Source organism: Syngnathus acus, chromosome 2 (genome assembly GCF_901709675.1).
Source record: "Syngnathus acus chromosome 2, fSynAcu1.2, whole genome shotgun sequence".
NCBI classification, from domain to species: Eukaryota; Metazoa; Chordata; class Actinopteri; order Syngnathiformes; family Syngnathidae; genus Syngnathus; species Syngnathus acus.
The window spans coordinates 871650-1158524 of NC_051088.1; the positions used below are offsets into that span (position 1 = coordinate 871650).

The 286875-nt window shown below is 45.1% G+C and overlaps 3 protein-coding genes and 5 long non-coding RNA genes across 8 annotated transcripts; 5 read left to right on the forward strand and 3 right to left on the reverse strand.

Annotated features, from left to right (window-relative positions):
• Window positions 1-2097: 2097 nt before the first annotated feature.
• On the forward strand, window positions 2098-182497 carry LOC119119480 (myosin-7B-like; the record flags this gene model as incomplete). Its single annotated transcript, XM_037245895.1, has 45 exons — window positions 2098-2197; window positions 13528-13631; window positions 22290-22433; window positions 23181-23337; window positions 40808-40835; window positions 49966-50059; window positions 50538-50630; window positions 52755-52818; window positions 53024-53122; window positions 58416-58519; window positions 72900-73038; window positions 73482-73600; window positions 73670-73819; window positions 74631-74801; window positions 80640-80819; window positions 80901-81033; window positions 86818-86894; window positions 107649-107736; window positions 114454-114571; window positions 114649-114772; window positions 114838-114974; window positions 116382-116552; window positions 116621-116705; window positions 145280-145522; window positions 150550-150726; window positions 150786-150931; window positions 151000-151090; window positions 151167-151324; window positions 151396-151627; window positions 152484-152610; window positions 153119-153237; window positions 153350-153546; window positions 167667-167850; window positions 167926-168091; window positions 168166-168290; window positions 168364-168479; window positions 170463-170649; window positions 170742-170951; window positions 174006-174131; window positions 174200-174290; window positions 174417-174496; window positions 181124-181228; window positions 181865-181960; window positions 182039-182164; window positions 182483-182497. Coding segments are annotated over exons 1-45 (5796 nt in total), but the record flags the coding sequence as incomplete, so codon positions are not given.
• On the reverse strand, window positions 24681-29406 carry LOC119119547. The gene is made up of 3 exons (XR_005097341.1): window positions 29396-29406; window positions 28335-28337; window positions 24681-24858 (listed from the first exon to the last, which is right to left on the reverse strand). It is a non-coding gene; the product is annotated as an uncharacterized LOC119119547 (long non-coding RNA).
• A 6680-nt stretch (window positions 182498-189177) lies between the features above and the next one.
• On the forward strand, window positions 189178-189586 carry LOC119119534. The gene is made up of 2 exons (XR_005097329.1): window positions 189178-189260; window positions 189303-189586. It is a non-coding gene; the product is annotated as an uncharacterized LOC119119534 (long non-coding RNA).
• A 4780-nt stretch (window positions 189587-194366) lies between these two features.
• On the forward strand, window positions 194367-195645 carry LOC119116685. Its single transcript, XM_037242303.1, has 2 exons — window positions 194367-195077; window positions 195123-195645. Exons 1-2 carry the CDS (start codon window positions 194575-194577, stop codon window positions 195643-195645), a joined length of 1026 nt encoding a protein of 341 aa, XP_037098198.1. The 5' UTR covers window positions 194367-194574.
• A 29310-nt stretch (window positions 195646-224955) lies between these two features.
• LOC119119543 lies at window positions 224956-238932 on the forward strand. Its single transcript, XR_005097337.1, has 3 exons — window positions 224956-225038; window positions 230879-230880; window positions 238922-238932. It is a non-coding gene; the product is annotated as an uncharacterized LOC119119543 (long non-coding RNA).
• A 2458-nt stretch (window positions 238933-241390) lies between these two features.
• LOC119119522 lies at window positions 241391-244261 on the reverse strand. Its single transcript, XR_005097315.1, has 2 exons — window positions 243325-244261; window positions 241391-242868 (listed from the first exon to the last, which is right to left on the reverse strand). It is a non-coding gene; the product is annotated as an uncharacterized LOC119119522 (long non-coding RNA).
• Window positions 244262-245987: 1726 nt separating this feature from the next.
• Window positions 245988-257617, reverse strand: LOC119119504 (MRG/MORF4L binding protein). Its single transcript, XM_037245945.1, has 5 exons — window positions 257126-257617; window positions 251948-252069; window positions 246701-246782; window positions 246535-246609; window positions 245988-246470 (listed from the first exon to the last, which is right to left on the reverse strand). The coding sequence occupies exons 1-5, from the start codon at window positions 257265-257267 to the stop codon at window positions 246271-246273; spliced, it is 621 nt and encodes a 206-aa protein (XP_037101840.1). The 5' UTR covers window positions 257268-257617; the 3' UTR covers window positions 245988-246270.
• Window positions 257618-277043: 19426 nt separating this feature from the next.
• On the forward strand, window positions 277044-277232 carry LOC119119527. Its single transcript, XR_005097322.1, has 2 exons — window positions 277044-277136; window positions 277181-277232. It is a non-coding gene; the product is annotated as an uncharacterized LOC119119527 (long non-coding RNA).
• Window positions 277233-286875: the final 9643 nt, after the last annotated feature.

Here is a 286875-nt window from a genome sequence, read left to right on the forward strand (position 1 = left end):
TATTAGCCTAAAATAAGTTTATGGCATTGTTTGGAATACACTCTGTGTGTGTGGGTGCGTACGATGTGTGCGTACTTGCATACATGCATGCGTGTGCATGAGCATGTTTACGTGTGTTTCTGTGCATGAGAGAGGTGTGTGACTTTGCAGTGTTTATGCAGCATCAGTGTCATCTGGCAGAGGTGTTGTGTGATCACAAAGTATGTGTTACTGAGAGCAAGATGAGGCCCACCAAGACAAAAGCTCTGCCCACCCACATAAAATAAGTGACACCCACATCTTATTCACTTCCTGCTAAATATCAAGCCTCCAAGGTGGAATACAGTCCCTTTTGGGATGCGGGTCTCAAGGAAATATGCTGCTCCAGTGTTAAACGGTGGCCATCGTAAAATCTTTAGTAAGTGTACAGTATGTAGACTTTGATAAGTACATTCATAACCTAAAAGGAGTATTGCTAATAAGATGCAGGAAAAGTGTCTTGACTTTTATTTTGAAAACTCCATGCCATTCGCGATAAATCATTTTATTTTGAACCAACAGTCCCTCTGCAATCCAAACTGACTGAACAAGATGACCTCATTTGAAGTTGTCCGAAGTTATGTCGGGGATGTGGTAAAGTGGGCATGGACAGCGAGTCCCGCAAATAGCAGTGACAAAGGGATTGAGGAAGCAGCAGATGTGGACTTCAGTGCACCCGCCTGCTTCATTCCTAACCGGTGCATGCCATTTATGACCGGCCATTGCCCGCCAATCAGCAGTGGCGGCAAATGAGACCATGTGCCAAGGTGACCTTCAGCACTGGGTTAAAAAGTCAGATGATTCTCTGTTGCCATCATCACACTGCCAACCAGCGCTCGCACAGAATACTCTGCCACAGCACCGTAAGTACGACACCAACGGCATCATCAACATCTTCTTCTGCTTCTTATAAAACCTTCTTACCTAACCATCAGCTTGAAGGCAAACATTTTATGGCCACTTTCCAAACCACAGTTAGGTGCCGTAACAAAGTGGCGTGCGGGTTGTGTAACAATTTGATACTAGTGTTGGTGTTTATTATATTTTTGCAATGACTTGTGTGGTGGACTGTGCGACAACAATAAAAGGTAGCAATGATTTATATTACAGTGGCTTTTAATAACAGTAAAAACTTGTTTAATATCTTGAGTGGCAAATAGCAACAACTAATGGTGTCAGTGCTGTTCTGTAATATTGTTGTCATGACTTGTATATGAAAGTGGGGGACTATTGTAGTTGTAATAACTTGTATATTAACAAAGGAATAACTTGTGTAACAAAGTAGTTGCAACTCATGTACTAACGGTACTGATGTCTACTTGTGTAATGTTGTAGCAACAACTTATGTAGCAAAGTGCGGTAATAAAGCCATAGTAATAACCGTGTACATTTTAACACCTCTCAAATTAGTCCGACTTGAGTGACTATAATGGCATTTCCTTTCATTGTTCTTCATCTCTGTTGTAATACAAATACGTATCAAAGAAACTGCATTGTTAAACAATATCATTCTTATTTTTTTCCTTTTTTAAGAATTTTGTGTTTTTTAATACTATACATGGCCATTCAGCAGCCATGTAAATGAATATTTACAAGTGAAGTGCTCTGTTTTTCCTGATTCTCCTACACAACTGAAAGGCCAGGGCCACTTTTAAACACCAACCAAGGGAATTTCTCACCTCATCCCGCTAGAATCCCAACTAGATCCGTCCTAAAATGCCTAATAAAAGAGAGTGGCTCTACATGTTGCTAGTTTGCATTCCCCGGGTGGTCTCATGGCCACTACACAATGCTTTAAACATGAAGGCAAGGTCAGCTGTCAGTGCTGGCACTAAACCCCAAAATTTTAATAATCCCAGTGTCAAAGCCTGACAAACGTCAGCATCCTAATTCTAGCCTCCTTTCACAATGAGTTCTTGCAACATTTTCCAATAAAAATAAAAAGCATTAACGGGTATGCCATTATTTATTGATTCCCTTCATCACAGATGAAAGGCAGATTTTTAAAAATGACAATGTAAATAATCTACTGTATTTAAGTAGTCTGGATTAAAAAGTATCACTTTGCATGTCCCTCAGATGTCTCGCTTCTTGGATCTGAAGGATTTTGGAGATGCTGCTCTCTATCTTCGTCTCACCAACCTTGAACAACTGGCGGCCATAGCCCAGGCTTTTGATGGTAATCCACAGCTTGCCAACACACTCACTAGCAGTGTTACAAAATTAATTGCTCAACAAACCAAAATTATGACAACCACTGCAATGACAGACTACGAAACCACTTCAACTACAACATCAATTTGCTAAAATGACAGACTGCACAGCTTGCCAACACACTCGCAGTATTACAAAAATAATACCTTAACAAACCACAATTATGACAACCACCACAATGACAGACTACGGTACCACTTCAACTACAACATCACAAATATTACAATTGCTAAAATGACAGACTAAAGTAATGACCACGGTGTTAAAAAAAAAGGGGGTGACTCAAAAGTTTATTTGCATAGTTCAACAAGGTTTGCTAATGTGAATAGTGGCTTTCACGCGTCTTCACAAAGAAATAAGAAATTACAGAATGGATTGTGCCCAATTTTAAGATATTGTGTAAGAAAAAATAACTCAGCAAATTGTTTAGGAGCAAAACACTTGCTTGCAACATCCGGGTAGGAGGTGGAGCAGAGGCAGAAACCAAGGAGCTCTCGTGCACTGGCTTGATTCGCGAGACGTGGAACTGTGAGAGATCGGACAGTACAGCCAAATGCAAGTGAAGCAGTCTTTATTGTGGAGGGAGAGGGGAACGCTAGGGAGCTGAAGCGGCGATCGGGCGAGGCTGCGCTCCGGATGGCAAGCCAGGTGAAGGAGCTGTCGGCTGGGCTTCGCACTGGCGAGGACTGGATGTGGCAGACGGGTGATCTCCAAGTAGAGCAGCTGTGGAAGGGACCGGTGTGCACGCAGACATCACGAGACAAGCTGACAAGAATTGTTGCGATGGCCGCGCTAATATAGCGCTCCCAATCAGCCCGCGACAGGTGACAGCGATCGCGGTGACAAGGGGGCGTGGCTGGACGACACCGGTGCGTGACAGGAACGTGGGATGGACCCGCGTGGGAGGCTGAGCCGGACCGCGGGCGGGTTGATTATCGATCCAACAAATCGGGGCGCCACCTTGCGGGACTCCACTCGGAGCGGTAGATAGTGGTACACAATAAGGGCTTTCCACACTGCAGGAACAAATTCAGGAACTTACCCATCTACTCTGGTAGTTTGTGGACCTCCCTTGTTGACACATGTCAAACGTTCCGGGTCATGAAGGTTTCACCAGGGTTTTCCTATGGAAACGACGGACACAGTAAAGCGGTAAGCTTGAGATGACACAAAAATAATAAGCAGTTTTTCACTTTCATATTATTGCGTATCTATGATGCACTCGTTTTCATAGCATTAACGAAGTCTTTCTGCTGATTTTAGAGCTGTGCGCTGTATTTTATTCACTTCTTGTGGGTGTATTTTGAATAGGTGTATCTGATTAATTGCATCGAAGGTGCTGTATTATTCTTGGGGAACAAAATAATGTGGTGAGTGCATTTGTTAGTCAAAGTCAAAGTCAAAGTCAGCTTTATTGTCAATCCCTTCATATGTCAAGACACACAAAGAAACCGAAATTCCGTTTCCTCCATCCCACGGTTACGAGACATACAAGTAGGCGACACAAAACAAAAACAAGAAGGCACAAACCATAAATAATAAATAATAAATAATAAATAAAATGAGCGATGAATAAATAATAAACCAATAACCCAATAAATAAGAGGAGCAAAACCGAGCCAGTGTGCATACAGCAGACAGCAAGAACAGGACGCTACGCTGAAAGGGGGAGCGAGTTCAGGATCCTAACAGCCTGGAGTACGAAGCTGTTGGAGAGTCTGGTGGTGCGGGAGCGCAGGCTCCTGTACCGCCTCCCAGAGGGCAGAAGATCAAACAAAGAGTGAGCGGGGTGACTCACATCACTCACAATCTTGGTCGCCTTGCGGGTGAGATGGGAGGTGTAAATGTCCTTCAAGGAGGGGAGAGAAGCACCAATAGTCTTACTAGCCGTTTTCACTATGCGCTGCAGGGCCTTCAAGTTGTAGTCAGTGCAGCTGCCACCCCAAACAGCAATACAGCTGGAGAGGACGCTCTCAATGGTGCCGCGGTAAAATGTAGTCATGACGGCCGGAGGAGCCCCCGCTCGCCTGAGTTTCCGAAGGAAGTACAGGCGGCGCTGGGCTTTCTTCGCCAGCGATGCGGTGTTGGTGGACCAGGAGAGATCCTCACTGATGTGCACCCCCAGGAACCTGGCGCTGCTCACTCTCTCCACCACAGCACCGTCGATGGTCAGCGGCAGGTGTTGGGCGTGACCCTTCCGGAAGTCAACAACAATCTCCTTGGTCTTGTCGACGTTCAGCAGGAGGTTGTTGTCCCTGCACCACGCGGTCAGAAGGTCAACCTCCAGCCTGTATTGAGTCTCGTCTCCCTTGGTGATGAGACCCACCAGAGTCGTGTCGTCAGCAAACTTCACTATGCGGTTGCCGCTGCAGGTGGCAGCGCAGTCATGCGTCAGGAGGGTGAAGAGCAGCGGACTGAGCACGCAGCCTTGGGGGGCCCCTGTGCTCAGCGTGATGCTGGCGGAGATTTTGTCGCCAACACGTACCACCTGTGGCCTCTGACAGAGGAAGTCCAGTAGCCAGTTGCAGAGGCAGGTGTGTGTGGTGAATGGTCTTTGTTGCTTCGCTGGTCTTCAAAAAAACACTTGGTGGACGATGGCTGGCCCAGAGAAGGAACACTCCAGTGACACACGGCTGATTGGGAAAAGATTTTATTCAACCGATGTCCAAACATTCGAGTGGCCCAACAGCAAAGATGTTAACAGCCCCTCCTTCTTCCTCCTCCTCTTTTTTTCTCCCCCTCTCTGCGAGGCCCCCCATCTTTTATACCTGGCAAGACAACAGCTGCGGTTCGAGTCTCAGTCTACTGGTTGCTTTCGATGTGCCTAAAAGGGCATGAACTAGGCTCTCCCTGGTCACGAACACATGGCCCTTCCATATTCCAAGTACCTATACATTACTGAAACTAAAGCCTCTCTGCCCAGCAAAAATAGCTTATGGTAGTCTCACTGCTGCTAGTTGACCACCTAAGGCAACATACAAAGACGCATAGAATCCAAATTTTACAACATTAGCTTATCCCTAACGCGAGCGCTAGCATTAGCTTACTTCGTAGCTTGACTGCAGTGCTTGATTACAAGACGTCCATAGCATTAGCGTAAGTCTTTCTGCTGATTTTTGGAGCTGTGCGCTTTGTTTTCACTTCTTGTGAGTGTATTTTGAGTAGTTGGTATCTGATGAATTGCATCGAAGGTTCTAGCCCAGGGGTGGGCAAACTTTTTGACTTGCGGGCCGAATCGGGTTCTAAATTTTGACCGGGGGGCCGAACCAGGAGCAGATGGATGTAGTGTTTGTGTGAAGTAATATAAATGACATGTAAAGGTCATTGCATAAAAGGTTTTTACTTTTAGTAGATACTAAAGCATGGATATTAAAAAAAGCTTTTGAAAACAAATGCATTTATTAACAGCATTAAAAAAACATTTCACCAAAAAACTACTATCAGTGATTCTTATTAAATACGACACTGTTATGATGAATAACATTTTCCATCACTTCAGCGCCTGCAGGTCAGATTTATGAAATATGTTTATCTAATGAGGCGAAATCACATCCAACGGCAAACATTCTGACCAAATACATCATCTTGAAGAATCAGTGAAAGAATACATCTAAATAAAGTAATAAAGAAATCAATAGTATTGTTGGTTTCCCTTTTTTGCTAGTGCATCATAGTCTGGAGTAAAATTTGTTGTGGTGATTCTTAGGATAGAGCCGAGGTGTCGGTCCGTTAACCTAGATCTGTGACGGGCTTTGTTGACGTTCATGTGGCTGAACGTCTTCTCACACACGTAGGTCGAGCCAAATTGTCCACTCTTTTTTAAAATTCGGCACTCAGTGTCCACCTTTCTTCGGGCCACTCATTTTAATGGAAGGATTCCAGGGGAAGGTTTGTGGGTGGCATTAGCGTAACACTGTATCTGAAAACTCAGCGCGCGAATTACGAGAATATTGACGTCACAGCCTACACTCGAAATTCGGCACTGATAGATGAAATTACTACATACTACTGAGTGCGCACACGCACTTGTGAGTGTGCACCGAGCTTTCTGAGACGGCTCCCGGGATTAATGCGCGGGCGGGCGCTTCCCCATCTATTGGGGAAACATAGTAATTGCAGGGAAAATGACCCAAAAAATAATAATAATACAATTTATTCAGGTTTGGCGGGCCAGATTAAACGGCCCCGTGGGCCGGATGTGGCCCGCGGGCCGTAGTTTGCCCATTTCTGTTCTAGCCAGTAGGACAGGTCACATCAACAGGAGCTCTAACAAGCTTCGCGTTTGAGTAACCTTAAAGCTCACTTAACTAAGTTTGAGCTATTGACTAATATTTATTGTATAGCACCGTCCTTACCTTAGTCATACTAGCAATTCTTAACCCCCTTATGCCAACTTAATGACTCCAAACATTCATATTAGGCTACTTACGAGTCAGTCCTCCCAGGCTGCTATTTGGTGTTCTTGCGTCAGAATTCTTGCAGCCGGATCCTAGCTCTTCCATTTTAGGTCGCTTCCATTGGTCTACTGAAGCGAGAATTCTCAACTTCCACCGGGGCATCTTCAATCTCATAGCTCCATTCGTCATTGTCCACTTCATTTCCCCAATGAATTTGCCTCTTGTGAAGTGGTGTTTGTAAGTAGATGTTCTCCTTCTTAAACGCTTGTTTATCTCCAAGTAAGCCTTACATTTTCATGGTGGTGTAGTCGTGGTCGAAATAAATTTTCTCTCTGCAGTTCATCACCATCTTTCTCCACTCTTTCATCTCCTTCAGAGCATATTGTTGAAAGTTGACAATAACTGACCGGGGTGGTGGATCTGCTTTCAGTTTAGCTGCCAGGAATCTATGTGCGCATTGAAAATGTAGGTCGTGTTCGTGTGGAACTCCTTTTGGAGCTACTCGCTAACAAACTCAATCATCTAACTGACTTGGGACTCAGCGCTGATAGTTTTTTTCTCACTCTACCTTTTACGCAATAACCACACAAGAGACCGTTTGCAGTGTGTCATCCTCCATCTGCCAGCAGGTATGTTGGGATCCGGGTCACGGCACCAAATTGATAGTTTTTCCTCACTCTACCTTCTACAGACAGTTTGCTCATTTTATGCTTGCAAGCAGGGAGAGCCAGCATCACCTTTGTGCAACACAAAAGTGCTCTAAAGCAAGTCCGAACTCTGCTCCCACAGCAATCATATTTATTCTCAACAATTCAAATCATGCAAAAACTGTCTATCACATCTTAATATCTGAACATTTAAATATGTAAACTAAAGTGCAATCACATTTGTAAATGAATGGCTTCTGGTTTTTGAAATGTAAATAAACCAATCTACTGTGATAAAACAACAAAATTGCAATAACTGAATTACCATCAAAGTGAAGTCTAACTGTAGTCTTGAAACAAATCTGAATAAGGAAAAACATTGCAATAAAATAATGCAAACTGCTACCGCTATTGTTGGGGAGCCTGAGGACTGTATAGGGGGTTGGCTCGGATGGTTATGCTATTTTCACCCCCGGGTGTCGGTCAGAACACAGGAGGGAAGACGTGGTTCAGTTTTGATTGCTTTACTGAATTATTGGCAATAATAATAATAATAAATAACCATAAATGAAATACTCTCGGCAACACACCAAACATAAGTCATCGATCGAGACAATGAAATACTCTCGGCAACACACCAAACATAAGTCATCGATCGAGACAACGAAATACATTTGCTGGCGACTAACGGTCGCCGTGCCGCTGCGTAACTGCTACTCGTATGAAGCAAGGCAAACTTAATGGAGCGCGCCGGAGCTGTCAATCAAACGGCGCGCACACGAAGGAAACCGCGATCGGACAAACGGCGCAACAGTGGGCAGTAGTAACAATGAAATGTTTACACTAACTTTGTGTCAAAGACGCACACGATCACAGCAACATACTCAGTCGATTATGAGCGCGCCGGAGCTGTCAATCAAACGGCGCGCACACGAAGCAAAACGCGATCGGACAAACGGCACAACAGTGGACAGTAGTAACAATGAAATGTATATACTCACTTTGTGTCACAGACGCACACGATCACACCAACATACTCAGTCGATACCAGCAACCTGGGTATAATGTCTAGACCAGGGGTGGGCAAACTTTTTGACTCGCGGGCCGAACTGGGTTCTAAATTTGGACCGGAGGGCCGAACCAGGAGCAGATGGACGTAGTGTTTGTGTGAAGTAATATAAGCGACCTGTAAAGGTCATTGCATAAAAGATTTTGGCCTTTAGTAGGTAGTAAAGCATGGATATTCCAAACAAGTTTTTTTGAAAACAAATGCATTTATTAACAGCATTAAAAAAAAAAAAAAAAATTCACTAAAAAACTGCTATCAGTGATTCTCATAAAATACGACACTGTTATTATGAATAACAGTCTCCATCACTTCAGTGCCTGCAGGTCAGATTAATGAAAGATGTTTATCTTATGAGATCACATCAAACGGCAAACATTCTGACCAAATATATCATCTTGAAGAATCGGTGAAAGCATACATCCAAATAAAGTAATCAAAACGGCAACACGGTGAGGGGTATCTGAAAATCAGATCAGAGTTTTAACTCACAAACACCTGGTAACAGAGGTGAGGAAACGGGAAACACTTCCTTAAAGTAAGCCTTAAGAACTTTACAGGTTAAGATTAGTCGCAAACAGGTGGTGCATCAATGTCCTTGAGCATCCTGCATTGTTTGAAAATGAGAATGGTCGCTAGTTTCAATCCCTGCTATGTGTACAAATCATATTCAAAATGCATTTTTTACAACAAACTTGAGAGCCTCCCCTTCATTTTCAGTGGGAACAGTGTTGTTGGTCTCCCTTTTTTGCTAGTGCGTCATAGTCTGGAGTAAAATTTGTTGTGGCAATTCTTAGGAGAGATCCGAGGTGTTGGTCCGTTTACCTCGATCTGTGACGGGTTGATGTTGACGTTCATGTGGCTGAACGTCACGTCGCGTACGTCGAGCCAAATTGGCCACTCTTTTTTTAAACACTCGGCACTGTGTCCACCTTGCTTTTCCTTGGGCGACTCATTTTAATAGAAGGATTCCAGGGGAAGTTTTGTGGGTGGCTTTAGCGTAAAACTGTATCTGAAAGCTCAGCGCGCGAATTACAAGAATGCTGTCGTCACAGCCCACGCTCTAAATTCGGCACTGCCACAAATAGAGCGCGAGTGCGCCATGTCCGTACTACTGAGTACGTACACGCACTTGTGAGTGTGCACCGAGCTTTCTGACACGGCTTCCGGTAGTAAATGCGCAGGCGAGCGGTTCCCCATCTACTGGGGAAACGCAGTCATTGCAGGCAAAATGACCAGAACAAAATGTTTAATAATACAATTTGTTCAGGGTTGGCGGGCCGGATTAAACGGTCCCGTGGGCCGGATGTGGCCCGCGGGCCGTAGTTTGCCCATCCCTGGTCTAGACCCTAAATATAAGACGACCAGAGGCGTAGCCAAGCCGGGGCGAGCCGGGGCGGCGCCCCGGTTAGGACTCCCTGCGCCCCGGTTGAAAAAAATCGAGCTTTTTCGATTCTTCATTTTCATGCCGTTTTTTTCTTTCGGTCTTGCGCGAATGTGCTTGCGCTATTCTATGTGCGCGATGTTATCCATTCACCGTTTGCCTCCCGGACCCGGATGTTGTTTTAGCGATCAGCGAACGGCGTGGGTGATGTTCGATTTTCTTTCCTGCGGGCGTGCGCCCCTACTGGAAAAATTCCTGGCTACGCCTCTGAAGACGACCCCCACTATTTCAGTCTTATTTCAATGCAAAAAACATCGTCTTATATTCGGGCCAAAACGGTATTTAATATGAGCTAGTTGGACCTTTTCGAGTTAAAGGTGGACTTAAAATTAACTCTAAAAATAAAACAAAAATTAGTGAAAGTCAACCAACTGCCAGTTTTTAGAGGACACTTTCTTTAAGCAGTGGTACAAGAAAAAGTTTGCATCTTTCAAGAAGACCATGATGTTTATGCAGGAAAATATTCCATCATATGCCTCAAAGTACTCCACTTGGTAGCTCGCAGGTAAAGACTTTAAAGATGATAGAATAATGACATGGCCCTATTCCTCTCCTAACCTAAATTCAATTGAGAACTTGTAGAACCTTCGTAAATGGGAGATTTATGCTGAAGGAAAACAGTACACCTCTGTGAACAATGTCTGGGAGGCTAATCAAGATCAAGAAGCTGACAGACTCCATAGATGGAAGTCGTATAACTTATCAAAAAGAAGGGGGGCTATATCGGTCATTGCTTTTCTTCCTAAAGTGTAAATTTGTAAGTTTTGAGTTGTTTATTATTCTCACTTTAAAAAATAAACAAGTGAGATGGGAACATTTCCATTTTTACTTTAGTTGCATAATAATTCTGCACACCAATAGTTGCCTAATAAAAGTGAGTTCTTCACCTGCCGCTGCTACTATCATACCAGCCTTGCTGTGCTGTGAAAACAAATGGGATCAGTCACATAACATTTGAAGCTCTATAGAATCTGTGAAGATTTGCCCACCAACATGCTACATTCTGCAAAGCTCAGTGGGAAAGTGCTTTAAAAGCAACACAAACTGGGCAAAGAGCCTCATGCGGCTTGGAAGCCTCCATTGGGCCAAGTCTGGACTACATGAACATCTGCCACTATGGTTAACACAACTCCATAACTATGACACTTTTTACAAGCATGCATTCTCACCCTAAATCACGATGACAACCTTGCCAACATAGATGACAATATTGGAGCTGGCATTTCATGGCTCAGTACATCTCGGCTTCTCCATTGTCAAACCATGCCACACCGTCGGACCCCTTAATATTTCAATGTGCTGCAGACAGTAGCCTCTGGCACATTCCCCAATTTCTGCCAACCAGCCACCAGGATGCTCATGAGGAAAGCAGCTGTCAAAACGAGACAGAACTTCTCTCTTCAGCTACACAAATTGGTCCATTTCAGACAGCCTATGAATGTCGAGGCAGCCGGGATTGTGGACGACCCTGCCTTTCCCTAAATTGTCTCCTCCTAGAAACAAAATGGCTTCACCTTTTCCCAATCAGAAGAGAAAGCAGCCTCGTCTACAACACATACCATTCAACTACCACTTGCGCTGACAGCTGTTACCTACTGATTGAGTTAACTGTAAGATTTCTTTTTTGTTTTCAAATCTTTAAATGGTCTCTCCCCATCATACATCTGAGACCCTCCACCCCAAAACACCTGTCTAATGCCTCAGGTCAGTGAACCAAATGCTACTGGAAGTAACGAAGACTAAGCCGAGGCTCAAAGGGGATCAAGCTTTTTGCATTGCTGTTGGCTGTCTTTGGAATAACCTCCCACCATTTGTAGCCATCAACGCTTCACACAATGACAACATTGACATCTAATTCTATGGCACTCAACTACAACAACTGAGTACATAAACTACTACTGTACTACAACACTATTGTGGCAGAAATGAGGAACATTTTTATTTCATGACTGTCTGCCAACAACTATGGCTAGACTAGTCTTCAAAGCAACAAATACTGCATGATGGAACAAAGGCCACAGATACAACTCCGGCCCTAACTCCAGGCATGCTGGGTGAGAGGCCTGGTCCTGAGGTCTATCTATGTATGACTGCGGTGTATGACTGTGGTCTAGGACTGCGAAATGACGAATTACATTAACAATTACAAGTAATGTCAAGCCTCGATTTTATGCGCTTTCTGTCGAACGCGGTTTGGTCATGGACTTTTCGGCGTAAATACATTTTCTTTTGAACTGTGAGCACTAACGTTAAAACATTTGGAAAACAACATGCAACCATTGTTGATGCCCAAAACATTAGGATGCAAATGACTAGCTCGTAAACCTTAGATTTAGCTGTTTTAATTTCTGTGACTAATTTAAAGGCGTTTGATAAGAAGTCGCAACAGCACTCCATTGTGCAACCACAGAGAAGCAGAGAAAATGTTTAAACAATACATAAATGATTCTCTGTCGTCAGAGGACTACGGAATTGGATTAGATGTAAGGAAGACTGCCCTACAGCTACGGAAATATATGCATGGCGAAGAAATACATTCCTCAGTGTCGGATAGTGTTTAATGACAGAGATAAAGGAGTACAAACGTACAAACATGTACAGGACTGTCTCAGAAAATTAGAATATTGTGATAAAGTTCTTTATTTTCTGTAATGCAATTAAAAAAACAAAAATGTCATACATTCTGGATTCATTATAAATCAACTGAAATATTGCAAGCCTTTTATTATTTTAATATTGCTGATTATGGCTTATAGCTTAAGAAAACTGAAATATCCTATCTCAAAATGTTAGAATATCATGAATAGGTATACTATTAGGGTATTCAACTAATCACTTGAATCGTCTAATTAACTCGAAACACCTGCAAAGGTTTCCTGAGCCTTGGTTCACTCAGCTTGGTTCAGTAAACTAAATCACAAGTATGGGGAAGACTGCTGATCTGACTGCTGTCCAGAGGACCATTATTGACACCCTCCATCAGGAGGGTAAGACACAAAAAGACATTTCTCAAAGAGCAAGCTGTTCACAGAGTGCAGTTTCAAAGCACATCCACAAAAAGTCTGTTGGAAAGGGGAAATGTGGCAGGAAACGCTGCACAACCAAGAGAGATGACCGCAGCCTTAACAGCATTGTGAAGAAGAGTCGCTTCCAGAATTTGGGGGAGCAGCGATTAACATCTTAATGTGGAGGGTAGCAGCAACCATAAAACGAATAATAAACAATATGGAACCACTCACAGGTATGAAGTTGGTGACCCAATGCAAAATGCACGTAAAGCTCTGGAGAAGACATAAATATATAAAATAATAAAGTAGGTGTCATAAATAAAAATAACTAGGAAACAAATGCTGCAAGGGTGACGCAACGAGAGGTCATTCACCATTAACTAATAGCTCGGTGCCCTCTCGTGGACAGAGGAAACATCTGAACATGCTTCTAATTTTATTACACTTTCAAGACTTTCTATACGTATAATGCGCTTCTAGGGTTAACGCGATTTCCAAATTCTGGACCCAAAGTCCACGTAAAATCAAGCTTCGACTGTATGTTAACTACTGCAATCACAATACATAGAAAAGGACACAATAAAATGACTACTATTAATGCAGATAGCAACTATAACTACCAGCACTATACCAACAACTTCTACAAGAACATACAGTAAATGAAAACCAAAACATTTTGAAATTTGCACCAAGTATTACAAACACCAACTACATAATTGTGGGTGTTGTGCAGGCACAAAGCGTGTTTGGATGCCGGATGAAGTAGAAGCGTACATTGAAGTGGAGGTCCGAGAACGGAATGGAGACAAAACTACAGTGGAGACAAAAGATGGACGGGTGAGTTACCTCAGATTTATGTACAGATTTTCGCTTCTACTTACAAACCTTTCCACCTATGAACACGACCACGGAACAAATTACGTTATTAAGTAGAGGTTTCACTGTATACCTTCCAGTTACGTCCGTGTTCGAGACCAGGTTATTTTAAAAGAGGAAAAGCAGACTGGATTTGAAGCTAAACTGTGAAAAATATAGGCGAGTGTCATCCCTCCTTCTTCGCGGGATATGCGTTTTAGAACCACCTGCAAAAAACCAAAAATCCGCAAAGTAGAAACTTTATATGCATTATTTAGAAATTTAAATACCAATGTATTGAAATTTCCAACACATTGTGTTTGTTATTGGCCGGTAGAGGGCATGGGTGTATTGCAAGTCAATTAGAAGTGTGGTTTAACTTTCCAAGCAATGCAAAGTATCCATCCTCAGAATTACCACACTACACTAACCCGAGGGAGATCATTTATAGAGTCACGGTTGTGCTGTTGCATTGTAGTCCAGCACACAATATTAAAGCTTTTTAAATCCTCCCCAATACTTTTACTCTACATATGTAAATCTCTTATTCCAACCATTCCCACACTGTTCTGTGCATGTATTGTATCTTTTACAGTAAATAAAAGAACAAACACATGATATTGTCACATGTCCCAACTCCTTCTGCTCTCAGTCACGTCCGCAGTGATGCACATTGTACGCCTCGCGCGATCAGGGTCATCTTTTTTTCTTTTCGCCATCTTCTTTGTTGAAGGGTTAGCTTTGAGCTAATGATCGAGCAGACTGATTAAAAAGGGGGCGTTTACCTGTCGGCTATTATCCAATTAAAACAATGGACAGTCGCTGCTCCTGAGCTAATGACCGAGCAAACTAATTCTAAAGCGGGTGTTTACTTTTTGGCTATTATCCAATTAAAACACTGGACAGTTGCTCCTGCAGCCAACTGCAGCCCTGAACAGGATTTAGCCGCGGAAAATCGATGGCTTGAATTTCAAGTGACGTCAGCAGCGCAGCGCAGCGCATGGCTTTTACCCCTCCGTGAGTCGTCACCTTATCGTGGTGGAGGGGTTTGCGTGCCCCTATGATCCTAGGAGCCATGTTGTCTGGGGCTTCATGCCCCTGGTAGGGTCACCCATGGCAAACGGGTCCTAGGTGAGGGGCCAGACAAAGCACGGCTCATCAGCCCCTTATGATGAAAAAAATTAATGGATCACGTTTTCCCTCGCCCGGACGCGGGTCACCGGGGCCCCCCTCTGGAGCCAGGCCTGGAGGCGGGGCTCGAAGGCGAGCGTCTGGTGGCCGGGCCTTCGCCCATGGGGCCCGGCCGGGCTCAGCCCGAAAAGGAAACGTGGGTCCCCCTTCCCATGGGCTCACCACCTGTGGGAGGGGCCAAATGGGTCGGGTGCATTGCAAGCTGGGCGGCGGCCAAAGGCAGGGACCTTGGCGGTCTGATCCCCGGCTGCAGAAGCTGGCTCTTGGGACATGGAATGTCACCTCTCTGGCTGGAAAGGAGCCCGAGCTGGTGTGCGAGGCAGAAAAGTTCCGACTAGATATAGTCGGACTTGCCTCCACGCACAGTTTGGGTTCCGGTACAAGCCCTCTCGAGAGGGGCTGGACTCTCTTCCACTCTGGAGTTGCCCACGGTGAGAGGCGTCGAGCAGGTGTGGGTATACTTATTGCCCCCCGGCTGGGCGCCTGCACATTGGGGTTCACCCCGGTGAACGAGAGGGTAGCCTCCCTCCGCCTTCGGGTGGGGGGACGGGTCCTGACTGTTGTTTGTGTCTATGCACCAAACGGCAGCTCAGAGTACCCACCCTTTTTGGAGTCCCTGGAGGAAGTGCTGGAGGGCGCTCCTTCTGGGGACTCCATCGTTCTACTGGGTGACTTCAATGCTCACGTGGGCAATGACAGTGAGACCTGGAAGGGCGTGATTGGGAGGAACGGCCCCCCCCGATCTGAACCCGAGCGGTGTTCTATTATTGGACTTCTGTGCTCGACACGGATTTTCTATAATGAACACCATGTTCAAACATAAGGGTGTCCATGTGTGCACTTGGCACCAGGACACCCTAGGCCGCAGTTCGATGATCGACTTTGTAGTCGTGTCATCGGATTTGCGGCCGCATGTTTTGGACACTCGGGCGAAGAGAGGGGCGGAGCTGTCAACTGATCACCACCTGGTGGTGGGTTGGCTCCGATGGTGGGGGAAGATGCCGGTCCAACCTGGCAGACCCAAACGTTCTGTGAGGGTCTGCTGGGAACGTCTGGCGGAATCCCCTGTCAGGAAGAGCTTCAACTCCCACCTCCGGCAGAGCTTTTCCCACGTCCCGGGGGAGGCGGGGGACATTGAGTCCGAGTGGACATTGAGTCCGAGTGGACCTTGTTCCGCGCCTCCATTGTTGAGGCGGCCGACCGGAGCTGTGGCCGTAAGGTCATTGGTGCCTGTCGTGGCGGCAATCCCCGAACCCGCTGGTGGACACCGGCGGTAAGGGATGCCGTCAAGCTGAAGAAGGAGTCCTATCAGGCCGTTTTGGCCTGCGGGACTCCGGAGGCAGCTGACAGGTACCGGATGGCCAAGCGGAACGCGGCTTCGGCGGTTGCTGAGGCAAAAACCCGGGTGTGGGAGGAGTTTGGCGAGGCCATGGACAATGACTTCCGGACGGCTTCGAGGAAATTCTGGTCCACCATCCGGCGTCTCAGGAGGGGAAAGCAGTGCAACGTCAACACTGTTTACAGTGGAGATGGCGTGCTGCTGACATCGACTCGGGACGTCGTGTGTCGGTGGGGAGAATACTTCGAAGACCTCCTCAATTCCACCGACACGCCTTCCATTGTGGAAGCAGGGCCTGGGGACTCTGAGGCGGACTCTCCAATCTCTGGGGTTGAAGTCACTGAGGTAGTTAAAAAACTCCTCGGTGGCAAGGCCCCGGGGATGGATGAGATCCGCACGGATTTCTTAAGGGCTCTGGATGTGGTGGGGCTGTCATGGCTGACACGTCTCTACAGCATCGCGTGGACATCGGGGACAGTGCCTCTGGATTGGCAGACTGGGGTGGTGGTTCCCCTCTTTAAGAAGGGGGACCGGAGGGTGTGTTCCAATTACAGGGGAATTACACTCCTCAGCCTCCCTGGTAAGGTCTATTCAGGGGTGCTGGAGAGGAAGGTCCGTCGGGAGGTCGAACCTCGGATTCAGGAGGAACAGTGTGGCTTTCGTCCTGGCCGTGGAACAGTGGACCAGCTCTTCACCCTCAACAGGATCCTCGAGGGTGCATGGGAGTTCGCCCAACCAGTCCACATGTGTTTTGTGGACTTGGAGAAGGCGTTCGACCGTGTCCCTCGGGAGGTTCTGTGGGGGGTGCTTCGGGAGTACGGGGTACCGAGCCAACTGATAAGGGCGGTTCGGTCCCTGTATCACCGATGCCAGAGTTTGGTCCGCATTTTCGGCAGTAAGTCGGATTCGTTCCCAGTGAGGGTTGGACTCCGCCAAGGCTGCCCTTTGTCACCGATTCTGTTCATAATTTTTATGGACAGAATTTCTAGGTGCAGCCGAGGCGTTGAGGGTGTCCGGTTTGGGGACCTCAGCATCGCGTCTCTGCTTTTTGCAGACGACGTTGTGCTGTTGGCTTCTTCAGGCCGTGATCTCCAGCTCTCACTGGAGCGGTTCGCAGCCGAGTGTGAAGCGGTCGGGATGAGGGTCAGCACCTCCAAATCCGAGTCCATGGTCCTCGATCGGAAAAGGGTGGAATGCCCTCTCCGGATCGGGGATGAGATCCTGCCCCAAGTGGAGGAGTTTAAGTATCTTGGGGTCTTGTTCACGAGTGAGGGGAGGATGGAGCGCGAGATCGACAGGCGGATCGGTGCAGCGTCGGTAGTAATGCGGACTCTGTACCGGTCCGTCGTGGTAAAGAGAGAGCTGAGCCAAAAGGCAAAGCTCTCAATTTACCGGTCGATTTACGCTCCTACCCTCACCTATGGTCACGAGCTATGGGTCGTGACCGAAAGAACGAGATCCCGGATACAAGCGGCCGAAATGAGTTTTCTCCGCAGGATGTCCGGGCTCTCCCTTAGAGATAGGGTGAGAAGTTCGGTCATCCGGGAGAGACTCGGAGTAGAGTCGCTACTCCTCCACGTTGAGAGGAGCCAGATGAGGTGGCTCGGGCATCTCATCAGGATGCCTCCTGGACGCCTCCCTGGGGAGGTGTTCCGGGCATGTCCCACCGGTAGGAGACCCCGGGGACGACCCAGGACGCGCTGGAGAGACAATGTCTCACGGCTGGCCTGGGAACGCCTTGGGATCCCCCGGGATGAGCTAGATGAAGTGGCTGGGGAGAGGGAAGTCTGGGAGTCCCTCCTGAAGCTGCTGCCCCCGCGACCCGACCCCGGATAAGCGGAAGAAGATGGATGGATGGATGGATGGATGGATTATGGCTTTTACGCACGCCCGGTCCTACTCTACGGAGCTCTCTTTCACCTCCGTGGATGGAAGTCGGGGGCCGGTGCTCGGCCGGGTGGCTATCCAGGGACGGTGGATGGGGCACGGACATGGCTTTTACGCACGCCCGGTCCTATTCTATGGAGCTCCCTTCCACCTCCGTGGCTGGAAGTGCCACCTCCGGGGATGGAAGTCCGCGCCGCCACACGCCTGGAAGTCGACGCCGGTGCTTGGGGCCGTGTGGCTGTTAACTATTTATGTTATAGTTATGTGATATATTTTATTTCGTGTAGCAACTTGTATATGTTTTTATCGTTACAGTTCAGTAGTTGTTGGCTCGTTGACATCTTGTTTTGAAATGAAGAGCCGTTTACCAAACCCACGTCTTTCCTTGTACTTTGTTAACGCTACAATATAGTTATGTACTAGATCTGTGGAATAACGACGAGGCTGACGTCAGGGCGCACGCGCGGCGTTGTTGACAAAGGATGAGGAATTTGATCGATGGATTTAATGATTTAGAGTGACACAGATGGTTTGATAATATTATTGCTTATATAATAGTTATCCATCCATCCATCCATTTTCTGAACCGCTTAGTCCCCACGGGGGTCGCGGGAGTGCTGGAGCCTATCCCAGCCGTCAACGGGCAGTAGGCGAGGGACACCCTGAACCGGTTGCCAGCCGATCGCAGGGCACACAGAGACAAACAACCATTTGCACTCGCACTCACACCTAGGGACAATTTGGAGTCTTCAATCGGCCTACCAAGCATGTTTTTGGGATGTGGGAGGAAACCGGAGTGCCCGGAGAAAACCCACGCGGGCCCGGGGAGAACATGCAAACTCCACACAGGGAGGGCCGGAGGTGGAATCGAACCCGCACCCTCCTAACTGTGAGGCGGACGTGCTACCCAGTGCGCCACCGTGCCGCCCTATAATAGTTATTTGATATATAATTTATATATCGTTATATGGGCCTGTGGAATATTTTGAAGTGCAAGCGCCATCAGCGGCGCGCACCCATTGTTGACAAAGGACGATCGATGGATTTAATGAATTGGACACAGATGGTTTTATAAACGTGTTATTTATGTAATAGTTTTTTGAATAACTCTGTTACGTCAGGCCCGTTCTCAGTTCTTTGTTTGTGTTTATGTCACGTTAGCATACCTATCGTTTAGCCTGTTGGTGCTCGTTCATGTCTGTTCTTGGTGTTGGATTTTGTCGAATAAATTTCCCCCAAAATGCGACTTATACTCCGGAGCGACTTATATATGTTTTTTTTCACGTTATTGTGCATTTTATGGCTAATGCGACCTATATTCCGGAGCGACTTTTAGTCCGAAAAATACGGTGTATATATACATATAGTATATATATATACTATATATATATCGAAACGGGACGTTCGAAAACCGAGGTTTGACTGTACAGTGGAGCCTCGGTTTTCAAATGTCCCAGTTCTCGAACAAATCGGTATTCGAACAAAAAATTTGAGATTTTTTTGCTTCGGATGTCGGACAAAATTTCGGTTGTCGAATCTCGCGAGATGAGCCGAGAGGGACCCGCATGCCAACTGACTCCGTTCGTTATTACATTCTCGTTACTCTGAGGATTGCATCAACTCTAATCATGCCTCAAACGGAAACAAGTGGGAGCAGTAAAGCTGATCATGGAGACGGCTGGCTGCCGTGCACTGCGCAAAACGGTTGAATTTAAAAAAGAATTAATCGCAAAATATGAGTCCCGTGTGCGTGTGTCAGAGTTGGCGCGGGAGTTTTGCATGACAAAATCGACAATTAGATTAGATTAGATTAGATAATCCTTTATTATTCCCTCAATGGGGAAACTCCTGTGTTAGCAGCAGTACACTTAACATATACACACACACACACACACACACACACACACACACACACACACACACACACACACACACACACACACACACACACACACACACACACACACACACACACGCATGCGGGGAAGGGGGTAAAAGATTTAAAAAAGTAAAAGATATATATAATTAAAGAATATGGACAGTATATACACAATACACAGTATACAGTGGAGATAAAAAAATATTAGATAAAAAAATAGTGCAAAGGAAGAAAAACAGTGCAAAAAAGCAGGTAAAAACAAGCTCGATCCTGAAAAACAAAGACGCTCTTAAAGGAAGTGATGTTGCGAGAGGGGCGACTGTGCTTACCAACAAACCTTTGCTCTTTGTTGTGCTTTTTTTCCCCTCACAATTTAAAGATATATTTTACTATTAGAATGAAATCCACAAGCGAGTTGCTACAGATACGGCAATACATTCCCCAGCCTAGCCTACTCTATTAATTCAGTTTATCATTTATATTATTTATTTATACATAACCTACTCATTTATGCAGTTTATGGTGTAAAATAATGAAAAAATGCTTTAAAAAAGCATTTGTTTGGCTTGGAACGGATTAATTTTATTTCCATTATTTGTAATGGGAAAACATGATTCGGATTCACTTCTCAAACAGCTTTCTGGAACGGATTGTGGTCGAAAACCGAGGCTCCACTGTACATATACCGTTTTTTTCCGTGTATAATACGCCCCCATGTATAATACGCACCCTAACAATGGCATGTTGATGCTGGAAAAAAGCCTGTACCCATGTATAATACGCACCCAATTTTTTTCTTTTTTTCTTTTTTTTCTTTTTTTTTTTTAAGTCCCAATGATCGTCACACACGCAGGGAGGCAATGGGTCCCATTTTTATAGTCTTTGGTATGGTCTTAACTAGGCTGGATGTATTTTTTTTGTTGGCGTTGATTTGTCCGACTGCCCCTAAAGGCACCACCGCGATCAGATGAAAAGAGAGGAAAGTGACGTGCGGACATGTGAAAAAGGCGGCTCTGTATGGGAGAGACGTTGAAGAGGAATAAAAACACCCTTGGAAACCAAAACTTGCCCCTCGTCGTGACTCGGAGCCGCAACAAATGTTTCGGATTTGTGTAGGGTACATTGTGACGGCAAACGAGCAGGTGATCGAGCAAGCGTCTGATACGAGAGCATTGCGTTCGTATGGAGCGTGTTTGAAGTGAACAGCAGAGACGAAAGGAACAAGGCAAAGTGTTGTGAAATTAAATATTACCTGTAATACGCATTTTGTTATTTGCTGATTGTATTAAACTATCACATTCATTGTCAGTCAAGAAGAGGAGAGGACTATTATCCCTTCTTTGACGAAATGACCAGAGCACAGTACAAACACACTATTGTTCTTTCGGTATTTATTCAACCCACATTCTTTCACAACATGACAAGAAGAGAACAATACATAAATCAATACTCGTACCAGTACCATGATTTTCTTAAAAAAAAAAAAAAAAAAAAAAAAGAAATTTAAAAAAAAAATTTAAAAAAAAATTGTACCCATGTATAATGCGCACCCCAGATTTTAGGACAATAAATTAGTTAAATTTTGCGTATTATACACGGAAAAAAACGGTATATATATTTGTATGTATATATATATATATATATGCTTGCTCGCGAGTCGCCGAGGCTAACGTTCCCCGGCCAGCTGGCCAGCCGCTCCCCCCCATATTTAAAAAAATATTTTTCTCAACGGATTTACACGTCTATACACTGTAGACGCCCTAAGGTGGTGGCGATCAGCGCCGATTAGCAGACGCAGTTTCGTATTGGCGACGCGCGCATGGAGGGTGCGTCAGCCGGACAGCAGAGCGAGAGCGGAGACGTGACGATGGAAAAATGCACCGCCATCTAGAAAGAGTCTGGACAGCGACTATGAGCGCTCATAGCGCGGGGCGTGCCTCTGAGCATTGTGCTTCATGAGGACAAGCACAGGGTGCACGGCTGGCTGCCGTGCACGTAGGAAAAAAGCACTGCCATCCAGGAGTCGGAACAGCGGCCATGGGTCATAATCTGGCATTTTTATAGCAGTTTCTGGAGATTGTGTCAGATAAACCAAGGAAGTCAATATGGAGTTATTCAGCAAATGTCCTATATTTGCTCTCATCTAGGAATCATGCTGCAAATGTTGATGACCACATATCAACACTAATTTTACTATGAGGGTTACTATTAGCTTGGCCTGTTTTAGTGTTTGAAAGTTTCTACACTGCTGTTGCTTGGTTTGCCTGATTAAATTGCAACTATTCAGCATTATTAAGAGGTTTTCATTACACTTATTCAATGTTTTCTTCTTTTCTATTCACAGTTTGTCATTGTCAAGGAGGATGACCTGCAACCCACCAACCCCTCCAAGTTTGACATGATGGAGGACATTGCCATGTTAACGCATCTCAATGAGGCGTCTGTACTCTTCAACCTCAGGCGCAGATACAGCATGTGGATGATCTATGTATGATTAGTACAATAACAACAGAAATAATTCATTCATTCAATTCATTCACCTTTCAAACAGCTTACTCTCACGAGGATCATGGGCATGGTGGAGCCTATCCCAGCAGTCTTCGGGCAGTGGGCGGGATACACCTTGAACTGAGGAAAAGGTAGTACCTGCAGAAACCCACGCAGGCATGGGGATAACATGTAAATTCCACACAGGAAGACCGAAGCCAGAATCGAACCCTTCATCCCTGCACTCTAAGGCCTTGGTACTAACCAGTTATCCACCGTGTTGCCAAAAGAATTTTTTTTTACAAGTTATAATAATAAAAGAAGGCACGGTGGACCACTGGTCAGAACACACGCCTCAAAGTTCTGAGAGTTTGATTCCAGCCCTGGCCTTCCTGTGAGGAGTTTGCATGTTTTCTCCACGCCTGCATAGCTTTCCCTCCAGGTACTATGGTTTCCTCCCCAAAACATACATGGTAGACCAATTGCCCACTCCAAATTGTCCGTTAGTGTGATTGAGTGTGTATGGTTGTTAGTCAATGTGTGTCCTACAATTGGCAGGCGACCAGTTCATGGTGTACCCTGACTACCATCCCAGGACAGCTGGGATAGTCTTCAGCCAACCAGCGACTATCGTGACCATAAGCGGAAAAATGAATGAATGAATAGTAAAAGTAAAAATTATTTTGCAATCATGCTCAGTAATGACTACAATAATCATAGTGTTGTTGTATCTGTGTGTCTGTGTCAGACCTACTCTGGCTTGTTCTGTGTGACAATTAATCCTTACAAATGGCTGCCAGTCTACTCAGACCAAGTGGTGGTGACTTACAAGGGAAGACGCCGTATCGAAGTGCCACCACACATCTACGCCATTGCTGACAATGCCTACAGTGACATGCTACAGAGTGAGTCGTCTTCATTTGTACAGCATCCATTTTGAAGCTTTTCATGAATCTTTGTGTCAACTACAGTGGACAGCTAGTCAAAAACCACTTGCCAGACACTATCGTCTCAATGTCTGTGCTCAAACATCAGATACACACTAACTTGTAGTCAACCAATTTTCTTGTGAAGTGTCGCAAAAATAAATAAACATACATGATGGCCGGCACACAGCTGACAAACACTTCCACACGCACTTTGACATATGACGGCAGACAAAACATCAGAAAATATACAACACAGGTACACTGCGATTTACGTTTTTCTTTACCTTGCAAGGCGAAAAAGATCAAGCATATCAGACAATCGCCTCAGTAGCTATGTTTACATGGGTCAGATTAAAATTATGATTGGATGCACTGTTTTCATGGAAATATTGATCCGATTAGGATACTTGTGTTCATGCATCACACTTTCGATTAAATTTTTTTTTTGACATACGCAAATTGACCAAATATACATGAAATAGGAGTAGAAGAAGAAGCCGTAGCAACTTCGGTGTCAACAAAATATTACTCCTTTCATGTGTGCTTTAAACATTAGCATTACTTCGTGTATTTTTCTTGTTTGCGCAGTTATTTTTGGTTAACACTTCCGAATGGAGCTGCAATGTTCTAGACTAGACCAGTTCAGTCTTGTGGACACTATTTTTTGCTCTATTTGCTACTACTGGCTTCTGGTAATAACAGAAACGCATACCGTATTTTCATGTTCAAAAGGCGCACTGTAATAAAAGGCGCAGTCTCAGTTGTGTGCCATGACTGTGTTTAACACACACATAGGGCGCAACAGCTCATAGGGCACGAGTTTTATATATACAATCCACGCCCACACTTAGCCCTTTAACGTCCTCATGGCGCTCTCAACTATGTCCGCCTTACAACAACACACACACACACACACACACACACACACACACACACACACACACACACACACACACACACACACACACGGTGCCAGCAGACATGTTAGCTTTATTTATTTTACCTGTTTACTTTGAACGGCCGGTTCACACTGATGTCCAGCGGTTGGAGTTCCTTTGTCGTGCCTCCCGGAATGACAGCAAGCTCGGCGTTCATTGCTTCAATTGTTTTTTCAGATCAGCTGTGATGACAGCACACACACACACACACACACACACGCACGCACACACACACACACGGGGCGGACTGCAAATCCACGCCCACACTTCGCCCAAACGTTCTCATGGCAACAACAACACACACACACGCACGCACACACACACACACACACACACACACAAGCAAGTGTGCGTATTTAAAATACAAGCGGGAGCAAAACAGAGTTTGGTATTCACATTTTTATGACCGGTAATGGTCATCAATTAAACCCATCGAAGTCCTCATCCTCTGTTTCCGAATTGAACAGCAGTGCTAAATCTCCAACAGACATGCCAGGTTCACTTTCTTCACTGTCAGAGTCACTTTCCGTGCCGTGTGGCTCCTCGGATATGATGCCGGCTTTTACGAAAGCTCGAACAACAGTGCCTGCAGACATGTTAGCAAGCTCGGCGTTCATTTGCTTCACTTGTTTTCTCACATCGGCTGTGAGATGGGCACGCATAGAGTCGCAGATCAACAGCGATGGTGATGCGTGGAAAAAAACACCTGGTCTCCTTACATATTCATATACATATATTCAAGATGGCGGCGCGTGCACGCGCAGCGACCTCTCTCTGTCCCAAACGAGCGGTGTTTTGTTCATTTAAGAAGTGTTTGTACGACAGTTTTACGTGTTCGTCTCGTCTTACTACGTCGTGCTACAAGTACAGCAGGCAGTTTCTACTAGACATCGGCAAAAGCGAGTTTTGCAGAGTTCTGAACTTTGAAACAGAGACATTAAAGGAACTCGGACTACTCCAGCCTGTAACAACACCGGACTCGCCTGCTACTCCTCCCCCGGATAGAAAGAGTCGTAAGCGGTGTGTGAGGAGGCAGAAGAGGGGCAAGCGCGGAGGCGTCCGGGCCAGGCTAGCGGCCAACCCAACTTCTGGCGAATGTTCGATCACTGGACAACAAAATGGATTGTATACGACTGCTGAGATCTACAAACCGGACAGTGAGTAACTGCTGTGTGCTCGTGTTCACTGAGACTTGGTTAAATGTTAACATTCCGGACTCTGCTGTACAACTGGGGCAGCTAGCATGCTATTGAGCAGACCGAGCCATTGTAAAGGGTGGAAAATCACAAGGACGAGGAATCTGTGTTTACATTGGTGACGAATGGTGCCGGGACACTGTAGTTGTATGCAAACACTGCTCGCCACTGGCGGAGTTTGTGATCATAAAGTGGCGTCCTTTTTACCTGTCAAGGGAAATTACTGCGATTCTGCTAGTCGCGGTATACATCCCGCCTTCCAACATTGAAAGCGACAGGATCACGGCTCTTAGTGAACTGTACCGGGCTGTCAGTGAACAACAGACGGCGCACCCTGACGGTTTCACCTAATCATGCAGACCTAAAGACTGTTTTTCCAAAGCTACACCAGCATGTTGATTTTCCAACACGAGGAGGCAGCATCCTGGACTTGGTCTACACTACACATAAAGGAGCTTTCAAAGCCACCCCCGTTCCCCACATTGGACTTTGTGACCATATCACTGTTATACTAATGCCCGCATACAGACAAAGAGTGAAAGCATCCAGGCCGGTTCGCAAGCAGGTAAAAGTGTGGCCTGAGGGAGCCACTGATGCTCTTCGAGACTGCTTTGACACAACAAACTAGGAAATGTTTAAGCAGGCACCCACTTACAACAATCAGACAGACATAGAGGAGTATACAGACTCTGTAACCTCTTACATCACAAAGTGCATTGATGATGTGACCCACACAAAATCCATCATCACTCGGGCTAACTGGAAGCCATGGCTGACAGGGGATGTCCTCAGGCTGCCGAGGGCCAGAGACAAAGCCTACAGAGCTGGGGATGAAGCTGGCATGAGAACAGCGAGGGCCAACCTGTCCCATAGCATCAAGGAAACGAAAAAGGCATTCACAAAGGCAAGATTACCGCCCACTTCAAAGACAGCAGGAACCCACGAAGCCTATGGCAGGGCATTCGGACCATCACAGACTACAGGCCCGCGCCGCAGAGCTGTGAGAGCAACATCCCTCTGCTCAACGATCTAAACCGCTTCTTTGCTCGCTTTGACGCTCAGAACAGCACTTGCCCGCTGAAGACCCCTCCCCCTCCACACGAGTAGCCCCTGTGCTTCTCTGCCGATAGCGTGAGGAGGACACTTGCTGCTATCAACACCCGTAAGGCAGCAGGCCCAGACAACATCCCAGGTCGAGCGCTGAAGGACTGCGCTGAGGAGCTTAAGGTTGTCTTCACAGACATCTTTAACACTTCCCTGAAGCAAGCCATCGTCCCATCATGTTTCAAGGCTGCCACAATCATACCTGTGCCGAAGAAAAATGCTCCATCCTGCTACAATCACTACCGCCCCGTGGCACTGACACCCATCATCATGAAGTGCTTTGAGCGGCTTGTCATGACACACATCAGATCCATTCTCCCCCCCACCCTTGACCCCTTCCAGTTTGCATACCGAGCCAAACGGTCCTCTTAGGATGCAATCTGCTCTGCCCTCCACTCAGCCCTCACCCACCTAGAAAAAAGAGACTTGTATGTGAGATTGCTGTTTGTAGACTTCAGTTCGGCATTCAACACCATTGTACCACAACGACTCATCTGCAAACTCGACAAACTGGGACTCGGTACATACCTCTGCAACTGGCTACTGGACTTCCACTGTCAGAGGCCTCAAGTACTACGTGTTGGCGACAATATCTCAAGCAGCATCACGCTGAGCACGGGGGCCCGCCAAGGCTGCGTGCTCAGTCCGCTGCTCTTCACCCTGCTGACGCATGACTGCACTGCAACCTACAGCAACAACCGTATAGTAAAATTTGCTGACGACACGACTCTGGTGGGTCTCATCACCAAGGGCGACGAGACTAAATACAGGTTGGAGATGGTGCAGGGACAACAACCTCCTGCTGAACGTCAACAAGACCAAGGAAATTGTTGTTGACTTCCGGAAGGGTCACACCCAACACCTGCCGCTAACCATCGACGGTGCTGTGGTGGAGAGAGTGAGCAGCACCAGATTGCTGAGGGTGCACATCAGTGAAGACCTCTCCTGGACCACCAACACTGCATCACTGGCGAAGAAAGCTCAGCGCCGCCTGTACTTCCTACGGAAACTCAGGCGAGCAAGTGCGCCACCAGCCATCATGACCACATTCTACCGAGGCACCATTGAGAGCGTCCTCTCCAGCTGTATCGCTGTGTGGGGTGGAAGCTGCACTGAATACAACAGGAAGGCCCTGCAGCGCATAGTGAACATAGCTGGAAGGATTATTGGCGCTTCACTCCCCTCCCTGAAGGACATTTACACCTCCCATCTCACCCGCAAGGCGACCACGATTGTGAGTGATGTGAGTCACCCCATTCACACTTTGTTTGATCTACTGCCCTCTGGGAAGAGATACAGAAGCCTGCACTCCCGCACCACCAGACTCACCAACAGCTTCATACTCCAGGCTGTTAGGATCCTGAACTCTCTCCCCCCTCTCCCCTCGACTGCATGACGTCCTGGCCTTTTGGGCCACGATGGCTGCCTTGCACTACTCCACTTGCACTACTCCACTTGTACTTTTGCGCTATTATACTGACTGTCTGCTGTATGCACAATTGCACCATTTCAACCAAGTTGCTCTTATTTATTCATTGTATGTGCCTTCTTATTTTTACATTTTGTATTGTTTACTTGAATGTTTTGTTTGTCTTTGGACCAATTGGGTGTAATATGTCTTGTCTCCACTGTGGGATAGTAGGAAACGCAATTTTGATCTCTATGTATGTCTTGACATGTGAAGAAATTGACAATAAAGCAGACTTTGACTTTGATATGTTTGTGTGTCCAGGACTGTCTCAGAAAATTTGAATATTGTGATAAAGTTCTTTATTTTCTGTAATGCAATTAAAAAACCAAAAATGCCATACATTCTAGATTCATTACAAATAAACTGAAATATTGCCTTTTATTATTTTAATATTGCAGATTATGGCATACAGCTTAAGAAAACTCAAATATCCTATCCCAAAATGTTAGAATATCATGAAAAAGTATAATAGTAGGAAATTCAACTAATCACTTGAATCGTCTAATTAACTCAAAACACCTGCAAAGGTTTCCTGAGCCTTGGTTCACTCAGCTTGGTTCAGTAAACTAAATCACAAGTATGGGGAAGACTGCTGATCTGACTGCTGTCCAGAGGACCATCATTGACACCCTCCATCAGGAGGGTAAGACACAAAAAGACATTTCTCAAAGAGCAAGCTGTTCACAGAGTGCAGTTTCAAAGCACATCCACAAAAGGTCTGTTGGAAAGGGGAAATGTGGCAGGAAACGCTGCACAACCAAGAGAGATGACCGCAGCCTTGTGAAGAAGAGTCGCTTCCAGAATTTGGGGGAGCTTCAAAGACAGTGGACTGAAGCTGGAGTCCAGGTATCAAAAGCCACTGTTCACAGACGTGTCCGGGAAATGGGCTACAATAGCCTTATTCCCATGGTCAAGCCACTTCTGAACTCAAGACAACGGAAGAAGCGTCTGACTTGGGCTATGGAAAATAAGCACTGGACAGTTGCAGAGTGGTCGAAAGTCCTCTTTTCAGATGTAAGCAAGTTTTGTATTTCATTTGGAAGTCACGGCGCCAGAGTCTGAAGAAAAGGCTGGAGAGGAGCAAAATCCAAGTTGCTTGAAATCCAGTGTGAAGTTCCCACAGTCAGAGATGGTTTGGGGAGCAATGTCAGCTGCTGATGTTGGTCCACTGTGTTTCATCAAGTCCAGAGTAAATGTAGATTTTAAAGCACTACATGCTTCCGTCTGCTGAAAAGCTCTATGGAGATGATGATTTCATTTTCCAGCATGATCTGGCACCTGCCCACAGTGCCAAAACCACCAGTAATTGGTGTACTGACCATTACTGTCCTCGATTGGCCTGACAATTCCCCTGACCTGAACCCCATAGAGAATTTGTGGGGTATTGTGAAGAAGAAGCTGAAAGACACCAGACCCAACAATGAAACTGAGCTAAAGGCCGCTATTGAAGCATCCTGGGCATCCATAACACCTCAGCAATGCCTCCATGCCATGCCGCATTGGCTGCAGTAATCCGTGCAAAAGGATTCCCAACCAAGTACTGAGTGTATTAATGGACATTTTCAAATGTTTGATTTTGTTTTGGTGTTATAAATCTTTTTTTTACTTGGTCTGCGGAAATATTCTAATATTTTGAGATAGGATATTTGAGTTTTCTTAAGCTGTAAGCCATAATCAGCAATATTAAAATAATAAAAGGCTTGCAATATTTCAGTTGATTTGTAATGAATCCAGAATGTATGACATTTTTGTTTTTTTAATTGCATTACAGAAAATAAAGAGCTTTATCACAATATTCTAATTTTCTGAGACAGTCCTGTATATGTATAGATAATAATGAGACAGAGGACGACAGCGAGTGCTCAAGTGTGTGACTGTATTGAACAGACGCCCGTGCGTCATGACGTAACACAACACAGCAGTGCCGCTGGGGTATACCATTGTATGTGGGGGCGGGGGGTTTTCCACTCCCTCTAACATCTCCCCTTTTATAGATGGTACCTTATACATTGCTTCAAGCTCCCGCAAAAAATATAAGAAACAAAACTGTGGTACAGATCAAATTTAAATTCATTCATACTGCAAATCCACGCCCACAATTCTCCCGCTAACGTTCTCATGGCGCTCTTTAATACGTCCGGCTCACAACAACAACACATAGGGAGCACTGCATGATAGGGCGCGCCGCACATTTTGAAGAAAATCTAAGACTTTTATCCGCGCCTAATTAAGGTAAAAATACGGTATACTGACATCACAGATATGCGCGAAAAGACAGTTTGTTCGGAATAAGTGTTTTCATGCCTGCCGATCAGACATGTCAGTCGACATGAATCACCCCTTTTGCTTGGAAGAAAACTTTGATCGGAATGGGCTGCATCGGATTAAAATATTCCAAATGGGTTGTGTGCATGAAGCATTTTTATTCAGGCTTTTACGTAAGTCCAATAAATGTGTCCATGTAAACATAGCTACTGACAGATTGACAGGCCTTCTGTCAAATCACAATTATATTGCAAATGCAATTAATCATTCAGCTCTACTCACTGCAGTGGATTACAATTCAAAAGTCACTGCCTTTTACAAACTCCAATTCAAATGAAGTTGTTACTTTGGGTTGCGTATATGGTAATGAAAACAGAATACAATGATCAAGGGGTTTTCTAGACCGGCTGGGAACCCGAGCAAACCAGTGGCACCTCCAGATATCTTTTCTAGGGTGTGTCCAGATGGGGACACTTAGGGTGGCACACAAACACTTAAAAACCATAATTTCAGGATTAGGGTGGCACACAAACACTTAAAAACCATAATTTCAGGATATCATTATTCTGGGGTGTTAAACTCATTTTGCCATGGGCCAAGATATGATTTCTTTCTGAGGGCTGTTATGATTGTGGACCCAAATAAACATGTAGGCTACACAACAAATTGATGAATAATTAGTTTTGAAATCAGAGGCTAGCAAAAACTGTTAAAATATTAATACGTTTATTTTAATAGGGTTACTGATACGGAAGTAAGATGGCGGCGCGTGCACACGCAGCGGCCTCTCTCTGTCCCGAACGGTGTTTTGTTTTGTCGTTTAATGTGGGTTTGTCCGACAGTTTTGTGTGTTCGTCTCGTCGTACCGGGTTGTGCTACAAGTGCGGCGGGCTGGTTCTGCTCGACATCGGCGAAAGCGAGTTTTGTGGCGATCTGGACTTTGAAGCGGGGACATTAAAGGCGCTCGGTCTGCTCCGTCCTGGAGCGTCGCCGGACTCGCCTGCTATTCCTCCCCCGGTTGGGCGTCCGGGCCAGGCTGGCGGCCAACCCAGCTCGCCCGGCCGTGCCTTCCATTCTTCTGGCGAACGTTCGATCGCTGGACATCAACATGCCTGCTGAGTTCTACGGACCGGACAGTGCGTGACTGCTGTGCATCTGGAGCGGATGGCGTGCTATCGGGCGGACCGGGCCATTGTACGAGGGGGAACATCGCGAGGAGGTGGACTGTGCGTCTACATCCGTGACGAATGGTGCCGGGACTCTGTTGTGGGATGCCAGCACTGCACCACTGGCGAAGTTTGTGATCTCCAGGCTGTTGGGGTCCTGAACTCTCTCCCCCGTTGTTTTACTTGTGTGTTGATCGTGTGCTGTGTCTCGTCACCGTGGGATAGGGGGAACGAAATTTCGGTTTCTTTGTGTGTCTTAGCATGAAGGAATTGACAATAAAGCTGACTCTGACTCTGATAACAAAAAATGCTTGCAATGTCTGTTTTTAAAAATGAAAGCAATTTGCAATGTGGAAAAAACAAACATGATCCGATGCACATCATTTGCTTTTGCCGGAAAATTTGACCTGGCCCCGGGGCCTTGAGTTTGACACATCGACGTTATACTGTTGTAGTAAACCGACCGGTAAAAAACTGTCAGAAAGACTTAAAGAAATCTACTGTATACTTTGTCATTCAATGATATTTATTTTTACGAATGATCTAATGTGCAGGTGGCACGGTTAGCACGTCCACCTCACAGTTCAGAGGGTGCGTGTGGAGTTTGCATGTTCTCCAGGTGCCTGCGTGGATTTTCTCCGGTTTCCTCCCACATGCGAAAAACATGCATGGTAGGATGAATGAGCACTCCAAATTGCCCGTAGGTGTAAGTGCGAATGGTTGTTCAAAGTCAAAGTCAAAAGTCAAAGTCTGCTTTATTGTCAATTTCTTCACATGCCAAGACACACAAAGAGATCGAAATAACGTTCCCACTATCCCGCGGTGACAAGACATAGTACACAATATACATACAAGTAAACAACACAAAAAAAATAAAAACAAGAAGGCACAAACAATGAATAAATAAGTGATGAATAAATAATAAATAAACAAATAACAATAAATAAGAGGAGCAAAAATGGAGCAAGTGTGCATACAACAGACAGTCAGAATATAGCGCAAAAGTACAGGACGCTGCGCAGAAGGGGGGAGAGAGTTCAGGATCCTAATAGCCCGGAGAATGAAGCTGTTGGTGAGTCTGGTGGTGCGGGTGCGCAGGCTCCTGTACCTCTTCCCAGAGGGCAGAAGATCAAACAAAGAGTGAGCGGGGTGACTCACATCACTCACAATCGTGGTCGCCTTGCGGGTGAGATGGGAGGTGTAAATGTCCTTCAGGGAGGGGAGTGAAGCACCAATAATCTTACCAGCCGTGTTCACTATGCGCTGCAGGGCCTTCATGTTGTATTCAGTGCAGCTACCACCCCAGACAGCGATACAACTGGAGAGGACGCTCTCAATGGTGCCACGGTAGAATGTAGTCATGACGGCCGGAGGAGCACTTGCTCGCCTGAGTTTCCGCAGGAAGTACAGGCGGCGCTGAGCTTTCTTTGCCAGTGATGCGGTGTTGGCGGACCAGGAGAGGTCCTCACTGATGTGCACCCCCAGGAATCTGGTGCTGCTCACTCTCTCCACCACAGCACCGTCGATGGTTAGCGGCAGGTGTTGGGTGTGACCCTTCCGGAAGTCAACAACAATTTCCTTGGTCTTGTTGACGTTCAGCAGGAGGTTGTTGTCCCTGCACCATGCGGTCAGAAGGTCAACCTCCAACCTGTACTGAGTCTCGTCGCCCTTGGTGATGAGACCCACCAGTCTTTGTGTGCCCTGTGATTGGCTGGCAACCAGTTCAGGGTGTACCCTGCCTACTGCCCAATGACTGCTGGGATGGGCTTCAGCACGCCCGTGACCCCCGTGGGGACAAGCGGAACAGAAAATGAATGGATGGATCTAATGTGCGCAGATTAAAAACAGTAATGTCAACATGTTTAGTCCCCAAACAATGTGTTGTTTATATGTTACGTACTTAATAGACTTCAGGTTAGGTGAAGAAGTGGGTAATGTAGTAATAGGCGGGGTAGGAACCGTTGTGAGGGTTATATGTTGCTGGGGGAGGGGAACACAATAAAGTATGTTCCGTCTTGACATGAACGAGCGTCTGTCCCGTCTCTGCCTTAAGGGTTTCTATGTACCTATTAAACCATAGAACATGGTGTCAGGAGTGGGATCCTAAAGTGTCGAAGCGAAGAGACTACTGGACTAGAGTAAGTCCCAAGCACGACAGGACGTTGAAAGTGATAAAAGTAACTTCAGTCCGCTAGCACGGCTAGGCAGGAGCTAACGCTAAGGGAGACGAGGAAGAAAACAACGAGGCTCGAGGAGATGGCGCAATATCGAGTAATGCCACCGGACAAATTCACGTTCAAGGCAGAAGACTGGCCCAAATGGATAAAACGCTTTGAGAGGTTTCGCATCGCATCAGGTTTGGATACTCAAGCGGAGGAGAACCAAGTGAATGCACTGATCTACAGTATGGGAGAAGAAGCGGAGGACATTTTGGTTTCCCTCCACCTCACCCCAGAACAAATGAGTGAGTACCACAGAGTCACGCAGAGACTGGATGCTCACTTTGTTGCTCGGAGAAATATAATTTTTGAGAGAGCTAAGTTTAATCAGCGGCAGCAGGAGATGGGCGAGTCGGCAGACAGCTTTATCACCGCGCTTCATTGTTTAGCTGAACACTGTGGATATGGACAACTACACGATGAGATGGTCAGAGATAGGCTTGTAGTTGGACTTCGAGACAAGCGTTTGTCAGAACTGTTGCAACTGGATCCAGAGCTTACATTAGAAAAAGCAGTTACAAAGGCCAGACAGAGTGAAATGGTCAAGAAACAACAAGAAATGCTGAATACAAACTTCAAGGGAGACGTCGTTAATACTCAACTTGATAGTGTACGCATCAAACCACAAGGGGGCGCCAGACCCAAACAACATAAAATGCAGCTGAAACCTGGATTTTCCATCAAAACCAGACCGTGCACAAGATGTGGAGACACAAAAGGTCACGCTTATCAGCAATGCCCGGCTAAAGATGCCTCATGCAATAATTGCAAAAAGAAGGGACATTTTGCTAGAATGTGCAGGTCCAAGAAAATGTATGAGGTCCATCTAGAAAGATTAGAGGATTTTTCTTCAGAGGATGTTTCATTTTTGGGTTCATTGGCTTGTGAATCTTCAGATCCGTGGATGACAGAAATAGAAATGGACAAGTCTAGCGCTGTGTTTAAAATTGACACAGGCGCGGATGTGACGGCAGTTCCAGCTGGCATGTATGTGAAAGGACAATTCAATGAACTAAAGCAAACCAGAAAAGTGCTGATGGGGCCAGGCAGGTCGCAGTTAAAGGTTAAAGGCAAGTTTTCGGCGACTCTGAAAAGAAGAGACAAAAGCATAATGGAGGTCATTTATGTGGTTGACGGACTAAGTACAGCTTTACTGAGCAGACAAGCAGCCACTGCATTACAGCTAGTGGCTAGGCTTGATACAGCTACTTTGGACAATACAGAGACAGTCAAGCAGGAATTTCCGGAGCTATTCACAGGGCTTGGAATCATGAAAGGTGAATACCATATTGTACTTAAGCCGGAAGCACAACCATTCTCCGTCTCAACTCCACGACGCATTTCTATCCCTTTACTGCCAATGGTTAAAGAGGAACTTTCTCGAGCGACAAGGAGTCATCTCCAAGGTGGAGCAGCCTACAGAATGGTGTGCACCTATGATGGTGGTTCCCAAGCCCGCACGTGACCGAGTGAGAATATGTTCAGACCTCACTCAACTGAATAAGTCGGTTTTGAGAGAAAGGCACCAGCTACCTTCTGTTGAAAACACGCTTGGACAGCTTTCAGGTGCCAAGGTATTTTCGAAACTGGATGCCAATGCAGGTTTCTGGCAGATTCCTCTTTCAGTAGACTCATCACTGCTCACAACCTTTATCACTCCTTTCGGTCGCTATTGCTACAATCGACTGTGCTTTGGACTATCTTCGGCACCAGAACACTTTCAGAAACGCATGCAGCAAATCCTAGAAGGCCTGGAGGGAGTAGTGTGTCAGATGGATGACGTCCTCATCTGGGGAGTGGATCAGGAAGAGCACGACAAAAGACTAAGGGAAGCTCTCACCTGTCTACGGGACGCGGGCGTGACACTTAATGATAAGTGTGAATTTTCAAAGACTAAAATCAAGTTCCTGGGTCAGATCATTCAGGCAACTGGAGTTAGCCCCGACCCAGAGAAAATAAATGCAGTGAAAGCCATGAAGGAACCAACCAACATTTCCGAGGTGAGAAGATTTCTCGGAATGGCAAATCACCTGGGCAAGTTTTTGCCACACTTAGCAGAAAAGACACGTCCACTCAGAGATCTGTTAAGAAAAACGAACATGTGGTCATGGGGACCTCAGCAGATACAGGCTTTTGAAAGCATAAAGATGGACTTGACAACACCTCCTGGGCTGGCATTGTATGATCCTTCAGCTGATACGCTAGTCTCAGCAGATTCATCTTCTTATGGACTGGGTGCTGTATTGTTGCAGAAAACAAGCAGTATGGACTGGAAACCAGTGGCATATGCATCACGCGCATTGAGCACCACGGAGCAGCGCTACGCGCAAATTGAGAAGGAAGCGCTAGCCACAACGTGGGCATGTGAGAGGTTTGCAGAGTTTTTGATTGGAAAGGACTTTCTCGTTCAAACTGACCACAAACCTCTAGTCCCTCTACTTGGCGCGAGAAATCTGGACGAACTACCTCCACGTATACAACGCCTGAAAATGCGTCTCATGAGATTTTCATTCACCATATCCCATGTGGCTGGCAAAGACATCGCAACAGCTGATGTTCTATCAAGAGCACCGGTGACGTCTTCGGGGGACAGTCTGCGGGAGGAAGAGATCAACCTCTACGCCGACACCGTAGTGGCCAGCCTCCCTGCAACTGAGAAGAGACTTAAAGAGATTCAGTCTCATCAGGACAAAGATGACATTTTGCGACAGCTTAAGCGGTTCTGTGTAAGTGGTTGGCCAGACAAGTTTTCGATTGAAAATACTTTTATGCCATATTTCCCTTTTGCAGGTGAACTGACTGTTCAGAATGGGTTGTTGTTATTGGGCTGTAGGCTGGTCATTCCAAAAACACTCAGAGATGAAATGCTAAACAAACTTCACGAAGGTCACTTAGGAATTACCAAGTGCAGAGAACGTGCGAAACAATCTGTGTGGTGGCCAGGTCTTAGCAAAGATTTAAAGCAACTCATTGAGACGTGTGACACATGTGCCCGTGAGCGAGTTCACAACAGAGAGTCAATGTTAGGAACTGAGTTTCCTTCAAGACCATGGTGTACGGTAGGGGTAGATTTGTTTCAGTTCGGTAAAAACCAGTATCTTGCGGTTGTGGATTACTTTTCAAGGTTTTGTGAGGTAGCCAAGCTTTCGTGTACAACTTCAGCCGCTGTAATAACCCACTGTAAATCTATTTTTGCTCGACATGGTATACCTGAGGTTGTACGCTCCGATAATGGTCCGCAATTTGCATCTGAAGAGTTCAATGGGTTTGCACGGATGTGGGGGTTTTCACATGTCACATCCAGTCCACATTTCCCGCAGAGTAATGGGGAGGTGGAGCGGGCAATAAGGACTGTCAAATGTCTACTGAAAAAGTCCAGTGATCCCTACTTAGCTTTGATGGCTTACCGTGCCGCACCTTTAGCAAATGGTTGTAGTCCAACTGAACTGCTAATGGGGCGTAGAATACGTACTACTGTTCCGGTCATTCCCTCTCAGCTCGTTCCAAAGGGAGCGGATTTGGAAAAGGTGAGGAGGAAGGAGCGGAGCTACAGACAAAAACAAAGACTGAATTTTGACAAACGACATAGAGCTCACACCTTGCCTGCCTTACAACCTGGAGACCATGTGTGGGTCCAGGACATGCAACAGAGAGGTACTGTAGTGTCCACAGCGAACACACCAAGGTCCTACATCGTAGAAGCGTCTGGGGGACATCTCCGGAGAAACAGGTATCATCTCTCACGCACACCTGTGGCTCCAGAACCTCCCATCACTGTCCCTGATGTGGGGGAAAGCAACCCTACAGAGTCTCTGAAAAGACCGGTCTCTCCTGTTGTACCCTCTGGTTCACCAGAACCTGAGAGACGCTATCCTTCTCGCGTCAGGAAGGCCCCAGAGTACTTTAAAGACTATGTTACTTGAGTTCACATGTTTCACTTCAGGGTCTGGGCTGTCAGATTTGGTAATACCAATTATTTCGTAGTTAGGGTGTTGCCACTGGGTTCGTATATTGGGATGGTATTGAGTTGTAAAACATTTCACCTTTTTCAGCAAGTTGTTGGGGAACTAATCTGTTGTACTAATTTTCTACGCAAAGATTATTTCCCATTGAGAAGGGGGGATGTAGTAATAGGCGGGGTAGGAACCGTTGTGAGGGTTATATGTTGCTGGGGGAGGGGAACACAATAAAGTATGTTCCTTCTTGACATGAACGAGCGTCTGTCCCGTCTCTGCCTTAAGGGTTTCTATGTACCTATTAAACCATAGAACAGGTAACAGCACTCTTTAAGGCCTTTACCAGCAAGCCACACAGTGGAGTACAATGGAATATTTTACTGCATAAAATTCATGGTCTTCTTGAAAGATGCCAACTTTTTTCTGTACCACTGCTTGAAGAAAGTTTCTTCTAAAAACTGGCAGTTGGTTAATTTGAATTTGAATTTTAGTGTTAATTTTAAGTCCACTTTGAAATCAAAAAGGTGCAACCAGCTCATCTTTAATCATACCAGCCCATACCAGTACTCAGCCTCCACCTTGCTGGCATTTAATTTGAAGTGGAGCTCTGTGGCCGCTACTGAACCAGCCATGGGTCCAGCTGGTCTGTCAAGAGTCACTCTCATCTCAGCTGTCCATAAGAGCTTTGAAAAATCTGTCTTATGATATTGGCCCAGTCTTGCCGCTTCAATGTGTATGTCTTATTCAGTGGTGATCAGGTGTCAGCCTTCAGTACCTTGGCTATGTCTCTGAGCACTAAACACCTGGTACTTCTGGGCACTCCAGGTAGATTTAAGTTGAAAAATATGGTAGCACTGAAGGATAATGGGTTCCTGGTAACTTTATGTCTTCTCAAATTGTTGGCAGTTAAGGTGCATCTTTTTTCCTTAACACATTTCTTGTTGACTATTTGCAACAGTGGTTAATTATATTTTGTCCATGAATACGTATTAATTTAATATGTATTCATGGACAAAATTTAATTAAAATGTATTTAATATGTATTAAATAATTCCAAATGGTCTGTCCGCTTCCTTTCATTGCGAGCCCCCTGGTTGCACTGCTTCCAGACGTGTATCTTCATATTTAAGAATTTAACCAATCACATTTCAGCCACTATTTGTTGCCAGCGTCAAAGAAATTTGCCTGGAGGCCCTCACAATCAGTTCTGCTGGCCCTGTAGCATAAAATAAATGTCGATCAGACTGTCGCGTCAACCAATCAGATTTTGAGTTGGCGACACCAAGGCCTTCTAGCACGCGTACGGAAACGTCAAGCGTATTCACACGCTTTGATTGGATAGTCAGAGAGTGTACGAGCCAGAGCGAGCAAACTGTATGTGTAGCGAGCTGCGTGTTGATTTAATCGCTGTTTTGTCAACCCACTATGGCTGAAGGAGGAAAAGAAAGGGATTTGGTTACAGATTTACTATCAAAGCCATTTCAAGACGGACTTTTCAAGAAAAGCAGGTCACCTTTAAGCAAGGTCGCAAGCCTGTCACAACTTGGAAAAGGATTTGTCCGCCACTTTCAGTCTCCTAATTACAAGCGGTACTACTGGCTCACAGCCTCCGAGGAACGCTTCAAAATTGTATTGCTGGGAGTGCTTGTTATTTGCCACTGATCAACATGGTGTTTGGAGCCACAATGGATTTGTAAATTTGACTTGCCTAATCAAAGCAGCAACGAGGCATCAAAGCACTGCTGGGACACTTTCCAAAACTTTTGGGGAAACCAGAATGGATCTACAGCTAAGCGAGCAAGTACGCAGGGAAACGGAGCTCCACAACGAAATGGTGAAGAAAAATAGGGAAATCTTTTAAGACTGATAGACTGTGTAATTGTTTTGTGTGTTTGGCGGTGACCATCCCCGTGTCCACTGTTTCTGTTGAACGGACATTCTCAGACCTAAAGCAAATTAAAACTTGTGCCAGAAATACGACAGGGCAAGCTCAACTTTCAGCATTAGCTTCGATGGCGATAGAAAAGGACTTCTTGATGGCACTGAAACGCACGGATAATCTGCACAACAGAGTTATTGAAATCTTCTTGAGTAAAGAAAGGAGGATGGATTTTGTGTACAAATCATCAGGATTTTTGGTGAGTAAAATGTTGCTATATTCCGAAATAATGTTGCAATTTTATCAGGTTATTTTTTATGTTCTTTTTTTATGTGTGTTGCAGCTGTACCTGCAATAGAAGTTTTATAGCCATAAAATAGTTATTGAGGGTTAGATTGATTCAGACGGAGCACTACTGAAGGCCTATGTGTGAAACGCACGGCCCGCCACTGATTTGCAACGAAACTTTGATGGTTCTGTGGTCACGACCCAATATCTTAGCAATTTCAAAAGTGCTGCATCCCTCTGACTTTTTAAATTTTTTGACTTTTCAGGTCACCTAAATCTCTTCCCCCCCCCCATTTGCCTGAGGAAAACAATCTGCCTAATAATTATGCACACTGTGATATAGGGTGTTGGTCTGCTGAGGCCCCACCATTCCTCATAACGCAAATACACATCACTTGATATGCTTGTATTGAGTAAGCATTCAAGTATATACAGCATGGAGTTGGACAACATGCTTAAAAATGACTACAGTATATAGTCAAAATATGCACTTGCCTTATAATTCTGCACAGAATGTACAGACTCAAGCATTTAAAATAAAATACATTTTGAATCACTGGACATTGGTGTGACTTAAGTGCAACTTTGACTCGAGCTCATCAAGCAACAAATCAACTTTTGGATAGTTTTCCACTGTAGTGACTGATGTGTAACACCAAAACTCATCTGTATTCTGCAGTATATAAGGACTTTTAAAAAGCTGCTCATTGTCTTGACTAATTGGTAACATTGAAATCAGGACTCATGCATATAGAAATGCTGAATTTTAAGAGAAGAAAATAGATTTTGAATAGCTGTTCACTGGAAAGAGTGATGTGAAACTTAGAATCAAGCATGCCTATATAGAAAATTACTTTAACTGTCAGTTGTAGTTACTGATAAGCACCTTCACAAAACCTTTTCACACGTTTTGAGAATCAGAAAAATGCAAATAACTTAAGTTCAAAATGTGCTTTTTCCACAGATCGTGAGAATCAATCGATGCTCATCACGTAAGTCCTCACTCATTACATGTTGAGAGAGAGAGAGAGAGAGAGAGAGAGAGAGAGAGAGAGAGAGAGAGAGAGAGAGAGAGACTACTATTGTGCGGTGCATCGCGGGTTTTTATGAAAACAAATATTGCGGAGATATTCGATGCATCGCCTCACTTGGATCGCTATGCCTCCCCTGCCATCATGAGAAGGGGAAAACCAAATTCAATATTTTTTATGAAAAGTCATTTTCCTTTTAATTTCAATAATCATTTTGAACCAAAATCGCAGAATTTTTATAGTTATTTTAAAACCGAAGACGATTCGCTCGGAGGAGCCAACGTCCTGTCTAGCCTCCTCTGAGGATTGCGTAATCACACGGCTGCCTATGTTGACAGGCTATGACTGAACTGCTCTCTGTTTTTATGTCGCTGTTTAAGTGTTCAAACACTGTGGCTATATTAATTAATCTCCGTAGTTAAGCTGGTGTATATAATATCTTGTGTTTTTTGTCATCTGTCTGTAACGTCGTGTTTCTTGAAATGAACAAAACGGCTTTGAAAAGATATCTTACGGAGGCTACAAAAAAAGGTTCTCCAGCCTTATGGCAGGGGGTGCTAGTGATCCCGGGATGCTTCATGCACCTACCTGTAGAATAAGAGATCTCCAGTTCAAATTTACAGTGAACAACTGAGGAGCAGTCGTCCATTTGTTTCGATTTACATTCGTTTTATTTTTTTCTTCCGTTTTTACATTTCGTTTTACAATGGAGGATTACATATCCAAACGTCAGTGCCTCCCCAGTCATGAACCTCACCGCACGTCACTGTTTACAGCACACTATTAGCCGGTATAGGAGACGAGACCAATGGGAACATGTTGATCTCTATCCTTGCCACTGATTGGCTTAGAACTGGAAGAGCAGTTCTACCCACACTTTAGCTCAGCCTCTCGCAGTCGCGCTACGTATACACTCTTCCACTTCGTTCGCATCAGCAGAATCGGCAGCATCTCTGATTTGCACTTCCTTTTGTCACGAACGAGGCAGGACAACCAAATGCAACACCGGCTCACATAAAGTTTAAAGGAGACAAGGAGGGCTAGAATGACTGCAGAGCAGGACGACGAGGCAAGCTGACGAGCTGGTCAGCGAGCGCGTCATCGAAGCGGAAGGGCATAGTAAGCTTTATTAAGCTATTTGAAAAGTATGTAAATACACAATTGTGTTTAAAAGTACAATAAAGTGTTGAAAAATAAAATTATAAAAGTCTTGTGCAGATGCCCTCACGCTGGGATGCGGGGGTGCGTCAGTTGGTCAGCACGGCAAGGGCAGAGCGGAGCCGTGACACGTTTACACTTTAAAATGTTTAAAAATACAATAAAGTGTTTGAGACTAAAATTATAAATGTTTTATGCGGATGCCCTCGCGCTTGGCTGCAGGGGTGCGTCAGCTGGTTTGCATGGCAAGAGCAGAGCGGAGCCGTGACACGTGTGGCTGCAGGGGCGCGTCAGCAGGTGTTGTGCCAAAGTAGGTTCCCCCGTGAAGATTTGTTTCCCCTGCCGCGCACACCTTGTTTGGAAAGCGGTGGAAAGCGAAAAACCGATGCCGTACAGCGACAGCACTACGTTGTTTTCAATAAAAACACGAAGAACACACGTTTGCGTCAGTCAATTTTCATTTTTAGAAAGGGTTTATTTCATTTTATTTCTTTAAGTTCATTCGCGTTCTGCCGTTGACACGAGGTGCGTTCCAATCGTACAGACGGAACATTCATTCACTTCACCAAAAAGCGACTGTGGTGAATTGTCTTCGTTGCTCGGCTGGTCTCCAAAAACACTTGGTGGAAGGTGGCTGGCTCAGAGAAGGAAAACTTCAGTGACCCACGGCTGATTGGGAAAAGATTTTATTCAACCGACGTCAGAATGAATGACTGCCCCCCCCCCCCCCCCCCCCGTCTTCCAGTCCCCATGCTTTATACCTGGCGAGACTCATGATCTCATCGCTCTGCCTAACAGCTGCGGTTTGAGTCTAAGTTCACTTGTTATTCCGCCGTCCTTACAAGGCCATCTCCGCGTTCTTTTCTGGTCACGAACAACTGGCCATTCTATATTCTAGGTCGTACCTATACATTACTGAAACTAAACCTCCCTATCCAGCACAAATAACCTATGCTCAACCCGCTGCATTGGCCCCGGCCTTGTAAGGGAAACATACAGAGACAGGGGCCCGGCAAAAATACACCTCACAACGATATAATTACGTGAGCTCTTTGCATAAAGCTCGATGCAAAGGAGGTCCACTTTTTGGGGAGCATTACATGCTACAAGGAGTATATATTACAAAGGAGACGTTATACTTAATTGTGATCGTCATTCATCCATTTTTATTATTCAGGTATTTTCAAAGCAACTTAATATTGTTGCATTTATTATTTTTGCATTAAAATGACAGTGCATTATAATGAAATGCTGACATTACAGCAATGTAAAAAGTGTTCATTTAAGAAAAAGCGTTTTGTGATGAAATCATTCATAACGAGAATGATTTGAGTGAATTGATTTGAATGAATGATTGAGACAGAATTTCAGTTCTGAAGGCTCCTTTTGTCCCAAGCAAAGTGACAGGTGGTGGGGAGGGGGGATAAAAATTGCAACAGGAAGTCTATATCAATGTCAACCCGTGAGAATTTGTGTCCCCTCCCATTTTGAGAACGGTGAGTCCTGGACATCGAGTGACTCTTTTCTGTCTTCCTGGGGGTCTGTTCAGGTAGTGTGGCAAATTTGAACAGGTTGCCTCCTTCCCAGCCCAAGTTACAGGGGGGAACAAATTCTCACAGCGGCCTTGTGAGAATTTGTGTCCCCCTCCCACTTTGAGAACGGTGAGTCCTGGACATCGACTGACTCTTTTCTGTCTTCCTGGGGGTCTTTTCAGGTAATGTGGCAAATTTGAACAGGTTGCTTCCTTCCCAGCCCAAGTTACAGGGGGGAACAAATCTTCACAGCGGCCCTGTGAGAATTTGTGACCCCCCTCCCATTTTGAGAACGGTGAGTCCTGGACATCGACTGGCTTCTTTTCTGTCTTCCTGGGGGTCTGTTCAGGTAGTGTGGCAAATTTGAACAAGTTAGTTGCCTCCTTCTCAGCCCAAGTTACAGGGGACTAAATCCGCAAAAATCACGTCTTGGGTCTGTTCAGGTAGTGTGGCAAATTTGAACAGGTTGCCTCCTTCTCAGCCCAAGTTACAGGGGGGAACAAATCCTCACAGTGGCCCTGTGAGAATTTGTGTCCCCCTCCCACTTTGAGAACGGTGAGTCCTGGACATTGACTGACTTCTTCTCTGTCTTCCTGGGGGTCTGTTCAGGTAGTGTGGCAAATTTGAACGGGTTGTCTTCTTCCTAGACCAAATTACAGGGGCCCTATGATCAGAATCAGAATCAATCTTTATTTGCTAAGTTTGAGCATGCCAAACAAGGAATTTGACTCCGGTGCGCCCTATGTGTGTGTTAAATACAGTAATGGCACACATAACCGAGAATGCGTGTTAGGGTAGTGCTCACTCTAACTTATTTTGCAAGAACCACACTGGAGACAAGTTAGTCGTTTCAAACACCTGCAGGCGGAGAGTTCACTCGTCGCTGTGCTTACAGCGATGGTCGAATGAAGTCTGAAGTCAGGCCTCATCAGGTGCATATTTATTGAGAAGAAACACAGTGGGGTTGAAAGTGGGCGTGCGGGAACACAGGATGGGGTGAAGCCGCTCCCCTGCTGATCAAAGCATAGCAGGGGGCCTTTTACGACTTTGTGGAAACAAAGCAACTTTGATTGCTCCCTCTGCAGCTAGTCAATCAGGTGAAAAGATCTTAGCACTTTGGTCTACTACTTTTGGTAAGACAGGACAAGCTAGGTAAATTATTACAGGTTACATTCCAACATAATCATACGATGAAGATATTCTGCAAACCCTAACAATGCGCCTTTCAGTATGGTGCGCCCTTTGGTTGTGAAATTACGGTAATTTTTATTCATGTTATTGTTTTTTTTTTGTTGGGCCGTTATCCTAGAGTTGATGCCAGCTAATTTTAAAATTTCAAGTAAGTAAGTTGTAGACCCGACATGAGGAAGATCTGCAGCAAATTTCAGACACAGTTGTCATATTAAATAGGCAAGAACATTAGCATTTAAAAAGCAATTATTATACATTTATTTCAGACTCTTATCAGACCGTTGATTGCAGGCTGAGCAAAAAATCCCAAAGAGGACCGGTAAAATAAATAAAAGATGAAAAAATTTACAAGCGCTGTTATTCTTTGCGGATTCGGATGATTTTTTGGGTAGAAGAGGGGGCAAAATGGCTCTTTTGATAATACAGGTTGCAGACCCCTGGTCTAACTGGATCTTTTTGGCCTCGTACACCAGCTTGGGCTCCTTTCCTGCCAGAGAGGTGACATTCCACGTCCCTAGAGCCAGCTTCTGTAGCCAAAGGTCTTTGCCCTTGGCCGCTGCCCAGCTCACTGCGCACCTGACACCTTTAGCCCTTCCCACAGGTGGTGAGCCCATGGAAAGTGTGACCCACATTTCTTTTTTGGGCTGTTTCCAGCCAGGCCCCATGGGTGCAGGTCCGGCCACCAAAAGCTCGCCTTCAAGCCACACCTCCAGGCCTTGCTCCAGAGAGGGGCCCCGGTGACCCGCATCCGGGCAAGGGAAAACTAGGTCCAGTATTCTCAATCCTTATAAGGAATCTGTGAGCTGTGCTTTGTCTGACCCCTCACTTATTACCCTTTTCCCATGGGTGACCCTGCCAGGGGCATGAAGCCCGAGACAACTTGTCTGCTAGTATCATTAGGACACACAAACCCCTCCACCGCGATAAGGAAGTACATGGAGAGGAAGTACAGAATCAATAGTTTTTAATAGTACACATGGGTTTGAAAGTTAGTCTGAGTTAGCTTTGTTTGTTTTGTTTGTTTTATTTAGGATCCCCATTAGCTCTGGCAATGCCAGCGCTACTCTTCCTGGGGTCCCTTAACCATTCTTCACATAGTCAAATACAACACAGTCACATTCATAACTTAACAAAACTAAAATAAAGATACATAGTTACACAACACACTAAGCCAGTGGTTCCCAAAGTGGGCGGTACCGCCCCCCTGGGGGCGGTGGAAAGATCTGGGGGGGCGGTGCGGAAGAAAGGGGCGGTAGGGGGGCGGTAGGGGGGCGGCAGTCGATTTGTACACAACACGCCGCTCTGGCCCAGTCAGATCCGACAGCATAGACTACAAAAGCAAAAGCTCAGGTTTGTAATTTCAAGCTTGTAATGTTCAGAATTTTATCTTATAATAAAAACCGCATTCTGGCGGTCAACATCATCTTGAGTTCAAGTCAACATGAAATTGGGGACTCGCCAGAACGCGCCGTGTTGTGTTGAGCTGGTTAGGGCAGTGGTCCCCAACCACCGGGCCGCGGACCGGTACCGGTCCATGGGTCACTTGGTACCGGGCCGCCAAGCCGCACAGAATTTTTTTTTTATCGACGATCAATTAATTCAGGTCAAGACACTCGTCCCGGTCACGTGACATGTTTCCCCAGTCGAGCCCGCAAAGCTAATATGTGGCGACAGGCTAACTAACCAGGCAGTGAAGCATTCAAAACTGCTTCAACACATGGAGACCAAGCATCCTGCAATAAAAGACAAACCTTAAATCACTTCGGGTGTCATTGTCTCCGATTACGTCTAGATGGGACCGGCTCGTTTCTGAGAAACAAACTCAGTGCTCCCACTAATTCAACGTAATGGTAATGATATTGGGCTTCAGTGCAGTCACCTTGCTTTTTTCCAAGCAAAGAAACCGACTGAAAATTACTGACCGCGGGGATCTACGACTTCTTCTTAGTGAGTTCCAGCCTGATGTTGAGAAGCTTATGTCCCTGCACCAAGCACATCCATCCCATTAATATTACGTGTGAGACAATGAAGGTTACTGGTGGAATTTACGATTCTATGTTGCTGAAACAGTTAAAACTGCTAAAAAATAAATTGGTTTACTAAATACTAAATTGGGTTTTATTTGTGAAATACACATTTGTGTTTAACCTTTCTCTTTTCAAATTGCAGCAAACCAAATATCAAGAAAGAGGTGTTTGTTTCCATGTGTGCCTTGGGGGGGGGGCGCTAGGAATTCACTGGGGAGCCAAAGGGGGCGCCAGCCTGCAAAAGTTTGGGAACCACTGCACTAAGCAGACAACACAGCTCCCTCAGGCAATTTACATAATACATTTGTTACTCATTCAATAGTTTTTTTTCCCCTTCACATACCTTACACCGCCTCAACAGCCCAATATTATATATACTTTACCATCATAATTTCCACGTCAATCTGGCCCAGAACAAATACAGACTTGACGGCAACATTATAACTTACAAAGAACTGTTTCTGTTCTAAGATGTTATACGCTTATACTTATCCTTCATTATATATCCATAGCTAACATATACTCTTTAATTAACTTTTTAAACATGATTTTACTATTTTCTTGTGTTATACTATGTGTTAATTTTTTCCATTGATTCATCGCTAGGTTACCATTTGTTTAATTGCATTTGTTTTCACTGTTGGTAGTGTAAACTTACCTCTAGTAGCATGTCTAGTTTCATGGCTATGTCTATCGGAACTATAATATAACTTATTATATATGATTGATCGCGTTTTTGTTTTTAGAATGTTTTTAAAGAAAAACCGTCAGTGAATAAAGTAATCTATTCTTAACCAATACCCAGCCCAAATGATCATGCATAACTATTATGTTTGTTCTATAATTGCAATGCAGGGCTGTTCTTGCTGCTCTGTTTTGCACAATTTGTAATTTTTTTAATGTTTTCTTGTGATGTGTTAGACCACCAGCTGCGTGAGTTCTATCAATAATCATCATTCTATACGGGACCAAAACACCCTTAACACCCTAGCATTCGGTACCCCATACTCCCAAAGCACCCCGCACAGAACTCCCAGAGGGACACAGTCGAATGCCTTCTCCAAGTCCACAATCACACTTTCACTCCAATTTGAAATTTACTGACAGTCTATTTCAAAGATATTTAAAACTTAGATTAAAACAGAAGCAGGCTAGTTTAAACTTGAACTACAAGCAGAACTATTGTACTATATATAATTGCATGCAGTGTAATCATGTAAGATCCAGCAGTTTTGAGCAACAGAGTGACACAGTGCGAACACAGTATCAATACAGTTTGCCCAATGTGTCGACACGCTTCATGACTCTAATGTTCTTGTTCATGTGTCGGTCGTGTCACATATTGCACAACAACTATTACGTAAGTGAATCATTTAAATGCTAACAGAAATATTTAATAAAATATTGTTAACCAATTGAGGTGTTTACACTTTATTACCTTTAATGCACGTGTATTATGTTTCACACAAGCTGCACAAGTAAAGTTGCACAAAGGCAGTTGAAGCCTTTTTGCATTTCATGCTTTGTTTTTGATAAGTGTTCATTACGCAAATACATGATTATTCTATAGAATATTCAGTAGGACGCTTGAATATTGAAATATTCTATGTATTGCTGCAACCCTACATTCAACCGCTGTGTTAGTATATTGTTGTATTTTTATTCTTTAATAAAACCCTTGTGTCCCTGGGGTAAATCAAATAAAAAAGGCTCCTGAAAACCATTGATTTGCTATTCAAATGAAGTGATTTCTTGATGAGCAAAATTTTCTTTTAATATGTATTGGTCTCTCTTGAATTGTGTCACACCCCACATTTTCAGCATTAATTCGTCAAATTCTACATGCAAAATGGTTGAACAAGTTGTCATCATATTGCAAGCATATTTCTATATATTTTCAATAGGCTTTTTTCATGTTACTCTTGACTTTTTCTAAGACAGGGAAATGTGAGAAGCATTAGCTTAACCAATGATCAATCAGTTTTCTGAACTAGCAAGTGAAAATAATTGTGAGAATTTGAGACCCAAGCAAAGTAAAAATTCTGACAATGTTGCATGGACACTTTTCCCAAGAGATTGCCGAATCTTCACATTTCTACTTTTTTTAATAAATTTTTTTCTTTGTGGTTCGCAGTGCTATATTTTCCTTTCTATATCACAATGATATGGTTTGTCAACAAATTACTGAGCAAAAGTAAAAGTGAAATTCTGTGGCCGAAGTCAGAAGCGCAGGTCTTTCATCATAGACTACCAACAAGTTTGTAAAGACACAAGTGAATAAGAAAATAAACAATATGTGCAAAATTATAAACACACCCCCAACTGCATGCCTGCTGGATGAAATGCATGGTTCTAAAGTCTGCCACAATGTCATCAAAAGTTAAGCGGTAGTTTACATTAGAACAGAATACAGTGGTTATTGTAACAACATGCTTAGCAATTTTCCTGTTTTGACACAATGAAACAGATTTGAAACACAAATTACAGGTTACCACTTACCACTATCCTCCGTGTTGTTTTTAAAATGTCCACGTTTGGAGGGCACAACACAGTGAGTTCTTTCCCTTATTGTATATGTATTGTGATAATTTACCCACCTGTTGCACTTCTAACACAATTGCTCCGCCCACTTGAAAACCACAGCGGTCTGGCCGGGTGGCCTCATTTAAACTATAAATGCACATTTAATGGAAAGGTATGTGTAACTTTCTAGACGTTTTCATCAGATTTAAAATCAACACATGTAGACAGTGGGGAGAACTGTAGGTAGTATTAGGGTTGACAATTTATTTTGATCATATGATTATGTTGAAATGTTGACTAGAATCATTAACTCTGTTAAAACTATCTATCTACAGTCGTATGCAAAGGTTTGGGCACCCCTGATCATTTTCAAGATTTTCCTTTATAAATCATTGGTTGTTCGGATCAGCAATTTACTGAAAAAAAAAATATATATATATATTTTTTTGGTAGTGGGTAGATCTTTGTGACTTGGTCATTTTAAAAGTAGCTCGCGAGCTGAAAAAGTGTGAGCATGCGTGCTCTATCAGGTAATGCACATGTTTTCCTCATGTTGCAATTGAGAAAAAGGAATGGTGCTATTGTCAAAAATACAATTGATTTTGCTTTTTGTTCATGTTGTTTTCTCTCTGTTTTTGTGTTTTTGTTTGTTGTTATTAGCGGCGAGTCAGGTGCTGGAAAAACGGTCAACACCAAGCGAGTGATCCAGTACTTCGCCATCACCGCCGCTCTTGGAGAAAAAGTGAAGAAAGGAGTATGATGTCTTACATTCATTCCAAAAAGTCTGACGAGCGTGTGATAGATGTTACAACTACGGTTGTCATACCAAAATTTCAAACTTGATATCAATACCATTTTTGATACCGTGGTGATGAATGAGGTACTTCAAAAAAGCATAAAAAATGTGTTTAACATGTAAAACAGAATAGCAGGTAAATGATCAATTGAATAGAATTATCAAATGATTAAAAAATGTAAAAGAATCACAGTTTCACTCCTTGCAAATATATGTAAACTAAACAACCCAAATGAAAGAATACGTCAAATGTCAAACTGTGCGACTCTGCAGGCATGCACACCATAGTATCGATACATGTCGAATTAGTATTGTACTCGGTTATGGCATGTAAAATACTTTGGAAGGTATTGGTATTTTTGACAACACTAGTTACAACATTGTGATGCTACATGCTAAGCCACTGTTCACATCCCATCTGTTTGTGTATTTTAAGGGATCGTTGGAGGATCAGATCATTCAAGCCAATCCTGCCATGGAGGCCTTTGGAAATGCCAAAACCATCCGTAATGATAACTCCTCACGTTTTGTGAGTACAACCACCGCTCTTGATGAGAAAGTTAATTTAATTATGACTATTGATGGACAGCTGAGACCTTTTGATACGACCTAGCACTATTATGCAGTGTTACTTTGAATGTTACAACCAACATATCAATGTCACACATGTAAAACTATTCAACATATTCGTCACACAGCAAAAGTATAAAATCGTTTAACACTGCATTTACAATTACAATGATTCAAACTAAAAATTCAATGCAAGGTCTCAGGTTGTTGTGACTGGCAGCTGTAATGTTATTCTCAGTCGACAGCAAGTGGCAGTCAGCCTCCCTTTGAGATGGATGAAAATTGCAGAATTTTGTTGCCTAACTCATATTCCACATACACAATATTCATGAGAATGCCATGTTTAGACAAGTGGGAGTTTATACAATAATCCCTTGCAACTTCGCGGTTCACCTATCGCGGCCTCGCTCTATCGCAGATTTTTTTAAAGCAAATATTGCGGATAGATTCGGTGCATAAAAGATTTTTTTTTTTAAGTCTGCCACACAAACACACATTCACAGTGTCATATGCAATGACGCACACAAGCCAGGCAACAAGACAGGCAAGTGCATCCCTACACCATCAGCGACTCCCCGGTGGTCGCCTTTTTTTGCGGCGTCACTTGGAGCGCAGGGCTTTGTCTGCCTATATGACACTAATGGCCAATGGGAACATTTTGATCTGTGTCCTTGCAGCTGATTGTCTTAGCAGTTCTAACTACACTTTATCTCAGCCTCCTGCACTTTATTCACTCCGTCTGCGTCAACATATCAGCAGCACCTCAGACTTGCACTTCAATTCACACTGTCTGCTTGTCACTTCCGATTGGATCGTCCTGTTTGCCTATCATAAAATTATAAAAGTCTGGTGCGGATGCCCTCGTGCTGGGCAGCGGGGCACGACAGCCGGTCAGCACGGCAAGAGCAGAGCGGAGCCGTTGCACGTTTACACTTTAGAATGACTAGCCGGTCAGCGAGCTTGCGTCGTGCAGGCATCTCGTAACACAGCGGGTCAGGCAAACGAGAATCAGGTGGCAGGCGTGCGTGTCAAAACAGACAAAACTGTGAGGACTGACAATTAGCACTTCCGTATTGGCGACGCGCGCCTCAGAGGTCTAGCGCGGAGAGCGCGTGATGCCATAGGCCAGCAGGGCGAGAGCGGAGACGTGACACAGTCGGGACAACGGTAGTGAGTGTAAACGCGCATGTAGGAAGAAAGCACCGCTGTCCAGGATTTGGGACAGCGGCCGGCAATGAGCACTAAGCGCAGGGCGTACCCCTGAGCAATGTGTGCCCTCCGTTGGGCTGCCGGGGTGCGTCAGTCGGCCAGTACGCAAGAGCAGACAGGAGCCGTGACACTTTAAAATGTTTTGAAAAGTGTTTAAAATTCAATAACTTATTTAAAAGTACAATAGAGTGTATAAAAATTAAATTATAAAAGTCTTGTGCGGATGCGCTCGCACTGGACCGCGGGGGCACCTCAGTCGACCAACACGCAAGAGCAGAGAGAAGCCAGACACGTTTACACTTCAAAAAAGGTTCATAAAAGTCTTGTGTGGATATTGTAACAATATATTTACTCATATTTATTTTCTTTTTCTTACACCAGTGTAAGGGATGCCAGTTTGAAATGCGCGGTTGCGTAATGCCTTACTTCCCAGACCTCCTATAAGGTGCTGACTGCTTCGTTAGCAGCTCTGGCTTTTAACTCAACGCCCTGCATTCTCAAATCGAAGACGTGGTGGCAGTGCGGGTTCGATCTCTGAGTGGAGTGGATGGGAACAGACACCAGTTACAACGGACTGTTGGATGAAGCAGTCGTAAATTATCTGGTGTCAGTAGAGCGTCTTTGTTATTTAAAGGTTTAAATTGTAATGTTTGCCAAGTAACTTAGCCCTACTAACCTAGAAAATTCAGTTTAATTTTAAAGTAGCTGGGCTGGTAATTGATTTTAAAGTAAGTTAAAACATAAGAATGGGGACAAATAATTTAAGATTCAGCCTAAACAATATAACCAAATAAACATTACAAAATGATGTCATTATTTTGAAGATCTTTTGGTTTGTGTATTGTGATGTGTCTACGTTGTCTGGTTTCTGCAGGGAAAATTCATCAGAATTCACTTTGGGCCAACGGGAAAACTAACCTCCGCTGATATAGACATTTGTAAGTTGGATTTTGTGACTCTTTGAATTATTCTCACATGACAAGGAAGTATTATATTTCATTTTTCTGATTAATCGAAATCATTGAAGGTATTATGTTTTAAAATGGGTAGGAATCTCAATTTTACACTTATTACACATACGTTTTACACATTCTACATACATATAAATGAGAAATGACTTCTGAATTATTGACTCCTCATCAGACCTTCTGGAAAAGTCCAGAGTGGTGTTTCAGCAGCCAGGAGAGAGAAGTTACCATATCTACTACCAGATCCTGTCCAGTCACAAACCAGAACTCCAAGGTAGCCCTGACCTACTGGCTGCATTCTACACACATGCACACAAACACACCCCTGCTACTCCTGGGATCATTAACCTGTCCTTCCACTTTTATGCCGACCTTCAGTTATACTTGCCGATGAAACCAAACAATGACACTTCATTCATCAAGCTTGTGGAGCATCTCTGATATAAAGCAGTGGCTTGCACAGAACTTTCTACACTTAAATGAGTGCATTTCGTTTGGTACTCCATCTACGCTGAATACTTTCGCCTTAAATTCTGGTACTCTGCCCCACATTTTAAGTCACGTAAAAAATCTTGGGTTGACATTTGGGCTGTAGTTTGACAGATAGATCAGCTCACTTGGCAGCGCAAGCTTCTTCCAGCTCCGTCTGTTGGCCAAAGTGAAGCCCTTTCTCAGTCGGCAGGACCTCGAGAAGGCAATCCACGCCTTCATCAGCTCCAGACTGGATTCCTGCAATGCTCTGTATGTTGGCCTCAGTCAAACCTCACATATGAATTTCCAACTTGTGCAGAACACTGCTGCCCGACAAACACGTCTAGGCGCAAACATATTACTCCTTTGCTGTTGTCCCTTCATTGGCTTACTGTCCGCTTCAGAATAGACTTTAAACTCCTGCTATTTGTGTTTAACGCCTTTAATGATGTGGCCGTTTTGTATTTGTTGGACAAGTTTTCGCAACTGCAGCAGAGTCCTATGTGCTCTTTGGGTCAATTTCTTTTAGAGGTCCCAAGGTCGAGATCCAAACAGTAAGGCAATCATTATTTTGCTATTGCTGCTCCTAAACTGTGGAATAAACTTCCCCCTAACATCCGCACCATCACTTTTGTATGCATTTTTAAATCGAAGCTCAAGACCCACCCTCTTAGACTGGCGTTCGAACTGTGAGTGGGGCCACTACGTAATCATTCTATCTGCTCCTTTTTTAATTATCTTCATTTTATACAATTCATTATATTGCACTTGTGGAAGGTTTTTAATGCCCTGCAGCAGTTTTAGTACTTCTAGCAGCAGACACAGAGACAGCTTCTTCCCCCAGGCTGTTGCTCTGATGAACTCACACCACTCTTAGAGTCTCAGAGTCATTACTGTGCAATAACATCCTGCTCTTCACACCTTTTTTGAATTTGTCTACACTGTTTTTGCCATTTTTCACTTGTCCCGAGTGTTGTTAGTCACCTAAATGTTGAACAGAGGATGTGTTTTACCGAAGTCAAATTCCTTGTTTGGCACGCTCAAACATGGCGAATAAAAAACTCTTGAATCTTGAATCTTCTAGCACTTTTGAATCATTTTCTATGTGTTGTTTTTATCCTGTGGTAAAGCACTTTGGGTACCAGTTGGCTATTGTAAAGGGCTATGTGAGATACAGGACAGAACAGCCAATCGTGGCAAGATGCAGACTTTATTGTACGTGGGGAAAGGGGAAGTGGAGTGCAGGAGGTCAGACTGGAGCGGTGCGACAGTGTTGTCGGGACACAGCTGGTGGGCGAGGACGGCGGCCGGTCGCTCTCCCCGGCAAGCCTGGTTGGCAGATGGCTGGGACCAATCTTTTGGAGAGAGCAGCAGAGCAAGCGTGCAGCAGATACTCGTGGTCGGTGGCATGCCGGTGGTCGGGACGAGCGGCGATTAGGACATGGTCATAAACGGGCAAATGGTGGGCAGCAGGCAGAGCAAGATCATAAACAGGCGATCGGTCAGGACGGCAATAAATGTCAGTAAATGGACAAAGTCGGCAACAGGAATCAGACGGGATACACACGGTGAGCGAACAGGTAGGATCAGGGACAGACTGACAAGGACTGGCTGGGATGACGGGGTTTAAATGGAGCTGAGGCGTGACGGGGCGTGGCTGTGAGTGACTGGATGACAGGTGGCGCAGGCATGTGACAGAACCCCCCCACAAGGGACATCTCCCGACGTCCCCAAGCAGGACCACGACACTGGGCGGGCTGGGCCCCATGGATTAAGGCCCGCCCAGGCACAGCCCGAAAAGGCAATGTGAGTCCCCCTTCCCATGGGCTTACCAGCTGATGAAAGGGGCAAAGTTGTTGGGTGCATAGAGAGCTGGGTGGTTCAGATCCCCGGCTACAGAAGGCGGCTCTAGGGACATGGAATGTCACCTCTCTGACAGAGAAGGAGCCCGAGCTGGTGTGGGAGGCAATAGTTTCCAACTAAACATAGTCCACTCACAGCTTAGGTTCTCGTAGGAGTCCTCTCGAGAGGGGTTGGAGACACTATCACTCTGGAGTTGCCCACGGCGAGAAGCGCAGAGCAGGAGTGAGCATTCTTATTGCTCCCTCGGCTTGGCCTGTACACTGGGGTTCACTCTGGTGAACAAGAGGGTAGCCTCTCTCCGCCTTCGGGTGGGGAGTCGGGTTCTGAGTGTTGTTTGTGTCTATGCACCAAACCACAGCTCAAAGTACCCAGCCTCTTTGGAGTGCTTGGAGGGTGTGCTGTAGAGTAGACGTCCTGGAGACCCCATCGTGCTGTGGGTGATTTCAATGCTCACGTGGACAATGACGGTGAGACCTGGAGGGTGTGATTGGGGGAAAGGGTCCCCCCGATCTGAACCAAAGTGGTGTTCTGTTACTGGACTCCTATGCTCGCCACGGACAGATCAAAACAGACACCATGTTCAAAATTAAGGGTGTCCATATGTGCTCGTGGCACTAGTACACCCTAGGCTGCAGTTCAATGATCTGTTTAATCCGGCCCGCTAAACCTGAATAAATTGTATTATTATACCTTGTTTTGGGTCATTTTCACTTCAATGACTGCATTTCTCCAGTCCAGAGAAACGCCCACCCGCGGATTTACTCCCAGAAGCCGCGTCAGAAATAGCGGTGCACACTCACAAGTGCGTGTACGTACTCAGTAGCACGGACCCGGCGCACTCCGCGCTCTATTTCTATCAGTGCTGAATTTCGAGTGTGGGCTGTGACGTCAGCATTCTCGTAATTTGCGCACTGAGCTTTCAGATACAGTTTTACGCCAAAGCCACCCACAAATCTTTCCCTGGAATCCCTCCATCATGAGTGGCCCAGGGAAAAGAAAGGTGGACACTGAGTGCCGAGTGTTTAAAAAAGTGTTGACAACAAAATATTTTTTTGCTGAATGCAAAAAAAATGCTGAATGGTCAATGCCGTTATGTCTGATATGCCAAGAAACGGTTGCGAGGAGTACAATATTAGCCGTCACTTTGCTACGAAGCATGCTAACTACGCTAGGAGTCAACACATGAACGAGCGGCTGCATTGGAGAGGTTGACAGCTAATTTGAAGACTCAGCAAAACCTTTTTCACCGATAAACTGCGGATCAAAAGTCAAGTACAGGGGCAAGTTTATGACGCACCATCTATTTTCGACTAATCTTAACTTTTAAAGTTTTTAAGGCCGACTTAAAGGAAGTGGTTCCCCTTTCCTCACCTCTGTCACCAGGTGTTTGTGTTTGTCTGCTCTGATTTTGAGTAAATATGTCACTGTGTTGCGTTTTTTATTTCTTTATTAGTAATTCCTATATTAGTACTTTATTTAGATGTATTCTTTCACAGATTCTTCAAGATTATGTATTTGGTCAGAATGTTTGCCGTTTTACGTGATTTCACCTCATTAGATAAACATCTTTCATACATAAGTCTGACCTGCAGGCGATGAAGTGATGGAAACTGTTATTCATAATAACAGTGTCTTATTTAATGAGAATCACTGACAGTTTTTTGGTGAAATATTTTCTTAATGCTGTTAATAAATGTATTTGTTTCCAAAAAGCGTTTTTTGAATATCCATGCTTTACTTCCCTACTAAAGGCCGAAACCATTTATGCAATGACCTTTACATGTCGTTTATATTACTATTGTTATTGTTATTGTTATATTAAAATTGTTATTTCATTTACTCTTTCAATTTCAATAGTCGACAATTTTCAATTGGGGTTTAGTTTGTTTGGTGGCAAAGATAAACTTCATTTTATGTAGATTCAAAGACACTTCATTTGTATCAAATCAGTTCTATTTTATTCATTTTCCACAGTCCTCAGAAGTTGTTCATTATTTTATCCAGAGCAGTTCAGCATTGTGTCATCAGCTAATATAACTGTTTTCAAAACTTTACACACAATGCGGATATCATTGATACATCGAGGTACGCCAGAACTCCTGGGAGACATCGGAATGAAGTCAGGCGGCGGCCACAGGTCTTGTGCTGCCGAAGTGAAGCCAGGTGACAGCTGCAGGGTCCGCGCCGCCGGCATGAGGTCAGGGGGCGACCACAGGTCCAGCGCCGCTGGAATGAGGTCAGATGGCGGCTGCAGGTCTTGAGCCGGCGAAGCGTAGTCAGGCGACATCTGCAGGATGACGTCAGATGGCGTTCGCAGGTCAAGTGCCGCAGATCCAACGCCACCAGATCGAAGTTGGGTGGCGGGCGCAGGTTCCGCGCCGCTGCAGCATGAGCAGGATTGGGTGGTGGATTTGCGGCAGTGGAGGAGTCGGAACTACAGGCCACGGCTGTCAGGGAGTCGGAACCACAGGCAGCAGTGTTCAAGGAGTCAGAACCGCTGGCAGCGGCGTTCGAGGAGTCAGAACTGCAGGCAGCGGCAGTCAAGGAGTCAGAACAGCAGGCAGCGGCCTTCAGGGAATCATAACCGCAGGTAGCAGTTGTCAGAGAGTCAGAACTGCAGGTAGCAGCAGTTGGAGAGCCCTTGTGTTGGTTGCATGTTGTGGCTGGTTTGTTTTGTCACGAATGAGGTAGGAGAATCAAATGCAACACTGGCCCTTTATTTGGGGAATTGTAAAAGGAGACAAGGAGGGCTGGAATGCCGGCAGAAAAGGACGACGATGCAAGCTGACAAGCCAATCAGCAAGCGCGCATCGTGCGTTATCGAAGCAGACAGGGGCATAGCCAAACAGAGTCCAGAGCAAATAATAAAAACAGGTTTTTGCTACACAGCGAATTAGGAAACAGGCATCACACTAGGCAGCGGATAAGGCAAACGGGAATCAGGTGGCAAAGTAGGTCGCAGGCATATGTGTTCCAAAGCAGACAAACCAGTCCATACTGACGGTACGCATTGATTGTTTATTGGTTTTGTGGTTCAAATAGACTTCGATTTAGACCAAACTTTATTCATTCCAGGGGGGAAATTGACAGTCCCATGGTACCCACACCCCAGAGAGGGTACATAAAAGAAACAGAAAAACCTATCCATCACTCAACTATTTAATCATTTGTGTTGGACATGTTGCTGTTTTGGTGAACCATGAGTTTATGATGTATGTGCTTTTTTGTTTCAGACATGCTGCTGGTGACCAAGAATCCATACGACTACCACTTCTGCTCGCAGGGCGTCACCACCGTGGCTGGCATCAAGGATGGCGAGGAACTGGAACTCACTGATGTAAGTTCACTGTGAAAACCTGTGATGATGATTATTGTAAATTCTAATATACAACGAAGTTTGTCATAGACACATTTATTAGGCCACGTTTTTCACTCAACTGAATTCACCGACACAACAGCAAAAACTAGCAACACTTCCCTGTCCCCCCCTTTACACACAATACATTGCATCGGAAGTTAACAATCTCCCTCTTTCTTAAAAGAAAAAAAAATACACAGAACATTTAAAGTGTGCTTGAATAAAGACCTTTTTGAACCACAAAACAAAAGGTTTATTTTTTTATAAACACAAAACAAAAATTACCGTAGCAATGAACCTCCATCTAAAGCAGGGGTGGCCAACCCGCGGTTCGCGAGCCGCATGCGGCTCCTTGCCTGGTTTCATGCGGCTCCTTTACGTTTATATCAACATTTGTGGGTTTTTTTGTATTTTTTTTTTTTTTGTGGGTGTTCGCTTCGCTTGAGTTCAATATGGTATTTTCGTCAAACGTTGCGTGTTCGCTTCGCTTGAGTTCAATATGGTATTTTCGTCAAACGTGCATGGGCATGAGATGAAATCCCGCAAAGGAGAAGGGGCAAACCCATTCGAGGAAACAATTTCGCTCTCAAAATGGTAAAAATGCACAGTTAAACGTGGCCCATTTAAAACCGAGCAGCCGGGAGGGGGGGGGGGGATAGTTTATGTGAGCTCATGTGTATGATGTGGCTCTTTGCGGTAACACAGTAAAAAATGTGGCTCTTAGTCTCTGATTAATTGGCGGGGAGGGGGGGGGGGTAGTTCATGTGTTCTCATGTGTATGATGTGGCTCCTTGTGGTAAAACGGTAAAAAATGTGGCCCTTAGTCTCTGACTGGTTCGCCACCCCTGATCTAAAGCTTTGAAGCATGAGTGAAGAAGCTCCCTTTTTTGTCAGGGAATCTGCAAGCTGAGACTTACTTAGCCTCTGACCAACAGATCTGTTTTATTTTCTTGGCCTGTAGCAGCTCTTTAACACTACTTATTTCTAGCCTGAGCCTCTTCTCTGTAACCTGCTTAGTTGACCAGTGCATGAAACAAAGAGTGATTGTCAGTTACAAAGATAAGAGGAAGAACATGAAGACTCGCATATCCAGTAGTGAGCTCAGAAAACAGCATGGACAGAAACATTGCATTGTCTATACCATCTGACATGGCAAGGGTAACAGACATGGGCAAACTACGGCCTGTGGGCCACATCCGGCCCACGGGGCCGTTTAATCCGGCCCGCCAAACCTGAATAAATTGTATTATTAAACTTTTTTGTCATTTTCCCTGCAATGCCCGCCCGCGCATTTATTCCCAGAAGCCGTGTCAGAAAGCTCGGTGCATACTCTCAGTAGTACGGACCCGGTGCACTCTGCGCTCTATTTCCATCAGTGCCGAGTGTGGGCTGTTGCGTCAGCATTCTCGTAATTCGTGCGCTGAGCTTTCAGATTCAGTTTTACGCTAAAGCCACTCACAAACCTTCCCCTGGAATTCTTCCGTTAAAATGAGTGGCCAGAGAAAAAGAAAGGCACTGAGTGCCGAGTGTTTAAAAAAGAGTGGACAATTTGGCTCGACCCTCCGTGAGTCATCACCCCCTCCGTGAGTCGTCACCTTACCGTGGTGGAGGGGTTTGCGTGTCCCAATGATCCTAGGAGCCATGTTGTCTGGGGCTTCATGCCCCTGGTAGGGTCACCGATGGCAAAAGGGTCCTAGGTGAGGGCCAGACAAAGCACGGCTCAAAAAGCCCCTTATGACGAAAAAGACATATGGACTCAGATTTCCCTCGCCCGGACGCGGGTCACCGGGGCCCCCCTCTGGAGCCAGGCCTGGAAGTGGGGCTTGAAGGCGAGCGTCTGGTGGCCGGGCCTTTGCCCATGGGGCCCGGCCGGGTACACCCCGAAAAAGAAACGTGGGTTCCCCATTCCATGGGCTCACCACCTGTGGGAGGGGCCAAAGGGGTCGGGTGCATTGTGAGCTGGGCGGCGGCCAAAGGCAGGGACCTTGGCAGTCCGATCCCCAGCTGCAAAAGCTGGCTCTTGGGACATGGAATGTCACCTCTCTGGCTGGAAAGGAGCCCGAGCTGGTGTGAGAGGCAGAAAAGTTCCGACTAGATATAGTCGGACTTGCCTCCACACACAGTTTGGGTTCCGGTACAAACCCTCTCGAGAGGGGCTGGACTCTCTTCCACTCTGGAATTGCCAACGGTGAGAGGCGTCGAGCAGGTGTGGGTATACTTATTGCCCCCCAGCTGGGCGCCTGCACATTGGGGTTCACCCCGGTGAACGAGAGGATAGCCTCCCTCCGCCTTCGGGTGGGGGGACGGGTCCTGACTGTTGTTTGTGTCTATGCTCCAAAAGGCAGCTCAGAGTACCCATCCTTCTTGGAGTCCCTGGCGGAAGTGCTGAAGAGCGCTCCTTCTGGGGACTCCATTGTTCTACTGGGTGACTTCAATGCTCACGTGGGCAATAACAGTGAGACCTGGAAGGGCGTGATTGGGAGGCACGGCACCCCCGATCTGAACCCGAGCGGTGTTCTATTATTGGAATTCTGTGCTCGACGGATTGTCAATAATGAACACAATGTTCAAGCATAAGGGTGTCCATGTGTGCACTTGGCACCAGGACACTCTAGGCCGCAGTTCGATGATCAACTTTGTAGTCGTGTCATCGGATCTGCGGCCGCATGTTCTGGACACTCGGGTGAAGAGAGGGGCGGAGCTGTCAACTGATCACCACCTGGTGGTGGGTTGGCTCCGATGGTGGGGGAGGATGCCGGTCCGACCTGGCAGACGCAAACGCTCTATGAGGGTCTGCTGGGAACGTCTGGCAGAATCCCCTGTCAGGAAGAGCTTCAACTCCCACCTCCGGACGAGCTTTTCCCACGTCCCGGAGGAGGCGGGGGACATTGAGTGGACCATGTTCCGCGCCTCCATTGTTGGGGCAGCCGACCAGAGCTATGGCCGTAAATTCGTTGGTGCCTGTCGTGGCGGTAATCCCCAATCCCGCTGGTGGACACCGGCAGTAAGGGATGCCGTCAAGCTGAAGAAGGAGTCCTATTGGGACGTTTTGGCCTGCGGGACTCCGGAGGCAGCCGACAGGTACCAAGATGGCCAAGCGGAATGCGGCTTCGGCGGTTGCTGAGGCAAAAACCCAGGCGTGGGAGGAGTTTAGTGAGGCCATGGAGAATGATTTCCGGACGGCTTCGAGGAAATTCTGGTCCAGCATGCGGCGTCTCAGGAGGGGGAAGCAGTGCACCGTCAACACTGTTTACAGTGGAGATGGCGTACTGCTGACCTCGACTCGGGACGTCGTGTCGGTGGGGAGAATACTTCGAAGACCTCCTCAATTCCACCGACACGCCTTCCATTGTGGAAGCAGGGCCTGGAGACTCTGAGGCGGACTCTCCAACCTCTGGGGTCGAAGTCACTGAGGTAGTTAAAAAACTCCTCGGTGGATGAGATCCGCCCGGAGTTCTTAAAGGCTCTGGATGTTGTGGGGCTGTCATGGCTGACACGCCGCTACAACATTGCGTGGACATCAGAGACGGTGCCTCTGGATTGGCAGACTGGGGTGGTGGTTCCCCTCTTTAATAAGGGGGACCGGAGGGTGTGTTCCAATTACAGGGGAATCGCACTCCTCTGCCTCCCTGGTAAGGTCTATTCAGGGGTGCTGGAGAGGAGGGTCCGTCGGGAGGTCGAACCTCGGATTCAGGAGGAGCAGTGTGACTTTCGTCCTGGCCGTGGAACAGTGGACCAGCTCTACACCCTCGGCAGGATCCTCAAGGGGGCATGGGAGTTCGCCCAACCAGTCCACATGTATTTTGTGGACTTGGAGAAGGCGTTCGACCGTGTCCCTCGGGAGGTTCTGTGGAGGGTGCTTAGGGAGTACGGGGTGCCGAGCCAACTGATAAGAGTTTGGTCCGCATTTCCGGCAGTAAGTCGGATTCGTTCCCAGTGAGGGTTGGACTCCGCCAAGGCTGCCCTTTGTCACCGTTTCTGTTCATAATTTTTATGGACAGAATTTCTAAGCGCTGTCAATCGTGCACTTATCTGATGTAAGCTCTCCGTTTAAACGGTAAAATTCTGTACTTTAGCCCCTCTGCAGTAACGCAGTCTGTAGGGGAGACGAGAATTGATTTAAGCCGGTACGGAAAGAAGATTCGTTCCGAGTCTAACCGCTGTTCAGGTAACTAATCTCTTGTTAGATTAATTCCGTCATTTCCGGACGCCAGTCCCGCTGAAATCAAAGAAACCCAAGGGTTGAGTAACTACTTTGTCGAGACCCAGGATCTCCTCGATCGCGGCCGTTTCTTTCCTATAATGATTGTTGCTTTTGTTAACCACTTGGAATAGATTTAGCTGTCTTTGTTAAGACCGCAGGAACACGTTTATTTACACTAGCGTGCACCCACACTAGCTGAGCTCAAGTTAATGGTTTCGAACCAGATTCTGACACTCCCTGATGTCAAGGATTAAAGCTGTCTTCATTTAAAAAAGAACTGAACGTTTTAAAGTATGACTATGATAGAGAAACAAAAGAGATTTAAAGCATAAAAAATCAAAATAATCATTAATCGAAATTAGATGATTATAAAGTAGAAATTTAATGAATAAGCAAGAAAGAGAATTACAAGTTTCGAATGTTCGAACAACTAACTATATTTTCCACTCACCATTCTCAATAGAGCAAAATTTATTCAGGCTCGAAGTTCTCTCGATTGAAAACTCAAAAATATAGTAAAAAAGGGTAAGAGGCTAGAGGTCTAAAATGCTGTTTGGTGGAAAAGTCGAGTGATCAGTTCTTGTTCCAAAATCCAAATTCTCTTTAAAAGAACAGGCTGGCCTAAAGAATTGAGATAACGACGCCCTAAAAATGGCTCCTCTCTCCTGCACCGAAGTCTGCATCTCCTAGCTTGTCTTTAAGCTTAAAATTTGACTAAGTCCAATTTGAAGATAGTATAAATTCATTTTAACGGACCTTGGGTTAATCTCAGAGAGAATGAAATCTATCTGTCTAATCGGCGTTCTCGATCCACGGCAGTGGCCGCAGGGGCATACCCCTGACGGGGAGAGCCCACCGGGCGAGAGCGAGCGCTGCGCTTTGTCCGAACGTACCTTTTATACCAGTCCAGTTTGTGGGTTCTATGCCTGCTTGGTCACGTACCAGTTTTTTTCCATGACGTCATACGTTGGCCTCAGATGACCCAAATACTTCCAGAATAGACTGCACCTGCATCTCGGCCGGTCTCAACCGGATTCAACCAGATGAGGTGACTATGTTCTCAGGGATGTAACAATTTTCTCAGGGATGCTTCATCCTGTTTCCCACTTCCAAATCTTGTCAACTGTCCGTCAACGTGACATTTGCAAATGTTTTTTCTCTGACTTGTGTTCCGTCAAACAGCATTTTGTTTAGGCTTCAACTGGATGAACGTGACCGAGGTCACGCTCGTGTGTGGGATCTCAATCTTCCACCACTTAGTATCACCATTAACCCTTTCCGCATCCTTGTCTTCGCTCACATTTATACATTCATGTGTAAATGGAAGATCAATATTACATACATGTTTGATACTGAATAAACATCGTGACAGTAATAACACATACTTTCACAATAGTCAATTTAACACATAATCATAACTATGATCTTGGATTCTCCTAGTTAGCAGATTAAAACACTCAAGCATCTTCAAAACGTATTTTGACAAGCTGGTGACCTCTAGGTCAAGCTCAAGCGTGGGATTGCAGTCTTCCACCTACGGTATCACTGTCAGCCCCTTGTCCTTACTCAACTCTGAATACATTCATGTGTAAATGAAACATCAGTGCTATGATGCTGCTCAAGCTGCTATTAACTATACAATATTGTCAAGCAGAATAAAATAAAGTATATTGCAGCTGACTCTAACTGTGATTAACATGTCTCATTCTCATTACCTAACGATGAGCATGGGCTTCCCTAGTTAGCAAATTAAAGTATTCAAGCAGTTTCAAAGTATAGGGTGTTTCATAAAGTACGCAGTTTTTTAATTGCGCGGGATTTTTTTGTTTGAAGATTGTCAGCACTTTTCCTATCATTTTCGTTATCTATTATCACTCCGATTAGACGACCATTTGTCGTTTTTCCATTTTGTAGCCATGGAGCGGTTCAGTATCGAGCAACGCATTCTTATTGTAAAAACTCATTACAAAAACGGGCAGTGCTACGCAGAGACTGTCTAAACTTCGCGCGATCTTTGGACGTGACAATGCCCCGACCGCAACAACAGTTTCAAGGTTGGTACAGAAATTCAAAGAATCTGGGTCAGTTGCAACCAGAAAATCGCCCGGTCGAAACCGTAATCTTCGAACGCAACAAAACATTGCGGTAGTGCAAGACAGTGTGAATGTGAGCCCTGTGAAGTCGCTTCGCCGTCGTTCGCAACAGTTGGGTATGTCAACATCTTCGGTGCATCGAATACTGAAAAAAGATCTTCATATGCACCCCTACAAGATTCAGTTGACACAAGAGCTGAAACCAGCAGATCATGCAAAAAGGCGAAGATTCGCCGATTGGATTTTGACTAGACAACAAGAGGACGACAATTTTTCAAAAAAAATAATCTTCAGTGACGAGGCACATTTCCATCTCTCGGGGTTTGTCAACAAACAAAACTGCCGCATTTGGGGTGACGAAAACCCTGGAGTGATCCAAGAGCACGAAATGCATCCCCTACGAGCCACGGTTTGGTGTGGTTTTTGGGCAGGAGGCGTGATTGGCCCCTTCTTTTTTGAAGATGATGATGGAAATTCAGTTACTGTAAATGGCAACCTTTATCGGGACATGATCACTAACTTTTTGTGGCCTGCTCTGGAAGAAATGGAGGATGACGGAATTGATGAAATGTGGTTTCAGCAGGACGGGGCTACCTGCCACACATCCCGGGAGACAATCACCTTGCTTCGTGAAAAATTCCCTGAGCGTCTGATCTCACTTCGCGGCGGCGACCAAGAATGGCCTCCGAGGTCATGTGACCTCACACCTTGTGACTTCTTTTTATGGGGATATGTGAAGTCACAAGTTTACGTGAACAAACCTCAAACGATTACCGAACTGAAGATGGAAATTCAACGGGTAATCGGCGAAATCGACAGGGACGTCTGCAAAAGAGTTATCGTTAATTTCAACGATCGGATGACTGCCTGCAGAGAAAGTGGAGGTGGACATATGCTCGATATCATTTTTCATTATTAAATTGAAGTATATGTTGAATGAAATTAAATAAAAATTTTGAATTTTGCATAGATTTTGGCTGATTTATTGCATTTTTAAAAACTGCGTACTTTATGAAACACCCTATATATTATAGCAAAACAAGTCTTCATCTAATCGATGACTTTTTAAACTATTAATTTACTATGTTAGGTCAATCTGACTTTGGCATTATCTTCTGGTGAAATTTGGAACAGGAATGGAGGTTTACTGGTTCAACCAACAAATTCCCCTTTACCAATTTAACAATAGTTAATTTTGAAGAACTAACTTTTAAGTAACCCCTACTGAGGCCCCCTTCTTCAGGTCTTCCATGTCAAGCTTTGAAATTTGGAATTTCATCGTAGGCAATTCGTCTGGGCAAAATCCAACACACACTCACGCACCATGTAACTCGACAGCGCAGCCGAGGCGTTGAGGGTGTCCGTTTTGGGGACCTCAGCATCGCGTCTCTGCTTTTTGCAGACGACGTGGTGCTGTTGGCTTCTTCAAGCCGTGATTTCCAGCTCTCACTGGAGCGGTTCACAGCCGAGTGTGAAGCGGTCGGGATGATGGTCAGCACCTCCAAATCTGAGTCAACGGTCCTCATTCGGAAAAGGGCGGAATGCCCTCTCCGGATCGGGAATGAGATCCTGCCCCAAGTGGAGGAGTTCAAGTATCTTGGGGTCTTGTTCACAAGTGAAGGAGGATGGAGCGCGAGATCGACAGGCGGATCAGTGCAGCATCGGCAGTAATGCGGACTCTGTACCGGTCCGTCGTGGTAAAGAGAGAGCTGAACCAAAACGCAAAGCTCTCAATTTACCGGTCGATTTACGCTCCTACCCTCACCTATGGTCACGAGCTATGGGTCGTGACCGAAAGAACGAGATCCCGGATACAAGCGGCTGAAATGAGTTTCCGCCGCAGGATGTCCGGGCTCTCCCTTAGCGATAGGGTGAGAAGCTCGGTCGTCCGGGAGAGACTCGGAGTAGAGTCGCTGCTCCTCCACGTTGAGAGGAGACAAATGAGGTGGCTCAGGCATCTCATCAGGATGTCTCCTGGACGCCTCCCTGGGGTGGTGTTTCGGGCATGTCCCACCGGTAGGAGACCCCGTGGACGATCCAGGATGCACTGGAGAGACTATGTCTCTCAGCTGGCCTGGGAACGTCTTGGGATCCCCCGGGATGAGCTGGATGAAGTGGCTGGGGAGAGGAAAGTCTGGGAGTCCCTCCTAAAGCTGCTGCCCCCGCGACCCGACCCCGGATAAGCAGAAGAAGATGGATGGATGGATGGATGGATGGATGGATGGATGGATGGATGGATGGATGGATGGATGGATGGATGGATGGATGGATGGACGTGTATGAACAGACGTTCAGCCACGTGAACATCAGCAAAGCCCCTTCACAGATCAAGGTTAGCGGACACTTTGGGTCTATCGTAAGAATTGCCACAACAAATTTTACTCCAGACTATGATGCACTAGCAAAAAAAGGGAGACCAACAACACTGTTCCCACTGAAAATGAAGGGGTTTCTCTAGTTTGTTGTAAAAAAAATGCATTTTTTAAAATAATTTGTACAAATAGCAGGGATTGAAACTAACGACTATTCTCATTTTCAAACAATGCAGGATGCTCAAGGACATTGATGCACCACCTGTTTGCGACTAATCTTAACTTTTAAAGGTTTTAAGGCCGACTTTAAGGAAGTGTTTCCCATTTCCTCATCTCCCGTCACCAGGTGTTTGTGAGTTAAAGCTCTGCTCTGATTTTCAGATATCCGTCCGTGTTGCCTTTATTTAGATGTTTTCTTTCACTGATTTTTCAAGATGATGTATTTGGTCAGAATGTTTGCCGTTTTATGTGATTTTGTCTCATAAGATAAACATCTTTCATAAATCTGACCTGCAGCCACTGAAGTGATAGAAACTGTTATTCATAATTACAGTGTCGTATTTAATGAGAATCACCGATAGTAATTTTTTGATGAAATATTTTTTTTAATGCTGTTAATAAATGCATTTGTTTTCAAAAAGCTTTTTTTCGAATATCCAATTTACCGGTCGATTTACGCTCCTCCCCTCACCTATGGTCACGAGCTATGGGTCGTGACCGAAAGAACAAGATCCCGGATACAAGCGGCTAAAGGCCAAAACCTATTATGCAAGTGTCATGTCATTTATATCAGTGGTCCCCAACCACCGGGCCGCGGACCGGTACCGGTCCGTGGGTCACTTGGTACCGGGCCGCGGAGGCGCACAGGAAAAAAAAATAAAAATTTTGGCGAATCTCTCCCAATTACATCTGTCGGTGCATCTGAAAAATAAGGACTCTTGACACAGGGCGCTCGTCTCGGTCACGTGACATGTCACCACAGTCAAGCCCGCGAGGCAAGCAAAAATGAGCAAGAAACAGAGAAGTTTGGAAAGCTTCTTCGGAAAGGGAAAAACGTCCAATGAGGACACTGAAGAAGAAGAGGCTACGACTTCTAAGAAAAGGAAAGCTGCATTTAAAAGAACATTTCTGGAGTCCTACTTAAAATATGGATTTATCGCCACAGGTGACTCTGACGCGCCAAGTGCACTCCGCATATGTGGCGAAAGGCTAGCTAACGAGGCAATGAAACCTTCAAACCTGCTTCGGCACATGGAGACCAAGCATCCTACATTTAAAGACAAACCTTAACCACTTCGGGTGTCATTGTCTCCGATTACGCCTAGATGGGAACGGCTCATTTCTGAGAAAAGAGCTCGGTGCTCCCACTAATTCAACGTTTTATTTTTATGTGGTTTAATTTGTTTTTATGCCAGTCGTATCATTTTATTTCATCCTATTTATATATATAAATATTTAAATAATAAATATATAAATATATTTATTTATATAAAGGCCGGTCCGCGAAAATATTTCTGACACGTAACCGGTCCGTGGTGCAAAAAAGGTTGGGGACCACTGATTTATATTACTTCACACAAACACTACATCCATCTGCTCCAGGTTCGGCCCCCCAGTCAAAATTTAGAACCCAATTTGGCCCGCAAGTCAAAACGTTTGCCCACCCCTGGGTTAGAACTTTCCTCTTTCACCTATTAGTGCAATTAAAGCTCCTCCCTGAGTTCCTTCATCCGGGAGATTGCCAAGGGAAGCATCACTAAAGACAGCTAAACTCAAAGCATCACTCCTCCCCAAGTATTGGAACTTAAGTGTGACCTTTTCTGACTTCAATTTGCGGATGTTGTTCACTTCATGAATCGACTGAATAGAAGCATTTTTAATGTTAGCCAGGCTGCATGCATCAAACATTACATCAGGGCTTGTTTGTTTGGCAACCCATAATAGTTGTCCTATTTTTGACCTAAGCTGCTCTGTCTCAGTTTTGTTCAAAAGAGCATCTCTTTGGACAGCTCGAGCTGCCTGCAAAAGAACTGGCTGCAGATTTTCAATGTAGCTGTGTTGATGTACAAGCACCTGATCACCTACAGTTGTAATGTCCATGCCCACGTAAGAAAAACTCTCATGTTCTTCACACCTAACATGAAAAGTAGCCTTGAGTTCAGAAATTACATTTTTTTCATAATGCTCTGACCCTGCCCAGAGAAAATCAACTACATGGCCTGCTTGTACACCCACAACTTGAGAATCTTCATTTTGCCAAAAGAAAATTGCTGGGTCAACTCTGGACATTCTACTACCAGTTTTTAACATTAGGTCCTTGACCTTGTTGTACCAGTTGAGGGAGGCATCTGCAAGGCCGTAGACACATTTCTTGAGTTTCCAGAGTACATTGTCCACACCTGCCTCATGCAGGGGACAGATGTAAATGTCCCTTGAACGTTCCATTCCTTATAAAAAAATAGATTTAATATCAATAGAATGAACCTTCCACTTGTTTTGACTGTCAATAGCTAGGAGCACTCTGAGTGACTCTGATGCACAAATAGGGGAGTCTTTTTGTAAGTCTTGAATCTTCATTTCCTCAAAACCACTTGCAACAAGCCGTGCCTTTGGTACAACACCATTTACTGTATCTTTCAACGTACAGACCCATCTTGTAGAAGCACATGTTTGACCTTTGTTTAGAACTTCCTCAAAAACATTATTATTTTTCCAATTCTCAATTTCTTGCTGTTTGGCATTTTCAAAAGATATGTCTTTAGCAATAAGAACATCTGCATCCATATTATCTGACTCCATGAGCAGATTGTCAACTTGTGAGATGTCTAATGCCTGACTCTGTCCCTCACTATCATTAGGTTCAAAATATTGTACATTGTACCAATTTTTGTACTGCCCTTTTGCTTTCCCTGCTCTGCTTAAAACTCTGGCACTGCATTGTACACCATCACTGTTTGTAAATGTGATTGTCTGTCCTGTTTTAAGCTTTAAATCACAAGTTACATTACTTTCTGTTTCAGCAGGTGGCACATCTGCTTGACTAGAATTGTCTGTCGCATCATTTTGAATATCAGATACTTCCTCATCTCCATGAGCACTTTCAATATCATAGATGTCAGATACATTTCCTGTCATTCTCAGCATCTGTTTTATTTTCAGGAGCATCTTGAATTTCTGTTATTTTTTCATCAACAACTTTATTCAACCGAGACTGGTGTGTACGTACCAGAAGACCTCCATGCCTGATAAACACCACAGACCCCAGGAAGAGTAGCGCTGGCATTGCCATAGCTAATGGGGATCCTAAATAAAACAAACAAACAAACAAACAAACAAACAAACAAACAAACCCATCCTGTCCAATAACTATGGCTGGGCCCTTCCACTCTGTCATGTCAGCTCGTTTGTAGAACACTTTGTCTCCTTTCTCATACTTTTCATCTGTGGGTATCTGTTAACGTAGTGCTCTTCTTATTCTTTCAGAACATTCTACCTCAGTGAAAGCTCTCCTGGCTGCATGTAATGCTGATAGTGCTGACCTCCTCTAGTGCTCAGTGTATTTCCCTCCAAAGCAGGTAGTTGATCAACTAAAACAGAAGGGAGATAGGGTTTTGACCAAGGACAAGCTGGTGTGGACTGTAACCGTGCACATTAATCAGACTGTTTTTAGCCATAAGAGCCCAGTCTAAAGCAGTTTGCCACCCACACCCATTTTCCTTTTTGACCTTTAAGATGATTTCTGTCAGTGTCATGGTGTGTCTCTCCAACAGTCCATTGCTTCACGGACTGTATGCTGCTGTGGTCTTTGTCTCGATGTTGAAGTTTTCTTCCATGTCTCTTATCTCTTCATTGTTGAACTCTCTTCAGTTGTTACTGTAGATCCGTTTTGGTGCTCTATGGACACTTATCCAAGAATGAATGAAAGAGTTTACTATCTCTGATGGCTTCTTGGTCCTGACAATGTTTCCTGCGCTGAACCGTGTGAAGTGGTCAATGATGTGCAGGTACCATACAACAGGCTCCAGCTCATGAAGATCCATTGCCACAGTCTCATTGTACTCCGAAGCCAGGGGCAAACCAACTTGGCTTGGGTTTGGTCCAACTGTATTTTTGGCATATTTCACAATTTTTGATAATCTCCTGTAGGATGACAGGACAGTCCTGATCATTATTTCCAGAGCTTTGGATGAGTTTCTGTAATCTGTCTGTAGAGGCATGCCCAAATTGTTTATGTAGTTTCAGCTTTACCCTTTTCCTTCTTGGACATGTCTGCAGTTACAACTAGGACATCATCTTGTTCACAGCTTTCTCCTAAATGTACTACATCTCTAATGTCCACACAATAGCGACCAGAACTGGTGAGCTCAAGAGGCACCTGTTGCTTGAACATTTCCACTTTGTCATTCTCCATGTCCAACACAGTTCCTGCTCTTTTAAGACACATTTTGCTCAAAAGAAGAGGAATATCAACTGGGACCACTTCAATTTCAATGTGACATTTAGTTTGTCCTATTTTTGCTGGAATTGTCACTTTTTTATTGGAATACACAACCTGACCGTCTCCAAATTTGAATGGCCGAAAGCTGGAAGATTCAGTCTGCATCATTTTTTCTATTTGTCTCTTACTTAGATCCTTCATATAGTTGTCCAGCCACTTTTGGCCACAGACCGTGCGTGTACATGCAGTGTCTATGATAGCAGATCCTAAAGATTCAGTTCTGAAGATCTCTGAGTCTGTTATTGTCGCTTTAGTGAACAGAGTTATGTTACACTCTTCCACATTCTCATCTTCAGTCAACTTCACTTCGTTTTGTTGGTGAGGACAGTCTTTAGCCCAGTGGTACGTGCTCTGACAGATGGCGCATCTGGTCCGCCTACCATACTTGTCGAGTGGGTTGGTTCCCTGCTGTGACTGCTGTCTGGGGATATCGCGCTGGGACGATAAGCCGCTCCTCCGCTTACAACGCCCTGTCGGTCTTTGCTCCGTGACGAACGCGGCATCTTGACTTTCACCCCCGTTGTATGTTTAACTTCCTGTCTTCCCTCCAAAAATCCGTTTTAACGTAGACTTCATGGACACAAAAGTGAGCTCCGTGCACGCGGTCAGAGCGAGCTGTCTGGCTTTCTCCTCCAGGCACGCTGTGTCCAAAAGCTTGAAAGCGAGCACCGCATCTGGTAGCGTCATCTTGTACCTCTTCATGCGATTATATCTTTGCTCAATAGTCCTCCATGGACACGGCATTGTCTTTAGCTACTGAGTCAAAATACGAGTAGGCTTCATAAGCACGGTCCTTTTCTTCTCTCAGAAACACTGCATCTAGTTTTGTCAGAAAAGTTTCCATGTGCAGGTCTTCTGCGGGTATTTCAAGCGCCGTATCTCTGGTTCTTCCCTCGAGCCCGAGTGCCACTGCAAGGGCTTGCTTTTTCTTGTCCAACTCCGTAACAAGTCTCCAAATACTAACTTCATTTTTCCAGCACTCCTATGGTCGTGCTTCATCAAACTTTGGTGGTACTCCATAATTGGAAACCATTCTCTGCTACCATGTAAATTCCAATACACGACGAAATTTGTCATAGACACATTTATTTGGCCACGTTTTTCACTCAACCGCACTCACCGACACAACAGCAAAAAGTAGCAACACTTCCCTGTCCGCCCCCTTACCCACAATGCATTGCATCGGAAGTTAACAATTATGATGATGATTGCTGACGATTTATGATGATTGATAATGATGAACTGTTTGCAGCACGCAATGGACACGCTGGGCTTCACGCCTGAGGAGAAGTATGGCTGTTACAAGCTTGTCGGTGCCATCATGCACTTTGGAAACATGAAGTTCAAGAAGAAGCAACGAGAGGAGCAGGCTGAAGCTGACGGCACTGAAAGTACTACATCTGTCTTTCATCTGAACACACAAACTACATTTTTTTCTTGTTCAGCGTGGGGCACATGCTGATCTCATTGATGAATATTCCCACATTGGATGAGAAATCTCATAAAACCTCCCAAGTATGACTTCAAAGTAAACAATCATGATGGACAAAGAAGCGACAGTTTTTGGGTTTTTTTAGCAGAAAGTGCCATAAAATGAAAAAAAAAAACATTGGTCAAAAGTGTGGAGACAGTAGGAGCATGGACTTTCTGTTGCGCCATGACTGTGATGTATGTATGTATGTATGTATGTATGTATGTATGTATGTATGTATGTATGAATGGACGGATTATGTAATTAATTAATAAATTAATAAATAAATAAATTAATCAATCAATCAATCAATCAATCATATGTTTGATCTAACGCTTGTTAGTATGTTGCTAACCTGTGCAGGTATGGACAAGGCAGCCTATTTGATGGGCATTAGTTCTGCTGACTTGCTGAAAGGCCTCCTGAATCCTCGAGTCAAAGTAGGCAATGAATCCATCGTGAAAGGTCAGACAGTGGAGCAGGTAAATTCCTTCAGTTCCTGAGTCAATACAGAAGCATCCTGTGTGCGTCATGTGAGTGGCTGTGTGCAGGTGTACTTTGCTGTGGCTGCTCTGGCCAAGGCCACGTACGACCGCATGTTCAAATGGCTGGTGACCCACATCAATGTGTCCTTGTACACATCACTGCCTCGACAGTACTTCATTGGTGTGCTGGACATTGCTGGCTTTGAGATCTTTGAGGTACATATGACGTACAGTGTTGCCACAGCTATCTTGAAAAAGTAACTTCTTTACTTTAGTGATTACTTCATTTCAATAGTAATTTAGTTACAAATTACTTTATTAGTTACTTACAGCAGATGCCGACAAGTCAGCTTAACATAAAAATGACAAGTGGTTTTGCCAATAATTTATTAGAAGTGCATTTTTTTAATAGTCATGTTTAAAAATAAGATTTTGATTAAAGAAAAGACAGTCTTTTTGACTTAACTGAATCATTCTGGGTTTTGTTTTATTCCTCAACATAAGTGGGCTACACTCTTATTTATATCTATATATATCTTTTATTTATTTATTTTATTATTTATTAATTAAGTGTTGCTAGTCTTTACTAACTCATAGATAATATAACAAAATTGAGACTCCACCTGCATTAGTCGCAGCTCTTTTTCACACAATGTACAAGACTTGGTAAGCTTTGTACTGTGCTGCAACTCCAAAGGTTTCCTTGAATTTGATGTAGTTTTTCTGTGCAATATCTATGCAATGTTTAACTAGACGCTGAAGGGAACATTTATTTGATTTTAGTTTAAATACAATAAAACCCCATGGTTTTCACTCCTGTGCACTGCCATTGACCTTGTTCTCATGGTTCCATTTTCTGTCTGCTCCCGTTAACTTTTGCTTCCATTTGTGCCGTATCATGTGTTTAGTCATGAAAATTATTTACCTCTGGCCAGAATCCAGTGAGCCCAATAAAACCTGTGGGTCTGCCAAAAAATGTTCACTTCGACTGGTCAACTCATTCAACACTCTTTTGCTTCTTATGTAGTTGAACAGTTTTGAGCAGCTCTGCATCAACTTCACCAATGAAAAACTGCAGCAGTACTTCAACCACCACATGTTCATCCTGGAGCAGGAGGAGTACAAAATAGAGGGCATTGAGTGGACATTCATTGACTTTGGTCTTGATCTGCAGGTCTGCATCGACCTCATCGAGAAGGTATTTTACCCTGATCGTGGCTGGTATCTGTCAGTCTGACTTCAGGAACAACCATCCATGCCTATAATGTCATGTTTTTTCCTCGTGTCTTAAATCACAATCCTAACATCATGCATAACATGTCTAATGTCTGGTCCCAAGGTTATCTCCTAACATCTTGTCTTAATATCGTGTCCTTACATCTTGTTCAAGTTGTCAGGACCAGGTGAAGGCAGGACTCAGGCGCAGAAATGGATTAGCCATCAAGGCAGAAAATCTCCTAACATCATGTGTTAATATTTTGTCCTAACATTGTGTCCTAACATCTTGTCCTAAAGTTGACAGGACCTAGTGAATTGAGGACTCAGGCGCAGAGATGGATTGGCCATCACTGCAGCGATTTATTTAAATCAAGGAAACAAAACATCTCAAACTGAGGAAAATCAGGGGCTGCAAAAGTTCAAACAAAAGGTGCTCTAAAAGGGAGAGTTCTTAGCAAAGTACAAAGTACATAGACAAACAACAAACTCCTCCTCGTCACAAAAGTTAGCTGTCTTTAATTTCTTCATACACTCAGTTCAGGTAGTCGGGCTAAGGAGTTATTCCATTTCATGAGGTCTTGTGTCATGTTAGTGTTGTGTAGATTTGTGTGTGTGTGTGTGTGTGTGTGCGTGCGTGCGTGCGTATGTATGTATGTATGTATGTATATGTTTTTGTGTACCCCTCGTCTTGTTGTGCCCAAACCACCGTTGGAGCACCAACTTTTTCCCATTCCCAACCTTCACACCCCCGCAGTTAGACCCACTAACCCACACACTCTGCGTAATCCCGGACGTGACGACCTAGTACCGTGGTGGTAAGAGGAGGGTCAAATAATACATGTAGAGGTGTGGAGCAAAACACACGCACACACACACGAAAGCACACGGACGCAGAGTTCTTTTTAAACTCCAGGTTAAATCAGTGCCGCTGGTGATCAAGCCACTCTTCCTTGCACTGTAGGTTAATTGAGTCACAGACTGGGGCAGGATCTCATTCCCGACCTTGAAATGGCATTCCACCCAGTGTTCCCTCTAAGCTGCGCAATTGCACACTGGTTGCGTAGTCTCTGCGCACAAGAAACTCCATGTTACGCTCAAAATAAAATTCGGCATAAACTGATTGATTAATATCTAATGTTAGACAATCTAATTAAGTGGACGAATGAGTTTCTTTCTGTGCCTTTTTGTCGTGTAAATCAGTAATTGACAGGTGTCCAGCCAATGATATGATACGGTTCACTTCCGCTACATAGCCAATCATAGGATTGACAGTGCCTGAACATGTGTCCTGCCCATTCGTGCCGCACAGGTTAGCTAGTTAACGACAGTGCGGCAGTCAAGCGATGCAAATGCAAAATTTGCTAATCATGGCGAAACGAATGAGCAGTGACACATCCACTCGCTAAGCCAAAATAAATAAGAGATGCGGCAGTTCTTTTAAGATTGAATGGCTGTTGGAGTGTGTGCAAGTACAAGAGGAAACGGTGAAACTGGGTGAGATTTTCTCTTTTTCGAATGAGAAAGGTCTCCTCTGCAAAACATGCGGTGAAGCCAAAGTGGCGGGCAAGTTTATGGAGGGAAAAATATGGACTGAATGGAAGTTTGGCTACCTCAAGCATCACATTCAGCAGAAATGTCATTTGAAAGCCGTTGCAATTGTACAAAGACTCATGATGGGACAGGGGATCGGTACATTATTGCGGGAAAGCGCAAAAGACTGAAGAAAAGGAATGAGCTGTCACACAAAACAAAATCCGACCCCGAGCAAGTTAAAGTTCTCATTGACATTATTTATTTATTTATTTATGTATTTATTTATTTATTTATTTATTTATTTATTCTGGTATTGCACACAGTGATCCACAGTGTGCACAGGGAGCTTGTGTGTTTGCACAGACACTTGAAAAATTAGAGGGAACTCTGATTCCACCTGTTTCTGAGTGACGAGTGAGATTCCATCCCAGCCGCTTCACACGCGGCTGTGAATTGCTCCAGTCAGAGTTAGAGATCAAGGCTTTAAGAAGCCAACAGCACCACATCATCTGCAAAAAACAGAGATGCACTACTGAGGTCGCCACACCGGAACTCTTCAACGCATTGGCTGTGTCTAGAAATTTGTGAAAAAGGGCAACCTTGGCGGAGTCCAACCCTCACCAGAAATGAATTCGACTTACTGCTGGAAATGAGGACAAAATTGTGACATCGGTTATATAGGGACCAAACCGCCCTTATCAAGGGGCTGGGTACCCCATACTCTCGTAGCAGCTCTCCAGAATTTCCCAATGGACACGGTCGAACGCCTTCTCCAAGTCCACAAAACACACGTAGACTGGTTTGGCCAACTCCCATGCAAACCTGGGAACCTGCTGAGGATGTATAGCTGGTCCATGCTTTTCCATGGCCAGGGCAAAAACCACATTGCTCATACTGAATGTGAGATTTCACCTCCCGACCGATGCTCCTCTCCAGCTCACCTGAATATGTAGACCTTGCCAGGGAGGCTGACAAGTGTGATTCTTCTGTAATTAGAACACACCCTCCAGTCCCCCTTCTTAAAAAGGGGGACCACCACAATCTGCAATCCAGAGGCACTGTCCTCGATGTCCACACAATTTTGAAGAGGTATGTCAGCCAGGACAGCCCCACAACATCCAGAGACTTCAGGAAATCCGGGCAGATCTCGTCTTCAGATCTTGCCACCAAGGAGCTTTTCAACCACCTCAGTAACTTCAACTCCAGAGATAGGAGAACCTACCAGAGTCCCCCAGCTCTGTTTTGGCGATAGAAGGCGTGTCGGTGGAATTGAGGTGGTATTAGCCCCACTGTCTCACAACGTCTCGAGTCGAGGTCAACAGCACCCCATCTCCACTATACTACACAATGTTGATGGTGAGACAACGTATGGAGGACTAGAATTTCCTCAAAGCCATCTGGAAATCGTTTTTCATAGCCTCACTGAACTCCCACCCACGCCCAAGTTTTTTCTTCAGCGACACTGCGTTCCTAGGCTCGGTGGCGCTCTGGGTAGCACGTCCGCCTCACAGTTAGGAGGGTATGGGTTCGATTCCACCTCCGGCCCTCCCTGTGTGGAGTTTGCATGTTCTCCCCGGGCCCGCGTGGGTTTTCTCCGGGCTCTCCGGTTTCCTCCCACATCCCAAAAACATGCTTGGTAGGCCGATTGAAGACTCCAAATTGTCCCTAGGTGTGAGTGCGAGTGCAAATGGTTGTTTGTCTCTGTGTGCCCTGCGATTGGCTGGCAACCGGTTCAGGGTGTCCCCCGCCCACTGCCCGTTGACGGCTGGGATAGGCTCCAGCACTCCCGCGACCCCCGTGGGGACTAAGCGGTTCAGAAAATGGATGGATGGACACTGCGTTCCGCTTGGCCATCCAGTAGCTGTCAGCTGCCTCCAGAGTCCCACAGGCCAAAAGTGCCCGATAGGACTCCTTCTTCAGCTTGACGACATCCCTTACCACCAGTGGCTACCAATGGGTTTGGAGATTGCCGCTATGACTACATCATGGCCATAGTTCCAGTCAGCTGCCTCAACAATGGAGGCATAGAACATGGTCACTCAGACTCTATGTCCCCCGCCTCCCCCGGGACGTCGGCAAAGCTCTGCTGAAGGTGGAAGTTGAAACTTTCTGACAGACGTTCTTACCAAACCCTCACAATACGTTTGGGTCTGCAGGGTCGGACCGGCATCTTTCCCCACCATCAGAGCCAACACACCACCATGTTGTGATCAGTTGACAGCTCCACCCCTCTCTCAAATGTCCAAAACATGCGGCCACAAATCCGATGACATGACGACAAAGTCCATCATCAAAATGCAGCCAAGAGTGTCCTGGTGCCAAGTGGACATCCTTATGGCTGAACATGGTGTTTGTTATAGACAATCCATGTTGAGCACAGAAGTCCAATAACGAACACAATTCAGGTTCAGATTGCGGGTATGTTCCTCCCAATCAAACCCCTTCAGGTCTCGTTGTCATTGGCCACGTAAGGATTGATGTCTTCCAGCAGACTGATGGAGTCCCCAGGGGAGCACTCTCCAGCACACCCTTCAAGGACTCCAAAAAGGGTGGGTACTCTGAACTATTGTTTGGTGCATACGCACAAAGAACAGTCAGGACCCGATACCCCACCCGAAAGCAGTGCGAGCCTACCCTCTCGTCCACCAGGGTGAACTCCAATGTATAGGCCCCAAGTAGGGGGGCAATTAGTATGCCCACACCTGTTCTGCACCTCTCACCGTGGGCAACTCCAGAGTGGAAGAGTTTCCAACTATTTTCAAGAGGAGGCTGTGTGTGGAAGCAAGCCTGACTATTTCTAGTCTGAACCGCTCTGCCTCTCACACCAGCTAAGGCTCCATCCCTGCCAGAGGTGAAATTCCATGCCCCTCGAGCTAATTTCTGCAGCCAGGGATCGGACCGCCAACTATGACCACAGTCCAACTCACAAAGCACGTTTGGCCCCTTCCACAGATGGTGAGCCCATGAAAAGGGAGACCCATATTGCCATTTTGGGCTGAGCCTGGCCAGGTCCCATGGGTACAGGCCCGGCCACCAGGTGCTCCCCATCGAGCCCATCCTCCAGGCTCCAGAGTGACCCGCCCCGTGACCCGCGTCCGGGAAAAGGAAAATGTCTATTTGTATTTTTCTTAACAAGGGATCTGTGAGCCGTGCTTTGTCTGGTCCCTCGCCTTGGACCTGTTTTCCATGGGTGACACTTCCAGGGGCACAAAGCCCCAGACAACTTAGCTCCTGGGATCATTGGAATGTCCAAACCCCACCACCACAGTAAGGTGACAGCTCCTGGAGGGGATAATGTAATTCGGCTTCTTTAATTCTTATTTTCATGCATTGGCTCATGCTTTGCATCTTTGTATCTCAACATTTTGTCCTTACATTGTGTCTTAAGGATTTGTTTCCTTATGTTGTGTCCCAACTGCGTGTTCTGAGGTTGAATGTGCTCAACCTTTTTCATTCATTCATTCATTCATTCATTCATTCATTCATTCATTCATTCATTCATTCAATTTCAACACCACGGGGGGTACTGGATCCTATCCCACATCGGGTAAAAGGCAGACTACACACTGAACTACTGTAATTTCCGGACTATAAGCCGCTACTTGTTGCTTAAGTTTTGAACCCTGCGGCTTCTCATCCAGTGCGGCGTATCTATGGATTTTTCATGATTTTTGTGATGACTCAATCACTTATACACTCGTAAAAAGGCTGCAGACCACTGTTGTGCGGCACCGCTTTGCTGGGCGGAGGGATATGTGACACGGTCACTGGGGAGAAGAGTGGTGTGTTGATTTTTTTTAACCAGCCCTGTTAGTGCTGTGCTACCGTGTTGCCGCGTCTCAGTGACTTTTACTGGTAGTTTACTGGTGGTTTTATCCAGCCCTATTAGTGCTGTGTTACTTCCATGTTGCTGCAGTATTACTGCCACGTCACAGGCAGTGTTTGGAAAGAAATGTTAAGGTATGTTATTAAAACTTTAAAAAGGCTGTCTGTGTACCGTCTTTCTTTGTAAATAACTCACGTGCACATGCGGCTTTTAGTACAGAGTGGCTTTTTTATGAAAATAACAAAAGTTTCCCCTAATTTTTGCTTGTGCGGCTTATAATCAGGTGCGGTTTATAGTCCAGAAATTACGGTAGTCGCCAGCCAGTTGCAGGATACAGCTTAACATTTTTCTTTTGAGAAAAGAGTGTTGTTAGAATCAGTGCCACTTTCTGAGAAAACCCGTTATTAGCCCATAAAAAGATTGAGTGATGACTATTATTTATATGCACTGTATGTACAGCCCATGGGAATTCTGTCTATCATGGAGGAGGAGTGTATGTTCCCCAAGGCCACAGACTTCAGTTTCAAAACCAAACTGTATGACAACCATTTGGGAAAGTCACCGAATTTCTTGCGGCCACGGCTAGACAAGAAACGCAAATACGAGGCGCACTTTGAAGTGGTCCACTACGCTGGAGTGGTATGTTTTCAGCTCTACAGCATCCAGCCCTGGTACGGGAAGTGTTTGGTGATGATGCTAATGCTGACTTCTTGCATGCAGGTTCCGTACAACATTATCGGGTGGTTGGACAAGAACAGAGACCCTCTCAATGAGACAGTGGTGCTTTTATTCCAGAAGTCCTCCAGCAAACTGATGGCTGGACTGTTTGAGAACTATATCACCTCTGAGACAGGTATCATGGGTCAGACCACAAACAATTGAGCACACAATATTTGCTATCAAGACACCACTTAGTCAATGACTCAATCATTCAATAAATCCAGTTTTTGCAATGCCTTCATTAATGAATTACTAGACCCCCAACCCCCTGCTGTGTAACCATTTCATGACAAACATGATAGTTCTTTAAGACCTAGTTAAACTTGTGTGGGCATAGGCCGCACAGACGTCACTGTGTCAATGCAGCGCACGGAACAACACAGGATTGAGTTTCCTCAGCATTTTTTGCCGATTATGGTTTCAGTTTTTTCTTTGCTTTTTGAACAAGTAACAAACCGACAATAAGAGAAACCGTGCCGGCTAGAACAAAGAGGATTCAGATGATGAATTTAATTTGATTGAATATTTGATATATCACGATATTGGGGTCGATCATTTCACTCTTCCATAAGTTAACAATTCTACTAGTAAGGTATTAACTGATTGATGGGGTGAAACACAAAAAGTAAAAGTCTGCTTTATTGTCAATTTCTTCACATGCCAAGACACAAAGAAATCGAAATTACGTTCCCATTATCCCACGGTGACAAGACATAGTACACAATATACATACAAGTAAACAACACAAAAAAATAAAAACAAGAAGGCACAAACAATGAATAAATAAGAGTGATGAATAAATAATAAATAAACAAATAACACAACAAATAAGAGGAGCAAAAATGGAGCAAGTGTGCATACAGCAGACAGTCAGAATATAGCGCAAAAGTACAGGACGCTACGCAGAAGGGGGGAGAGAGTTCAGGATCCTAACAGCCTGGAGAATGAAGCTGTTGGTGAGTCTGGTGGTGCGGGAGCGCAGGCTCCTGTACATTTTCCCAGAGGGCAGAAGATCGAACAAAGAGTGAGCGGGGTGACTCACATCACTCACAATCGTGGTCGCCTTGCGGGTGAGATGGGAGGTGTAAATGTCCTTCAAGGAGGGGAGCAAAGCACCAATAACCTTACCAGCCGTGTTCACTATGCGCTGCAGGGCCTTCACGTTGTATTCAGTGCAGCTACCACCCCAAACAGTGATACAACTGGAGAGGACGCTTTCAATGGTGCCACGGTAAAATGTAGTCATGATGGCCGGAGGAGCACTTGCTCGCCTGAGTTTCCGCAGGAAGTACAGGCGGCGCTGGGCCTTCTTCGCCAGTGATGCGGTGTTGGTGGACCAGGAGAGATCCTCACTGATGTGCACCCCCAGGAACCTGGTGCTGCTCACTCTCTCCACCACAGCACCATCGATGGTCAGCGGCAGGTGTTGGGTGTGACCCTTCCGGAAGTCAACAACAATCTCCTTGGTCTTGTTGACGTTCAGCAGGAGGTTGTTGTCCTTGCACCACGTGGTCAGAAGGTCAACCTCCAACCTGTATTGAGTCTCGTCGCCCTTGGTGATGAGACCCACCAGAGTCAAGTCGTCAGCAAATTTCACCATGCGGTTGGTGCTGTAGGTTGCAGCGCAGTCATGCGTCAGCAGGGTGAAGAGCAGCGGACTGAGCACGCAGCCTTGGGGGGCCCCCGTGCTCATCGTGATGCTGGCGGAGATTCTGTCGCCAACACGTACCACCTGAGGCCTCTGACAGAGGAAGTCTAGTAGCCAGTTGCAGAGGTAGGTACTGAGGCCCAGGTTGGCGAGTTTGCAGATGAGTCGTTGTGGCACAATGGTGTTGAAGGCAGAACTGAAGTCCACAAACAGCAATCTCACATACGAGTCCCTACTCACCAGGTGGGTGAGGGCCGAGTGGAGGGCAGAGCAGATGGCATCCTCAGAGGACCGTTTGGCTCGGTACGCAAACTGGAAGGGGTCTATGGTGGGGGTGAGAATGGATCTGATGTGCTCCATGACAAGCCGCTCAAAGCACTTCATGATGATGGGCGTCAGTGCCACGGGGCGGTAGTCATTGAAGCAGGACGGGGCAGGTTTCTTCGGCACAGGTACGATAGTGGCAGCCTTGAAACGCGAAGGGACGACGGCCTGCTGCAGGGAAATGTTAAAGATGTCCGTGAAGACACCCGTCAGCTCCCCAGCGCAGTCCTTCAGCGCTCGACCTGGGATGTTGTCAGGGCCCGCCGCCTTACGGGTGTTAATAGCGGCAAGCGCCCTCCTCACGCTATCAGCAGAGAGGCACAGGGGCTGCTCTTGTGGAGGGGGAGGGGCCTTCAGCGGGCAAGTGCTGTTCTGAGCGTCGAAGCGAGCAAAGAAGCGGTTGAGATCGTTGAGCAGACGGATATCGCCCTCACAGCTCTGCGGCGCGGGCTTGTAGTGGTCTGAATGCCCTGCCAAAGGCTCCGTGCGTCCTTGCTGTCCTTGAAGTGGGCGGTAATCTTGCAAGAGAACGCCTTTTTCGCCTCCTTGATGCCCCGGGACAGGTCGGCCCTCGCTGTCCTCAAGCCAGCCTCATCCCCCGCTCTGAAGGCTTTGTCCCTGGCCCTCAGCAGCCTGAGGACAGCCCCAGTCAGCCATGGCTTCCAGTTAGCCCGAGTGACGATGTATTTCGAGTGGGTCACATCATCAATGCACTTCGCGATGTAAGAGGAAACAGAGTCAGTATACTCCTCTATGTCCGTCCGATCATTGCAAGTGGCCGCCTGCTTAAACATTTCCCAGTCAGTAGAGCCAAAGCAGTCTCGAAGCACATCAGAGGCACCCTCAGGCCACACTCTAACCCGCTTGCGAACCGGCCTGGATGCTTTCACCATTTGTCTGTATGCGGGCAAAAGCATAACAGTGATATGGTCAGAAAGTCCAAGATGGGGGAGGGGGGCGGCTTTGAAAGCTCCTTTATGTGAAGAGTAGACCAGGTCCAGGAAGCTGTCGCCACGTGTTGGAAAATTAACATGCTGGTGAAGCCTCGGAAAAACAGACTTCAGGTTAGCGTGATTAAAATCCCCAGCGAAGATGGTGAAACCGTCAGGGTGCGCCGTCTGTTGTTCACTGACAGCCTGGTACAGTTCCCTAAGAGCCGCGATCCTGTCGCCTTCGATGTTGGAAGGCGGGATGTATACCGCGACTAGCAGAATCGCAGTAAATTCCCTCGGCAGGTAAAAAGGACGGCACTTAATGATCACAAACTCCGCCAGTGGCGAGCAGAGCTTGCATACCACTACAGAGTCCCGGCACCATTCGTCACGGATGTAGACGCATATTCCACCTCCTCGCGATTTTCCCCCTTTTACAATGGCCCGGTCCGCCCGATAGCACGCTAGCCGCTCCAGATGTACAGCAGAGTCCGGAATGTTGACAGTCAACCAAGTCTCAGTGAACACGAGCACACAGCAGTCACGCACTGTCCGGTTCGTAGATCTCAGCAGGCGAATGTAATCCATTTTGTTGTCCAGCGATCGAACATTCGCCAGAAGAATGGAAGGCACGGCCCGGCGAGCTGGGTTGGCCGCCAGCCTGGCCCGGACGCCTCCGCGCTTGCCCGTCTTCAGCCTCCTCGCTTCCTAACCGGGGGAGGAATAGCAGGCGAGTCCGGCGACGATTCAGGACGGAGCAGTCCGAGCTCCTTTAATGTCCCCGCTTCAAAGTCCAGAACGCCACAAAACTCGCATTCGCCGATGTCGAGCAGAACCTGCCTGCTGTACTTGTAGCACGACTCAGTACGACGAGACGAACACATAAAACTGTCGGACAAACACTCATTAAACGAACAAAACACCGTTCGGGCGGGACAGAGAGAGGTCGCTGCGTGTGCACGCGCCACCATCTTGTTCGTAGCACTGACAGGTGGAATGGGGAAAAGATGGCGAAGCCATTGGCAGGCAGTGGAAAGGGGAAAAGGGCGGCAAATTCAAACATTACTAGGGCTTCTCCTGTTTTGGTTCCAGAGCGTGAGTGTTCGATGACTGGGTCAGAGATAGGCAGTTGGGGGGACACTGAGTTGGATTTGGAGGATGATTCTGTGACAGTTAACACTTGGGCAAAGGCTAACCCGATGGAGCAAAAGAGTGAGAAATGACAGCAGTGGGAGTGAAATTGGTGTAAATTGTCTTACTGAGGAGACTAGGGCTAACAGTTTCCGTGTTATTTTGAGATTTAATGAAAAATCGCAAGTCAACGTTAAAAAAGCTAGCGAGTGAAAACTGATATTGAATCTATTTGCATTGAATATGAGGAGATAATGCGGTAGGAAGGAGAGAGAGAGAGCGAAAGAGAGAGCAATTATGAATAGCACCACGAAACAGCGTAGCGCTTTAAATTTCAAGCCATACTGCCTACCTGACAGTAACTGACAACAACACCACATAGGACAGCAAAGGGGGTTATCTTAAAGTTAGGACAATTTATTTAAGATTTTTCGATGTTAGGATGCTTCTGTAATACACTTTACTTATCTTGAGATAGGATGCGCAAACCAAGTTAGGAAATGCTGTTCTGTAAAATGCTTTTCCTAAATACGGTCTTGAAGTGCCGTTGCCACGGCAACTAGACAGATAAAATGAGATTCTCAAATTAGGACGTTTCTGTAATACGCCATATAACGCAGGGTTCAAAAAGTAGTGGCTTATTGTCCGGAAAATACGGTAGTTAAGGGAATATTCAGGTTTTGGCGCACATTTACGTGGACTTTAAAAGTCAAATACAGTCAAACCTCTACATACGATTGCTTTTGTTTAATTTCCCATTAGCTGAATGCAAGTCTTCAGTTATTTTGCTCCCTCCATTTTTGCCACTTTTGTTTGCGAATTTGCTGCTTTTTTAAAAAAAAAAAAAGAAAAAATGTTTACCATCATAACAGAAAACAGCGGTTCAACTGGTACAAATGCACAGATATTGATATCTTAGCAAAGAAATAAAATCTGGGGAGGCTTCAGCGTCAACATTTGATATGAATATCCTGCGCTAGAACAGGTAAAGAGTGCAGGATCAATACGACACATGTTGCGTGTTGTTTGAGATGTCCGTCGTTGAGCAAGGAAAACAAAGATGTGGAGTAACAGTTGGTTCTTTATTGGCAAGATCTTGGGTTGTTTAATGGCGGACAGTACACGAGGCACTGCAGCGGATGAAACAACAACCCCCATTCTCCAGGTCAGAAGGTTTTATACTGTCCAGAAAAGGCGGGAAAGCGTCACCTGACCACTTGGTATCTATGTGTATTGGAGAGTCACCGCCCTGTGTGTGTGTGCTGTGTCCACGGTCTGTGCCTATGGGTTAGGTTACAAAGCTCTAGGTGCTGTATCCGTGTTCTGATTGACCAGTCATGTTTATATGAAATAATAAGAGGATTTACACATATGAACATGATAAAGTATATATGAGTTTGTCTACCCTAATAAACTATGTACACATTGCTGTTTCTCCCCATTCATACACAATCATGTCACGCAAAACAATAATTTAACACATGATATAATAATGTAGCCCAGCAAACACTGTTTCTAAAACAGAAATGTTGTTTGCCCAAGCTGGGTCCTTTTGTTTGAGATCACGAGATAACATGTGCCAGCTTGTGTCAGGTACAGGTTGCTCTAAATCTGATGCCAGCAGTCTTGGGTCTGCTTCACCATGATTAAGCCATCAGCTGTTTGACTTTCACTGAACTTGTAAAAAGTCAGCTAATTAGTCAACAAACTGGTACTTATTCCAACATAGTTAATAATAGTTAACGATATTCAGGTACAGAAAAGTTGAAGTGTGGAAGTTACTTTTCTGTTCTGATCCTTTTCTCTCTCCCCTTAATTTTGTATACATATACTACTGTATACAGGAATATGAAGCAAGCATCTTGTTTGACTCTGGTTTCAGCCTCTGATCCTAAGCGCGAGACCAAGCACAGGAGGAGGAAAGCAGCTTCCTTCCAGACCGTCTCACAGCTTCACAAGGTGAATGAGTAACTGTAACATAAGCACATAATACCGTATTGGCCCGAATATAAGACGATGTTTTTTGCATTGAAATAAGACTGAAAAAGTGGGGGTCGTCTTACATTCAGGGTCTAGACATTATACCCATTCACTTGTGCGCAGCGGTAAATTAAATGTTGCTGGTATCGACTGAATATGTTGCTGTGATCGTGTGCGTCTTTGACACAAAGTGAGTACCGTTTTTTTCCATGTATAATGCGCAAAATGTAACTAATTTATTGTCCTAAAATCTGGGGTGCGCATTATACACGGGTAAATTTTTTTTTAATTAATTAATTAATTAATTAATTTATTTATTTTTTTGTGAAGAAAATCATGGTACAACAATTTTTGAAGAAAATCTTGTCACGGATGGTTCTTTACAACGTCACTTTCCTCTCTTTTCATTTTAACCTAACTGATCGCGGTGGTGCCTTTCTGGGCAGTCGGAGAAATCAACGCCAACAAAAAAAATACATCCAACCTAGTGAAGAAATCACCAGAAAGATCACATGACAATTGTGAATAATAAATAAATAATTATTATATATATTATATATATTATTATTATAATAATAAATAATTGTGATAAATAACTGGAACATCACTCAAATATTGGTGATCCCATTGAGAGTCTCACATATTTCTTCGCTATCGAGTTTGCTACTGCATGCGCAGTGATACTGACCGGCAGAATAACATCCAGTTGTTCCCAAAGACGATCTTTTTTCTGAAATAATTTTATGTTTACGGACTTAAGTAACCTGGCCGGGTCATACCAAAGACTATAAAAATGGGACCCATTGCCTCCCTGCTTGGCACTCAGCATTAAGGGTTGGAATTGGGGGGTTAGATCACCAAATGATTCCCGAGCGCGGCGCCGCTGCTGCTCACTGCTCCCCTCTCCCCCAGGGGATGGATCAAAATCACACGGGGATGGGTCAAATGCAGAGGACAAATTTCACCACACCCAGACGCGTGTGTGACGATCATTGGGACTAAAAAAAAATAAAAAAATAAATAGTCAAAATTTGGGTGCGTATTATACATGGGTACAGGCTTTTTTCCAGCATCGACATGCCATTTTTAGGGTGCGTATTATACATGGGGGCGCATTATACATGGAATAAAACGGTATATACATTTCATTGCTACTAATGTCCACTGTTGTGCCGTTTGTCCGATCGCGGTTTGCTTCGTGTGCGCGCCGTTTGATTGACAGCTCCGGCGCGCTCCTTTAAGTTTGCCTCGCATCGTACGAGCAGCGTACACGCATGACTACAGCCGTTACGCAGCGGCACGGTGACTAACGGTCGCCAGGAAATGTATTTTGTTGACTCGATGACCTATGTTTGGTGTGTTGCCGAGAGTATTTCATTTATGGTTATTTAGTATAGCGGAACCGTTAGTTATGTAATGTGTGCCATCTACTAGTGTTGTGTGACGTCAGAAGTTTTTATTTATTTTTATTTATTTAAACAGGACAGCACCAGTTTGATGAACACTCAAGATATAGGCATATATACAAACATCCCAATGTAAAACCAGTTGGAATTAGCCAGAGCTAAACATTTTGTTGAGCGTTGACTTACGTGCTGTATTTCTGTCTGTTGCAGAAGCACACACACGCACACACACACGCACACACACACACACCCTTCATACAATAATCACACACACAATAATCACATTCACACACCCAAAGACTCACCCATGTACACTACACACACCTGCTCTCACATCCTTACGACCAAACATGTGCCTATACCCTTTTGCCAGTTTGCCTGTATGCCCCTATGAGCCACAGTGCCTGTTACTTTTTTGCCAATAATTCAGTAAAGCAATCAAAACTGAACCACGTCTTCCCTCCTGTGTTCTGACCGACACCCGGGGGCAAAAACAGCATAACCATCCGAGCCAACCCCCTATACCAGAGGCCCCCAACCCCCGGTACCGGTCCGTGGGTCACTTGGTACCGGGCCGCCAAACCGCACAGAAAAAAAAAAACATTATTTTTTATCGACGATCAATTAATTCAGGTCAATACGCTCGTCCCGGTCACGTGAGATGTTTCCCCAGTCGAGCCCTCAAAGCTAGCAAAAATGAGTAAAGATATGTATTTTGAAAAATATTTTAAAAAATTGACGTTTCTCTCCCAATTACATCCGTCGATGCATCTGTGTTAATTCGAGTCAAGACGCTCGTCCCGGACACGTGACGTCACGCCAATCGAGCCCGTGAAGCAAGCAAAAATGAGCAAGAAACAGAAATGTTTGGAAAGCTTCTTCGGAAAGGGAAAAAAGCCCAATGAAGAGACGGACGAAGAAGAAGCTACGACTTCTAAGAAAAGGAAAGCTACATTTAAAAGAAAATTTGTAGAGTCCTACTTAAAATATGGATTTATCACCACAGGTGACTCTGACGAGCCAAGCCCACTCTGCATATGTGGCGGCGACAGGCTAGCTAACGAGGCAATGAAGCCTTTAAAACTGCTTCAGCACATGGAGACCAAGCATTAAAAGACAAATCTTAACCACTTCGGGTGTCATTGTCTCCGATTACGCCTCGATGGGACCGGCTTGTTTCAAGCTCAGTGCTCCCACTAATTCAACGTAATGGTAATGTCAGCCTTCTATCGTGGCCAGGACTGACGAGGGGAGCGCGGAGGGGGGTGGGGAGGCTGCACCGGGTGGAAAGTTGTCCCGATTAGGATGGCGTCTCGGTTAGCGATTTGGATGAGGGGTCCGGAACCGTGTAACGGGGGTCCGCTCCAGCGTGTGACTGGTTGCGCTGCCTCCGGGAGCGGGGATGGCTAGTCGGTGGTTGGTAACAGAGGGCCAGAACGGGGTCTCGTTATGATTATAACGCGGGAAATATGCTCACACATTTCGTCTTGTGCGAAGATGGCTGATCGTCCGCAATCATGCATACGCTCACGTTAGATGGCATTCTTGACGAGCAAGTATAAAACTCGAAAAGCAGAGCGGTGTGCCAGTGACTTACTTATTACTTTGATGTGGTTTATACTTGTTTTTATGCCAGTCGTATCATTTTATTTCATCGTATTTATTATAAATGTATTATTTATTTATATAATTGTATTATTTATTTATATAAAGGCGCCGCCAACTGACAACAAGGCTGAAGTCAGCGGCGCACGTAGGTCCGAAATCGGCAGCTGTTATTCTTTTTTTTTTTTGACACAGAGGATGAATATTCCGGTGGATTTAATTGATTGATTGAATATTTATTGATCCCCAGGGGTGGGGAAATTCAGGCCCCAGCAGTAGCCATACCACAGAGTGGGTATACAAAAGACACAGATGGCATGAGCGCAACTCAATGAGCTCTCATAAGGCTGCCACACAACGGCGCCACAACGAAAGTCAGAAAGTGCTCAAGATAAAAGCCATCAAAGCAAATCAAAGCTAAAAGACAAAGGAAAAAAAAAGTAACAGCGGCCAACCAGCACCCCTCAATACAAGAGAACACCCCAAAACACACAAAATAGCCTCCACGGGGTCCATAGACAGGTGTAAGGGCAGTCCAGGTCAACGGCGCCCAATGGACCGTGGTCGTGAATCGGTGAAAACATCACAAAGCAGGCAAATGTATGAGCAGCGTCCTGGGCACCCAGTCGGGGCACGTGCAGATGGTCACCACGGGGCTAGCATGGCGAAAGTCGTTGGTTCCGACGAGCACGAGGGAGCGGACTCCCCACAGGGGTTGCGGCTGCAAGGCCAAGGCGAGGGACCCGGTCATCACTGGCCGGATAAGCAGGAAGCCGTCGTAGAGTTACGCCGGTCTCGACCGATGATCCCGGTCCCAGGAAGAAAAAAAAAAAATATCCGATCCGAAAAGATACCGAGGTGCGGTAGAAGGCACCAGCATCGCCGAATGGACAAAAAGACAGAAAGAAAAAGGAGAAAAGAAGGAAATAAAGAGGAAAAGAGAGAACACTGCTGGGAGGCAGCCACTCACGGCGCCATACCGAAAAAAAAAAAAAAAAAGATTTTGAGTGACACGGATGGTTCGTTAAAATTGTTGTTTATATTACATTTATCTGATATATCTAGTCTGACGTCCGCGGCGCACGTAGTCTTTCCGGCGTCAACAGCTCTTTTTTTTTTCTTTTCAAGTGAGACGGAAGACGAAGATTCTGGTGGATTTATTGATTTGGAGTGACATCTAGTCTGACGTCCGCGGCGCATGTTGTCTTTCCGGCGTCAACAGCTGTGTTTTTTGTTTTTTTTCTTTTTTTCAAGTGACACGGAAGACGAAGATTCTGATGGATTTATTGATTTGGAGTGACAAGGATGGTTCGATAAAATTGTTGTTTATATTATTGTTATTTGACAGATAGTTTCTATATCGTTATATGGGCCTGTGGAAAAATTTGAACTTCAACGCGCCGCGGACGTCGGACTTGTTTACATAAAGGAGGACCAACTCGATCGATGGCGTTAATGATTTGGAGTGACACAGATGGTTTGATCAAGGAGTTATTTATGTTATAGTTATTCGAATAACTGTTATTGTTACATCAGGCCCGTTCTCAGCTTCTCGTTTGTGTTTATGCCACGTTAGCATACTGTATCGTTTAGCCTGTTGTTGCTCGTTCATGTCTGTTCTTGGTGTTGGATTTTGTTGAATAAATTTCCCCCAAAATGCGATTTATACTCCGGAGCGACTTATATATGGGGTTTTTTTCACTTTATTGTGCATTTTATGGCTGATGCGACGTATATTCCGGACCGACTTTTAGTCAGTAAAATACGGTACCAATTTTTCTAATTTTTACAGTATCTTTTTTTATGAAATGATTAATTAGATATTTAAAAAAACGATTATTAAAGTCTTATTCCTTTATTTTTCAAGCTCAGGACTGTTAAGTACGAGATAGGACGATCAGGTGCAGCACGAACTAAAGTTTATTAGAGAAGGGGTATCGGAAAAAGAGAAATGGAAGAATGAGGTTCCGGGCTGGGGAGCAGCAGCAGGGAATGAGGGCTGGGAAGGAAGGAGAGTCTGCCCGGGGCAGTGGCTGAATAGTCAGGGTCAAGTGGCGGCAGGTGGCGAGACACGGCTGGGCGTTCACAGGGCTGAGGGCAGGCAGCTACTGTAGGTAAGGTGACAGATAGACAGGCAGGGAATATCGAAGCGGGAGAACAAGTGTCGTCAGGTCAGGCCAGGCACAGCGAATTTGTATCCGGGTCAAGGCAATTGTGGTCGGGTCAGACGGGCTGCTAAGAGAGGCTAAACTATCCTTGGAGGAGGCAGAGAGAATGTGCTATGCAACTGAGTTAGCCCAGCAGCATGCAAAGACATTTGATGGGACAAACAGCACTGCGATAAATGATAATGCAAATGTGGCAGTGGTCAGAAACAAAATTAACTCACATGAAAGACAAGGACTGGTGATTTAAAGCCCAAATATCACAGTAATAAATTATACTGTTTTACGTTTTACTCATTTAGCTGTGGTCTATATAAAGTGGAACACGACTGGCATAAAAACAAATACAAAGCGCGTAAAAATAAATCACCATTAACTTACTTTAGTCTGAATTCCTTGTTTTGATACCATCACAGGTCCCTCTTTTCTACTTGTTCTGAGATGTGGCTCATAGCAAGCCGTTTTGGTGCGGTCTCTTTAAATGCAAATTCACACCCCTCAGGCTGCAAGATGTGCGCCTCCCTTTCCAGTCGATGTATTTGTAGTTTTTTTTAGCCGAGGTAGCGTTTACTTTTTTTTTTTTGCTTTATTTAAACGAGGTAGCGTTTACTTGTGCCGCAAACTTCTTGATTGATTAAAAGATGGCAACGGCAGAAGACGTGTCCATACATACATAACACGTAACCAAATAGATCCCCTCACAATATTTGTCTTGTAAACAAGTACTGCAGTCAAGTTAACCAGTAAGCTAATGCTAGCGTTAGCAAGAACCAAACGAATGCACTCAACACATTGTATTCCTCAAAAATAATACAGCACCCTCGATGCAATTCATCTGATACAACTACACAAAACATACCCACAAGAAGTGAAAACATAGAGCGCACAGCTCTAAAATCAGCAGAAATACTGACGCTAATGCTATGAAAACGAGTGCATCATAGACACGCAATAATGTGAAAGTGAAATACAGTTTATTATGTTTGTGTCATCTCAAGCTTACCGCTTTAAATTCAAGTCAAAGTCAAAGTCTGCTTTATTGTCAATTACTTCACATGCCAAGACACACAAAGAAATCGAAATTACGTTCCCACTATCCCACGGTGACAAGACATAGTACACAATATACATACAAGTAAACAACACAAAAAAATAAAAACAAGAAGGCACAAACAGTGAATGTCCTTCAGGGGAGTGAAGCACCAATAATCTTACCAGCCGTGTTCACTAATGCGCTGCAGGGTCTTCCTGTTGTACTCAATGCAGCTACCACCCCAAACAGCGATACAATTGGAGAGGACGCTCTCAATGGTGCCACGGTAGAATGTAGTCATGACGGCCGGAGGAGCACTAGCTCGCTTGAGCTTCCGCAGGAAGTACAAGCGGCGCTGAGCTTTCTTCGCCAGTGATACGGTGTTGGTGGACCAGGAGAGATCCTCACTGATGTGCACCCCCAGGAACCTGGTGCTGCTCACTCTCTCCACCACAGCACCGTCGATGGTCAGCGGCAGGTGTTGGGTGTGACCCTTCCGGAAGTCAACAACAATCTCCTTGGTCTTGTTGACGTTCAGCAGGAGGTTGTTGTCCCTGCACCACGCGGTCAGAAGGTCAACCTCCAACATGTACTGAGTCTCGTCGCCCTCGGTGATGAGACCCACCAGAGTCGTGTCGTCAGCAAACTTCACTATGCGGTTGTCGCTGGAGGTTGCAGTGCAGTCATGCGTCAGCAGGGTGAAGAGCAGCGGACTGAGCATGCAGCCTTGGGGGGCCCCCGTGCTCAGCGTGATGCTGGCGGAGATTTTGTCGCCAACACGTACCACCTGAGGCCTCTGACAGAGGAAGTCGAGTAGCCAGTTGCAGAGGTAGGTACTGAGGCTCAGCTTGTCGAGTTTGCAGATGAGTCGTTGCGGCACAATGGTGTTGAAGGCAGAACTGAAGTCCACAAACAGCAATCTCACGTACGAGTCCCTTCTCTCCAGGTGGGTGAGGGCCGAGTGGAGGGCAGAGCAGATGGCATCCTCAGAGGACCGTTTGGCTCGGTACGCAAACTGGAAGGGGTCTATGGTGGGGGGGAGAATGGATCTGATGTGCTCCATGACAAGCCGCTCAAAGCACTTCATGATGATGGGCGTCAGTGCCACGGGGCGGTAGTCATTGAAGCAGGACGGAGCAGGTTTCTTCGGCACAGGTACGATGGTGGCAGCCTTGAAACACGAAGGGACGATGGCCTGCTGCAGGGAAATGTTAAAGATGTCCGTGAAGACACCCGTCAGCTCCCCAGCGCAGTCTTTCAGCGCCCGACCTGGGATGTCGTCAGGGCCCGCCGCCTTACGGGCGTTGATAGCGGCGAGCGCCCTCCTCACGCTGTCGGCAGAGATGCACAGGGGCTGCTCGTGTGGAGGGGGAGCGGTCTTCAGCGGGCAAGTGCTGTTCTGAGCATCGAAGCGAGCAAAGAAGCGGTTGAGATCGTTGAGCAGATGGAGGTCGCCCTCACAGCTTCGCGGCGCGGGCTTGTAGTCCGTGATGGTCTGAATGCCCTGCCAAAGGCTCCGTGCGTCCTTGCTGTCCTTGAAGTGGGCGGTAATCTTGCAAGAGAACGCCTTTTTCGCCTCCTTGATGCCCCGAGACAGGTCGGCCCTCGCTGTCCTCAAGCCAGCCTCATCCCCCGCTCCGAAGGCTTTGTCCCTGGCCCTCAGCAACCTGAGGACAGCCCCTGTCAGCCATGGCTTCCAGTTAGCCCGAGTGACGATGGATTTCGAGTGGGTCACATCATCAACGCACTTCGCGATGTAAGAGGAAACAGAGTCAGTATACTCCTCTATGTCCGTCCGATCGTTGCAAGTGGCCGCCTGCTTAAACATTTCCCAGTCAGTAGAGCCAAAGCAGTCTCGAAGCGCATCAGAGGCACCCTCAGGCCACACTCTAACCCGCTTGCGAACCGGCCTGGATGCTTTCACCATTTGTCTGTATGCGGGCAAAAGCATAACAGTGACATGGTCAGAAAGTCCAAGGGGGGGAGGGGGGCGGCTTTGAAAGCTCCTTTATGCGAAGAGTAGACCAGGTCCAGGAAGATGTCGCCACGTGTTGGAAAATTAACATGCTGGTGAAGCCCCGGAAAAACAGACTTCAGGTTAGGTCAGGTTACCGTCGTTTCCATAGATTGAAGGGACTGAACCATCAACGAAACAAAGTCTTTCGGCGAATCCTTCGCTATACTGACAAAAGGTTTCTGAAACAGTCGTCCTTGAACAAGCAGGACATTGCCCACATATGTGGGAACACTGCTTGAAAATTTTAATTTGACCAGGCACTTGTTTGATGTTCTAACGCTGGGGGACGGTGCAATGAGTTGTGTGGATTGATGCATCCAACAATGCCACTTTGGCATCCTTGAGATGTTTGGACGTCAAAGGTGTCTCCGAGTAATAAAGATGGCGGATTTGCGAAACCGTTTGGCCACACCCATTACCTTGTTTGGTAGTCCCGTCCCATCGAATGTGATGTAATAGATAAAAATACATAATGGAAAACGGAGAAGTCTGAACGGAGTAAAAAATAGCCCCCAAACAGATCATAAAAGTATCTCTGCAGCACCTGGAGTGATAGATTACACTTTTCTACAATCTTGGAGACTCCAAGTACACAGTAAAATTAATATAAAAGCAAAAAAAGTGGATTTTCCATGATACGTCTCCAATCATCACCAAATGATGTGGTAACAAACATGAGCCCAGACAATGCCCTGTATATGGAAACATGCAAAATGCAATGGGAAAAATCACTTTGCAAAGCAGTGTCTCTTCAAAACAAAGTCTAAATCAGTAAGGCATGGTATGAAATAACAATGAACACAAAGGAAAATGACAAACACTCAGATGATGAAGACATTTGGACTGCAACACTTCCAATAAATAGAGAGCTAGTAACACTAAGGATCAACACAGGCGCACAAGCAAACCTAATAAGCATGACAGAGATTAAAGCCTAAAATAGTCAACAAAAGAGTGCCACTAATGGATTACAATGGACAGTACATTGAAAGCATAGGTCAGGGCAGACTCAAAGTCACAATTAAGAACAAAGACTTTTATGTCATGTTTTCTGTTGTACCTGAGAGTTGTGAGGCAGGACTTGGTGGTGCTGCCTCAAAGAAACTGAATCTAGTCAGGAGAATATACTGTCAGCCATCATGAAACAGTAAATGCACACTCAGTTGACTATTCTCCAGCAATACGATGACGTATTCAAAGGACTGGGATGTTTACCCTCTTCCATGTGCCAACTCAAGTGATCGTGATAGTGATCACAAAAGTGGAAGAACCAACAGAATGAGTAAATTCGATGGTGTGTGTGGACAAAAGGAACAAAAACAAAGAGCAGAAAATATACATGGACCCTGGTGACTTAAACAAGAACATAAAACACGAGCACTACCAGATAGCAAAGCGTGAGGAAATTGAAAGTGAAATGGCTGGAGCCAAACACTACTCAAACCTGGATGCAGTGCAGGGATTCTGGCAAATAAAGTTGGACAAAAATAGCTCACGTTGCTGAACTTTCAACATACCTTTGGCAGGTATAGATTTCTAAGAATGCAATTTGGAATAATATCAGCCTTTGAGATCTTTCATCGTGCAATGGGCGATGAAACAAGGGTTTCATTGTTGGAGGGTTTGGGAGGAGTCCGGTGTTAGACAGTCATTTGGGGAATTATCCCATAGGAACATACTGAAAAACTGCCAAAGTTCTGGAGAGGATACATAAAAATGGACTAAAACTGAATCATGCAAAATGCCAGTTTGGTGTGCAAGAGATCATATTTTTAGGGGACAAACTGTCTGCTCAAGGTATACAACCAGATGAGAAGAAGATAAGCGCTAGCTTGAACATGCCCCGCCCAGAAGACAAGAAAGGCGTGCCGAGAGTCATGGGAATGATCAACTTCATTGGAAAATTCATACCCAACTTATCAGTGAAAACGTCCGCTCTGAGAGAACTTCCGCATGACAATATAGAATTCATGTGGACACAAAGACATGAGCGTGAGTGGAACACGTTACAGAGCACACTGACAACTGCACAAGTACTTACCTATTATGATTCCAGCAAAAGACTGAAAATCTCAACAGATGCCTCAAAGGATAGATTGGTAGCTGTGTTGCAAGCAGAAGAAGAAGGCTGGAAGCCAGTTGCATATGCTTCTAGATTAGACATGGGCAAACCATGGCCCGCGGGCCGGATGCGGCCCGCAGGGCCGTTTAATCCGGCCCGTTAAACCTGGATAAATTGTATTATTATACATTGTTTTGGGTTATTTTCCCTGCAATTACTATGTTTCTCCAGTAGCGCCCGCCCGCGCATTTACTCCCGGAAGCCGTGTCAGAAAGCTCGGTGCACACTCACAAGTGCGTGTACGTACTAAGTAGTATGGACCCCGCGCACCCCGTGCTCTATTTCCATCAGTGCCGAATTTCGACTGTGGGCTGTGACGTCAGCATTCTCGTAATTCGCGCACTGAGCTTTCAGATACAGTTTTACGCCAAAGCCACCCACAAACCTTCCCCTGGAATCCCTCCATCAAAATGAGTAGCTCAGGGAAAAGAAAGGTGGACACTGAGTGCCGAGTGTTTAAAAAACAGTTGACAACAAAATATGTTTTCGCTGAAGTCCGATCAATGCCGTTATGTCTGATATGCCAAGAAACGGTTGCAAGGAGTACAATATTAGCCGTCACTTTGCTACGAAGCATGCTAACTGCGCTAGGAGTAAACACATGAACGAGCCGCTACAGTGGAGAGGTTGACAGCTAATTTGAAGACTCAGCAAAACGTTTTTCACAGACAAACTGCGGATCAAAAGTCAAGTACAGGGGCAAGTTTATGATGCACCATCTATTTTTGGCTAATCTTAACTTTTAAAGTTTTTAACCAGCTCAGTGGCCTAGTGGTAGAGTGTCCGCCCTGAGACTGGAAGGTTGTGGGTTCAAACCCCGGCCGGGTCATACCAAAGACTATAAAAATGGGACCCATTGCCTCCCTGCTTGGCACTCAGCATTAAGGGTTGGAATTGGGGGGTTAGATCACCAACTGATTCCCGAGCGCGGCACCGCTGCTGCTCACTGCTCCCCTCTCCCCCAGGGGATGGATTAAAATCACACGGGGATGGGTTAAATGCAGAGGACAAATTTCACCACACCCAGGTGTGTGTGTGACGATCATTGGGACTTTAATCTTTAATCTTAATCTTTAAGGCCGACTTTAAGGAAGTGTTTCCCGTTTCCCTCACCTCTGTCACCAGGCGTTTGTGAATTAAAGATCCGTGTTGCCTTTTTGATTTCTTTATTAGTCATTTCTATATTAGTACTTTATTTAGATGTATTCTTTCACTGATTCGTCAAGATGATGTATTTGGTCAGAATGTTTGCCGTTTTATGTGATTTCCCCTCATTAGATAAACATCTTTCATAAGTCTGACCTGCAGGCGCTGAAGTGATGGAAACTGTTATTCATAACAACAGTGTCTTATTTAATGAGAATCACTGATACTATTTAATTCTGTGAAATATTTTTTAATGCTGTTAATAAATGCATTTGTTTCCAAAAAGCGTTTTTTGAATATCCATGCTTTACTTCCCTACTAAAGGCCAAAACCATTTATGCAATGACCTTTACATGTCGTTTATATTACTTCCCACAAACACTACATCCATCTGCTCCTGGTTCGGCCCCCCAGTGTCAGGGATCGGATGGAGCAGGGCGACCAAATGCAGCTTGGACCAGGGTTTATTGGAGGAACTCAAAAGACAGACTCGGCAAACTGACATGACTAAACAAAACAATAAATAGACTGACTGACCGGAACGTGAGACAAGAAAACAACAGGACATGGAGACATAACGACAACAACAACACAATGATCCGACGGGGAGTGAGGGGCAGACAGGACTTAAATACAAAACACGAAATACGAGGCAGGTGACCGCGGTTACATTGATTGAGGTGACACAGGAGGGGAGGGGCGACGCAAACAGAAACCATGGCAACCTAGACACATAGCAAAACTGGGGACGAGACGTGACACCCGGTCAAAATTTAGAAGCCAATTCGGCCCGCAAGTCAAAAGGTTTGCCCACCCCTGTTCTCGATCCGTGATCCAGTGCAAATAAGATCTCAGAGTAGTAAATGGATTATTACTGAAAGATAACAGAATTGTAATTCCCCACAGCCTGAGAATGGCCTTACTGCAAAAGATACATGAAGGACATTTGGGAATTGAAAAATGCAAAAGGCGGGCCAGAGACACTGTATACTGGTCAGGTATACAAGAACATTTAAAACATGATTGGACAATGTGAGACATGTAACAAATACCAGAGCAAACAAGAAGGGAGCCCTTGTTGAATTCGGATCTTCCCGCTCCACTTTGGAAAAAAACAGACTACTACCGTATTTTTCGCACCAAAAGGCGCTCTGGATTATAAGGCACACCCTCAATGAATTTTTTATTTTAGAAGTTATTTCATATATAGGGCGCACCGGATTATAAGGCGCATAAAATAGAAGCTATACTGCAACAAACTGCGGTTGACTAGGGTTGCGGGATGCATCCACTAGCCAATAACCCCTCTGTAAACAATCGCGTTTCTCAAACTATCTCCGATAAAAAGATCGCAACTGACTAAAGTTCGATCTAACCCACTGGTACTGCTTTCCCGTGTTTCCCTTCCATATCGATCCGTAAATTTACTCGGAACATTAACGGAGCAGCCTATTTTGACATGAAATAGCCTCGTGCGTATAGCAGCTATCATTATAGCATTAGCCACCCCCAAACTCCCCTGAGCCTCAGCTCGCAGACTAGTGATGTGCACTCAAAAGATTCGAATCGTTCACTGAATCCCCCCCCTCCAACACACACACACACACACACTGATATGGCTTTTTTTTTTTTGCATCCAGTGGAAACAACCCATACACATCAAACAATACAACTACACAACCCCCCCAAATTATTATATATAATAATAATTGGCTCGGGTAATTAACACATTTATTTCTATAATATAACACTTACACACTGATCCGTTGGCAACAGTCTCTCACCCGGTCGTGAACGGGAAATTGCGTCACTGACTCGTTCATGAACGGGAAATTACGTCACTGACTCGTAAAGTCCCTCCTCCATCTATCGCTCACTGGCGCTGCTGATTGGTCGTTCGCGAAGATTCACGAGTGAGTGACAGACAGCATTGCCGCTATGCCATTGCCAGCCGACACACTTTCTGCCGACTTTGATGTTTTAATTTTGTATTTGTTGGCTTGTAGTTGATGGTGTTATTATATCGAATGTGTTTGTGTTTGAATAAAAGGTTGAAAAAAAACCCCGTTATGCCGACATTCAATGTTCCCTCTAAGCTGCGCGCGTGCGCAATCGCGCACTGCCCGCACATTCTCAGCGCACAAGAAAATCTATCCAGCGCATAAACAACATCCCACATCCCTCCCCCCCCACCCGGAGCGAAGCGAAGCGAACACGCAGCGTTTGACGTCCCATTACCAACCCCCCCCCCCCCCCCCCCCGGAAGCGAAGCGAACACGCAGCGTTTGACGTCCCACACATTGGTATTGCTTACCTGTGTTTCCCTTCCATATCGATCAATAAATGTCCTCGAAACATTAACGGAGCAGCCTATTTTGAAATGAAATAGCCTCGTGCGTATAGCAGCTATCATTATGGCATTAGCCACCCGCAAACTCCCATGAGCCTCAGCAAAGTGTCGTGGCAGCCTCTCCTGTAAACAATCGCGTTTCTCAAACTATCTTCTATAAAATGATCGGAACTGACTAAAGTTCGATCTAACACTTTGGTGGTGCTTACCTGTGTTTCCCTTCCGTATCGATCCGTAAATTTACTCGAAACATTAACGGAGCAGCCTATTTGAAATTGAAATAGCCTCGTGCGTATAGCAGCTATCATTATAGCATTAGCCACCCGCAAACTCCCATGAGCCTCAGCTTGCAGACTCCCATGAGCCTCAGCAAAGTGTCGTGGCAGCCCCCTGTAAACAATCACGTTTCTCAAACTTTCTCCCATAAAAGTGATCGGAACCGACTAAAGACTGATTGGTGCTGCATTAGTGGTGCTTATTTATGATTCCGTTGGATATTGATCCGTAAACGTACTCGAAAACATTAACGGAACAGCCTATTTTGAAATGAAATACAGCTATTACTAGTACAACAGCTATTCAGTGACGCCCCCTGACCACGGTTGCCGTAATGCTGGGAAGTGATGCGACCTTGTAATTTACTAGTCGTACTAAAACGCACTGAAACATTTTGGCAGAGCGCTGTGTACAACCAGTATTGATCAACAAATTCATCAATTGATCCATATATAAGGCGCTCTGCATTGTAAGGCGCACTGTTTTTTGAGTAAATTTAAAGTTTTTAAGTGCGCCTAATAGTGCGGAAAATACAGTACTCGAACTGTACAACTGCCAACAATGTCATTACTCATGTCAAATCTATCTTTGCCAGACATAGAATACCAGAAACTGTGGTGAGTCATAACGGTCCCTGCTACAACTGTAAAGAATGGCAGCAGTTTGCAAAAAAGTTTGGATTTCACCATGTCACATCCAGTCCTCATCATGCACAGGCATGGCAAATCGGCCCTCAGCATATGCGAACCAGGTTGTCGCCTGTGACGCCGATTGCAGCAAAAGTGCCAAATTGGGGTTTAAAAAAAAAAAAAATTACATTTGATATTAGGAGTGAGGACATTTTCTGTTGATTAGCTGCACCATGATTCAAACATGAACAAATATGAATCGATCCATAAATGTCATTTTTTAAATAGTTTAAATATGTGGAAGTAATAGGAGATTCTACATAATGTGGAACTCTGAAGCACGGTGCTGTGCGATCCTGAGGGCCCCGTGTGACCCCAGGGAACATGTTAATTACGCTATAATTTTATGTCGAGGTGTACCTATTACAATGTTTATACTATTCTAATCACTGAGGAGATTTATGAGTGAAATATTTTTTTCCAGAAAATACTGTATTGGCCCGAATATAAGACGACCCTGATTATGAGACGACCCCCTCTTTTTCAAGATTCAAGTTTGAAAAAAGACTTTTTGAACACCAAATGTAATTTTTATACAGAAAATAATTACAGTACATCTGAAACAAATGATTATCACAATATATTCGAGAGAAAAAGCATGTTATTTTGCCTCATTCAAATTGTGCAAAAACTGTCAATCACATCTTAATATATGAACATTTAAATATGTAAACTAAAGTGCAATCACATTTGTAAATGAATGGCTTCTGGTTTTTGAAATTTAAATAAACCAATCTACTGTGATAAAACAACAAAATTGCAATAACTGCATTAACCATCAAAGTAAAGTCTAACTGTAGTCTTGAAACAAATCTGAATAAGGAAAAACATTGCAATAAAATAATGCAAACTGCTGCCGCTATTTTTATTTTTCTTCTTCGTGACAGGGGTTCCCTTTGGCCTGGGGAGTTAAGTTCAGCATTCGCTTTGAAGATATCTGGCGCCATCTAGTGTTGTGAATGGGTATAATGTCTGGACCCCAAATTTAAGACGACCCCCACTTTTCCAGTCTTATTTCAATGCAAAAAACACCGTCTTATATTTGGGCCAATACGGTAAATGAGAAGCACTGTCTTAGAGTCAAAATCTAAGAAATAAACCTAAAAGTTTATTTGTATAGCCCTAAATCACAAGCAGTCTCAAAGGGCTTCACATAGACAAAAATTGACAATTATTCTCAAAGCATCCCCTGATCTTAAGCTCCCAAAAGGGCAAGGAAAAACTCAAAAACCCCTGCCAGGGGAAAATGAGAAACCTTGAGAAGGGACCACAGATGGAAGGATCCCCCTTTCAGGATCACCAGGTTGAAATGGATGCAGAGAGGGCACAAATAATACATAATATGAAAATCAATGAAAAAAAGTGAATGTCCAAGTCAGAGCGAAGGGCTACCGGAGGAAAAAGTAGAAACATAAAATGTGTTCAGATTTTGTAACTCATCCATGGGGCCATTGTACATTTTTACCTCGGGCATCCATCGATCACCGACTCGCAGACTCCCATGAGCCTCATTATGGACACTGGAATACATAGAGGACATATATTTTTGCATTACATGCTAATTCTGACCCTCGTGGTGCTGCACGTTTATCGAAAGCTGCAAAAAAAATGGTCTGGTTAAAAAAGGCAGAGTAAAAACTTTGCCTTCTGAGATCACATACCTCATGAAAGTGCGCTACATTTTACATGGGCAATCATCTGGGCACATTGGCAGAAAACAGCATCTGTGTTGGGGTCTGGTGGCCATTCCGTGTTGCACCTCCTGTGTTTTGTTTCTTTACTTTATTTGTGGGTTTTTTCAAACCCAAAAATGTGTCAGATCATTTTGCCGGACCCTGTAGTACAATTTGGAATGTCACTCTACTTTTTTGGTAACAAGAACAACAATCAAAGTGTATACAATGAGTTATGCAAACAAAATCCTTGGTTGATATCAATAAGTAGGTCTGCTTCATCCTGTACATGTGTTATTGTGTGAAGGCAATGGCCTTCCATACTATGTTATTGCTGTACTTTATTATTGTGTGAAGGCCATATGTTTTATGTGTTTTATTATTGTGTGAAGGCAATGGCCTTCACACATGTTATTGTGCTTTATTGTGTGAAGGCGATGGCCTTCACACAATTGTTATTGTTGTCCTATATTTTGTGACTTTTTTACGCTTAACTAGTTCTACATACTTCAACCGATTCACTCCGTTCTACTTTTAACTTATTCCAAATATTCATGAAACCATTGCTTACATTTTTCTCATTCCAAAAATGTTCTGTTTTCACAAAATTCACAAATTTCCGGCAAATTTTTCCCTATTCATTCTTAATGGCACATTCAAAATTTCACATTTACGTGGTTCAAGTTTGAAATTCACATCATTCAGCACATTCAACATTGGGGACATTCCCAAAATTGCCAAATTAAAAAATTTCATGTTTTCACGTTTAAAATTTGTGCAAAATTTCACAAAATTTCCTTTTTCACTTCTCATTTCTACATTTTTCAACCGATTCAACCTATTCCAACTCATTTACATCGTTCCAGTTTGAAATTCACATCAATCAGCACATTCAAATCACATTGGGGACACGTTTTCACGTTTAAAATTTCCGCAAAATTTCACAAAAGTTCGCAAAATTTCGTTTTTCACTTCAAATTTCTACATTTTTCAACCGATTCAACTTGTTCCAACTTTCAATTGTTCATCTTTTGCCTACCTATTCCACACCTTCCCACTTACCAAAAATTCAAAATTTTCAATTTTGAAATTCACACCAAATTTTCCAAAATGTAGCTTCTAATTCTAATTTCTGATTTCACTTCTAATTTCTACATTTTTCAACCGGTTCAACCCTTTCCAACTTCATTCACTTTGTTCACCTTATGCTTACCGTATTCACCCCCTTCAGCCCCAGTTCCATTATGCTTACACAATTCACCCCTTCACCCCCACTTCCACGGTGTGGCGGCCATCTTGGATTGACCCTGAAGTGCCCCCGAATGAACTCAGAATGAACCGGAAGTGCCCCAAATAAAACCGGAAGTGCCCCAAATAAACCGGAAGTGACTCCAAACAAACCGGAAGTGGCCCAAATAAACCGGAAGTGACTTTTTTAAACCAGAAGTGACCCGAAATAAACCGGAAGTGACCTCAGCCAATCCGGAAGTGCCCTAAATTAAACCGGAAGTGCCCTAAATGAAACCGGAACTGCCCCAGATCAAACCAGAAGTGACCCAAATAAACCGGAAGTGACCTATTTAAACCAGAAGTGACCTCAAATAAACCGGAATTGACCTCAGCTAAACAGGAAGTAGCCCCAAACAAACCGGAAGTGACCCAAATAAACCGGCAGTGACCTTATTTCAACCAGAAGTGCCCTAAATAAAACCATAAATGACCTAAATTAAATATTTGCTCTAACTTTTACAATCTTTGTCCGATTCAACCCGTTTCAACTTTTGAACGCCAAAGTGAACTTCTTAAACTCGTAGTTTTCATTTCGTTCCAAATTTAGAAAATTTTTGGCGCAACTTTTTTTAAAATTTACATTCATTCTCTGAGGATTCAACATTTGCTCTAACTTCTACATTTTTCAACCGATTCAACCCGTTCCAATTTTCAACTGTTCAACATCTTTTGCTTACCTATTCCATAACTTCCAACTTACCAGAAATTCCAAATTTTCAATTTTGAAATTCATGCCAAATTCTCCCAAATTTTGTTTTTCACTTATAATTTCTACATTTTTTAACCGATTCAACCTGTTCCAACTTTTAACTGTTCATTGTTTGCCTACCTATTCAACAACTTCACACTTACCAAAAATTCCACAGTTTCAATTTTGAAATTCACGCCAAATTTTACCAAAGTTCGTTTTTCCCTTCTAATTTCTACATTTCTCAACCAATTCAACCCTTTCGAACGTTAAACATCATTCTGCAGCATTCCCCAAGTAATTGTTTAATTACTACGCCTTCACACGCAATTTCTACAGGAATTGTATCTCTAGTTACCCTGTAATGTCCAATCCGGATTCGGTTGAAGTTGGGAAATTGTTTAAAATACAACGATTTGAAAATCTTTCTCAACCCATATTCAATTGAATACACTACCAAAACAACATATTTAATGTTCAAACTGATAAACTTAATTGTTTTTTGCCAAATAATAATTAACTTGGAATTTCATGGTTGCAACACGTCCAGTAGAAGTTGGGAAAGGTGGCAAAAAATACAGAGAAAGCTGAGAAAAGCTCATCAAACACCTATTTGGAACATCCCACATGTGATCAGGCTAACTTGGAACAGGTGGGTACCATGATTGGGTATAGAAGGAGCCTCCCCAAACATGCTCAGTCATTCACAAGCAAGGATAGGGCGAGGTTCACCACTTTGTCCACAACTGCATGAGAAAATAGTTGAACAGTTTAAGAACAACATTTCTCAAAGCGAAATTGCAAGGAATTTAGGGATTTCAACGTCTACGGTCCATAACATCATCAAAAGGTTCAGAGAATCTGGAGAAATCACTGCACGTAAGCGCCACGGCCGGAAACCAAGACTGAATGCCCTCGACCTTCGATCCCTTAGACGGCACTGCCTTAAAAACCAACATGAGTGTGTAAAGGATATCACCAAATGGGCTCAGGAAAACTTCAGAAAACCACTGTCAGTAAATACAGTTCGTCACTATATCAGTAAGTGCGGGTTAAAACTCTACCATGCAAAGCAAAAGCCGTTTATGAACAACATCCAGAAACGCCGCCGGGTTCTCTGGGCCTGAGCTCATATAAAATGGACTGATGCACAATGGAAAAGTGTTTTGTGGTCTGATGAGTCCACTTTTCAAATTGTTTTTGGAAACACTGGACGTCGTGTCCTCCAGACCAAAGAGGAAGCGGACCATCCGGACTGTTATCAACGCAAAGTTCAAAAGCCAGCATCTGTGATGGTATGGGGGTGCATTAGTTCCCATGGCATGTGTGACTTACATTTCTGTGAAGGCAACATAAATGCTGAAAAGTACATACCGATTTTGGAGCAACATATGCTGCCATCCAAGCGACATCTTTTTCATGGACGCTGCTGCTTATTTCAGCAAGATAATGCCAAGCCACATTCTGCACGTGTTACAACAGCGTGGCTTCGAAGTAAAAGAGTCCAGGTTCTCCCCTGGCCCGCTTGCAGTCCAGACCTGTCTCCCATTGAAAATGTGTGGTGCATCATGAAGCGTAAAATACGACAGGGAAGACCCCGGACTGTTGAACAACTGAAGCGGTTCATCAAGCAAAAATGGGAAACAATTCCACATGAGAATCCAAGAGAATTAGTCTCTTTAGTCTAATTAGTTCCTTTCCAAAACCTTTATTGAGTGTTATTAAAAGGAAAGGTGATGTAACGAAGTGGTAAACATGCCCTTTCCCAATTTCTACTGCACGTGTTTCAGCCATGAAATTCTAAGTTAATTATTATTTGAAAAATAAAATAAAGTTTATGAGTTTGAGCATTAAATATGTTGTCTTTGACGTGTATTCAATTGAATATAGGTTCAAAAGAATTTTCGAATCATTGTATTTTTTTTTTTACCCTGACCCCTAAGCACCCCCCCCCCCCCCCCGGTATCGCACTGCGCCCCCCTCCCGGGCGAACTATTTGAGAAGGACTGCCATAGCCAATACAGTGTAGCTCTCAAATGGTTTTCATGAGGATGGCTCTTTTGGTCAATGCCAAAATGTGTGCTATCAATACATTCTTTTTGTTTTGTTATGTGACACTGATGAACAGAACGGAAGCATCACTGCTTAACTGTGTCATATGCTGTAGATAATCAGTTCCCATAATGCACCGCGAGGCGCAACACATTTATTTTACGAAGTTATAAGCATGCTCTTGTCTTCTTGAATGTGCTTCAAGTGTAATTTCCCAACAGGAGAACCTCAACAAGCTGATGGCAAATCTCCGGAGCACTCGGCCGCACTTTGTCCGCTGCATCATCCCCAATGAGAGCAAAAGCCCTGGTGAGATGGAACCCTATTACCCTTATCACTACTTGAACAGCAGCCATTTCAGACTTTCAACTACATTTAATCAATTTATACCTCTTTTCTAACTGTGTGGATCAGTTTCATCAATCAACCAGACAAACCTTTCTTTATGTAATAACATTTATGCTTAAAAAGTGAGTCACAAAACAAAACAACACAATAAAACTTTATTTACTATATACCGCATTTCACAACAGCTGCAGCTGTAACAAAGCAATGGGACAACCAAAGACAGTGAAAACAGGATTTTAAAACACAAATTATATACAGTAACAATAACAAAAGAAGTCAGTTAAAAGCCAGAGAATAAAAATGGGTTTTAAAATGAGTTCTAAAAATGGGTTTTAAAATGAGTTCTAAAAATGGTCTGTGGACATAAGGCAGGTGTGTTAGGGTGGTGGAGCTCAGAGTGATAAGATGGGGCGAGGCCATTTAACGATTTGTAAACAAAGTAGTATCTTAAAATGAACTCTAAAATGAAGGGAGGCCAGAATTGGGGTTATGTGCTTCCTCAATTATAAGAAGAAAAACAATTATAAAAGACAAAGCATAGGGTTGTGCAGCTCAATCCAAGTATCAATAAAATGGACACTAACGTGAGTATTGATATTGCATCAATCATGAAAAACTAGTATTAATCCTTTATATTTATTTCTATGATTTCAGTTATTTTCAAAAGATCATTGTGTTCAATGACGGACATTTTACATTACGTATTATACATTGTTTGAGAGTTTCTGTCTACCAGTTAGTTATTTATTTTTGTGGCACAACATAAAATGTACAGTCTGAGTGAGAATAGTTTCAAGCTTTTAACTGCAAGTAAAACACGCTCTCCGGGTCGGGGATGAGATCCTGCCCCAAGTGGAGGATTTCTATTTCACGAACGGGGGCAGGAAGGTGCGTGAGAGCGACAGGCGGCTTGGTGCAGCGTGTGCTGTGATGCGGACTCTGTACCGGTCTGTTGTGGTGAAGAGGGCGCTGAGCCGAAAGGCGAAGCTCTCCATTTACCGGTAGATTTATGGTACTTCCCTCACCTATGGTCACGAGCTATGGGTCGTGACCAAAAGAATATGATCCCGGACACATGCAGCCGAAATGAGTTTCCTCCGCAGGGTGGCCGGGCTCTCCCTTAGAGATAGGGTGACAAGCTCAGTCATCCGTGAGGGACTTGGAGTCAAGTCGCTGCTCCTCTGCATTGAGAGGAGCCAGAGAGGTGGCTCGGGTATCTCATTAGGATGCCTCATGGACGCCTCACTGGGGAGGTGTTCTGGGCATGTCCCACCGGCAGGAGAGAGACCCCGTGAACGACCCAGGACGCGCTGGAGAGACTGTCTCTCGGCTGGCGTGGGAACGCCTTGGGATTACCCGGGATGAGCTAGATGAAGTGGCTGGGGAGAGGGAAGTCTGGGCATCTCTTCTAAAGCTGCTGCCCCCACGACCCGACCCCCAAATGAATTGAATGACTAACGCTAGGGTTTACGCGCTTGTCATTCAGCTTCATACGGTCTTTATATCGCCCATTTGAAATACTACGTGAATATGTATTTACAATGAAAGAAACGGGTCCATAAGATAGACCGAAAGTCGCGTAGAACAGAAGCGCATAAAATCGAGCTTTAGCTGTTTTATCAAGCCAAATCTTGGCTCTGTTCCCTCCACTGTGCAGGAAATAAGAATGTCCCTAAAATAAGAACCACTGTTGTGTTTGCTTGTTTCTTTTTTGCCTGATACTGTGTTCTATGAAACTCGCAATAGCTTCTTGGCATATCAGACATAGAGCTGTTGATCTCATTTTTGTGAAAAAAATATTTTGTTGTCCACTCTTTATTAAACACTCGGCACTCGCTGTCCACTTTCTTTTTCTTTGGTCCACTCGCTTTTGTAGTAGATCTCGAATGAATGAAATATAAGCTAGTTGCAATTTTTAGAAAATAGAACGCGGACTTGAATGATTAAAGGGTCCACGTAAGAATACGGAGTCACAGCCGGTAAATTATAAAAGATTAAGATTAAAGTCCCAATGATCGTCACACACACACCTGGGTGTGGTGAAATTTGTCCTCTGCATTTAACCCATCCCCGTGTGATTTTAATCCATCCCCTGGGGGAGAGGGGAGCAGTGAGCAGCAGCGGTGCCGCGCTCGGGAATCAGTTGGTGATCTAACCCCCCAATTCCAACCCTTACATTATAATGCAAGAGTATCTGCAAAAATAGATGATTAAATATATGATATAATGTTGGCAAATGCTTCCACTCATTGAGGTCTCCGTGAGCACCAAGGTACCATATTGGTTGAGGGCGGGTTGACAAGACCCAAAGCCCAGGACTGCCTTACATAAAGCAACAACTTAGGCTGATGCAGTCCTAATGAAGCCTCATTTCGGCCACTTGTACCCTCTCGTTCTTTCGGTCACGACCCATAGCTCGTGACCATAGGTAAGGGTAGGAGCATAGATCGACCGGTAAATTGAGAGCTTCGCCTTTTGGCTTAGCTCTCTTTTCACCACGACAGACCGGTCCGCATTACTGCCGACGCTGTACCGATCCGCCTGTCGATCTCACGCTCCATCCTGCCCTCACTCGTAAACAAGACCCCAAGATACTTGAACTCCTCCACTTGGGGCAGGATCTCATCCCCGATCCGGAGAGGGCATTCCACCCTTTTCCGACCGAGGACCATGGACTCGGATTTGGAGGTGATGACCCTCATCCTGACCGCTTCACACTCGGCTGCGAACCGCTCCAGTGAGAGCTGGAGATCACGGCTTGAAAAAGCCAACAGCACCACGTCGTCTGCAAAAAGCAGAGACGCAATGCTGAGGTCCCCAAACCGGACACCCTCAACGCCTCGGCTGCGCCTAGAAATTCTGTCCATAAAAGTTATGAACAGAATCGGTGACAAAGGGCTGCCTTGGCGGAGTCCAACCCTCACTGGGAACGAATTCGACTTACTGCCGGAAATGCGGACCAAACTCTGGCATCGGTGATACAGGGACCGAACCGCCCTTATCAGTTGGCTCGGCACCCCGTACTCCCGAAGCAACCTCCACAGAACTTCCCGAGGGACACGGTCGAACGCCTTCTCCAAGTCCACAAAACACATGTGGACTGGTTGAGCGAACTCCCATGCCCCCTCGAGGATCATGCCGAGGGTGTAGAGCTGGTCCACTGTTCCACGGCCAGGACTAAAGCCACACTGTTCCTCCTGAATCTGAGGTTCGACATCTCGATGGACCTTCCTCTCCAGCACCCCTGAATAGACCTTACCAGGGAGGCTGAGGAGTGTGATTCCCCTGTAATTGGAACACACCCTCCGGTCCCCCTTATTAAAGAGGGGAACCACCACCCCAGTCTGCCAATCCAGAGGCACCGTCCCCGATGTCCATGCAATGTTGTAGCGGCGTGTCAGCCATGACAGCCCCACAACATCCAGAGCCTTTAAAAACTCCGGGCAGATCTCATCCACCCCTGGGGCCTTGCCCCCGAGGAGTTTTTTATCTACCTCAGTGACTTTGACCCCAGAGATTTGAGAGTCCGCCTCAGAGTCTCCAGGCCCTGCTTCCACAATGGAAGGCGTGTCGGAGGAATTGAGGAGGTCTTCGAAGTATTCTCCCCACCGACTCACAACGTCCCGAGTCGAGGTCAGCACGCCATCTCCACTGTAACAGTGTTGACAGTACACTGCTTCCCCTTCCTGACACGCCGCATGGTGGACCAGAGTTTCCTCGAAACCATCGAGAAGTCGTTCTCCATGGCCTTGACAAACTCCACCCACGCCCGGGTGTTTGCCTCAGCAACCGCCGAAGCCGCATTCCGCTTGGCCATCTTGGTACCTGTCGGCTGCCTCCAGAGTCCCGCAGGCCAAAACGGCCCGATAGGACTCCTTCTTCAGCTTGACGGCATCCCTTACCGCCGGTGTCCACCAGCGGATTTGGGGATTGCCGCCACGACAGGCACCAACCACCTTACGGCCACAGCTCCGGTCAGCTGCCTCAACAATGGAGGCACGGAACATGGTCCACTCGGACTTAATGTCCCCCGCCTCCTCCGGGACGTGGGAAAACCTCTGCCGGAGGTGGGAGTTGAAGCTCTTCCTGACAGGGGATTCTGCCAGACGTTCCCAGCAGACCCTCACAGTACGTTTGGGCCTGCCAGGTCGGACCGGCATCTTCCCCCACCATCGGAGCCAACCCACCACCAGGTGGTGATCAGTTGACAGCTCCGCCCCTCTCTTCACACGAGTGTCCAAAACATGCGGCCGCAAATCCGATGACACGACTACAAAGTCATTCATCGAACTGTGGCCTAGGGTGTCCTGGTGTCAAGTGTACACATGGACACCCATATGTTTGAACATGGTGTTCATTATTGACAATCCGCGTCGAGCACAGAAGTCCAATAATAGAACACCGCTCGGGTTCAGATCGGGGGGCCGTTCCTCCCAATCACGCCCTTCCAGGTCTCACTGTCATTGCCCACGTTTGCATTGAAGTCACCCAGTAGAACGATGGAGTCCCCAGAAGGAGCGCTCTCCAGGACTTCTTCCAGGGACTCCAAAAAGGGTGGGTACTCTGAGCTGCTGTTTGGTACATAGACACAAACAACAGTCAGGACCCGTCCGGCTACCCTCTCATTCACCGGGGTGAACCCCAATGTGGAGGCGCCCAGCCGGGGGGCAATAAGTATACCCACACCTGCTAGACGCCTCTCTTCTACTTCACACTTCGTTTATCGCGACTTCACTGCATCGTGGATTTTTTCCAGACAAAAAAAGAAAAGTTTTTATAATATCCATTCATTCATCCATCTTCTTTCGCTTATCCGGGGTTGGGTCGCGGGGGCAGCAGCTTTAGGAAACTATTATTTAATGTTCTAATAATAACATATGCACTTGAATGATTCCATATACATTTGAAACACAAAAAATGTACAGATGAGAGGGTGACCCACTTCGCGAATTTCACTTATCGCGGGGTGGTTTTGGAACAAATTACCCGCGATAAACGAGGGGTTACTGTACCAGGCAAGTCGTGGGCTAGTAACCGGCTCTTTATTTCACAAAACATGAGTTCTACATACGACACAGTGTGTGTAGCCTCACTCTAACAACGCGCCCCGGCTCTCTCTTCCCATCTCGCCCCACCCTCTGCTGCCTTCATGGCCTCCCTAGGCAAATGGAAACTACAGAACTCTAACTACATACAAGTTGCTACACTATATAAACTATATATCAAATAACTATAACATAAATAACAAGTTTATCGAACCATCCGTGTCACTCCAAATCATTAAATCCATCGAAATATTTGTCCTCTGTGTCCTCTGTGTTATAAACAACTCCACTGACTCCGGATGACTAAAAGCAGAGTTCTGTCTAATATTTAACCCTAATTTATGATTGCACAGTGTACTTGCGTCGGGAGCAAGGTGGCAGTCTGGTCTACGAGATGGATGCAGGCCAAAGTCACACCCGAGGAAGAAAATTTGGAATGAAGAATAACAAAGTTTGTTGGATTTGGTCCACAATTTGGGAAGCGCGCTATCCGTGACTCACAGCAAAAGCCATAGCCAATCACTTGTTATCCAATTTACTCACTGCGTGCTCGTTTTATTTCTTCTGTTTTAGGAAAAGGCTAAGACACCGAAACAAAATTTAGACTTACACAGGTTGGTTGAGTTCAATCATAATTTTTGTTAAGAAAGCTCTGTTTTCAGGAAAAAAAACAATACAGCGCTGGGCCTTTTGTGCGACCATGCTCAAGAGCAGAACGTCTCCATTCAGAAAAGGCAACGTTCAAGGTTCTTTGGTCAGCTTATATTCAGTTGCACATGCCAGTGTGGGCCGAGTTTGATGGGTGATGAGTCAGGGGGTGTGGCAAGTTCGCAGGAGAGTTTGATTCCATGGGAGTGGGTGCTGGTTCAGTGAGAGCTCGCTCCGTGGGGGTGGGTGCTGATTATGGGCGATTCGGTCTGTGTGGGGGTTGTTGTTTTCCATCCCGTCTTTCGGCCTTGGTGATCACCTTTGGCCGGGTTCTTGGTTGTTTTCCTCCTGCTGCTCTCTCGCTGGCACCTCTACCGGTTTTATCTCCAAGTGTCCTTCCTGTAAACCATTCTTGCACATACATCCACTTCACCCACTGTCGCACACCGTCCATTCATCATCCTTTAAAAATGTTGTCATTTTGTACGGAATTATGTGAACTTTTGGGTGTGATATCATCAATTTGTTAATGTTCCCTGGCTATGCAAAGTTCTTACTCACCACTTACCATGCATTTGTTTGTTTGTTCTTTTGACACTCCATGTACTCGCTTACTTCATCACATTCTTAGTTTAATCATGTTTCCAACTAAATCTTTTCATTGTTAGGCAAAACATTTCCCTCGGTCCAGAACGTTCAGTAGTAATCCAAAGCTGGCGTCTAGCATTAGGCAACATATAACGTGACATCTAGCATTAATCAAAACATAAGATATAATCATATACTGAACATTTTTAGACGACTTTGGCAGTGTCCGTGATTTAGAAAAACATCAGGCATGCATTAAACAGTTCCTTAAGGGTCATTAAGCTATTCAAAAATTTTGGGGTAGAGATTCCTCCTTAATTAAAAGAATATTCTGGTCAACTGCACTCAAATCCATTGTTTGGATTCAGTGAAATATTGTTTGTTTGATGTTCATCAGGTGTCATGGATCCTTTCCTGGTCTTGCACCAGCTTAGGTGTAATGGGGTCCTGGAGGGTATCCGCATCTGCAGGAAGGGCTTCCCAAACCGAGTCTTGTATTCTGAGTTCAAACAGCGGTAAGCGTCACGAATGACCTCAATTGATTCGTTAGTCACATGTGAGATTGACGATATTACCACGCTGCCAATATCAGGTATCGTATCCTGAACCCCTCTGCCATTCCTGAGGACTCCTTTGTGGACAGTCACAAGGCAGTGGAGAAGCTTCTGGGCTCACTGGATATTGATCAGATTCAGTACAAATTTGGACAAACCAAAGTATGACAGCAGTTTTGTCAGATTCATCCATGCTGGAGGTGTCGTCATCTTCTTCCCACCTGCAGGTGTTCTTCAAGGCAGGTCTGCTGGGTCAATTGGAGGACATGAGGGACACCTGCTTGTCTCAAATTCTGACCACGGTCCAGGCCAAGAGCCGAGGGAAGCTGATGAGGATGGAGCTAGACAAGCTGATGCTACAAAGGTCTCAATGCTGACAAAAAAATCTTAATCCTTCCATTTCAGAATCAGTAGAATACATTTCAAAGTCAATTGTACAATTCAAATATCTTTATACAACACAGTGGATCCCAGCACAATTTACATCCAATTTTTAATTTTCTTCAGCAAATTATTGTAAATGTGCAAAACAAACATGCAACTTATGTACAGAACGGAGAAGGACGACCAAATGCAGCTTGGACAAAGGTTTATTGAAGGGAAAGTGTTAGTGGAGGAATAACAGAAAGCATCAAGGACAGACAACAGGGCAACCGACAAGTAGCATACACGATAGCAGCGTGGGGCAACAGACTGGTAGCATACCGGGTATCAAGCAGACTAGTAGATCAACTAGTAGGCTGACTAGTAGGGCAACAGATACAGAACAAACTGACCCAGAGGGCTGGGTGTAGGGGGGGTTACATAGGGCGGCTAATAAGCTGGGAGCAGGTATGGAAAAGGCCACAGGTGCGTGCAACCATTGTAAATGCTGCTGACGGGATGGGGGGGGGGCAGGAGAGGAGCTGCCCAGATTACTGGTCATATGGATGCATGACAACTTATCCCCGTTTCCATTTGTTATTATTTTGTGAAAAGAGCACAACCACAGAGGTATGTGTTGTTTTCCATCGAGAATGGCATTTATGTTCACTTTTCTTTTGCTATTCATTTATTCGTCTTCCATACCGCTTTATCCTTACAAGGGTCGTGGGTGTGCTGGAGCCTCTCCCAGCAGTTTTTGGGCAGCAGACGGGGTACACCCTTAACTTATTGCCAGACATTCGTAGGGCACATATAGAGAACACCCCCATTCACACTCACGATCACGCTTAGGGACAAATTGCCAATCTGGAGGGAACTGGAATACCCGGAGAAAACCCACACAGGCACGGTGAGAACATGCAAACGCCACATGGGAAGGCCAGAGTAGAAATTGAACCCTACACCTCCGACATGTGAGGTAGACGTGTTAACCAGTGCCGCCACTATTTATTCCTATTTATTAATTCCAGAAATATTCAAATTTGTTCGTCCCCTCAAACATACCTTGTACAATGTACAATGTAGTAAAATATGTTCCTTGGCTAAACCCAGGTGGAAAACACTGTCCATAATCCTAGATAATCACTCTTATTATTCATTGTTTGTGCCTTCTTGTTTTTATTTTGTGTTGTTTACTTGTATGTATATCGTGTACTATGTCTCGTCACCGTGGGATAGTGGAAACGTAATTTCGATTTCTTTGTGTGTCTTGGCATGTGAAGAGATTGACAATAAAGCAGACTTTGACTTTGACTTTAGATAACATTTTGATCCTCGATTACATTATGGTAAGACCTTTTTAAAAGAAACCCCTTTTAATTTGTTGATTGACATGGACTTGTTTCAGGGACGCGGTGATGGCAATCCAGTTCAACATGCGCTCATTCTTCTCTGTGCGCACATGGCCATGGATGATGCTGTTCTACAAGTTGATGCCCTTGCTCAGGAGTGCTCAAGTTGAAAAGGAATTGGCCTCCCTCAATGAAGACTTCAGCAAGCTAAAAGAGGCCTTTGACAGGTGACGACATCCTTCATGCACCTCATTCTACTCCATCAAACGTTACTGCTGTCCATCTATTTCTTCAGGTCCGAGTGTAAGCGAAGCGAGGCCGAGGAGCGTCAGGTGATGCTGGTCCTGGAGAAGAATGACTTGTTTTTGTTGCTCCAAGCTGTAAGTGATAATTGTGCAATACATCACAGGTTCATCACCTACTTTTGGCGAATAAAAATAGAATAAATTGGATACAATGCAATGCAATACAGTACAATATAATGGATTCTCAGATTACAAACTTAATTCATTCTCTGACCACAGTGGTAACTAATAACAATGAACTGAGGTAATTGTTAGAGTGGTGCTCACTCTTAACTTATTTGCAAGAACCACACGGGAGACAGTATGCCCTTTGAGCACTTGCAAGTGGAGACATTGTTCGTTACTGTACATACAGCGATGTTCGAACAAAGTCTGCCTTTGGTCTCTTGCAAGAGCATATTTATTGAGAACAAGCAGGGTGGGGGTGACATTGAACATGTTTGGTGGTCACCTCAGCAACTGGTTAATCAGTGCAGAGGGTCCCAGCTCATTGTTTTACAAGGTTGTGAAAAACAAACTAGTGGAGCATTTTAGATGACTAACTAAGCAAGAATGTTTCCACACCATTTGGAAAGTTTCAACAACTGAATGGTTAAACTTTTCAGAGTCAAGGAAAGGTAAAAGCTTTAAACAAAGTTAATAATTTTAGTCTACATTCCAACATAATCATACGATCAAGATCATTTGTCAACACTAACACATCCCTCCTGTTTATCATATGATTATCCCAATAATGTGGCACACGCCACCTTGTGCTGCAGTCATCAAGTCCAGAACCATCCTGTTTTGCAAGACCATTAGTCTAATAGCCTGAATCGCTCTGTTTTGTCCATCATTGACCTGCAGCGAGAGATTCACAAAAGATTGGAAACGATAGTTCAGTGTCTCGATGTAGAGTGATTGTTTTCCAACTCCGATCCAAGGAAAAAGCGCATGAACGACTTTGTCTCCGACGGACCATACTTTATGGTCGTCTAGAACATTCGTACCCCAGACAGGGTCATGAGGGTAAAAGGTCGCAATAGCCCTGCGTCGACGCTCAGGAGATTTGTGTGCTGCTGACAGCTGATGATGTTGTATCTTGTAGGTGTGGTCTGTTACCCACACAGGTGCGCACACACTCCTGTCCAGTTCGCGGGCAGCATCGGATAAACCTTGTGACCTTGAAAGCCACCAGCCATTCTGTATGAAGTAGGTCCTGTTTGATGGTGCAGCCATGTCGGTGGGAGAGCCCTCACCACTCGAAATGGCTCTCTTATCCTGACACTCAGCGGTGATGTCCAAAGCTCCCATCCAGTTTCCGCCTGGAGAGCAGTCGTCGTTAATGCATTTGTGGGTCTCGTTACCTTGAATGTAACACGTGTAGTTCACTCCAGCTGGCCTCTCTGTATAGGCCACTTGCGGCAATGTTCGTCCTTTAACAATCACATTGAGATTTGTCCAGAAAAGCTGATCACAGGTACCGTCTGCAAGTCCAGGGTGGAAAGGATCGGCATCACTGACTGTGACAGCACGGTGTTGATATCCAACTCCTCCCATGGATGCCAGACATTTTGCTTCAGTGACATTCATTGCTCTGGCCTCCAGGTGAACTTGTGTGGAGGAAGGGGGGGGGGGGGTTGGAACACACATAGCATCCCTCCTGTGTGTGGGATCTCACAGTGAACTTTACATACCGGTACCAAGCGTTGGTTTTGTATGGGTTTCTGGGGTCCCATGACCATTCCTCAAAGTTCTCATCATGTCTTATCTTCTTCCACGGTTGATATTGTCAATCGGTCCATTCAGATGAGCCCATAGACCAGGGGTGGCCAACCAGTCAGAGACTAAGAGCCACATTTTTTTACTGTGTACTGCAAAGAGCCACATCCCCCCCCCCCCGAAGCGAAGCGAACACGCAGCGTTTGACGTCCCATTACCACCCCCCCCGAAGCAAAGCGAACCCGCAGCGTTTGACGTCCCATTAACACCCCCCCCGAAGCGAAGCGAACGTAAAAGAGCCGCATGAAACCCGGCAAAGAGCCGCATGCGGCTCGCGAGCCGAACGTAAAAAGAGCCGCATGAAACCCGGCAAAGAGCCGCATGCGGCTCGCGAGCCGCGGGTTGGCCACCGCTGCCATAGACCATAGCACACTCCAACCACAACGCAGCAGAGGATCCACCTGGCATGTGGAGCCTCGTTGCTACTAGGATTGCAGAGATACCGAGACATACCCTCGCGTAACAGAGTGGGGATTGATGAATTCTTCACCAACATTGAGACAACCCACCCATGCCAAGCCATGTTGGTCGGAGAGCCCTCACCACCTGAAATGGCTCTCTTATCCTGACACTCAGCGGTGATGTCCAAAGCTCCCATCCAGTTTCCTCCTGGAGAGCAGTCGCTGTCAATGCATCTGTGGGTCTCATTTCCTTGGATGTAACACGTATAGTTCACTCCAGGTGGCCGCTCTGTGTAGGCCACCTGCGGCAATGTTCGTCCTTTAACAGTCACATTGAGATTTGTCCAGAAAAGCTGATCACAGGTACCTTCCGCAAGTCCAGGGCGGGAAGGGTCGGCATCACTGACTGTGACAGCACGGTGTTGATATCCAACTCCTCCCATGGATGCCATACATTTCGCTTCAGTGACATTCATTGCTCTGGCCTCCAAGTGAACTTGTGTAGAGGAAGGAGGAAGTTTGGAACACACATAGCAACCCTCCTGTGTGTGTGATCTCACAGTGAACTTGACGTACCGGTACCAAGTGTTGGTTTCGTATGGGTTTCTGGGGTCCCATGACCAGTCCTCAAAGTTCTCATCGTGTGACCATCGTTTTCCACGGTTAACATTGTCACTTGGTCTGTTCAGCTGAGTCCATAGACCATAGCACGCTCCAACCACAACGCAGCAGAGGATCCTGGCATGTGGAGCCCCGTTGCTACTTGGATGACAGGGACACCGAGACATACCCTCGCCTAGCGGAGTGGGGATTGTCGTCGCTTCACCAACATTGAGACGCCTAACCCTAAACGATGAGGCTAGTTTGGAGTCAGGCTTCCCCACCACGCAGAAATGAGGGGTCCAGCACTCCCTGTAGCTTGCAGTGGCTGAGGTGAATCCAGCTGGGCCGTTCAGCGATTTTCACTGCGGTGGGGGTAGTCAGCAAGAGTTGGAATGGTCCCTCCCACCGTGGGCTGGCCCAGTTCTTCCTTTTGATGACTTTGATGTAAACCCAGTCTCCTGGCTTGATGGGGTTGTCGACCTGTGAGGATGAAAGATCAGGCGGCAGGAAATTTGCATTTGACACATCTTTCAGTTTGAGTGCTCTGATCATGCCAAGGACTGTTCTTCGTCTGTTCTTTGCAACTCTTGTAGTCAATTTTATTGCCCTTTTGAACTGGGCAGATAGGAGTGTTTGCGAGAAGGGTTTGAGCACTTCCTAATGATTCCTCCTAACCAAAGACCATTTATGACAGGGGCTATCCCATTTATTGCCTCCTGTTTTAAAGGAGATTCTCTGGTCTTGGTCGTATCTGGGCTGGGGGAATGGATGTTAAGTCTTGTAGCAAATGGTTCCTTTGATCAGTCAAACAAATGTTGATTAGCCGGGGAAGCGCATAAGCGTGTGCCCTTCCAAACACATACACCACTTCCTCATAGCTTCTTTAGTCATTTTTTAATCATCTTCAATTGTTTACAGCAAAAGTTTGAAAAGCTTGAGAAAATTTTAACTTAATGGTATGACGCCAAATGTATTAGAGAATCCATATGTCGTAAAGTGTTGTCTTTTTACTATCTTTCACTATCTGTCCTACTCCCTCCCTCCTTCTGAGGCTTGGCAACGCCCATGCCTCACACCTTGACAAACTTTTTTGGAAGATGTGTTCTTTACTACATGTGATTCTATCATCATTTAATTTGACTTTCTTTCCAAAACGCTTCTCAATTTCCCAGTTCACACATCTTCTGCATGTGTTACTGGTTCTCCAGTTTTTTCCTCTAGTTAATTATCAATCCAAAAGCAACCTTTTTTTTTTTTTTTCCTTAGCATTTAACTTACTCAAAATCACTCTTTCTTCAAAGTCGCTCTACTAATTTTCCATAGTAGTCTCCAACAACTTCAACCATTCAACCTGTATTTTCCTTTCATTCAGGCAATCAGTCATCAATGCTCATTTGCATTTCACACACAGTCTCCAAAAAGGAGTCTTTCTATCACATTGGTCCCAATTCATCCAAGCCCCCCAGACAACATTCATATACCATTTTCAACTCAAGGTTCCTGATAGAACAATCCACCAATCCAAAAAAAACTCAACACAAAAAAAAACTGCTGGCAAATTAATCAGAATTTTTTCTTTGTTTTTAAATTTAAAGAACTCAATCTCTCAGATTCAGCTCGCATAATCTTGTATAATCTTATAACACAACCAATCAATTATTCCTATTAAATGTAGCATTGCAATGTCTTAAATTCAGAATTTTGCTTCTTCCAATTCCTGAAAGCATGTTCTGTCGTTTTTTTTTCTTCGAATTTCTCATGAGGGCTCGACACTAACATGCACTAGTGTGGATCAGTTTCTGCTCGCAAACAGATTTCTCTCTTTTCCTCTCATTTTTATCTTTCAAAATCGTTTCTGTTCTGCGGTGCAAATTGGATAGACCACAGTCTAGCAAATTTCTTTACACTAAAAGTTTAGCCAATTTCATCATTTTAACACATACGCACACACATGCACAGCTCTCGCGCGCGAAAGGTAGGTCCCAGCATCAATGATTCGTCACAGGCTGGCCATTTCCTGCAGTCGATCATGAGCTGGTCCCTCCCAAGCACACAAGGACAGCACATTCTAATTTTTTATTTATCTTTTAGAAGCAAGTTGTATTTCTTTACCACTTGATTTGCAAATTGTAACTTTAGTGTGCACACAATTTGATCTCAGGTCATTTGTCATTGGGCATACAAACAGCATTGTCATACTTCTTGTATGGACAGGAGCTCTAATAATCTAAAAAATGTTCTAATCTGACAATGACATGTTCTGCTGTCATATGGGCATCTGTTATTTCTTTCTCTGTATGAGCTTGAGCGGTCAAAGGGGAGGAAGCTTGTCATGCTGAAAATCTGACTTTTCCTCTGCCCCTTCCGCCGCCCTTTGATTGGTATTATTTTGCCTGACGACACTCTCTTGCAAACTGTACTCGTTTCCCACAGTTCCAACATGTCTCTGAATCTGATGGGGGTTTTGAATTGTATGGTGGCTTGCGACCTTGTTGGTCTCTAACTCTTCCTCTGCCCCTTTGGGAACTTTGGAAGAAGATCGTTGTATCTTCATTTAGATCATTATCATCATCTAGATGAAATACATCAGAACTTTTGCCTTTCTCAATCACTTTGTCAGCGTCTCTGGCCCACTGCATGGTTGTAACACAAGCAGTGTCCGCTTCCACCAAGTGTTTCCTCACCCAGTTGCCTAAGTCAGGGGGGAAACCAGTGAGGAGCGCATTTTTAAGATGTTGCTGATAAGCACTCTCAGCTGCATCATTGAATGGGATGCCACTGTGCACCCAGAATTCTTTTTCAAATCTTAATTGAATGGCGGCCTCATCACTTTTTATCTTTCTATTTTTTGTCTTTTGAATTTGTTTTCTTCTCTCTTGTGAAGCTTTCAACCACATTCTAGCACAACTCAATTCTCTCTCTTTTCTTTCCTTTCTCAGTCCCTTTGGCTTCCTAGCCACACTCTCCTCCGAAATATCTACCACAACGTTCCACATTTCAACTTTCAACTTTCCTTGTACTCCATACTTTTTCTTCCACTTCGGCATGTATTGCATACAATTAAGAAATCTACTCGCCATGAACTTCTCATCTCCTTCAAGAGCTAGAGATTTACCGTTTTTATTTCCCGTCTTAATTTGGTATTTTCGGTTTTTACAAAAAAAACATTTCCAATTTTTTTTTTTTTCTTTTGAGGATCCTCAATGCAGGTTTAAATTGACCTTTCAACAAATTTCTAACCTATGTTATTACCGTGGATTAATGCTACAACAGTTTTTTAGTCAATTTATCCTACCAGTCACACTGAACCACACAACTTTCAGGCAAACAGCTTGGAAAAACGGACAAAAAAGAATCTATGCCCTTCAATTAAGAAAAAGAAGCTCTGTTTTTTTCTAGCCCGTTCCTTCCACTGGGACTAGAACCCCAGCTGTTTCTTGGCTTGGAAAAACCAAAGCTGTATCTCATAGCCCGGACAAACCAAAGCCGTATCTCATAGCTCGGACAAACCAAAGCCGTATGTTGTGCACCAGGGCTGTGGACTCGGTTCGGACTCGGGGACTCGGACTCGGTCGGACTCGGTCATTTTTGCCGGACTCTGTGCTGATTTTGACTGAGTCCACCGAGTCCGACAATAAAAAAAAGAGGCAAGACACAGCCAGAGAGTGTCAGGTTACAGTCAGCGCGGTAGGAGTTGGAAGAAGCAGTAAAAACTCCACCAAACTCGTCGTAATGACCCGTGATATATGTTATATCCTTACTATTTTCCAGGTTCTTAGATAGCAAGAATAGGTCGGACAACGACGTGAATGATAACTGCTTTATTCCTTACTCACAGTGCGTTCACAGGGCGTACCAGAACAACACAGAATGCCCATCCCACTTCCGGGGTTTTTCTACTACGGAATTTGAGTTAGCCCAAAATACACAACATCTCTTCCCCTCTTACAATGAACGTGCTATATGCATGAACAACATAGTCTTATGCACCTATAACTTGACATTTTCAAGATCTATCAATAACTACCATTAAACAATTATCATATATGGTCCAGACAATTATGACAATAATATTCCCATGAAACCTTAGCTTTGGGTGAGGGTGGACTACCTCGAATTATACCGAATTATAGCGAAAAACCGATGTCGTACGGCGTCGTACGGCGTCAACACTATGTTGTTTTCAATAAAAACATGAAGAACTCACGTTTGCGTCAGTCAATTTTAATTTTTATAAAGGATTATTCTCATTTGATGTCTTTAAATTCATCCGCGTTCTGCCATTGAAGCGGGGTGCATTCAAAGACCAGTCGTACAGACGGAAACGTTTTGTGATCAAATCTTTCATAACGAGAAAGATTTGAGTGAATTGATTTGAATGAATAATTGAGAAGAAATTTCAGTTCTGAAGGCTCCTTTTGTCCCAAGCAAAGTGACAGATGGTGGGGAGGGGGGATAAAAATTGTAAAATCAATTCACTCAAATCATTCTCGTTATGAAAGATTTGATCACAGAACGTGTGTGGCTTTTTCTTAAATGAACACGTTTGACATTGCTATCGTGTCCGCTTTTAATTATATTGCGCTGTCATGTTAAAGCAAATTAATAAATGCAACAATATTAATTTGCTTTGAAAATACCTGAGTAATAAAATAAAATGGATGGATGGATGAATGATGATCACAATTAAGTATAAAGTCTCCTTTGTAATATATACTCCTTGTAGCCTGTACCCAAAAAGAGGAGTTTCTTTGCATCGAGGTTTATGCAAAGAGCTCACGTAATTATATTGTTGCGTTTTGGTGAAGTGAATGAGTGTTCCGTCTGTACGACTGGTCTTTGAATGCACCCCGCTTCAATGGCAGAACGCGGATGAATTTAAAGACATCAAATGAGAATAATCCTTTATAAAAATTAAAATTGACTGACGCAAACGTGAGTTCTTCATGTTTTTATTGAAAACAACATAGTGCTGACGCCGTACGACATGGGTTTTTCGCTTTCCAAATAAGGGGTCGTCACTAATTATTTGTGTTTAGATAAATGTCTGAGCTATAATGGTGTAATTAATGATTAAAACTTGAAAGTATCTGTTTATTGTATTCGTTTATATGTTTAATAAAGACAAAGCCATCACAAAACTGTTGTAATTATTTAGATTTTGATCTAAATTAGCCTTGAATAAAGACTAAGCAGTCACATGAATTAACAGAAAAATGGACAGCCGGACTCGGACTCGGACTCATGGTCAAGAGGCCGGACTCGGACTCGGTGCAAAAATCCGACCGAGTCCACAGCCCTATTGTGCACTTCTACTTTTTACGCGTTTCACAACAGCACAATCACACAACTTTAGGGCTTTAACTTACTTGTCCCCTGTTTCGTTGCACTGCCGGATCCCGTCAATCCGCCTCTGTCAGACGAAGGCAGACCTAAGATGCTGGCCCAGCGAAGAATTTGCTTCCCAGGTCTTTCTTTACCAGGTCCGGCTAATGGACGCTGGCCCATCGACGGAAAGCAGCACGTCGTCCTCTGTCGGTCAGCAACGGGTATATTTGGGATCCGGGTCACGGCACCAAAATGTTAGAGTGGTGCTCACTCTAACTTATTTGCAAGAACCACACGCGAGACAGTATGCCCTTTGAGCACTTGCAAATGGAGAAATTGTTCGTTACTGTACATACAGCGATGTTCGAACAAAGTCTGTCTTTGGTCTCTTGCAAGAGCATATTTATTGAGAACAATAGGGTGGGGGTGACATTAAACATATTTGGTGGTCACCTCAGCAACTGGTTAATCAGTGCAGAGGGTCCCAGCTCATTGTTTTATAAGGTTGTGAAAAAGAGAAACTAGTGGAGCATTTTAGATGACTAACTAAGCAAGAATGTTTCCACACCATTTGGAAAGTTTCAACAACTGAATGGTTAAACTTTTCAGAGTCAAGGAAAGGTAAAAGCTTTAAACAAAGTTAATAATTTTAGTCTACATTCCAACAATCATACAATCAAGATAATTTGTCAACCCTAACAGTAATGTTTTCCAGTTGACTGAAATGCAATTTTCCGTTCGAGTCATAATACTAACTTATGTTTATGTTTTTGTTTTATCAGTGAGTGGATAGAATTAAATATGTATACTACAATATAAAATGAAAGGGACACTTAAGCGATGATGGTCCATTTTTCACAGTTTATGTATTTTTGGATTAGGAAATGAGAAAAAACAGTGAGTCGTCACCTTATCGTGGTGGAGGGGTTTGCGTGCCCCTATGATCCTAGGAGCCATGTTGTCTGGGGCTTCATGCCCCTGGTAGGGTCACCCATGGCAAACGGGTCCTAGGTGAGGGGCCAGACAAAGCACGGCTCATCAGCCCCTTATGATGAAAAAAATTAATGGATCACGTTTTCCCTCGCCCGGACGCGGGTCACCGGGGCCCCCCTCTGGAGCCAGGCCTGGAGGCGGGGCTCGAAGGCGAGCGTCTGGTGGCCGGGCCTTCGCCCATGGGGCCCGGCCGGGCTCAGCCCGAAAAGGAAACGTGGGTCCCCCTTCCCATGGGCTCACCACCTGTGGGAGGGGCCAAAGGGGTCGGGTGCATTGCAAGCTGGGCGGCGGCCAAAGGCAGGGACCTTGGCGGTCTGATCCCCGGCTGCAGAAGCTGGCTCTTGGGACATGGAATGTCACCTCTCTGGCTGGAAAGGAGCCCGAGCTGGTGTGCGAGGCAGAAAAGTTCCGACTAGATATAGTCGGACTTGCCTCCACGCACAGTTTGGGTTCCGGTACAAGCCCTCTCGAGAGGGGCTGGACTCTCTTCCACTCTGGAGTTGCCCACGGTGAGAGGCGTCGAGCAGGTGTGGGTATACTTATTGCCCCCCGGCTGGGCGCCTGCACATTGGGGTTCACCCCGGTGAACGAGAGGGTAGCCTCCCTCCGCCTTCGGGTGGGGGGACGGGTCCTGACTGTTGTTTGTGTCTATGCACCAAACGGCAGCTCAGAGTACCCACCCTTCTTGGAGTCCCTGGAGGAAGTGCTGGAGAGCGCTCCTTCTGGGGACTCCGTCGTTCTACTGGGTGACTTCAATGCTCACGTGGGCAATGACAGTGAGACCTGGAAGGGCGTGATTGGGAGGAACGGCCCCCCCCGATCTGAACCCGAGCGGTGTTCTATTGTTGGACTTCTGTGCTCGACACGGATTTTCAATAATGAACACCATGTTCAAACATAAGGGTGTCCATGTGTGCACTTGGCACCAGGACACCCTAGGCCGCAGTTCGATGATCGACTTTGTAGTCGTGTCATCGGATTTGCGGCCGCATGTTTTGGACACTCGGGCGAAGAGAGGGGCGGAGCTGTCAACTGATCACCACCTGGTGGTGGGTTGGCTCCGATGGTGGGGGAAGATGCCGGTCCGACCTGGCAGACCCAAACGTTCTGTGAGGGTCTGCTGGGAACGTCTGGCGGAATCCCCTGTCAGGAAGAGCTTCAACTCCCACCTCCGGCAGAGCTTTTCCCACGTCCCGGGGGAGGCGGGGGACATTGAGTCCGAGTGGACCTTGTTCCGCGCCTCCATTGTTGAGGCGGCCGACCGGAGCTGTGGCCGTAAGGTCATTGGTGCCTGTCGTGGCGGCAATCCCCGAACCCGCTGGTGGACACCGGCGGTAAGGGATGCCGTCAAGCTGAAGAAGGAGTCCTATCGGGCCGTTTTGGCCTGCGGGACTCCGGAGGCAGCTGACAGGTACCGGGTGGCCAAGCGGAACGCGGCTTCGGCGGTTGCTGAGGCAAAAACCCGGGCGTGGGAGGAGTTCGGCGAGGCCATGGAGAATGACTTCCGGACGGCTTCGAGGAAATTCTGGTCCACCATCCGGCGTCTCAGGAGGGGGAAGCAGTGCAACGTCAACACTGTTTACAGTGGAGATGGCGTGCTGCTGACCTCGACTCGGGACGTCGTGTGTCGGTGGGGAGAATACTTCGAAGACCTCCTCAATTCCACCGACACGCCTTCCATTGTGGAAGCAGGGCCTGGGGACTCTGAGGCGGACTCTCCAATCTCTGGGGTTGAAGTCACTGAGGTAGTTAAAAAACTCCTCGGTGGCAAGGCCCCGGGGGTGGATGAGATCCGCCCGGATTTCTTAAGGGCTCTGGATGTTGTGGGGCTGTCATGGCTGACACGTCTCTACAGCATCGCGTGGACATCGGGGACAGTGCCTCTGGATTGGCAGACTGGGGTGGTGGTTCCCCTCTTTAAGAAGGGGGACCGGAGGGTGTGTTCCAATTACAGGGGAATTACACTCCTCAGCCTCCCTGGTAAGGTCTATTCAGGGGTGCTGGAGAGGAGGGTCCGTCGGGAGGTCGAACCTCGGATTCAGGAGGAACAGTGTGGCTTTCGTCCTGGCCGTGGAACAGTGGACCAGCTCTTCACCCTCAACAGGATCCTCGAGGGTGCATGGGAGTTCGCCCAACCAGTCCACATGTGTTTTGTGGACTTGGAGAAGGCGTTCGACCGTGTCCCTCGGGAGGTTCTGTGGGGGGTGCTTCGGGAGTACGGGGTACCGAGCCAACTGATAAGGGCGGTTCGGTCCCTGTATCACCGATGCCAGAGTGTGGTCCGCATTTCCGGCAGTAAGTCGGATTCGTTCCCAGTGAGGGTTGGACTCCGCCAAGGCTGCCCTTTGTCACCGATTCTGTTCATCATTTTTATGGACAGAATTTCTAGGTGCAGCCGAGGCGTTGAGGGTGTCCGGTTTGGGGACCTCAGCATCGCGTCTCTGCTTTTTGCAGACGACGTTGTGCTGTTGGCTTCTTCAGGCCGTGATCTCCAGCTCTCACTGGAGCGGTTCGCAGCCGAGTGTGAAGCGGTCGGGATGAGGGTCAGCACCTCCAAATCCGAGTCCATGGTCCTCGATCGGAAAAGGGTGGAATGCCCTCTCCGGATCGGGGATGAGATCCTGCCCCAAGTGGAGGAGTTTAAGTATCTTGGGGTCTTGTTCACGAGTGAGGGGAGGATGGAGCGTGAGATCGACAGGCGGATCGGTGCAGCGTCGGCAGTAATGCGGACTCTGTACCGGTCCGTCGTGGTAAAGAGAGAGCTGAGCCAAAAGGCAAAGCTCTCAATTTACCGGTCGATTTACGCTCCTACCCTCACCTATGGTCACGAGCTATGGGTCGTGACCGAAAGAACGAGATCCCGGATACAAGCGGCCGAAATGAGTTTTCTCCGCAGGATGTCCGGGCTCTCCCTTAGAGATAGGGTGAGAAGTTCGGTCATCCGGGAGAGACTCGGAGTAGAGTCGCTACTCCTCCACGTTGAGAGGAGCCAGATGAGGTGGCTCGGGCATCTCATCAGGATGCCTCCTGGACGCCTCCCTGGGGAGGTGTTCCGGGCATGTCCCACCGGTAGGAGACCCCGGGGACGACCCAGGACGCGCTGGAGAGACTATGTCTCTCGGCTGGCCTGGGAACGCCTTGGGATCCCCCGGGATGAGCTAGATGAAGTAGCTGGGGAGAGGGAAGTCTGGGAGTCCCTCCTGAAGCTGCTGCCCCCGCGACCCGACATAAGCCCGGATAAGCGGAAGAAGATGGATGGATGGATGGAGAAAAACAGCATTTTCTATTTCATCCATTCATTTTGGAGAAATAATGAAATAACTAAAACTTTCAGAAATGCCCACTTTTAACAAGGAATATGCCCACACACCCCTCCCCTCCCTTCATGTCTTGGTTGATGACGTCGCTCAAAGAAATTATCACAATTTCCCCATTGGAAATCAGTGTACTTATAATGTCAAAATAACAGGGATCAACCAGTCTCAAAATGTATGTGGAGATCTCTACTTGGACCCATTTTAACCTCTGAAAACCTATTAAAACGATTTGCCTTTCCATGGCTGCCTTAAGAGCAAGAAATGAGCAGCCTCTCTGCAGCTAAAGTACCGTTTCTATCACGTCTGTCTATTTCTTGTCATCAGTCACCAACATACACAAACATAATGCGTTCTGAGAGGCTTTATGTAAGCTGAATTTTTGATAGATCATTATATTTTGAAATGAATTCTTTAAGGGTTTATTGGCCTTGTGTGGGGTACATCTTCTGCCGCCTATCCGAAAAGTAGGTGCTTTAAAGAGCCACACTCTGCTGAAGGGTCAGCCTCCTCGCTGGAAGTCTGGTGCTCCCAATCTTTCCAAAAAGCCTGGCTGGCGGTGAGCAGAGCCTCCTCGCTGAGCGGCTATATATATATATGTGTTAATGTGATTTTTACTATGTTCACATCTTGCAGCTGTTGTGTGGCTTATGCCAACACTTTGTGCGCTTAGGCGATTCCATCAATTGTCTTGGCAAGGAAATGGGGAAGAGACGTATGTCGTAATGCACGTCAGCACATGTGTAGTTTTTCGTGTGGCAGTTTTTTTTTGTGCCAGTAAAACCGATACAGATGCCGTTAGGCCATCACAACGATACCATTCAACAGGTGTTAAGTAAGGGTTTCATCAGAAGGGTTGGTTATGAAAAATTTTATAACGGTCGAAATGTCATCTAGTGCTCCTTTAAGAAGAGTTTTAAAAATTGCCCCACCTTTAACGGAAGGTAATTCCAAATGAAGTCATCAAGGAACAAAGCTGAATTCCCTCTCAGATCGTTCTGGTCTTGCTACTTTCAGTAGTTTCTGGTCAGCTGACCTGAGGCGCTAGGCTGGTACATAAGATGTGGAAGAGCTCAGAGAGGTAAGCGGGAGCGAGGTCCTTTAAAGATGTAAAGACAAAAAAAATAATCTTAAAATAAACTCAAAAACATACAACAGCCAGTGAAGGGGGTCATATTAGGAGTTATGTGCTGCCTCCTACGAGCTCCAGTCAGGAGACGCAAAACTGCAATGCTTGAGGGAGGACTGGCCTAATCTAGATGAGATGTAATAAAGGCTTGTGCTTGATATCCAATTAGATTTTTTTAGGGATGTCCCGATCAGCATTCTGATCCCGATCCGATCTTTTAACCTCAAATCCGATCTGATTTCGAGTCCCGATCCAATGTTCTGCCTTTAATATTGAAATTTATAAAACTGAAATATATTTTGAGCAAGTAACTCAACTTTTTATAAGAGTAAATTTTCACCAATAGGCATCACTATTCCCGTATTGGCCCAAATATAAGACGATGTTTTTTGCATTGAAATAAGACTGAAAAAGTGGGGGTCGTCTTACATTTGGGGTCTAGACATTATAACCATTCACAACACCAGATGGCGCCAGATATCTTTAAAGCGAAGTTACATCACCGCGCCTTAAGTCTTGCGTGAGTTACCTCAGCTTATCGCGATTGTTGGAGCTTGTGCGCAGCGGTAATTTAAAGGTTGCAGGTATCGACTGAGTATGTTGCTGTGATCGTTTGCGTCCTTGACACAAAGTGAGTATATACATTTCATTGTCACTACTGTCCACTGTTGTGCCGTTTGTCCGATCGCGGTTTGGTTCGTGTGTGCGCCGTTTGATTGACGGCTCCGGCGCGCTCCTTTAAATTTGCCTCGCATCGTACAAGTAGCCGTTACTCAGTGGCACGGCGACTAACGGTCGCCAGCAAATGTATTTTGTTGTCTCGATGACTTATGTCTGGTGTGTTGCCGAGAGTATTTCATTTATGGTTATTTAGTATAGCGGAACCGTTACGCGCAGTAATGTGTGCCGTCTACGAGTGTTGTGTGACGTCAGAAGTTTAGCGTTGATTTATGTGCTGTAAATCTGTCTGTTGCAGAACCACACACACACCCCCCACAAACACACACACCCTTCACATGCTTCACACAATACCCTTTTGCCAGTTTGCTTGTATGAGCCACAGTGCCTGTTACTTTTTGGCCAATAATTCAGAAAAGCAATCAAAACTGAACCACATTTTCCCTCCTGTGTTCTGACTGACACCCGGGGGCGAAGAGAGCATAACCATCCGAGCCAACCCCCTATACAGTCCTCAGGCTTCCCAACAATAGCGGTAGCAGTTTGCATTATTTTATTGCAATGCTTTTCCTTATTCAGATTTGTTTCAAGACTACAGTTAGTTATTCACTTTGATGGTTAATGCAGTTATTGCAATTTTGTTGTTTTATCACAGTAGATTGGTTTATTTACATTTCAAAAACCAGAAGCCATTCATTTACAAATGTAATTGCACTTTAGTTTACATATTTAAATGTTCAGATATTAGGATGTGATAGACTGTTTTTGCATGATTTGAATGAGGCAAAATAACATGCTTTTTCTCTCGAATATATTGTTATAATCATTTGTATCAGAGGTTTTATTATGATTATGATTATTATTATTATTTTCTGTATAAAAATTAAATTTGGTGTTCAAAAAGTATTTTTTCAAACTTGAGTCAAAAAGTATTTTTTCAAATTTGAGTCTTGAAAAAGAGGGTGTCGTCTTATAATCAGGGTCGTCTTATATTTGGGCCAATACGGTATTATTATTGTAAATCCCATGAAATCAAAATCTTACGGAGGTCAGCTTCAATTTAATATTTTAGACAAAAGTAAAAAGAAAAACACTGACTTGGTACAGTATTATCAAAAAGAAAGTTCTATCCAAGTGCTACTGAGATGGGCTGGTTGTCAAGAGTAATACATTCGACCAACCTTTCTGTGATCTTCTTTGCCCTCTTGTTTTCGTTGGAGTATTTGTTTCTCCTCATAACGTCCAGCATTTGTTGCTTTGCTTTAGCAACCTTTCTATCTGCAGCTTCACAAAACGCTTCATACACATTATGTTTTGTTCTCAGATGACGAATCAAGTTTGTGGTGTTAAATGTAGCTCTGCTGCTACCTCCTCTTGAAATTGCCATGTTGCAGACAGTGCAAGTAGCTTTAGGACAGTCTTCACTCTCAACAGTAAAATATTTCCACATTTCTGACATGCTTGCTTTGCACCGCCACGGAGGTTTGTATTGCGCAGCTACCGTCAACCGTAACTAGCGAGTACTTTATGGCAGTTGCCGTAACGATTGGCACGACTCATCAGCTAATGTAGCCGAGCTCCGATCACCGGAAAATCGGAAAAGATCGGGCCGATCTGATCTTGAGATCGGGACGTCCGTAGTATTTTTGATTATCTTTTTATCATGCACCTATGTATGATATCTGCACGATATCTATTATTTTATATGACTTTAAGAACTGCAAGGAAAATAGTGAGATTCTCTTCCCACTTAAGGTTATTACAGGCAAATGTTGCGTTGTGTCTTCAATCACTATCTCTGTCTCTCAGAAGCTTGGGTAGCGTTGGTGTCAGGTCAAAATACCATCAGACATTAAACCACACGCTGGACGGAAGAGGAGAAGACAACCAGAACAGGTTTACTCGCGAGGAGAACGATAGAGAAAGGAACCTCAGTTACAATCTCCATCAATTCTGAGTCCTTACTCCACGTGCCCCTCTTTTTAATGTTTTGGTTGCCCTGGTTACAGAGACGTTGCTACACTAAAGGGAGGGGAGATTGTGGCTGTAGCAACGCTGATTAGCTAAGGAATGTAGTGTGGTGTGAATTAGCACTTCATTGTCGGCCCGTGACCCCCGCAGAATTTGTCCTCTTTCTTCAACCAGCTGTCTTCCCCCATGGTTGGCTGACTCGTCCTCGACTGTGATCAGATAACTTGAATTGCCGCTTTCCTGTGGAACAATGCAACTAAACCTTTGCTAACTTTATCTACTTGGTAAATTAACACACAATAATAATGAGTAACTTGTCCTAAACACTTCAACACACATTAAGTAAATGTGAGGTAACTGGTATGCAGTTCCTTAAACAAACATTGAGTAAATATGGGATAACTTGTATGCAACTACTTCAAACTGTATATAACACTTAACAAAGAAAAACAGTTCTGATCAACAACAATCTATGAACCAAACCTACAGTTAACTAAAAGGAATGAAGTTTCTTTGAACCAAACAAAGAACATTTCGCCTATGCAAATAAGGTCTGCTCATTGTTAGGGAAGGCCTCTTACAGGAACAAAAACACACAGAGAACATAAGGACAGGAAGGATACATATGACTGACAGGGATCAAAAGACATCCCTGTAACTAAAGAGGAAGAACCTAGATAAAAGGAAAGTCATAAACTCGTAAAGACAAGGCCTCCAGGTCTGGCAGGCCAAGGCTTCACTTAAATTATTCCAACATTTCCCTCCTGTTTATCACATATTTGCTCAATTTTTACATTACCAAAAACAACCACTTCTCTCGATTTTCAGTTGTCGGATCACAAGTATGAGCACAAATAAGTTTACACCAAAAAGGATAAATGTTGCGACATCATCATTCGGAAACACACAGATCTGGGAAAAAGTCTGTAAACTCAAGTGCAAGAATTGCATCATCATCATCGTTATCATCAACATGCTGGCGTTCAGACATTAGGCAGACCCGGGCCATCTTCCATGGGCAATATTGCTGTAGTGATGAGACTATTAAACAGAGCACGCAGACATGGAATACAACAACATCCACACAAGGTGAGTATAGCAGTAATTGAGGACACAAGGGCTTTATACTTCCCAAAAGCAGTCATCCACTTGTAGTGCTCTTTCATCCTCGTGTTGAGGGATTGCAGGCTTGCAATCGCCTTCGTCAGGCTCCCATCAGGGGCGGTGTCGTTCTGGATGAAGGTGCAGCATTGTTCTCTGAACATTGCGCAGACCCTTCCTTTCTCAGACAACAACATAAGAGCATTGCGGTTCTGGATTGACATTAGGGAAGGCGTGGCTAGCTGTTCGTGCACTGCCTCAAGTCCCGCTTGTGTCCGTTTGCCCAATTTCTGCATGTTGCAATGGATGTAATTTATCCTGTCAACGTTCTTGTTCATCGTACACCAGCAGCAAATGGAGGACTCCCATCCCGCTGCAATTTGGTCAATTAATTCTTATTAATCAGGAACTCCTCTGGGGACTCTAATTGCATCAATTTCAGTCAGATCAAATTTAAAGACATTTTGGTTTTTACCAGCTTTTCCCCAGATCTTGGCATGTCGATAGACATACAATTTCGCTTGACTACATTCTCTGAAAGTAATGGTTTCTTTTCTTTTTTTTTTTCTCTCAACAGATATTATATAGAACGCTCTGTCGCACATTTCACAATCAGTAGACGTGACAGATTTCACATACAGATGACATTCATTATTTTTTCTGTCTTTGCAGCTTGTTTTGCCATTAGCAATCAATTGTTTCTTTTACCAGTTACTCTTAGTCACCTGAAACAAATTATCCACATTCATTTTAGAGATATTAATTCCATTCTTTAACATCTACAGCTTTTGTTGCCAAAGTATTATTTCTTTACATAACGTTTTTGCATTCAGTGTTTATTTTGAAGCCAATTCAATCCATTTTGAGAATGCATCTATTAAGACCAGGCATTATAACCCTGTGGATTGTGTTTAGCACATGTTAAACAAGCTCTACAATTTTTTTTTTTATAAATATTTTGAATATGAATCAAATCCATATGTTGTATAAAGCTGACTGACCTGCCCCACTATCCCTCCTCTTGAGCCATGTGACACACACCATGGCTCAATATTGCTGCCCATTTGTATAGGTTTTTTTGTAGGATAGGTCAGTCTTTTGGTCATTTATAGATGCCATTCTCTACTCTTGCCCCTCTTTTCATCCATAATTGAATTTCAGTCTATGGACTTTGTCGCTGCACATCTTTAAAAACGTTTCAGTAATTTAATCTGCTTCTTGTGTGTATAGAATTTGAAGCGTCTTTTGCACTACAGCGATGCGGTTCCGTCTGCAAGCTTGTTACCTCTTGACACCTTATCAGTCTCGTGTGTGTGCCCTGCACACGTGCATATAGCTATTTTTCGTGGCAATTGGACTGCTTCCACAACTAGCTTAGTTGTAGTTTCTTGTAGTTTCTTTAGTTACTTTTCAATCATTTTCTCATCGTTTATCACAAGAATCTTAGAAATTTGAATAAAAATCAAAATGTATGTTTTATTTTACTCAATTGTATGGTTTAGAGCAGGGGTTCTTAACCGGGGGTATCCATACCCCTTGGGAGTATGGGACCCAAATGCTGGGGGTATGGGACTCGATCTCTCGTAATCAGGTATTTTTTTAGTATCTCTCGTTATTTTCTTCTATTTTGTACCTATTATTGTTCACAGGTTATTTTTTTTTAGTTATGCTTATGTTCTTGTTCACTGTCGTTATGCTTGTAAGTAGTTAAAATCTGACAATCTCAAATGAACGTAAAAATCTGCAGACCTAACGATTAATCTGTAGAGTTGGCAGCACTGACAGCACAGGCAGTGGGTGTTGTGGCCATCACCTGAGCTCTGGCGGGACCACAAGCAGCATAACTGACCACAACATCGCTGTAGCGTCAAAAAGCCGTCCGCCCCCTCACCCACAACATTCATATTCACGCCTCACTCCCACACCAAAGCAGTTATTTTGTCCTGCATCACACTCACTACACCACAACACACCCATCCTCCCCTAAGGAAAATATTAACACAGAAGGAATAATGAGGCAAGTAAATATGAGGTCAAAAGCTCCTCTTTCTTCTTTCTTGCTCTTCTTTTTAGGGTTAGGGTTAGGGTTAATAATTATTTCAACAGTCAAGTGAAGGGGGTATGGTACCATATTGGACAATCCATTGGGGGTCTGGAATCATTCGAAGGTTAAGAACCCCTGGTTTAGAGAATCCATATGTAGTAAAGTGTTGTATTACTACATATGATTTCATCATCAATTTGACACACCTTTCAAAATGCTTCTCATTGTCCCAGTGCACACATGTTTTGCGTGTGTAACTGGTTGTCTCAACCCGTGTTCCTCATCCTAATTTTTCCTTCCTCAAGGTGTCAAACCAATCCACTAATTGGAAAAGATAAAAACCAACAAAATAACCGCCAGTAAATTAATATAGTAGTTAATTGTTGTTGTTTCTTAACTTCAACTCAATCGCTCTCATTCTCAAATGTAAAAACTTGTATAGTCTTGACACAACCAATCGACTATTCCAGGGGTGGCCAACCAGTCAGAGACTAAGAGCCACATTTTTTACTGTGTCATCGCAAAGAGCCACATCGTCATCATCATCATCGGCGGTCACTCGGGACGAGTATGACTGTCTTCTTCTCAGGGTCGTCTACTTGTGGGTCCGCAGGTGGGCGTAGAGGCCGATCCGGGATCCACATATTTTTGTGCAGTGTGGGCAGGGGAAAGTGGTGGTGGGTTGTGGTCGTGCTGGAGCCTGTTTTTGTCTTTCCTTTCGGAGTTGTCGTTTGGTTTCTGCGACACGGCGGAATTCCTTTTCGTGATGTGCTGCACCTTCTTGCACCGCTGCCCTCCAGCAGTTCCTGTTCAAGGCGATGCGCTCCCAGTCCCGAGATGTTATTTGGAATTTCTTGAGATTGGTCTTGAGGTTGTCCTTAAAACGTTTCTTTTGCCCGCCCGGGGCTCGCGGACCTCTCTCCAGCTGGGAGTATAACATCTGTTTGGGGAGGCGGGTGTCAGCCATGCGGATGAGATGTCCTGTCCATCGGAGTTGGTGCTGCATTATTAAGGTGGTGATGCTCGGTATCCTGGCTTCCTCCAGAACGCTGATGTTTGTGCGTCTGTCCTCCCATTTGATCCTGAGTATTTTCCTCAAGGTTCTCTGGTGGTGTTGTTCAAGAGCTCTTAGGTGCCTGCTGTAGGTTGTCCATGATTCTGCCCCGTAAAGTAAGGTGGGGAGAACCACAGCTTTGTAAACCAGGAGCTTGGTGTCAACCCGGAGGTCTCTGTCTTCAAAGACTCTTTTCCGGAGTCTGGCATACGCTCCACTGGCACAGCTCAGGCGATGGTTGACCTCAGAGTCAATGTCCGCTTTGGAGGAGAGAAAGCAGCCGAGGTAGGGGAAATGGCGAACATATTCAAGTGCAGTGTTGTCCACATTTATGATGGGCGGAGTAGATGGCTGGTTGGGTGGGGGTTGATGTAGCACCTGGGTCTTCTTGATGTTCACGGTCAGACCCAGGGCTCTGTATGCCTTAGCGAAGGAGTTCAGGATGCCCTGGAGGTCTTCTGCAGAGTGTGCTGCAATGGCATTATCGTCTGCATACTGGAGCTCCACGACCGTGGTGGTTCTGATCTTGGTTTTGGCTTTGAACCTGTTAAGGTTGAAGAGCCTGCCATCAGTCCTGTACCATATTGGGATTCCGTGTGGTAGTTCTTTGTTGATGAGGTGGAGTATGGCGGCAATGAAGACAGAGAACAGGGTGGGTGCAATAATGCATCCCTGTTTGACCCCTGTCTCTACAGTGAAAGGCTCAGTCAAGGAGCTGTTGTTGAGCACTGTGGCTGTCATTCCGTCATGTAATAAACGCAGTATTCTGACGTATTTGTCCGGGCAACCGTACCTCAGAAGGATGCTCCATAGGGCCTGGCGATCCACCGTGTCAAAGGCTTTTGTAAGGTCTATGAAAGCCATGAACAAAGGCTGTTTATGCTCACGGCATTTCTCCTGGAGTTGGCGTGCTGTAAAAATCATGTCTGCAGTGCCTCTAGATGGGCGAAAACCGCACTGCGATTCTGGGAGAATTTCCTCAGACAGTGGCAGTAGGCGATTGGCAAGAACACGAGCAAGTACTTTGCCAACTGTTGAAAGGAGCGAGATGCCCCTATAGTTTCCGCAATCCGCTTTGTCCCCTTTCTTGAAAATGGTCACTATCAGAGCATCCCTGTGCTCCGAGGGGAGTACTTCTTTTTCCCAGACCTTCAGAAAGAGGGAATGGAGGTGGCGCTGGAGCTCTAGTCCACCTTCCTTTAGGACCTCAGCTGGGATCCCATCTGGCCCAGAGGCCTTGTTGTTCTTCAGGCTCCTGATGGCATCTTGGACCTCTACTAAAGTGGGAGGTTCACCCATGTCTTCCCTGATGGGACTCTGAGGGATGTGACTGAGGAAATCTGACTGAGTTGTGCTGTCACGGTTGAGGAGTTCCTGAAAGTGCTCTCTCCACCGGTTGTTTATGGACTCATTGTCCTTCAACAGCTCCTGCCCGTCTTTAGAGCGTAGGGTTTTTTGGCCGCGATGGCTTTGGCCGTAGACAGCCTTAGTAGCGCTGAAAAAGCCTCTGGTGTCACCAGAGTCTGCCAAACTCTGGATTTCCAGTGCCCTTTCTGTCCACCAGGAGTTTTTAATCTGTCTCACCCGGCTCTGGACGTCAGCCTTGGCTCTGGAGTGAGCCTGTCTCTTTGCTGTGCAGGTGATGTCATTTTGCCAGACACGAAAGGTTTCCCTTTTCTTGGAGATGAGCTGTTCTATCTCTGTGTCGTTCTCATCAAACCAGTCCTGATGCTTTCTGGCCTTGTACCCGAGAGTGGCACGGCAGGTGTCGAGGATGGAAGACTTGAGCAGGCTCCAGTGTTCTTCAATGTCCTCAGGGTATTCCTGATTGAGGCTTTCTCCAAGAGAGGCCTGAAACAGCTGCAGGGCGGCAGTGTTGTTCAGGGTCTCGAAGTTTAGTCTCTGTCGGCTCAGCTTCTTTTGCAGTCTCCTCTTCCTCTTGAGTCTGATGGACATCGTGGATCGTATCAGGCGGTGATCTGTCCAGCAGGCCTCTGAATCCATCATGGCTTTTGTGATGCTCACGTCGCGCTGATCCCTGGCTCTGACAATGACATAGTCAATAAGATGCCATTGTTTAGAGCGAGGGTGTCTCCATGAACCCTTGAGTTTGTTCTTCTGGCGAAAGATGGTATTGGTGATGGTAAGGTCGTATTGAGCACATTTGCTAAGAAGCAAAACCCCGTTGGAGTTGATGTTTCCAATGCCTTCCTTTCCAATGGTGCCCTTCCAGAGGTGGTGGTCCCGGCCCAATCTGGCATTGAAATCTCCCAATATAATAATCTTGTCCTCTTTGGGGATTTTTGACAATACCTCATCCAGACAGGCATAGAAGGCCTCTTTTTTGTCCTCATCGGAAACAAGGGTAGGTGCATAAGCACTAAGAACTGTTGCCGTCTGGTTGTTGGCCAGCACCAGACGGAGGGTCATCAGGCGCTCACTGATTCCCACAGGGAGTTCAGAGAGCTGACTGATCAGTTGGTTCTTGATGGCAAAACCAACCCCATGGATCCTAGGCTCATCTGTGGCCTTTCCTTTCCAAAAGAAAGTGTATCCACCCTTTTCCTCCTTCAGATGACCTTCCTCTGCCCGCCGGGTTTCTGAAAGAGCAGCTATGTCAATCCGGCATCTTCTCAGTTCCCTGGCAATGATGGCGGTTCTCCTCTCCGGCCTATCACTGGTTACACTGTCCATTAGTGTGCGCACATTCCATGCTCCAAAATTCATGTTTCTGTGTTTTCGACCGCATATTGGTGATCCCTCTGAACGCGGTAATCCAGTCGGGAGGTTTGAGGCAGGCTATGTTTAGGGCACCTTTTCTAGCCCCTTCCCCCTCAGGGGTGAGCAGAGTGGATCCTAAAAAGGGCTGCTCAGTCGTGGATGCAGCTACCAAAGAGCTCTATCTGCCTCGGTCCAAGAGCCCAACGATCATCTAACATCCACCGCCTGATGTGCCAGCTTGTGACTAGGGGCTTCCAGACTTCACAATCCTGCCCCCGTTGCCACTTACTGGTCGCCACAGGACTTTAATCCGGGATGTAAGGTGGATTCCCTGAAAAAGACGCCTGTGCGTGACTTTGTTTAAAGTGGGGAGACTGGTGCACAGACAGTCACCACACTGTCCTTGACAGATCGGGGTCAGAGTCCAGTGGCAAGGAGACCAAGACGACTGGTGACCCTTTTCTGCTGCAGCCTTCATCCGCCTTCCCAGCCGTTGTGACGCCACCCCTCAGGTCAGCCATCATCCTCCGCCTGGTCCACCGTTGAGGTCTTCACTATTTACCCATAGCTGGAGCTGTTTACCCACAGCCGGGACAGTGGTTGATGGGCAGTAGGGCGTGTCCACACACCGGTGGGCCTACATGCCACATCTCTGGGGCCCACTGCTGCTCCGAGATCCTGCACAACTTAGCCTGGGACCGCAAGGTGCCAGTTACCGTGTGTGGCCACGAGGAGGCGTGTGCAAGTCTTGGCAATGGAGAGGCTGTGTACCGGCTGAGGAGGCTTATACACTCGGCTCCTCTTTTCACCCCCGGAAACAGAGGGCTAGCCGGTGGCGGGAGCTGAAAGCAGAAAAGTGGCAAGCAGAGGCAGCATGCAGCATGCACAAACTACAGGCACTACTACTCCAACACTACTGCACTGACGCATCACACGCCCTGTGTGCTGATGGAACACACACACACGCCACATCATACACATGAGCACACATGAACCCCCCCACACACACGCACACACGCACACCCCTCTGCTCAGCCAAATTTATTGTGTGACATTATTATGTCACGCACCAACATGATAATGACAAATTGACTCCTACAGTACTAAAACCACAGACCAAAGACCACATTTTCAACAATGAACATTGTGTGCATTGTCTCACACAGACAAACTCTCAGTTCAGCAAATTCCACAAACAAAAACATAATAAGTTTTTTCACTTACTATGTGTGGCGGGACAGACCATTCGTTTTAGTTTGTCGTTTTCAGGAGACAAGATTTCAATAAGGCATATTTTAACGAACTCCACTTCATAGTATGGCTTTTTAGTCCGTGCAATGTTCCAAGCCAGTTGAAACAATGCAAGTGTGACAGTCTCTGAGTGCTTCGTAATTTTTTTGAAAAACTGTACCTATTTTTCTGCCTGACTTTTCAAAGTCTCCAAACTTGTGCTTGCGAAATTCAGTCCCTTTTGCAAAGTCCTTATCGATCTTGGCATGAAGTGAGCTGAAGTGGCGCTGACCATTTGAAGCTTTTAAATGCGCCAATGATGTCGGACATATCAGGCAGAATGGCTTGCCATAGCGTTCAACAAAAAACAACTTTAAGCTTTTCTGGACCTAATGGGCCCCCGTAGTCACAGTCGCCATTCATTAAAAAGCCAGCAAAACCAATCGCTCTGTTTGTCCCTCCTCCTTTGCGGGATTTCACCTCACGCGCATGCGCGTTTGACCAAAATACCATATTGAACTCAAGCGAAGCAAATACGCACGAAAAATAAACACAAATGTTGATATGAACGTAAAAGAGCCGCATGAAACCAGCCAAAGAGCCGCATGCGGCTCGCGAGCCGCGGGTTGGCCACCGCTGGACTATTCCCTTTAAATTTAGCTTCGAAATGTCGTTATTTCATAATTTTTCTTCATCCAATTCCAGAAAGCAAGTTCTTTCCATCTCTCAAATTTTGTTTCATCAAGGCTAGGCATTAATGCAGTGTGGACCAGTTTCTGCCCATAAACAAATTGCTTGCTTTTTTTTCACTTCCCATTTTTACAAAATCGTTTTTGTTTTGCGGTGCAAATCAGATAGACTACAGTCTAATAAATTCTTTAGTGCACCTATATTAGCCAATTTCATCCTTTTAACCCAATCAACATTGATGCCGCCCCCTCCTCGCACGGGGAGTGCTATGGCTGCGGGTGAGGCAGGGAAAGTGTGAGTTTCTCAGAGAATGTTTGAATATTTGAAGCAGGGTGATGTTTAAGGAAGATGTGACAATTTTTGCATGAAGGATAAAAAGCACTGATGAGAAAAAAAAAGTATAACCAAAACGTCAAAATAGAGGATGACGTTTGCGCAACGTTGTTCGTTGGTATTGTTTGTGAGCTGTGTCTCTGCTGTTTTTGTGTTGTCTGTGTGCTGTCAGTGTTATGGTCACAGGCTGGCCATTTCCTGCAACAATCATGATGCCGGCCCACCGCCCACACGAGCATAGCACAGGCCCACGCGTACAGCCTAGACCCGCGACTACGCGCGAGCGCAGGCACGCTTATCAGTCTTACCCTCTCAAAGGGCAGGCCAACTTTGCTGTTGCCCCCTTCATCATGTTCACATTCGTCATCTTTCACTGTCTTCTACACAACATTTGCTGTCTCTTATTCTCGTCCTATCAAGCCACCGTTCTCGTCACTTTCTGCCACACACGTCTTATTTTCTCTACTGCTACACACTGCTCATCTTAGTTTCTCCAACCAACTTAAACACACCATCATCCACTTCTCAATTTCCCTATTATTGCTCAACAGCCTCCTGAACATTCTCCATTACTGATTTCTTCCATAGGACACATATCTCACTCACACACACATATCTCTACGCGCTTCTCTACTTCCTCTAGACCTCCCCTTCTTCTCTAGCTCTCTGTCAATTTTGGTTTTCTCTTGCCTGCCTACTGTTAGGCCCAGTCTCATCATCTTCCTACCTGCAATACAGCCCTTTCTGAGCTTGCTCTTTCTCCCCTCTCTCTCTCTCACTCTCTCTCTCTCTCTCTGCCTCTCTCTCTCTTACCCAAAACACTACATCATCAGATGCCTTCTTTAATTTCTTTAAGATTTATTTTTGTTGTTTCGTTTATGCCACCTCTAAGTCCTAATAATTTGTTTGTTTCTAGTTGTCTCTCAAATTTGCAATTTTGATCTGTTTATCTCAATTTGTATTCGATCAAGATCTGGTCTTTTAATTATTTTCCAATCTTTACATTTTAGTGTATCTCAGATAATTTTTTTTCCTACCAGTTCCCCATTTTAATCAATTTGGTCCTAACTGTAAAACCATAGGGGTTTCTAAAGTCGGGTGTTTCCAGTGGGATAACGAAAAGATCCTGTGGTGATTCTCACTTCTACCAGCGTTCTGGTGGAGAATCCTTGCCTATTGCGTCCACAGAACCACGTTATGTGTTCCCCACTGCTTTAATATGGAATACTATATCTAGTGATACGTATTCCCATTCACACTCTCAATCACACAGTATTACGGAACTTTCGGTTTCCCGCGGACTCCGCTAACCCTCAGTGGCCTAGTGGTAGAGTGTCCGCCCTGAGACTGGAAGGTTGTGGGTTCAAACCCCGGCCGGGTCATACCAAAGACTATAAAAATGGGACCCGTTGCCTCCCTGCTTGGCACTCAGCATTAAGGGTTGGAATTGGGGCGTTAGATCACCAAATGATTCCCGAGCGCGACACCGCTGCTGCTCACTGCTCCCCTCTCCCCCAGGGGATGGATCAAAATCACACGGGGATGGGTTAAATGCAGAGGACAAATTTCCCCACACCCAGATGTGTGTGTGACGATCATTGGGACTTTAACTTTAACTTTAACTTAACTTTTAAACAGATTTCTCCGTCGGACACCTCTGTCCTTTTATTTAAACGGACTTTTCCGTTTTGTTACCTTTAGACGGACGTCTCCGTTCTGTAACTTTTCTTGGACACCTCTGTCCTTTTATTTCAACGGACCTCTCCGTTTTGTTACTTTAGACGGACTTTTATAGGGCACGACGAGCCCTCGGCCGCACCACTCTTTTTAAAAAAAAAAAAAAAAAAAAAAAACTCACCCTCTGGTTCTCTTCACCTCTGTACCTCGGACTGCCTTCAACCTTCAGATCCCAGCTCACGAGCAGACAGCCAGCCCTTGAAAATGATTCTAGGACCCCACCTTGGGAGGTCCTGCCGCGCGCGGTCTTTCTGGATCTCCGCTGCCGCCCACTGGAATCTTCAGGTGTATTGGCATCCGGCTCGAAGGACCAAATAAATGTCAGGTCTAAATACCATCAGACATTATTAAACCACACGCTGGAAGGAAGAGGAGAAGACAACCAGAACAGGTTTACTCGCGAGGAGAACGATAGAGAAAGGAACCTCAGTTACAATCTCCATCAATTCTGAGTCCTTACTCCACGTGCCCCTCTTTTTAATGTTTTGGTTGCCCTGGTTACAGAGGCGTTGCTACACTAAAGGGAGGGGAGATTGTGGCTGTAGCAACGCTGATTAGCTAAGGAATGTAGTGTGGTGTGAATTAGCACTTCATTGTCGGCTCGTGAACCCCGCAGAATTTGTCCTCTTTCCTCAACCAGCTGTCTTCCCCATGGTTGGCTGACTCGTCCTCGACTGTGATCAGATAACTTGAATTGCCGCTTTCCTGTGGAACAATGCAACTAAACCTTTGCTAACTTTATCTACTTGGTAAATTAACACACAATAATAATGAGTAACTTGTCCTAAACACTTCAACACACATTAAGTAAATGTGAGGTAACTGGTATGCAGTTCCTTAAACAAACATTGAGTAAATATGGGATAACTTGTATGCAACTACTTCAAACTGTATATAACACTTAACAAAGAAAAACAGTTCTGATCAACAACAATCTATGAACCAAACCTACAGTTAACTAAAAGGAATGAAGTTTCTTTGAACCAAACAAAGAACATTTCGCCTATGCAAATAAGGTCTGCTCATTGTTAGTGAAGGCCTCTTACAGGAACAAAAACACACAGACAACATAAGGACAGGAAGGATACATATGACTGACAGGGATCAAGAGACATCCCTGTCACTAAAGAGGAAGAACCTATATAAAAGGAAAGTCATAAACTTGTAAAGACAAGGCCTCCAGGTCTGGCAGGCCAAGGCTTCACTTAAATTATTCCAACAGTTGGCACTATCCTCATGCCCCACTTGTCGCAATTTTCCGAGGCGCTCATAAGCTTCATGAATAGACGCCTCTGTGCAGTCGGTGCTGAGGGGTCACTTTCCAATGGGGTGGAGCCTATAAATAACGTCAAATTGTGTTTATTTGCGATATCCCGCAGTGCCTGCCTGGGGTTTGCTGATCACGTGCAAAACATTTTAACAAAGGTGTGTATGGGGAGGGGGGAGCATTATTTGTGTGTGGAGATTTTGTACCTGACGATTGAGTTTAGCAAAACTTAGGATGAATGGCCCTAAGATTGCAGCCTGTGAATAAAATCAGTTATATGATTGGTCCACTTAGGAACAAGACAACCTTGCCGATGCAGAGGAGCGCTGCAACCAGCTGATCCAGTCCAAGATCTGCCTGGAGTCCAAGCTGAAGGAGATGCATGAGCGTCTGGAGGATGAGGAGGAGGTGAGCACCAAGCTGACCTCCAAGAAACGACTCCTGGAGGATGAGATGGTGTCTCTACGGAAGGACGTGGATGACCTAGAAGTTACCTTGGCAAAGGTGGAGAAGGACAAGCACAGCCTTGAGAATAAGGTGATCCACAGTAGAAACAATCGTTTTGTCCAAAAGTTCTTTGACCATTTTTGCTTATAATCTGGGATAGGGTTGAAAATCTTTGGGCCCCTTACGTTTCTATTTCTATTCAGGGCCTACGATTCAATTATTGATGCATCTTTAATTTATGTATAATGACAGTTTTCACAACAAACATTTCTATTGATCTCATTAAGTATTTATCAATTGCAATTTTTAAAAAGTGTATTCATAATAAGAAACGTGTTGAATTCATTTCAATTATGTTTTATTGAACTAATGGGAATGTGTGCAAAGAAAAATATGTGCAATACAGTAGGGGTGTAACAATACATCTATTTCATAGGTGTATCAATGTGTCTGCCCCGCGATTCAGCTACATTACAGGTGTCAAACTCAAGGCTCGGGGGCCAGATACGGTCCGCCACATCATTTTATGTGGCCCGCGAAGACAAATTGTGCATCAAATTCGTGTGTCATTACTAGAATTGCAAATTGTCTTCACTTTTAATATCTATTTTTGTTAAATATTTGACCAGTTTTTACTCGTCTGATTTGAAAATGAGTTATTTGTCAGTTTGTTTTGTAGCTTTTACTGTCTATAATATGAGGTGCTCATACATTTATTTGGGTTGACAGTCATATTGGCCCTCCAAAAGAAGCTATGACTACAATGCGGCCCGCGAAAAAAATGAGTTTGACACCCCTGAGCTACATCGACGAGAGCTGTTTACGTCAATGCTGGCCACACATTGACACATCATTTTTATGTTATTGAATGATTTAGATGATGTGATTAATAAGATCATTTTAGACCCAGACGTCCTAATAGCCTTTTATTTTTTAAGTCTGAATGTTATTTCTAATCAAGTTTAAGTTGTTAATGCTCAAACATGCGAGTTGAAAGTTGCATTGTGCAAATTCTATTCTCACTGGTACATTGGTGAAGTGGACCTGAGTGGACCTATTGGTGCAGGACATCAAAGTGGATATGACATCAAAGAGAAATGAAAGACATCAGAGAGTGTAGAGTAGGGGTGTCCAAACTACGGCCCGCGGGCCAACTGCGGCCCGCGGTCCAGTTTTTATTGGCCCGCAGCAAATTCTGAAAACATAATTGAATGTGGCCCGCACAAATGCTTGAGCACTTCTCAGTTTCCACACTAGATGGAGCCCGCCACACAAAGCGCTTGACGTCCGATTAGCCCCCCCCCGGAAGAGAAGCGAACGCGCAGCGTTTGATTTGACGTCACACTAGCCCCCCCCCCCCCCCCCGGGAGAGAAGCGAACGCGCTGCGCGTGACGTCCGATTAGCCCCCCCGGAAGAGAAGGGAACGCGCAGCGCTGGACGTCCCACTAGCACCCCGACCCCCCCCCCCCCCCCCCCCCCCGGGAGAGAAGGGCACGCGCAGCGTTGGACGTCCCACTAGCCCCCCCGGAAGAGAAGGGAACGCGCAGCGCTGGACGTCCCACTAGCACCACCCCCCCGGAAGAGAAGGGAACGCGCAGCGCTGGACGTCCCGAGAGGGGCTGGAATCTCTTCCACTCTGGAGTTGCCCACGGTGAGAGGCATCAAGCAGGTGTGGGTAGACTTATTGCCCCCCGGCTGGGCGCCTGCACATTGGGGTTCACCCCGGTGAACGGGAGGATAGCCTCCCTCCGCCTTCGGGTGGGGGGAAAGGTCCTGACTGCTGTTTGTGCCTATGCACCAAACAGCAGCTCAGAGTACCCACCCTTTTTGGGGTCCTTAGAAGAAATGCTGGAGAGCACTCCTTCTGGGGACTCCATTGTTCTACTGGGTGACTTCAATGCTCACATGGGCAATGACAGTGAGGCCAGGAAAGGCGTGATTGGGAGGAACGGCCCCCCCCAATCTGAACCCGAGCGGTGTTCTATTGTTGGACTTCTGTGCTCGACACGGATTGTCAATAATGAACACCATGTTCAAACACAAGGGTGTCCATGTGTGTACTTGGCACCAGGACACCCGAGGCCGCAGTTCGATGATCGACTTTGTAGTCGTGTCATCAGATTTGCGGCCGAATGTTTTGGACACTCGGGTGAAGAGAGGGGCGGAGCTGTCAACTGATCACCACCTGGTGGTGGGTTGGCTCCGATGGTGGGGGAAGACCTGGCAGACCCAAACGTACTGTGAGCGTCTGCTGGGAACGTCTGGTAAAATCCCGTCAGGAAGAGCTTCAACTCCCACCTGCGGCAGAGCTTTTCCCATGTCCCGGAGGAGGCGGGGGGCATTGAGTCCGAGTGGACCATCCATTGTTGAGGCAGCCGACCGAAGCTGTGGCAGTAAGGTGGTCGGTGCCTGTCGTGGCGGCAATCCCCGAACCTGCTAGTGGACACCGGCGGTAAGGGATGCCGTCAAGCTGAACAAACAGTCCTATCGGGCCGTTTTGGCCTGTGGGACTCCGGTGGCAGCCGACAGGTACCGGATGGCCAAGCGGAACGCGGCTTCAGCGGTTGCTAAGGCAAACCGTGGAAGGAGTTTGGCGAGGCCATGGAGAACGACTTCCGGACGGCTTCAAGGAAATTCTGGTCCACCATCCGGCATCTCAGGAGGGGGAAGCAGTGCACCGTCAACACTGTTTACAGTGGAGATGGCGTGCTACTGACCTCGACTCGGGACGTTGTGAGTCGGTGGGGAGAATACTTCGAAGACCTCCTCAATTCCACCGACACGCCTTCCATTGTGGAAGAAGGGCCTGGAAACTCTGAGGTGGATTCTCCAATCTCTGGGATCGAAGTCACTGAGGCAGTTAAAAAACTCCTCGGGGGCAATGCCCCAGGGGTGGATGAGATCCGCCCAGAGTTCTTAAAGGCTCTGGATGTTGTGGGGCTCTCCTGGCTGACACGCCTCTGCAACATTGCGTGGACATTGGGGACGGTGCCTCTGGATTGGCAGACTGGGGCGGTGGTTCCCCTCTTTAAGAAGGGGGACCGGAGAGTGTGTTCCAATTACAGGGGAATCACACTCCTCAGCCTCCCTGGTAAGGTCTATTCAGGGGTGCTGGAGGGGAGGGTCCGTCGGGAGGTCAAACCTCGGATCCAGGAGCAGCAGTGTGGCTTTCGTCCTGGCCGTGGAACAGTGGACCAGCTCTACACCCTCGGCAGAATCCTCGAGGGGGCATGTGTTTTGTGGACTTGGAGTCCCTCGGGAAGTTCTGTGGAGGGTGCTTCGGGAGTACAGGGTGCCGAGCCAACTGATAACGGTGGTTCGGTCCCTGTATTATCGATGCCAGAGTTCGGTCCACGTTTCCAGCAGTAAGTCGGATTTGTTCCCAGTGAGGGTTGGACTCCGTCAAGGCTGCCCTTTGTCACCGATTCTGTTCATAACTTTTATGGACAGAATTTCTCGGCGCAGCCGAGGCGTTGAGGGTGTCCGGTTTGGGGACCTCAGCATTGCGTCTCTGCTTTTTGCAGACAACATGGTGCTGTTGGTTTCTTCAAGCCGTGATCTCCAGCTCTCACTGGAGCGGTTCGCAGCCGAGTGTAAAGCGTTCGGGATCAGGGTCAGCACCTCCAAATCCGAGTCCATGGTCCTCGGTCGGAAAAGGGTAGAATGCCCTCTCTGGATCGGGGATGAGATCCTGCCCCAAGTGGCGGAGTTCAGGTATCTTGGGGTCTTGTTCACGAGCAAGGGTAGGATGGAGTGTGAGATCGACAGGCTGATCGGTGCAGCGTCGGCTGTAATGCGGGCTCTGTACCTGACCGTCGTGGTGAAGAGAGAGATGAGCCAAAATCTACGCTCCTACCCTCACCTATGGTCACGAGCTATGGGTCATGACCGAAAGAACCATATGCCGGATACAAGCGGCCGAAATGAGTTTTCTCCGGAGGGTGTCCGCGCTCTCCCTTAGAGATGAGGAGCTCGGTCGTCTGGGAGAGACTCGGAGTAGAGCCGCTGCTCCTCCACGTTGAGAGGAGCCCGATGAGGTGGCTCGGGCATCTCATCAGGATGCCTCCTCATCGCCTCCCTGGGAAGGTGTTCCGGCCATGTCCCACCGGTAGGAGACCCCGTGGACGACCCAGGACACGCTGGAGAGACTATGTCTCTCAGCTGGCCTGGGAACGTCTCTGGATCTCCCAGGATGAGCTGAACGAAGTGGCTGGGGAGAGGGAAGTCCCTCCTAAAGCTGCTGCCCCCGCGACCCGACCACGGATAAGCAGAAGAGGATGGATGGATGGATGGATGGATGGATGGATGGATGGATGGATGGATGGATGGATGGATGGATGGATGGATGGATGGACATATTTCACTGTTAGTAACGGTAACAGCGTTATAACAATTAACATAGTAATTGAGTAGATTATCTGTTACTGAAAATATATAACAGCGTTAGTAACGCTGTTAGTCCCAACACTGATCCCGCCTACAGCTCAAAGATTGCTTAAGCGAGCCTCCGACCCACGTGAGGATGGATGGATGGATGGATGGATGGATGGATGGATGGATGGATGGATGGATGGATGGATAGATGGGCTGGATGGATGGATGGATGGATGGATGGATGGATGGATGGATGGATGGATGGATGGATGGATGTTGTGCAGAAGTGTACTTACAATTTTATAGACAAATTGTGATATGTATAGTCACTGAGGAGAGTTGGAGGGGTGAAATATTTTCTTCTACCTGAGGGAGCATAACAGAAAATAAGTGAGAAGCACTGACTTCGCGCAACACATCTTACATACAACTTAGCTCATGTCCAGTTTACGTCCGCTGTCGACATTGTAGAAGCTGAAGTGTTTCCACACTACGGACACGGCTGCTATTTAAGATATCACAATGAGGTATGTGGCAGTTATCTGTGTTTGTTGACCTCTGTGCGTGTGTTTCGGGATGTGCGCTTCCCAGTGTCTCACGTTATTTAGTACATTATATCGGTTACTTTATTTAACACATTTTAATAATCAAAATTTTGACATTTGTGGATCAGATTCATTGATGCCTGAATTGCGATATATCTAATAATCGGAAATTTGCCCCACCCCTAATCTGCGAACAGGTGAAGAATCTTTCCCAGGAGATGTGTATCCTGGATGAGTCCATTGCAGCTCTGAACAGGGAAAAAGCTGCTTTGCAAGAAGCTCATCAACAAGCTCTCAACGACCGCCAGGGTCAGCAGGACAAAGTCAACATTTTGACCAAGGCCAAGAGCAGATTGGAGCAGCATGTGGATAATGTAAGATGAGCTCCATGCTGGGCTTTCTTCAGTTCCAACTCAATTTTCCTCTCCTGCAGGTGGAGAGCTCTTTGGAGCAGGAGAATCGTGTGCGGACTGAACTAGAAAAAAACAAGAGGAGGCTTGAGGCTGACCTGAAATTGTCCCATGACTCTGTGAAGGACCTGGAGGACCAGAAGAAGGGGCTGGAGGAGAGAATGAACAAGTAGGAAAACACCTGTAACCTTGTTTGAAGTTTTAGTGTGAGATAACATAAGTGTTGCTCATCAACAGGAAAGAATTTGAGTTGGGTCATCTTCAGTCCAAACTGGATGATGAACAGAACCTGGTGGCTCAGCTGCAGAACAGGATAAAAGAGCTTCAAGTCAGTTATACTTGAGTTAGGTTATGTGTTTGTCAACCAGACTGAGTGTTCTAAATTATGGTGATTTTTATCACAGACTCGCATCGAAGAGCTGGAGGAGGCACTCGAGGCAGAGCGTGTGTGGCGATCCAAGGCGGAGCGTCAGAGGAATGATGCTGCCCAGGAGCTGGAGGAGCTTAGAGAAAAGCTAGAGGAGGCAGGAGGAGCTTCTGCTGCCCAGATCGCGATCAACAGGTGAGTCTACACCCCCTTGAGCAGACCACTACTGCACCCCAACCCCCCTCACAGCTTCCATGCCACAACAGAAAGCGGGAAGCGGACTTCCTGAAACTGCGACGCGAGTTGGACGACGTTGGACTTCATCATGAAATGACGGGTGCCACGCTAAGGAAGAAGCATGCTGACACTGTAGGGGAGCTCACTGAGCAGATTGAGGCGCTTCAGAGAGCAAAGCAGAAGATGGAAAAGGAGAAAGCAGAGCTTCAGCTTGCGGCAGATGACCTGGCTGCCAACATTGAGCAACTCTCAAAGGCCAAGGTGACAACATGGCTGCTGCCCTGTTTCTAACCAGTCAGTGAAGACTGACAACTAGGGGTGTAAATCGTGGGTTTTGTCACGATACGATATCATATCGATACAAAGAACCACAATACGATATTTGCCGATATCTTAAAGCCTGCTGTGATTCATTCACGATACATCACGATATAGTGCCCCACGATCGATATTTTTTTTTTTTTTTTTTTTAAATAAAAAATATAGAACAATATCCTGATTTATAACAATTCATACGCAAAATCAACAAGGTACTGCAAACTCTTTATTTAGGAAATTACAAGAGTATTGTAGTATACAAAGTGCTTATTTTAACACTGAACTTTATCAAATTCCTATATTTTTTCTCATATAAGTAAAGAAAAATGAATATTCTTTCTTTTTTTGTAATACCATTAACTTTAAAGTGCATTACTGAACTATTTATTTGCAATAATTTTAATTGTCCGTTGAGCCATCTTTTCTTTGGAATCCAAAGTGCTTCCAAACGAATGACTTGAAGCCCAAAGGGGAGCGAATTTCCTCATCTTCATGGACACTAGCCATAGCACCAGCCCAGGAGCCGCGTAGTTGTCGGCTCCCCTTTCACGTGCCTGCTCCGCTCACAACACAACACGCCGCGTACTGCTCCCGGAAAGAGGAAGCAAGCAACAATGAACTGGATTTCAAAATAAAGTCGCGTCTAATGTCCGAGGTCAAACACGGCGATATAAATCGATGTTTACGTTTAGCATCGATGCCAATAAATCGTAGAGCATTATATCGATTAATCGATGTGTATCGATGAATCGTTACACCCCTACTGACAACCCGTTAAAAGGTTTGGCATTGTTTGCAGGGAGGTGCGGAGAAGATGTGCCGAGTCTATTCGGATCAGCTTGTTGAGAGTCAAGGCAGAACAGACGATTTACAGCGACAGCTTACCGAAATGTCAGCACAGAAGGCACACACTGTTGCTGAGGCGGGTAAGTGGAAGTATATTGGTTAGTCAGTCTGTTGATCAGTTTACTACCTGGATAGTTGGTTGGTTGGTCATTTACTTATTTATTTTTATTTGTTGGTAGATCATTTAATTTAGTCGAATTAATATGTTCTTAATCAGTTAGTTGTTTAGTTGGCTAATTATTTGGTCAGTCAGTTAGACACCAAGTTAGTTCATTTGTTTGTTAGCAGCTTTACATATAACGGGCAAAAATATTATGGCACCAGTGAGGAAGAATCTACAGTCCTTTAGTATCTGGGCCAAGTGGGTCAGTGAGACCCCATTTCTAGCATATGATACTCTGGTTAAAAAAATGCTTGATGTATGTAGCAGCTATACTGTGCATTACTCCCAACTGCAAGACTGAAGTGGAAAAAAATGTCATAATATTTGTCATGTTTTGGCCTGTGGGGCTTGTGATATAAGCTTTATTGTGTCTAGAACTTCCTTGGCATATCAAAGACATGTTGACAATTTCCTGTTGCTGGCAGCCGAGTACTGTCGTCGTCTGGAGGAGCGCGAAGTGCAGTGTGGTCAACTGCAGCGATCCAAAGCCGAACTGTGTCATAACCTGGAAGACCTGAAAAGACAGCTGGAGGAAGAGAGCAAAGTAACCTTTGTGATGTTTCTTCTTTGATGAACCGATGCATTGAAGACCAGCCAGAAAGCATTTAGAAAGGTCTTTGATGCGTCTAAGGTTGTCACTTCTGTCTCTTTTTCAGGCACGCGTGGCATTGGTGCAGACAGTGCAAGCATTACGCCATGACTGGAGTGAGCTGAAGGAGCAGCTAGAGGCAGAACTAGAGTCCAAGGCAGAGTTACAGAAGGCACTGTGCAATGCTAACAGCCAGGTGGCTCAGTGGAGGGCCAAGTACGAAACAGATGCTGTACTGAGGATTGAAGATCTGGAAGACGCAAAGTAAAACACCTTGGCGTCATTTTAACTTTGTTGTTCCCATTTTAGCCAACTCAGATTCAAAGACTGAGGATTTACTATCAGCTTAAATGCTTTACACGCTGTTGCATTCCCTTCAACGCATATGGGTACCCTTCTGAGTCAGTGACTGAATAAGTTAAAGTAGTTAATTCTTTACTTTAATGTCCCACATTAGACTGATGATCAAACTATATACCAGTGACGTGCGGTGAGGTTCATGACCATGACTGGGGAGGCACTGACTCCCCGGTAAAATGTGTCCGGCACCTAACCGTGTCACAAAAAAGGTTGGGGAACGCTGCTCTAGTGTGGCTTATTCATTATTTCATTTGAACTATTTTAATTAAAATCTCATACCAGCAGTCTTCACACCAGAAATGGGACTAAGTCACACATGTGCAAGTCTCAAGTGAGTCTCAAGTCTTAACCTTCAAGTCTCAAGTAAGTCTCAAGTCATTTTTTTCTTGGGCAAGTCAAGTCAAGTCCTTAAATAGGTCAAGTCAAGTCCAAGTCAAGTCACCTTATTATTGCAATTTTACCCGCAGAATCTAATAATAACAATAATAATTCATTAAATTTGTATCGCGCTTTTCAAAAACCCAAAGACGCTTACAGGGAACAAGGCAAAGACATACATGAGGGGAGGGGGACGGGGAAGAAACAATCGGATAAAATTAAGAAGAGGAAACCAGTTATGGGTAGGGGAGGTCATGAGCTTGAGAGAAGAGGTACGTTTTTAGACGGGACTTAAATATGGGGAGTGTGGGTGAGTCACAGACAGACTGAGGGAGAGAGTTCCAGAGTCGGGGTGATGTGCAGGAGAAGGCTCTGTCACCGAAGGATTTGAGTTTAGATTTTGGGACTGTCAGACGTGAAGTATTGGAGGATCGGAGGGGACGGTTGGGGCAATAGGGGACAAGGAGGTCGGATAGGTAAGCGGGAGCCAGGTGGTGAAGGGCTTTGAAGGTGAGGAGGAGTATCTTGAAGATGATACGCTCCTTAATGGGGAGCCAGTGAAGAGAGTGGAGAACAGGAGTGATGTGTTCACAGGACCGGGTGTGGGTAAGGAGGCGGGCAGCAGAGTTTTGGACTAGTTGAAGTCTATGGAGTGAGTGAGCAGTGATTCCAGTGAGAAGGGAGTTGCAGTAGTCAAGCCGGGATGAGATGAAGGCGTGGATGAGGGATTCAGCGGCAGGGAGAGAGAGGTAGTGCCGGATTTTGGCGATGCGTCGGAGGTGGAAGTAGGAGGTCTTAACAACTGAGCTAACATGAGGGTGGAAGGACAGTGTAGGGTCAAAAATAACGCCAGGGTTGCGTGCCAGAGGGGAGGGAGTGATGTTTGAGGAGTCAATGGTGAGTGTGATGGATCCAGTTTTATTAAGGGAGGATTTAGTGCCTGAGGAGGAGCTCTGTTTTGTCACTGTTGAGTTTGAGAAAGTTGTGAGTCAGCCATGTTTTTATTGTAGAGATGCAGGTTTCAAAGTGGGTGAGGGAAGGGTTACGGGTTGGTGTGGTACGTATATAGATCTGGGTGTCATCAGCGTAGCAGTGGAAGTCCAGATTGAGTTTGCGGATGACATTACCAAGGGGGAAGAGGTAACAGATGAATAGGAGGGGGCCAAGAACTGAGCCTTGGGGGACCCCTTGTGTAACTGGGGAGAGGATGGATGTGTGACCAGAGAGAGAGGTGAACTGGTTTCTGTTGGCGAGATAGGAGGTGAGCCAGTCGAGTGCAGTGCCCTCAACACCTAGTTGGCGCAGCCTTTGGAGGAGGATGGAATGGTTCACAGTGTCAAAAGCTGCGCGAAGGTCAAGTAGTAGTAGGATGTTGAGGGCACCAGAGTCTGCAGAAATGAGGAGATCGTTGGTGACTTTAACAAGAGCTGTTTCGGTGCTGTGAAGTGGGCGGAATCCGGACTGGAAGGGTTCATAGAGGTTGTTGGACTGGAGATGGGTGTGGAGTTGGGCGGAGACAATGCGTTCAAGTGTTTTGGAAAGAAATGAAAGGTTGGAGATGGGACGGTAGTTGGAGAGGTTGAGTGGGTCCAAGGTGGGCTTTTTGAGGATGGGGGTGATGGCTGCAAATTTATAGACAGTGGGAAAGTGGCCAAGGGATAGAGACTGATTAAAAAGGGTGGTGAGGTGAGGGAGGAGGACAGGGAGGCAGGCCTTAGTTAAGGTCGTTGGAAGAGGGTCGAGAGAGCAGGTGGTTGTCTTGGATGCGGTGATGATGTCTAGGATGGTGGAGGAGTTGACAAGGGAGAAGGCAGTGAGAGAGGGGAAGGGTGGGAGGTCAGGAAGGGGGGGCAGGAGAGCAGGGGAGGTGGGGGAGGAGGAGTTATTGATGGTGTCGGTCAGAGAACTGTTGATTTAGGCGATTTTGTTGTTAAAGTTGACAAGGAAGGAGTTACAGAGGGCGGGTGAGGAGGGTGGCTTGGTGGCCGGTGGCTGGAGCAATTTTTTGACGGTGGAGAACAGTATGCGGGGGTTCCGGTTGGTGTTATTAATGAGAGATGAGAAGTAAGCAGATTTGGCAGCAAGAAGAGCTTCACGATAGGAGGAGATGTGTTGTTTGAAGGTTTCGGCATGGACGGTGAGGCGGGTTCTTTTGTAGAGGCGTTCGAGTTGACAGCCAGTTTGTTTCATGGAGCGGAGTTCCGGGGTGTACCAAGGGGCAGAGTTAGTGAATGTAACAGAGGAAGTTTTCCAGGGGGCTAGGGAATCAAGGGAGTCAGAAAGGATGTTGTTGAGCATGGTGGCAAGGTCATCAGGGGAGGAAGAAGTGGGGTCGGAGGGAAGGGCAGAGGATAAGAGCTGGCAAAGCGTGATTGGGTTTACAGTCTTGATGTTGCGGTAGGAGATGGTGCGTTTTGTGGAATTATGAGGCGAGGGTAGAGGGGCGGAGAAGAGGATGCAGAGCTGATCTGACAGTGGAAAGGTGAGAAAGCAGTCCAGAAGGGAGATGAAGTCAGACGTCAGTGGAGCAGTTGGCTGGTCGATGTGGATGTTGAAGTCACCGATGAGTAAGAGGCGATAGGAGACTGAGGATACGATGGTGAGGAGTTCAGAGAGTTCAGAAAGAAAAGACGGATGTGACTTTGGGGGGCGGTAGATAAGAACAGCAGTAGTAGAGTTGGGGAGGGAAAAAGCGAGATATTCAAAGGATGAAATAGATGGGAGGTTGAGGTCCAATTCAGTGATGGGTAGGGACCGCTTATGGAGGACAGCAATACCACCTCCTCGCCCAGAGAGGCGGGGTTTGGCGATGTAGCTGTAGTTGGACGGAGTGGCTTGGTTGAGAGTAAAAAAGTCCAGGCGCTGTTGCCATGTTTCACGGAGAAGGAGCAGATCCAAGTTATTGTCCAATAGTAGTTCGAAAATAACTAGTGATTTGTTGGAAAGGGAGCGACAGTTCAGCAGCGCGAGGGAGATGGATGAAGAAGCGGGGGTGGGGGAGCGGAGATTGTTGAGGTTGACAGTACGGGAGGTGGGGGTGACGGGGGGGGCGAGAGGTAGTCCAGAAAGAGGGGATGGGTGAGCCATCAGGGAAATGTCGGTTAAAAGATAGTCCGGAGCTACGGTGGATGTAGCGGCGACGGCGGAGGATCCCAGCCTTGCTGACAGCTGAGGCAGCAGCAGCAGGGAGACGTTGATTATTGTTGAGATGATGAAGATCAGCAGCAGTGTAGACAAATGGACGAGAAGTTGGTGGAATGGAAGCCCGGAGTAGCAGAAGTGATAATTCATGGAGGAGATGAGACGTGACAGCAGCTGGGAATAATCCAGATAAAATGGTAGAAGTGGCTAGTAGCTGGTTAGCTAGAAGTTGGTAGGCAGTGAAATGCATGGAAGCAGCAGTGGACCGAGTCGTGATGTTGGTGGAGTGGGTGGTGGTGTTGGTCAATCCCGACTGTACCCGTGCAAACGGCACGCCCCTGATCTGAATCTGAAATCTGAAAATCTGATTTTAGTAACGTGAAAAGACAAGATATAAGTAACTTTAAGTAACCATCATTGTCCAATGTGTCTAACCTGTTTATAAAATATGACAATAATTTGGATTTGCACTGTAATTACTGATATTCAGTAAAATACACCATGGAATCAAACAATAAAGAAATTACCTCATACAATGATTGACAGCTCAATCTAAACAAATGAACGTCTGCCGACAGTGTCTGACACATTTGAGTTGCAAATATGAAAAAATAATCTGAAAAAAATCTGAAAGAAGAAACACATTAAAGAGCATTAGAAACATTTTATGTTTCATCTGTAACATCTGGAGACACCAGAGCTCTATAAACTTCCAACGGACAAAGTTTGAAGTTGTCGTCTGTCTGTCTGAAATGTTTCTGTTGCATATCTTGCACTGTGCTGTCCGTCTTTTGCCGTCATAAAGGTAATTACGATAGCCGAAGGTGATGACTCGCGGTACCGCTCCCGCTGACATGTTTGTGCATGTCTGATATAAAGGGGCGTGATTCTCCAATAAACACGTTCGTTCGGTAGGTAGAGAGGGCACGACTGATTGATTGACAGGGTAGCGATCCAATCATGACAACGCCATTCTCAGCCTGCGCTCCTACCGTGTTATCGATATTACTTTTTTAAATGTATTATTAATTTTATATTCAAACTGAAAACATAAACTAAATAACACTGAAGTCATTCAAGTCATCGTGTCCCAAGTCAAGTCAAGTCCCGAGTCTTTAACTTCCAAGTCCAAGTCGAGTCTCAAGTTTTTTTATTTTTGTCAAGTCAAGTCACAAGTCATCAAAACAGCGACTCGAGTCGACTCGAGTCCAAGTCACAGTGACTCGAGTCCCCATCTCTGCTTCACACATAGAAACACTCAATAAAGCACATGGAATCAAAAACTTGTTTTCGATTGTGCGTACCACTCCGTTTGAAAAGACATGCGCCGAAGTCCCGTTGTCCGAATCAAACCTTTTAACTCCGGAGTTGGTCTTCCTTTCCTGATGATATCCTGCTTCGACCGAAAGTCCATAGTTGAAAATCGTTTGGATATGTAATCCTCCATTGTAAAACGAAATGTAAAAACGGAGAAAAAACAAAACAAAACGAATGTAAAATGAAATAAATGGACGACTGCTCCTCAGTTGTTCACTGTAAATTAGAACTGGAGATCTTTTATTCTACAGGTAGCCTCCGTAAGGTCTCTTTTCAAAGCCATTTGTTCATCTGAAGAAACAGACAGATGACAAAAACCACTAGATATTACCGTAATTTTCGGACTATAAGTCGCGGTCTTTTTCATAGTTTGGGTGGGGGGGCGACTTATAATAAGGAGTGACCTATATGTGTTTTTTTTCAAAAATTTTCCAAAAAACAAAAAAGTGAAACCGCGATAAACGAACCGCGATGTAGCAAGGGATTACTGTAATTTGAATTTCAAGTGACGTCAGCAGCGCGACGCGGCGTGGCGTGGCGCGGCGGTTGTTTACATAAAGGACAAAGATTGATCACGGTATGACGAAGATGACGAAGGACCCCATGTACTACCGGCATCATTACTGACACGGCGGACGAAGAGTTTGAAGGATTTAAGGATTTGGAGTGAGACAGAAGGTTTGAAAAACTATTATGGCTTTTACGCACGCCCGGTCCTATTCTATGGAGCTCTCTTTCACCTCCGTGGATAGAAGTCTGGGGCCGGCACTCGGCCGGGTGGCTGTCCGGGGACGGTGGATAGAGCTCGGTTATGGCTTTTACGCACGCCCGGTCCTATTCTATGGAGCTGTCTTCCACTTCCGTGGCTGGAAGTCCACGCCGCCACACGCCTGGAAGTTTGTTTTGTTAAATAAAGAGCCGTTTACCAAACCCACGTCTTTCCTTGAACTTGTAACTTACGCTACAATATACTAGTTATACAGTAGATCTGTGGAATAACGACGAGGCTGACGTCAGGGCGCACGCGCGGCGTTGTTGACAAAGGACGAGGAATTTGATCGATGGATTTAATGATTTAGAGTGCACAGATGGTTTGATAATACTATTGCTTATATAATAGTTACCGTTTTTTTCCATGTATAATGCGCCCCCATGTATAATACGCACCCTAAAAATGGCATGTTGATGCTGGAAAAAAGCCTGTACCCATGTATAATACGCACCAAAATTTTGACTCCTACTTCAGTCCGTAAACGTAAAATTATTTCAGAAAAAAGATCATCTTTGGGAACAACCGGATGTTATTCTGCCGGTCAGTATCACTGCGCATGCGCTAGCAAACTCAATAGCAAAGAAATGTTTCGGATTTGTGTAGGGTACATTGTGACAGCAAACGAGCAGGTGATCGAGCAAGCGTCTGATACGAGAGCATTGTGTTCGTATGGAGCGTGTTTGAAGTGAACAGCAGAGAAGAAAGCGCATCTGTAATGGCGGCCTCCGTATGATATCCGGATTTAAAAAAATAAAAATAAAATAAAATTTAACCATGTATAATGCGCACCCCAGATTTTAGGACTTAGACTTAGACAGACTTTATTGTCATTTTGTCAACACTCCTCATCCTCCGCAGGAAGTACAAGCGCTTCTGTGCCCTCTTGACCAGTGTTGTGGTGTTCACAGTCCAGGTGAGGTCGTCTGTGATGTGGACTCCCAGGAATTTAGTGCTGCTGACCACCTCCACAGCTGAGCTGTTGATGATCAGTGGAGCGTGGTGAGGCTGGTTCTTCCTGAAGTCGACGATGATCTCCTTCGTCTTCTCCACATTCAGGATCAGGCTATTTTCTCTGCACCAGCCCACCAACTGCTCCACCTCCTCTCTGTAGTCCAGGTCGTTGTTGTCCCTGATGAGGCCCACCACCGTTGTGTCGTCTGCAAACTTCACGATGTGATTGGTGGTGAACCTGGGGGCGCAGTCGTGTGTCATCAGGGTGAACAGCAGGGGGCTCAGGACGCAGCCCTGAGGGGAGCCTGTGCTGAGGGTGATGACATCTGAGGTGTTCTGTCCGACCCGGACTGACTGAGGTCTGTTGGTGAGGAAGTCTAGCAGCCAGTTTCGAAGGGGGGTGCTGAAGCCCAGGTGTTCCAGTTTTTCCACCAGATGTTGTGGAATGATGGTGTTAAACGCTGAGCTGAAGTCCAGGAACAGCAACCGCACGTGGGTGTTCCTCTCCTCCAGGTGAGCCAGGCTCAGGTGAAGAACGGAGGAGATGGCATCCTCAGTAGAGCGGTTCTGCCGGTAGGCAAACTGGAACGGATCGAATGTTGGGGGGAGTCTGGAGACGATGTGTTCTTTGAGCAGCCTTTCGAAGCACTTCATCATGATGGGAGTCAGTGCCACAGGTCTGTAGTCATTCAATGAGGTGATTTGAGGTTTCTTCGGCACCGGAATGATGGAGGCAGCCTTGAAGCATACTGGCACTTTGGCTTGGTCCAGCGAGATGTTAAAAATGTCTGTGATGACACCAGCCAGCTGGCCTGCACATTCCTTGAACACCCGCCCAGGTATGTTGTCGGGGCCTGGGGCCTTACGTGGGTTGACTCTTCTCAGAGTCTTCCACACGTCGGCTGAGTCAAGGCAGAGGGCCTCCTCTTCCTGGTGGGGAACAGTTTTAACTGCAGGAGTGCTGTTTAGTGCCTCAAAACGCCCAAAGAAGTTATTTAGACCATTTAGGAAGTCAGCATCAACCTCACCCACCGGGGGTGAGGGTAAGTTGTAGTCCGTGATCGCCCGTGTGCCTTGCCACATACTCCTGGTGTTATTGGCGTCGTGGAAAAAATCCTGAATTTTTCGACTGTGGCTTCGCTTCGCTAGCCTGATGGCACGGTTCAAGTTGGCTCTCGCTGTCCTCAGTGCCTCCTTGTCGCCAGACTTGAAGGCTGAGTTCCGTGCTCGTAGCGTATGACGTACCTCCTCAGTCATCCAGGGTCGTTGGTTGGCTCGGGTGATGATGTTCTTAGTGGTGCTGACGTCCTCGGTGCATTTGTTGATGTAGGCTGACACAGTCATGGCGTACTCATCAATGTCGATCTGATTGTCATATGTTGCTGCTGATTTGAACATGTCCCAGTCAGAGCACTCAAAGCAGTCCTGGAGTGCCCCCTCAGACCACACCCTCACCTGCTTCACTGTGGGTTTTGCTCTGATCAGCAGGGGCCTGTATGCAGGGATTAGCATAACAGATAGGCGGTCTGAAGAGCCGAGGTGGGGGCGGGGGGCTGCTCTGAATGCATCCTTTATATTGGTGTAAACCAAGTCCAGAGTGTTCTCTCCCCGAGTTGGAAAATCCACGTGTTGGTAAAAATGAGGGAGGATAGTCTTCATGTTAGCCTGGTTGAAGTCCCCAGCAATGATGAAAACACCCTCTGTGTGCGTGGATTGCAGCTCACTGATTGTCCGATAGAGAACACTCATGGCCTCTTTAGTATTAGCGCTAGGAGGCACATACACAGCCGTGATGCTAACAACAGTAAACTCTCTGGGCAGGTAGAAGGGTCTGCAGTTAACAGTCAAAAGCTCGATGTCCGAAGAGCAGAAGCTGGCGACAGATCTAGCATTTTTGCACCAGTTGTTGTTGATGTAGACACACAGCCCACCTCCTCGGGATTTACCGCTTAGCTCGCTGTTTCTGTCGGCGCGGAATGTAGCGAGCCCCTCCAGGCTAACGGCGTTGTCCGGTATTGATGAGTTCAGCCATGTCTCCGTCAGGATGAGAGCGCAGCAGTTTCTAACCTCCCTCTTTGAAGAGAGTTCCAGTTGTAGATGGTACATTTTATTATCCAGTGAGCGGACGTTGGAGAGGAAGATGGATGGAAGCGGCGGTTTGTAGGGGTTAGCTTTAAGCTTAGCCGTTAGCCCACCTCGACAGCCGCGCTTTCGCCGCCGGTCACACCGGACTACGCTTACTCCTCCTCCGGCGTGTGCTGCCCGGCGAGCCCGCTGCATCGTGAGCTTCTGGGGCTAGCGCCCTAAGCACTCCGAGGCTACGTAAACAGACTAGGGTAGTTGTGGCTACGAGTCCAAAAACACTTGATGACCGTACCTCCAGCAGGCGCTGGCGATCATATACTAATCTACTGGATGGATAAACTAAACTTTGTGTTGTTTGTAGTGTCCTAGGCGACATATTTTGTGAAAACACTCGTCGGTTGTCGAGAGCCGACGCGGCCGTGGCCAACTGGGGCGCCGCCATCTAGGACAATAAATTAGTTAAATTTTGCGCATTATACATGGAAAAAAATGGTACTTGATATCTAATTTATATATCGTTATATGGGCCTGTGGAATATTTTGAAGTGCAAGCGGCGTCAGCTGCGCGCACCCATTGTTGACAAAGGACGATCGATGGATTTAATGATTTGGAGTGACACAGATGGTTTGATAACATTATTGCTTATATAATAGTTATTTGATATGTAATTTATATATCGTTATATGGGCCTGTGGAATATTTTGAAGTGCAAGCGGCGTCAGCGGCGCGCACGCATTGTTGACAAAGGACGATCGATGGATTTAATGAATTGGAGTAACACATGGTTTTATTAACGTGTTATTTATGTACAGGGCCGTTCTCAGCTCTTCGTTTGTGTTTATGTCACGTTAGCATACCTATCGTTTAGCCTGTTGTTGCTCGTTCATGACTGTTCTTGGTGTTGGATTTTGTCGAATAAATTGACCCCCAAAATGCGATTTATACTCCAGAGCGACTTATATGTTTTTTTTCACTTTTTTGGGCATTTTATGGCTGATGCGACTTGTACTCTGGAGCGACTTATAGTCCGAAAATTACGGTATATACATCAGCTTCCATCCATCCATCTTCTTCCGCTTATCCGGGGTCGGGTCGCGGGGGCAGCAGCTTTAGGAGGGACTCCCAGACTTCCCTCTCCCCAGCCACTTCATCCAGCTCATCCCAGGGGATCCCAAGGCGTTCCCAGGCCAGCTGAGAGACATAGTCTCTCCAGCGCATCCTGGGTCGTCCCCGGGGTCTCCTACCGGTAGGACATGCCCGGAACACCTCTCCAGGGTGGCGTCCAGGTGGCATCCTGATGAGATGCCCGAGCCACCTCATCTGGCTCCTCTCAACGTGGAGGAGCAGCGGCTCTACTCTGAGTCTCTCCCGGATGACCGAGCTGCTCACCTTATCTCTAAGGGAGAGCCCGGACACCCTGCGGAGGAAGCATTTCGGCCGCTTGTATCCTGGATCTCGTTCTTTCGGTCACGACCCATAGCTCGTGACCATAGGTGAGGGTAGGAGCATAGATTGACCGGTAAATCGAGAGCTTTGCCTTTTGGCTCAGCTCTCTCTTCACCACGACGGACCGGTACAGAGTCCGCATTACTGCCGACACTGCACCGATCCGCCTGTCGATCTCGCGCTCCATCCTGCCCTCACTCGTGAACAAGAGCCCAAGATACTTGAACTCCTCCACTTGGGGCAGGATCTCATCCCCGATCCGTAGAGGGCATTCCAACCTTTTCCGACCGAGGACCATGGACTCGGATTTGGAGGTGCTGACCCTCATCCCGACTGCTTCACACTCGACTGTGAACCGCTCCAGTGAGAGCTGGAGATCACGGCCTGAAGAAGCCAACAGCACCACGTCATCTGCAAAAAGCAGAGACGCGATGCTGAGGTCCCCAAACCGGACCCGCTCAACGCCTCAGCTGCGCCTAGAAATTCTGTCCATAAAAATTAGGAACAGAATCGGTGACAAAGGGCAGCCTTGGCGGAGTCCAACCCTCACTGGGAACAAATCCGATTTACTGCCGGAAATGCGGACCAAACTCTGGCATCAGTGATACAGGGACTGAACCGCCCTCATCAGTTGGCTCGGCACCCCATACTCCTCAACCACCCTCCACAGAACCTCCCGAGGGACACGGTCGAACGCCTTCTCCAAGTCCACAAAACACATGTGGACTGGTTGGGCGAACTCCCATGCACCCTCAAGGATCCTGCCGAGGGTGAAGAGCTAGTCCACTGTTCCACGGCCAGGACGAAAGCCACACTGCTCCTCCTGAATCCGAGGTTCGACATCCCGACGGGCCTTCCTCTCCAGCACCCCTGAATAGACCTTACCAGGGAGGCTGAGGAGTGTGATTCCCCTGTAATTGGAACACACCCTCCGGTCCCCCTTCTTAAAGAGGGGAACCACCACCCCAGTCTGCCAATCCAGAGGCACCGTCCCCGATGTCCACGCAATGCTGTAGAGGCGTGTCAGCCATGACAGCCCCACAACATCCAGAGCCTTTAAGAACTCCGGGTGGATCTCATCCACCCCCAGGGCCTTGCCACCGAAGAGTTTTTTAACTACCTCAGTGACTTCGACCCCAGAGATTGGAGAGTCCGCCTCAGAGTCTCCAGGCCCTGCTTCCACGATGGAAGGCGTCGGTGGAATTGAGGAGGTCTTCGAAGTATTCTCCCCACCGACTCACAACGTCCCGAGTCGAGGTCAGCAGCACGCCATCTCCACTGTAAACAGTGTTGACTGTGCACTGCTTCCCCCTCCTGAGACGCCGGATGGTGAACCAGAATTTCCTCAAAGCCGTCCGGAAGTCATTTTCCATGGCCTCGCCAAACTCCTCCCACGCCCGGGTTTTTGCCTCAGCAACCGCCGAAGCTGCGTTCCGCTTGGCCATCCGGTACCTGTCAGCTGCCTCCGGAGTCCCGCAGGCCAAAACGGCCCGATAGGACTCCTTCTTCAGCTTGACGGCACCCCTTACCGCCGGTGTCCACCAGCGGTTTCGGGGATTGCTGCCATGACAGGCACCAATGACCTTACGGCCACAGCTCCGGTCGGCTGCCTCAACAATGGAGGCGCGGAACATGGTCCACTCGGACTAAATGTCCCCCGCCTCCCCCGGGACGTGGGACAAGCTCTGCCGGAGGTGGGAGTTGAAGCTCTTCCTGACAGGGGATTCTGCCAGACGTTTCCAGCAGACCCTCACAGAGCGTTTGGGTCTGCCAGGTCGGACCGGCATCTTCCCCCACCATCGGAGCCAACCCACCACCAGGTTGGTGATCAGTTGACAGCTCCGCCCCTCTCTTCACCCGAGTGTCCAAAACATGCGCCCGCAAATCCGCAAAGTCGATCATCGAACTGCGGCCTCGGGTGTCCTGGTGCCAAGTGCACACATGGACACCCTTATGCTTGAACATGGTGTTCATTATAGAAAATCCGTGTCGAGCACAGAAGTCCAACAATAGAACACCGCTCGGGTTCAGATCGGGGGGGCCGTTCCTCCCAATCACGCCCTTCCAGGTCTCACTGTCATCGCCCACGTGAGCATTGAAGTCACCCAGTAGAACGATGGAGTCCCCAGAAGGAGCGCTCAGCAGCACTTCCTCCAGGGACTCCAAGAAGGGTGGGTACTCTGAGCTGCCGTTTGGTGCATAGACACAAACAACAGTCAGGACCCGTCCCCCCACCCGAAGGCGGAGGGAGGCTACCCTCTCGTTCACCGGGGTGAACCCCAATGTGCAGGCGCCCAGCCGGGGGGCAATAAGTATGCCCACACCTGCTCGACGCCTCTCACCGTGGGCAACTCCAGAGTGGAAGAGAGTCCAGCCCCTCTCGAGAGGGCTTGTACCAGAGCCCAAACTATGTGTGGAGGCAAGTCCGACTATGTCTAGTCGGAACTTTTCTGCCTCACACACCAGCTCGGGCTCCTTTCCAGCCAGAGAGGTGACATTCCATGTCCCTAGAGCCAGCCTCTGCAGCCGGGGATCGGACCGCCAAGGTCCCCGCCTTTGGCCGCCGCCCAGCTCACTTTGCACCCGACCACAGGTGGTGAGCCCATGGGAAAGGGGACCCACGTTTTTTTTTCGGGCTATGCCCTGCCGGGCCCCATGGGCGAAGGCCCGGCCACCAGGCGCTCGCCTTCGAGCCCCACCTCCAGGCCTGGCTCCAGAGGGGGGCCCCGGTGACCCGCGTCCGGGCGAGGGAAAACTAGATCCAATTTTCTTAATCGTCATAAGGTTTTTGTGAGCCGTGCTTTGTCTGGCCCCTCACCTAGGACCCTTTTGCCATGGGTGACCCTACCAGGGGCATGAAGCCCCAGACAACATGGCTCCTAGGATCATAGGGACACGCAAACCCCTCCACCACGGTAAGGTGACGACTCACGGAGGGGTATACATCAGCTTAACTACGGAAATTAGTTAATATAGCCACAGTGTTTGAACACTTAAACAGCGACATAAAGACAGAGAGCAGTTCAGTCTGACTGCATAGCCTGTCAACATAGGCAGCCGTGTGATTACGCAATCCTCAGAGGAGGCTAGGCAGGAAGTTGGCTCCTCCGAGCGAATCGTCTTCGGTTTTAAAATAACTATAAAAACTCTGCGATTTTGGTTCAAAATGATACAAAACTATTGAAATTAAAAGGAAAATGACTTTATAATAAAAACAATTGAATTTGTTTTTCCCCTTTTCATGATGGCAGGGGAGGCGTGGCCTCCCTTGCCTCCTCTGACCGCACGTCCCTGATACACACACTCACATACACGCACACGCACTCTCTCACACACGCACACACACACACACACACACACACACGCGCACACACAGTTTTTTTGCATCTACTTATGAACCAATTTTCGACTTCCGAACCGACACACTAGCCCTGGTCTCTTTTGCTCTGTCATTCCCTGTTCGTCTCGGTGTGTTAGCAGTGTAAAAATCAGTAGTGTAGTCGAGTATGTTTCCTGAGACTATCGATAGAAACCCGAAATCATAAAGGAGCACGGCGAATGCATGCATATCATCGAGAGAGAGAGAGAGAGAGAGAGAGAGAGAGAGAGAGAGAGAGAGAGAGAGAGAGAGAGAGAGAGAGAGAGAGAGAGAGAGAGAGAGAGAGAGAGAGAGAGAGAGAGAGCTGAGGGACAGACGGGTGGGCGGATGGATAGATAGATAATTTATTGATCCCTGGGGGAAATTCAGTACAGACTGTACTTTGGGTATAACGTCAGTGCAGATGTTCCGGCAGTTTGCCACCACAACACACACAACACACACAACACACACACACAAGCACACACAATCAAATCAAAGAACCTATTTGTGATAGAAAAGTCACAGCTGTTCCTGGTTGGCAGCGGTCCTGAAAATGGTACATTTATTTGCAGGAAGAAGTTGTTTGTCAAAGTTCAGGCAGCGCAAGAAGCTGCCGAAGCATCGCAGGCTAAAAACTCTTCCCTTGAGCAAACCAAACAACGTCTACAGATGGAGATTGAGGACTTGGTGGTGGCGCTGGAACGCTCCAATGCTTCTGTTATTAATCTTGACAAGAAGCAACGCCACCTGGATAAGGTCACAATAATGCACAGGAGTTTCAATGTCAAAGATTGTGGCGCTTGCTGAACCGTGTTGGGTGTCTTCTTGCAGATGCTGAGTGAGTGGAAGCAGAGGTTGGAGGACAGTCAGTCAGAACTGGAGGCCTCCCAGAGAGAGTCACGCAATCTCAGCATGGAGCTGTTAAAGCTGAAGAGCATTTATGAAGAAGCTCTGGATCATTTGGAGACAGTCAAATGTGAAAATAAGATCCTTCAAGGTATCATGCTGGTTGCCAACAGATGGGCTGTTTCTAGAGAAGTCTCGTCCAATGTTAGTTCCAATTGATTGCAGATGAGATTGTGGAACTGACTGAGCAGATCAGTAATGGTGGAAAGACTATTCACGAGCTTGAGAGGATGAAGAAGATTCTGGATGTGGAGAAGAGCAACATCAAAGCTGCCTTGGAGGAGGCAGAGGTGAGTGATCTCCTTCCAGCCAATTGTTTGACCCTTTGTCATGCAGTTTTTTTACACAATTTACCTCCCCAAGGGATCTCTCAAGAATGAGCAGAGCAAGACTCTTAGGGTCCAGATGGACCTTCAGCAGACCAGGACGGAGACTGAGCGCAAAATCGCTGAAAAAGACGAAGAGATTGACAGCCTCAGGTGAACTCAGCTATGAGACCTTTGTGTTTTGATAAAAATTTTTACTTCTTTGTTTGTTTTCATAAATGATTATGTAATTTATTATCACATCTTCGAATCTAATGTTAGTTATTATTGAATGTGGTAAGCCTCAGTATACATTTGTTGATTTAGCATGTTCACCAGTACAGCTAACTCACAATAATCATAATCATTAGATTCTTAACTAGTATGACAAATTCTATATTTTCACCATTGGTGTACAGCAGTCCGAATGTGTAAAGGCATATAGCACTTGCAAAATCCATTGCAGCTAGTAATCTGTCATCTGAATTACCACTAACCTTAGGAGCGTTCGGAAATTAAATTCACTCTTGACGCCCAAGTGTGTGTGTGTGCGTGCGTGTGTGTGTGTGTGTGTGTGTGTGTGTGTGTGTGTGTGTGTGTGTGTGTGTGTGTGTGTGCGTGCATGTGAATTGGGAGAGAGACAAAACCCCTCTTCCATTCATTTTTGAGCAGTCAGCACTGGCATACCTACTGCGTCCTCAGTCAGGGCATTTAATTTACGCACCGGCACACCGTTTTGGTCGCACTCTTAAGTAAGCAATAAGTTGCTCTACTGAAACAGGGAAAGAATATAAGAGGATCGAATGTCTTTTATATACCCATTCTGCGGTATGAATGCTGCTGGAAAGCTGAATTTCCCCCCGGGGATCAATAAAGTATCTGTGTCTGTCTGTCTGTCTGTCTGTCCGTCTGTCATGTTTCGGTTTTTAAGTGATGGTTCGGTTCAAACTTAAGTTCAGTTAAAACATTAAAAAATAAAAAACACTTATAATATTAGCTGTTGAAAACCTCCAGACAAAATGTCTTGATTTTATTGCAATAATAAGAACATGTACATGGTCAATTATATATGTTATATATGTTATATATGTTGGGGGTCACCAACACCCGGGTCACCAACACCAGGGTGCCCGTGAGGACCGCGTGAGTCGCCCGCAGGGCTGTTCTAAAATTAGCTCAAATAGTGGCATTTATCAGTGAGCTGCATCTATTTTTTTTGTTGCTATTCTTGTTTAAATCACACATGTGAACTGGAAATGACAATTAATAAAACACATAGTTAAAGCTAAATAGAGCAAATTGGCTATTTCAGAAGTGTGTGTCAAACTTCAGTACCCAGGAAGTCGCCCTCGGTTTAAGAAAGGTTGGTGACCCCTGCTTTAGACCAGTCCTCAATAATAGGGTTAGGGTTATAATACAAATTTGTTTTATGATTAGTCTACTTTGTCATAATGAAACAAGTGAAGATGTTCTTGAACCAGGTATAACAAAAATAAAAAAATAAAAACACTTGTCTTAAGAGCAGCCAACATTGATCATCCATCCATCCATCCATCCATCCATCCATCCATCCATCCATCCATCCATCCATCCATCCATCCATCCATCCATCCATCCATCCCTCCCTCCCTCCCGCAGTTCAGGATGACAGAACGAGTAGTTGAACCAAAGTACTTTGAACCTCGGTTTTCCAGTTTGGTTCAAAACCGTTACACCCCATTTAACTACGTTACTTTTTCAAGTTAACTGTGGCCACCACATGACATGTGCACTGCCTAGACCACAAAACTCAAGGCCAGGGGGCCAGATACAGCCCGAATTGAAGACAAATTGTGCATCAAATTCACGTGTCAATACAAAAATTGCAAATCGAGTTCACTTTTAAAAATCATCATTTTAAAATATTTGAACAGTTTTTACTAGTCTCTGATTTAAAAACTAGTTATTCAAAAGTTTGTTTTGAAGCTTATATTGAATATAATATGAGGCATTACATACATCTATTTGGGTTGACAGTCATTATGGCCCACCGAAGAAAACTATGACTTTCATTCGGCCCGTAACAAAAATGAGTTTGACACTTCTGGCCGAGACAGAATGGGCTTTCATGTTCACTGCTCAGTGTCTAATTGCCTGAATCGGTGTGTCATAAACTAGGCGGAGTCACCAACGCTCGCAGGAGGCTATGCAGGCTAGCCTGGAGGCAGAGATTCGTGCTCGCAGTGAAGCTGTACGTTTGCGCAAAAAGGTGGAGTTGGACATGAGTGAAATGGAAATTCAGCTTGGTCATGCAAATAAGCGGGTAGCTGAGGATCAGAAGACCATCACGCTGCTGCATGCTCAGGTATGTCGCAAACATGGCCACCTACATGTAAGCCATGTGTAAATTCGTTACAGTTAAATTGAAGAGAGACACCAATACTTGTTGCACTGCAGGTGAAAGGTCAGCAGGTGGAGCTGGACAACAAGACACTGTTGGCCGGTCAGCTACGAGAACAAGTAGTACTGCTGGAGCATCGCTGTGTGTTGATGGTGGCTGAAGGGGAGGAGCTACGGGGTGCCATGGAGCATGCCAACCACACCTGCAAGATGGCTGAACATGAGCTGATGGAGGTGGCAGAGAGAGCCAACCTGCTCACCATGCAGGTAAGTACAAGTCACCATTCAATGATTGAGATATTTGTTTGATTGATTTTTTTGCTTATTTAATTGAACATTTGGTTTCTTATTTGATTAACAATTTTCTAGATTAAAAGGGGACGTCAACCCAAAAATGTTCTATACAATATTGTAGTGTAAATGTGCCCCCACTAGTCTAAAAACGGCATTCTGATGAATATTGCGTTTGTGGAATATGGGTTAAGCAGCAAAATTCACCCGTTTAAATCCATCTGGCGCACTGGGTAGCACGTCCGCCTCACAGTTAGGAGGGTGCGGGTTCGATTCCACCTCCGGCCCTCCCTGTGTGGAGTTTGCATGTTCTCCCCGGGCCCGCGTGGGTTTTCTCCGGGCACTCCGGTTTCCTCCCACATCCCAAAAACATGCTTGGTAGGCCGATTGAGCACTCCAAATTGTCCCTAGGTGTGAGTGCGAGTGCGTATGGTTGTTTGTCTCTGTGTGCCCTGCGATTGGCTAGCAACCGGTTCAGGGTGTCCCCCGCCTACTGCCCGATGACGGCTGGGATAGGCTCCGGCACGCCCGCGACCCCCGTGGGGACTAAGCGGTACAGAAAATGGATGGATGGGTTACTAGATCAGCCACGAATTCTGAAAATTCATCCAGGAAGCCAGAGTAAGCCCCGGGTGGACGGTAAATAACAGCAAGATAAAATGACGGTAAAGCGGTGGATCGGACAGTGAGAACTTCAAATGTTTTAAATACGTTGATCGAACGAGGCCTAAATCTAAGCTCGGAATTTGAGATGAGGGCGACACCTCCACCCTTTTTTCGAGGACGCGCCACATGCGAGCTCACAAAATTTGGAGGCGAGGCCTCGTTAAGCGGCAGCAGTTCATTAGGTTTTAACCAGGTCTCGCAGAGACCAAAAACGTTTAGATTATGTTCCGTGATGAGGTCATTAACGAGAACTGCTTTCATATGAAGCGATCTAATATTCATAAAACCGAGTTTAAGTGTAATCGGTCGATCAGGGTGCGTATCTATCGAAGGATTTTTAAACGAGATGCGAGTAAGATTGTGTTCTCTAGGCCTGACATCACTTCTCAAATGTTTGTTAGCGCGGTGGGACGATACGACCGTGGGAATTTGATAGTAAATATTTGTTACACATGTAAAATTATTTTGAAATAGGCACCGTTTCATCAGCAAAACCGGTCGGGGTGGAGTGATTGGATTTGTCTACTACCCCAGTAGAAAGTGTGTTTATGTGTACTGTAGCACTATTCAAACTGTCACGCTCTAGTCTACACGAGGAGCTATGTGCATGCTGGAAGTCTAGCCTAGCGCTAGTTAACTTTAGCTTAACAGACTCCAAACCCATCCTGACAGGTGGTCTAATCACCTGTGCCCCGGCCTGCTCTAAAGTGACCTGTCATGAGTGGCTCAAACAGTAATGTATATTCCTAGAAAGAGTGAAGGCGCCTTCACGGTTAGGGTGAAGGCCGTCCTTCCTCAGCAGGTCGGGGCGGCCCCAGAAGGAGGGCCAGTTATCTATAAAATACAGTCCCTGCTTTTTACAGAACCCAGCCATCCATCGATTAAGGGAGACTAATCTACTAAACCTCTCATCAGTGCCTCTCCCAGGCAGGGGGCCAGAGACAAATACTCAATGCCGACTCATCTTTCTGATCACAAGTCCTCGCTATGTTTTTCTTTGTGATCTCTGATTGCCTCATCCTAACATCATTGGAGCCGACGTGTATCACTATGTCCGAGTAGCTAGTGTTGTTGGAACTACGCTGTTGACTAGACCTATTGCGAGTCAGCTCCCTAAGATTAGCTTCTATGTCGGGTGCTCTGCCCCCAGGAATACACATTACCGTGGCTGGATTTTTAAGCGTAATATTTCGGGTAATGGTGTCACTATGACCAAAGTGCGAGGGCCAGTAGACCGAGATGACTTTGGACGGCTATGCGTCTTACCTGGCTCATCGCGATTAGCAAGCCGCTTGGGGCTAACACTAACTGGGCTAGCGGGCTGACTACAGTCCGCATCTGTATCCGCCACATCTACTGTTATCGCGCAATTCTGCTCTAACTGGTGGACACGTCCCTCTAGCAGGGACAACCTCTCTAAGAGAAGGGTGCAGTTGGTGCACGAAGCCGTACAAACCTCTTGATCCGCAGCCATACTTTGTGTCCGATGATCGACGGTAGACAAACGGCCACGAAGCCTCCGCTCTGCATTACCTCATCTTGGCAGCGTGGAGGCATCATTCATTCAATCCATCCATTTTCCGAATCGCTTAGTCCCCACGGGGGTCGCAGGCGTGCTGGAGCCTATCCCAGCCATCATCGGGCAGTAGGCGGGGGACACCCTGAACCGGTTGCCAGCCAATCGCAGGGCACACAGAGACAAACAACCATTTGCACTCGCACTCACACCTAGGGACAATTTGGAGTCTTCAATCGGCCTACCAAGCATGTTTTTTGGGATGTGGGAGGAAACCGGAGAAAACCCACGTGGGCCCGGGGAGAACATGCAAACTCCGCACAGGGAGGGCCGGAGGTGGAATTGAACCCGCACCCTCCTAACTGTGAGGCGGACGTGCTACCCAGTGCGCCACCGAGCCGCCCACAGAACATTATTCCAAAGAAAATTCATCATTTGACTGATGAATTGTATGATTGATTGCTTGGATCATTTGATTTTTTTTGTTTGATTTGTTTGTCCTGACATGGTTGTTTGATTGAGGGCGTGGCGTGGCTCAGGGGTAGAGTGGTCATCTTCTAACCCAGAGGTTGGGGTTTCGAGCTCCAGCCATTGTAGCCATGTTGAAGTGTTGCTCCTGAGGGTATGTCATCAGTAGGTAAATGAGGAAGCAGTGTACTTTGTGTACCAAAGGTAGAAAAGCGCTATACAAGTACAGCCCATACTATTGATAGTCTGATCATTCAATAACCATTTGATGGAGTGATCATTTGACTGATGATTTAAATAGTTGATTGCATGATGGATATTTTTTATTTTTTTATTTATGGATTAATAATATAATCGTATTGATCAGTGGTGTTTGTTAGAACGCAGGTCTGGTGAGCCACAAAAAGAAGCTGGAGGCGGACATGTGTCATCTGGCGACCGAAGTGGATGAGGCGCTGGCAGAGAGTCACAATAAGGAGGAGAAAGCCAGAAAAGCCATTACTGACGTAAGTACCTGCCTCTACCCGTTCACCTGCAACCCTTGCGCTAAAAAATGACGCGGCAACACTCACAGGCCGCCATAATGGCGGAGGACCTGAAGAGGGAGCAGGATAGCAGCGGCATGCTTGAGAGGATGAAGAAAAACATGGAGATCACCATTAAAGGTTTGTGCTGCCCTCCCCTTTTAGCAGAAGGGGGTTAGGATTGCTAGGTAGTAGAATTTGTTTTACCAAGACAAACTGTGTGTTTGTTTGTGTCTATGCGTACGTGCCTGGTGCGTGGGTATGCAGAGCTGCAAGTGAAACTGGACGAGACAGAGCAGATGGCACTGAAGGGCAGCAAAAAGGAAATTTACAAGCTGGAGACACAAGTCAGTTCAATGGCATTGCACACTACACCGTACACCTGATGCAATACAACTTAGACCTACAAAGACACAATGTATTGTCATCATGCTCATCTGTGGCCTTAAAAATTCTTGAGCCAAAGATGCATTTAGTATGTGTCTTAAAAGCCAAGATGCCAAAACTTCCAGTTTAATCCAAAGATCACATACGTTACGCATGAACCAGAAAGAACGTGAAAGGCATCGTATTCTTCGATCGAGAACAGGATGGAAATGTCCAACATGGGGCTACCCAGTGGTCGATGAATTATGATCAACTCTTAGTTCCAGAAACGTAAATTTTTACTGTTGATTGTTTTTACTGTGTATTCTTAAAAGATAAATACAGTTAACTTCCACTATAAAACTAATAAACAGGCTCTTATATTTCCCTAACAAATTACATTACATTACAGTATGTAGACATTTTTCGAGACACCTGCAAAAACGTCATTGAAACACCAATTCAAGAGACTCTACAACAGTAGAGGTTCAAAATGCATAAAGAAGGAATGGGAACATGAGAGCAATAGTGAGCAGGCAATTTATTGAAAACAACAATTTAACTGGAGTAGGCTATGGATCACATGTTGTCTGGGGCTTCATGCCCCTGGTAGGGTCACCCATGGCAAAAGTGTCCTAGGTGAGGCGCCAGACAAAGCACGAATCACAAAAACCCCTTATGACGATTAAGAAAATTGGATTTCGTTTTCCCTTGCCCGGACGCGAGTCACCGGGGCCCCCCTCTGGAGCCAGGCCTGGAGGTGGGGCTCAAAGGCGTGTGTCTGCCCGAAAAGGAAACGTGGGTCCCCCTTCCCATGGGCTCACCACCTGTGGGAGGGGCCAAAGGTGTCGGGTGCAATGTAAGTTGGGCGCCGGCCAAAGGCAGGGACCTTGGCGGTCCGATCCCCGGCTGCAGAAGCTGGCTCTTGGGACATGGAATGTCACCTCTCTGGCTGGAAAGGAGCCCGAGCTGGTGTGCTAGGCAGAAAAGTTAAGACTAGACAAAATCGGACTTACCTCCACACACAGTTTGGGTTCCGGTACAAGCCCTCTCGAGAGGGGCTGGACCAGGGGTGGGCAAACTACGGCCCGCGGGCCACATCCGGCCCACGGGACCGTTTAATCCGGCCCGCCAACCCTGAATTAATTGTATTATTAAACTTTTTTTTTTGTCATTTTGCCTGCAATGACTGCGTTTCCCCAGTAGATGGGGAACCGCTCGCCTGCGCATTTACTACCGGAAGCCGTGTCAGAAAGCTCGGTGCACACTCACAAGTGCGTGTACGTACGTACTCAGTAGTACGGACATGGCGCACTCGCGCTCTATTTGTATCAGTCCCGAATTTAGAGCGTGGGCTGTGACGACAGCATTCTTGTAATTCGCTCGCTGAGCTTTCAGATACAGTTTTACGCTAAAGCCACCCACAAACCTTCCCCTGGAATCCTTCCATTAAAATGAGTGGCCCGAAGAAAATAAGTGAGTGCCGAATGTGAAAAGAGTGGCCAATTTGGCTCGACGTACGCGACGTGACGTTCAGCCACATCAACCCGTCACAGATCGAGGTAAACGGATCTCTCCTAAGAATTGCCACAACGAATTTTACTCCAGACTATGATGCACTATCAAAAAAGGGAGACCAACAACACTGTTCCCACTGAAAATGAAGGGGAGGCTCTCAAGTTTGTTGTAAAAAAATGCATTTTGAATATGATTTGTACACATAGCAGGGATTGAAACTAGCGACCATTCTCATTTTCAAACAATGCAGGATGCTCAAGGACATTGATGCACCACCTGTTTGCGACTAATCTTAACCTGTAAAGTTCTTAAGGCTTACTTTAAGGAAGTGTTTCCCGTTTCCTCACCTCTGTTACCAGGTGTTTGTGAGTTAAAACTCTGCTCTGATGTTCAGATACCCCTCACCGTGTTGCCGTTTTGATTACTTTATTTGGATGTATGCTTTCACCGATTCTTCAAGATGATATATTTGGTCAGAATGTTTGCTGTTTGATGTGATCTCATAAGATAAACATTTTTCATTAATCTGACCTACAGGCACTGAAGTGATGGAGACTGTTATTCATAATAATAGTGTCGTATTTTATGAGAATCACTGATAGCAGTTTTTTAGTGATTTTTTTTTTAATGCTGTTAATAAATGCATTTGTTTTCAAAAAACTTGTTTGGAATATCCATGCTTTACTACCTACTAAAGGCCAAAATCTTTTATGCAATGACCTTTACAGGTCGCTTATATTACTTCACACAAACACTACGTCCATCTGCTCCTGGTTCGGCCCTCCGGTCCAAATTTAGAACCCAGTTCGGCCCGCGAGTCAAAAGGTTTGCCCACCCCTGGGCTGGACTCTCTTGCACTCTGGAGTAGCCCACGGTGAGAGGCGTCTAGCAGGTGTGGGTATACTTATTGCCCCCCGGCTGGGCGCCTCCACATTGGGGTTCACCCCGGTGAATGAGAGGGTAGCCGGACGGGTCCTGATTGTTGTTTGTGTCTATGCACCAAACAGCAGCTCAGAGTACCCACCCTTTTTGGAGTCCTTGGAAGAAATGCTGGAGAGCGCTCCTTCTGGGGACTCCATCGTTCTACTGGGTGACTTCAATGCTCACATGGGCAATGACAGTGAGACCTGGAAGGGCGTGATTGGGAGGAACGCCCCCCACGATCTGAACCTGAGCGGTGTTCTATTATTGGACTTCTGTGCTCGACACGGATTGTCAATAATGAACACCATGTTCAAACATAAGGGTGTCCATGTGTGCACTTGGCACCAGGACACCCTAGGCCGCAGTTCGATGATTGACTTTGTAGTCGTGTCATCGGATTTGCAGCCGCATGTTTTGGACACAGGCGGCTCGGTGGGGCACTGGTTAGCACGTCCGCCTCACAGTTAGGAGGGTGCGGGTTCGAGTCCACCTCCGGCCCTCCCTGTGTGAAGTTTGCATGTTCTCCCCGTGTCCGCGTGGGTTTTCTCCGGGCACTCTGGTTTCCTCCCAAATCCCCAAAATATGCTTGGTAGGCCGATTGAGCACTCCAGAATCTCCCCGAGGTGTGAGTGTGAGTGCGGATGGTTGTTTGTCTCTGTGTGCTGGCAACCAGTTCAAGGTGTCCCCCGCCTACTGCTCGATGACAGCTGGGATAGGCTCCAGCATGACCGCAAACCCCATGGGGACAAAGCGGGACAGAAAATGGATGGATGGATGTTTTGGACACTCGGGTAAAGAGAGGGGCGGAGCTGTTAACTGATCACCACCTGGTAGTGGGTTGGCTCCGATGGTGGGGCAAGATGCCAGTCCGACCTGGCAGACCCAAACGTACTGTTAGGGTCTGCTGGGAACGTCTGGCAGAATCTCCTGTCACGAAGAGCTTCAACTCCCACCTCCAGCAGAGCTTTTCCCACGTCCCGGAGGAGGCAGGGAACAATGAGTCTGAGTGGACCATGTTCCGTGCCTCCATTGTTGAGGCCGGAGCTGTGGCCATAAGGTGGTCGGTGTTAGAGTGGTGCTCACTCTAATTTATTTGCAAGAACAATGGGGTATGCCCTTTAAGCACTTGCAAGTGGAGAAGTCATTGCAAGTCTTGCAAGAGCATATTTATTGAGAGAAACAGGGTGGGTGTGAACCCCTGGCCTCTGGTCAAATCATAGCAGGGGGTGTTTGATTGCTTCCTCTGCAGCTGGTCAGTTCAAGGGATTTTAGCACTTTGTTTTACTACTTTATTAAGACAGGACAAGTTTGGTTAATTATTACAGGTTACATTCCAACATAATCATAGGATCAAACTAATCTATTAACCCTAACAGTCGGTGCCTGTCATGGCAGCAATCCCCGCTGGTGGACACCGGCAGTAGGGGATGCCGTCAAGCTGAAGGAGGATACCTATTGGGCCGTTTTGGCCTGTGGGACTCCGGAAGCAGCCGACGACCGATGGCCAAGCGGAACGCGGCTTCGGCGATTGCTGAGGCAAAAAAACGGGCGTGGGAGGAGTTTGGCGAGGCCATGGAGAACGACTTCCGGACGGCTTCGAGGAAATTCTGGTCCACCATCCGGCGTCTCAGGAGGGGAAGCAGTGCACCGTCAACACTGTTTACAGAGGAGTTGGCGTGCTGCTGACCTCGACTCGGGACGTCGTGAGTCGGTGGGGAGAATACTTCAAAGACCTCCTCAATTCCACCGACACGCCTTCCATTGTGGAAGCAGGGCCTGGAGACTCTAAGTTGGACTCTCCAATCTCTGGGGTCGAACTCACTGAGGTAGTTAAAAAACTCCTCGGGGGCAACGCCTCAGGGCTGGATGAGATCCGCCCGGAGTTTTTATAGGCTCTGGATGTTGTGGGGCTGTCATGGCTGACACGCCTCTACAGCATTGCGTGGACATCGGGGACCGTGCCTCTGGATTGGCAGACTGGGGTGGTGGTTCCCCTCTTTTAGAAGGGGGACCAGAGGGTGTGTTCCAACTACAGAGGAATCACACTCCTCAGCCTCCCTGGTAAGGTCTATTCAGGGGTGCTGGAGAGGAGGGTCCGTCGGGAGGTCAAATCTCGGATTCAGGAGGAGCAGTGTGGTTTTCGTCCTGGCCGTGGAACCGTGGCCGAGCTCTATACCCTCGGCAGGATCCTCGAGGGTTCATGGGAGTTCGCTCAACCAGTCCACATGTGTTTTGTGGACTTGGAGAAGGAGTTCGTCCGTGTCCCTCGGGAAGTTCTGTGGAGGGTGCTTCGGGAGTACGGGGTGCCGAGCCAACTGATAAGGGCGGTTCGGTCCCTGTATCATCGATGCCAGAGTTTGGTCCGCATTTCCGGCAGTAAGTCGGATTCGTTCCCAGTGAGAGTTGGACTCCGCCAAGGCTGCCCTTTGTCACCGATTCTGTTCATAACTTTTATGGACAGAATTTCTAGGCGCAGCCGAGGTGTTGAGGGTGTCCGGTTTGGGGACCTCAGCATTGCATCTCTGTTTTTTGCAGACGACGTGGTCCTGTTGGCTTCTTCAAGCCGTGATCTCCAGCTCTCAATGGAGCGGTTCGCAGCCGAGTGTGAAGTGGTCGGGTTGAGGATCAGCACCTCCAAATCTGAGTCAACGGTCCTCATTCGGAAAAGGGTGGAATGCCCTCTCCGGATCGGGGATGAGATCCTTCCCCAAGTGGAGGAGTTCAAGTATCTTGGGGTCTTGTTCACGAGTGAGGGCAGGATGGAGCATGAGATCGACAGGCAGATCGGTGCAGCGTTGGCTGTGATGCGGACTCTTTACCGGTCCGTCATGGTGAAGAGAGAACTGAGCTAAAGCTCTTAATTTATTGGTTGATCTACGCTCCTGCCCTCACCTATGGTCACGAGCTATGGGTCGTAACAGAAAGAACAAGATCCCGGATACAAGCGGCCAAAATGAGTTTCCACCGCAGTGTGTCCGGGCTCTCCCTTAGAGATAGGGTGAGAAGCTCGGTCATCCGGGAGAGACTCGGAGTAGAGCCGCTGCTCCTCCACATTGAGAGGAGCCCGATGAGGTGGCTCGGGCATCTCGCCAGGATTCCTCCTGGACGCCTCCCTGGGGAGGTGTTCCGGGCATGTCCGTGGATGACCCAGAACGCGCTGGAGAGACTATGTCTCTCAGCTGGCCTGGGAATGCCTTGGGATCCCCCGGGATGAGCTGGACGAAGTGGCTGGGGAGAGGGAAGTATGGGAGTCCCTCCTAAAGCTGCTGCCCCCGCGACCCGACCCCGGATAAGCGGCGATTGGTTGGCAACCAGTTCAGGGTGTCCCTCGCCTACTGCCCGATGACCGCTGGGATAGGCTTCAGCACACCCGCGACCCCCGTGGGGACAAGTGGTATAGAAGATGGATGGATGGATGGATGGATGGATGGATGGATGGATGGATGGATGGATGGATGGATGGATGGGCTGTGGATCAGCTGATGAAAAGATTGGTTGCTCATCTCTATGTGCTATGCGACCAGTTCAGGTTGTAGTCTGCCTTTCACCCAGTGTCAGATGGGATAGTCCCCAGGACCCCCCCACCGCAACCCTGAACAGGATAAGCGGTGTTGAATCGATGGATATCTGTTGATGGTAGGCTATCAACATTTGTTTATAGAAACATTCATTCTACTCAAATGCATACCTATAAACAGTAAAATAATAAAAACATAATTTGGCAGTAGTCTCTTCTCCATGTCATGTACAATACGGTGGATATCCCTGCCCTACAGTATACCTTACATTCAATATGATTCAAATTACACAAATACCTTGCACCTTTATACCCTAATTGTCCTTCTGCCATCTTAAATGTTTCACTTTACACAGTAGTTTTTATGCCTTATGTTAAGAGTGTTGCTGACTCTAACTTCTTTGCAAGAAACCACACGTGAGACAGATTGGCCATGTTACGCCTGCAAGCGGAGAAAGCCATATGCACACACAGTGATGCTTGAAGGCAGTCTGACTAAGACCTCTTGCAAGGGCATATTTATTGAGAGAAAACAGGGTGGGGGTGAGAGTGGACAGGTTTGGTGAACCCCCGGCCTCTGTTCAAATCAGAGCAGGGGGTGTTTTACGACGTTGGGGGAAACACATTACAACTTATTTCTATTGTGCAGGTGCGTGATCTTCAGACGGTGCTGAGCATGGAGCAAAAGAAGTGTGAGGAGTACCTGAAAGGTGTGCAGCGCCATGAGAGGAAGCTGAAAGAGATCACTTGCCAGGTCACTTCCACACAAAAACACACTTATACACGCATTCACTAACAGTGCATCTGGAATGTATTCACCGCACTTTACTTTTTACATGTTTGGTTATGTAACAGCATTTTTCCCAAATCGAATTCTTGAATTATACACACAGCACCCCACAATGACAATTTGAAAAAATATTTGTGGGGAATTTTTTGCAATTTAATTAAAGAAATGATCAAATTAACAAATCACAGTCCAACTGTGCTATATCCACTTGATTGGACATGATTTGGAAGGGCGCACACATTTCTCAAGATAAGGTCCCGCAGGTGAAATTGCATGTTAGACGCAAATCTGCCATGAAATCAAATAAATTGTCTGTAGTGCTCTGTTAAGAAACAAATCAGTGAAAGGGTACAAAAAATGTGGCTGCTTTAAAGGTTTGAGCTGTGACCGCCTATAAATGGAAGTGGTCAATTCGTCTATCGTGCATATTTTTGGAATGTGAAAGGAAATGCAGGCATGAGTGGAAGGCCTGAGCTGGAAATAAACCTCTGAACTGTGAGGCGGACGTGCTAACCAGTGTTCCACCGTGTCACCATACATATCTCTCTCTCGCTCTCACAGACATACATGCATGTACTGATGTCTGTGTGTGTGTTCCAGTCAGAGGAGGACCGTGGGACGCTGTTGAGGATGCAGGAAGTCATTGAGACACTTCAAACCAAAGTCAAAAGTTACAAGCGACAAGCAGAGAGTGCTGTAAGTGTTTCCTCCACGCCACCACCATTTTTTCAAGAAAAATGTTTTGTTAGTTTTTTTAAGCAGTCTATCCACCAGGAGGAACAAGTGAACAGCGCCTCGATGCACTTTTGCAAGGTGCAACACAAGCTCGACGATGCCGAAGAAAGAGCCGACATCGCTGAATCTGCTGTCAACAAGCTTCGGATTCGAGCGCAACAGCATGTTGACGCCAGCAGCGTCGCCCTCGTAAGTCATGCACACTAAACCCAGTGTAGCACTACCTTAAGTAGCATTTAGCAAATTACTACCGTATTTTTCGGACTATAAGTCGCGTTTTTTTTCATAGTTTGGGTGGGGGGGGCGACTTATACTGAGGAGCGACTTATATGTGAATTCTTTCATAAATTTTCAAAATTAAAAAAAAAAAAAAAAAAGTGAAACCATGATAAACGAACCGTGATGTAGCAAGGGATTACTGTAATTTGAATTTCAAGTGACGTCAGCAGCGCGGCGCGGCGGTTGTTTACATAAAGGACAAAGATACGATCACGGGATGACGAAGATGACGAAGGGCCCCACATACTACCGGCATCATTAGCGGCTTTGTTTGTAAGTGACACGGAGGACGAAGAGTTTGAAGGATTTAATGATTTGGCGTGACACAGAAGGTTTGAAAAACTATTATGGCTTTTACGCACGCCCGGCCCTACTCTACGGAGCTCTCTTTCACCTCCGTGGATGGAAGTCGGGGGCCGGCGCTCGGCCGGGTGGCTGCCCGGAGACGGTGGATGGGGCTCGGACATGGCTTTTACGCATGCCCGGTCCTTTTCTATGGAGCTCCCTTCCACCTCCGTGGCTGGAAGTGCCACCTTCGGGGATGGAAGTCCACGCCGCCACACGCCTGGAAGTTGACGGCGGTGCTTGGGGCCATATGGCGGTGAACTATTTATGTTATAGTTATTTGATATATTTTATTTCGCGTAGCAACTTATATATGTTTTTATCGTTACAGTTCAGTAGTTGTTGGCTCGTTGAATTCTTGTTTTGTTCAATAAAGAGCTGTTTACCAAACCCACGTCTTTCCTTGTACTTTGTTAACGCTACAATATAGTTACATACTAGATCTGTGGAATAACGACGAGGCTGACGTCAGGGCGCACGCGCAGCGTTGTTGACAAAGGACGAGGAATTTGATCAATGGATTTAATGATTTGGAGTGACACAGGTGGTTTGATAATATTATCGCTTATATAATAGTTATCCATCCATCCATTTTCTGAACCGCTTAGTCCCCACGGGGGTCGCGGGTGTGCTGGAGCCTATCCCAGCCTTCATCGGGCAGTAGGCGGGGGACACCCTGAACCGGTTGCCAGCCAATCGCAGGGCACACAGAGACAAACAACCATTTGCACTCGCACTCACGCCTAGGGACAATTTGGAGTCTTCAATCGGCCTACGAAGCATGTTTTTGGGATGTGGGAGGAAACCGGAGTGCCCGGAGAAAACCCACGCGGGCCCGGGGAGAACATGCAAACTCCACACAGGGAGGGCCGGAGGTGGATATATAATAGTTATTTGATATATAATTTATATATCGTTATATGGGCCTGTGAAATATTTTGAAGTGCAAACGCCGTCAGCGGCGCGCACCCGGCCGGCATTGTTAACATAAAGGACGATCGATGGATTTAATGAATTGGAGTGACACAGATGGTTTTATAAACGTGTTATTCATGTAATAGTTATTTGAATAACTCTGAATGTTACGTCAGGCCCGTTCTCAGCTCTTCGTTTGTGTTTATGTCACGTTAGCTTACCTATCGTTTAGCCTGTTGTTGCTCGTTCATGTCTGTTCTTGGTGTTGGATTTTGTCGAATAAATTTCCCCCAAAATGCGATTTATACTCTGGAGCGACTTATATATGTTTTTTTTCACGTTATTGTGCATTTTATGGATAATGCGACCTATATTCCGGAGCGACTTTTAGTCCGAAAAATACGGTACATGGCCAGATTGCACCAACAAGGTTTAACTATGTTAACAAATTGTTTAAGTTTGGTTGCACCAAATTTTAAACCTGTTTTTCTCGCTTACTGGTTTTCTTGCTAACTGGTTTTCTCGCTTATTGGTTTTCTCGCTCACTGGTTTTCTCGCTCACTGGTTTTCTCGCTTACTGGGTTTCTCGATTACTGATTTTCTCGATTACTGATTTTCTCGATTACGGTATTACTCTTGTCCTCCGTCATCAGATCATTAAAGCCATTTCCATCCTTTTCCCATTCACTAAAGTCACAAAAGAGCCAACATTTTTACATGTATTTTCACCTACAGTTTCCACATTTTTTACAGATTTTTTACTGTACTAGGGGTGTAACGATTTTGAATCGAACTGGGAAACCCAAGTTCAAAGTACTTTGGTTCAACTACTCGTACTGTCATCCATGGTTTAGCCCCGCTTGTCATTCCTGCAGCCTCAAATTTCTTCTTAGATCGAGAAGCTCCTCTCTAACTCGAAAGTTCTCGTCCAGTCCTCGCAAAACAACTAGCAGCTGGGCGGTGTCTACGGCATCAGTGCTCTCATCGCATTCAATGGACTAAAAATCAAAAGCACAAGCTTTATCTGACAGATGCAGTTTAATGTTGGCTGCCAAGTCTTCATGCGTCACACAACTCTAGACATGCTTCCGTTTTTCAAGTTCTGCACCTTTTCCGGCACATTATTTCGGCGACTTTAATAAGGCAATCTTTGATGAGGTCTCCATATAAAAAAAGGCTTGCCATGTCTTGCGATGAGTTGGGCGACCTCATAGCTGGCTATTGTAGCTTTTTCCTCTACTTTTGAGCGCAACAAACAATATAGTTACTGACCCTAGAAAGTCTTTGTAAAGCTGTTTTTTTTTTTTATGTAAAAAGCTTCCCTTATTAAGGTGCCGTTCCTTGAGAAGCAGTCACATTATTCCATTTTTCATTCGTATTCCATTCCAGTTACCATTTTTTTACGCGCTCGTTCAGTACCGTTGTAGGATGTATAGGCCTGATATTTTGTTTCATAATGACGTCGTACATTATACTCTTATAATTCTTACATCATACTCTCTTAACTGCCGCAATTTCAGTGCAGATGAAACATACACACTTCCCCTTTAATTCTTAAAAGAAATATTCTCTCAACGTGTCTGAAATTTTCTGCATTCACTTTCTAACTTTTGCTTCTTTGGTTCTGCCATGTTCAGTATCTTGGGGTAAATTACTTACTTTTGTTCTTTTTGGTGGAGCAACTGCCCTGATCAACACTAGTCGAACAGTAGCGCACAGTGATGTTAAAATTTAGAAAGTGCAATACACTCCTGCAAAAGTTGAAATGCGGGCCATATTCTATTCTATTTATACAATTACTTGCGGGCCAATTAAAAATGGTCCGCGAGCCGCAATTTGCCCGTGGGCCGCAGTTTAGACACAAGTTTAATTGCAAACCTTGCATTTCTTTTAAAATGCGAGCATACGGTTTCAATTTAGTGTTAGGGTTTCAAAATAGTGCTTCAAATTAAAGTTGGGGTTTCAAACTAGGGTTTGGGTTAGGTTAAGCCTTTACCCAACCCAAACCCTAGATAAGTCTTTCAGTCTTAAAGTCATTGCACTCCAATCACGCTGATAAGATGGTTGAGGTTTTTCAGCGAAAACGGGCGGAATATTGCCAACAATCATCCCACTTTGTGAATGCTACTCCAGTCAATCAGCAAGCACTGTTAGCATCATATAAAGTCACGTACAAAATTGCTCAGGGCAAAAAAAAAACCACCATTGCAGAAGAGCTGATACTACCTGCAGCCGTGGATATGGTCTCCGTCATGCTGCCTCATTTTGATTAAAAAAGAAACAGCACAAATTGTTTTACTCATTTTTGTTTTGTAGGTTAAAATGTTTTATATATTGTGCTCCTGAGTTAATGTTGCTGATTACTTTGAATTGAATATTATTTATTGCTGTTATTTAATTTAATATTATGTACTGTATTTATTCTAATTATCGCCCATATTCTAATAATCGCCCAGTGTGTGTTAGCGATGACATAAATAAACATTGATACCTCTAATTATCGTCCATGCTGCTAAAATTGCTGCGATTGGCCATTGCGCGCCGCCGTTCCGATCGGCCATTGGAGTTTCATCCGAGAGGAAGTGTGCGGCTTTGGAGCGGCCGTTGCGCGCGGCCATTGCAATCGGCCATTGCGCGCGGCCGTGCCAATCGGCCATTGCGCGCGGTCGTTGCGCGCGGCAACTCCGATTGGCCATTGCAGTTTCAACAAAGAGGAAGTGTGCGGCTTTGGAGCGGCCGTTGCGATCGGACATTGCGAGTGGCCGTTCCGATCGGCCATTGCGCGCCGTCGTTGCGCGTTTGAAGTATGCTGCGTTCCTTAAGAACACCAGTGAGATGCAGGTATTGCATACTACATAAGGAAATATACATATTATCGCCCATTTCAGTGCCCCTTGGTGATCGGACAAAAAGTGTTCTCTATTAATCGCCCACCCACCTGTTGGACATAAACCTTCTCTAATTATCGCCCTGGGCATGACATTTTTGTAGTTAAAAAATGTCCGAAAAAACTATTGGCCCCCGGGCCCCTTCACTTTATCAAATCTGGCCCTCCTTGCAAAAAGTTTGGACACCCCTGGTTTAAAGTGTAGAAACCATTATGAATTAAATTAATCCTTTATTTAAAAAAAGCAATATTTCAATAAACATTTTTTTTTTGTACGTATAAAAAAAGTGTACCGAAACCCTACTAAAAAACGTAGCACAAAAACCGAGGTATGGACCGTACTGTGGGTCATCTCTTAAACTGGTGACAGTTTCGGCTGTCACTCCAGATTTCACCATAGCTGTGACCACTTCCTTTCCTGTGACCCTTGTGTGACGTGTGTAAAAACAACTGATTGGGTCGGAAAAAAATAAAGTTGGTTACGTTGCACTTGGATGGTGTACCAGGTGTATGGGAGCATGGAAGCATTTACGTACGTGTCAGAAAAATCGGATGTATTATTATTATCATTATTGTCATTATTATTATCGTAGATGGGTCAGCAACATCAACAAGGGCAAGGGTGCTTAAAATACACCCACACACCTGAGACACCAGACTTCAACGGCGGCAAAGGTTGGGAATTCAGACACGGTTGGGTTCGGGAACTTTATTTTGAAGGATTCCTGACCTGATCAGCTGTTTTTAGACACAAGGAAGCAGTTACAGCTCTGATGAAGGCTGGAGTGACAGCTGAAGAGTTTTCTCTTTGTGGAAAAAACAATTGTCTGAAGAAAAGACACTTCAAACATATTTTTGAATAAGCAAGACAAGATGAACACCATCGTGCTCTTATGTTCGTTAGCTGGTGTTCTTTAAAAGGATACTTTTTTGGCCATTTTCAGCAGTAGGTAGTCAATATTTTTCTATAATGAATTTAATAGCCATCATTAACACCTTTAGAAATGGATTTTGCCAATTGCTGTCTAAGCTCAGGAAACAACCTTCATGACCTGTTGTGTTGTTGACCTTTTATCCTCATTAACATGCTAGCTGTTCTTTATTTATTCTTTTTATCACACAGTATCTTCATTACGATGTTGTAGCATCGCTTGTATTTGTTTAAATTACGTCATATACATTTGTCACATAATGATTTGTATTTTTATCAGTGTTGCTTACCATAAGATTTGTTTACCTTTTATTTTCACTAGCATATTAGCGATGTTGCTTATGTACTTTTGTGTGTCCTTGCAGATTTCCGAATGAGCAGCTGCCATTTCATTTGTCGGTCAACGTTGACCTGCTCTGGATGCTCATGCACGTGTTTGTGCTTGTATTAGAATTAGATTAGCTCCTAAATGTTTGCTTGTGTTCCAATTTTTATAGTTCATTATCGTTTGTGGTCTTGTGTTACATCTATTACAATTTTATTGGCATGTTGTGTTCTTTTTGTTTTATATTTATTAGCATGTTGGCTTGTTTTGTTTACCCATTATTTTCATCAGCATGTTGGTTTGTGTTGTATGCTGGGTTTGCTGAACTCAAACATCCCCTGATCTTAAACTCCCAGGAGGGCAAGGAAAAACTCAAAAAAACGCGACTGGGCGAAAAATGAGAAACCTTGAGAATTGACCACAGATGGGAGGATCCCCCTTCCAGGATGACCAGGCTGCAATGGATGCAGAGAGGGCACATAGAATACATAATATAAAACAATCCAAAGAAAAAGTAGATATCCATATTCAAAGTGAAGAGCTGCAGGAAGGTGCCCTCAATTGTCCTGGCGGTATCTTCAAGGGTGATAATCCGCCTCAGATCCCTCATCCCAATTGATCGACAAGAAATCCAGACAGTGTGGGTGTCACCTAACCACCTCCCCAGCCGGGGAGGGGGGGCGGGGCAAAAACACAAACTCCAGCCGAATCGGCCACTACAGGTTAATTAAAGGCCATATCATAAAAATGTGTCTTTAAACGTGTCTTAAATGTTTCTAATGAGGTAGCAGTTCTAATACGTGCTAACCAATGCTCCACCATCTGTCCTGTTTTTTCCTCAACATGTAGTATGTTAGCACTTGTGAACAACTAAAGATTAACACTGTGGTGATAGCTGAGTCAATGTCAATCAAACGATGATGTCATTGATGTTTTTCAGGGCCTGTTCATATATGGACGCATGCCAAAATATTCTATCGGTAGTGCCTTTTGTTTAGACCAGCTACCGTTTTTTTCCATGTATAATGCGCAAAATTTAACTAATTTATTGTCCTAAAATCTGGGGTGCGCATTATACATGGGTAACATTTTTTTTTTTTTTAATCCGGATATCATACGGAGGCCGCCATTACAGATGTGCTTTCTTCTCTGCTGTTCACTTCAAACACGCTCCATACGAACACAATGCTCTCGTATCAGACGCTTGCGCGATCACCTGCTCGTTTGCTGTCACAATGTACCCTACACAAATCCAAAACATTTCTTCGCTATTGAGTTTGCTAGCGCATGCGCAGTGATACTGACCGGCAGAATAACATCCGGTTGTTCCCAAAGATGATCTTTTTTCTGAAATAATTTTACGTTTCCGGACTTAAGTAGGAGTCAAAATTTGGGTGCGTATTATACATGGGTACAGGCTTTTTTCCAGTATCAACATGCCATTTTTAGGGTGCGTATTATACATGGGGGCGCATTATACATGGAAAAAAACGGCATATCCAAAGTCCGGCCCACGGGCCAAATGCGGCCCGCGTCTAACTTTAGATTGGCCCGAAGCATTGTGTCACAAAATCAATAAGTGGCCCGCTGGCACTGCCGCGGGGACCTGCGCGCCCCAGAGTGAGCCACAGTAATGAAAGTCATCCTAACGGGAACGCGCACATGAGCCAGCGCTCATGATCGGTTGCGAGCGTGTCTCCTCCGTCCCTTCCCAGTTCACGCGCACACAGGTGTCCGTTTGCAAGATAATCCGTGACACAGACACTTCCTCATTCAAATGTCCACACACCAAGGACTAAATCGACGCCAAAATCAGAGACGCTGCAAGTGACGCTGCACAGGGCAAGGCAAAAAAAAAAAAAACCCGGACTACTGGTGAGAACTGTCTACTTCGTACTAACTCTCCACACTACTACGCGTACTCACTCACAGTGATCGCAAACAACAAAAAGACTGGATTATTATTTTGTGATTATGAAGTAATTTGTTGCATATGAAGTAGAAATATAGATAAAATGGAGAATTATTTAATTTGCATTAAAAATCTGACATGATGCAACCTGGCCTGTTTACTGCAGTCACAAAACCCAATATCACCCTTCTCGTTAATGTTTACGACACACGTCTCATACATTATTTTTTATATTATTTATGTATATTTTTTCATATTTCATCTGATATTTAAAGCCTTTTTTTGACCTAAACGGTTTTGCGTCGTGAGCGTCGTAAAGTCCATCCTTCCATCTTCTTCCGCTTATCCGGGGTCGGGTCGTGGGGGCTTTAGGAGGGACTCCCAGACTTCCCTCTCCTCAGCAACTTCGTCCAGCTCATCCCGGGGGATCCCAAAACGTTCCCAGGCCATCTGAGAGATATAGTCACTCCAGCGCGTCCTGGGTCATCCACAGGGCGTTCAACACCATCGCTCCTGACATCCTCCAACAGAAGCTCATCCAGCTTGCGGTGCCTGCCCCCACCTGTCAGTGGATCACCAGCTTCCTGACCAACAGGAGACAGCGTGTGAGGCTGGGGGGCATCACATCTGACACCCGGACCACCAATACTGGAGCCCCTCAGGGGTGCGTCCTCTCCCCACTGCTCTTCTCTCTCTACACCAATGATTTCTCCTCAGATGACTCTCCTGTGAAGCTCCTGAAGTATGCAGACGACACCACTCTCATCGGACTGATCCAGGACGGTGATGAGACTGCGTACAGACAGGAGGTGGAGCGGCTGGTCCACTGGTGCAACCAAAACCATCTGGAGCTGAACCCGCTCAAGACCGTGGAGATGACAGTGGATTTCAGGCGAGACCCTTCACCACTTTTACCCCTCACTATCCGCAGTAATACTATTCTCTCCACAGACACCTTCAAGTTCCTGGGAACCACAATCTCTCGGGACCTGAAATGGACCGGCCACATAGACTCTGTCCGGAAGAAGGCCCAGCAGAGGCTGTACTTCCTGAGACAGCTCAAGAAGTTCAACCTGCCGCGAGAGCTTCTGAAGACCTTCTACACTGCCATCATCCAGTCTGTCCTCTGCACCTCCATCACTGTCTGGTTTGGATCAGCCTCCAAACAAGACAAGCACAGACTGCAACGGACGATCAGGACTGCAGAAAAGATCATTGGAATCAACCTCCCTTCTATCCAAGACTTGTACCTGTCCAGGACCAGGAAACGTGCAAGGAACATCTCTACAGACCCTTCTCACCCAGGTTGCAGTCTGTTTGAACTACTCCCCTCCGGACGGCGTTATAGAGCTCGGTACGCCAAAACCAGCAGACACCGAGACAGCTTCTTCCCCCAGGCTGTTGCTCTGATGAACTCACACCACTCATAGAGTCTCAGAGGCATTACTGTGCAATAACATCCTGCTCTTCACACCTTTTGAATTTGTCTACACTGTTTTTGCCATTATTCACATGTCCTGAGTGTTGTTAGTCACCTATATGTTGAACAGAGGGTGTGTTTTACCGAAGTCAAATTCCTTGTTTGGCACGCTCAAACATGGCGAATAAAAACTCTTGAATCTTGAATCTTGAATCCTGCCGGTGGGACATGCCCAGAACACCTCCCCAGGGAGGCGTCCAGGAGGCATCCTGATGAGATGCCCGAGCCACCTCATCTGGCTCCTCTCAACGTGGAGGAGCAGCGGCTCTACTCCGAGTCCCTCCCGGATGACCGAGTTTCTCACCCTATCGCCAAGGGAGAGTCCGGACACCTACGGAGAAAACTCATTCGACCGCTTGTACCCGGGATCTCGTTCTTTCGGTCACAACCCATAGCTCGTGACGATAGGTGAGGGTAGGAGCGTAGATCGACCGGTAAATTGAGAGCTTTGCCTTTTGGCTAAGCTCTCGCTTCACCACGACGGACCGGTAAAGAGTCCACATTAAAGCCGACGCTGCTCCAATCCGCCTGTTGATCTCACACGCCATCCCGCCCTCGCTCGTGAACCCTAAGATACTTCAACTCCTCCAGTTGGGGCAGGATCTCATCCCTGATCCGGAGAGGGCATTACACCCTTTTCCAACCGAGGACCATGGACTCAGATTTGGAGGTGCTGACCCTCATCCCGACCGCTTCACGCTCGGCTGCGAACCGCTCCAGTGAGAGCTGGAGATCACGGCTTGAAGAAGCCAACAGCACCACGTCATCTACAAAAAGCAGAGATGCAATGCTGAGGTCCCCAACGCGGACACCCTCAACACCTCGGCTGCGCCTTGAAATTCTGTCCATAAAAGTAATGAACAGAATCGGTGACAAAGGGCAGCCTTGGCAGTCCAACTCTCACTGGGAACAAATCCGACTTACTGCCGGAAATGCGAACCAAACTCTGGCATCGATGATACAGGGACCGAACCGCCCTTATCAGTTGGCTTGGCACCCCGTACTCCCGAAGCACCCTCCACAGAACTTTCCGAGGGACGCGGTCGAACTCCTATGCCCCCTCGAGGATCCTGCCAAGGGTATAGAGCTGGTCCACTGTTCCACAGCCAGGACAAAAACCACCCAACGGACCCTCCTTTCCAGCACCCCTGAATAGACCTTACCAGGGAGGCTGAGGAGTGTGATTCCTCTGTAGTTGGAACACACCCTCCGGTCCCACTTCTTAAAGAGGGGAACCACCACCACAGTCTGCCAATCCAGAGGCACCGTCCCCAATGTCCATTCAATGTTGCAGAGGCGTGTTCAGCCAGGACAGCCCCAAAACATCCAGAGCCTTTAAGAACTCCGTGCGGATCTCATATGAACGGATTGACGTTGTAAACCGAGGACGGTTTAAGGTTTTTGCGTACAAGAGTTAGTGCTCACAGGGTTTCACCAGGTCTTATGGGGGCTATACGTACTCAGTGTTGGGAAAGTTCATTTTCTACACGAAGTAGTGTAGTAAATTTTGGATTCTATGCGTCTTTGTATGTTGCCTTTAGGTGATAAACTAGCAGCAGTGAGCCTACTATAAGCTATTTTTGCGGTACAGAGAAGCTCTAGTTTCAGTAATGTGTAGGTACTTAGAATATGGAAGGGCCATTCGTCCGTGACCAGGAAGACTTTTGTCCATGCCCTTTTAGGGGCATCGGAAGTAACCAATAGAGTGAGACTCAAACCGCAGCTGTTGTCTTACGAGGTACAAATGATGTGGCTTGATGTCATAATGCAAATGAGGTAGGCAATAAACCGGTAATAAAACTGTGTATCTAAATAAGGGGTAATAAACGGGCAATAAACCCTCGCCGGGGGGCGCTGTCGCCAAGATAACGCCAGGGGCGCTGTCGCCATTTTTGGATGGGGGTTATGTCAGGGCATGTTTGCGGGAGCTGGGGCATGTTTGGGGGGGGCCTGTATCAGCTCGCTGTAGAGTCAGATTTTCTAACAACCATTGATAAAATAGATTTGCATCCATTTTTTAGTGAAACTGAAGGAGATTTAACATACAAGTAGAGTCATTAAATCACAAATCATTAGCTTTATCAGAGTTTATCTGAAAGGCACAGATTAGATGGTGGGAGCATTGTTACACAGAGGTGTGGTTTTGGGGAGAGGCGAAGCCAAGGGAGGGGGTCTGGTTGGTGAAAACAAGACATCTAAGAATAGAATCAAGACATCTGAAGGAGTTGAAACAAGACATCTAAAGATTAGAATCATTAAATCACAAATCATTAGCTTTATCAGAGTGTTTTAGCAACGCATGGCCCTATAGGCGTGGTCTTCTTGGAGCAGAGTTTGAGGTTAGGTTGGGATCGGGTGACCATTGGTCATTTTTGAGAACACAAGCCAACGCATGAGCTCTGATCAGAGGAGTTGGAGTGCGTCAAAAGTTGTTTCGAGATGGTTAAAGGTAAGTCATGTTACTATTTTTACTGGTATAGTAATAATAATAATAATAATAATACACTGAGGTTATCATGTAAAACATGCTGTAATGTGTATGTAATGTCATGCAGATATAATCGTATATGCTGATGTACATGTACCTTTTGACGACGACTTTAGTGGAGTTTATCTAACACAATCAGACTACAGTGAGTCAGACGTTCATCTACGATAGTTAATATAAATGCTATTAGTTGGTGATTTATTTTTTTATGTATGTAACAGATCTCGTGGCCGCGGCCACTAGAGAAAAAGAGCCGCCGACACAAGATGGCTTTGAAACCCAGACTCTCATGGACATCTCTGGACGTCATTTTGAAGCATCGAAGACGACAGAGCCATCAGAGTCACGTGATACCAACCAACTCACGCCCCACGCCGACCGACAGGAAGTTGTCACGAGCATAGAGGCGGAACAGGAAGCATCCACAGACACAGAATTGGCGAACGCTTTACCTACATACGAAGGCGTGAACCTTCCTCAAGATTCGATAAACAAAGTTAGAGGTATTCCTTCTTTTTTTCTCTTTCTATGTTATCATTCGACTGGCTATTTTGCTGGTATTATAACGATTTAACTGCTTTTTATTATCTACCTCCAGTTAACCACCCTCAAGAATCGATAAACAAAGTTAGAGGTATTCCTTCTTTTTTCTCTTTCTATGTTATCATTCGACTGGTTATTTTGCTGGTATTATAACGATTTAACTGCTTTTTAATATCTACCTCCAGTTAAGCGTCGTGACACAGGGCGACGACTTCAAAGAGCGAGACGTACAGCCTTCTACAACACGCGGCATTCAACCACCAGGGGGCCTGAATCGACACGCGAGAGCCATCACCACAAGACTACAAGGCGTCCTGTAAAATGCAGTGGTAATTGTATCTACAAAAGTCGGTTACAAGAATGTTTTAAGGTAATACGTATTCTGGCAGATTTGGCCGAATCAAGATAGGTCAGATTTTTTTTTACTACACTATGTTGTTTCTATTGTGATTTTCATAAAAAGAAATATCATGGAGCATCATAACCTTACGTCAGCAGAGTCGGATTTCTTAGCAAACATTGACGAAATAGATTTGCAACCACCTTGTGAAACAGACCAAAGAAGTGATACACCTGAGCTAGATTTGTCAGGCATTAACAATGATTTGCCGTCAACCAATGCGTCTACAAGCCAAATATCAGATTTGCTCAACATTGTGAACAATGCCTTGTTGGAGGGGGAAAACACAGACAGTCCTGATACTCTTGCCCACTTGCAAGTTGTCGTAGATGAGCTAAACATTCAAAGTCAGAATGAAGGTAGACAAAGTCCTACACTGATCCCGTCACAATTGCTAAACATGATAGCAGAATTAAATAACCAAGCTAACGATAGCAGCGGGCGTAGCAGTCCTGATATTCCTGCTGAATTGCTGAACATGATCCAAAATCTAAATACGCAGCCTCTGATTGACCCATTGACCGTTAAGCCTGTCGATTCAGCGCCGGTTGTTATTGATGACAGCACACCCGTATTTCAACACCATCGTGACAATGTTTCTGTAATAACTGTTGACACTCCACCGCCATTTCAGCCTAACAACTGCTCTGTTATAATTGATCACGAGATAGATGTTATTGATGACAGCACACCAGCGTTTCAACACATACCCCACCAATCTAACAACAGTTCTGTAATAACTGATCAGCGCGGCGGTTCTGTTGTAGTCAATAGACCGCATTTCAATAATATTGAGGTAAGGCGGCATTTAAATATACCATCACAAACGAATATCAATGATTTTGCAACCTTTTACCTCCAGATTGAGGAAAAAATAGATGACGTCTTGCGAGAGGTTGATGCGCGAACACAGCCAGGTGACGTGATTCAAGCTGAGTTAGTGGCTGGAAATGATAGGGCTCACATTTACCAGCAAAAGAGTGACATAAACTCTATCAGAGATAATGTATCGGCTCTGCTTGAACGTCTAGCTCAATCAAATGTAGAGCTTTTGGCTGATGAGAGCTTAGAGCTTATTGTCCAAATCGTCACCCCATTGCGTGGTGGAATGCGTCGCCAATTGAACGGTGTTAAACGCTGAGCCTGAAGTCCAGGAACAGCAACCGCACGTGGGTGTTCCTCTCCTCCAGGTGAGCCAGGCTCAGGTGAAGAACGGAGGAGATGGCATCCTCAGTAGAGCGGTTCTGCCGGTAGGCAAACTGGAACGGATCGAATGTTGGGGGGAGTCTGGAGACGATGTGTTCTTTGAGCAGCCTTTCGAAGCACTTCATCATGATGGGAGTCAGTGCCACAGGTCTGTAGTCATTCAATGAGGTGATTTGAGGTTTCTTCGGCACCGGAATGATGGAGGCAGCCTTGAAGCATACTGGCACTTTGGCTTGGTCCAGCGAGATGTTAAAAATGTCTGTGATGACACCAGCCAGCTGGCCTGCACATTCCTTGAACACCCGCCCAGGTATGTTGTCGGGGCCTGGGGCCTTACGTGGGTTGACTCTTCTCAGAGTCTTCCACACGTCGGCTGAGTCAAGGCAGAGGGCCTCCTCTTCCTGGTGGGGAACAGTTTTAACTGCAGGAGTGCTGTTTAGTGCCTCAAAACGCCCAAAGAAGTTATTTAGACCATTTAGGAAGTCAGCATCAACCTCACCCACCGGGGGGGAGGGTAAGTTGTAGTCCGTGATCGCCCGTATGCCTTGCCACATACTCCTGGTGTTATTGGCGTCGTGGAAAAAATCCTGAATTTTTCGACTGTGGCTTCGCTTCGCTAGCCTGATGGCACGGTTCAAGTTGGCTCTCGCTGTCCTCAGTGCCTCCTTGTCGCCAGACTTGAAGGCTGAGTTCCGTGCTCGTAGCGTATGACGTACCTCCTCAGTCATCCAGGGTCGTTGGTTGGCTCGGGTGATGATGTTCTTAGTGGTGCTGACGTCCTCGGAGCATTTGTTGATGTAGGCTGACACAGTCATGGCGTACTCATCAATGTCGATCTGATTGTTATATGTTGCTGCTGATCTGAACATGTCCCAGTCAGAGCACTCAAAGCAGTCCTGGAGTGCCTCCATGGCCCCCTCAGACCACACCCTCACCTGCTTCACTGTGGGTTTTGCTCTGATCAGCAGGGGCCTGTATGCAGGGATTAGCATAACAGGTCTGAAGAGCCGAGGTGGGGGCGGGGGGCTGCTCTGAATGCATCCTTTATATTGGTGTAAACCAAGTCCAGAGTGTTCTCTCCCCGAGTTGGAAAATCCACGTGTTGGTAAAAATGAGGGAGAATAGTCTTCATGTTAGCCTGGTTGAAGTCCCCAGCAATGATGAAAACTCCCTCTGTGTGCGTGGATTGCAGCTCACTGATTGTCCGATAGAGAACACTCATGGCCTCTTTAGTATTAGCGCTAGGAGGCACATACACAGCCGTGATGCTAACAACAGTAAACTCTCTGGGCAGGTAGAAGGGTCTGCAGTTAACAGTCAAAAGCTCGATGTCCGAAGAGCAGAAGCTGGCGACAGATCTAGCATTTTTGCACCAGTTGTTGTTGATGTAGACACACAGCCCACCTCCTCGGGATTTACCGCTTAGCTCGCTGTTTCTGTCGGCGCGGAATGTAGCGAGCCCCTCCAGGCTAACGCCGTTGTTCGGTATTGATGAGTTCAGCCATGTCTCCGTCAGGATGAGAGCGCAGCAGTTTCTAACCTCCCTCTTTGAAGAGAGTTCCAGTTGTAGATGGTCCATTTTATTATCCAGTGAGCGGACGTTGGAGAGGAAGATGGATGGAAGCGGCGGTTTGTAGGGGTTAGCTTTAAGCTTAGCCGTTAGCCCACCTCGACAGCCGCGCTTTCGCCGCCGGTCACACCGCCTACGCTTACTCCTCCTCCGGCGTGTGCTGCCCGGCGAGCCCGCTGCATCGTGAGCTTCTGGGGCTAGCGCCCTAAGCACTCCGAGGCTACGTAAACAGACTAGGGTAGTTGTGGCTACGAGTCCGAAAACACTTGATGACCGTACCTCCAGCAGGCGCTGGCAATCATACACTAATCTACTGGATGGATAAACTAAACTTTGTGTTGTTTGTAGTGTCCTAGGCGACATATTTTGTGAAAATACTCGTCGGTTGTTGAGAGCTGTGGCGGCCGCGGCCAACTGGGGCGCCGCCATCTTGGAAGATGCAGATGGTTTACACAAACCCTTTCTTATCTGCTGTAAATCAAATAGACTGGCGAAACAGTGGTTTGGCACAGACTGTGTTGACAAATTTCTCACATTTTTTCGAAACCCCCGGTTTAAACAAACGACATTTGTTGCACATAATGCGAGAGGCTTTGATTCATACATCTTGATAAGGAGAATGCTTGAATTAGGTATCAAACTTGACATTCTGATGCAGGGGAGCAAAGTTCTATCATTTGTCGATTTAGACACAAAATCTCGTTATAAGACTCGCTGTCATTCTTAACGATGCCGTTAAGCGCGATGCCTAAGGCCCTGGGGTTTGAAGACAAATCAAAGGGTTGTTTTCCACATAAATTCAGCTCTTTAGAACATCTAAACTACGTAGGGTGTCACCCTGACCCTACGTACTACGATATCGAACGAATGTCACCCTCTCAATGAGCTAAGTTTGATGAATGGTATGTCAAAGAAGCTAGCGGTGTGTTCGATTTTGCTAAACAGGCGATAGCCTACTGCGAGAATGATGTTGACCTGCTAATGCAAGGGTGTGAGAAATTCAGGAGTGAGTTTTTTGAGGCCACCGGAACAGACCCCTTCAACGCCGTGACAATAGCCTCCGCGTGTATGAAAGTTTTTCGCACTAATTTCCTAACCCCTCAAACACTAGCCATTACGCCTTCAGACAACTACATGCGTCAGTACAAAGCTTTCTCGCATGATTCTATTCAATACCTGCAATGGGTCATGCATAGCCAAAATATCCACATTAGGCATGCATTGAACGGGGGAGAGGTTAAGATAGATAACTACACGGTAGACGGGTATTCTGAAATCGGGGGCGTGAAAATAGTTTTTGAGTATTTTGGTTGTTATCACCACGGCTGCGCAGAATGCTACGACCTCTCTAATATATGTCCGACAACAAAACGCCCCTTTCAGGAGAGGTTTGACAACACCCAAAGAAAATTCAGGAACTACAGCTTAAACAGGAAGTGCACCTTGTAATTATGTGGGAGCATGAATGGCTGCAAATGAAAAAATTGAACATAGAGGTGAAGGAATTCCTGAAAAAAGCCAAATTCCCTACACCGCTCAAGCCGAGGCAAGCCCTTTTTGGGGATCGAACAAACACATTTGTTTTAAGATACACGGCAGAAGCTGACGAGAGGGTGTTGTACGTTGATGTGACATCATTATATCCTTACATTAATAGTACAGGCATCTACCCTATTGGTCATCCAACGATTATCCACAGTGATTTTAAAGACCCAAGACTGTATTTCGGCTTCATAAGCGCCACAGTGAACCCGCCCCGTGGTTTGTATTTTCCTGTTTTACCCTTCAAAACAGCTAAAGGTAAACTCGTCTTCACACTGTGTCATACATGCGCCGAGCATAACAACCAGCAGACAGCTTGTACACATAATGATGAGCAAAGACCGTTAATAGGTGTTTGGACAACCCCTGAATTTGTTAAGGCACTTGATCTCGGGTACACAGTTGCAGATATTACAGAAGTATGGCATTACACAAGAGCGAGCGACACAATTTTCCGTGATTACATGCGAACATTTCTAAAAGGTAAACAGGAATCTTCAGGTTATCCAGCGCATGTGGTCAATCAGGCTGATAGAGAAAAATACATACAAGGTTACGCGATTCATCAGGGTATCCAACTAGACCAGGGGTCGGCAACCTTTTTTACTCAAAGAGACATTTGGGACCGCCCCCCAATGAAAAGAAAGCACCCGGAGCCACAACCCATTTTGACATCATTATATATATTATGCATGTATATATTATGCTATGTACAAAAAACTATTGCATTTATGAAAATGAAATCAACGAACTGCTGCAGAGAACACATAATTTTATTTCTGCATGTAACAAAAAGCATTTTACGTTGATGCTTAATTTCAAATAAAATACCCGGTGTCTATTTGAGTCCTCGTATTTAAGAAATAAAAATCCAAACTTACCCAACCCACTGAACAAAAAATGCAAACAGCCTGCAGTCACCTGTCCTCTTATTTATGAGATAAAAATCCAAACTTATCCAAATATTATCCACCAGCACTGAACGAACAATGCAAACCAAAAAAATGCGCAGTCTGCTTCTGTCCCATTGCGTGTACTGGAGTGTGCAGCCACTTTTAAAAAAAACGACTACTTCACTTAATATATAGTTATCACTCTGGTAGTGTGCTGGAAAAACGCCGGCTGCCAGACGTGAGGGACGCCAGGAATTCGAATGTCGCACATCGGCGGATGTGACGCATATTTTGGGCGGTAAAAATATTAAAAACGTTTAATTTTAATGTTACAAGTTTACCATAATCTTCAAATTCAGAATTATATTTTAAAATGAACAAACTAAAATAAAATTTTATTTTTATAAAATACTCCTTTTCCAAAGTCACAGGGAGCCACAACAGAAGGATGAAAGAGCCACATGTGGCTCCGGAGCCATGGGTTGCCGACCTATGAACTAGACCCTTGCAAAATTGCTGTAAACCCAGGAAAAAGACAAGTTTCAAAACTCTGTCTAAACAATCTATGGGGAAAACTAGCCCAGCGTGAGAACATGACAAACACAAAAATTGTGACAAAATCGGAGGAATTTTTTGAACTTCTGTTTTCAGGTCTGTACGATGTGAAATTCTTCCACTTTATCAGCGAAAAGCTTTCGATTGTACAGTATTGTTTCAACATAAACAATGAGATACCCGCGTCAAAAACATCAAACGTGGCGGCTGCATGTTTCACAACGGCATACGCACGTCTAAAAATGTACAGCTATTTAGAAATTTTACAGAGGCGAGTTCTTTACACCGATACAGACAGCCTCGTGTACACGGTGAAACCTGGCGAGAGTGTTCTCCCTCTAGGGCAGGGGTGGCCAACCAGTCAGAGACTAAGAGCCACATTTTTTACTGTGTCATCGCAAAGAGCCACATCATACACATGAGCACACATGAACACCCCCCCACACACACACACGCACACAAACGCGCACACGCACGCGCACGCACACACACACACACACACACACGCGCGCACACACACACACACACACACCCCCCTCTGCTCAGCCAAATTTATTGTGTGACATTATTATGTCACGCACCAACATGATAATGACAAATTGACTCCTACAGTACTAAAACCACAGACCAAACACCACATTTTCAACAATGAACATTGTGTGCATTGTCTCACACAGACAAACTCTCAGTTCAACAAATTCCACAAACAAAAACATAATACGTTTTTTCACTTACTATGTGTGGCGGGACAGACCATTCGTTTGAGTTCGTCGTTTTCAGGAGACAAGATTTCAATAACGTCACTGAGGCATATTTTAACGAACTCCACTTCATTGTATGGCTTTTTAGCCCGTGCAATGTTCCAAGCCAGTTGAAACAATGCAAGTGTGACAGTCTCTGAGTGCTTCGTAATTTTTTTGAAAAACTGTACCTATTTTTCTGCCTGACTTTTCAAAGTCTCCAAACTTGTGCTTGCGAAATTCAGTCCCTTTTGCAAAGTCCTTATCGATATTGGCATGAAGTGAGCTGAAGTGGCGCTGACCATTTGAAGCTTTTAAATGCGCCAATGACGTCCGACATATCAGGCAGAATGGCTTGCCATAGCGTTCAACAAAAAACAACTTTAACTCTGTTAAAAACGTCCTGTGTTCATCGTCATATATTCGTTTAGCTGTGCATTTTTTCCTTGCCATTTTGGCACGCGTCTTGTCAGCTTTTCTGGACCTAATGGGCCCCCGTAGTCACAGTCGCCATTCATTAAAAAGCCAGCAAAACCAATCGCTCTGTTTGTCCCTCCTCCTTTGCGGGATTTCACCTCACGCGCATGCGCGTTTGACCAAAATACCATATTGAACTCAAGCGAAGCAAATACGCACGAAAAATAAACACAAATGTTGATATGAACGTAAAAGAGCCGCATGAAACTAGCCAAAGAGCCGCATGCGGCTCGCGAGCCGCGGGTTGGCCACCGCTGCTCTAGGGGATTATCTGGGTGATTTGACAGATGAGCTTTCGAATGACAGCATTTCAGAATTTGTCTCAGCAGGGCCGAAAACATACGCTTACAGGACGAGAGCGACAGGTCACACAGTCATGAAGGTGAAGGGGATCACGCAGACTCACGAAAGCGGTCAGAGCATCAACCTCGATAGCATGCTCAATTTGGTTCAGGGTTACATCGACACAGCAGGTGCAATCTCAGATGTGCTTTACGCACCCCAACATGGCATTGTTCGCAATAAGAGAGGGTTTCATCTCAGAAACACATCATTTTCCAAGCGGCTTCGTGTGGTCTACGACAAAAGAAGATTGCTGCACCTAGGCACCACTGAGCCATTTGGTTATTGATATTTCTCTCTCTCTCTCTCTCTCTCTCTCTCTCTCTCTCTCTCTCTCTCTCTCTCTCTCTCTCTCCATACATACAGCTGTGTGTGGAAATGGCTTTTAACCAGATTGAATTTGACCCTAGATTAGAACTTCCTTTTTCATCTTTAGTAGCAGGGCCTTCAGGTTGTGGCAAGACTTTCTTTGTAAAAAATGTATTGGAAAATCCTGAATATGTTATGAGAAAAAAACCTGATAATATTGTCTGGGTTTATACTTCATATCAACCAATGTACGATGAGCTCAAAAACATGAATAAAGACATCGTTTTTATCAAGGGACTGCCTGAATCTTTTGATGACGAGAAGTTGTTCCCGCCGCAGCAGCGCCATCTACTGGTTCTGGACGACATCATCTTCCAAGCTTCGGATAATCCAGAAGTGGTCCGGATATTCACCCAATATAGACATCATAAAAATTTAAGCGTTATAATGCTAACACAGAATGTATTCCATCAGGGGAAATTCTGCCGTACTATTAGTTTAAACAGTAATTATTTGATTCTGTTCAAAAACCCCCGTGATAAATTGCAAGTGAATGTTTTGGCGAATCAAATTTCTACCAACAACCGGAAGTTTTTCCTGGAGTGTTTTGAGGATGCTACAAAAGAGCCGCATGGTTATTTAGTGATAGATCTGACACCTTCGTGCCCAGAACAATATTGACTACGTACAGGTGTACTACATAACCAGTGGCCTGTAGTTTATATCCCCAAACAATAAAACGATGACGAAGCTATTAAAAACAAATGCTCCGTTACTCAAGTCTTTGTTTACATCCAAACCGGCCAAACGTAAGCATTTACTCCTCAGAGGTCCTACTAGTTTAGTGAAAGCATTGTGTGAGATTGCTCTGAATCTTCTAAAAGGACATCTACCCTTAAAATCAAAACTCTATAAAAAACTAAAAAAGCAGAAGAAAAATATCCGCTTTTTGGCGGATAAGAAAAATACTCTGAAGAAGAAAAGAGCTGTGTTAATTCAGAAAGGTGGTTTCATATTGCCTTTACTAGCTGCATTCGCACCTGTTCTGGGAAGCGTTGTTAGTGGTTTTATGAACAAATAATAAAATGAGTTTGGAAACGGCGCAGAAAATGTACCTGGTCTCCCCCTACCAACTCGAGAGGCTACACAAGCCAGCCCCGACTATTCGCGATACAGCCGAGTATTCTTTGGCTGAAGAGAGGAAACAGGTTTTGGATAATAAAAATTTAAATCAATATGAAAAGATCAAAATTTATCAAGCCCTGATGCAGCGTTACATAGGGTTGGTCAAACAAAAAGACTCTGAGCAAATTCCTATTACGATTCGCAATGAATGAATGACGAGGAGGGGGAAAGGAAAACGGCACAAAAGGCGACAGATGAAGATTGGGGTGATATTTTGGACACGATTGGTCCACGTTATCGCCGCAACGCCACCTATGTGCTGAAAAAATTATCGGCGGAAGATGTAAGGTGGACGCCGCTAAGCGAATTTATTTTTAGAGGAAAAACTGTCAAGGGCTCACATATGAGCGATTTGTTAAAACATTTAATCGTAAGAAACTAACCGGTCAACCGATTGGCTGGACAGTTTCTGCATACATTAGCACAGCTAAATCTACCTGAATCAACCGTCTCCAACCCCTCAGCTCGTGCTGATTTCAAACGTTTGAAATACGCTAGGGATGAAGATGATGTTTCTCACGCAAAAGATGTAAGCGTGAAAGAAAGAAAAAGAAAGAAGACATCGCCGGTAGTAAAATGGATTAGTTATTAAAATGTTAGATACGCTAATGTTGTTACTGAAAAAAAACGAAGGACTCTGTAACTCTCTTTAACAATCTTTATTGAATAAAAGAGATTTTATAAAACATTAACACGGTTTCAGACAATGACATTCTTTAAATTTATGCAATGAACATGATGTTTGTCCACCGCACATTCGATCTGGTCTTCGACATTTTTTTACAAAATTGCTCACCATCGCGTCGTTATTCAGAGGATCAGGACTATAATGCGTCATCACTTCACTGTAGCTCAGGCCCCAACCTCGTTGTGATAGATAATACACACAATGTTGACCACAGGTGTCGGTCAATTCGTGTTGCAGTTGCCCGTTGTGGTATTCCAAACGATTAGAATGCTTCTTCAAAAATCTGTATATACTTGACGGGTAATAAGGACTGTCCGGTGGCAGACCAAAAGGATCAAAGAATGTGGCCGAACCATCAGATTCTAAAGTCAAAGCGAGCCAGTGCTCACCGGGGAGATGCCTCGGATGCGTGTTTACAATATAGTGTCTAGGGTGTGTGTCTATGACGTCAGCTAACTCGTCTGATGCGAAAACACCTCCAAACAACGCCCTTTGCATCCGGGTCATAATCAAATCCAATTCACGACCGTTCATAGCGTTAATAATAGTCCATCAATACTTCCCTCTTGGCATTAATCTCAATAAGGGAATCATAAACCGCGTATACAATAAGCGTGGCTGTATGTGGGAGGGGCGTATGAAATCGTAAATCTAATCTCAAAACGCCATTATTCACGGGTGACAAAGCTCCAGAATCGTCCGCTTGACTTAAATTGAAGACAAAAAGTGAATAGCCTTGACTAAAATCCTGTTTATCGATACAAAGAGGTAAATCTTTCAAAAAACGCCCTGTCGCTGTGTATAGATTATGAAATTCACGTGTATATAATCCAGCTTCGAAATTGGGTTGAAAAGCTTTTGCAGGTATTTGTCGACCTTTATGGCTAAGAGCCAAGTACTCTATGTTATGATGCAAAAAATTAAACGGGTTTAAATCTCCTCGCCCCATAAAACTATTATGATTCACCATAGCTAGTACAATTTGTTTAGGAATATGTCCGAGGAAGAGGTTGTCTTGGTGACAAATCCGCGAGTTTTGAGGGTTAGAGAATGTTTTCATATTGACTCTACTCAGCGGATACAAGGCGTTACCTTTATGTAAAGCGGCTTCGTGTCAGATGGAAACTGCTGGTGAGACCGTTACTTTTTTCACAAAAAGTGAGGCTCCTAATATCTTGAGACATGAATCGCTGTCTGGAGCGCTCATGAGGCAAAAATCATCAGGAGCTCTAGTTAACTTTAGGCGCAGATCCACATTATTCAATAGATGGCGTTCAGAAAAGAAAATATCTCCATGGAGCGGCCCTGTCACGTGAAACTCACGTCATCCTCCCATGAGCCGCGCACGGGGGCGTACGAAATCGTAAATCTAATCTCAAAACGCCATTATTCACGGGTGACAAAGCTCCAGAATCGTCCGCTTGACTTAAATTGAAGACAAAAAGTGAATAGCCTTGACTAAAATCCTGTTTATCGATACAAAGAGGTAAATCATCCGGCCTCGACTATCTTTTGCGAACATTCCAGCTGTGAATTGGGACTCCAAAGAATCGTTTGAAAAGTTTAACAATAACTCAATGATGGATCGATACGCGTGCGTGGCACTAGGTTGTGATATTAATCTTCCGCCCAGTGAGACATCTAATTGACTAAAAATTGTGTTTATCGGAAAATTCACAATGCCGACTTGTTCTTGCGGCGGTAGATTGGTTCCATCTCTACGTGTTACTTTTAAACGCAGGTGTAGTAGTGTGTCGGATAAATCTAAATATTTTGAGCCGTCCCCGGGTATAAAAAATTCGATTGGCCCCTGGTCCACAATGGCTGATAGAGGGAGAAATTCCACATAAGAACTGTCTTCGATGGGTAGTTGTGTCAAGGGGCATGAAAACAGATCAAGACTTGATAAAACGCACTCTTGCGATTTAAAATGTAGAAGGGCCATTTTAAGAGAAGATATCTGTCCTCCGTCTCCTCCGCCTTTTCTTGACTGATCTGAGATCGGCAATTCGTCTTTTTCTTTTAACGCCCTTTTTTCTCCGCCCACCAGGATGCAGCCCGCGGCGTGATAAAACTGCAAGTCCAGAACCTTCTTGAGTGGTTTCGGGTTTCCGGTGAATTCTTTCTATGACACGGCTACATCCGTTGCTATGTTTTTAGCAGCGGCTTGAAGGTGTGGCTTCGCCAAGTTAAAGCTGTTTTTGAACATCGGCACCACGAATCGGAAGAGTTTTGCAAAAATAGAGCCCAGACCGCGCCCATATTGAACGGGGCTTCCTTGGAATCCCGGAAATGACCCCCCCTACTTGTGTTTCGTAATAATCGACGATACAGATCGGGATGCGTGGCTGACGTCACCATTGTTTTTATTATTTCGATCTAAAATGCAAAATGAGAATAACTTTCCCGAATTCAAATTCCACAGGGGTGTTCTGGTCTGTTCGTAGACTAATTGTAATGGTCTCGATATGGCTTCTGCACACGTTTAAATAGTACACAGGATTAAAGGTCTTATTTATAACATCACTGTATTTTCCTTCAATAGGAACAGTTCGAAGCATCGGCGCGTAGGCGTCACCTATTGTCTGATGCTGAACAATATCAGCATACACGAAGGTGTAATATGATCCTCCTTTTTTATCGGCCGGATGTTGTCCATACACGCCTTCCGGTCTGAGCAAGAGCCAATGTTCAGGGTTCATTCCAACAATATACGCTAGAGGGCTCTTGAACATAATTCTCAAACCTTCTTCGCCCGTAAACAGATACCTGCGCTTATGTTGATCAAATTGGACGTCAATCTTTTTCTTACTGGCTTTAGTTAATAGAGTTCGAATTTCAGAGGCTAACGACTCATGATCGTTGTAAACGCCTCCTCGAATTTTCAGCATATGTCGAACTTCTGAATCATCTTGGGAAATGTCGTCTTTTGGGTCAGGAAGCTTCGGGTGTTTGAGATAGAAATTCCGTTTTTTCTCAGGAACGTCAGAAATTGAGTTGATGTATGAAATTTCACATAATCCGACCTCCCATGAGCCTTTTAAGTCGATATGTTGCGCTAATTCCACTTTAAATTCTGAAAGCGTGTTCTCAGGAAAGATGTGCATGCTGGCATTTGAGGCTAATGTTACGTAGAATTCTCTCTGGACTTCATCCATATTGAAATTTTCACAGAATGACTGTCCTATCGAGCTTTAGATGTCTTTAAGACTCTCCGCAGGAAACCAGCTGTCGAATTTGGCTGGCCAGCCAACCCAGTGGAGAAGTAACTCTCGTTTGCCTGACACGGTGCGTGATTTAAGAATTTTCTGTATACGGAAAATCTTTTTAATTTTTTATTTTTACCTTTTGTAATTCCGCTTCGTAAAAGCTGCCTTCTATAGAGGCTTTGCAGCTGACGTCATCAGCCGCGCACATTAGCTTGGCGGCCATCTTGCCGGTCAACATTTCAGTGCCGGTCAACGACTCACACACGCTTTCTTGTTACATCTGCTGCTATTTGAGCTTGAAAATGCCGGAAACCTGCTGTGCTGTTGGATGTAGCAATAGACGAGGCGATAAACCTTCTATAGATTTCCGGCAAACATCCAAAAACGCGATAAATGGATCGCGGCGATTCGTCGTGAACGATGGAAACCTACGATTTACACAAGGATATGCAATGAGCACGTCATATCAGGTATGTAAACTATTCACAAAATGTGAAATAATACAATATGGGATGATACAAATATGATTGTTGAAAATGCTGGGTGCATTTTTAGAAAGGCAGCAAGAGCAGCAAGGCAGGGAATGGGATGATTTCTTCAGTTCACCCCCCCTCCGTTTTTATTTTTTGTTTATTTTTTCATGATGCTTCATCTGATTGGCTTGAAAATCATATTGGAATTGAACAATTAATTCTCATGAGTGAATGCATTAGGAAATTTCAAAAGAAATTATTATGAACCTTGTGAAACAATTTTTTTTTAATGAAGCATTTTTGAACAAGAGGCTTTTTGTTACTTCATTTGGCACAAGGTAAAATCTACATTGATAAAGTTTTCAAGCCATTGGCACAAGGTTAAAATTTTTATTGGTTAAGTTTTCAAGCCAATCAGATGAGGCATCATGCAAAAATAAACAACAAATAAAAATGGTAGCAACTTGAACAGACAGGTACAGTTTACTGAATGATTTCACTCTATTGAGTTTTTTAATATGTCAAGTTATGAAATGCCATTACGAAACAAACTGAACTGGGTATATCCCCTTCAACAACGTGCTTGATTATTTATGGTAGTCATTATGAATAATGTGATTGTTTAATTGTTTCAGGTGCAAAAAGCGAAGATCCACTATCCCCAGACTATGTGCCAAGTATATTTGAGCATACCCAGTCACCTCACAAACGAAAACTCAAATGTTCATTGAAGATCTTTGAGAGAAGACAAAATCTCAAGCAGCGCAAGAGAGACCGCGAGAGGGCATTGGCAGCAGCAGCAGCACTTGTCAATATTTCCCAGTCTGTCCCTTGTGAAAATGATCAACTACCCGCTGGTGAAGATGTGATGTTGCTTGGCCCCTGGACTCTTCTTCAACCGCAGATATCTGAAAAACATTTTAATAAAATTTTTTTTCACTATGATTAGATTATTTGTAACAGGTTGGAGAACAATAAATTATTTATGATATATATATTAATTACTAAGTGCGAAAAAAATACAAACCTGCTCTCTGGTAATGGAATGTAACTTTTCCAGCTCTGACCGGCATTTTAGTGCAAGTTCATCTGGGCTGAGTTTCATATTGCCAGAATCGTACAGCTGTGAGAGAGGTACAGGAAGCTTTCGCTTCACTGCCCTTGGCACAAAGTTGTCAGCATAGTCAGGGACAATGCTCAAAATTGCTGGTCTTCCACCGCATTCAGACAAAGCCTTGTAAAAGGCAGCTTTCTGCTCTTCAGTTGGTGGAGGAACATTCAGCAGTTTTCTCGCAGCACTTTCCTCAGGAGTTGAAACTTCTGACTTTCGTTTCTGGGCTGGACGGGCAAAATCGATATTGCATCCTTCAGCATATTCTATGTGCGATGCTGATGGTTTCAGCCACTGACAAGGTAGTGATGTGCATGAAGTGGCCGTCTTCATACGTATTAATGTCTCCAGGGCGAACAGGGATGCTGCTGAATGTGAACATGTTTCACCCAATCCAGCCATGCAGGTACAGTGGCAGCACAGGATTTGACTATCTTTCGCTATTGCTACCCAAGGTCTGAGGGGAGGATCATTCATCCGTTGAGAGTTTTACCTGAAACAGATAATATGACATACCTTATATTATTATCAGTCCCTAATTTGGATATAATATACAAGGCTAGACCTCTTACTGTCCATTTATGCATATTTTACCTGGCATTTGGTAAATTTTCTCATGAATCATTCATTAAATTAGCTTGAAATTTTAAACCTGGTTCATTTTGAGCAAGAGACCAAAAGGAATTATCAAGCATGAATTCTAAAAAGTATTTTTGTAGAAATTGTTGCATAAGCTCTATATTGAATAGTTGGAAATTATGTAATGTTTTATTGTAGGAATTAATTTCTCAGATTTCAATATGATATTTTCCTTACCTTGGTCATGAGAAGAAATCGATTCTGTTTGGAATCTACCATATCAGCCCATCATGCACAAAACCTGCTGTAAAATACTTGTAGGCATCCAGACTCTTGTATGCCTTAAGGTCCTTTCCAGTGTACGGAGATGGTGAATCGACGAGGTAATTATAAATATCTGGATATGAGAGATCAGGCAGGTCGGCTGTTGCAAAATGCTCAGGTGATTTTAGCATGCTTCTCGGTAAAAGGTACGGATTCGTTGTGCCAACAAGGTTCAACTTCTCTCGGTAACGTTTCTTGGATTCTTCATCCAAATGCCCAACTTCATTGGATAGCAAATCAGCCATAATTCGGATGAAATCGGTGAAAATGTAGCGCAGAAATCAAACTGAATCTGTACGAACACGTAGGAACGAGCTGACCGGTTGACCGCCAAGATGGCGGCATAACACAAAATCACGTGACTGCAAAGCCTCTATAGGCACACCATCCAAGTCCGTTATTTTGTAGACGGGCGGAACGCGATGGAGACGTTGTGTTATCCTAAATACTTCGTCCGTGAAACTTTGTAAATAGCCCTTCTCAAAAACACCTCTTAATTTGGAAAGCCGCACAGTTTCACCTGGAGCAAAGCGGAACTTGATCCCCCGGCGGAAAGGATTGTTTGCATACAGTTTGGTGAAAACAATGTCTTTATTATCCTCGTTTACGGCATTTGGTGTCATTTTTATACTAGTATGAAAACTGTCATTATAGCTGACAATAAAATCCTGAATTAAATCGACGTATCGTTGTGTGTTCTTTGCTGTAAAATACCTCCACATGCGTGACTTTAATGTTTTGTTGAAGCGTTCAACAGTTTTCACAGCTTTTGTATCGGAAGACGTTGCAAAATGTATAATATTATGCTGTCTCATTAATTTCTGGAAATGTTTGTTAAAAAATTCTTTCCCCTTATCTGTCTGGAGTCGTAAGGGTGTCCCGCTAACTGCTAAGACATCTTCAAATGCCCGGGTCACATGTGTAGCTGATTTGGCTTTCAGAACTCGTACGTATGCGCGTTTCGAAAAGATATCAATCGTGGTCAGTAAATATTTATATCCATCATTGTAGCGTGCTAATGATTGCATATCACATAAATCTGCTTGAAATTGTCTCATAGGACCACGAACAAAAACTTTATTTCGAGGAAAAGTTATTCTGGCTGGTTTGTGTAAAGTATAAGCATCTTGAGCTGACAGAAACTCCTTCACTTTTTTAATATTAGTGTTTTTACAGCTAACAGTCGCTGCTTGGTGTAAGCGTGACTCCCCTCCAAAACTAGCTGGATTATTAGCGTTATAATAGAGCTTTTCAAGACATCTGTCACGAGCCATTGTTAGATGCGGATTGGCGCATATCAAAGTGTGGCACAGTTAATGAAGCATACAGGTATGAGATTTTTTTTTTTAATGGAATAAACAGAAAACAATCACTTTGTTGGTCACATTAGTTTATTGCAAAAAATTCAGCTAGTTCTTAAAAACATTTACTAATGAGTGGAAAAAAAGTATAAAAAAGTTTTTCTACAGCTCCTAAGATTTAACATAACGCATGAATGAAAATAACATAGGCGGTGGTATTTTGGACTCAATTAGGGTTTTAAGTCTCCTTAACCCCTCAGTTATATCATCCGGCAAATGGTATTTAATATAGTCTAAAATCAATGCTAGATCGGTCGCCAATTGGGGCCACGTTTTTCTCACAATATTTCCCATTGTGTCTTTCCAAAAGTTCTAAATAATACTTCGACTTCACTATTACTCAGCACCACAATGTCACTAAATTCTTGTTTTATATGGCGGAGCCGAGCAAAGATCTTGCATTCATGGGCGAGGTCGTGCAAAATGGCAGCAGCCGTGTTGCGGATGTTTTTAAGAGGAGCAGATGTCCTAAAATAAGAGAGCATGGTCGATAATGTGTGGAGGAAGTTAGCATTGCATAACTCAGCCATCACTGTTTCATAATTTGCATAAAAATAAAAGCAGCGATCCTCAATAAACAGGCATGTGTGATGCAGTTGACTAAGATCGTCAAGAGCACATCCGTCACACATCATTTTTGCATGTTCTATTAATGCATCGTACAAAAGATGAGCGACCATTAGTTTCACACGCATGTAATCTTCCACCACCAGCCATGAAAGGGGCTCTACATTCATCGTGTATACATCTTGGTGAACGTCGGGTTTTACATCTTGGTGAGCGCTGAGTTTCACAGGTGTTGATGTCAGCGTCGGTATTATTTCAAAGTTCTGCGCCGGAATGCTGCCCGCATCGGGGGGCGATGGGTAGTCTTCCACAATTGTATCGTCCATCAACGCAGGCAGATCCATGTACCCCGCAAGATCACCGGCCACCATGACCACTGGCTCCGGAATGAGCATGTGAGCAGTGTCAGCGCAGGATAAGCATGGCAAGTCCATAGCGTTTTCAGGGTAGCGCGCGCATGCGTCGTCAAACAGGTGGATGGCAGGAGACGAGGACCATTGATCACGCTGCTCCACCCCGTTTGCTAAGCGGGTTTCGCCCCTCTCAGGGCCCGCAGGTGGCGATTGCGGACTCTCTAGCAGCTCGAAGGTTGGCGATGGAGCTCCAAAGAGACGATCGAATCTTTGCCTGTTGTAGCACAGCGGCGAAGAGCGGCCACCTGCCGCGTCAGTTGCCTGTGGCACTGATCCAGGCGGCGGCAGGATCTCGAAACCCTCTGGTGCTGACCGCGGCCCCTCAGCCGACGCGTTTGGTCGTGGCGATGTGATGAAAGCCGTGTCGGCCTGGTTTGTCTCTGTTTGTCAGGGCTGGACCAGAGTGTGATCGTGCAGCTTGGTGCTGTTTGCACACCTCTTGAAAGCTTTTCTCCTGGTCCGTTCTCCACAGGTGCAAAACTTGGTAAAAGTCGTCTGGCGGGTCTTTTTTGAGCCATCTTCTTCTTGTTTCTCTGATGTGTAGAGTGATCTCTCTCTCTTGGTGCTATGTGTGAAGTCTGAGTCTGAAACACCCCCCTTATACAGTTTAGATAGGTATGCTAATGATTACACCCCCCCCACACCTTTCTGTGACAGTAGGTAAAAAAAGAGGGGGCAATGTGTGTCTATAGTGAAGAGGTGTAAGGGGTGGGGGGTTTAAAGTTATTTTTTAGTAAGGTTAATCTAAAGTCAATTTACGCTTCACTCCAATGATATTTGTCCAGACACGGCTAGCTACAAAAAGCCCCGTAATACTGTCACCAAATGCTTGCATCCGTTTATACCATTCTGCTAGTGGCACTATTGTTTGAAAAACCCCACATTCGCTATTAAACACTTCTAGCGTCAGATACAGTAGATCGATTAGCTCTCCATCTTCTGCCCCATCAGTAGTTTGAGGAGAAACTTTAAGCCGTAAAAAACATTTCCCGCTGGCTGTAATTCTTGAAACCCATGTTATGTTCAGCTCACCTTGTAATCCGTATTCGTCGAGATATTCGGTCAAAACCTTGGGTAGGAGTTGATTTAAAACACCCCAGTCATTTGAGTTCAACAAACCATACATGCTGGCTGGCTCAGAGTCATTGTTTGGTCCTGGCCCTCCTTGGCTTTTCATGAAAAAAGATAGTTCACCGACCTCATAAAAGAATTTAAATCCCCATAGAGTCTCCGTTGTCAGGTACCAGTTCTGCTCAAGTTTTTCTGTAGGAGGCTGTTGCATACGTTTTAGATACATTTGCCTCTTTCTAGGAGCGTCTAGCAATCCGTCAGGGGCTTTACGGCTAAAATGAATACTGACAGGTGTTTCCGCTATCATGATTTGAGCTTCAGGTTTGCATTTAACACCACAGCTTTAGCTTAGCTCTGTGAACTCACCGCTCAATACTCCCCCGTAATATAGCAGCAGCAGGTCCAGCCCCTCTCCCTAAAACCACACCTCTGTGTATCACGTGTTTTAAGTCAGGACATGTTAGGCTACTTTCCTAAAACTATCTAAACAGAAATGTAACATACGAAATATTTTGGAGGTACATCAAATATACTGAAATATAAGGCCTTCAGAGGCCTTCATTTGTCTCCCACCCCATCCCAAACTAACCTCAAACTCGGTTCCAAGAAGACTACGCCTAAAGGGCCATACGTTGCTAAAACACTATTTAAAACGCTAATGATTTGTGATTTAATGATTCTAATCTTTAGATGTCTTGTTTCAACTCCTTCAGATGTCTTGTTTCAACTCCTTCAGATGTCTTGATTCTATTCTTAGATGTCTTGTTTTCACCAACCAGACCCCTTCCCTTGGCTTCGCCTCTCCCCAAAACCACACCTCTGTGTAACAATGCTCCCACCATCTAATCTCTGCCTTTCAGATAAACTCTGATGAAGCTAATGATTTGTGATTTAATGACTCTACTTGTATGTTAAATCTCCTTCAGTTTCACTAACAAATGGATGCAAATCTATTTTATCAATGGTTGTTAGAAAATCTGACTCTACAGCCAGCTGATACAGCCCCCCAAACATGCCCCATTTAGGCTCCTTTCCTAAACAAAATGTAACATACGAAATATGGTGGAGGTACACTACCGTTCAAAAGTTTGGGGTCACAAAATTGTTTGGGTGACCCCAAACTTTTGAACGGTAGTGTATATATTTATTTAGATAATTATTTATAGATTATATATATAATCTTCTGTGTAAAAAATCTTATAATATATGTATACTTATATTCATAGATTATATATAATCTTATACAAATATAAGATATAATTTATAATATTTAATTCATAATATTTTATTATAATAATATTTACACTACCGTTCAAAGGTTTGGGGTCACCCAAACAATTTTGTGACCCCAAACTTTTGAACGGTAGTGTATATCAAATATACTGAAATATAAAGCCTTCAGAGGCCTTCATTTGTCTCCCTCCAAAAATTCGAATGACAGTATTTCAGATAAACTCTGATAAAAGCTAATGATTTGTGATTTAATGACTCTACTTGTATGTTAAATCTCCTTCAGTTTCACTAAAAAATGGATGCAAATCTATTTTATCAATGGTTGTTAGAAAATCTGACTCTACAGCCAGCTGATACAGCCCCCCCAAACATGCCCCAGCCCCCGCAAACATGCCCTGACATAACCCCCATCCAAAAATGGCGACAGCGCCCCTGGCGTTATCTTGGCGACAGCGCCCCCTGGCGAGGGTTTAGTGCCCGTTAATTACCCCTTTATTGCCTACCTCATTTGCATAACAATAGACATCAAGGCGACATACATACTAACATCTTTGCTTTTGGGGCCACTCGAATTTTTGGAGAGACATCACTCTGACATCGGTTGAATAAAATCTTTTCCCAATCAGCCGTGTGTCACTGGAGTGTTCCTTCTCTGGGCCAGCCATCGTCCACCGAGTGTTTTTTGGAGACCAGCGAAGCAACAAAGACCATTCACCACATTTTTGGCGTCACGAACAGGATTCGTGTTCTCCAGGGGAATTCCCGTCCGCTCTCTGCGCGAGCATCTAGCGGCCGGCCGACGAGCTGTAATTGAGGTGAGAGGCTGTGCCCACACTGGCAGCGATATGCTCGTTTGTAAAGGGGAGAGAGGGGGGGCTGAGGGGTTCCCCAAGGGGGGGACAGTTACCAACGAATTTGATGTGTTTATGGCCTGTTCCGGGAGGAAGTTGTCTCTTTGAGTCAAAAGTCGTCATAATTCGACTTTTGAAGGGGGAGTGGCCCCCAAATAGAAACAGCAAAAGAAAAGTAAAATAAAAACAGGAAAAAATAAATAAAAAACAACAAATAAAAAGGGAACAGTAACATAAAACTTAATGGGGAATGTGCACCGCTGAGTGAGTGACATGTCTGGTGAGAATGATGAATGAGAAATGCCCCAAGGAAGAGGCACTGACGGGACAAGATGTCTGGGACATCGCTGAATTGGCCGTCACAAGAGAAGAGCAGAAAGTCCCATAAAACGTGGACTTTAGTTTGGTGACAGATCCGATGGAGGATAGAAATTCTCGCTGTGTGATTGAGGCGAAAACACAGATACGATTGAACACTGTTGCGACAGGAGATGACCTGCCCACCTCGCCCCCAGATGGAGGATTTTAATCCCAAAATTCCTGGGACAAGCCGGGACACTGCAAGCGCCAAGTGCGATTGTCGAGATGTTCGGTGGCCGTGTTTGTCTCCGTCAAGGTCGAAAAAGGGAGGCTTGCGCTGACCGCGTTTGGCAAATAGGAAAAGTGCGCAGCCTTGGCATCTGTAACTGTGAGAATGAATGTGGAAAGATATCCGGCCAGACCTTCTAAAAGGTGCCGAAGAGAAGGAAGCGCGAGTGCCACGTCGTTTGGGCACTGATCGGATTAGAAGTGTTTGTGGGTTATAAGGCTCCTCGATTTAAACGCTGGTGCAAGAGCCCCTTAGGTAAACTCTTTGGGCTGACGGGCTCAAATGTCGAGGCAGCTGGTACGTTTTTGCGACACGGTTCGATCCCGATTTGTCGAGGCGCACTGTAATAGCATGCACGTCTGTCAAAGTTCGATAAATTTGAGCCTGCGGCAGACCGCTATTGGACGAAGGTGCTGCGCGGCTCTTGTGTGAAATGGAATACGTGGAAAAGAGGCCTCGGGGGGGTTTAATATTGGTATACCATGTGAGAAAAGTAATTTGTGTGCACACTTAAGTTAAATTCTGCAGAAGAAAAGGGAAAATATAAAGCGCTATTAGAAACGAAACGAAACAAAAGTTAAGTAAGACGTGCGTATTTGTCAGTGCATCTGTGCACCAATAAGAGCTAAAATGACCAAACTGCATAGCAGCAGTTGGCAAGAAGCAAAATGTGGAATGGATTCGAATCCCGTTGTCTGTCTTCTGTGTTCGTGTGTAATCTTTGTGAACTCTGTGTCAGTTTAATGCTGTTTGGTTGAGCTTGCGCGTGTAGAGACGTTTGGGATCCCATGTGTGTGTGTGTGCGTGAGCACGTGTGTGTGTGTACGTGCTCGTGAGTACGTGCGAGTGTGTGTGTGTGCTTGTAGAAGCAGCAAAAGGAACGGATAGGATGGTGTGCTCTCATTGCTTTGAGGCGCGTGCCCGCCTGCGCTGCACGCGCGGGGAGGGGGATCCAGCGCCCTGGGCAGCAGGGTGGCCAACCTGTACCTGCCCACTGTGTTTCAAGGCTGGACCCTCCCCGCTCGGGTGACGTCGGGGCCTACGCGGCCAGCAGCGAGTGGAACTATGACAAAATGATGGAAGACGGAATGCTGAAGGGCCAAAAGAATGCATGACCAACAGTGGGGGTCCACCGGTGTAACTGCAACCCAGGAGAATTACCGTGTTTTTCCATGCATAATGCGCAAAATTTAACAAATTTATTGTCCTAAAATCTGGGGTGCGCATTATGCATGGGTACAACAATTTTTGAAGAAAATCTCCCTCGAAATAAAACTTGAAATCACACCTTTCTTCTTGTTTGTTGTCAATCGCGCATCGCATTCAGCCATCCTGCCCAACACACTTAGTCAGTAAAATTCATAATTGACGACACATCGTTTGATGCGATGGTGCAATCCTTGATGGTGTGTTATTGTCAAATATTGTTTGTTTTTTAATCTCCATCGCAGACCGGATATCATACGGAGGCCGCCATGACAGTATGCGCAGAACGGATGCGCAAGACACGTCAGCTATATAAAGAGCGAGAGTTCAGTTCTCTACCTATTAGTTTCAATTCACAGTTTAATTAGCAGTTTCAATCAGCAAATAACAAAATGCGTATTACAGGGAATATTTTATTTCACAACACTTTGCCTTGTTCCTTTCTTCTCTGCTGTTCACTTCAAACACGCTCCATACGAACACAATGCTCTCGTATCAGACGCTTGCTCGATCACCTGCTCGTTTGCTGTCACAATGTACCCTACACAAATCCGAAACATTTCTTCGCTATCGAGTTTGCTAGTGCATGCGCAGTGATACTGACCGGCAGAATAACATCCGGTTGTTCCCAAAGATGATCTTTTTTCTGAAATAATTTTACGTTTACGGACTTAAGTAAGAGTCAAAATTTGGGTGCGTATTATACATGGGTACAGGCTTTTTTCCAGCATCGACATGCCATTTTTAGGGTGCGTATTATGCACGGGGACGCATTTTGCATGGAAAAACACGGTAATGTTCCACAGCTGTCTAACAGGAGAAATAGGAGCATGTGTGTGTTAACCAATACGACACCAATATAGATGTATCTAAAGAAAAATTGGCTGGGACAACAAGCGGTGGCAGAAGAGTGTGGCCCCCTCGTAAATAATGAGGGACCCTACTAGGGCCAGCTGGCGCTCCTTTTAGCATTCTGAGAGGAATGGGAAATTGGATCTGAAGAAAAGCCCAACTTGTTAATTTAAATTATACTGAAAGGATGACAAAATTGAAAACAAATTATTGATACTCCTCCGTTTCTTTGGAGCTCTTCTCAATACTTCTGATTTTCTGTTACATAAAAAAACCTGAGACGGCGGATACATCCGTTGTCTCCAGGAGGACAAAGAGACACAGAATGAACTTAGAATTAATGTTTAATAGCCGTCTAACAGGTGGAGTAGGAGCACGCGAGGGCTAACCATTACAACACAAATATAGGTGATTTGGGTGTCTAAAGAAATCTAGGCCGGTCAACACTAATTTATGAGCGTAAGAGAGGTATCGGAGAAGGGCCACAGGGGCAGCTGGAATTAAAGGAATTCTCTGGGTTTAAACATAGGACTGAATTGTATGCACGGAGAGCCTGCTCGTAAATTACGTTGGCCCGACAAGGGTGACCAGCGCCCCACTGTAACAAGACGCACAGGTCAAAAGCAGTAAGTCCAAAATAGAGGAGGAGATGCCAACGAGGAGATATTGGATTTGGGAGTAATCTGTTGATTCTTTTAATACCCTTGTAAAAGTATGCTCGGTACAAATAAATTAGCGATAGGAGCAATTTAGAGGTCCAAAAGTAAGAAATTCAAATGAAAATCACATCCTAGATTCGAATAATGGAGCCTAACAGGAGCATGGGAAGAGTGAACAGCTGAGAAATGGCCTTCGATGTAGTGGCAGAGAATTAAAAATTCAAGATAATCCAGTAATATCGGTAAGTAAGCATAACACCATTAATACTGCGGTCAAAACAGAGATGATGCTATGTTTGGAATATGAGTTGATTATGAATAATGTACATTCTGTACGCAAAATTTGGAAACTTTATCTGAAATTGAAGGCTCAAATCAGGAAAGGAGGAAAAGAGGATTGCATAAAATCAAAGGCAGGAAAACAAACGATAGAATGTAGCCTGAAAATAGGATGAGCTTCTGGAAATTACAGTATACGTGAGAGAAATCACAGTTAAGACTTGCAATTTTAAATTTGGGGTAATCTGCCACTTTAAAATGGTTCAAATGAGGTCCATCACAATACATCCGAGAGCTAATGAAGGAAAGGCGCCGTCTTTCTCAAGTATATTAAATTGTTGTTAATAGTAGAATTTGAAGTTTGATTAACAAAAGGTACTAGGAAATTAATGGCAAATTGGAAGACGATATTTTAAGTTTGGTGTCCCAGTCTGTCTTTTCCAGTATCCATCAGTGACCCTGAAACTCGATCCCGAGACTCCACCGACAGCTGAGAACAACAAGAAAACGGTGCATGACTCTGAGGCACCTTTGTCCTTTTGCAAGAGCAAAGAAGGATTATATTTGTGCTTGGGGGGAGCACAACGCTCCGGGGGAAAACGACATCCTCTGAGTCGAATACAAAGAGTGAAGGAACTTACAAGATGAGAATGGACTCAGTTGAAAATTGACTCATCCGAGAGTGAGGAATGAGTTGGCTCTGAGGCTACAACTAAAGACAACAACTTGACAATGAAATGTGCAACAAGCAAACCGGACTCCTTGCTGAGGCGTTATCAAACTTGATGGAGCTTGGGTCAAAGTGGATGGAAGCTTGCTTGGGCACTGAGCTTGACACAACTGAGGAGTCTTGATAAAAGATAAATAAATAAATAAGGAGCAAAATGTGTAGTGTTACAGAGAAAGGAAAAATCATCATAATCAGAGGATAAATTTGGATAAAACAGATAGGCTAAACTGTAGGAAATAAGAGTAGAATCACATTTAGCCCGTCCAGCTTAACAATTAGACATTTAGTCATTGACAATTTGGAGATGAAAATAGGACATTAGGACCCAATAGGATGCAGTCAAGAGGTGGCTAGATTGTTCAATGGACCTAATTAATAAATTAGAAGTTAATTACACCTCACTGGGAATTCTGGTGTCAGAAAGTCCGATAAGTTCAAGGAATAACAGCCATGGAAACTTTTGACAGTTAAGAATAATGCTGCATAAGAGTCACACAAAGTGACAGTTAACGAGATGACAAATGTGATAGGACTCGAATAACAAATGCATTGATTGACATGGCAAAGTGAAAACAACATAGTGGAGTAGACTGTCGGAGGGAGCCTTTTGAGTATCTTAACCCAGCTGTTCGATCAGAATGATTGATTAGGATAAAATTATTTAAGGATCATCTGAGGCTGCTTCTTTCCCCATGCTCACCCATGAACAGGCTCAGCAATAGAAATAACTGAATTTTTTAGGCATTTAATTGACAGTTTTACGGTAATAGTAAGGTACGATTGTATGAAATATTTAATTGAGAAGAACATCCAGAAATGAAGGGTTACCTTCAGTATTCACTGATTACCTACTCACTTACACATACTAAATTTGTTTGTTGTGGGATGAGAGCTGAGCGATGAAGGCGAATGAATTGGCACTTGGGTGGTTAGGAATGTGTATGTGTGTCGGGGGCAGTGTGAAAGGCCAAAGTATTTTGGAGTTGGTATGAAAGGGTCACAGTTGAGGGTAAGATTCCTCTCACATGAGACTGGAATACCCAAGATTGATGAGTGATGAGTTATAACCTTAACTAACAGCTGATGGTTAATCGAAGGCACCATGAACAACAAAATAGTTCATGGAGAAGGCCCATTTCAGTAACACGGATGGACAAGAAAGGACTAATATCAAACACTAGGACGATGGACGTATGACGTGACAAACCTGGACTCACCCGACAGGGTGACGGACTATGTGGATGACAACCAAACATTTGAAACTTAAGCTTGCTTGGGGCAAGAGCGAGCTTTGCTTTGTTTCTGTGCGTCACTTGACTTATTGCAGAATCAACTGCCAGCCAAGGAGCAGATTTCTGGTTGTTTTATAACTTGTATTAATTTTGCAGGTTGTCGATTGCAGTCTTGGAGAGTTTATGTTGAATTCACGTGAAAATGTTAACCCTAACCCTTTTGATTTTTAGGATGGTTGATGATTTTCAGGACAGAATCCCCGGGCGCCATGATTCATTGTGTGTCTATTTTTTTATTTTGATACTCGATGCCTATGTAGTTTTTGTGAGTACAAGTGTCCGCTGTCAGCAGGGCTGTATGCTCACTGGCAGGAGTGCGATGATTTTTGTTTGTGTTGCCGAGTGTGGGGTGGACAGTCAATTTTCAGGAACTTGGGGATGACGGTCCTGGATGAGTGAAAGGTTCGACAAACTGGCTGCAAGGCATATGATGATGTGGTAGGACATTTTGCCCGTTCCTTTTTGAATGCCTAATGACACATTGGGTGAATGTCAAAGGGGGGTGGGGTTACATTTTAATGAGTAAGTAGATATAAAATTTAATTGTGACATTCAATGTTTTTTTCGGATTCAATTATTTTTTAAGCTTTAACAGGACGTGCCAGAATTCAACAGGCAGTGATGGAAGGAGCAGAAGAAGCATCTCGAAAGGAAAGGAGTTAATGGGAGACAACAATCTGGAATGGATGCAAAGCGTGGTAACAATCTAGCGACAGTAACGGTTAAAGTGTTTCAACGGAAAAGCACGAATGATGACAAATCATACAGCTAATAGGGACTAGACTGCAGCACAATAGACAACAAATGAATGGAAGGTAATTAAATAAAATAGGAAACTGGACCAGAAACAAGGAATAGGGAAAATGTCTTAACATATGAATGCATTAAAGCTGCTATTAAAGGGAAAGTATTTAAGAACACATTTTAAGAGGGTTCATTTGCATAACAAATATTGAAAAGAGTTGAATAGTTAAATCATTTTGGGAAGATTACAGGTCCATTCAAAAGGGTGACTGATTTGAACAGTGAGGTGATTTGAAGGGGAGACAAAGATAATGTACATAAACAAATTGGGTGAACAAAACTGACGGGACTGATACCCATTTGAGAATACTGAGAAAATTTTGAATCAAAGAGGAACTTTGGAGTGGAAAATTAATATTTGGACTGGGAAAGAGCGATTGCCGAGACGTGATTGACAGGACTTCAGACAGTGAAAGCTGCAGCAGGAAAGGCTAACTTGAACAGGTAGAAGTTACTCTGCTACAAGAGGGATCTTGCGAGACTGACAGCACGACGAGAAATAAGGGGGATAATTCATAACTCCTGGGGGGAGTGTTTGTTTGTTTGTTTGTTTGTTTGTTTGTTTGTTTGTTTGTTTGTTTGTTTGTTTGTTTCAGGGATCACGTGGGCCTCTGGATCATAGGAGTAGATGCCGGGAACGCTCGGAGGTTCTACTGAGCACTTCGATGAGACGACGACCACCAATCGTCCCCGTGCCCCAATCAACCCCAAAAGAGAAGATTTTGTTTGCTGACGACTGGTTATGGAGATGTCGTTTACTAGGGGTGACGGAAGGGGGCCGGGAGGACTTCCGTCCTACGCTGGGCATTGCTGCTTTTTTCATTGCAACTCAAGGTTTTGTGCTGTTGTCATCGTTAAATACTGGCAGTGGGTCTCAATTATTGCAGAACCCGTGGACGCTGACCCGGGCCTGGAATGCGACTCTGAGGACGGTGCAGTGGACATAAAGATTTTGGAGGGACGGCAGGCCCTGGGCAGTGATCCCGGCGCAATTCACTACTGAGCATTCAGTGGACTGGACTTTGCATCGACAGGCACTTACATATGCAAGGGGGGCAACACTGAGGGCGCTTCAGTGTTGCAGTATGCTGTGATATTGCGTCAAAATTATATCCATCATTACTTTATCTGATGACTACATGCCGCATTACTTTATCTCATTCGTTTACCTTGTCACATATTAACATTATGACAATGCACTTTGACTGTTTAGCGGTCGGTGAACCTGTCATTTCTTTTCCTTACTGTTTTGTGAGCTCATACTGTTTTGTGGATTGTGATATGTGCCAGGACTCCTTGTACCTGGCTGACGCCAGGTGGAGGGAATCACTGAGGATGTTAGAAAGGGCCTCCCTCTTTTTCCATGTCATTAGACTGGCAGGGTTTTTTCTCGAGGAAGGGCCGGCAACTTTTTGAGGTTTCTAACGGGCCACGCCAAATTCATTACTTCACAAATTATCGACGGTGTTGAGGTATTACCTAAGTGGGGTGGTTATTGTCATTTGGATAATGTGGACTTCGATTTTCTTTACTTGTGGTTCCTGAGAGGCCTCAGATTGCTGTCAGGGAGCAATTGGATAGCAAAGTAGTTTGAGCTTTCCTAGTTAAAATAACCTTAAGTAGCATGCCTCGAGCGTGATTTAGGCTGTGCAGGTATAGAGGCTTTGCAGCTGACGTCATCAAGCTACCCACATTAGCTTGGCGGCCATCTTGGCGGTCAACTTTTCAGTGCCGGTCAACGACTCACACACGCTTTCTTGTTATATCTGCTGCTATTTGAGCTTAAAAATGCCGGATACCTGCTGTGCTGTTGGATGTAGCAATAGACGAGGCGATAAACCAAATCTTAGCTTCTATAGATTTCCGGCGAACATGAAAAAACGTGATAAATGGATCGCGGATATTCGTCGTGAACGATGGAAACCTACGATTTACACAAGGATATGCAATGAGGACTTCATATCAGGTATGTAAACAAACTATTCACCCCTGATTTGTTTCACAAAATGTGAAATAATACAATATGGGATGATACAAATATGATTGTTGAAAATGCTGGGTGCATTTTTAGAAAGGCAGCAAGAGCAGCAAGGCAGGGAATGGGATGATTTCTTCAGTTCACCCCCCCGTTTTTATTTTGTGTTTATTTTTTCATGATGCTTCATCTGATTGGCTTGAAAACGTTATCAATGTAAATATTGAACTTCATATTGGAATTGAACAATTAATTCTCGAGTGAATGCATTAGGAAATTTCCCCAAAAATTATTATGAACCTTGTGAAACAATTTTTTTTTAATGTAGCATTTTTTAACAAGAGGGTTTTTGTTACTTCATTTGGCACAAGGTAAAATCTACATTGGTAAAGTTTTCAAGCCATTGGCACAAGGTTAAAATTTTTATTGGTTAAGTTTTCAAGCCAATCAGATGTGGCATCATGCAAAAATAAACAAAAAATAAAAATGGTAGCAACTTGAACAGACAGGTACAGTATCTGAATGATTTCACTCTATTCAGTTTTTTAATATAACAAGTTATGAAATGCCATTACAAAACAAATCGACGAGGTAATTATAAATATCTGGATATGAGCGTTCAGGCAGGTCGGCTGTTGCAAAATGCTCGGGCGATTTTAGCATGCTTCTCGGTAAAAGGTACGGATCCGTTGTGCCAACAAGGTTCAACTTCTCTCTGTAACGTTTCTTGGAGTCTTCATCCAAATGCCTAACTTCGTTGGATAGCAAATCAGCCATAATTCGTAAGAAATCGGTGAAAACGTAGCGCAGAAATCAGACAACCAATACAAACACGTAGGAACGAGCTGACGAGTTGACCGCCAAGATGGCGGCATAACACAAAATCACGTGATAAAACCACGTGACTGCAAAGCCTCTATAGGCCAAATTGTAGACGTGACCAGAAAATTTGGTTGGGGGAAGATTTTTGGATGTTTACCGATGACATCTCTTGTTGGACCGTTTTCGGGACATTTATAAAGTCCCGGAGGGGGGAATGTAGTAAATTTTGGATTCTATGCGTCTTTGTATGTTGCCTTTAGGTGATAAACTAGCAGCAGTGAGACTACTATAAGCTATTTTTGCGGTACAGAGAAGCTCTAGTTTCAGTAATGTGTAGGTACTTAGAATATGGAAGGGCCATTCGTCCGTGACCAGGAAGACCCTTGTCCATGCCCTTTTAGGGGCATCGGAAGTAACCAATAGAGTGAGACTCGAACCGCAGCTGTTGTCTTACGAGGTACAAATGATGTGGGGACGAGAGAACAGGGAGGAAGAGAAAGAGAGGAGAAGGAAAAAGGAGCTGCTGCTAACATCTTTGCTTTCGGGGCCACTCGAATTTTTGGAGAGACATCACTCTGACATCGGTTGAAAAAAATCTTTTCCCAATCAGTCGTGTGTCACTGGAGTGTTCCTTCTCTGGGCCAGCCATCGTCCAACGAGTGTTTTTTGGAGACCAGCGAAGCAACAAAGACCATTCACCACAGTAGTTTAAAGTTCAGCTCACAAATTTTAAAATAAATTTGTTCAGTTCATAGTTCAGAAATGAATTTTTTTTAAACTAAGTTTTTCGTTCCAAAAATTAAAAGTTCATCGCCCCCCTCCCCATCCAAAAAATATGTTGCTGTAAGCCGTTACCCATATTGGCATTTCTTCATTGTTTTCACCCGTTCCATCCACACTAGTATTTAGGAGCTGGTATCACTCTACAATCTCATATACAAGAGAACGTTTATTTAATTTTGTTTTTCTTCTACGAATTGAAGGAAAAACATGACTGTGGTCCAAAATGTACAAACACAAACAATCTGCTGGAGGTGCCAGACTGAGGTAGGAAACTTAGGATGAACAAATGAAGTGTTTAATGTGAAAAACATTTACATTTAACACTATATTGGCTTTAACTAGGGTGACCAGATTTGGGCTTCTGAAAAAGAGGACACCTTTGGGGGGGGGGTCATTTGTGACATATGTTATGACACAAAAGACATGACAATTGCATTTATTGTCCTGAATAACACAAAACAACATATATACAATAACAAAATCATATTTACACTAACACAAACATATGTGTACACAGACATTTTTTAGTTTTATAGTGTTACACTAAGTAAAAAAAAGAAAAGAAATGAAAAAAAAAAAAGCTCCTCTTCAGTCCTCCTCTTGCGGAGTGTGTTGGCACCTTTATTTGCCACAGACACGTAAGTGCCTGCCTTGCATGCCAAGCAATTTTTTTATTCAACTCCTTCGTGAACGTGCATTTTCGTTTCGGCATTGCTCGTAAACACTCTGTATGGACAGGCCAGCCCACCCTACTTCGTAGCAAAGTGACTATATTTGAGGAGAAAGGTGTGACTTATTTGCGAACGATACAGGAAAAACCTGGAATTGATTGAAATGGAACGGAGTGGCAATTCTATTGACAATGTACTGTACATGTATTATGTTTGAGGCAGTCCAACAAAATCCCGGACGATTTTGAAATTCCCCCCAGACATTTTTTTAGGGCTCAAAAGTAGGACATGTCCGGGAAGAAGAGGACATCTGGTCACCCTACTTTAACTCACTTTTTATTTTTTGGGCTGAATGTATTATTTCTTGTTTGTCCGAAGAACCAGAAAACCTTTAGAACTTGGGAAATAACAGTACAAAGGTAAAGGTGCAAAATCCAAAGAACTAAAACAATAACAAAAACAATCTCATCAAGAGTAATTCAGAGTTCAACACCATTGAGGGCACAACTCATAAAATTCTTGATTGTTCTCTTAGGACGATACCTTATCGTTACAGTTTGACGAGAACGAGGGAGTGGGGCTACTGATCGCGCTGAGTTGTAGCGTCATCACGTTATTTCCCCTCCTTCAAGCAGACGTCGCATTTTGATGATGCACGCGTCGCGCGTTTGTGGCCAGGGTTGCCAGATATTTTTTCCACGCCTTATTTATAGTGCGTTTAGCAGGGTTTTCTTTTGTAGTCTAAAAAGAGAAAACCTGGCACTCTTGAATGAAAATGAACTGCCCCTCAAAACTCATTCATTGGCCACAGAATGAGCGTGTTTACAGAAACATCACAAAGCAAAAATGTGCTACGTTCAGTTCATGTTTGTCCAAACCTAAAAGCGTTAATGCACTTTCGTTCATTGAACCTTCGTTCATCTACAACACTGGATACTGGAATTTGGTTTTGAATCAGCATCTTCGTTTCTCAGTTAAACCTGATACATAATGAAGACAATATTCTTCTCTTCCTAAGTCACCTTCCTCTTGTTCCTTCTTGAGCTAGTTGCACATTTTATATAGTACAACCATCTGGTTTTGAGGGCCTCACTCAAGAAAAAAAAGCGTAGGCACCTGAGATTTCCACACCAACACTTGGGCTATGCCAGGGGTGTCCAACCTTTTTGCAAAGAGGGCCAGATTTGGTGAGGTGAAAATGTGTGCGGGCCGACCATTCAGCCTGACATTCCTCACATAGAACACAAATAAATCTAAACAAATTTACTAAGTCACTCATTTCATATTTGCCTTTTTTTATTTATATTTTAAGACGCTTAAACATGTCTTAGGTTCATTTGAAACATGACATATTTTTGGCAATTAAATGTTCACTGTAGACGTCATATTATTGGAACTTTTAAATTCAAAACAGAGAAATAGATAATCTTATTCAGATGTGCAAACATTGACCACAAGTCTCAGTGCATATATATTTATAACTGTGGTTTTGATAGTCACAAAACAAAATGTATTCACTGAGATTTTAGAATTTAGTCGTCTCAGATGACAGATGACTTGCCTGCACTAATGTGAAGGGCGATACTGAGATTTGGACTGCAGTACATAGGCCAGCTCTGGCTCAAAGGCAGTGGTTTTGATGTGCAAGATGTCACGCAGGTGAGAGTCAGTTAGTCGTGTCCTCACGCGGCTCTTGTTAAAGTTCATAACCGAAAAGGTCTTCTCACACAAATACGTTGAGCCAAACAAGCTCAGCATTTTCTTAGCAAATGTTCGAATCTCTTGGAACCTGCCTTCATCCAGCTGGCAGTAAAAGTCCGCAAGAGAAAGCTGTTGGTGTCGACTGCGGCACTCGTCGTCACACTGCAGCTCAATGAGCTCCAGCTGCAGGTGGTCCCGAGCATTATCAGGGTCCACGGAGAAAGGAGAGGAAAACATCGTGATCTCTTTCTCAATAGCTGCAAAATCCCGAAAGCGTTGTTGGAACTCCACAGCCAGAGATGAGATGTCTACTGCATACCTCCTTGTTTGCGTGTTGATATCGCTCTGTGGAAAGCTGGTCATGGTTCCCTGCAGCGCTGGGAAGTGTGTGGTATTGGGCTGCGTTTGTGACAGGTGCCTTTGGAAAAGTTGCAGCTTAGTTCCAAAGGCTTTGATGTGTGAATACAGTTGGCTAATCACTGCATTTGGCCCCTGAAGGCTTGTGTTCAGCACGTTCAGGTGCTTTGTTGTGTCAACTAAAAAACTCAAATCAGCCAGCCAAACTGGGTCAGATATTTCTGGGATTGATTGTCCCTTTTTTGCCATGAACTCTCCGATTTCCCGCCTAAGAGAGTAGAAGCGCTGCAGTGCAGACCCCCGACTGAGCCATCTCACGTCGTTGTGATAGACAACATCTCCGTATTCAGCCTGGATGTCGAATAGAAACTGTTGAAACTGACGGTGGCACAAGGCTTTGGAGCGAATATAATTAATAGCCTTTATTACCGGTTTCATAATATGATCATATTTGAGATGTTTGGCACATAGAACTTCCTGGTGAATAATGCAATGAAGTTTCACAGCTTTACCTCCTTGCTCGACGACTTTGTTACATATACGGGTTGATAATCCACTCCGTTCGCCAGCCATGGCAGGTGCGCCGTCCGTGATAATTCCAGAAACTTTATCCCACGGGAGTTTCATGTCATCTACGGCAGAGCAAACAGAAACGAATAAATCTGTTGCTCTTGTTTGGTCTTTAAGGCTCTGGAGGTCAAGTAGCTCTTCAGTCACGTTCATTTCACTGTCCATTCCTCTCAAAAAAATAAGTAACTGAGCGGTGTCAGATGCGTCCGTGCTTTCGTCGCAAGCTAAGGAAAAAAAGTCAAACTCCTTTCCTCTGGCCCCCAACTGTCTCTTAATATCCGATGAAACATCTTCAATTCTCCGTGCCACAGTGTTACGAGCCAGGCAAACATTGGCAAACTCTTGCTTCTTCTCAGGACAGATTTTCTCAACCATTGTCATCACGCAGTCTTTGATAAATTCACCCTCAGTAAAAGGTTTGCAGTGCTTAGCAATCAGCGCTGCCACCTCGTAGCCTTTGTGGCATTTTCATTTGACTCTCGGGCTCTTGTGAAAAATCGCTGCTGTGACGTTAAACCAGCTTCCAGTTGCTTCAATTTTCCGCTGCGTTTGTTCCCCGTTAGCTTGTCGTACATGTCGGCATGTTTCGACTGGTAGTGTCTCTTGACATTGTAGTCCTTAAAAACAGACACAGTCTCTTGGCAAATTAGGCAGACACAGTTGTTTCGTATTTCAGTGAAAAAATAGTCCAATTTCCACTTGTCCTGGAAGCGCCTGCTCTCACGGTCAACTTTCCTTTTTTTACTCGCGGTCGCCATTTCAGAACTTGGCAGGAAAGGGTCACACAGGGATCATGCAGCCAGAGTTCGACCGAGTGCTGCTGCCCTCTTCTGAGTAAATATAAAATAGCTTTTGTACGTGTGTATTTTATGCGCTGGTCAACAGTGGTGGCGGGCCACATATTATAGATTTTATGACAGAGGCTGCGGGCCTGATGAAATTTGACCACGGGCCGCAATTGGCCCGCGGGCCGGACTTTGGACACGTCTGGGCTATGCTAACTGACTGACGTGCGGCTAGCAACTAGCACCCCCTGCCATAAGGCTGGATAACCTTTTTTTCGTTGCCTCCGTTGGGTCTCTTTTCAAAGCTGTTTTGTTCATCTAAAGAAACACGACGTTACAGACAGATGACAAAAAACACTAGATATCACACTGCTCAAAAAAATTAAAGGAACACTTTGAAAACACATCAGATTTCAATGGTGAATTTTTGGGGGGAATATCTATACTGATATGGACAGTTTAATGTCTCAGGAACAAAAGGATGCCACATCTTTTGATGGAAATAAAAGTTTTCAGCCTACAGAGGGCTCAGTATACAGACACCCCAAAAATCAAAGTGAAAAAATTATATGGCAGGCTCATCCTTTTTGCCTAAATTCAATTTCTGCAACTCAAAATTCTTTTCAATATCTTGTGTGGCCCCCACGAGCTTGTATGCAGGCTTGACAACGTTGCGGCATGCTCCTAATGAGACGACGGATGGTGTCTTGTGAGATGTCCTCCCAGATCTGTCTAAGGGCATCAGTGAGCTCCTGTAAAGTCTGAAGAGCAACCTGGCAGCGTATGATGGACCCAAACATTATGTCCCAGAGGTGTTCTATCTAGTTTAGATCAGGTGATCGTGAGGGCCATTCAATTGTGTCAATTCCTTCATCCTCCAGATACTGTCTGCATACTCTTGCCACAATAGGCTGGGCATTGTTGTGGATCAGGAGGAACCCAGGACCTACTGCACCAGCGTAGGGTCTGACCATGGGTGCAAGATTTCGTCCCGATACCTAATGGCAGTCAGACTGCCGTTCTCTAGCCTGTAGAGGTCTGTTCGTCCCTCCATGGAAATGCCTCCCCAGACCATCACTGACCCACCACCGAACAGGTCATGCTGAATGATGTTGGAGGCAGCATAGCGCTCTCCTTGGCTTCTCCAGACCCTTTTACGTCTATCACAAGTGCTCAGGGTAAACCCACTCTCATCTGTGAAAAGCACAGGGCGCCAGTGGCGGACTTGCCAATTCTGGTGTTCTATGGCAAATGCCAATCGAGCTCCACGGTGCTGAGCAATGAGCACAGGAAACACTACAGGACGTCGTGCCCTGAGGCCACTCTCGTGAAGTCTGTTTCTGACTGTTTGGGCAGAGACATTCACACCAGTAGCCTGCTGGAGGTCATTCTGTAGGGCTCAGGCAGTGCTCAACTTGTTCCTCCTTGAACAAAGCAGCAGATATCGTTCCTGCTGATGGAATGAGGACCGTCTACGGCCCTGTCCAGCTCTCCTAGAGTAACTGCCTGTCTGCTGGAATCTCCTCCATGCTCTGGAGATTGTACTGGGAGACACATCAAATCTTCTTGCAACAGCATGCATGGATGTGCCATCCTGGAGGAGTTGGACAATCTGCGCAACTTCAGGAGGGTTAAGAAATCGCCTCATGCTCCCAGTCGTGATAATGACTCTAGCTAAAGCCAACACTTGTGGAAAAACTGTTAAAAAAGATCAAGAGGGAGGAACTTGAAATGGCCTCCACCTGTTTTGGGGACCATCTCGTTGTTGCCCCTTTAGTGCACCTGTTGTTAATTCCATCAACACCAATGCAGCTGAAACTGATTAACAACCCCCTCTGCCACGTACCTGACCAAAACCTTATCAGAAAAGTCTAATTGAATTATGCCATACCCTGATAAAAAAATGTTCCTTTAATTTGTTTGAGCAGTGTATATACATCAGCTTACCTATGGAAATCAGTTAATATAGCCACAGTGTTTGAACACTTAAACAGCGACAGAGACAGACAGCAGTTCAGTCTAACTGCATAGCCTGTCACCATAGGCAGCCCTGTGATTACGCAATCCTCAGAGGAGGCAAGGCAGGAAGTTGGCTCCTCCGAGCGAATCGTCTTCGGTTTTAAAATAACTATAAAAATTCAGCGATTTTGGTTCAAAATGATACAAAATTATTGAAATTAAAAGGAAAATGACTTTATAATAAAAACAATAGAATTTGTTTTTTCCCCTTTTCATGATGGCAGGGGAGGCACGGCCTCCTCTGACCGCACGTCCCTGCTAACTGATGAAGCCTGCACATACCTATGAGAGGCAAAACATCTTGACAGGACAACCACAACAGTCCAGGAGAGCAACAGTTCAGGAGCGACAGTCCTTGCTCTGAAAATGATCATAAAAATATTGGAATGGACTTTTACTGTTTGTTGTGTTTTATCCTCTGTCCATCCATCATCTACTACTCGCTGTCACGCCAGTGCCATAACACGCTCGGCCGGTAACTTCCCTCAGCCACACCCCTTTCATCACCGTAATGTCTGTCACCTGCTTCCTCTTGTTACCTTATGTATTTAAACCCTGCCCGTGTGCATCTCCCTGTCGGTGTCTACTGTTGTCTCCCGTCTGTGTCCGCGCCTAGTGTTCCTGTCCTGCTCATCTATATTACCCCGGTCTTGTCTGGAGGCTCACGGTCAGAATCTGTTCCGTGTCCGAGTGGACTTCTGTCTGTCTGTTTGCTGGCCGTGAGTCTCTATCCCGTCTGTGTCTTCGTTTCCCCACCTACCTCCCTCCCAACTCCCTTTCCCTTCAATAAACCCTGGTTCAAGCTGCATTTGGTCGCCCGGCTCCACTCTTTCCCGACACTCGCGGGTGTGTTGGAGACTATCCCAGCTGTCATCGGGCAGTAGGTGGGGGAAACCCTGAACCAGTTGCCAGCCAATCGCAGGGCACACAGGACCAAATAACCATCCGCACACACAGTCACACCTACCGGCAATTTGGAGTGCTCAATCGGCCTATCAAAAATGTTTTTGGGATGTGGGAGGAAACCGGAGGACCCGGAGGAAACCCACGCAGGCACAGGGAGAACATGCAGGGCCGCAGGTGAAATCGAGCCCGCACCCTCTGAACTGTGAGGTGGACGTTCTAACCCAGACATGGGCAAACTACGGCCCGCGGGCCACATCCACAATAAATTGTATTGTTAATTTTTTTTGGGGTCATTTTCCCTGCAATTACTATGTTTCCCCAGTAGATGGGGAAGCGCATTTACTCCCGGGAGCCGTGTCAGAAAGCTCGGTGCACACTCACAAGTGCGTGTGCGTACTCAGTAGTACGTAGTAATTTCATCTATCAGTGCCGAATTTCGAGTGTAGGCTGTGATGTCAGTATTCTCGTAATTCGCGCGCTGAGCTTTCAGATACAGTTTTATGCTAATGCCAGCCACAAACCTTCCCCTGGAATCCTTCCATTAAAATGAGGGGCCCGAAGAAAAGAAAGGTGGACACTGAGTGCCGAATGTTAAAAAAGAGTGGACAATTTGGCTCGACCTCCGTGTGTGAGAAGACGTTCAGCCACATGGACGTCAACAAAGCCCGTCACAGATCTAGGTTAACGGACCGACACCTCGGCTCTATCCTAAGAATTACCACAACATATTTTACTCCAGACTATGATGCACTAGCAAAAAAGGGAAACCAACAATACTATTGATTTCTTTATTACTTTATTTAGATGTATTCTTTCACTGATTCTTCAAGATGATGTATTTGGTCAGAATGTTTGCCGTTGGATGTGATTTCACCTCATTAGATAAACATATTTCATAAATCTGACCTGCAGGCGCTGAAGTGATGGAAAATGTTATTCATCATAACAGTGTCGTATTTAATAAGAATCACTGATAGTAGTTTTTTGGTGAAATATTTTTTTAATGCTGTTAATAAATGCATTTGTTTTCAAGAAGCTTTTTTTTAATATCCATGTTTTAGTATCCACTAAAAGTAAAAACCTTTTATGCAATGACCTTGAAGGAATGGGGTCAAAATACAAAAAGTCCTGCCTAGCTACAAAAACAGATATGCTCAAACCTCATTGAATAAAGTACATAAGCAGAAAAGTATATTCACATATTAAATCAATAAAAGAAACATTTTAAGCATATAATTATACCTACACACCAAATCAATAAAGAGGACATAACTAGACATTTTTGATAGGTGGTAATGACAAAGGTTTTTATAACTTTATGATCTGATATATATTTCTGAGGACTTTGAAATAACAAATGTTTTTTGATATATTGCCTGAATAGCTTAATGACCCTTAAGGAACTGTTTAATGCATGCCTGATGATTCTCTAAATCACGGACACTGCCAAAGCCGTCTAAAAAGGTTTGACACTCGTCAGGGAAGCACATAAGTGCATGCCCTTCCAACAGCTACTTCACACACTGTTTGCTTCCACATGTCACAACTGGTACTATAGCTCCACCCATCACCTTTGTCCTCATAATCAGTGACAGATCCGGCAAGTTTAATTCGGCAACCCACATCTGCCCATGTTATACTGTGAGGTTTAAACAATTAAATGTGGGGTACAGCCGACAACTTGTATTTGTCTTTCTGAGGAGCGGGCAGGAGCACAGCAGCTGCAAATGACCTGCGATCAGTGTACAGAGTAGTGATTGTCAAGGTTACTTCTGTGTCACTGAGAAAATTTTCAATATATTCATCTTGTGGATCAGTGATAATATTCATGGTGACATGTAATTGATTACAAGTCATTTCTGATTCAGGTCGTGACTATTGTTTTCGGGCTTCACTCAGTAAACTGCTTGGTAGCTTGGGATTCTGTTCAGCAGAGATGTCATAGGAACAGCAAACCTGTTCCCCTGCTTGTGCAGCATATGAGTCAACATCTCTTACTCTACATGCTCGCATAACTTCCTTTACTGGAATTATTGCAATTCCCAATCTGGTCATCAGACCTCGTCCCAGCAGGTTTATGGGGCATTTTGGGGATAGGACAATCGAGACTGAAGCTATGATTCCCGTTTCATCATCTCTTACTTCAACTGGATTGGAGATACTCTCCTTGTATACCTGCCCATCAGCAGATTTCACCCAAATCGTTTTTTGGGAGTTTTACAAGCCCGGGTATCACACAAAAACTCTACTTCACTTACTCCAATGTTTAAGGTAACATATGGTTTTTCTTTTAATGCACTCAGAATGTCCCATGCTGTATGGACATCTACTATTTCTTCTTCTGTAGGAGCACGAGAGGTCAAAGGGGAGGAATCTAGTCATGCTGAAAATTTGGCTTTTCCTCTGCCTCTTCCTCCACCCCTTGAGTGGTTTTGTTTTACATGACGACACTCTCTTGCAAAGTGTCCTTGTTTCCCACAGTTCCAACAGTCCAAATTGGATGGGGATTTTGAATTGAATGGTGGCCTGCGACCTTGTTGGCCTCTACCTCTTCCTCTGCCCCGTTGGGAACCTTGGAAGAAGACTGTTGTATCTTAATCTCGGTCATCATCATCATCTAGATGAAATACATCAGAACTTTTGCCTTTCTTAATCACTTTGTCAGCGTGTCTGGCCCACTGCATGGTTGTAACATGAGCAGAGTCCACTTCCACCAAGTGTTTCCTCACCCAGTTGCCTATCTCAGGGCGGTAACCAGTGAGGAGTGTATTTTTAAGCTGTTGCTGATAAGCACTCTCAACTGCATCATTGAATGGGATGCCACTATGCACCCTGAATTATTTTTCAAATCGTAAGCCCAAATCATCAGCATCTTCCCCAGGCTTCTGTTTTATTCCTGCTAAATGACCATAATTTGCTTGTCTTTGAAATCTCACTCTTTGCACAAGATCGTTTCATTGTGCTGCATACTCCCCTCTCAATTGATTTCCCTCAACGGGATAGGGGAAAGTTCCTTGGTTATTTCTACCTGTATAATTCCCTCTAACCTTTGCACAGTCTTTTCCCAAAGAAGACATTGCAGCTTCTCCTGCCTCACCCATTTAGTCTGTAGGAATGTATGATTCCAGTCATGTCTTCTGCCTATTTATCTGGTCTTCTGCAACAGGGGTAACCCCTTCAACTGCTTTTCTTGCCTCTTCCAAAGTCCATCGCCGAAAAACATATGTATGTGGAGGGTAGCCTTCCCCTGCAATAGGGTTTGGCACCTGTATCATTGGGCACACATCAACATTGTCTAAATTTTGGGAAAATCTAGCAGCATTGGTCATACTTCTTGTTTGTACAGGAGTTCTAATAATGTTACCCTGACCTTTTTTGCTCTTATATGGGGGAGGGTACAAGTCTGTTTGGATACAAGTTTTGCATAGGAGCGGAAGGCTCCTCTTGCTCCTCTGCCTGAGCTGCGCCTTGAACTGAGCCTTGAGCTGCGGCTTGAGCTACGACCGGGACAGCGCGCCTGTGCACTGTGGCCTCATTGTCTTCCGGCCTGACAAACATACTCGCGGCCTCATCACTTTTCACCTTTCTATTGTCTTTTTAATTTGTTCTCTTCTCTCTTGTGAAGCTTTCAACCACATTCTAGCACATTTCAATTCTCTCTCTTTTCTTTCCTTTTTCAGTCCCTTTATCTTCCTAGCCACACTCTCCTCCAAAACTTCAACCACTATCTTCCACATTTCAACTTTCAACTTTCCTTCTACTCCATACTTTTTCTTCCACTTCGGCATGTATCGCATATAATTAAGAAATCTAGTCGCCATGTACTTCTCATCTCCTTCAAGAGCCCCTTTATTCAGGCATTTTCCGCTTTCATTTCCCATCTTAATTTTAGTATTTTACGTTTGTAAAAAAATTGTTCTATATTTTTTCTTTGAGGATCTTTCTGTGTGTCTGACTTCATAAGAGTGTGTCTGACTTTATAAGACCAAGTCTGGTTGTTATGATGCGTCTCGTGTGTTGGTGGAGTGTTGGTGGAGTGCCCAGTGCATGTCACTTCTCACTGTCAACCCTCACCGCTGGCTAGCAGTATGCGAACGGGAGAGCCGAGTGCGTAAGTCTCTCCCTGCCAGTACATAGCCTCTCTAACAGCAAGCCCTATGTAGTGCCTCCACGCGGCGACACATGGTAACTGGGTACAACACGGACCCAGGCTAAACTACAAGGGACTTGGAGGAGGTTTGGCCCCTAGACGTGCGGCACGCAGGCCCACCGGTGTGTGGACACGCCCTGGTGCCCACGAACCAGCCCCCAACTATGGGTTAAATAGTACCACTACCCAGTGGGCTCCTCGGGAGAGGAATGGGCTAAGGGAGTCAACCCCTACAGAAAATCAATTTCCCCTTGGGTTGGTGTCAGGAAGGGCATCCGACTGTAAAATGTTTTGCTCCAAAAATTTTCTCAGTATAGGCACTCTCAACCACGAGATGGCCATGGACCGTCCCCGGTGGAAGAAAGCCATATCGAGAATCCAGTCCAACCCACCGGCGCCTGGAAAGCGGACTTTAAGTCTAAGTCTTAAACCGATGATGATGATGATCCTCAATGCAGGTTTAAATTGACCTCTCAACAAATTACTAGCCTGTGTTATTACCATGGATTAATGCTAGAACAGTTTTTTAGTCAATTTATCCTACCAGTCACACTACCACACAACTTTCAGGCAAACAGCTTAGAAAAACGGACAAAAAAAAGAATCTATGCCCTTCTTCAATTAAGAAAAAGAAGCTCTGTTTTTTCTAGCCCGTTCCTTCCACTGGGAGTCAAACCCAAGCTGTTCTTTGGCTCGGAAAAACGGACAAAGAAAAATCTACGCTCTTCTTTGATTAACAAAAAAGAAGCTCTGTGTTTCTTAGCACGTTCCTTCCACTGGGACTCTGACCCAAGCTAGATCCCATAGCTTGGAAAAACAGACAAAGAAGAATCTACGCACTTCTTCGATGAACGAAAAAGAAGCTCTGCTTTTCTTAGCCTGTTCCTTCCACTGGAACTTGAACCCAAGTTATATCTCATGCACTTTTCACTCTTACGCGTTTCACATCAGCACAATCACACAACTTTAGGGCTTTAACTTACTTGTCCCCTGGTTCGTTGCACTGCCGGATCCCGTCAATCCGCCGCTGTCAGACGAAGGCAGACCTAAGATGTTGGCCCAGCAAAGAATTTCCTTCCAAGGTCTTTCTTTACCAGGTCCGGCTAATGGACGCTGGCCCGTCGACGGTGTGCAACAGGTCATTCTCAGTCGGTCAGGAGTGGGTATGCTGGAATCCGGGTCACGGCACCAAAATGTTCGTGTGGTGCTCACTCTAACTTATTTGCAAGAACCACACGGGAGACAGTATGCCCTTTAAGCACTTGAAAGTGGAGAAGTCATTCGTCACTGTGCATACAGCGATGTTTGAACGAAGTCTGACTTAGGCCTCTTGGAAGAGCATATTTATTGAGAGAAGCAGGGTGGGGTTGAGAGTGGACAGGGTGGGGGTGAACCCCTGGCCTCTGGTCAAATCAGAGCAGGGGGTGTTTTACGATGTGTAAACAGAACAACTTTGATTGCTTCCTCTGCAGCTGGTCAATCAGTTCAAGGGATCTTAGAACTTTGTTATACTACGTTGTTAAGACAGGACACGTTTGGTTAATTATTACAGGTTACATTCCAACATAATCATAGGATCAAACTAATCTATCAACCCTAACAGATGTCAAATGTGTTTGGATGAATATCATCCATTAGAGTTGCACTATGTGCAGTGATTCTGCTTGGTCTAGTGATCAATGGGTGAAGCCCGAACATACAATGCATTTACAAATCCATCAGTTGTAATACAATGGAACATTCCAAAGCTCTGGAGCCCGAATAGAAAATGCTCTAGACCCTGCAGACATCTTTTTGGCTCTCTGGGTCACTAAAAGACTGGCGTTTTGCGAGCGGAGGTGACGGGACGGAACGTAAGGAACAACTAGGTCGACGAGATACGAAGACGCTAAGCCATGCAATGATTTATAGGTTAATAGAAGAACCTTGAAGTCCCATCGTAAATGGACCGGGAGCCAATGTAAGTTGGCTAATATTGGGGTAATGTGATCAAATTTTCTTGCCCGTGAGAGCAGCCTTGCAGTGGCATTTTGTACTATCTGTAGACTTTTTAAGATTAAAGATTAAAGATTAAAGTCCCAATGATCGTCACACACACACCTGGGTGTGGTGAAATTTGTCCTCTGCATTTAACCCATCCCCGTGTGATTTTAATCCATCCCCTGGGGGAGAGGGGAGCAGTGAGCAGCAGCGGTGCCGCGCTCGGGAATCAGTTGGTGATCTAACCCCCCAATTCCAACCCTTAATGCTGAGTGCCAAGCAGGGAGGCAATGGGTCCCATTTTTATAGTCTTTGGTATGACCCGGCCGGGGTTTGAACCCACAACCTTCCAGTCTCAGGGCGGACACTCTACCACTAGGCCACTGAGCTGGTTTTGATACTGGACTTAGGAAGACCAGAGAATAATGCGTTACAGTAGTCTAGGTGTGACGTAATAAACGCATTTATAATAGTTTCTGCATCACCGGTCGAAAAAAATTGGAAGAATCTTAGCAATATTGCGAAGGTGAAAAAACGCAATTCTAGTTATGCTCTTAAAGTGCTTTTGAAAGGAGAGCGTTTGGTCAGATCTTACCCCGAGATTAGTTACAGTATCGCTCTGAGTGATAGTACAGTCAAACCTCGGTTTTCAAACGTCCTGGTTCTCGAACAAATCGGAATTTGAACAAAAAATTCGAGATTTTTCTGTTTCGGTTGTAGAACAAAATTCGAAGGTCGAACCTCGTGAGATGAGCCAGGAGGACCCGAGAAAACCCGACCATGCGGCCCGGATGCTGACTGACTCCGTTGTTATTGTATTTTCGTTACTTTGAGGATTGTATTAACCCCTAATCATGCCTCCAAAGAAAGCAAGTGGGAGCAGTAAAGCCATCCTAAAACACAAAAATGCTCTTAAAGCAATGCGACAGTGAGCGCCCGGCGCGCTGCGGTTGCACAATCGGACCAAATTAAGCTCCCTGCGCACTGAGGTCCACTTAAATTTTGGAAAGTACATCAGGACTTTAAAAATATTTTCTAAACTTCAGCAACGGCTCTGTCACAATAATGCGACCAGCGCGGAGCAGTTGCGCGTTCGGCGACGTGCTACGTTTGCGCGTTCTGCGGTGCGCTGCAGTTGCGCGATCGGACAAAATTAAGCTCCCTCCGCACTTATGTAGGTCCACTTAAATTTTGGAAAGTACATCAGGACTTTAAAAATATTTTCTAAATTTCACCGACGGCTCTGTCACGATAATGCGACCAGCATGGTGCGGTTGCGCGTTCGGCGGTGCGCTGCAGTTGCGCGATCTAACAAAAATGCGCAACTGAAAAAATGCTTAAAAAAGCCGGGGGGGTTTTTGTCTTTTAACAGATTAAATTTTTTTCCAGTATTTGTAATGGGAAAATGAGATTCGGAATTGGACTGATTCGCTTCTCGAACCGCCTTCTGGAACGGATTGTGGTCGAAAACCAAGGTTTGACTGTACAGTTATACATAGTTATAGTGGTTTCCTTAAATAAGTGGTGATAACCAGCTGGACCAATTATCAACATCTCAGTTTTATCTGGGTTAAGATGAAGGAAATTGAGAGACATCCATTGTTTGATCTCCGCAAGGCACGCGTCAAGATTACAACAGTCCCACGGATTTGTCATCGATAACGGCATATATAATTGAGTGTCACCCGCGTAACATTGAAAACTAAGGTTATATTTATGTATTATGTCCCAAAGCGGAATCATTTAAATATTAAATAGAATTGGTCGGAGTACCGATCCCTGCGGGACACCACACGTAACATTATAGAGCTCAAGAGGTCACATTGCCATGGACCACTCGGTGAGTCCTGTCTGATATATAGGAATAGAACCAGCATAGTGCTGACCCTGAAATACCAACAGAGCTTATAAAGCGCTCTATTTAAATATCGAAGTCTACAGTGTCGAAGGCAGCACTAAGATCGAGTAATAATAAGGCCGATGAAGTGTTTGAATCCATAGCTATGAGGAGATCATTAGTCACTTTAGCAAGTGCTGTCTCGGTGGAATGATTAGCTCTAAAACCAGACTGAAAAGATTCAAATCGATCGACCATGTAATCAATAAGCTGCTGCGCAACTACTTTTTCAAGAAGTTTTGCTATGAATGGGAGATTTGAAACCGGCCTATAATTACAGAGACTGTCCGGGTCGAGATTTGGTCGTTTAAGTAGCGGTTTAATGATAGCGGTTTTAAAGGCTGTTGGCACTATACCAGAGGACACAGACAGATTAATTATATTTAAGACGGACGGTTCTAAAATTTGAAATAATCCTTTAAATAGTTTGGCTGGAAGCGGGTCGAGTAAACATGTTGTTTGTTTAGTCGCACTAACACGCTTTGACACGCTTTTAAAATTTGAGAGGGTTATTGCATGATCGTCAGCGCCCGTAATAGGCAGTCTCGACTGAGTGATTGGGATGGTCATCTTGATCTCATCCCTAATGGATTCAATCTTTCGAACGAAAAATTTCATGAACTCTTCGGCTGAGTGGAAGGAGCTATCAGAGGTCGGCTGGCGTAGTGTTAGCTTTGCCACTGTATCAAATAAGTATTTAGGATTGTTTTTATTGAGATTAATAATTTGGGAGAAATAATTAGTTTTTGCGAAAATAAGCGCATCTTTGTATTTCAGGAGGCTGTCACCCTGATGGAAAACCTCAAGTTTGGTTAAACGCCATTTGCACTCATGCTGTCTACATAATTGCTTAAGCGTACGTGTTTCATCTGTGAACCAATGGAGTAGGCTTTCTACGGCGAGTTTTCAGACGTAGTGGCGCTACAGAGTCGATGGCATTTAACAATGTCGCATTGAGTTCATTTGTAAGATTATCAATAGAGCCGATATATGCGGGAAATATGGCAGTTGCCGGCGGCAGTAACTCAGCGCAGTCACAGTTACGGAGTTAATATTACGGTTGCTGTAATTTTGATTGTGCTCTTGTCTTTGACAGAGAACTAAAATTTCAAATTTCATTAAGTAGTGATCAGACATTACAGTAGTGTATGGCAGTACTGTTATATTTGAGGTTGCCAGTCCTCGGGATAATACCAGATCTAAGGTATTTCCATTCTTATGCGTTGCTGCCTGTATGGCTTGCGTAAAACCAAACGTATCAATTAAGGTCTGAAACGCCAAAGTAAGTGGCTCTGACGGTAAGTTTATGTGGATATTGAAATCCTCCATAATTATTATATTATCCGCATTTGTCACTAGATCAGCCACGAATTCTGAAAATTCATCCAGGAAACCAAAGTAAGCCCCGGGTGGACGGGAAATAACAGCAAAATAAAACAACGGTAGCACTGTTGATTGGACAATGAGAACTTCAAATGTTTTAAATACGTTAATCGAACGAGGCCTAAATCTAAGATCAGAATTAGAGATAAGGGCGACACCCCCGCCCTTTTTACGAGGACGCGCCAGTTGCGAGCTCACAAAATTTGGAGACGAGGCCTCATTAAGCGGCAGCAGTTCATTAGTTTTTAAACAGGTCTCGCAAAGACCAAAAATGTTTAGATTATGTTCTGTGATGAGGTCATTAACGAGTACTGCTTTCGTGTGAAGTGATCTAATATTCATAAAACCGAGTTTGAGTCTAATCGGTAGATCGGGGTTCGTATCTATCGGAGGATTTTTAAACGAAACACGAGTAAGATCGTGTTGTCTAGCCCAACATTGCGTCTAAAATGTTTATTAGCGCGGCGGGAAGATACGACCATAGGAATTTGAAAGTTAATATTCGGCAGCCATGTAATATTATCCGGAACTATAAACTATCCGGAACTATCTATAAAATAGTCCCTGCTTCTTACAGAAACCAGCCATCCATTGATTAAAGGAGACTAATCTACTAAACCTCTCATCAGTGCCTCTCCCAGGTAGGGGGCCAGAGACAAATACTCGATGCCGATTCATCTTTCTGACGAGATCACAAGTCATCGCTATGTTATTCTTTGTGATCTCTGATTGCCTCATCCTAACATCATTGGAGCCAACGTGTATCACTATATCCAAGTAGCTAGTGTTGTTGGACCTACGCTACTGACCTATTGCGAGCCTATTGCGAGCCAGCTCCCTAAGATTAGCTTCGATGTGGGGTGCTCTGCCGCCAGGGATACACATTACCGTGGCTGGATTTTTAAGCGTGATGTTTCGGGTAATGGAGTCACCTATGACCAAAGTGGAGAGCCAGTAGACAGAGATGGCTTGGGACGGCTATGAGTCTTAGCTGGCTCATCGCAGTTAGCAAGCCGCTTGGGGCTAGTGCTAACTGGGCTAGCGGGCTGACTACAGCCCGCATCTGTGTCCGCCACATCTACGGTTATCGCGCTATTCTGCTCTAGCTGGCGGACACGTCCCTCTAGCAGGGACAACCTCTCTAAGAGAAGGGTGCAGTTGGTGCACGAAGCCGTACAAACCTCTTGATCCTCAGCCATACTTACGTGTCCAATGATTGATGGTAGACAGTAGACAAACAGCCACGAAGCCTCCGCTGAGAGCCGAACAGTGACGTGGTTGAAATAGCAGGGATTGATGGTCCGCGAGTTTCAACAATAGTAACTCCCAAAAGTGGAGTAAAAAACGTAAAAAGCGAGTGAGGCAAAACTAGAAAAGAATGTAAAAATGTAGAAATGTAGATCGTCTCTCTAGTGACGCTGCGGCGCTCTACGTGGCAAACCGGAAGTCCGCAGATGTATCCTTGAGAGCCGTTACTTCCTTGGCAGCCAGACCTTGACTAGCTTAGTAATGTGTTTACAATGATTTTGAATGGACAAATTGTGGTCACTTCCTTCCCTGAAAAAGACCTAGACGGAGGGGAGAGGGCGTGGCCACATTCCTTATTTTCAGAGGGTGTTTTTTTTTTTTTTTTAAATTAAAAAGCTTTTTACTGATTTCTCCATAACAAATAAATTGAAAATGCAGGCAAATCCTGATTTAAAAACAATACAAAACAAAAACATACATACATTGAAGTTGTAAGTGAAAAATTTACCTTCCTGGCCCTATGGTTGGTTGGATTTTTTTACACCGGCTGCCCTTCCTGACATAATCCTCCTCATTCATTCAGGCTTGGGACTGGCACAGAATGTGCAGGCAGCACACCCAATTTGGCCAAGAGTTATTATTTATCTTTTTATTTTTATGCACCACAATAGACCGAGAATGTATCCCGCTGCCAGCGCACAAGCCAGGCAGGTCGGCGATTTGATGAGTTAAAAGTAAACAAAAGTGTCAGCTCATGGCCCGACGAGGAGGCTCGACCCGCACAGCATGACAACGTCCTGAGGTCAGCTTACTGCAAAGACAAGCAGCGCTGGACTTCCTTCAGCTGAGTGTGGCCATTTAAAGCACCTCCTTTTTGGATAAGCAGCAGGTGATACCCCATACATGGACTCCAGTGGAAGTCTAAGTCAAATGAACCCTTACCAATTTCAATTGAATACTATATAATGACATATGAATAATTTGCTTAGATAAAGCCTCTCAGAATGCAATGTGTTTGCGTACGGTGGTGATTGGTGAAAGAAGATAGACGTAACAGTGCACTTCAGCTAGAGAGGCTGCTCATTTCTCTTAAATCAGCCACAGAGAGCCTACTCCGTGTGATATGTTAAGTAGTCATAAGTGGAGATGTCCATGTAAATTTTGGTGCCAATTGATAGCTGTTTTTGTACATTTTAATGATTTTCAATGGGGAAATTACGATCTCTTCCTTCTGAGACGTAGTCAGGCTGATGTGTCATATCAAGCAGACTCCGCCCAAAAAGTGGGCGTATGTAAGTGTACCGCCCTTCTGTTTCAAAATACAGTTAAATCTAAAGTGTGGTTTTTTCAAAGGGGAATTGTAACACTGACATCTTTTTTTAATACAGTTCTATCACATACAGTGCCTTGCGAAAGTATTCGGCCCCCTTGAACCTTTCAACATTTCGCGACATTTCAGGCTTCAAACATAAAGATATAAAAGTTTAATTTTTTGTCAAGAATCAACAAGTGGGACACAATCGTGAAGTGGAACAAAATTTATTGGATAATTTAAACTTTTTTAACAAATAAAAAACTGAAAAGTGGGGCGTGCAATATTATTCGGCCCCCTTGCGCTAATACTTTGTAGCGCCACCTTTTGCTGCAATTACAGCTGCAAGTCGCTTGGGGTATGTCTATCAGTTTTGCACATCGAGAGACTGGAATTCTTGCCCATTCTTCCTTGCAAAACAGCTCGAGCTCAGTGAGGTTGGATGGAGAGCGTTTGTGAACAGCAGTCTTCAGCTCTTTCCACAGATTCTCGATTGGATTCAGGTCTGGACTTTGACTTGGCCATTCTAACACCTGGATACGTCTATTTGTGAACCATTCCATTGTAGATTTGGCTTTATGTTTTGGATCATTGTCCTGTTGGAAGATAAATCTCCGTCCCAGTCTCAGGTCTTTTGCAGACTCCAACAGGTTTTCTTCCAGAATGGTCCTGTATTTGGCTCCATCCATCTTCCCATCAATTTTAGCCATCTTCCCTGTCCCTGCTGAAGAAAAGCAGGCCCAAACCATGATGCTGCCACCACCATGTTTGACAGTGTGGATGGTGTGTTCAGGGTAATGAGCTGTGTTGCTTTTACGCCAAACATATCGTTTTGCATTGTGGCCAAAAAGTTCGATTTTGGTTTCATCTGACCAGAGCACCTTCTTCCACATGTTTGGTGTCTCCCCCAGGTGGCTTGTGGCAAACTTTAAACGAGACTTTTTATGGATATCTTTGAGAAATGGCTTTCTTCTTGCCACTCTTCCATAAAGGCCAGATTTGTGCAGTGCACGACTGATTGTTGTCCTATGGACAGACTCTCCCACCTCAGCTGTAGTTATCTGCAGTTCATCCAGAGTGATCATGGGCCTCTTGGCTGCATCTCTGATCAGTCTTCTCCTTGTTTGAGATGAAAGTTTGGAGGGACGGCCGGGTCTTGGTAGATTTGCAGTGGTCTGATACTCCTTCCATTTCAATATAATTGCTTGCACAGTGCTCCTTAAGATGTTTAAAGCTTGGGAAATCTTTTTGTATCCAAATCCGGCTTTAAACTTCTCCACAACAGTATCTCGGACCTGCCTGGTATGTTCCTTTGTCTTCATGGTTCTCTCTGCGCTTTAAACAGAACCCTGAGACTATCAAAGAGCAGGTGCATTTATACGGAGACTTGATTACACACAGGTGCATTCTATTTATCATCATCAGTCATTTAGGACAACATTGGATCATTCAAAGATCCTCACTGAACTTCTGGAGTGAGTTTGCTGCACTGAAAGTAAAGGGGCCGAATAATATTGCACGCCCCACTTTTCAGTTTTTTATTTGTTAAAAAAGTTTAAATTATCCAATAAATTTCGTTCCACTTCACAATTGTGTCCCACTTGTTGATTCTTGACAAAAAATTAAAATTTTATATCTTTATGTTTGAAGCCTGAAATGTGGCGAAATGTTGAAAGGTTCAAGGGGGCCGAATACTTTCGCAAGGCACTGTAAGTGCCAATGTTGGCTCGCTTTACCCTCCCTTTCAGCAGACGTTTGGGGGAAATACTGGTAGCTATACAAGTGAATATACTAATTACTGAGAAGATTATGAATGTGTTTGACATCTATTTAATAACAAGCATCATCTGCTTGTTGACAAAAAACAGCAATGTAAATAGTGAATAGTCACTCCAATCCAGCGACAGAAAAGCAGGACGCCGTCAATTTAGAGACATAAATTATATACGACCGCCAAGTGTCCTTTTCCTGTGCACTCAGCGTTATGGTCTTCAACATTCTGTCAGCTAGTAAGAATTCAGAGGGCAACCGAGTTCTGACCTCCAGTCGCCAAAAGAAGGTCATGACGAGAAACACACCAGTTCTTCATGTGACCAGTCATGTGCGTCTCCTCTTGGCTCCTCCGGGGCTGGCAGGATTGGACGATGACAAGAGCTTCTCTGTGGCACGACTCCTCTTCCTCTTCTCTGCTTCCTTCCCACCTGATCCTCCTCCTGTAGCTGCAACATCAACGCTACCCTTCTCCTTGTCACGGCTGCTGCTTGTTCGCTCTGACATTTTGAGCGAGGAGTTACTTCCTGAAAGAAGGAATCAAAAGATTACCTGAATATCAATGTTTGTGTTGTTTCCGCCATCTTGTACCTTCTTCGTGCATTGTAGGCTGCTCTCGCTCCAGCTCTAGCTCCTCCTTAGGCTCCTCCTCCAAGCACAGCTTGCCTGAACAGAAGCAGGTATTTAGGTTGATAGTCATGTGAAATGTTGCAATAACACAATCAACAAATGACCAGTTAAGCCAATCAGCTCGCACCTTCCTTCACTTCCTGGATGATGTCATCAGGCAGAAAGAAACTTTTCTCAGAGTTTGGAAAGGGCAAGATCTCTGACTCATGCTGCACAAACAAACAATACAGAGTATCACACAAGTTCACATTTCACCGTCTAACACGTGTACATGCATGCAATGCTGTTCATGGTAACTGCCACTACAACAGAAAAAAACAGGATCACTAGAATTAATCCACAGAAAATGAACATCCTTCTGAAAAAGGCGTTCAGGTGGCATCAGAATACAAAGTGTCAAGATCGACCATACTTTCTTTTTTCAAGGAACAGAGAGGCGATAAAAACTGCCAGTGTTGCTAAGGGGGTTACCGGCCAGGTCCCAGTGGAAAAAACAAAGAAAGGAAAACACTGACAAAATGCAGTCACCACATTTTTCTCATGATAGGGGATTCCCCCCTGAAAAAACAGCGCCTCAATGTCAATGTCAAGGTATGTAGATCTTAAATTTACAAAATGAACTCAGCACATTTTCGCTCCGCAAATGTGGTATAAAAAAGGTAACGTTAGGGTAAAAGCATGCAGGCTGCATGCAGGCTGAGAACGGATTACAGTAATCCCTCGACTATCCCAGATAATTGGGTCCAAGACCACCTGCGATAGGTGAAAAGCCACGAAGTAGATCTACTATAGACGACAAAATTAAATCCATCAAATATGAAATATTAAACTCTAAACCAGCTGTATAAACAATGTAGAAATGTTGAATTGCTTCGTTTTAAATAGTAAATAAAACGCATGGACGGAGATCAATTTGAGAGTACAAACAACTCAGTAACTTCCCACTAGTAGGCAGCAACATGCATAAACCATAAAACAAAACAAGAAGCAGTGTGTGGAGCAAGTAAAAGTTTTCCTGCATGTTTGTTGGAGTTTAAGTCGATGCTTCTTATAGACAAAATCCCTCCTGAAAGACACTAAGGAAGGCTGCTTGGAGGTGAGTCCTTGAGGTTTTTCAGTAAGAGTTGTTTTGTCCTGCAAATTTTGTCCATTTCATTATCAATCGATTGGAAGCTTGGACTTAAGTTGTAGCTTGCCTGCTAGCTTGTACTTCGTTTTCCCATAATTCGCTACATGACTAGTTGTTTTAGTTATAATAATTTGGAAGAGAAGAGCTTCTGACACAAACATTAATGGTAGCTAAAGTGAATTTGCTTCAAATTCCAAAAGGTTTCTTTCATGTCGATGCCTAGTGTATGTAGTGGTTTTCTTAAGTAAATAAAATCTCAAGTGAATAAAATATGTTGGAAAGTTTATAACTGTATAACCCCTCCGTGAGTAGTCACCTTATCGTGGTGGAGGGGTTTGCGTGTCCCAATGGTCTTGGGAGCCATGTTGTCTGGGGCTTCATGCCCCTGGTAGGGTCACCCATGGCAAAAGGGTGCTAGGTGAGGGGCCAGACAAAGCACAGCTCACAAAAAAACCTTATGCCGAGAAACAAAATTGGATTCGGTTTTCCCTCGCCTGGACGCGGGTCACCGGGGCCCCCCTCTGGAACCAGGCCTGGAGTGGGGACTCAAAGGCGAGCATCCGGTGGCCGGGCCTTTACCCCTGGGGCCCGGCCGGGCACAGACCAAAAAGGGAAGGTGGGTCTTCCTTCCCATGGGCTCACCCCCTGTGGGAGGGGCCAAAGAGGTCGGGTACATAGTGAGCTGGGGGGGCGGCTAAGGGCGGAGACCTTGGCGGTCCAATCCCCGGCTGCAGAAGCTGGCTCTAGGGACTTTGAATGTCACCTCTCTGGCTGGAATGGAGGCTGGTGTGCGAGGCAGAAAAGTTCCGACTAGATATAGTCGGACTTGCCTCCACACACAGTTTGGGTTCTGGTACAAGCCCTCTCGAGAGCGGCTGGACTCTGGAGTTGCCCACGGTGAGAGGCGTCAAGCAAGTGTGGGTATACTTATTGCCCCCCGGCTGGGCGCCTGCACATTGGGGTTCACCCTGGTGTAAGAGACGGTAGCCTCCCTCCACCTTGGAGTGGGGTGACAGGTCCTGACTGTTGTTTGTGCCTATGTACCAAGTGGCAGCTCAGAGTACCCACCCTTTTTGGAGTCCCTGGAAGAAGTGCTGGAGAGCGCTCCTTCTGGGGACTCCATCGTTCTACTGGGTGACTTCAATGCTCACGTGGGCAATGACAGTGAGACCTGGAAGGCCGTGATTGGGAGGAATGCCCCCCCCATCTGAACCCGAGCGGTGTTGGACTTCTGTGCTCGACATGGATTGTCAATAATGAACACCGTGTTCAAACATAAGGGTGTCCATGTGTGTACTTGGCACCAGGACACCCTAGGCCGCAGTTCGATGATCGACTTTGTAGTCGTGTCATCGGATTTGCGGCCGCATGTTTTGGACACTCGGGTGAAGAGAGGGGCGGAGCTGTCAACTGACCACCACCTGGTGGTGGGTTGGCTCCGATGGTGGGGGAAGATGCCGATCCGACCTGACAGACCCAAACGTACTGTGAGGGTCTGCTGGGAACAACTGGCAGAATCTCCTGTCAGGAAGAGTTTCAACTCCCACCTCCGGCAGAGCTTTTCCCACGTCCCAGAGGAGGCAGGGGAAATTGAGTCCGAGTGGACCATGTTCCGTTCCTCCATTGTTGAGGCAGCCGACCGGAGCTGTGGCCGTAAGGTGGTCGGTGCCTGTCGTGGCGGCAACCCCCAAACCCGCTGGTGGACACCGGCGGTAAGGGATGCCGTCAAGCTGAAGAAGGAGTCCTATCGGGCGGTTTTGGCCTGTAGAACTCCAGAAGCAGCCGACAGGTACCGGATGGCCAAGCGGAACGCGGCTTCGGGCGGTTGCTGAAGCAAATACCCGGGTGTGGGAGGAGTTTGGCGAGGCCATGGAGAATGACTTCCAGACGGCTTCGAGGAAATTCTGGTCCACCCTCGGACATCTTAGGAGGGGCAAGCGGTGCACCGTCAACACTTTTACAGTGGAGATGGCATGCTGCTGACCTCGACTCGAGATCGTGAGTCGGTGGGCAGAATACTTTGAAGACCTCCTCAATTCCACCGACATTCCTTCCATTGTGGAAGCAGGGCCTGGAGACTCTGAGGTGGACTCTCCAACCTCTGGGGTCGAAGTCACTGAGGTAGTTAAAAAAAACCTCGGGGGCAAGGCCCCAGGAGTGGATGAGATCCGCCCGGAGTTTTTAAAGGCTCTGGATGTTGTGGGGCTGTCATGGCTGACAGGCCTACAGTATTGCGTGGACATCGGGTACAGTGCCTCTGGATTGGCAGACTGGGGTGGTGGTTGCCCTCTTTAAGAAGGGGGACCGGAGGGTGTGTTCCAACTACAGATGAATCACACTCCTCAGCCTCCCTGGTAAGGTCTATTCAGGGGTGCTGGAGAGGAGGGTCCGTCGGGAGGTTGAATCTCGGATTCAGGAGGAGCAGTGTAGTTTTCATCCTGGCTGTGGAACAGTGGACCAGCTCTATACACTCGGCAGGATCTTTGAGGGGGCATGGGAGTTCGCTCAACCAGTCCACATGTGCTTTGTGGACTTGGAGAAGGCATTCGACCGTGTCCCTCTTCTGTCGAGGGTGCTTCGGGAGTACAGGGTGCCGAACCAACTGATAAGAGCGGTTCGGTTCCTGTATCATCGATGCCAGAGCTTGGTCCGCATTTCCGGCAGTAAGTCTGATTCGTTCCCAGTGAGGGTTGGACTCCGCCAAGGCTGCCCTCTGTCACCGATTTTGTTCATAATTTTTATGGACAGAATTTCTAGGTGCGGTTTGGGGACCTCAGCATTGCATCTCTGCTTTTTGCAGACGACGTGGTGCTGTTGGCTTCTTCAAGCCGTGATCTCCAGCTCTCACTGGACCGGTTCGAAGCAGAGTGTGAAGCGGTCGGGATGAGGATCAGCACCTCCAAATCTGAGTCCATGGTCCTCAGTCGGAAAAGGGTGGAATGTCCTCTCCAGATCGGGGATGAGTGGAGGACTTCAAGTATCTTGGGGTCTTGTTCACGAGCGAGGGCAGGATGGAGCGTGAGATCAACAGGCGGATCGGTGCAGCTATAATGCGGACTCTGCACCGGTCTGTCGTGGTGAAGAGAGAGCTGAGCCAAAAGGCAACGCTCTCAATTTACCGGTCGATCTACGCTTCTACCCTCACCTATGGTCACGAGCTATAGAGATAGAGATCCCGGATACAAGCGGCCGAAATGAGTTTCCTCCACAGGGTGTCCGGGCTCTCCCGTTGAGATAGGGTGAGAAGCTCGGTCATCCGGGAAAGACTCGGAGTAGAGCCGCTGCTCCTCCACATTGAGAGGAGCCAGATGAGGTGACTCGGGCATCTTACCTGGATGCTTCCTGGACACCTCCCTGGGGAGGTGTTCTGGGCATGTCCCACCGGCAGGAGACCCCGTAGACGACCCAGGACGCGCTGAAGAGACTATGTCTCTCAGCTGGCCTGGGAACGCCTTGGGATTCCCCGGAATGAGCTGGACGAAGTGGCTGGGGAGAGGGAAGTCGGGGAGTCCCTACTAAAGCTGCTGCCCCCGTGACCCGACCCCGGATAAGCCGAGGATGGATGGATATGGATGGATGGATGGATGGATGGATGGATGGATGGATGGATGGATGGATAAAAGAAAGAAAGAAAACATGATCTGTTTTTGGGCACTTTGAAATAAATGTTTTGTGATATATTGCATGAATAGCTTAATGACATTATAAACTGTTCAATGCATGCCTGATGTTTTTACTAAACTATTGACACTGCCAAGGGCGTCTAAAATTGCTTAATGCTTGAGAACATATCCTATGTTAACCAAAAGTCACGTTTTCATTGCTGCTACAACTTTACGGAGTGGGGACAAGGTTTTCCTTCAATCTTATGGCTGAAGTAATTATTTGTTTGCATTTGTTTGAGTGGGAATTTACGTTTGTAATTGTTTGTTTGTGCCGTAGCTCTTACGGTGTTTCCATGACAATAAACAAGGCATCTAAGAAATAAAATCTGCGTGGAACATCAGTACGCTTCACAATGGTTTGGCTGGATAAGTTGCTGAGAGCTCCTCAGGGGAGGCAATAAATCTTTTTAATGAGTTATTAATAAAGTAAACACATCTGGTAAAAGATGTAATGGACAGCATTCTTAGTGTAATTTGTAATTGGTTCTGTACTGTAGTCCCGAACATGTAACGCGTAACCAGACTCAGTAACTATATTAATACGGTATAACAGAAATATATTACCCCCAACACTTCTCACCAGTGCTTGCATGTCATACATGCTTCCAAGATGATCCCAGATGACAGAAGAGGATATCTGGCGGCCAATGTTCTGACTAAACTTGTCTCGGATGCAGATCATGTGGAAGTGACGGTTTACTCCTGCGCATGCACACAAACGCATACAAAGGCAATCAACTGAATGGAGCAACAGCAAAACAAGAAGCTTATGTTTACTGTCTTGAAGATCCAAAGTCAACAATGATGGAGACAAAAAGATTAAATTAATACCATTGTATGAATTTCAGGCTATCGCTAAGCCCTCACTCTCCGTTAGAAGTAATTGAGTCTTGTCATAAATTTTAATGTTTCGAATTGTATGATGTCATAGCCATTGTATACCTTTGTTCAGACAAATTGAGCAGGTCTTTCTTACCTTAACAAACTTCTGACAGTTTCGGCAGCAACATCCGCCTTCTTCAGAGAGTGTCACACGATGATGTCATGTTTCTGATCATTGTTACTGCACATTGTGAATAGTGCACTAAAATTTTCTTTAAAGAAAAACAATGTGGTGCAAAATAGTCAAAACTTAAGCAAATAATTTTGCTGATATTAATATTTTTAACGTCTATCTGTCATGGCTGACGTCAGCCATGACAGATAGACGTTAAAAATATTAATATCGGCAATATTCAGCGCATTTCATTGTTTGCTAATGTAGCAGTCGTCTTAATTTACGTCTCAAATATGTATTTATTGTACTGGAAACTTTCTGTTCAAAACTCCTGACTCTCCGCCCTAACACGGTTTTAACCAGACTTCTGTGAAGTCTACTGTATAACAAAGCCCTTGTGTATTTTGGGTCTTTTCAGACGCTGAATTTCACGTTAGCAATTAACATGCTTAGCGACTCCTCGTTCGCCTACTGGGTGAGAGCATCACATCATGATCTTTGCACAGTCTTACATATATCAATAAAGTCGGTGTTGCTGCTTTGCAAGCTAGCGTAGCGCCTAGAGGTTGCCTTAGCAAGCGGACACGAAGGAAAACACTTCCAGGATTATGGGCGACAGTGGGACGTAGATGTAACGCTATTCCTTTCAAGCAGTGTGGAGCTGTTTAGTGTGATCTGTCCAAAGTATCATGCCATTGATACTTTGCCAGTGAGCATGGGGGTTAAGCGCCCTTCAAAAAATGCAGCTTTGACAATCTCGAGATCGCATTGTCTGAAATCCTGGTTTCAGTCCAAAAACAAGTAATCGTTCAGCTCTAATGTGCTGTATTACAAAATCTGAACAAATGGCATCTTAGCTCTCATTTGTTGAAAGCTGATTCAATACAATAAATAAACAATATTCCTAAAACACTACAATCCTTAGTACCCTGTTCATTTGAGGAAGTTAGTGACCTTGCTAAACAGCCAAACAAGTAGCAGGAACATTATTACGGCTCTAGCAGTGACCGTTGCGGAGACTCTATTGTTTTTGTAGAAATCTTTACTATTACTATCGTTAGTCACATTGTTTAGGAACTAACTGTGCACTAAAACTCACCAAATCTTGCAAAAACATCGGGCCTGGAGAAAAAAAATTATATTTCAATTAGCCATACTCGAGTCCGCTGCATTTCACTTACAAGCAACATGGCAGTTACAGGCGCACTTGTGTACCTGTGTGTTTCTGTCTTTGTGTAAGTCACGGGCCCATTCTGTCTGTCTGTCTGGTTTGTGTCCGCGTGTGTTTGTCTGTGTCCGTCTGTCTGTCTGTCTCTCTGGCTCTGTGTGTGTGTGGTGGGGCGAGGGGGGGTACTGTCTTCCTAGTCATTCAGCTATACCTACTCACTGAAATCTCAAATATTCTTAATCTTTTCACAGTATCAGCCAGTGACGTGCGGTGAGATTCATGACTGGGGAGTCACTGACGTCACCCCCCCCGGTAAAATTTGTCCGGCACCTAACCGTGTCACAAAAAAGGTTGGGGAAGGCTGCTCTAGTGTGGCTTATTCATTATTTAATTGGAACTATTTTAATTAAAATCTCATATCAGCAGTCTTCACACATAAAAACACTCAATAAAGCACATTGAATCAAAAACCTGTTTTTGATTGTGCGTACCACTCCGTTCCGAAGTCCCGTTGTCCGAATCAAACCTTTTAACTCCAGAGTTGCTCTCCCTTTACTGATGACCTTCTGCTTCGACCGAAAATCCATCCATCCATCCATTTTCTGAACCGCTTAGTCCCCACGGGGGTCGCGGGAGTGCTGGAGCCTATCCCAGCCGTCATCGGGCAGTAGGCGGGGGACACCCAGAACCGGTTGCCAGCCAATCGCAGGGCACACAGAGACTAACAACCATTCGCACTCGCACTCACACCTAGGAACAATTTGGAGTCTCCAATCGGCCTACCAAGCATGTTTTTGGGATGTGGGAGGAAACCGGAGTGCCCGGAGAAAACCCACGCGGGCCCGGGGAGAACATGCAAACTCCACACAGGGAGGGCCGGAGGTGGAATCGAACCCGCACCCTCCTAACTGTGAGGCGGACGTGCTACCCAGTGCGCCACCGAGCCGCCTCGACCGAAAATCCATCGTTGAAAATCATTTGGATATGTAATCCTCCATTGTAAAATGAAATGTAAAATAAAATAAAAAAAAAAACGAATGTAAAACGAAATAAATGGACGACTGCTCTCAGTTGTTCGCTGTAAATTTGAACTGGAGATCACTTATTCTACGGGTGGGCGCATGAAGCATCCCGGGATCACTAGCACCCCCTGCCATAAGGCTGGAGATCCTTTTTTCGTAGCCTCCGTAAGATCTCTTTTCAAAGCCGTTTTGTTCATCTAAAGAAACTCGACGTTACAGACAGATGACAAAAAACACAAGATATTATATACACCAGCTTAACTACGGAAATTAGTTAATATAGCCACAGTGTTTGAACACTTAAACAGCGACATAAAGAGAGAGGGCAGTTCAGTCTAACTGCATAGCCTGTCAACATAGGCAGCCGTGTGATTACGCAATCCTCAGAGGAGGCTAGACAGGACGTTGGCTCCTCCGAGCGAATCGTCTTCCGTTTTAAAATAACTATAAAAATTCTGTGATTTTGGTTCAAAATGATACAAAATTATTGAAATTAAAAGGAAAATGACTTTATAATAAAAACAATTGAATTTGTTTTTCCCTTTTCATGATGGCAGGGGAGGCGTGCCTCTTCTGACCGCACGTCCCTGGTATCAGTCAGAGGAGGACTTTGACAGGGAAGACAGGCCTGTTCAAAGCCAGCATCATACACAGCCAACAAGAACAGATGCTTTTCAGAAGTGCACAAAATACAACCCTGACTAACATGAACCGAGCAAATTAGATAGGGCATTTACTGAATCCACATGCATGGGTTTGTTTGCATGGTATTGTTTAATACTCGAAGAAAGCTACATGCTTCAACTGGTTGGTGAATAAGCACAGTATTACTTTGTTATACAGTGGAGCCTCGGTTTTCAAACGTCCCGGTTCTCGAACAAATCGGTATTTGAACAAAAAATTCGAGATTTTTTTGCTTTGGATGTCGGATGAAATTTGGTTGTCGAACCTCGCGAGATGAGCCGAGAGGACCCGCATGCCAACTGACTCCGTTCGTTAATACATTCTCGTTACTCTGAGGATTGCATCAACTCTAATCATGCCTCCAAAGAAAGCAAGTGGGAGCAGTAAAGCCATCCTAAAACACAAAGACGCTCCTAAAGCAATGCGACAGTGAGTGCCCGGCGCGCTGCAGGTGCGCGATCGGACAAAATTAAGCTCCCTGCGCACTGAGGTCCACTTAAATTTTGGAAAGTACATCAGGACTTTAAAAATATTTTCTAAATTTCAGCAAGGGCTCTGTCACAATAATGCGACCAGCACGGTGCAGTTGCGAGGTCGGCAACGCGCTACGGTTGCGCGTTCGGCGGTGCGCTGCAGTTGCGCGATCGGACAAAAAGGCGCAACTGAAAAAATGCTTTAAAAAGGCGTTTTTTGCTTGGAACGGATTATTTTTTTTCCCATTATTTGTAATGGGAAAACACGATTCACTTCTCGAACAGCCTTCTGGAACGGATTGTGGTAGAAAACCGAGGCTCCACTGTACTTGAATGCTACATTTTACGAAGCATTCCCAGTTCTACTTTTACATAAATAAGATCTGTGAAAATTGGGACAGATATGAAACAGCCCGCGGCTCGGTGGAGCACTGGGTAGCACATCCGCCTCACAGTTAGGAGGGTGCGGGTTCGATTCCACCTCCGGCCCTCCCTGTGTGGAGTTTGCATGTTCTCCCCGGGCCCGCGTGGGTTTTCTCCAGGCACTCCGGTTTCCTCCCACATCCCAAAAACATGCTTGGTAGGCCGATTGTAGACTCCAAATTGTCCCTAGGTGTGAGTGCGAGTGCAAATGGTTGTTTGTCTCTGTGTGCCCTGCGATTGGCTGGCAACCGGTTCAGGGTGTCCCCCGCCTACTGCCCGATGACGGCTGGGATAGGCTCCAGCACTCCCGCGACCCCCGTGGGGACAGAAAATGGATGGATGGATGAAACAGCCCAAGACCTTCAAAAAAGTAATCAGTAGACATGTGCTAAACCTAACAGTCTGCCATCTTGACTTTAATCCAAATTAAAGTCAAAATGGCAGCATTTTTTGGCCTTTTATAGAAGTCATATAGAAACTGCTCCTAGAGATTCTATCCGATTGTTTTCGAACTTTGGGTGTTTCTTCTAAAGATGATTAGAATGGAAAGGTATCGAAAGCTTTAAATTTTGTCGCATGCAGTTGCCAAGGCTGTTTACAAAGAAAACTGCTATTTTAGAGGGTGTGAACCTGGGCGAAATTTACGACAAGTATTGGTCTAGTTAGTACAAGTACCTTAAACATGCAAGTACCCCAACGTGCAAGTACCCAAACATGGCAAAGGCTGCTAGGGCCCTTTTATGGCAGCTGAAACAAAGTTACAAAGTGAGGAGAACATAACAAATTAGACCCAATTAAACACGTTTTGGCAAATTACAAGGCGTGATACAATATAAAATATACAAAAGTAAACAACAAATGGAAAGAAAATAGAGAAGCGCTTTGGCTATTTGATCTTTTAACTTGCTAAACAGTTCTATTTGATAAAAGGAAAGCGAATAGATACGGGAGCGACCGTAATAACCCTATGCTTACTCGCATTTTCCCTCACCGACAGGCTTGTGTCCGATCATGGCGTGGAAGAGGCAGACCTCCACTTCATGACTCCACACCACCGACTCCTCGCCGGGTACAGAAGACGCGTCCGAGGGCTTCTCGTCGGCTTGGTTCTGTATCACTTCGGCCTCCCCCATCGTCAAGACAACGAAGATAAGACCGGCGAGTACGGTCGTATATTTGGTTTGAGCCCGGTCGGAAGTACAAGCTTCTTCTTGTGCTGCTGTATTCAAGTAAAGTGGCAAGTCACAATTTTCCGACCATAGATATATACATAGTTTACGAGCGCTGTGAGCCAATATGGAGCGTCATCACACGGCGGCCATCTTGGGACAGAGCTGGTTGTTCACTCGTAACAATACAGTCTTCTTCTTCGTCTTCTTCTTCTTTTGCTGCTTCTTCTTTCTTGTTTTTTGGCAGTTTACCGCCTGACAAACGGGGCATTACCGCCATCCACTCTCTACCTTCAGAATAGTTTCCATTCCAAATGCCACCTGTGCTTGTTCCACTCCCGCCTTCAAAACTTTCCTCTCCTCCCCATATTTAACTCACTCCATCATTACATGCTGGACCGTCTAACAATTCTGTCAGTGAAGAACTGACTAAAAAATAACTGTAGATTGCTCAACACAACCAATTTTCAAACCCCTTGTTCTGTCAGGAAAAGTCAGAGATGTCCTTATTTTACTGATTACTGAGGAATAATTAAAACAATTACCAGTGGCGCACTGGTTACCACGTCCGCCTCACAGTTAAGAGGGTGCAGGTTTGTCAGGTCTAAGTACCATAAGACATTATTTTACACACTGAAAGAAGAGGAGAAGACAACCAGAATTTCTTTTGCTCACGAAGTACGTAGAAGGCCCAGTTACAGTCCTCCGCCAATTCTGAGCTCCTCCTCTTGCGCTATCTCCTCTTTTTATTTTGGGTTGCCCTGGTTACTAAAGGGAAATGTACTTTCGGCAGTTTGCAAACATATTTGATTAAGGCTGCATTAGACATATATAATCATATCAATATAATTTCTAGTGTGCTCGTGTGGTGATTAATAAGTGGAAAGGAATGTGCAGGCTACAATGAATTTGTTCTCTACAAAGTATTGTGGAACAGGATGTCCAGACAGGGAGGATATCTCAAGGCCGGTGAGGAACAACTCGTCTTTGTGGTCCAGACACCTGTGCTGAGCAGGGGAAAAACCCAAACGAGGAGGAGACGACCATCGACCATCGACCATCGACCAATCACCACACAATATTTTGCATGCTTGAATATTCATATTGTGTTTCTTTAAAACTGGGCAACCCGGAAGAATGTGTTGTCTCTTGATGGTCACAAGAACACACGAATTTTAGTGTGAGGGACCCGGGGGACCCAGGCGCCTGTATTAGCTTGCTTTGTCAGGATTAAACAATTGGTAAATTCGGCCTAATTGATCTACTGGTCTTCTCTTTGACAGAACGAACTCGCAAAATTGTTAGGTGTACCAGTGTGTGGATTAGGACATAACAACTTTTGTGTGAAGTGTTGATCGTAATTTGGAGTCAGATCAATAACTAAAATCCGTAGCCTAACATTACAAAAGGCGTTGCTACACTAAAGGGAGGGGAGATTGTGGCTGTAGCAACGCTGATTAGCTAAGGAATGTTATGTGGTGCGAGGGCTTGGCCGGTTCGTGACTCCAGCAGTTAGGTTGCAGTCTATCCTGCTCCTCCTCAGCCGGTTGGCTGCTGGTTGGCTGACTTGTCCTTGATGAGATATCTCGAAGCATGTTGAGTGTCGTTTTCCTGTGGAACAATGCAACGTTCTTGCTCATTTTCACACAATACTAATGTTCTGCCCTTTTGTAACAAGTTTAAGTAGAAACGCATGTTTACATGTAGTTCTTTACCTCCCTCTACTGGTTGCAGTGGGAAGTTGTTTTTGAGAGCAAACACAGGACGGCAGCAAGCAATGTCGACTCGTGTGCAGGTGTTAAGAACGGATGTTTAAACCTTTTATGTTGTGCCTTGGACAAGATTTGTCCGTGAGTATTATTCGAATTTTGAAAGACTATTTTATTTTGGTTATATGTGATGTTTAATGCAAACCTATTCACTGTAAACGTGATGTAGCTTGTATGTGTTTAGCTAACGCACAATTTTACTGTATTTTCTTCTAGTTTTACGACGGTCTTAAGAGGGCAATGGTTTGAGGCCGTTCTACAAATAAATCAGCTAAAAGAAACCAAGTCTGATTATTTGGAGCGTCGTTAACTCGCTGTCTAGCTGGTGAAAAACTAGATGCTTCAGAGTGAGGACAGCACAGTAAAAGGACAATAGCGCAGCGGGCACAACCACGAGGAGCTACATCCAGCAAGATAACCATGAGCCTACGGTCAGGAAAGCTGTATCACCCAGGTCTACCAGAAGAAGATCTAATGCCAGACCCTACAGAACCGGGACCAGTGCACAACACAGACGATGTGGACAGCACGGAGAACAAGGGTAACGCAAGCTACACAGACACAAAGAGCAAGTCTTCACGCTCGCATACATCCAAACGTTCATCCGTAAGTTCTGCAGCGCTAAAAGCACGTGCACAAGCAGTTGCTGCACGAGCACAGCTGGAGTATTCGTTAAAAGAAGCAGCCATAATGAAACAGAAAACTGAACTTGAGGCTAGTTTACATGTTTTGAGTAGTCAAAAAGCTGTTGCAGTTGCAGAAGCAGAGGCCGCTGTTTATGAAGAAGAGGAGGGTCTCTCAAAGACTGAACTGAGTCATGTGTTTGTAGAACCACCTACTAATCCAATGCAACGCACAGCAGAGTATATTCAGCAACACACAGACATTTGCCATGAAGGATTCACATTACGAGTTGATCCTCTCGCTTGCCACAATGCTGCACGTGAACAATGTGAAATGGCTATGAATACAAAGAAAGACAATAAAGGCATGCACAGCGTGGAAAAAACAGATATTAAAGTAGAGCACGAAACACAGCAAGAACAGACGAATACCCCCAAACCGTATCCGTACGACACTCCTCCGACATCAGTAGAAATACGGGGCGTACAGGACATCACAAAGTATCTAACAAGGAGAGAACTGTTAAGTACAGGACTTTTGCAGTTTGATGATCACCCAGAGAACTACTGGGCGTGGAAGGCTTCGTTTCAAAACACCATAAAAGACTTGCATGCTACAGCGCAGGAAGAACTAGATTTAATGACAAAATGGCTTGGAGTTGAGTCTGGTCAGCAAGCTAAAAGAATTCGCTCAGTCTATGTTTTCAATCCAATCGCTGCTCTCAGCCTTGTGTGGCAAAGACTCGAGGAATGTTACGGGTCTCCTGAAGTAGTGGAAAATGCACTGTTGGAAAAGATTGAGCAGTTCCCCAAACTCAGCAACAGAGACAGCACAAAGTTAAGAGAGCTAGGTGACATTCTACAAGAAATCGAATGTGCAAAGGATGGAGGATACTTACCAGGCCTCTCATATTTGGACACAGCACGCGGAGTGAACCCCATTGTGGACAAACTACCCTACGCGTTACAAGAAAAATGGATTGCAACAGGAGCAAAGTATAAGGAGCAATACAAAGTCTGCTTTCCCCCTTTCAGCGTCTTTTCAAGATTTGTGAGACAACAAGCCAAAATAAGAAAAGACCCAAGCTTTGTCATCACACCTCCAGCTAGCACAAGCTTCAAGAAAGACAAAGGTTTTAAAGGTAATTCCAGGCAAGTGTTAACTGTGAACAAAACAGACATTCCCACAGACAGTAGTTTTGCTCAGAACAGATACAGTCAGTTGCCAGAAAGCCCTGACAAGCTATGCCCAATACATAAGAAGCCTCATCCACTAAAAAAGTGCAAAAGCTTTAGAGCAAAACCCATATATGAGCGCAAGTCCTTTCTTAAAGAGAATAGAATCTGTTTTAAGTGTTGTGGCTCTACTCAGCATTTAGCAAAAGACTGCAAGGTACAAATAAAGTGCACAGACTGTGGCAGTGACAGACATTTATCAGTGCTACATCCAGGTCCACCTCCTGTTCCAGCTGATAGCCCTGAAGCTGACAAAGAGGATGGCGGGGAGACAGAGGACAGTGCAAACATTTCAGTGGTCTCTAAATGCACAGAAATCTGCGGTAATGCAGACAGTCCACATTCATGCTCAAAGATAAGTCCGGTGTTAGTCTATCCAGATGGCAAAAGACAACAAGCACAAAAGATGTACGCAGTGCTTGACGAACAAAGTAACAAGTCTCTTGCTAAGTCACAGTTTTTTGAGCTCTTTAATATTAAGACACGCTCAGACGCTTACAAGCTCAGAACATGCTCCGGACTGTCAGATAATGTTGGCAGAACAGCAGCAAACTTTGTGATTGAGTCAAGGGACGGTAGAGTAAAACTCCCACTCCCAAATCTGATTGAATGTGACATGATTCCAGACGATAGGAGAGAGATACCGTCTCCACAAGTTGCTATGCAGTTCCCACACTTACAGAAGATAGCTGACAAAATACCTCTTGTCGAAATACAAGTACCTGTCCTTCTACTCTTGGGAAGAGATATTATACAGGTACACAAAGTCAGAGAGAGAATCAACGGGCCGCACAATACACCCTATGCGCAGCGCCTAGACTTAGGGTGGGTAATTGTTGGTGAAGCCTGCCTAGGAAAGACACACAAGCCCTCGAATGTGAATGTCCTAAAAACACATGTTCTTCAGAATGGCCGTGCTTCCTACCTCAGCCCATGTCCCAACATCTTTCAAGTAAAGGAGTCGAGTGGTTGGAGCTTCCAACTAAACACCACACCCGCTCTTCAAAGGGGCAGTGAAAACAAAAACACTGATTTGCTGGGACAAAATGTTTTTGAGAAAACAAAAGATGACGACAAACCAGCGCTGTCGGTAGAAGATAAAGACTTTATTGACATTATGGAAAAAGAAGTGTTCCAAAACAAAGCCAACAGCTGGGTGGCACCGTTGCCATTTCGCTCACCCAGACCGAAACTTCCAAGTAACAGGGAGCAAGCATTCAAACGTCTTCAGTCACTCAGGAAAACACTGGACCGCAACCCTGAAATGAAAAGACAATACACTGAGTTCATACAAAACCTGCTGAACAATGACCATGCGGAGCTCGCTCCACCTCTGGACTCGGACAAAGAACACTGGTACTTACCATCCTTCGGTGTGTACCATCCTCAAAAACCCGACCAGCTGAGAGTAGTTTTTGACTCAAGTGCAGAGTTTGAAGGACAGTCCCTTAACAAAGTCTTGTTAAGCGGACCTGACCTCAACAACACACTACTAGGTGTTCTTATGCGTTTTAGGAAAGAACCAGTAGCGTTTTCGACTGATGTGCAGCAAATGTTTTATTGTTTTGAAGTGAGAGAGGATCACAGGGATTATCTGAGATTCCTTTGGTATGAAAATAATGATCCGGATAAAGACATTTGTGAGTATAGAATGAAAGTCCACGTTTTTGGAAATAGTCCCTCCCCGGCCGTGGCTATTTACTGTATGAGGCGTGCTGCAGTCGAAGGAGAGGAAGAGCATGGACAAGACGCAAAGCAGTTCATTATGAGGCATTTTTATGTGGATGACGGCCTTGTATCCACAACAACCTCAGAAGAAGCTGTTGAGATACTCACAAACGCACAGAACATGTTGGCACAATCCAACTTAAAGCTACACAAAATAGCCTCTAACAACCACAAGGTAGTGAAAGCATTTCCTGCTGCTGAAAGAGCAAAAGATCTGAAAGACTTGGATTTAGAGCTGGACGACATACCTCTGCAGAGGAGCCTAGGGGTGCTCTGGAATCTTGAAACTGACAGTTTTACCTTTCATGTCACCACCGAACTAAAGCCATACACCAGGAGAGGTGTGTTGGCCACAGTTAACAGTTTGTACGATCCACTAGGTTTCGTATCACCCATCACAATGCAAGGAAAAGCACTTCTACGTGAACTGTCCACAGAGCAAAAGGATTGGGATGAACCACTTCCTGTGGAAAGAGAAGAGGAATGGAACAAATGGAGATACTCATTAAAAGATCTTGAGCAGCTACAGATACCAAGATGCTACCTCCCATTTTCCCAGTCTACAGCTGTGAGGAAAGAACTGTGCATATTCTCAGATGCCTCCACCATAGCCATAGGAGCAGTAGCGTATCTGAGAGCACTTGACAGTGAAGGTCAGTGGCACACGGGTTTTATCATGGGGAAGTCAAAAGTAGCCCCCCGTCCTGCTCACACGGTCCCTAGACTAGAGTTATGTGCAGCAGTTTTAGCTGTTGAAATGTACGAACTCATTAGGGATGAGACGGACATTGAAGTAGACACTGTCAGATTTTTTACAGATAGTAAAATCGTTCTTGGCTACATACATAACAACACAAAGAGATTTTACACTTATGTAGCTAATCGAGTGACCAGGATCAGGAAGTCCACACATCCTGCAAGTGGTGTTACATAGCTACTTGTGACAATCCAGCAGACAATGCAACCAGACCCATAGCAGCTTCTACACTAGCTCACACAAACTGGTTTAGTGGTCCTTCCTTTTTGACACAGCCCAATATAGAGTCGACGCATTCAGATGATTTCAATCTGATTGACCCTGATACAGATACTGAGATCAAGCCTGAGGTGAAAAGTTTTGTCACTAAAACCTCAACTACGCAGTTAGAGTCAAGTCGCTTTGAAAGATTCTCTCAGTGGACGAGTTTATGTCAAACTATTGCATCACTAAAACGTGTAGCAGCTTCATTCAAGAAAACAAACTTGGGAAACAAAGGCTGGAAGTGTTTTAATAACACAAACACTACCGATGAACTGTATAAAGCAGCGAAATTTATCATTCAAACTGTGCAACATGAAACATTCAAAGAAGAGTTCCGGTGCATAAAAGCTAACCAGCCACTACCAAAACAGAGCTGTCTTAAAAAGCTAAACCCTGTTATTGATGAAGATGGTCTTCTGAGAATAGGAGGACGCTTGGCACCTGCTAATCTCACTAAGGAAGAGAAACATCCACTCATTATCCCACACGCTCATCACGTAGCAGTCCTACTTATCAGGTACTATCACGAGAAGGTAGCGCATCAAGGGCGCCACATAACAGAAGGAGCGCTCAGAGCAGCCGGATTTTGGATTATTGGCAGTAAACGGCTTGTCTCTTCTGTCATTCACAAATGTGTTCTCTGTCGTAAGCTCAGAGGGCGATTTCAAACTCAAAAGATGGCAGATTTACCTGTTGATAGACTGTTGCCTATGCCACCATTCACCAGTGTTGGAATGGACATCTTTGGCCCCTGGACGGTTACCACACGTCGCACCAGAGGAGGAAGTGCAGACAGTAAACGCTGGGCTGTACTTTTCACCTGTATGTCCATGAGAGCTGTGCACATTGAGCTCATCGAATCAATGTCGACATCCAGCTTTATCAATGCGCTGAGAAGGTTTTTCAGCATTCGTGGACCCGCACAGATACTCCGCTCGGATAGAGGTACCAATTTTATCGGAGCATGCAACAAACTGAAAATTGATCACAAGGACACAGAATTGAACTCTTACCTGCAGGAAAAAGGATGTACGTGGCTGTTCAACTCCCCACACTCCTCACACATGGGTGGGTCGTGGGAGAGACTCATTGGAGTTGCAAGACGCATTTTGGATGGTATTCTTTTGAAAGTCATCCATATCCAACTCACACATGAGATGTTAAGTACTTTCATGGCGGAAGTGATGGCAATAATGAATGCAAGACCACTCGTAGCGGTGTCAACGGATCCCGACAAACCAAATCTTCTCACCCCAGCAATGCTTCTTACCCAAAAGACCAATGCCTTATCTGCACCAACAGGAACCTTTGCACCTTCAGACCTCTATTCAAAGCAATGGAAGCAAGTACAGAGTCTGGCGGACACCTTTTGGAAACAGTGGAGGAGTGAATATCTTTCAACTCTACAGCAAAGGAGAAAATGGACTGATGAAAAAGTGAATGTAAAAGTCGGTGACATTGTATTACTGAAAGACGTGCTTGCACACAGAAATGACTGGTCCATGGGAAGAGTTGTAAAAACATTTGAGAGTAAGGACAAAAAGGTTCGAAAAGCAGAAGTAAAGACTGTAAAAGATGGAAATGTGAAAGTGTTTTTGAGACCTGTTACAGACATGGTTTTACTGTTATCAGAAAAGTAAATGTTGCATTTTTTTGTTATTTACAGGTTGTTCTAAAGTTTGATTTGTAGTGGCACAATTGTATTGTACCAGGCGGGGGAGTGTTCTGCCCTTTTGTAACAAGTTTAAGTAGAAACACATGTTTACATGTAGTTCTTTACCTCCCTCTACTGGTTGCAGTGGGAAGTTGTTTTTGAGAGCAAACACAGGACGGCAGCAAGCAATGTCGACTCGTGTGCAGGTGTTAAGAACGGATGTTTAAACCTTTTATGTTGTGCCTTGGACAAGATTTGTCCGTGAGTATTATTCGAATTTTGAAAGACTATTTTATTTTGGTTATATGTGATGTTTAATGCAAACCTATTCACTGTAAACGTGATGTAGCTTGTATGTGTTTAGCTAACGCACAATTTTACTGTATTTTCTTCTAGTTTTACGACGGTCTTAAGAGGGCAATGGTTTGAGGCCATTCTACAAATAAATCAGCTAAAAGAAACCAAGTCTGATTATTTGGAGCGTCGTTAACTCGCTGTCTAGCTGGTGAAAAACTAGATGCTTCAGAGTGAGGACAGCACAACTAATATTGAGTAAATATGGGATAATTTATATGCAACTACTTCAACAGATATGTCTTTACAGTAACACTTAAAGACAAACAGTCTCAACAACAATCCATAGATAAAAGCTACAGAATTGATTAAAAGAGAAAGAAGTTCCTTTGAACTAAACAGAGTACTTTTTCAGGTGCGAGGGAGCTCTGCTCATAGCTGGTGAGATAAGAAAGGAAGGGAGTTAAAGGAACTCTCTGGAGCTAGACAGAGAGCTTTGTTGAAGCAAGGGACTCCCAACTCTTAAATTATGAGGCCCTTGGTCAGGCCGACCATCTAATTATTCCAACATTTCCCTCATGTTTATCACATATTTGCTCAAATTCACACATCACCGTAAACAACCCCTTTTCTCGACTTTCAGTCGTCGGATCACATTCATGAGGACAAATATGTTTACACCAAAGGATAAACGCAATGCTTTTACGCACGCCCGGTCCTACTCTACCGAGCTGTCTTTCACCTCCGTGGATGGAAGTCGAGGGCCGGCGCTCGGCCGGGTGGCTGTCCGGGGACGGTGGATGGGGCTCGGTCATGGCTTTTACGCACGCCCGGTCCTATTCTATGGAGCTCTCTTCCACTTCCGTGGCTGGAAGTCCACGCCGCCACACGCCTGGAAGTTTGTTTTGTTAAATAAAGAGCCGTTTACCAAACCCACGTTTTTCCTTGAACTTTGTTAACACTACAATATAGTTATATAGTAGATCTGTGGAATAACGACGAGGCTGACGTCAGGGCGCACGCGCGGCGTTGTTGATGAAGGACGAGGAATTTGATCGATGGATTTAATGATTTAGAGTGCACAGATGGTTTGATAATACTATTGCTTATATATATAATAGTTATTTGATATCTAATTTATATATCGTTATATGGGCCTGTGGAATATTTTGAAGTGCAAGAGCCGTCAACTGCGCGCACCCATTGTTGACAAAGGACGATCGATTGATTTAATGATTTGGAGTGACACAGATGGTTTGATAACATTATTGCTTATATAATAGTTATTTGATATATAATTTACATATCGTTATATGGGCCTGTGGAATATTTTGAAGTGCAAGCGCCGTCAGCGGCGCGCACGCATTGTTGACAAAGGACGATCGATGGATTTAATGAATTGGAGTGACACAGATGGTTTTATTAACGTGTTATTTATGTAATAGTTTTTTGAATAACTCTGAATTTTACGTCAGGGCCGTTCTCAGCTCTTCGTTTGTATTTATGTCACGTTAGCATACCTATCGTTTAGCCCAGGGGTGTCAAACTCAATTGCACAGGGGGCCAAAATTCAAAACACACTTCAGGTCGTGGGCCGAACAGAACAAACATTTATTGAACACACTAAAACTAACTTTTAACATAAATATAAATACAAACGGACAGGAATGTTATTCTGGAATAAATAAACTTAAACTTTAAATAACTTAAAATATCTTGATCTCCATAAAAATATATCCAGTTAAAATTATACAAGTTAGAAATTGGAACATGCTGCAAAAAAAAACGCCTGAAAAAATAAATTAAAATGGTGACAGTGCTTGTACTTCAAGTAAACATTAAAATAATAAATCAAAATGTTTGATTTTCTTTGCTTTTATGTCATTTTAAATAAAAAACCTACATTTTAAATATCCCAAATGATTTTACTCTCCATAAAAATATCTCCTGTCAAAATTATACAAGATAGAAATATGAACATGCTGCAAAACAAAACAAAACCTGGAAATATAAAAACAATTTGTGCTTTTCAGCAATAACAAATAATGAATCAAATCAGATTTCGTTGCTGAACTCAAAAACTCTGTTGAGAACTTTCCCCCGACTTAGCCAACGCACCTCTGTATGATAAGGAATGTCGGCAAACTCTGAATCTATACTCCGCATAAAGGACTGAAATTGCCGGTGATTTAAACCTCTACTTTGGATAAAGTTTACGGTTTGCGTTACAGTGCTCATTACATGGTCCATCTTCAGGACTTTGCCACACAGTGCTTCCTGGTGTATGATGCAGTGGTATGTTGTTAACTCACCAGTACAGTTCTCCTCCTGCATCTTTTCTCGCATCCTTCCAACTAGTCCACTTTTCTCACCGCACATAGTTGTAAGACCAATAAGTTTGTCCCAGGGCAGTTTCATGTCGGTTACACTTTGACATACGTTTTCAAAAATGTCCTTTCCGGTCGTTGTCCCGTGCATCGGTTTAATGTCCAATATTTCCTCAGTAACACGCAAATCGGAGTCCACCCCACGGATGAAGATGGCTAGCTCTGCAGTGTCAGTCATGTCAGTACTTTAATCCACAGCCACATTAGCGCCACAAATGAGACAAACGGGCTTACCGGCAATGTCAGTAAACATATACTCAACCTCCCATCGGTTTTTAAAGGCTCTGTTTTCAGAATCAACTTTTCTCTTCGGCATCATGAGGGGCTAGCTTCACAATAACTTGCAGCAACAAGCACTTGACCTGATTGCCGCGGAAAAACGCTCGGCAAGGCAGCGAAAGCACTGCATTATGGGATCTGTAGTTTATTGTGTTATCATCGCTTCATATCGTCGGGCCATTAGTAACAATAATATAAAATGATCTCGCGAGCCGGATATAATTGCATGCCGGGCCGGATGTGGCCCGCGGGCCTTGAGTTTGACACATATGGTTTAGCCTGTTGTTGCTCGTTCATGACTGTTCTTGGTGTTGGATTTTGTCGAATAAATTGCCCCCAAAATGCGACTTATACTCCGGAGCGACTTATATATGTTTTTTTTCACATTTTTGGGCATTTTATGGCTGATGCGACTTGTACTCCGGAGCGACTTATAGTCCGAAAATTACGGTAATTATTCCAACATTTCCCTCCTGTTTATCACATATTTGCTCAAATTCACACATCACCGTAAACAACCCCTTTTCTCGACTTTCAGTCGTCGGATCACATTCATGAGGACAAATATGTTTACACCAAAGGATAAACGTTGCGACATCATCATTCAGATTCCCACCCTAACCCTAACCCCACCCCCTCCGGACGGCGTTATAGAGCTCGGTACGCCAAAACCAGCAGACACAGAGACAGCTTCTTCCCCCAGGCTGTTGCTCTGATGAACTCACACCACTCTTAGAGTCTCAGAGTCATTACTGTGCAAAAACATCCTGCTCTCCACACCTTTTTTGAATTTGTTTACACTGTTTGTACTATGTGTCCTCTCTGCATCCATTGCAGCCTGGTCATCCTGGAAGAGGGACCTTCCCATCTGTGGTCTCTTCTCAAGGTTTCTCATTTCCCCTAGCTGGAGTTTTGAGTTTTTCCTTGCCCTTTTGGGAGTTTAAGATCAGGGGATGTTTGAGAATATTTGCCATTTTTCACATGTCCTGAGTGTTGTTAGTCACCTAAATGTTGAACAGAGGGTGTGATTTACCGAAGTCAAATTCCTTGTTTGGCACGCTCAAACATGGCGAATAAAAACTCTTGAATCTTGAATCTAGGAAAAGTCTGGTAACACAGATGCAGGAATTTTGCCATCAACATCATCATGTTGCCGCTCAGACATTAGGTACATCTGAGCAATCTCGTCCTCCATGGGCGATATTACTGTAGTGATGAGACGATTAAACAGAGCACGAAGACATGGTATACAACAACATCCATACAAGGTGAGCATTGTCATGCCGTCATGTTTTGTGGGTTATTGTTGTCTTGTCCTGTTTGTCGTATTGTCGCATCCTGTTTTATTTTGATAACTCTCCTCTCGTTTCAGTTCGTGGGTCCTTCCTCTGTGCGTCAGTCTACTTGTATTCCCTGATCCCAATTGTGTGCACCTGTGTCCTTGATCCTAATTGTCTGCACCTGTGCCCTTACCCTTCTGTGTGTATTTAGTCAGAGTCTTCCCCTTGTCTTGTTGCAGTGCGTCTTGTCCCGTCCAGAGCACCAGCGATCGCGTGAGTTAAAGAGACCCTTTAGAGCAGTGGTCCCCAACCACCGGGCCGCGGACCGGTACCGGTCCGTGGGTCACTTGGTACCAGGCCGCCAAGCCACACAGAAAAAAAAACAAAAATGTTTTAATCGACGATCAATTAATTCAGGTCAAGACGCTCGTCCCGGTCACGTGACATGTTTCCCCAGTCGAGCCCGCAAAGCTAGCAAAAATGAGTATTTATTTATTTTGAAAAATATAAAAAAATTCTCTCCCAATTACCCAATTACATCCGTCGGTTCAGGTCAAGACGCTCGTCTCGGTCACGTGACATGTCACCTCAGTTGAGCCCGCGAAGCAAGCAAAAATGAGCAAGAAACAGAGATGTTTGGAAAGCTTCTTCGGAAAGGGAAAAAAGCCCAATGAGGAGACGGAAGAAGAAGAGGCTACGACTTCTAAGAAAAGGAAAGCTGCATTTAAAAGACTATGACGCGCCAAGCCCACTCTGCATAATATGTGGCGACAGGCTAGCTAACGAGGCAATGAAGCCCTCAAAACTGCTTCGGCACATGGAGACCAAGCATCCTGCATTAAAAGACAAACCTTAACCACTTCGGGTGTCATTGTCTCCGATTACGCCTAGATGGGACCGGCTCGTTTCTGAGAAACAAGCTCAGTGCTCCCACTAATTCAATGTAATGGTGAGTTTTATTTTAATGTCGTTTATACTTGTTTTTATGCCAGTCGTATCATTTTGTTTCATCGTATTCATATATTTATTATAAATGTATTATTTATTTATATAAATGTATTATTTAGTTATATAAATGTATTATTTATTTATATAAAGGCCGGTCCGCGAAAATATTTCTGACACGTAACCGGTCCGTGGCGCAAAAAAGGTTGGGGATCACTGCTTTAGAGAACCTAGTTTGTGAAGAGACCTTTGTTGTCAAGCCTAAGCTCTGTGTTTTTCAGTTTTTGTTTTTTGCCACCGTGTTTTCCCTCTTTTGAGGCGCTTTTGGTTTTTTGCTGACTCCAACCTGTCAGAATAAATTCCTTTTTTGTTGGCACTCTGCATCCGAGTCCTCTCCTTGATCCAAGTCTGATAGAGCATAGCAGCAAACACTGCAACTGATGGTAAAATTGAGGACACAAGGGCTTTATACTTCCCAAAAGCAGTGTTGGATTTGGTCCACAATTTAGGGAGCGCTATCTGCGCCTCACGGCAAAAGCCATTGCCAATCACCTGTTATCCAATTTACTCACTGCGTGCTCGTTTAATTTCTTCAGATTTAGGAAAATGCAAAGACACTGAAGCAGAAATTAGACTTACACAGGTTTGTTGAGTTCAATCACAATTCTTGTTAAGAAAGCTCTGTTTTCAGGAAAGTACAATACAGCGCTGGGCCCTTCAAGAGCAGAAAGTCTCCATTCAGAAAAGGCAACGTTCAAGGTTCTTTGGTCAGCTTATATTCAGTTGCACAGGCCGGTGTGGGGCGAGTTTGATGGGTGATGAGTCGTTGGGGTGGGGCGAGTTCGCAGTAGAGTTTGATTCCATGGGAGTGGGTGCTGGTTATGGACGATTCGGTGTGTGTGTGGGGGCTGTTGTCTTCCATCCCGTCTTTCGGCCTTGGTGATCATCTTTGGCCGAGTCCTTGGCTGTCTCCTTCTGGCACCAGCTGGTTTTATCTCCAAGTTACCTTCCTGTAAACATTCTGCTCCATTCTTACACTGTCGCACCTCATCCATTCGTCATTCTTTCAATTTTGTCATTTTGTACGGAATTATGTGAGCTTTTGGCTGTGACATCAATTTATTAATGTTCCCTGACGATGCAAAGTTTGTTCTTTTGATACTCCATGTCTTTGCTTACATCAATAGATTCTTAGTTTAATCATGCTTCCAACCGTATCGCTTCTTTGTTAAGCAAAACATTTCCCTCTGTGCAGAGCGTTCAGTAGTAATCGAAAAGCTGGGGTCTCACATTTAGGCGACATATGACGTTTAGTCAAAACACAAGATATAATCAAGTACTGAACGGTCAAGACGACTCTGGCCGTGTCCATGATTTATAGAGAAAACATCAGGCATGCATTACACAGTTCCTTAAGGGTCATTAAGCTATTTAGGCAATATATCAAAAAACATTTGTTATTTCACAGTGCTCAGAAATATATATCAGATCATAAAGTTATAAAAACCTTTGTCATTACCACCTATTAAAAATGTCTAGTTATGTCTTCTTTATTGAGTTGGTGTGTAGGTATAATTATATGCTTAAAATATTTCTTTTATTGATTTAATATGTGAATATACTTTTCTGCTTATGTACTTTATTTAATGAAGTTCGAGCATATCTGTTTTTGTAGCTAGGCAGGACTTTTTGTATTTCGACCCCATTCCTTCAGCAGTCATCCACTTGTAGTGCTCTTTCATCCTCGTGTTGAGGGATTGCAGGCTTGCAATCGCCGTCAGGCTCCCATCAGGGGCAGTGTCGTTCTGGATGAAGGTGCAGCATTGTTCTCTGAACATTGCGCAGACCCTTCCTTTCTCAGACAACAACATAACAAGAGCATTGCGGTTCTGGATTGACATTAGGGAAGGCGTGGCTAGCTGTTCGTGCACTGCCTCAAGTCCCGCTTGTGTCCATTTGCCCAATTTCTGCATGTTGCAATGGATGTAATTTATCCTGTCAACGTTCCTGTTCATCGTACACCAGCAGCAAATGGAGGACTCTCATCCTGCTGCAATTTGGTCAATTAATTCTTATTAATCAGGGACTCTAATTGCATCAATTTCAATCAGATCATCGTCGCCTCTCAAATTTAAAGACATCTTGGTTTTTACCAGCTTTTCCCCAGATCTTGGCATGTCGATAGATATACAATTTCGCTTGACTACATTCTCTGAAAGCAATGGTTTCTTTTCTTTTTTTTTTCTCAACGGATATTATATAGAACACTCTGTCGCATATTTCACACAATCTTTGGTCAATGGCAACGGTACAACATAAAGAATCGGTCGCAAACCCATACATATGACATTCATTATTTTTTTCTGTCTTTGCAGCTTGTTTTGCCATTAGCAATCAATTGTTTCTTTTACCAGTTACTCTTATAGTCACCTGAAACAAATTATCCACATTCATTTTAGAGATATTAATTCCATTCTTTAACATCTACAGCGGTTGTTGACAAAGTACACCAATAAACATCATACTTTCTCCATGGCCGTCCAGATCCGACACAGCGGATCACACTGCAAAGGTCAAATTGATCTTTTAAATCGATACGTGTAATGTTTATGTACAGTTTGACCAAGTCTAAACATCTTGTCCATGATCGTCCAGTTTCTTCCATGCACTTTTACACACTTTCCAGGGCTGTGGACTCGGGGACTCGGACTCGGTCGGACTCGGTCATTTTTGCCGGACTCGGTGCTGATTTTGACCGAGTCCACCGAGTCCGACAATAAAAAAAATACGTTCAATTTTATTTTCATCATGCTGCTGAGAATGCGCGTAGGAATACTGTCCACAGCCCTGCTACGGTTATTTAATGTTTTGGTTGCCCTGGTTACAGAGGCGTTGCTACACTAAAGGGAGGGGAGATTGTGTCTGTAGCAACGCTGATTAGCTAAAGAATGTAGTGTGGTGTAAATTAGCACTCAACCAGCTGTTCGTCTCCTATTGTTGGCTGACTCGTCCGCGAGTGAGATCAGATAACTTGAATTGCCGCTTTCCTGTGGAACAATGCAACTAAACCTTTGCTAGACTTTATCTACTTAGTAAATTAACACACAATAACAATAAGTAACTTGTCCTAAACACTTAAACAAACATTGAGTAAATATGGGATAACTTGTACGCAACTACTTCAAACTGTATATAACGCTTGACAAAGAAAAACAGTTCTGACCAACAACAATCTATGAACCAAATCAGAACACTTCGCCTATGCAAATATGCTCTGCTCATTGTTGGTGAAGGCCTCTTACAGGAACAAAAACACACACACATAACAAAAGGACAGTAAGGACTCGGAGACAGATGGCTGACAGGGAACAAAAGACATCTCTGTCACTAAAGAGGAAGAATTTAAATAACAACCCGCGACGGGGAGATTAAAATCAAGACTCTTGCCATCAAGGACACCGACGGGGGGCATGACAGTGAGGCGGTCAAGAATGTCATCAACGCCGTCATCAAGGATTTTGACCTGCATGTCCTCTCCATCGTCGTCGATAACGCAGCGACCATGAGCAAAGCCGTGCGGCTCATCAATGAGGACGACGAAGATGCAGATGATACTAAAAACGAAATGGATGAGGACGAGGGGGGCGTCAATCTGGACGACGAGGTCCAGCTTGAGAAGTTCGCTGGGATTCAGGATGCCGATTTTCGAATGATTCATCACATGCGCTGTGCTATTCACACGCTGCAACTGGCAATTCGTGACGGATTGAAGGCGGAGCATGTCATGAAACTACTGGATAAAGTCCGACGGGTGGTGAAGAGACTGCGGACCCCCAATCTGCTTGCTGTCCTCCGTCGTCGAGGAGGTCTTCTCCCTGTCGTCGATGTGCCCACCCGTTGGGGAAGCACCTACCTCATGACAAAACGGCTCCTTCATCTACGAGAGCATGTCCAGGACTTGGCGGCTGCTTCTCCGGAACTTCTCCTTAACGAGTCAGAATGGAAGAAGCTTGAGACCTTGGCCACAATCCTCAAGATGCCATACGATGTCACGGTCAAGCTCCAGTCGGCCTCAATCACCCCCGGCAGCTTTCTCAAGGAGTGGTCGGCCTTGAAGGCAGCGTTGCGCAAGCAGCCCCCTCTGGCTTCACCAATCGCCAATTCAATGGAGCAACGAGAGGACAAGCTCTTCGACAATGATTTTTTTCTGGCAGCCATCTTCGTCGATGCGCGTTACCGCATTCTCCTCAGCGAAGAGCAGATGGAGCGCGCCAAGAATGGCCTCCGTGCCGTTGTGAGGCGAATCCGGTCTCGTACCCACCAGCACCTGGAGGGGCCGTCGATGAAGGCCGAGGTTGATGGCTCCACATCGACGGAGGAGGATGAGTTTGAAAAAGAACTTGACAGCATTGAGCGCCGCCAGCGTTTGTCAGCCGCCACCTCGCCAACCGACATAGATGAAGAAATTGGGGCAATGTTGGCACTTGGTCGAATGAAAGAGAGCCCATTTGTTACAGCTGATCGTTATCCGTCCGGCCTCAAGGCAGCGACTCGGACACTAACAGCAATGCCAATCAGCCAAGTCAGCGTAGAGCGCCTGTTTTCCGGGCTCAAGTTTATCATGTCTGATCAGCGCGGCGCGATGAAGGCTGACTTGGTTGAGGCGATTTTGTTCCTAAGAACAAACTCAAGTCGTTGAATTGAAACTTGAAAGTATCTGTTTATTGTATTTCGTTTATATGTTTAATAAAGACAAAGCCATCACAAAACTGTTGTAATTATTTAGATTTTGATCTAAATTTGCCTTGAATAAAGACTAAGCAGTCACATGAATTAACAGAAAAATGGACAGCCGGACTCGGACTCGTGGTCAAGAGGCCGGACTCGGTGCAAAAGTCCGACCGAGTCCACAGCCCTGCTTTATACTAGTCCTGCACTTCGACGATGATGAGCACAGTGATTTTTAAGTCATTATGGAACATTGTACTTATTCTCCCTATTACTTGATTTACAAAGTTTCCCCCATTACCATGAGAATTTATCTCTGAAATCCCATATCTCGGTATTATTTCTTGACATAACGTTTTTGCCACTGTTAAGGCATTCAGTGTTTATTTTGAAGCCAATTCAATCCATTTTGAGAATGCATCTATTATGGCCAGACATTATAACCCTGTGGATTGTGTTTAGCACATGTTAAACAAGCTCTACAATTTTTTTTTTTATAAATGTTTTGAATATGAATCAAATAGATATGTTGTATAAAGCCTGTTGGTGCATCATACCACCTCAGCACCAGGGAAGCAAGGAGAGAACTGGCAGTGAGCATTGAGGGCAAACGCCTGGAGGTTCAACAAGCCCCGAGGTACCTCGGCGTGCGTCTGGATCGGACCCTATCCTTCAAACAACACCTCGAAGATCTGAAGGCAAAGGTGACATCCAGGGTTGCACTGATCCGCCGCCTTGCTGGAACAACGTGGGGAGCCTCTGCTAAGATCTTGCGGATATCAACCCAAGCGCTGGTCTTCTCTGCAGCAGAGTACTGTGCTCCAGTTTGGAACAGAAGCCCCCATGCCAAAAAGGTGGATGTGGCAATTAACAACGCCTTCCAAACCATAACAGGATGCCTGAAACCCACCCCTGTGTCCCTCCTGCCTGTCCTTGCGGGAATAGCGCCGGCCAACCTTCGGCGGAAGGCTGCCACCCTCGTTCTCGCCAGGAAGGCAAAAAATAACAACTGGCACATCCTGCACAACACTACAACAACTCCAGCTCCACCAAGCAGACTCAAGGCACGCCACCCCTACAACATGGCAGCACAAGAGATGCTCAATTCCATCCCTGAAGACATCTCCAGAGATCCCTGGCTGGCAGCAGCTTGGAAGCAGGAGTGGGAGGCAGCTGGCCCCTCCCTCATGCACCGTTATGTCTGGGAACCAGGAGACGGCGCCATAGGAGGAGACGAACTACCTCGCCAGCAGTGGACCACACTGAACCGCTTAAGAACTGGTGTTGGGCGCTTCAACACGTCTATGCGGCAGTGGGGACTGGCGGACAGTGCGGCATGCGAGTGTGGAGCCCCCGAGCAGACAGCCGACCACATCATCAACACCTGCCCCCTATATAGACCACCCTCAGAGGCCGGCCTCTTCGACCTGGGACCAGAGATGCTGGCGTGGCTCCACGACACCAAGTTGGAGCTCTGACGTTACAGAGAGAGAGAGAGAGAGAGAGAGAGAGAGAGAGAGAGAGAGAGAGAGAGAGAGAGAGAGAGAGAGAGAGAGAGAGAGAGAGAGAGAGAGAGAGAGAGAGAGAGAGAGAGAGAGAGAGAGAGAGAGAGAGAGAGAGAGAGAGAGAGAGAGAGAGAGAGAGAGAGAGAGAGAGAGAGAGAGAGAGAGAGAGAGAGAGAGAGAGAGAGAGAGAGAGAGAGAGAGAGAGAGAGAGAGAGAGAGAGAGAGAGAGAGAGAGAGAGAGAGAGAGAGAGAGAGAGAGAGAGAGAGAGAGAGAGAGAGAGAGAGTATAAAGCCGACTGAACTGCCCTTTCATCCCTCATGTTGAGCCATGTGTCAACACCATGTGACAACACCATGGCTCAATATTGCTGCCCATTTGTATTGGTTCATTTGTATGGGCAGATAATATTGCTGCCCATTTGTATCAGAATTTTTCCTTTCTCAAGGTGACAAACCAATCCACTAATCGAAAAAAAAAAATCAACAAAATAACTGCCAGTAAATTAATGTACCGTAATTTTCGGACTATAAGTCGCACCGGAGTATAAGTCGCACCAGCCATTAAATGCCCAAAAAAGTGAAAAAAACCCATATATATGTATATAAATCGCTCCTGAGTATAAGTCGCCCCCCCACCCAAACTATGAAAAAAAACCGCGACTTATAGTTCGAAAATTACGGTAATAGTTAATTGTTGTTGTTTCTTAACTTTAACTAACTCAATCGCTCTCTTATTCTCAAATTTTAAATTTAGCTTTGAAATGTCGTTATTTCATAATTGTACTTCATCTAATTCCAGAAAGCAAGTTCTTTCCATCTCTCAAATTTTGTTTCATCAGGGCTAGGCATTAATGCAGTGTGGACCAGTTTCTGCCCATAAACAAATTGCTTGCTTTTTTTCACTTCCTATTTTTCACTTCCTGTTTTTGTTTTGCGGTGCAAATCAGATAGACTACAGTCTAATAAATTCTTTTGTGCACCTATATTAGCCAATTTCATCCTTTTATCACATAATACTGACAGCACACAGACAACACAAAAACAGCAGAGACACAGCTCACAAACAATACCAACAAACAACGCTGCGCAAACGTCATCCTCTATTTTGACGTTTTGGTTATACTTTTTTTCCTCATCAGTGCCTTTTATCCTTCATGCAAATGTTGTCACATCTTTTGTTAAGCATCACTCTGCTTCAAACAGTCTCTGAGAAACTCACACTGTCCCTGCCCCGCCCGCAGCCATAGCACCCCCTGTGCGAGGGGGGGCGTGGCATCAATGTTGACTGGTCACAGGCCGGCCATTTCCTGCAACAATCATGATGCCGGTCCACCGCCTGCACGAGCATAGCACAGGCGCACAGCCCAGACCGGCGACTAGGCGCGAGCGCAGGCATGCTCATCAGTCTCACCCTCTCAAAGGGCAGGCCAATGAGGTAAATTTTGGATTCTATGCGTCTCTGTATGTCACCTTAAATGGTGACCTAGCTGTAGTGAGGAGACCATAAGCTATTTTTGCGGTACAGAGAAGCTCTAGTTTCAGTAATGTGTAGGTACTTAGAATATGGAAGGGCCATTCGTCCGTGACCAGGAAGACCTTTGTCCATGCCCTTTTAAGGGCATCGGAAGTAACCAGTAGAGTGAGACTCGGACCGCAGCTGTTGTCTTACGAGGTACAAATGATGGGGGAGAACAGATAGAGGGAGGGGAAGAGCAAGAGGCGCGAGGGCTTTTTGGGGCGAACATCTGTGCCGTTGAGAGCTGAAACATCTTTGCTTTTGGGGCCACTCAAACTTTTGGAGAGACATCACTCTGGCATCGGTTGAATAAAATCTTTTCCCAATCAGCCGTGTGTCACCAAAGTGCTTCCTTACCCGGGCCAGCCATCGTCCACCGAGTGTTTTTTTGGAGACCAGCGAAACAACAAAGACCATTCACCACACCAACTTTGCTGTTGCACCCTTCATCATGTTCACATTCGACATCTTTCACTGTCTTCTACAGAACATTTGTTGTCTCTTATTCTCGTCCTATCAAGCCACCGTTCTAGCCACTTCCTGCCACACACGCCTTATTTTCTTTACTGCCACACACCTTGCTCATCTTAGTTTCTCTAACCAACTTAAACACACCGTCTACTTCTCAATTTCCCTATTATCGCTCAACAGCCTCCTGAACATTCTCCATGACTGATTTCTTCCATAGGACACACGTCTCACTCACACACACATATACACACCCACTCATGAGGATCCTCGGCGCGCACACACACACCAGCACAAAAGGATGACGCACAACATATAAGACCACATAGAGCGCACTAAGAACACACCTTTTTGCTCATCTCACTTGTCTGATTTATTCTCTATTTTACTTTTAGAAGCTATTTGTAATTCTTTTCCATTTATTTTGCAAATTTTAACTTCAGTGTGCACACATAATTTCATCTCTGGCTCTTTTTTGTCTCATGCAAATATCTCCTTTATATTTAAGCTAATTTCTGTTTCATTTTGGCAGCCAGGTTCCCACTTTGTTACATGGGAATCTCATTTAATTTGATCTTGGCCTAGTCATAACTGTCTTTGTTCAGTTGTGCAGTCACGTGCCATGTGACCTTTTCCTCCGCAACTCCAGCATTCTATTTGACTAGGTTGCACAACTCCTCTTCCTCGGCCTCTAAAGCCTTCTCCGTTAGACATTGCTCGCCCTCTCTGGCCTTTCTGTCCTCTGCCCGCATTTTGGTAAAAAGTGTCGCTATCCTGGTCAACCAGAAAAGTGTCTTTTGATGCTTTCATTTGTTTTTGTTTATCCTTTACTACTTTTTCTGCATGGAGGGCGTGATTTATGTATTCCTCCAAAGTTCCTGTGTTCATTCCTATATAATTTTTGATCACCCTAATTTGTATTGCTGGCTTGGACCCAACATGGATGGCATTTTTTAATTGTTGCTGATAACCACCTTGGGGTGCATTATCTTCTACCAGTCCACTGTGTATTTTAAACACTTCTGTCATGCGCACTCGATATTCATCAAAAGTTTCATTATCATTTTGCTTTGTTCTCCCTATCTCTGTATAGTTTGCTCTCATTCTATATCTGTTGCGTACCTGGTTAATCAGCCCTTCCACTTGCCTTATCTCCTCCAATGTCCATGTTTTGTAGACCATTATCACCCTGGGGTGAATTTGCTCATTACCTAGATTATAATTTGGGTTAGCCACTTGTATCATTGAATATAGTGGCACGTTTGGAATTAATTCTGAATCTTCAATATTCGTGTCTTCAGCTAATGGGGCTGAAAGCAAAATTTAGTTTTTAGGTGACAATGGCTCGTCTGCTCCCATTTTCTTTGACCAATTTATTTCTAGCGGGCTTTTCTGTCTGGTGGCTCTGATTGTTGACCCATAAGGAGGAGGTGATTCCTCATTTTTGTGTGTGTCATGTATTTGCGGATACAACTTCTCTATGATCTTTTGTTTTGAATTTGTAGCCTGTGTTTTCTCCTCCCGCTCTTGTATTTCTTCTAGTTCTCCCTCAAATTTGTATTTTTTGATCCGTTTATCTAGATTTTTTATTCGATCAGGATCCTGTCTTTCAATTATTTTCCAATCTTTACATTTTAGTGTATCCCGGATATTATTTTTGCTCTGCCAGTTCCCCATTTTAATCAATTTGGTCCCAACTGTAAAACCATAGGGGTTTCTAAAGTCAGGTGTTTCCAGTGGGATAACGAAAAGATCCTGTGGTGAGTCTCACTTCTACCAGCGTTCTGGTGGAGAATTCTTGCCTATTGCGTCCACAGAACCACGTTATGTGTTCCCCACTGCTTTAATATGGAATACTATATCTCGTGATATGTATTCCCATTCACACTCTCATTCACACAGTTTTACGGAATTTTCGGCTTCACGCGGACTCCGCTGACCTTTTTAGACGGACCTCTCCGTCGGACACTTCTGTCCTTTTATTTAAACGGACCTCTCCGTTTTGTTACTTTTAGACGGACGTCTCCGTTCTGTAACTTTTCTTGGACACTTCTGTCCTTTTACTTAAACGGACCTCTCCGTTTTGTTACTTTTAGACGGACCTCTCCGTTCTGTAACTTTTATCTAGGATTTTTATAGGGCACCGAGCCCTCGGCCGCATCACTCTTTTAAACAAAAACAAACTCACCCTCTGGTTCTCTTCACCTCTGTAGCTCGGACTGCCTTCAACCTTCAGATCCCAGCTGACGAGCAGACAGCCAGCCCTTGAAAAGGATTTTAGGACCCCTCCTAGGGAGGCCCTGCCGCGCGCGGTCTTTCTGGATCTCCGCTGCCGCCCGCTGGAATCCTCAGGTGTATTGGCATCCGGATCGAAGGACCAAATAAAATGTCAGGTCTAAGTGCCATATGACATTATTTTACACACTGAAAGAAGAGGAGAAGACAACCAGAATTTCTTTTGCTCGCGAAGTACGTAGAAGGCCCAGTTACAGTCCTCCACCAATTCTGAGCTCCTCTTCCGCTATCTCCTCTTTTTATTTTGGGTTGCCCTGGTTACAAAAGGCGTTGCTACACTAAAGGGAGGGGAGATTGTGGCTGTAGCAATGCTGATTAGCTAAGGAATGTTATGTGGTGCGAGGGCTTGGCCGGTTCGTGACTCCAGCAGTTAGGTTGCAGTCTATCCTGCTCCTCCTCAGCCGGTTGGCTGCTGGTTGGCTGACTCGTCCTTGATGAGATATCTCGAAGCGTGTTGAGTGTCGTTTTCCTGTGGAACAATGCAACTTTCTTGCTAGTTTTCACACAATACTAATATTGAGTAAATATGGGATAATTTATATGCAACTACTTCAACAGATATGTCTTTTCTGTAACACTTAAAGACAAACAGTCTCAATCAACAACAATCCATAGATAAAAGCTACAGAATTGATTAAAAGCGAAAGAAGTTCCTTTGAACTGGGCTAACAGCTGATTTACCGGAGAACAGCTGATTGAGCTGTCAAAGAGAGCTGCGACCAACGTGAGCAATATGGGGCCGAAAAAAAACCTAACCATGTCCACGGAGGAGGTCGAGGACATAAAAAGGTCACTTGACTTCCTTTCGGAAGAAGTTTCTGCTGTAAGGATGCAGCAGAAAAACATCTTGGCACTGGTGGAAGAGGTAAAGACATGTATGCTCAATGCTGAGAAGGACAAGCGGCTTGCCTACCTTGAAAGTCGGGTAGCGGACATCGAGCAATACACAAGAATAAATGACATTGTCATCACGGGAATAGCGATCAAACCTATATCTTATGCAAGGGCAGTGACGGCAAGTAACGATGGCTGTGAGCAACATGCAAGCTCAGCCGAGCAACAGGTAGCTGAGTTTCTGCAAACTAAAGGAATAACTATGGACTCCAACCAGGTCGAAGCATGTCATCCACTGCCCAGAAGAAACAGCAACGACAAGCCTGCAGTCATTCTGAAATTTGTCAACAGGAAGCACAAAGTTGCACTTCTAAAACAGGGTAAGTTGCTCAAAGGTACAGGCATCTACATAAATGAACATTTGACAAAGACCAATGCGGATATTGCGAAGAAAGCACGTCACTTGAGAAGAATGAAAAAAATACAGAGTACATGGACCAGAAATTGCAAGATATACATCAAGCTTAATGGATCACCAGAAGAGGCCAAGATACTGATGGTGAGGAGTATTGAGGAACTGGAAAAGCTCGAATAAGTATCCTCAACTGGAGTGGACTTGGAACTGAATGGAGGTAACAACACAAAACACAAACATAATGCTCAGGGACACTACTCAACCTACATCAAGCAACAATGGACAGGTAACACAGTGGATACAAGAACATGAACAACTCCAACTGACGTTTGATTACAGTGAAAGCAGCACTCTGGACATAGATCAGGACATCGACCCAGACAATAATTTCTTCTCCACCACAAACACATGTTATTATTACAGCAATGATCAGTACAATACGGACATCTTAACAAAAGATAAGCTATCTATTATCCATTTCAATAGCCGGAGTCTATATAAAAATTTTAGTAGCATTCGGGATTACTTAAACACATTCAAACAATCATTTAATATAATAACTATTTCTGAGACCTGGATTACGACTGAGAAGGGAATGCACTTTGAGATGGAAGGCTATGAATTCATATGCAACAACAGACAGAGCAAAGCGGGGGGTGGTGTTGCAATCTATGTTGATTTGAATATGAAATTCAAGATTGTAGAGGCTATGACACAGGTGGTGGACAATCTTCTTGAATGTCTCACGATACAGATTTGTGTTGAAAAGAAAAAAGACATTATTATAAGTTGTGTCTATAGAGCTCCTGGTTCTAGCATTGAGACATTCACAGAATGGATAGAAAGTGTGATTATACAAAAAGGCAATAAAAATATTTTTATTTGCGGGGATTATAACATTGATCTATTAAACCCAAATAAGCAACAAAATATTGATGATTTTTTAAATTTAATGCATAGCCTGAGTCTCTTTCCTACAATCACTAGACCCACGAGAGTAACATCACAGAGTGCTACTCTGATAGATAACATATTCACCAATATAATAGAAAACAGGACAACAAGCGGGTTATTAATTACTGATATTACTGACCACCTTCCAGTGTTTACAGTATATGACAATAATTTCAAATCTGAAATTGGGGTGTATAAACAACAAAGAAGAATTAGGACAGATGAGACAATTGCTACTCTAAAACATGAATTAATGGAACAGAACTGGGATGCAATATATAAAGAAAAAGATGTAAATAATGCATACCATAAATTGATGACTATATTCACTTCATTATATAATAAGCATTGTCCAATCAAGGAATATAATAAAAAAACTAAATATAAGGACAGTCCATGGTTGACGAAAGGCTTAAGAAATGCCTGTAAAAAGAAGAATTTACTCTATAGGAACTTCATAAAACAGAGAACAGAAGGCGCTGAAGATAAATATAAGAGATATAAGAATAAATTAACTAATATTATAAGATTAAGTAAGAAAGAATATTATAAGAATAAATTAGAGGATAACAAAAATAATATTAAGGGGATATGGACTCTCCTAAACCACATTATTAGAGAAGGTACCGAACAACATAAATTACCTAAATATTTTGTTATAAATGATACTGAAAATTATAATATGGAAGAAGTGGCAAACAGTTTTAATCAGTTCTTTGTAAATGTTGGGCCTCAAATAGCAAAAAACATACCGATTCCAGCGCCAGATGTAGGCAACAGAGATAAATTAATAGAAAGGAATCCTCACTCAATGTTTTTGAAGGCAGTTGATGAAAATGAAATCATTAACATTGTGCAACAATGTAAAAATAAAACATCTACCGACTGCAATGGGATTGATATGATGTTAGTTAAGCAAATCATTGAGGGGATTTCAAAGCCACTTGTGTACATCTGTAACTTGTCATTTTTAACTGGTACATTCCCAAAGAATATGAAAATTGCTAAGGTCATTCCTCTTTATAAAACTGGGAGCAAACACAACTTTACAAACGACAGACCTATCTCAATATTGCCACAACTCTCAAAAATATTGGAAAAGCTTTTTAACAGTAGAATGGATGGATTTTTGGAAAAACATAAATTATTTGCAGAGAACCAATATGGTTTTAGAGTAAACAGATCAACAGCACAGGCATTAATGGAATCAATTGAGGAAATCACAGATGCAATAGACAACAAACAACATGCAGTAGGAGTTTTCATTGACCTCAAAAAAGCTTTTGACACAATTAATCATAATATACTATTCAATAAATTAGAAAAATATGGGATAAGGGGATTAGTATTAGACTGGATAAAGGATTATCTGCGAGAACGGCAACAGTATGTAAAGTTGGGTAATCACTGTTCTGGATATCTGGAAATAGCTTGTGGTGTTCCACAAGGGTCAGTTTTAGGCCCTAAATTATTTATTTTGTATATAAATGACATGTGCAAAGTCTCTAAAGAACTAAAACTCGTCAACTTTGCAGATGACACAAATATTTTTTGTTCAGGTGATGACATCCAACAAGTGGAATCAATGCTGAATGAGGAAATGAAAAAAATAAAAATGTGGTTCGACTGGAACAAATTATCATTAAATGTAAGTAAGACCAAGTTTATGGTATTTGGCAAAGCGAATATAAAGATACGAATAGAAATAGATGGAAATGAAATTGAAAGGGTGCAGGAATACAAATTTCTTGGGGTTATAATAGATGACAGGCTTAGTTGGAAGCCACACATCAAAAACATAAAGTCTAAAACTTCAAGAAGCATGGCAGTCATATACAAAGCAAAAGAATTACTGGATTATCATTCACTTCGTACACTTTATTGTTCTCTAGTCTTGCCCTATTTGCATTACTGTGCTGAGGTTTGGGGGAATACTTATAAAACTTCACTACAGCCACTTATCATTCAGCAGAAAAGAGCAATAAGGACTATTCATAAAGTCAACTACTTGGAACACACAAATCCACTTTTCATACAATCCAAACTATTGAAATTCACTGACATAGTATCTTATCAAACAGCAATCATCATGTATAGGGCAAACGCAAAACAACTACCAGATAATATCCAAAACTTATTTAGGTATCGTGAGGGAGGTTATAAGTTAAGAGGGAATCACAACTTCAAAATCTTAAACATAAGAACAACCTTAAAAAGTTTCTGTATAATTATAACCGGGGTCAAACTATGGAACAATCTCAGTGAGGAACTCAAGCAAAGTCCAAATATCCACCAGTTTAAAAAAATGTATAAAAATATGTTGTTTAGCGGCTACAAAGGCTAAGAGTGCCAAAGGGCTACACACAAGTAAAAATGAAACAGAACAATAAGTGTGCAAGTTTGTCTATTTGTGTTATATTGTAGAATTACAGTATAGTATGTTGAATCGTTGGTTTAATGGATGAAGTGAGAAAGGGGAAGGAATCTAAAAAGCTATGCTTCCTCCTACTCCTTTTCGAGCATTCTTTATTTTTTTATTTACTTATGTATTATTATTATTATTAATTAATTTATTTATTTAATGTATTTACTTCTATTTGTTGGTTTATTTTTTGTTGTTGTTGTATGGACTTATGTGGCACTTTAGAGTGTTATTTGTTTTGTTTTTTGTTTTTCTTTTTGTTTTGGATGTTCGAAATAAAGATATCAATCAATCAATCAATCAATCAAACTAAACAGAGTACTTTTTCAGGTGCGAGGGAGCTCTGCTCATAGCTGGTGAGATAAGAAAGGAAGGGAGTTAAAGGAACTCTCTGGAGCTAGACAGAGAGCTTTGTTGAAGCAAGGGACTCCCAACTCTTAAATTATGAGGCCCTTGGTCAGGCCGACCATCTAATTATTCCAACAAGGTTCGATTCCACCTCCGGCCCTCCCTATGTGGAGTTTGCAAGTTCTCCCCGTGCCTGCGTGGGTTTTCTCCAAGCACTCCAGTTTCCTCCCACATCCCAAAAACATGCATGGTGTAATATTCTCTTAGAATATGTCCAGACTGCCAGTCCAGTTACGTTAGCCTATCGGATTGGGTATCTACCAAATGTCTTGTCCTGATTGGTCCGTAGCATTAGGATTAAAAAGCACGTAGTGACGTAGCCGGATGTTGGAAGCATACGCCTTCCTGAATGCAGCATATTTTCCTGCTCCCGCAATCTTCATTAAAGATTCGTTTTGCACGTCGTTGTCCTTATACAGTTTGTACCTAGCGTTAGTACAGAACACTACACATGATAGGCCGATTGAGCACTTCAAATTGTCCCTAAGTGCGAGTGTGAATGGTTGTTCCTCTGTGTGCCCTGCGATTGGCTGGCAACCGGTTCAGGTTGTCCCCCGCCTACTGCCCAATGACGGCTGGGATAGGCTCCAGCACCCCCGTAACCCCCATGGGGACAAAGCGGTACAGAAAATGGAAGTGTCACTTGGGCTGAACACTGGTGTTTCATCTCTTCCTCCCCTTACTTGTTTGTCAGGGGCTCTGCCCTTTTGTCCTCCTTCTCCGCCATGTTTGCCTACATGACAGCCGTGTACAGTCGACTGTTGCTCCTGCCGTGGAGACTGTTCCTGAGAGTGCTCGATCTTCTCCTCGT

Bases quoted from the DNA above. Each gene is read 5' to 3' on its own strand.
- LOC119116685 (XM_037242303.1), top strand. From the start codon at position 194,575: ATGGAGCATCATAACCTTACGTCAGCAGAGTCGGATTTCTTAGCAAAC. The intron at 195,078-195,122 runs ATTTCAACACCA...AACTGTTGACAC, and splicing joins ATTGATGACAGCACACCCGT to TCCACCGCCATTTCAGCCTA.
- LOC119119504 (XM_037245945.1), bottom strand. From the start codon at position 257,267: ATGGGGGAGGCCGAAGTGATACAGAACCAAGCCGACGAGAAGCCCTCG. The intron at 252,070-257,125 runs GTGAGGGAAAAT...GTGCATGCGCAG, and splicing joins GATCGGACACAAGCCTGTCG to GAGTAAACCGTCACTTCCAC. The intron at 246,471-246,534 runs GTACAAGATGGC...TCCTTCTTTCAG, and splicing joins GCCTACAATGCACGAAGAAG to GAAGTAACTCCTCGCTCAAA.